Raw genomic sequence first — 263,929 nt, 5'->3', positions numbered from 1 at the left:
GACCGGCTCAGTCAGTCCATTACATCAGCTCCATGAAGCAGAGTAAGTGCTTCAAAACGAGACTGGAGGAAGCTGTTCGACATCACACAGGGATCAATATAAGCTTGTAACTGATATGAGACAGACTCCGTCCCCAGACAGACCCCACAGCCCATCGTGTGATGTCCAGGGGGGTGCGGCTCCAGACTCTTTATTATCTTCCATAAAACAAAAACCCAGCCACCCATTTTATCACAAAAACAAACCTTAAATACAAACATGTGAGAATGTGAAATTTTCGATTCTTCTCCGTCAAACACAGAAGCATCCCCGCCGTGTCTTTTGCGAGGCTGTGCGCCCCCTAGTGGGCAAGTGGGCTAACTGCGGTCACAGGTGAGGCCAAGACACCACGCTGAGAGCAGCGACAGGGTGTTCAGCACACGCCCATCTGATACCTGAGTCAAACAGCTGGGACTGTCCCCCTGGATACCCCTTGAGACCCCCAAGCCTCCTCTCTCTGGACATGTACGGTCAAGCAAAGGGTTGGCGGGCAACTGCAGGTGGCCACTCCGTTCACCATCCGCTCGGACGCCCAGGCAGCTCGCTGCCGTCCTCCCTCGCTCATCACCCTCTCTCTCCCGCCTTCCGCCGCCTCGGGGAGGAATCGCTGATGCTTTGGCTCCGTTGCCACGGTGACCGCAGGTGCCTCGGAGACCTGGATGACGTGGGTACCTGGCTTGGGCAGGGGCTGGGGGGAGGGGTCAGCCCTCCCTCTTACAGTGGCAGGCTTACAGGCTGGCAGCATGGAATCCAGGTCTCCAGTTAATTAACTGGTACTTTTGAGGATCTGAACACTTGAATCAGGCCCCCCATAGTCTTCTCTGTTCAAGACTAAAGAGATTCAGTCCCCTCATCATGGCAGAGTAGAATGTGCCTTTAAGCCCAAGAATGTATCTGATTGCTCTTCTTTGGACGGATCTCTAAAGCCATATTTTTTGTGACATCATGACCAAAATTGTACCCCCTATTCTCACTGAACCTCTATCAAGGTACTGTACCACTCTGCACCAGTGGGCCCTACCAGTGAGCTGTACCAGTGTCCTGTACCAGTCTGCACCAGTGAGCTGTACCAGTGAGCTCTACTACTCTGCACCAGTGAGCTGTACCAGTGAGCTGTACCAGTGTCCTGAACCACTCTGCACCAGTGAGCTCTACCACTCTGCACCAGTGAGATGTACCAGTGAGCTGTACCAGTGTCCTGTACCACTCTGTACCAGTGAGTTGTATCAGTGAGCTCTACCACTCTGCACCAGTGAGATGTAACAGTGAGCTGTACCAGTGTCCTGAACCACTCTGTACCAGTGAGCTGTACCAGTGTCCTGAACCAGTCTGCACCAGTGAGCTGTACCAGTGAGTTGTACCAGTGAGCTCTACCACTCTGCACCAGTGAGATGTACCAGTGTCCTGTACCAGTCTGCACCAGTGAGCTGTACCCGTGTCCTGTACCACTCTGCACCAGTGAGCTGTACCAGTGTCCTGAACCAGTCTGCACCAGTGAGCCGTACCAGTGTCCTGAACCAGTCTGCACCAGTCAGCTGTACCCATGTCCTGTACCAGTCTGCACCAGTGAGCTGCACCAGTGTCCTGTACCAGTCTGCACCAGTGAGCTGTACCCGTGTCCTGTACCAGTCTGCACCAGTGAGCTGCACCAGTATCCTGTACCAGTCTGCACTAGTGAGCTGTACCCGTGTCCTGTACCACTCTGCACCAGTGAGCTGTACCAGTGTCCTGAACCAGTCTGCACCAGTGAGCTGTACCAGTGAGCTCTACTACTCTGCACCAGTGAGCTGTACCAGTGTCCTGTACCAGTCTGCACCAGTGAGCTGCACCAGTGAGCTGTACCAGTGTCCTGAACCAGTCTGCACCAGTGAGCTGTACCAGTGAGCTGTACCAGTGTCCTGAACCAGTCTGCACCAGTCAGCTGTACCCGTGTCCGGTACCAGTGAGCCTTGATTCAGGGGATGGTGTTATGTGCTCAGCACGCACTTTCCTGCCATCATCAGGCAGAGATGAAAGCAGCGACGCTTCCCTGCAGAAATCTGCTCGGACTCCTGATGAGGCAATCAGCTCCTTTGATATTTCATACCTTTCACACTTGCCGGGGGAAAAGAAAAATTTCTTTCTGAACAAAGACAAATAAACCTTTGAAATCAAGACAGCCTCTGAAATTGTACCAGAATGACAATGACTTCTCATCACAGCTCCCGGAGAAACTGCATATGTTCCCAGCTGTCTCTTCTCCCCCTCCAGGAGCGGCTCTGGAGCTGTTAAAGATTTAGAGCACACTTCCACAATGTGTCTGGGGGCACCTCTCTGCACCACGGGGCTGTAGGGCTGGGTGAGTGATCCAGCAGCAATTTCAAACAGAAAGCATCAGCCAAGCTCCTCCATCTACATACATTCTCCATAGAGTTCTACCTTTATATGCGTGCACCTCACTGACCTGCTGCATTGTCTGTACGTCTCTGCTCTTCTCTGCATGTCTGTATGACAGCAGCACAGTGGGTAAGCACCTGGTCTCCTAACAGACAGGCTGTGGGTTCTTGAGAAAGGTACTTTACCCTAGGTGTTCCAGTATCCCAGTCCACTCAGCACTACAGTAACCAGGATGAGCTCCTGTCAAGGGATGGACTGTGTCCTTCTGTACTATATATACCCACCTATGTTTGAATCGCTTTATCCAGTACAGGGTCACAGGGGAGCCAGAGCTTATCCTGGCCAGCAACGGGCACAGGGCAGGGTACTCCCTGGAAGCGACACCAGTCCATCGCAGGGCACACACAGACACAAACGTAGACACACACACCAGGGCCAATTGATCCCAGAGGCCAATTATCCTACCAGCACAGACCACAGTCTGTGGGCTGTAGAAGGAAACCGGAGCACCTGGAGGAAACGCCCGTGAACACAGGGAGAACGTACGAACTCCACACAGACAGCACCCCAGGAATTGAAACCCAGGGCCCCAGGGTTGCAAGGCGACAACGTTGACCACTGCGCCAACATGGTCAGCAAATACCACCATTAAATCCAAATTTTATTTTACAGAAATTGTCATGTGGTACAGAAGCCTATAAGTGCCATGGAAAAATACATTGCATTTAAATTACATAATATGGTATTTAAACACAATATTGCATAATATTTCAATATTGTCTAATATATTACTACATTGCAGTATACTGTATATGCAAAAATATTGTCCCACACACAGTAACATTTTCATTTCCAAGAGAAGAATATCGACAAACTCCTCTTTGTGTAAATGAATTAGCAAATGAAGGAGCATGTGTGCTGTGTTTTGTGTACGCGAAGGTAAAACACCCTGTGATGGAGCATTCCTGGGATAAACACATCATTTTTACTATTTTTATGAAAAGCAGAAAAGTCAAGACTTTACAAACGCACAGTTTTTTTATATGAAACATGCAGATAACTTGTCATCTCATCTTTAAACATTGAACAGAATACATTTATGATATACTGTTGGTTTACCCATAAGTATTTAAGCATAAACACCTCCAACAATTTCATCCTGTGCTGACATCAGATACATTTCAATTTGGAAACTCACAGCAAACAGCAGGAAATGTGGCTTGTGAAGGGAGAGGAAAGAGTGTTTCTGTGTTGGTTTGCACAGACAGGACTGTAATGAAATAAGGGAATGATAAGCAAAACCCCAAACAGCTCCAGGATGGCTCTAAAGTTGGGGCCTTAGCCAACAGAGTCATGCATTGATGAAGACAACCCCGTTAGTGGCGATGTGTTAGCAGCCGTATCTCGTAACAAAGCAATTTCAGCTCTTTAAACACAAGAATTTGTTTTCTCCGTGGCGCTAATAGGCTTCTGTACAAAAGTACAGATCAATTACATTTAATTACATTTTGCCAGAGTGCCACACAAACATCTCGTCTCCAAAGTGTGTTTATCGAGCACTTTAGTGTGTCTGCTGCTGATGATTGTCACAGATGTTTGCTTTTTCTTAAGTCTTTAAATAAGAGCCCTCTCTTCTACTACCACAATAGTGGAGGTCTGATGAAATTTTAAAAATCGGTATTTTAATTCAGCCATCGGGGGACCCAGAACTCCTAATAAAATAATTCTCTCTGTGCTGGGGACAGTCCTGACCCGTGAAGTCTCACCCTCTGTGCTGGGGACAGTCCTGACCCTTGAAGTCTGTCTCTCTGTGCTGGGGACAGTCCTGACCAGTGAAGTCTCTCACTGTGCTGGGGACAGTCCTGACCCGTGAAGTCTCACTCTCTGTGCTGGGGACAGTCCTGACCCTTGAAGTCTGTCTCTCTGTGCTGGGGACAGTCCTGACCAGTGAAGTCTCTCACTGTGCTGGGGACAGTCCTGACCAGTGACATCTGTCTCTCTGTGCTGGGGACAGTCCTGACCCGTGAAGTCTCTCTCACTGTGCTGGGGACAGTCCTGACCAGTGACGTCTCTCACTGTGCTGGGGACAGTCCTGACCAGTGAAGCCTCTCTCACTGTGCTGGGGACAGTCCTGACCAGTGACGTCTCTCGCTGTGCTGGGGACAGTCCTGACCAGTGAAGTCTCACTCTCTGTGCTGGGGACAGTCCTGACCCTTGAAGTCTGTCTCTCTGTGCTGGGGACAGTCCTGACCAGTGAAGCCTCTCTCACTGTGCTGGGGACAGTCCTGACCAGTGAAGCCTCTCTCACTGTGCTGGGGACAGTCCTAACCAGTGACATCTCTCACTGTGCTGGGGACAGTCCTGACCAGTGAAGCCTCTCTCACTGCGCTGGGGACAGTCCTGACCCGTGAAGTCTCTCACTGCGCTGGGGACAGTCCTGACCCGTGAAGTCTCACTCTCTGTGCTGGGGACAGTCCTGACCCTTGAAGTCTGTCTCTCTGTGCTGGGGACAGTCCTGACCCTTGAAGTCTGTCTCTCTGTGCTGGGGACAGTCCTGACCCGTGAAGTCTCTCTCACTGTGCTGGGGACAGTCCTGACCAGTGACGTCTCTCACTGTGCTGGGGACAGTCCTGACCAGTGAATTCTCTGCTCCCTTACCACACTCATACCATAAGAATATATGTTAGAACTCTTGGGTGAGAAAAAAAAAACTTTAATGAAAACACATTTACACCAATGTTTTAAGAAAAATACATAACTGCATTTTATATTTACATGAATTTGCTATTCCCTTGGGCTACATTCCTAAAGATTGAAGCTACTTTGTATCAAGCTTTCAGCTTCTAGGAAATTCCTGAACATTATCATAACACCCTTTCTTCAATACAGAGAGACCAAGCTCCCACTGCACAGCTGTCTGATCCTTTCCAGGTTTTCCAAGCAGTTCTTTCCAAAGCCCTGCATACTGTATTTCAAGCTTGTTACACTGCTCTGGGTCCAACTGCATAGAGAGACAATAACATGAGAATGCAAACGAGCTGCTCAGGCTTTTACAGCTTCTTGTGAACCAAAGCCATTGCTGACAAAGCTGGGATGACAGCAGCTGGGAAAACATGAACCGGACCAAACTGCTGCACAAAGGGAGTCAGGAGTCAAAGCCGAAAGGGTTGTAGTTGGAGAACTAAGTTGACTTTCATGTGAAGAGCTAGTGCACCTTCAGCACCATGACTTTGTAAAACCCCACCAGAAGGAACTGTAGCCCACAGCACAGGGCACAAGTACTGGAGATCGGGCTGTCTTCACTGCAGCCAGTCCCCCAGCTCAGCAGTGCTCTGGACCCATGCCGCCGAGGTTAAAGAGGGCTCAGAGGCGCTGCTCTGCCCGTCCGTCTCCGAGCCGTGTCGGGTCAGTCCTGCTGGGATTCACTCAGACCCAACTGCTTCAGCAGCCTCTGCTCCTTCCTGTTGCGCATCCTCTCCTTAAACTCCTCCAGCTCCTTCCTCTGTTCCCAGAGAACACACATACAGCATAGCGTCATCAGGAGCGCAGTGTGTAAGGTGTATAATACACACCAGGAGTGCAGTGTGTACAGTGTATAATACACACCAGGAGTGCAGTGTGTACAGTGTATAATACACACCAGGAGTGCAGTGTGTAAGGTGTATAATACACACCAGGAGTGCAGTGTGTACAGTGTATAATACACACCAGTGGTGCAGTGTGTACAGTACAGTATATACACCAGGTGTATTGTGTATGCAGTATATACTGTATGCAGCAGGTGTGCGCAGTGTATAAAACACACCAGGTGTGCAGTGTGTATAAATATAATCCACACCACGATTAACACCACTTATACTGAATGATACTATCTGTCTCTGTAAAAAGTTGGTCTAACTCTTTCTGTTTTCCATTTCCTATTCTCTCCACACCTCGCCCCCTCCTCCAGCGAGATGGGGGAGAGGCTGTCCAGACTCTCCCGGAGCGGCGCAGGGGCTGCTCAGTGATTGATCCTGCCCTTTAAAGGCCAGGCGCCCGCGCTCCCAGAGCAGCGTCCATCGATTTCTCCTCCGGCAGGCAGGCGCCGCGATCCCAGGGCCTGCGGCAGCCCCCGACGCTAACCACGCCGTCAAGCTCCTGTCAGCGGACCGGCAGCACCGCTAATCGCCGGGCAGAGGCGAGGCCAACACTTACGTGCATCTTCTCGTCCGGGGGGTAGATCTCCCGCTGAAACACACAAACACGCAGCCGGTCAGCCTGAGAGGAGCAGCGCCCAGCCAGCAGCTAACAGACCTGCTTCCTGCCGTCAAAGTCGAAGCGTTTTCTCAGAACTCTTTGCTGCTGGCTTTGTAAAACTTTATAAAACTGCTGAAATGGTGATTATAGTACCCTCATTTACCTAGCCACTTTATTCTCACATGCACATGTATAACACATGGGAAGCATGGTGACGCAGGGGTTAGCATTGTTGCCCTGCTGCACTGGGTTCTATTTCAGACCTGTGTGCTGTCTGTGTGGAGTCTGCATGCTCTCCCCACATTTGAGTGGGTTTCCTTTGGGTGCCCCAGTTTGCTCCCACAGTGCAAAGACATACTTGTGGGTTAACTGGCTTCTGGGAAAACTGGCCCTGGTGTGAGTGTGCGTGTCTGTGTGTGCCCTGTGATGGACTGGCGTCCTGTCCAGGGTGTACCCTGCCTTGTGCCCATTGCTTGCTGGCTCCACCGCGACCAGTGATAAGGAGGAGAGAAACAAGCTGTGCAGTGTATGACCATGCAAACTGCCCAATTCAACAGAAGTACCTTTCTCTTCACCACGTACTCCTCGAAATACTCCGCCTGGTTGGAGACCCAGAACACGGCCACTGGGAAGGACAGGTACAGCATCATCTGTGTGCAGAGAAGAGCGACAGGCGGCTGTTGGCAGTGAAGCAGCTACAGAACAGCACTGTGCAGGCAGATTTACAAGGCCTTAAATCACCAGCACCTGTGTGGACCAGCCAGGCCACGCCCAACACAATGAGTGTGCTTACGTCATCCCCACCTCTGTGTTACACCACCGCTCCCTCCTCTCTCCCCGTCCACACTGTTACACCACCGCTCCCTCCTCTCTCCATCCACACTGTTACACCACTGCCCTCTCCTCTCTCCATCCACACTGTTACACCACCGCCCTCTCCTCTCTCCCCGTCCACACTGTTACACCACCGCTCCCTCCTCTCTCCCCGTCCACACTGTTACACCACCGCTCCCTCCTCTCTCCCCGTCCACACTGTTACACCACTGCCCTCTCCTCTCTCCCCGTCCACACTGTTACACCACCGCTCCCTCCTCTCTCCCCGTCCACACTGTTACACCACCGCTCCCTCCTCTCTCCCCGTCCACACTGTTACACCACTGCCCTCTCCTCTCTCCCCGTCCACACTGTTACACCACCGCTCCCTCCTCTCTCCCCGTCCACACTGTTACACCACTGCCCTCTCCTCTCTCCATCCACACTGTTACACCACCGCCCTCTCCTCTCTCCCCGTCCACACTGTTACACCACCGCTCCCTCCTCTCTCCCCGTCCACACTGTTACACCACTGCCCTCTCCTCTCTCCATCCACACTGTTACACCACCGCCCTCTCCTCTCTCCCCGTCCACACTGTTACACCACCGCTCTCTCCTCTCTCCCCGTCCACACTGTTACACCACCGCTCTCTCCTCTCTCCCCGTCCACACTGTTACACCACCGCTCCCTCCTCTCTCCCCGTCCACACTGTTACACCACTGCCCTCTCCTCTCTGCCGTCCGTCACAGGCTCCTGCGCTGATTCACACAGTTGCTCCCTAGGGCACATATCTCACACCCCGAGACCTGAGGAGTACCTGAAGCAGGGGTCCCTGTTCCCAGAGGTCCGCTGCGTGTCTGCAGGTGCTCCAGCTCACTTTAAACTAACTTAACTAAACAGTAACTTAAAAAAAAACAATAAAAACGATCGCGATTAATTCATGATCTGAAGGCTTATGAAAGACGGCCGAACTGAGCAAGGGAGTTGAAATGTTTCAGGAGACCGACCCAAAGGATTTCAGGGTCAAACACGGGCCTCGCATTACACAGCTCCCGACAACCGTATCAGCAGCTTACTGGTAAACTCGGACAGAGCGCGAACATAAGCACACAGTTTGGACCCCTGTTTTAATAAGAGAGCACCTTACACCGTATCAAGGACTCAGCAGCAAGGACGTGCGAGATAACAGACATTATTACTAAGATCTACAGAAACCTCGTCTAACCGACAGCGGCAACGGTTAAATAAAACTGCATCGCAGGTTTCAGAGGTCTCTATGTCTGAGACAAAGCCAGTGTAATTAAAATAAATGCATTATTACCCGGAAGATCTCCAACTTTACCCCCATGTTTGCATCAACCTTCACTTCACAATGCTTCCGGTAGAGATAGCGCCGATTGGTCCGCAGTGCATGCCAATCATTTGACGGGCTCGCGTAACGTGCGATGTGATTGGCGGGGTTATTTAGAAGCACCGCCTTCTTTAAAGGGACAACCTCTTACTTACTGTGCGTTCTGTCAACGCTCATAAATGATGAAAAACTCAGCCTGGAGAAATCGTCCTTTTCTGTATGCAGGGATGATTTATAATGCGATAATGAGCCAAAGAGCATCCCGTATTTAACACAACCTTATACAGTCATAATAGCATTCTTCAACGATCAAAATCCTTAATAATGTGATGTGGCGGCACGCACAGAGTACAGTCAAGCACACCTGAATGATTCTCACCTGCGCCCCTCGTCGTCCCTGCAACTGCAGCGCTGGAGATGGGGCGCAGAAGGGATTCAGACAGACGTACGCGAGGGAGAGAAGGGGATTATGAACAGTTTTCATAACTTTTTAAGTGAGGAAATGGCATAGGGCATGATAGCTAATTACTGACAGCTGAGTCTGATTGAACCTGGCTGTTGTTATAAACCCAGCTCCAAAACCTGGTTTTCCCTAGCAGTCTTCCATCCCAGTACTGACCAGACCCAGTCTTTCTTAGCATCTAAGGCGTGACAAAACCAGGCAAGGTGCTGACTCTGCTGTCTGTCTATGTGTACATATAGCTGCATATACTGTGTACCGCATCTATAGTAAGAAAAAGAAATATGCATATAGTTCATTAAGAGTGGCTCACAGCTCTCTCATCTCTGCAGGGTCCTTGGGAATATTAATTCCATTCTGTTCTTTATTGACTAAGCCTTGCGTTTCCACGACAACCGCAGAGCCACGAGCCAGCCTTCATGAGAAACACAATTTAAGGTTAGGGGATCCCCTAACGAGCAAACACACAGGGGTGGGAATCAGGGGAAGAACGGAGATCGCATTGTGGAGGATGTGGAGAACTGTGGACTTCAGTGAGGCCACAGCAGAACGTCTCGCATAAATCGTGTTGAGAAATTTTCACCATCATCATTCCTTGCACTTATATTGCACCTTTACTCCAGAAGGATCACAGATCCGTTCACAAATAGCAGGCAACTCACACCATCTCCCAGGGTGGCCCGTGGCGGCTCCCCTGCACCCGCAGCCCCACTGCCCAGCAGATCAGGGCTCATTGCTGTGCTGTATCAGATTCAGAAGAGCTTGCTTGGGGTTCCTGCCATAATTGTAATTAGGTTTTGCATTCATTTTTCCTGCCTGAAATGATAATGATGATAATGTTTCTTTATTGGCCCTATACAATTTCTTGCATTAGGAATTCATCTTTTCGCATACCCCAGCTTGCTCTCCATGAGACACAGACACACAGACAGGGAGAGAAGCTTGGGGTCAGAGTGCAGGGTCAGCTATCGTACGGCACCCCTGGAGCAGTTGGTGTTAAGTGCCTTGCTCAGGGGCCCAATGGAGTAGGACTTCTCTGCCAGCCACAGGATTTGAACCTGCAACCTTCCAGTCACAGGCGTAGATCCTTAGCCACAGAGCCACCGCTCCGCCCCACCATCTGGAAACACCACCTGCACCCCCACAGCACTCCATCTGTGTTTCAGACTGAGAACGGTGGCCAGGATGCTGTCACCTGCTAGCCCCCAAATCAAATCTGATTTGGAGAGCCAGTGATGTTTGCTCTGCAGCTGGCAATGTTAACGACTCTGTACTCCTTAACCTTTATTGAGAAACAAGACAGGGGGGCTTGGGGGAGTGCCTGTGACCTAATAATAATAATATTTTTAAAAGTAGCATCTCAAAGCACTTTACAGTAAGAATAAAAAACACTTATGAGAATAGCAAATTACTTATTAAGAATAAGCATATGAGAAACACAAGAGGTGCAGCTGAAGACACAGACACTAATGAAATAAAAGCCCTTCAGAAGAGAGAGGTTTTGAGTCTAGATTTAAATGCACTCAGGGTAGGTGACTCTGTGATATCCTTGGGGATAGAATTCCAGAGCCAGAGCCTTCCTTTAGATGGGATGTAGGAAGAGAAGGCTGTGCCACCCATAGAATATGAATACGCTTGGCAGATATCTGGGAGATATCTGCGAGGCGGGGAGTAGGACGATAGTAACTCAGGCAGGTACTGAGGTTCCAAACCATGTACAGCCTTATAGGTGAGATGGAGGATTTTGAAGTCGACTCAGAACCTGATAGAAAGCCAGTGCAAAAACTTCAAGCTTGCACGCGATCTGGTCAGGATTCTGGCTGCCGAATTCTGAACACAGTGTTCACTGTGGAATAATCAGTCTGAGCACAGGGCCAGTCAGGGTCCATGCTTGAATCTTGCATGCGTGATCAAAGAGTTAAAAGTCCCAGACCCATTGCATCCACAGAGAGCATTGCAGAGCCTGGGTGAGGCTGACGTTCTGTCCGCATGTCTGCTCGAGCCTGGGTCTGCCTTTAGTGGTCGAAAGCATTAGTCTGAATTGGTTCCTGGGCCTTGATCGTGATAAACCGCGCAGGAGCACGCACGCAGCCGACTGATGAGTGCCAAAGGGGTGCTGCTGAAATTTAATCACATACAGCAGGGACCTCAGGCTGGTCTCATTATTTAATAAGCTGTGTAACTGTCTAATAAGATGCATAACAGGCTCTGAGGAGATCTATTGATAAGTGTTCCTTTCACTAAATAAAATGGTAATGGTACGAGTATTCAACTGTAAAACACCTTAAGAAAAATCCTGTGTATGTCTAATTTAATTGACTTATCTTGAATCCACTAAGCCCTCCCTCTAGAAGATGGGTCCGAGAACCCTGATGAACTGCATGGTTTATTTGAAATCAATGAGATCTTTTTTGTAGAGTTTCTCACAAGTAAGAAACTTACTTAAAGGAAAGAGCTCGTCTGTCGCCGCACAGAGCCAGCAGAGGCGTGTGGTACTGGCCACACACGATTTTTAACCAGCTGTCTGCAAAGGCCTTTCGGCCGAAGGAAAAGCAAGTCCTTCAGGGCACTGAATCCTCCTGCAGGTCTTCTTTGCCCTTGAGCAATCTCAGTGCTCGGGCAGCAGTCATGTCCTCGGTCACGTCTGCTCAGAGGAACTGGAAATAACGAACAGCAGGAGTAAAGGACAGCCTGCAGGCAGGATGGCTTGTGAGACCCATTCATAAGCAGCAGCAATCCGTTTTCTGCTTCATTTTTTCTTGGGATTTTAAAGTGTCTGTGTCTCTCTGTAGCAGCACTGCCAGTGAAACACTGCACACTGAGCGGCCACTTTGTTAGGACAGCATGTAATCTGTTTAGCAGGCTGTTCCACTTGGGGTCAGGAACTGGGGTTGGGAGAGCAGCTGTCTTGCTCCTGGGGATGATTTTGGGTGGCTAGTCAATCCTAGCCTACATGCTTCTGTGGGTTGGGAGGAAGGTGGAGTACCTATGCAAATTAGGCAAGAACATGCAAACTCCACACAGACAGATGCCTGAGGCGGGGCTCAAACACAGGACCCCGGTGCTGTGGGGCAGCCAGATTAAACACAGCATCTGCTGTGCTGTGCAGTGCAAGCTGTAGTGTACCGGACTGACCATCAGCTTCAGATGATCTTGTCCCAAATACAGAAACACACGTTTCATCCCCATTTGAACTGCAGCCCCCACCTGGGGGGACACATGCCAGCCCCACTGGGCACAGAACAGGGGCAGCAGTGAGAAACTGCTGCACTCCTTAATTAAAGAGGGTCTCTGGAGAGGTCAGATTGCTCAAGCCCAGAGGAGAGCCTAGCCAGTGCACAGAAACCCTCTGAGAAACAGTGCCCTGGGATCTTTAATGAACAAGTAGTCAGGATCTCAGTTTAACATCTCATCTGAAGGACGGCACTTCCTACAGCACAGTGTCCAGGCACCACCCTGGGACATTGGTGTGGAAACACTAGTCCAGGGGGAAGAGTGCCACCTACTGGTCTACTAGTGCCAGTTATAGAAGCAGTTTTCTATCTTTTCTTCTGAGACCCCCCATGTCCTTACAGACCAGGCCCAGCCCAGCTGAGCTACAAGGTGGTAACACTGCCAAGATGCCAACAGTTACGCAAGTCAGATCCTTGAGCAGAGTAAAAACGCGGTGCTCTGTTGCACTCAATGCTTCCTATTTCCTGGAAAGAACACGTGTATAAAGGCAGAGTTATTGCTGAAGTTATGAAAGACAGATGCAAATCTAGATATGAAATGAGATGGAGAGAGAACTTGGTCTCCAGAACTACCGGATGCGTTTAAGTGAGAGAGAAAAAGCTCTTGGTGAGGACCGATGCAGGGGGTCGCCACAGCAACCCGAGCAGCTGTTTGTCAGTGAAGAGCTGTGATGCAACAGGTCCTGCAGGGGCTTTGTCTGACCACCAGTGATCGCTGATTTCATTGTAGATGCTTTTTGTTGCTTGTGTCTTAGCTGTTAATTAAAAAGGACCTGTAAAAGCGCCTTTAGGAGATAAGTATGCCATTTGCTGGAATATGTAAACAGCCTGGCGGCAGATTTTCTTACATCGAAAACCACAGGAAAAAGGCTTTAATTAAGCTGGTGCAATTAAGCGCTCCATTAAGACCTCAGCAGGAAAGAGCCTTCCAGAATATTATTTAATGGACGATCGACAGGAATTAAACAGTTATGGTGACAGTTTGTGCTAAAGCAGGGCTGCTGCAGCTGGGCGTTATGTTTACAATAGCCAGGCCCGTCCAGCCCTGATCCCAGAGGCATCTTCTCCAGCTCTCTTCAAAGCTTTGGCACCCCAAGAGCTGGGAGAAGCTGTTAAACTTGTCTAGTTAAGCCAGTAAACAGCCGATTCAGAGCAGACTCCGTATACCCTCCAGGACTGGGATTGGATAGCCCTTAGTACAGGAGAGCAGTGGTTTCTGCTGGGTTCTTACAACACAGGTTTCTATCTGAAGCATATTTGTAAATGTGCTTTCAGCTCTTAAATGGTCAATGGGAGTTGGAATTGATATCTCTCAACCTTTGCCATTTTCTGAGTTTCAGAGCTGCCCTTTATTCAGGTAACCAATTGGACCACTGCAGAAGGACAAAACATGTGCCTGATACTGTGCCATTCCCATCTGGGGCGTGTGCAAAACACAGACACTCCCACTGTGGGTGTGTCTGCCACAGTGCCACTCCCACTGTGGGTGTGTCTGCCACAGTGCCACTCCCACTGTTGGCGTGTCTGACACAGTGTCACTCCCATTGTGGGTGTCTCTGACACAGTGTCACTCCCACTGTGGGTGTCCCTGACACAGTGTCACTCCCATTGTGGGTGTCTCTGACACAGTGTCACTCCCACTGTGGGTGTGCCTGACACAGTGTCACTCCTGTTTTGGGGGTGTCTAATACAGTGTCACTCCTATTTTCGGTGTGTCCAATACAGTGTCACTCCCACCTGTAATCAAAGATGTTTTTTCCAGAAATGGCACAGAGCACATTGAGGGGCTGCGTACAGTTCTGTGTGCTGAAGCTGTTAACATCAGGAATTCTTGACACTCAGGACTGACTGAAGAAACTAGTTAAATAAAGGTGTGAACAAGCAAGTGGATCAATGAAGCACTGGAAATATAGAGCTCAGCTGGAACAGAAACCTGCAGATACAGAGTTCCTTCAGCACCAGGGATGTAAACCACTGCAGTATAGAGCTTTGTGCCCATACAAGTGATTCCTGCATGCAGATTTCCACCTGGGCAGGCAGGGGTTAACCCAAGTACTCACATGGCTGCTGTGCCGCACATCTGGAACCAGAGTCCTTGGAGACTAATGCAATACATTTGTTATTCTCAGCCAATTAGTCTGCAAAATTACAAATGTTTCTTTTGCCCCAAAGCGACTCTGAAAATATATATATATATTTATTTCCATCCAGAAGCTCTCCGCAGCTCTGACTAATTACAGCAGAGTAATCAAACTAATGGATTAACGTTAATTACTTTTTGATATCCAAATGAATGTAGTGGAGCTAAAATTACAACAGCAAGAATTTCAAAAGCTAACATTTTCTGCTCTTCCCAAATGTCCACCAGCAATAGACAGAAGTGCAATTTGATTTTTCCTCTTCATTGTAGCCATGTGCAGTGGACGAGGAAAGTGATTAATGTTTATCAGCTTTTATCATCATTTCCACAAAGCCATGGCCCCCTCTCATTTGTGTAACAGGTGTGTTTGAACAAGACTAAAAAAGAAGATTGGGGTGTATGACAAGCACAGACACACACCACACTACGTCTAACACCACCAGCATGTCTCACCAGTTTTTGTCATTTGAAGGGGTCAGTCAGCTCTATCACAGCTCTTCCCAGCTCTATCACACAATTCCTGTCTTGGGGAAGTCTGCATGTTCCTCTTCATTCTAGGCTGCTCTTCACTTGGCTATACCCACACAAGTCACTAGATCTTCTCACTGATTCTTCACTCCCTGTCTTCATTAATCATCGGGCACAGGATTATTCAACTTAAGCATTTCTTAATCTTCTCTAATGACCATATTAATGCTACCAGGCACTGGGAACATTCAACTAGACAAACTCCATGTCAACAATTTTCAATTTTCACTAAAATAATTACTTCAACTCCATTTTTCACTCTTCCCTGAGCAAAAGACCGCCACCTGCTGTTGGTCTGCACTGTAAAGTGTTGTAGCAGTAATTCAGCAGTGATATTGGTCTGCACTGTAAAGTGTTGTAGCAGTAATTCAGCATTTACAGTATATAGCTCTGTACTGTAAAGTGTTTTTAATTCTGTAGTGATATTTATCTATTCTGTAAAGTGCAGTGTCTCTTATTCAGCAGTGCTGTAGTCCTATTCAATATCTAGATTTCTTCTTGACAGAGGAAACAGAAAGAAGGAAGCAGGTGTGTGACTGAGCGTTTCAGTGCCTGGCTCCTGCTGTGCTGAATGAAACTCTCAACTCTCACCATTGGGACTGGTGCTGGCGGGGCGGCTGAGGGCCCTAATCAATCAGGCACTGCTCACAGGGCAGGTCTGCAGGGAAACTCCTGAAACACCCATGACAGGGACAGAACAGAGGGGTGAGGGACTAAGAAATAAAACAATCTCTTAGCTCCTAACTGCAGCCATCAGCAAAAAAAAACAACAAAACAGTCTGCCAGGGCTGAAAAAGCAATCCTGCTGTTTTTCACAGGTCAGAAACTGTGCCTGGATCTTCATGCACCACTTGAGATAAATGCAGCAGCACTGGATAAGGGGCAAAGCCAGTGATGAAAAAGACTAGTACCCCTAGATTACTGCAGAACGTACAGACCTCATTCCCAGCAGGGGGAGTATCACTGAGCGGTCAGGTAAGGTAAAATTGTGTCCAAATTTAAACCTGATGGATTTTATTTAGATGTACCTGCAGACTAATGTCATGTCTTCTCATACATGTAGTATCATTTTATCTAATTTACTTTTGAAAAAGCAGCTCAGCACTGTACAATGGTGCATGGACAAGCCTTACATGTTTCAGAGTTAAAACAGTACAATGAAAAATAAAATACATGAATACAAATTAATTATACATTAATATGTATGGTCTTTCACAGAGAGAGAAGACTCTGTCTCCCAGTATGTGGACTCTGGTCTTTCACAGAGAGAGAAGACTCTGTCTCCCACTGTGTGGACTCTGGTCTTTCACAGAGAGAGAAGACTCTGTCTCCCACTGTGTGGACTCTGGTCTTTCACAGAGAGAAGACTCTGTCTCTCAGTGTGTGGACTCTGGTCTTTCACAGAGAGAGAAGACTCTGTCTCCCACTGTGTGGACTCTGGTCTTTCACAGAGAGAGAAGGTTTACATCACTCCCTCAGCCTGTTTTCTCCTAAAAGGCCTTCCTCCAGACTCACTCTAATGCAATGTTCTGTAATTATACTGGAAAACTTAATGCTTTCTGCCAGCGCTGTCTATAATGTCCTCTGGTACACACTGGGTACATTTATTCAGGGCTTTCCTTAGCAACACTTTCTCTGCAGCAGAGCTAATATTGTGAAGAGCAGTGCCTGCGCCTGCACTGATGGTGCTCAGTTATTCAGGGCACCTCTGCACAGCACCTGCTATTTTACGTAACTTCACTGTTTTCATAAGGACTGGCCATTAATTTCATCCAGCTCTGCTCTGTGTGTAAGTGTCCAATTACTGCAGCCCTGCAGCATCGCTGTGTCAAGTTCTAGGCTGTTCTCTTTCCCGTTGTGTTTGCATCTGTGTAGTACTATATTGGCAAAGCCGTCTGCAACATCAGTCCTGAATTGTTTCACCCTGGGTGTTTTCAGAAATGAAGACAGCAGAGTGCAGCACATGAGACTGTCACAGACTTGCTCTGGCCTGGCATCCCGTTAGGCCACTGGTTCACACTGGGAATCAGGAGCTCCCAGCTGTTCTGTCTTCATGTCACGGAATCTCGCTTTTCTGTGCAGCTGCGTCATAGAGAAAATGAGCTTGATTGGTTTCTTAATGCCTAATTGCTTTCACACACCCCTCTCCTCTGCCAGGCAACTGTTTGTGACAGTGCCATACTCTTGATTGAGCTATGTTCTGCAAATTGGCTTTTGTCAAGAGCGATGGTTATTCGGAGGATTGAGGACAGTAGACCAGCAGGAATGCCGAACTCCACCCTTTAGATTCTTCATGGTGGGGGGCTCTGCAAGGGTACCCCTGAATGTGGAGTGCATCACTCTTCTACTAGGAATTTGCCCTTACTTTTCAGTGTGCCACCGGCATGCTGCACTTTCTACCATGGTGTGCCCCAGGAAACTTCATCATGCCTCCCAGCTTCCTCTAACCCCCCTCCATTAGCTCAGTTGACCTCTGACCCCCATGAAAACCCAAGAGTAAGACCCTGCCCTCTCCCTGCAGGGTTCTCCTGCCACCCTCAGTGCATTAGGGGCGCACATGAACACCCTTGATGCAAGTCAACGGGAGGCTTCAGAAATGATCATATGTAAATGCCGGTTGCTTCACTGCCCAATGCCCACTGATGCTCAGGGCTTAGCTGGCTTAGCGATTCTGTGCACCTGCCCTCTTCTTGTCTTTCATTATTTAAGCCTGGCGCTCTCGCTATTCCTAGCTCAGCACTGGAAGATGGACGCCCGGAAGCCCGCCTTCCAGTGGGTCCAGGAGAGACCCCGCGGCATAGGCTTCATCACGGCGTCCTGACCACCTGAGTCCGGGGCCTCGTCACCCTGGTTTTATCTTCCTGCTTCCCTGTTCCTGTTCGGGATCCCGCTCCGGATTTTAACCTTGTCTGTCTTGGATGAATCACCCGGTTCCTGGATTTTGGACTGCTCCCCGGATTTCCTGTTTCGGACTTCCCTGGACTTGTTTGCTTTCGCCATGCCCCCCATGCCGATCACCGGCTCACTGCCCCCTGTCCGTCAACCTGTCCTGATCCTGCTGTACCTTGCCCAGACATCCTTCTCCACTTACTTCTGGATTATACCGTCTGCATAGGGTCCTGGATTTACACTTTGTGTGTGAGAGGGAGACTTTTGAGACCAATGTGAGTCTCCAGGTGATGACACACAACTTCAGCATGAAGCTTTTGATCCCGGGACGTGAGAGTTAGGCACTGCAGCAGGCTAGGCAGTGGGAGAGTGTTTATACAGCAATTCTGGCACACACACAGACACAGACAATCACGTCCAGGGACATACAAACACACACTCGCACTCACAGATAATCTCACGCACATGTAGACACGCACAATTACACAATTACAATATCTCTCACACTTGCGGTGGGGGGGGGGGGGTACAGCGAACACAGTGTCTTACCTCACACACAGAGCAGCGTCTCTCTGCAGATGAGGAGCTCTAATATGAAATAACACATTCAGGACGTTTTACAAGGAAATCTCTACAGGCATGTGAAACTGTACAGTATTTATGGTACTTATCGCTTCCTTCATCATCTCCTCAGGACTGTCTCTTTCCGTCTCTGAACAGGACTGGGATGTGTAATAGGAATTACTATCATCGTCATCATCTTTAGAAATACCGACATAAACCTTCTCTTCGAGTATATCCGAGCTTCCTTTCAGACGCCCTCTGCATTGTCACACAGAAGCAGCGCGAAATTGCAATTTGCTCAGTGTGATGTTACTTCAAATGCTCACCAGCGTTTTCCCGCCACGATAAAGACACCCGTCCTTTCCTCCTCTAGTGCGCTCTCGAAGCAATTACAGCACATCTGCCGGGTGATTCAACGGCGCTGGTTAATTGCTTGAGCTTCTCCCCTGATCACTTCTGCTCTCAGTGTGGGGAGAGAACGGGCTGATTGTGGAGACCAGCTTGACTTCCGCAGACGTACAATGGAGCCCATTTCTCCCGCGTGTGAAAAGGTCTTGAAAAGGTCGCGCACTCGTGCCCTCTCTCACCCGCCCCCGGACCGTCTTCCCCCGCTCTCTCTCAGTCATGCCCGCTCTCTGAATCCTCGGTCACTTTCTCTTTCCCTCTGTCCCCCCCCCCCCATCATGTCTTTCACATTAAAAAAAAACAGCCAAGGCGACGCCTCTCAGTCTCCTCGGACCTGGAGCCTCTCGCCCTCGTGCCCACAGCTGCTGCGCCCAGTTCCGGCTGCGCGCCGCGCCCCTGCGCGCCGTGGGACGTGGGAGAGCAAGGCTCTTCACTCCGATCGCTCTGGTGAGAGTGGGTACAGCTACGAGCCTCAGTCGGAGAAAAGCGTCAGTCAGGGTCCTACTGCACCAATCACGGCTCCTGCAAGGTCCGAGCCAGGACAAATAATGGAACCAAGAGAAGTTTAGAGAATAAGATCCTGGAGGATCGAAGTCAGTGTCGCCTTTTTTTTTTCCACATCAAACGGGAGGTGGAGACGGTCGCGCTCCCACCACAGAGCCACCCGTCCTCCCATTTCCTAACCGCTTCTTCCAGTACAGGGGTCCGGGGGGGGGGGGGCAGCTGGAGCCCATCGCGGCAAGCGGCGGGCGCAAGGCCGGGTACCCCCTGGACAGGACGCCAGTCCATCGCAGGGCCCTCGGGGAAGATGTTCGTAAAGGAGCGGGCCAATCGCAGGAGAGAGGGGGGCTTCTCCCCCCCCCCGCCAGCCCGAGGCCGCTATAAATAACAGGAATCCCTGCACAGCCGCCCAGCGAGCGCGCAGGAGAGGCGACGGCGGCTGGACGTGAGGGGATCGCGTTCCTCCTGAAAGAGTCTCCCGTGCAGGATGCACCTCCCCGACAGCACACCCACTCCGCTGCCGGGCGGCTGGAATCCGTGAGATGAGCAGTTAGCACTGTCCGGGGAGATCGGTGACTGCAGTGAAACCCTCTTCTTCGGGGTCTTGTAGAAGCGCGCGGCGGCAGCTCCTGGACGAAGAGCACTGAACATCTGTCCAGCTGCCGGGAGGTGGACGGCGAGGTCAGCCGCTGATCGGCGCTTGCTCTTGCCGGGATGGTGCCTGTGTGTCCCTGAGGAGCTGCGCTCGGGACACCTGCGGAGACGAAATGGAACTTTTTAACTCCACGCCACCCGCGACCGACGTGGGCTCCGGCAACGACACTGAACTGTGGACCTCCGCCGGTGCTGAAGTCGCCAGCCGCCGCCCCGTTGGCAGCGAGGACCACCGGTCCCGGCCCGGGGGAAGCCTGCTCGCCGGGGCCGGTGCCGAAGGCGTCGGGACCAGGCTGTGGATCTACAACGTCACGGGCGAGGAGTCCCCGCCGTTCCTGACCGACGCCTGGCTCGTGCCCTTGTTCTACGCCCTGGTCCTGCTGGTGGGGCTCGTGGGAAATTCCCTGGTCATCTACGTCATCAGCAAGCACAGGCAGATGAGGACGGCCACCAACTTCTACATAGGTGAGTGTGGGTCGTCCGGACCCTGAGCCGGGCTGCTGGACCGCGCACACCCGCCCTGCAGCTTGGTCCTGCGGTAGGTGTCCGTGCTGCGGCGGGTCTTGACGTGACCGTCCCGGTCTGTAAGCCCGGTCCTTAGGGAACTCTCATACAATAGTAACTGAATCTGTTGTTTCTCTCCTGACAAGAGGACTGCGGTGACCACATTCTGTAATGGTAACGCGCATTGTTTAGTCCGTTTATATTTTATGGCTGTTGGTGCGATTATTGTTTTAGCTGTGCGACACTACACTCCAACGTGTGGAACTGAACGCAAGCATTAAAAAGTGGAAATTCCTTCCATTCAGTTCCGTACAGTTCTGTTCTGTAGAGGAAGTCTCGCCGTGTGTCGGTGTCCACCCGTGTCCCGCGTTCTCTCGTGTCCCGGCTCGTACCAGCAGCCGCTGGGTTGAGGGGACAGCGGGAAGAGGATGGGGCTCTGTTCTTAACCGCAGATTTATTTAAAGACCGAACAATTCGAACCCGGGACAACTCGAACCAGCTCAACAAGTGTAAGTTGATCTTTTGCATTTAGTGTTCACGACAGTAAATTGCAGTTTATTGGTAACTGGATAGCCGTGATTGAAACGTTTTTTTTTTATCTGTAGCGCTTTTTGTCCGACTGTCTGCTCTGTTTTAACGGGGTCCCGTAGACGGTCTTACTGTGGGGATGGGGTTCCCTAGTATGGAGGCTCACGGACAGACTCTCACCGCGATCAGAGCCATCGAGAATTTTTTTCAGCACAGATTGATTGACGCTGCACGTCTGTCTCTCTCTCTACGTGCATCTGTTCAATGATCTGAAAAGCTCGGCTCTTTCTCTCTCTCCAGCTCCCGTTCGCTCTCCTCTCTTCTTCTCCCTCTCAAATTGAAATTCAGATCGCTTCTCCGGCGTTTGACTGATATCAAGACTGATATCTGTCCCTTTCCCTGCTCCCGGTTTTAACTCTCTCCCCCTCTTCCCTGTCTCTCTCCTCTCCCTTGTGCCCCTCTTCTGTGCCAGCCAACCTGGCGTGTACAGACATCACCTTCCTGGTGTGCTGCGTGCCCTTCACTGCCACCCTGTACCCCCTGCCCAGCTGGATCTTCGGGGAGTTCATGTGCAAGTTTGTCAACTACTTGCAGCAGGTATCCCTCTAGGGCCAGCGCAGCCTCGCCCTCCTCTTCTACAGGAGCGTGGGGAGCTGTTGATATTTCCTTCTTGCTGTTATATTCATTGACCGTTTAGAATTGCCAGTCTAATCACAGACCCTCTCCTCCTCACTAACACACACACACACAGACACGCACACACATCAACACACACACATGCACAGACACGCACACACATCAACACACACACATGCACAGACACGCACACACATCAACACACACACACAGACTTGCACACACATCAACACACACACATGCACAGACACGCACACACATCAACACACACACACAGACTTGCACACACATCAACACACACACATGCACAGACACGCACACACATCAACACACACACACACAGACTTGCACACACATCAACACACACACATGCACAGACACGCACACACATCAACACACACACACAGACTTGCACACACATCAACACACACACATGCACAGACACGCACACACATCAACACACACACAGACTTGCACACACATCAACGCACACACATCAACACACACACATGCACAGACACGCACACACATCAACACATGCACAGACACGCACACACATCAACACACACACACAGACTTGCACACACATCAACGCACACACATCAACACACACACATGCACAGACACGCACACACATCAACACACACACATGCACAGACACGCACACACATCAACACACACACAGACATGTACACACATCAACACACACACATACACAGACTTGCACACACATCAACACACACACATGCACAGACTTGCACACACATCAACACACACGCATAGACATGCACACACAGATACGCACACATAACTACATGTCTGCACACGCTTGGACAGACAAACACAAACTCTCCTGCACAGACAAGCACTCACACACACACACACACACACACACACATCCATTCACCCCTGCATGGGCAGACAAACACATGCCTGCACATACACACACATACACACTCACCTGTACATTCACATCTGCACGCACCTGCACACACACGCTTGCACAGGCAAACACACAGATGTGTGCTAACATTCTCCTGCACAGACAAGCACTCACACCTGCACACACATACATACACCCCTGGATGGGCGGACCAACACACACACCTGCACACACATACACACACATGCACAGTCAAACACACCGATGTGTTCATACTCTGCAACACTGCTAATGATAGGACGGGCACTCCTCTTCCCCTCCAGTCCTCTACTGCTGGCAGTGCTGTATCTGCTTAACACTCTCCTGTCCCTCTCTGAAGGTCACCGTGCAGGCCACCTGCATCACCCTGACGGCCATGAGCGTGGACCGTTGCTACGCAACCTTATACCCGCTCCAGTCACTACGGCGCCGTACACCACGTGTTGCCATGGCAGTCAGCGTTGGGATATGGATCGGTGGGTATCTGGAATGTCCATCACTAGTTTGGATTGTGTTTTTTTTGTTCGGCTCTGCTGCTTCTCTCTGGGACTCATCAGTTGAATTTCAGCTTCTGGCCTTTGGCGGTTTGGCTCAGAATGTGAAAACAACAGAAGTAAAGGTTGCTAAGGCTGGGCTTTAGACGGAATAGTGCAGTCCGTGTCGTTCGTCACACTTGTTTGGCTGTTAGTAGTGGTCTATATGCCAGTAGCTCCCCCAGGACGTCTCTGTGTATTGTGGAGAATCAGAGTCCAGCACAAGGCCAGAGCGATTGTTCTTCTATACGGAGGAGACTACGAGAGGACCTGGTTCAACTAAGGAAAATCCTCAAAGCCACTAACAAAGGCAGCCCAATGGAAACCGAGACAGGAGGCCCTTCTTTACACAAAGCGTTGTGGGAGTCTGGAACAGCTTGCCCATGCTGTTGAACCTGATCCCCTGGCTTCTTTCAAGAAGCAGCTGGATGAGATCCTCAGATCAATTAGCTGTTACTGTAACTATCAAACTGCCTTGTCAATGACATTTGTGGCTCTTTGAGAAAAGAAAAAGCCTCCAACTGGCATTTATAAATACCCCTCTCTTATTTCCATTCAGGCACCCTGGGGTCCCAAACTCCTGGCCTGGGACTTCAGAGGTTTATTGTCCCAGGCCTGATCATTCGTTGCAGCACAGCGTTGTCTGTGGCTGTCTAAGTCCGTGAAGTGCTCTGTGGAAAACTGTTGTTAATGGCGCCACAGCAGATAATGAGCTGGTTGAGTGAAAGCCAAGAGGACCCCAGTTGTTGGATGCTCCTCCTGTCACGAACAGTTCTTTCCGGGCCCTATGCGGACGACACGATCCAGAATAGTGAAGACACAAGGGGAAAAATGGTCATGCAGGAAAAGGGGCTGGAGACGGGGGGCGTGTCCATGCAGTGCAGGTGTCCAGGGGAAGTGAATCCAGGCGAACAATCCATGTAGGAAATCCAAACGGGAAATCAGAAACAAGGGCTGAAGTCCATAGCCAGGCGATCCATCCGGAGGGGGGGGGGAACAGGAACCGGGTCGGAACCGGCGAGGGGAACCAGGAACTAGGAACAGAAAGTTAAAAGCATAACTGTTATGAGTTCGGTAACAGGGACCGAACCAGTGAGTGAACCCACTTGCAGGAGCAAACAAAACCAAGTCGTAATCCGAAAGCAAACCGTAATCGTAGGAACGAGCCGAGTGTCCAGGGGAAGCCAGAAATCCGAAGGGGAACGAGTACCGAAGCCGAAACGAGATCCGAGGTCGTAGTCCGTAGAGCAATCCGAGAATCCAGGGGTAGCCAGGAATCCAAAACAGAGCGAAAGTAACCAATCCAAGCCGAGATCCGAAAAGCCGAAGTCCAAAGGGAAAAACCGCAAACCGAAAGCCAAGACGAACACAGAGTAGAAGAAGCGCAACCAGGAAGCTCGAAAGGGAAAACCAATACTGAGCAACGAGGTAGGGAAGGACAGGTGTATAAGTAGGATGAGACGGGGGTGTGGTGGTGAATGGGAAAACTGATAGGTGAACTGATGGATAGGGGCTACGCCTACTTTTGCCTCCTCCGTTGCCGAGAGGCAGGGATCGTAACAATAACGGAGCCAGACGCAGCAAGACCCCGGGCTCTCATGATGTGGAAATCAATGAGGAACCAGGAGTAAGGTCCGCGTCTGGCTTTTAAGGGGGAGCGGGATTAGGGACCAGGTGCAGACAATGGGGCAGAACAAGGACGGGCTGGAGCTCCCTTAAGAGGAGGGGTTAGCGATCGTGACACCTCCTGCACTGGTGGAATTTTGGAGGTGCTTGGGGATTCCTGGGGGCGGTACTCTATGCCCCCGACGCCCGACCTCTGACCTCTGTCTCCTTCAGGCTCCCTGCCTCTGTCGCTGCCCATGGCCCTGTACCACCGCATCGAGGTGGGCCTGTGGTACGGCCTGCGCACCTACTGCACGGAGAGGTTCCCCACCGAGGGCCTGCAGAGGGGCTACATCCTCTACACCTTCCTGGCCGCCTACCTGCTGCCCCTCCTCACCATCTGCATCTGCTACACCGTCGTGCTGAAGAGGGTGGCCCGGCCCCTGGTGGAGCCCGCTGACCACGACTACCAGGTAACCGCGGACTGACCGCCAATGACGCGATTAGAGACCACCAACCCTCGGTGGTCCGCACGGGGACTGCTCCGCTGGCAACTAGAAGTTGACCAGCACCGCGGACGTGAGACTAAACCACAACCATCAGACCTAGCCATGCAACTGTTGATCTAGTAACTCGATGGCGACCAGAACTTCTAACCTGGCAACCAGAGACTAAGCAGTGATGATCAGATCTCACCATGTGACTACTCATCTGGTTGCTAGAGACTGGACTGAGCTGCTGAACAGGTAACTAGATGGCTAGGTGCTGATTGAGACTCCCAGCTGTATTTTAACAGAGTTTGATCAGAACTAAGCAGGTTATCGGAGGCTAAACTGGGTTGACCAGGACAAACTGGAGTAATTAATCAGCTAGTCAGTAGCTAATCAGATGATTAGCCAACCGAGTAGGTAGAGCCTAACCCGACAGCTGGTTACTGCACGAGCCGGGATGCTTGGGATCTGACCCGGTCGTTCTCTCCTCCAGCGGGTGCCGGGGCTGTCGGAGCGCTCGGCAGCGATGCGCGGGCGGGTGACACGCATGGTGGTGGCCATCGTGCTGCTCTTCACCGTGTGCTGGGGCCCCATCATGCTGTTCATGCTGTGCCAGGGCTTCTACCCCGGGTTCCAGGTGGACTACTACACCTACAAGATCAAGACCTGGGCCAACTGCATGAGCTACGCCAACTCGGCCCTCAACCCCATCGTCTACGCCTTCCTGGGGGAGAGCTTCCGCGCCTCCTTCCGCAAGGCCTTCCCGCTGCTCTTCCGGCGACGGGTGCGGGACGGAGGCGCGGCGGGGGGCGGGGGGGAGGCGGAGGGCTCGGGGACGAGGAACCACAACGCGGACGTGAAGTTTGTGACAGTGGGCAGCTAGAGGACATTCATAATAATTGCTAACACTTCTGTAGCGCTTTTCTGGACACTCCTCTCAAAGCGCTTTACAGGTAATGGGGTCTCCCCTCCTCCACCACCACCAATGTGCAGCCTCCACCTGGATGATGCGTCTGCAGTCATAGTGCACCAGTATGCTCCCCACACACCAGCTATCAGCGGGGAGGAGAACAGAGTGATGAAGCCAGTTCAGACATGGGGATTATTAGGAGGCCAGTAGGGGAGATCTGGCCTGGGCACTTGGGTAACACCCCTACTCTTTTCGAGAAACACCCTGGGATATTTAATGACCACAGAGAGTCTGGACCACGGTTCTTACATCTCATTCGGGGGACGGTGCCCTTTTACAGTATAGTGTCCACATCACTATAATGGGGCATTAGGATCCACGCAGACCGCAGGGTGAGCGCCCCCTACTGGCCCCACTAACACCACTTCCAGCAGCAGCCTTAGCTTTCCCAGGTGTCTCCCCATCCAGGTTCTGACCAGGCTCACGCCTGCTGAGCTGCAGTGGGCTGTCATTTGTGAGTTGCAGGGTGATAGAGCTGCTGGCTTGGTGATAAATCGGTGGTGATAGCGGTGGTGGTGGGGTGCCAGCTCCTGCTGTCAAGTGTTTCTCGGAGGTTGGTTCTGTCTCTCCAAACAAGGAAGTGAAAAGAGGGGTGATTGCAGAGGGGCGATCCTGAGGACTGCAATTAGGAAGCAGAAGGGAGAGTCCAGATCCTGGTTTGGAATGGATAGATGAATACCAGACTCACACAGAGAGACATAGATCCTTCTCACTCTGCTGAAGACCAGGCTCACACAGAGAGATATAGATCCTTCTCACTCTGCTGAAGACCAGGCTCACACAGAGAGATATAGATCCTTCTCACTCTGCTGAAGACCAGGCTCACACAGAGAGATATAGATCCTTCTCACTCTGCTGAAGACCAGGCTCACACAGAGAGATATAGATCCTTCTCACTCTGCTGAAGACCAGGCTCACACAGAGAGATATAGATCCTTCTCACTCTGCTGAAGACCAGGCTCACACAGAGAGATATAGATCCTTCTCACTCTGCTGAAGACCAGGCTCACACAGAGAGATATAGATCCTTCTCACTCTGCTGAAGACCAGACTCACACAGAGAGATATAGATCCTTCTCACTCTGCTGAAGACCAGGCTCACACAGAGAGATATAGATCCTTCTCACTCTGCTGAAGACCAGACTCACACAGAGAGATATAGATCCTTCTCACTCTGCTGAAGACCAGACTCACACAGAGAGATATAGATCTTTCTCACTCTGTTGAAGGCCAGACTCGCTCAGTGGGTGACAGAGTCCCTGATGTGCAGCACCACACTTGTGCATCTCGCTGCCCGAATCCACTTGCTTGACCCTTTCAAAAGTGACTTTCTTTTCACTTAAACGTTTGATGTGTAAAAGAGTCTTTTTTTTCAAAAAGTGATTTTCTTTTCACTTAAATGTTGATGTGTAACCGGGTCTTACTCTTGGGTTCACACAGTCAATTTCCTGTGCTTGTCTCTCCATGACTTTTCTCTTCCGTCGTGTGCTGTAGTGGCTGTGTGTGTGCTCTACTGTACAGGGCTTTGAGTGTCTCTGTGAACTGCTCATGAATAAAACAGTATTGTGAGACTGAGTTACTGCTTTCTGCCCAACACCCCGGGTCCGACAGTTCCCCAGTCCTGAAGACCTCATCGTGTGTCTTTGTCTCACTAAAACACACTGTCATCAGCGGGGGTGGCCATTCTCTGCCCTTTCACAATTCCCTTACACCAAGACTTCTCCCCGCCAGGCTGCAGCCTGCTTCACTGACCCTTCCCTGTGATCTCAATGTCACGGGCCAGGTGGGGCTGGATTTCTAAGCCACACGGTCATGAAGCTCTTAGTGCTGGCTGAAGGAATAGTTTGTAGGCTTTTCTGATGATAATAATAATAATTGCTTACACTTATATAGCGCTTTTCTGGACACTCCACTCAAAGTGCTTTACAGGTAATGGGGACTCCCCTCCACCACCACCAGTGTGCAGCCCCACCTGGATGATGCGACGGCAGCCATAGTGCGCCAGAACGCTCACCACACACCAGCTATCAGTGGGGAAGAGAGCAGAGTAATGAAGCCAATTCATAGATGGGGATTATCAGGAGGCCATGATTGGTAAGGGTCAATGGGAAATTACACCCATACTCTTTTCGAGAAACACCCTGGGATTTTTAATGACCACAGAGAGTCAGGACCTCAGTTTTACGTCTCATCCGAAGGACGGCGCCTGTTTACAGTATGGTGTCCCCGTCACTATACTGGGGCATTAGGACCCACATGGACAGCAGGGTGAGCGCCCCCTGCTGGCCCCACAAACACCTCTTCCAGCAGCAACCTTAGTTTTTCCCAGGAGGTCTCCCATCCAGGTACTGGCCAGGCTCACACCTGCTTAGCTCCAGTGGGTTGCCAGTTGTGAGTTGCAGAGTGATATGGCAGTGATGACGTCACTTTTTCTTACTTCTTCCTCAAGTGTTTTGTTGTGTCCGACATGTGCTCTGACAGACTCAGTGGCGCGATCGAGGTCTCATTGCTCTGATTAACTGAGAGTGCGCTGGCCTGAGACCCATCCTGTTATCTTGCTTGTCCTCCTCCTGGGTGACACACGCCACCTGGATATCTGACGTGGCAAAACAGTGACACCTAGTGGCGAATGTAGTACACACTCATAATCGTAATAGAGGCTCAGTCGATTGATTACACAGCACTGCATCTCTGCAAATAAAGGGGTCTTTAACATCCATCCATCCATTTTCTAATTGCTTTTTACAATTCAGGGTCACAGGAGAGCCACAGCCTCTCCTGACCAAGCAAGGCAGGGTACACAAACACAGACACACACTCACACCAGGGCCCATGTTCCCAGAATCCAATTAACCCACCAGCATGTCTTCGGACTGTGGGAGGAAACCGGAGCACCTTGAGGAAACCCAAGGGAACATGAGGAGAACATACAAACTCCACAGACAGCACCTCAGGCCCGCAAATGAACCCAGGACACCAGCACTGCCAGGCAGCAATGCTGACCACTGTGCCACTGTGCCGCCTCCAGCTGTATACAGTGGCTCCAGAATCTGGGGGTTGAAATGTTATCGAACCCTCTGAGAAGCATGAATATGTGCCACTGTGCCACCCACGTCTTTCCAATAAAAAAGAAACATATGCACATTACTCTGTCCTAACTCCCCTGCATCTGTTGCTCTGAAAGCTCTTTTGCAGCCAAGCCTGTGGGATAATAATAATAACAATTGCTTACACTTATATAGTGCTTTTCTGGACACTCCACTCAAAGCGCTTTACAGGTAATGGGGATCCCCTCCACCACCACCAGTGTGCAGCCCCACCTGGATGATGCGACGGCAGCCATAGTGCGCCAGAACGTTCACCGCACATCAGTTCTCAGTGGGGAAGAGAGCAGTGTAATGAAGCCAATTCATAGATGGGGATTATTAGGAGGCCATGATTGGTAAGGGCCAATGGGAAATTTGGCCAGGACACCGGGGTTACACCCCTACTCTACAGTAGGAGCTACAGTCCTGTTACAATAGGGGCTACAGTCCCAGTGCAGTAGAACAGTCCTGTTACAATAGGGGCTACAGTCCCAGTGCAGTAGAACAGTCCTGTTACAACAGGAGCTACAGTCCCAGTGCAGTAGAACAGTCCTGTTACAATAGGAGCTACAGTCCCAGTGCAGTAGGACAGTCCTGTTACAATAGGGGCTACAGTCCCAGTGCAGTAGAACAATCCTGTTACAATAGGGGCTACAGTCCCAGTGCAGTAGAACAGTCCTGTTACAATAGGAGCTACAGTCCCAGTGCAGTAGAACAATCCCGTTACAATAGGGGCTACAGTCCCAGTACAGTAGAACAGTCCTGTTACAATAGGAGCTACAGTCCCAGTGCAGTAGAACAGTCCTGTTACAATAGGAGCTACAGTCCCAGTGCAGTAGAACAGTCCTGTTACAATAGGGGATACAGTCCCAGTGCAGTAGGACAGTCCTGTTACAATAGGGGCTACAGTCCCAGTGCAGTAAACAGTCCTGTTACGATAGTACTTTTAAATGGCATGATTGTTATCGTGGCTTGCTGAAACTGAGAAAAATAGCAATTTTCACAGTGTACAGTAGATACAAGGTGAAGGTAGCACTCCTGAGATCTTACAACAGATCCCACAAACAAAATGACCACCTTTGGTAGAAGGACCCTATCAGACGCGCTCTTCTTTATTTGTCTCCGCCTATCCAAGACATCCGTGGTGGCTGATAGGTCGATTCTTTTGAACGACGACCATTTGAGCCAATTAGATAAGTTATCTGCCTTCACTCGGCCAATTGGAAAGCGGGGGAGCGGTTGTCTAGGTGATTGTAGATCTACCTCCTCGAGAGTGCTGCTTAGATCTGCCTGGATTACAGAGAGCAATGGACGGCCGTGGTTACGGTAAAGGAGATGTTTATCGTCTTTATTTTTTCATTTTTCTGATGCATTAGAACGGCTTACACGAGGCACCTTCGTGTCTCCGTTGTGTAACACTTATAGTCTCGTTTTTCCCGTCCACGTTCGGATTGAGAACCCTGCTGGCTCAGAAGGCTCTTTAAAAACGTTTTGGTCGCCCCTGGAAGTCCTGCACGTCGGGCTTGTTCATCTGCTTGGCTTGAATTGTTTATGTATTGCCCCGGTTTTTAGTATGCTGTGTAGCATTATGGAGAGGGAGAGATTAAACGGGCCGGTATTGGTCGGGGCTGTGCCACCGCACTGTGCAGTTTGCCGGTTTCATTTTCCCTCTGCCGCTCAGAGGCGTGCGGTGAAAAGCAGGGTTTTACCCAGTGTTGTGTGGAATGGTGGGGTAGCTGTATTCTGGTACGGCGATTAGGCTATATCGGCCAGCCCAGAGCTATACAAGTCCTCTGCGATGTGCACAGTCATTTTGTGTAGGGGAGACGCACGCCATTTTCTTTACCGGGGCTGTAAATGCCTGTAGGCTTTACTCCCACGTTACGGTTTGATGTGCAACGCGGGGGCGCCTCGTTTCTGCCTCTGCAGGTCCGGTTGGGGTTGGAAATGGGCTGCCGTCCTGTGCGATGCCGTTAAAATGGAGTCGGTGCGCCGCTGCGCACGGGGCGAGCCGGAGAAAATGGCCGCCGCGTTATAGTCGGTGTTTTGTACTTTTAAACGTGCGACTCGCAGCCGCTTTTCCTGCTACCTCCCCCATCCCCCTGGCTCTACTCCCGATACAATCCTGTACACTTGTGCGTGGAGAGCTGAAATACGGCTTGTAGCCGGTGGAGTACTGCGGTACCTGCATCGAAAGCCTGGTAGCGCCAGCCAGCCAAGCGATTTCGGGGTTCCCTGTCTGTGGGTCCCAGAGGCTGTTGGAGACAAACGCAAAACCTGCTTCCCCCCAAGCTGGTTTTACCGGGGCTCATGTTCAAATGCAACTCGCCCACGGTTAAACACGCTGGACGGTGTAGGCTACTTAAAAAAGCTGTTCCAAGCGACACACACCCCCCCCCCCCCACCCCCCAACTCTGGATTTTACAATTGTCCTTTTTTTTTTAGAACAACGCAGAGCAACGTACTCGCGAGCCGTACACGTGTTGTGCAGGATACTCGGGCTGGAAGGCTAATGCAATGACTGGGACGGTGGCTTGAATCGCACGCTGCTGCTGCTGTTGCTGTCGCGATTCCTCTAGGTTTGATGGAGCAGTGTTTTGAAAGGGCTGCTGTCGCCGCGTGACAGTGACAGGGCGGAAGTGAGGGACGGGGAGCAGGCCTGCCGGCGGAAATTAATTGGCGCAAAGTCATCAGCTCTGTTGTAGTCCTATTGTAGTGTGAACCCTTCTACGTTCATAGCCCCCACCATCCCTAGAACTGTTGGGTTAAATAAAAAAAAAAGGATGCGGGGAGAGGGAGTAAAAGGTGATTTCTTTACACATCTGTCTTTTCCCCTTGCGCTAAAGAACGCTAACAATCTGCTGAGAGGAAAATAAAAAGAAATCCCCTTGTCAAACCAAGGAGAAAGGCGTAGAATTTTCTGCTGCCGTTTTTTTTCCATTTACAAGTCTTTCCTAAAGCATATCCCAACCTAGAGGACCCTTCACGCTCTGTTTAATGAATTCCAGTTACTACCCTCAGAACGCAGGTACAGGTTTCCCAATTTTAAAACAAACAGGTTCAAGTTCTCATTCATACCTGCAGCCATAAGCCTGCTCGACAGGTGATGCTCTTCTGCTTGTATATGTGTAGTGATTATAAAAGGTCTTCGTTTGCAAGCTGGGGAGCTGTGCTGGTTGTCATTTTGCTCAACACGTACTGCTTCACAAGGGAGCTTACAAACAGGAGGAAGCCCGTCTAGTCCACTGGGTGGTTGATTGCTGAAGATGGTACCCTGGCTTCCTTGAAGAAACGGCTGCCTGACTTCGTGGGACCAATGTGACTGGGTAGCTTGTCCCACACTCCCACTACCCTTTGTGTACAGTGTCCCTTGTGCTTGGTTTTAAATGCACATCCATGCAGCTTCCGGATTTCCCTTTGAGGATTGTGAACGGCGTTGACCACGCCGACCCGGCAGGCCTCTCCAGAAGGAGCAAGGAAACGGGCCAGAGGGTGCAGTTTAGCAGAGCTTGAATGTTAACGGAGACGCAGCCTAGCAGAGCAGCTTGACTCCTGGTGTGCACGTTCCCTCCTCCCCGTGGCTGCCTGACGACTTCCTGTCTTCTTGTTTCAGGTTATTCCAGCTGGAGTGGCGGCTCTTCCAGCCGGGGTAAGATCAGCACAGTCCTGTTTCTCCTTTTTTGTTTTTACACGGATGGTGTTTGTCACGGTTGTGGCAAAGTTACAAGGACCTCACCTTAAGCGTTTAAGTAATTCCTCTTGAAATGCTGATTGTCTGGGCGGAGACTGCAGACGGTTAGGAGTTAACCCCTAAAGCCGAGCTCATTTTGGACTCGGATGCAAGTGTTTTCTCGTTGCATTTAACAGCGGCTGGGGCTCATTGTTACGGATCAGATGTCCGTACCCGGTGCTGTACAAAACAGACCAGAACTAGAAACCCAGACAGCGGCGAGATACCTTTCAGGTCTGTGGTCCCTCTGCCAGCAGACTGAAACGTTCTTCTGCAGTTTCAGGACCGGTTGGGTTGGGCCTGCTGCGCGCCGTGTTCCTGGACTGTCAGGTTTCCGGGCTCTGGAAATAACGATTTCCCAGCTGACTGTTCGGGTCGGTGGCGTGTGGTTGTTGAGGGCATTTGCATCTCCTCGGTCATTTCATTCTGTAGAAAGATATTTCGACCCTTTGTTTTATTTCCTGTGGTGTGGGGTGGGAACGGCTCTCCCTCGACTGTAGCAGATCGCGGTGTGAACGCCGGAGGTGGGGAGCGCGTTGTGTGACCTGCGGGTTTCCTTTCCCCTCCAGGCTCGGGCGGGTACGACTCGTACGGCTTCGGCTACGGGAAGGACTCGGACTCGGGGTTTGGGGGCTACGGGGGCCAGAAGCGTGGCCTGTCAGGGGTTGGTGGCCCCTCCTCGCTCTCCACCACCGGCACCAGCGCCGACGCCGTGATCGCCAAGATCAACCAGCGCCTGGACATGCTGACCCAGCTGGAGGGCGCGGGGGCCATGAAGGGCCATGGAGGGGGCCGGAGCGATAGGTAAACTGCGCGCGCGCACACGCCACGCCCTGCGCTCTCCGTGACCTCATGGAGCAGCGGGGGGGGGGCATCTCGAGAGCTGGTGTGTGTCGCGTGAGCTTCCCTTGGTGTTCCCCTCTCTCTCGAGCCCAGGGGCATCTCTCTTTCCAGGGATCAGAGGGGGTCTGTTCCATCATCCCCTTTCCTCCCAGGACACACACTTCTCTGCCCCCGAGCACTGAGTGCTGCCAGCCTGTCTCTGGAGGGCTGTCCGGATATTCCAGTGCCGTCCACCGCGCGGCCTGCGGTCACCGTGCTTCTGACGGCGCTCGTGTGCGTTTCCTGGAGGCAGACGCTGGACTTAGCTCGCTCTTTCTAAAAAAGAAGAGCCCCCACCCTGATTGTCCTCTTCCCATGGTCATTGTGGCCTGTGGCTTTGGCACTAAACTCATTCGACCTTGAGGGAACCCTCTGGAGGCTGAAAGATTGCTTGGAATACAGGACTGTGGGACTGTGTTGCTCCTCCAGGGGTGTTCACTGCTGTGGGTGTGCTCAGTCTTCTTACTCCCCTGTCCTCAGCTGGTTCAGTTGAAGAAAAGTCAGCTGGCAGATGATGAATCCATATTGGGATAAGGGGGAAGAAAGTGGTAGGCATTTTGAAGTTGCTTGAAAACACTACAGGAACCACCTTTCAAAATGGCACAAAGTCTTTGTGGAGATGAGTTTCCCGTTGGTTTGGTTATGTGGGGCAAGTATTTATATACTGGCAGGTGCAGTGCTAGTGCTAAGCAGAATCCTAGTCCCCCTAAACATAAGCAGGAGCTTTGAGCAGCTCGTGAAAGTCAATGGCCTTCAGAAATGTTCTGCAAATGAGTGGATTGCAAATCATATTGGATCCTGGTTCCCTATATTCTCAGTTTTCCCTACTTTAACACAAAAGCGTAGAACGGTTTCACCATCTGATCAAACTAAGTCTTTCCTGTCTTTGATTCCACTTGAGCTGTGACCTTTGATGGGTGAAAGTCTCCCTTCGTGGCTCAGTTATCTTCCTAGAAGGCAGTGGTGCCCCTCAGTGTAGCTCAATGGGAGTTCTGTGAAGCTGTTGGTTGTGGCCTGGGGGGGGGGAGTAGGGATGCTGACACAGATGGATATATGCATTGATTTGGCATTGGGGCCGCTGCAGCTTGGTTAAAGAGAGCCTCCGAGCGCGTCTGGTTTTGTAAGTGGTCAAGTGGAAGTGTGATGTGACGATGTGTTATAAAGGCCGCTGTTTGTCTCTGCGATGGTGCATTCTGGGCATTGACTGGCCTGGGGGTTCCTGGGTCCAGGGGTTTCGACTGTTGGCGGACAGGTTAGACAAGGACAGCACGTGGAGTCTCGTCAGGGGTTGGGTACAGGGTTACATATGACTGATCAGGTTAATGTATCAACGCAGCCAGTGTTGTCTGGACATTGCTTGTTGATCCACCGAATGATCACAAACCCATTTTTTTCTTCCCAAGAAATTCATTTTTGAATCGGTGACGTGATTTTTTGTCCTGTCCCTTGCTGCTGCAGTCCCCGCACCTGGGGCAGCCCTGCTGGAGGCCTCTACAGTGTGCCGAGTCTGAGCTATTCTGTCACTCCATCCCATCCTTGTTTTCAGTGGTTCTACGTGTTTTTTTGCATTTGAACTAATACCTTTTTGTTGTTTTGAGGCTCTCTCAACAGGTTGCCTTTATTCCTTGTTTTTGTTTTTTTTAGAAAAAGATTGATAAGATCTGTCATTGTTCCAGAGACTAGCCCCTCTCCCCACTTTCGTTCTGCCAGCAGGGTGGGCGTGCCGCTAAGGAAACAGTCTAGCCCGAAGAGTCACGTGGAAGACCCCGAGTCTTGGCTTTGGCTCAGCCTGCTAACGCACCTCCGGTTGATAAAACCCAAAGAGCCAGTGAACGTCCCTGTGTGGTCGGTCTGGCCTGAGTGCAGTGTGACGCGCTGTGGGCTGGGGCCTCCTGTTGCTCTGTAGAGGCGTCTCTCCTGTGCTCCTGTATGGGGGGGGGGAACAGGTGGAAAAAGTCTGTCGCACACCCTCTCCCCTTCCCATGTTTTGGAAACTAGGTAGCACGTGCGCTCCTGTGGCTGCCCATCAGGCCGTCCTCGTGCTTTGGGATAAACCAATCTCTCCAGAGACACTGTGGGTCTCGCCCCCCCCCCCCCTTTTTTCTTAAACCCTTTGCCTATGGAGTATCGGGAAAGGCTTTCGGATCCGATCTGATTTGCTGGCACCTGGAAAACGAACGAGAAAATGTCACTACCTAGAGGGGGCAGGAGGGGGAGAGAGCCAGGAAACCTGTGTGCACGACATGAAAAATAATGTATTTCCCTGCATTCAGTCTATTTTTCTTTGTGTGTTTCCAAGTCGGCATGCCCTCCTCACCTTCCTTGCTCTGCACCTCCTTTGCAGGTTTGACCAATACGAGTCCTTCGACTCTCGGGCCACCTCACTAAACGACCGGGATCTCTACAGATCCGGCTACGGTTACAGTGAAGGAGGGCCGGATCACATGCCGCCGCGGGGCGGCGCTGCCTACGGCGGACCAGGGGGCTATGACGGCTCCGGCTATGGATCCGGAAAGTCTCTCAACCCAAGACAGCCGCGGGACACCTACGGCCAGGGCTGGGCCGCGCGGCGCTCCCCCAGAGGCCCCGGGGGCGGCCGAGGTTTTGGGCGGTGGAGCGAGCCCCCAATGGGCGGCAGGGGGGGCCCCTCTCCAGGCGGCAAGCTCCCGTCGCTCCTCTCTCACCACATGTACCCTGAAATGGGCATGTACCAGCCCCCGGGCGCGCCGGATTACCCCGGGAGGCGCTATGGCGGCGGAGCGGGGATGTGGGCCGGCCGACAGCGCGTGCGCAAGAGAACGCCCAGCCGAGTAAGTACCCGCAGAGTGGTCGACCACACCGGCAGCAGCCGGGGGAAAAAAAAAAAGAATCTGAAATCCATCCCTCCCCACCTCTCTCCCATCGCCCGTGCCATTCACGCGCCCCGCCCGCATCTACACAGCCGATCCAGATGCCACCCCCCCCCTGTCCGTCCCCATCCCCGCAGCCTGTCCGTATCTGTCCGCCGCCTGTTCGCGAGCGCCGCCCTCTGTTCCGCCTGCGCGGGCGCAGCAGCCGGACACGCCCCCCAGTCCCCGGGTTAGAGGGGCGCCGATCTCCCCCGTCTCTGGGGCGGCAGGCAGGCAGGGGGCCTCGGGTCCTGGAGCTCTCCTGCTGGCTCTGCTGGCACCTCACCGTGGGCGATCCTTCTCCGACTCCGTTCAGATCTTCTTAGTTACCGATTCTCAATGGGAAGTTTTCTTTTTTTTTTACGTCGTGAGCAAAATGGGATGGGGGGGGTATGCGAAAGGGGACGATATTTCTTGCAGGGGAAAGAGATGGCTTCTTAGTCGAAAGGCTTCGGCCATGCCTTAAAACGATCGAGGCGCGCTTCGGCTGAACCTCCCAGCTAGGCGATGGTTGTGGTTCTGGTTTGCCGCGAGGAAGTGTTGTTGCAAATCGAGGCTTGGAATCATGGGATGTGATGTGCCGTCTCATTTCCTGAGCGCCCCGAGGGCAGTCGTGTGGGCGTGGAGTGCAGTTTCTCCCCTGGCCCTGTTCTTGACAACTCCTTCGGCAGCGGAGCGGTTGGGTTAGGTGAGGAGGGCTGGTGTGTGTGTGGAGGGGGCAGTGTTCTCGGGGACTGGGATATAGCAGATTGCAGTATGACAGGCTGAGCCTGTGGCAGGATGCAGTCAGACTGTTTTTTGTGATTTGTGTGAGGTAGGGTGGGGTGGAGATGGGGGGTGAAAAAACTGGATCTGAACGATCCAGCAACTGTGAAACCTGGCCAGATTGTGCGGGATCCTGAGGCCTTGTCTGCCTGTCATCCTGGGCAATCTAGAGTCTTGCTCCTCTTTCCTAAAAAAAAATGCAAACTGGGGGTGGGCAGGCAATCCATTGCGTTTTGCAAATCCCCCTGTCGTATGATCTGATGTCTGGGCACGGTGGTGCTGGAGCAGAAGGGCCGGGGCACTAGTATGCATAGCACACCTGTCCTTGCAGAGGAATACTTGCTCATGGGTCCCAGCAACGCAAGGGCCACAGCCGGATCACCATGCTGCCCTCCCCACCGCCCACCAGTGTCCATGGCAAAGCAGGGCTGTGTGCCCGAGCCCTCCAGGAAGTACCACTGGCCACAGTACAAGCAGGAGCAGGGCACTATGGGCCAAGCTGAACTCTGGAGACCTCCGCAGTCAGTATCGCTCTGTTGCAGAGCACTTTACATTGATCTTGGATGGCACCGAAGTGTGTGGGGTCTACTGTTGAATTAATCGTAATTCCCATGTGCTGGTATTGAAGACAGGACTTGCTGAAGAGCATTTGCTCAGTTTGATTTAGTGGCTTTTTTAAAATCTGGGTCCCTGGGTCTGATGAACGTCTTGATATTGTCTGCCATAGAAGGAAATGAGAAAATGTGAACAAGAACAAGTGTTCTTTTGGGACGTTGAGATTGTGCTTACTTTGTGAAGAAGGGTGGAGTGCTTTGGTTGTTGGCTTATATGCCTTGGCTTTGATGCATGACGCAAAAGGCTGAGTTCTGTAAGTACGGCCAGCAGTCTGTGAGAGTGCTAGGGTGTTCATCAAAATCTTAGTATACTTCTTTTGCATGCTTCTTAATAATATTTCTTAATTCATCTTTCTTTATTTTCCGACATTTGGCTTCAGCTGAAGAGTCTCGAACCGTTACCAGCAGCAGGTTAATGGGGCCTGGTGTTCGAACCTGTGCCTGAAGCCGAGGAGCTCTTCATAAATCTTCCTCCTAGGGACAGCTTTGAGGAATGGCCTCCCGTGTCATTGCGGAAGGATCAGAAGCTCTTTGGGGGGGATTTTTGATGTGGTTATGGTAGAGTCCGCTTTGTTTTCCCGAGCTGGGCTGTGCAGGCCGGGAGCTGGTTACGAGACGGTGCTCTCGGATGCTTCTGCTTGGGATGCTTTCCTGTCTCATTCGGACAGGCAGTGTCAGAGAGACTGTGAGGCGGAGAGGAAGTTTGCCTGCAGTGCAGTGACTGTACGAGTCATGTGGCGGTCAGAGGTTCGAGCGCCTCCCTGCGTGTGGGTGGGAAGGGAGCAGTGAGCTCTGGGGAGGGGGGCTCACCCTACCTTGCCTCTCTCAGCAGGTGAAGGTGCCAAAGGACGGGAAGAAAAAACGGAAGCAGTCCCTGACTGCTGCCGACGAGCCGGAGAGCAAGATCGGGAAGACGGAGCAGGCTGGATCGGAGTCCGCCAACGGTAACTCCCTCCTGGTGTTTGCTTGGCGATCCAGGGCTGGGATTGCTGTGCCTGCATGCTTATTGCATGTTTTGCATCCTGGAAAATAAGAGGGAAAACTGCAGAATCGCGTGTTTGTTCGGGGTTTGAGGTTTGGAGTCTCTTAACTGTGGTAGGGCACCTAACCCCGCGATGGGTGGCTATAAAGGTCTCGGGTTCTGATGAGGCGCCAGAGAAGTGATGCGTCCTTGATGGTGATGACCTGAGCCCGGGTCCGATCCCGAGTGACCCCAGTGTGTGTATGTGTGTTCTGCAGAGGCCGAGGAGCCCAGCGCAGAAGCAGAAGACGGGAAGGCTACAACGGTGAGTGGCCTTTCCCTGGCCCTCCTGTGCCGTGTGGCCCTACTCCCAGGTGGTCAGGAGCTTCCTGGGAGAGACAGTGATGCTCACATTGGAGCACTTGGTAACCCAGGATGACCTGATAGCCAGTCCAAGCAGACTGACAGCTCCTCTGGTACAGCTGTCGTCCATCCAGCTTGGATTGATGCAGTGGCATTAGGTGATCAGAATAGCCAGTGAGCTGAATGCAGCCGTTGTATCCGGCTGCTGTCCCCATTTCGGGCTGGCTTGTGTAAGGCTTCTGCAGTGGTGGCCTGCGTGCGACGTTCTGTGTCGATTCTTCTGCGTATCTGGAATCTTAAATGGTCTTTTCCTTCCATTTGCAGGAGGTTGAAGGGTCTATAGAGGGAGAGGATGGTAAGAATTTATTGCATTTCTGTCAGATATGTTCCATAGTTGGCACACTGGTCAGCATTGCTGCCTGGCAGCGCTGGATCTCTGGGTTCAGTTCCTGGGGTGCTGTCTGCGTTGATGTTCTCCCCATGTTCACGTGGGCTTCCTCCCACAGTCCAAAGTCATGCTGGCAGGTTAGTTGGAATCTGGGAAAAGTGGCCCTGGTGTGAGTGGGACTGTCAGTAGCTGTGTTTGTACCCTGTGATGGACTTGAGTCACCCTCCCGGGTGTACCCTGCCTTGCACCTGTTGCTTACTGGGATAGGCTCCAGCTCCCCTGTACTGGGTAAAGCAGTTAGATGGGTGGATGCTCCTTAGTTCATCCGCCTGTGCTGTGAAACTCATTACTCTCACCGGCTCCCTCTCCCAGCGCTCACCATGCAGGAGGAGATCAGCCAGATGAAGAAGAGGCTGCAAGGGAAGCCTCAGGGGGCAGAGAAGCCCAAGCAGAAGAAGAGAAGCAGCCGGTTCCTGGAGAGGTGAGGGGGAAGTGGAGGGGGGCAAGGGCATTCATATGCATTTGCAAATTAGGTGGGTGGGGGGGTATTCGGCCTCTGTTGCTTGTTTAAGAGCTTAAAAGTGAATCAAAGATTTCACCTAGCTGTTTCTTAAAGGTGCCCAGAGTCGGGGACTTAGCCATCTGGCTGGCAAGCCTGTTGCAGACACCCACCTGAGTAAAGGTGTCTGCACCTGTTGCAGACACTTCTTCTGAGTGAAGAAGTGTTCCCTAGTCTCTGTCCTTAATGATTTACCCTTAAATTACTATATTTAACCCTGATACACTACTGAATGTGAACCAGTCCCATGGGAGGAACCTCTCTGTACCCCTTAGGAATTTGCACACCTGGTTCAAACCACCTTTCTTCTTGCCTGAAGACATATAGTTTCCTTCTTGACCTGTCTGTATACTGCAGTACCCTGAGACTAGGAATCATTCTAGTTGCTCTTGGTCATGCGGGAACATCGCTTCTGCAGTACAGTAACCCAGCTGAACACAAGGGGCCCTTTCGGTTGGGAAGTTGCTCATCCTGCTGAGGACCTTGTCCGGAAAGAAGCCTGGAGACCTGCTTCTCCGAGACATCGGTTCTCAGGCCCCACAGCTCCATGTGCCCGTTTCTGTGCTCTCGAGGCCCTTTCTGGACTCTCGCTGTTCTCGCACAGGGTCTTGGAGCTTTTAGACAAAACAATGCCATTGGCATTATAAAGACGCGTTTCTCGTGAGCAACGCCTTGCTGGTACCCATTCGATCTGTTTTGCCAAAACCCTGCCTGCCTTCTCCAGGGTGATGTTCGCCTGCTCAGTCTGCAAATTCCGCTCCTTCTACAACGACGAGATGACGGCACACCTGGAGAGCAGGTTTCACAAGGAGCACTTCAAGTTCCTGGCCAGCAAGCTGTCCAAACCCACCACCGACTTCCTGCAGGTATGGCGCCCATGTCCACGCGTTTGCATTTCCTTCAGCTCGTCCCAGTTATTCCTCAGTCAAAAAATTGGCCTGAAACCAATGGTTTGGCACTGTTAGGTTTTAAAGGTTTTAAAATCTGCTTTAGGGGGAAAAATACATTTTCCTTTCTTGGATATTAATATCTTTCTGAGGACAGAAATGTAGTTCTCATGACTGTCGTTGTCTAGAGTGATGTTTTGTATCCAGTGTCTCCAAGTAGCTGTACATGCGTGGTGGTGTTGGTAAATCATGAAGGGTCGTCCATATCTGCCGGAGTGCAGCCTTCCCATGGCGAGTCCTAAAAGCAGTCGCAAACGAGAGGCAGCCACGTGGCCCCCCCAGCATGTTTGGTTAATTAGTAGCTAATTGATCCCAGGATCTTATCCTCATCCGGAAAGACCTTTCTTGCCTTGTGTAGTTCTCTTCGACAACATGGGTGGGAAGCTTGTTCCATACTCCCACCACCCATTGCGTAAAGAGCCTCTTGAACTTGGTTTTAAATGCCCTTCCATGTAGTTTTCCACTCGTTTCACCGTTGTCTTTGAATCAATCTGCTGGGTTAGTGCTGTCGGAGCCAGTGAGGGTTTTGAGTACTTTTGAATACTGCAAGTACTGAGTCACATACTCAATGATCTGTTTCCCCACATTGAGCAATTTAGAGCTCCCAGGTCTTGGACTCTTCTTCCAAGGGCCTCAGTCAGGAGGAGTTTTGTTGCCTTGTATAAAGGTGAGCACTGTAACTATGGGACGGTGTTATGGGTGTTAATGGAGCTCCAATAGGATACGATAATGCTTTGTCAGATTTCTCAGTTTTGCCTCCGAGCAGCAGAGGGTGCCTTGTTCAGTAAGGGTGGCAGTGTGACAATGGTAATGTTATGGAAGCCCCAGAAAACCTTCCTGTGGCACTGGGATTTTCCCCACGGAGAGCCCATTTTGTAAACTGTCTAGGAATGCTCCATGAGCAGCTTGACCCAGTTGTCGTATGAAAACTCTGGGGGGAAAGAGACCTGGCTCAGACGTTTTTCTTCAACCCTCTCAGGAGTACTTGTTGAACAAATACAAGAAGACGGAGGTGAGGAGGAACCACATGGAAAACATCAGCGCGGCCATCTGTCAGGTGTACAAGGAGCAGGACCTGACCCGCGGTAAGGATCCCAGCTGGACTGAAAACCGTACACACACTGGGCCTCCGAAACCTGGCCTGCGGAGCCCAGGCTACTTAACTACCCAGATAAGACTGTTGTGTATGGAAGCCTCATGTAGTAAAGGAATAATCTGCGATAGGTAGGTGTTTAAACAGAGGTTGCAGTTCTTACTCATTACCTCACAGCTCAGTGCCTGTCCATGAACGGGTCTGCAGCTGGTTTATCGACCTCGGAGACGGGGAAACAGGTTGTAGCAGCTGAATCTGATCCCGCATCACGCTTGTCTTCACGGCGGGCGCCTTACAGCAGCTTCCCGCACTCTGTTGTGAATTGAGCGGTCTTGACTGGAGACTGCAGCAGGTCAGACCCCTCCTCCCCCCCGGGGGGCGCTCTGCTGCAGGTGCCTGACCGGCCGTGTGTCTCGCCTGCAGACATCGGGATGGAGCACTTCGTGAGGAAGGTGGAGGCGGCTCACTGCGCGGCCTGCGACATCTTCATCCCCATGCAGCACAACCTCATCCAGAAGCACCTCAAGTCTCCGGACCACAACTTCAACCGCAGGGTGAGGGGGGGCAGGGCAAGAGAGGGGTGACGTGGGGAGAGGGGGGGATTACAGACAGGAGAGATGGGTGTGGGGAGAGGGGGGGGATTACAGACAGGAGAGATGGGTGTGGGGAGAGGGGGTACAGACAGGAGAGATGGGGGTAGGGTGTGGGGAGAGGGGGGGGTTACAGAGCGGGGAGTCCAAGCTGCTCTGACCTGTGCTGTTTCTAGGGCATGATGGAGCAGTCCAAGAGGTCTAGCCTGTCTGTGGCTCGCAGCATTCTCAACCACAAGGTCATCGGCAAGAAGCTGGAGAGCTACCTTAAGGTGAGGGAGGACCGCCGCTCCCGATTCGGGTCTCCTCTGTCACGGCTTCGCTAACGAGCTCGTACTGAACCCTTCTGTCCTCTTTTTTTTGGCAATTAGGGAGAGAACCCATTCACCAACAACCCCGATGAGCAGGACCCGGACGAGTCCATGCCCATGGACGTTACCGAGGGGGAGGTGCTGAACGAGAGCCAGGGAGATGGGGCACCAGAGGGCGAGGGCGAGGGCGAGGGCGAGGCCGAGGCCGAGGCAGAGGGGGTCCTGAGTTCCCAGGCTGGAGAGGAAGAGGAGGAGGAGGAGGTTAAAGAGGAAGAGGGGGAGGGTCTGGAAATGGAGGATGAAGGGGATATGGAGGGGGTGCCTGGAGAGGAGGTGTTAGAGCTTGGAGAAGACGAGGGGAATGAGGAAGAGGTGGAGGGCAATGAAGTGGAGGAGGAGGAGGAAGGAGATGGGCCGACCAGTTCCTGCAAAGCCGAGCCCCAGGAGGCCTTGTAGGTCAGCCCCTAAATTAATTATCAGTTAATAAACACTTGGAACTCGTGGCTTTGTCAGTTTTTTCATTTCCCCTTTCATGTAAAGCAGGAGAGCCCAGTCCTTCCCTCAGAAACTTGCAGGGCGTTTGTACTCCTGCTAAGAATTCACTTTTTAATTTAGACCCCTTCTCCCCCTCCCCCAGCCCTGATTTTTATTTCCACCTAATTTTGGGATTGCCAGTTTTTTCTGTATCTGGGTTCATGGCCAAAAACTGTACAAAGGAGTTCGGTACTGATCGGAGGTGATGTGAGTCTCTCACTGGTGACACTGCATGCCTGTTGGTCCCCCCGACGGCCACAGGGGGCGCTGTCATCGTGATCCCTGGCCAACTTCTCACCTCACCCTTGATGGCTTGAACCCGTACCGCTCAATCTGTGTCTTTATGGGTCAAGTGAGCTGGGAGACCCCCCTCTCTGGGACAGGAGTAGTGTGGAATTGAATATTTGTAAATCCTGCTTGTCTGGGGCTGCCCCAGAACTGGAAACGCCCATCTTAACTCCTCTCCCCAAGCCCTGGGGTCCCTCGTCTTTCTGTAAATACCCTGGCTCGTTGAGTCTGGGCTGTCTGAGCTTCTGCTGCTGCTGTTGAATGCCACTGACCTGACTTTGAAGAGCACCTGACCGGAACTGTGGCAGCCCGAACACTTCCCCTGCAGCAGAAGTCTTCCCTGCTGGAGTGAATCCTTGCAGCTGACACTCCCAAATCCCTATGGATCAGCCGGACGGAACTTCTTGTTTGGACTCTTGAACACTCTCACTTCCCTAGAGGCGACTGGTCTGTGGAGTTGATGCTATCTGTTTCTGTTTTGTTTTGTTTTTTTTAATTCTTTGGCCGTTAATAATGAAGCCCCTCTTGAGCTGTGATGTGATCAAGGACTGTTTCTACGACTCCCCCCCCTTTATCCTCCTGGATTCAATCCTAAAGAGCCACATTGTCAAGTGTCCTCCTGTTATTCCCTTTTAAAATGACATTCCTGGACTTCGCAGCTTTCTTGCCCAGTTTTCCCAGCGAGCGACGCAAGAAGGATCGGGATGTGAGGCGTGATTGTGTACAACACCTCCCCCCTCTTCGTCTTCCTCTTTGGTCAGGCTCCCCAAGTGATGCTGGTCTAGTTTAACCCCTTCAGACGCCATCTGCCGCGGTGCACTTCAGCTTCCGCTCCAGTCCGCTGTGGGAGCAGTGCAGGGACAAACTGCATGCAGCAGGGGGTGCTGGACTTGGACCATGTCTGCAATGGGCCGACTGACTGGGTTGTGTGCATCCTGTGGGGGTCAGAGTTCATTTGATGAGGGCTGATGGGAGAGAGTCTGGGGTGGGGGGACAGGGTGGGGTTAACTTTTCAGAAATGGCTGTTTTTGTTGGTTTTTTTTATTAACTGTTGTGAATAAATGTGTCCAAGAAGTGAAAACGGTGTGCTCATTTGTTAACTGTGACGCACGTGGAACACCATGTTTGCGGCCCCGTTCCACCGCCTGTTCGTGTTGGATTAGTTGACGTTTCAGCTTCTGACGAGAGCCGAGCAGAGGAGGGGCCCAGTAAGCTGGACAGCTCGTGGGCTCCCAGAGCTCGGCACCGCTCCTGGGGGAGAGCTTACCCTGTGCTTATCGGAGCCTGCAGGGTCGCTCAGGCTGGTGACTTCTCTTCCTGTTCGTTAAAGCTGGTCGCTGCTTTCGGCTGGATGCTGCTTTGGGCGGGGGGAAACCCAGACCCAAACCTTCCTCTGTTCCCAGGAAGCTCTTATGTGGTCTTGATACTGGCTCTGTAGGCCCAGGCTCAAGCTTGTCTAATTCACTGTCCCGCTCATGTTTCCAAGAAAACTGAGAAGGCAGCAGGGCCGCTGCTCTCGAGGCTTGAGAAGGGTTTATTTCAGTGCCCATGTACACCAGCTGTGGGGGGGGGGGGTACTTAACAGGATAAAAAATCACCATACCATTGAGTAGAAATAGAGCTGAAGACTGTGGGAAGAGGAGAAAAAGCAAACACTGCAGAGAGTACAGCCCTGTCTGGTGCACGGGGCGATGAGAGATGTGAGGCATTGCTGGGATTTGGGATGTGAGGCTGTAAGAATTAAATGTAAAATCTGAAGGTGATGGGGAGCCAGCGAGGGAGAGTCAGAATTGGGGTGATATGCTGACAAAGCCCTGAATGCGTTGGAAGCCGAGCAGCCGAGATGTGGACCTTTGGGACCTGTGCTGTGTGGCCCAGGTCCACAACTCCCATCCTCAGAGGCCAGAATCCAGGTTTTCCGGGTCTCCCCAGGCCAGCACCTGAGGGGGCCAGCTGGTCCAGGGGAACGGCAGAAGAGCAGAGGCCTCCTGGGACTGCAGCTGGTGTCGGAGGCTGGGGGCGCCAGGCCTTCCTGCGTTGGCATCTCTGGTGGAGCCGGAGGAGTTAGTCCGCGTCCTCAGCAACTCCCCACTGGGGGACCACAGCGTCGTGACCCATCCTTGTGGGACGTCCAGTCCGGTCTGGGCCTCACAGTGCTGGTCCTGCCAGATCTTCAGGGCTCGGCTTCGCTGCCGGCAGACCAGCGAGATTTTGTTGTTGGGGTGTCTTACTGGATTTGCCTGTAGCGATACAGGACTGGGGCAGAAGCTTGCAGAGGAAGGAGTATTCGGGACTGAAGAGAGGAGGCGCTTGCAAGACCTGGGGGTCTGCAGTACACTACCGTCGGGCCAGGAGGATCGGAAAACTGCCCACAAGCCAGAGAGGCCTGGGCGGACGAAGGCTGTTGGTAACCCTCGAGACGGACGCCATGCTCTTAGAAATACATTTTCTCAGTTTTTTTTTACAGACGAGGGTCTGAGCCGACTCCATGGCGCTGGGTGATGGGAGTCTGACATGCCTGCTCTTCGCGGCTCTGACCACAAGAGGTCGCCGCGATACCACTTTAAAAGTTGTCGGCAGACGATAAAGATATGGACCCTGGCCAGCTACTGTACCTTACAATTCAAATCATCTTTATTTGTCATTATACTTACACAGGTGCATAGTATAGTGAAAAGTGTTTCTCATTAGTCACTCAGGTGCAGTATATAAACAGAACAGAAGATAAGACAATAGACAGTAACACAATAACAATAACAGCGTAATAACATAACAGTGTAATCAAAACTGCAAATCTGCAAACAGAGAAAAGAATACAACAGGACAAAAATAGTGCAGAAGTAATTCGGGGAACAGTGCAAATAGTACGGTGATTAATAAATATTACAACTAATACAGTTTTAAGTACAATTTCAGCTTCCATTCAGTTGTCATGTATGTAGTGGTGTAGGAGTACAGTCACTGTGGGTCCAGGAAGAAGTGAGGAGAGATCATAGTGTGATGGGAGGGAGTGGGGGCGTCACCAGCTTGGTGGCTCTGGGGAAGAAGCTATTTTGGAGTCTAGTTGTGTGTGACTGGAGTGTCCGGAACCTTGCCAGAAAGTAGGGGGACAAACAAGTTATGACTGGGGTGAGTGGGGTCAGACACAATTTTGGTGGCTTTTTTCAGACTGCTGGTGTTGTAGATTCCCTGGATGGAGGGTAAGGCACTGCCGATGATGTGTTGGGCAGTTTTGACCACCCACTGCAGTGCCTTACTGCCGGATGCGGTGCAGTTGCCGTACCGGACTGTGATGCAGCTGGCCAGTGTGCTCTCCACCGTACATCTGTACAGGAACCCCTATAGATTTAGACCAGACTCAGAACTGGGCAAACGCCTGGCGGGTGACATTTAACATAGGCATAGTGCAGAGTGTTGCAATCAGAGAGCACAAATGTGCATTTTATATATAAGACTGAGTTTGGTCGAGTTGTTTGTTATTTAATTGTGGTATTGATGCATCATTCCTGTGTTCTAAACTCGTGCTCTCAAACTCTAGCAATGGAGATCCTTGTTTCTTTTGGGATTTGCTCTCATTTGAATTGTCAAATGAATCGTCTAGCCTCATTATTTTCTGTATTAACCATTTATATGATCTTACGGTCTTTTAGAGGTGATTGGTCAAACCAGTTTGTTGAAAGAACAGGTGCTGATATATCTCCTCAGAGGCTAGCTGGAGATATGACAGTTATGCAGCTGATTCAATAATTAGACCAACTAGGAGAAGGAAAAACCAGACAATGCCAGAAGCCCCAGGAACTGAGTTTAGATAGATACTTTATTGATCCCGTGAGGGAAATTGCAGTGCAACAGCAGCTTAACACACACAACACAGCCACAGTGTAACGAATTATATAATAATAGTACAATACATACAATACAATACAAGAGTTACTCACAGTCCGGACGCACAAGAACAAACTAGAACAGAACAGTACACAGAAAATCGTATCACACTCATATCACACATATGAATATAAATATAGATGTAACTATAGATATAAATATAAGGATGCTAGGATTTAGAAATCACAGCTGAGAGATGTCATGCTCGAGTTGTACAACACACCAGCAGGACCTCATTCAGAATATGGAACAAGTAAAAGGTTTATTCCATGCTGAAAAGGGAAGAAAGGAAACACAACGTTTCAACTGTGGAGCCTTCTTCGGGTGTGGGTCCTCCAAGTCAGCTGAAACGTGTTTCTTTTCTTCTCTTTTCAGAATGGAATAAACCTTTTACTTCTTCCTTTACAGCCTACACTCCCTACTCGAACTCATTCAGAATATTGTGCACTTCATGTACAGTATCGTGGTGCCAGGAGAAAGTCAGTTAATGGGCTTAATTAACAGCATGCACATGAACTCTAGATGCTCCAAAAATCATTTAGTTCCGCCTTACAAGCCGAACACAATACAGTACGTCACTCGGCAAAAGGTGCCCTAATTGTGATATAGAGTATTTCCGGTTGCCTGTCCCAATCAACGGTAAAAGGGTAGAGAGGTAGAGAGGCGCCTTGCTCGCCGGCAGGGAGTTACACTGCCCCCTGCTGGAGCTGCAGAATGAGGCTGACCGGGGGGAGGCCACTCGCCTCACTCAGCCCCCTTTGTGAGCAGAGAATCGATCCAGGGCGACACCGACTCCCACACCTCTTTGTGCAAAAAAGCCCCCCCTCCCTGTTTTCAGCCGAAACGAAAAGCGCAGATGAACACATGCAGAGAAAAATAAATTGCAAGGCGTCATGCTATTTTTGTTCGTTGAATTTATTTGAAATGTCATAAACAAGACGGGACGCCTGCTAGTTGTCCTAATGTCATGGCGTTCATGTCGGCTTGTGGTCGCCGCGGTGGTGTCAGTGTGTTGGCGCTGTTTTGAACCTTTGTGCGTGTCGTAACGACAGAGCTGAGCGGCTGCTAACGCATTGTACTACAACAGCGGGCGGGGCGGACTGGTGGCTGGTGGAGGGAGGGAGGGAGGGGGGGGGGTTGGTCGTAGTCGTAACAGCATTATAGCCTTACGCGCCGTCCGCTGTGCGTATGACGTCAGTGACGTCGGAGAAGCTGTTTGTTCTGGATTCGGGGAAAAAGGAAGATCCGCGCGCGCGCTGACAACCCAATTAAAAAAGGTAAATAAACGACTTTCGTTTTGCGGCGGGGGGGTGGAAGGAGTGTGTCGTATCGCCACAATACGATGGCTTTGGAAGCTGGGTGGTGTTGGGAGGTGGAGGGAGGTATGTTGGGGTACGCTTGAGGCCCAGGGGGTTGACGGCCGAAGCGACGGCGGGGTGCCTGCCCGCTGATGTGCGGAGCGCAAGCCGGGAGAGCGGGGAGTCCGTACGGGAGGCCCGAGGCTCGACGAGGCTCAGAGCGCTGGAGCCGGCGCGGCACTTTCCAGTTGGCTTGCACTGTGGGAGTTGTGGCTTCAGCTTTCGAAATCTCCTTTTGCAGCGGCCACTGTGGAAAAAAGGTGTTGGACCGAAAGAGGCGAGAGGGGCAGTCTTGCTGTCTGCTGGGTTGTTTAGCTACCTCCAAGGCCGTATTCGTGACAAAAGTTACGTTCGATGCGTAGCGTAGGCGTTGCTCTCTGGCGCTGTTGCTACGTGCGCGAAATCACGCAGGTCCTTTCGGGAATAGCACTGCTGCTCGAGTGGTATTCTGGAAGGAGGTTTACGCACTTCAGCTTAGTGTGGGCCCGTAGAGTTACGCGTTCTAATGAGCGTTGGGAATGCTCCTGTCTTGAGGAGAAAGCAGATTCCAGAAACGATTTACGCCACTTTTCGGGATATTTGGCAAATCATACGGGTTGCGGTGCGCAGATTGCGTAATCTGGGGCCACTAGACTTCAAAATTAGCGTAGCTTGTGTGCTAGGGATTTTTTTCGGAAGGATTGTTAGTTCGAGGTTTAAGCAAGCATAGATGAAAACGATTTAGTGCTTTTAAACCGCCATCCGACAGCAATGGCTAATGCGAAGCGATCGACAGCATCTGCAGGATATTAAGTGATCATTTTTTGTTGAAAACCCCGAAGCAGAATTGCGTTTTGGGATTTATTATACGAAAAAAAGGACTCCGATCTTCTTTGCGGCCGCCATTTTGTGCTCTGAGGAAGGGAGAGCGGGCGAGATCTTGGCGATTTTTAAAAAACCCCACCAGTGTAAGAACATTACACATACGTTTTTCTACAGATTGCGGCTCCGTATCTCATCCCCCTAGTCACTGCCTGTTCAAAATGTCACGGTTTGGGGCTTTTAGTGGGGTGATGGGCGGCGGGGGGAGGGAAGGCGCGTTGGAGGAGAGGGGGGGGGGCGGTTGTTGAAATCTGTAGGTTTGTTGTTACTCTCGCTCCGGCCAAACGCGCAACTCACGAAGCCCTCCCCCCCGTGTCGTGGAAACGGAGAGCGAGTGGGGCTCTGTTCCCACTTTCCTCCCTTTCCACAAATTCCTCGACAGCCCGAGCCGGGCGCCACTCCGGCCGGGACCTGCGCTTTCCGGAGGCCCGGCCGGAGCGGGCCGGCTGTCCGGGGGTGTTCCTCGGGCGCTGGGGCACGGGTGTCCGGGGGCGGTCTGTCCCAGCTGCCCGCCTGGAGGGCTCCTGGCTCGGATACTGTGGTACCGGTGCTGCACGGAGAGCGGCCCGGTCCTCTTGTGGCGCAGGAGCGAGAGCTTTCGTCCGCTGCGTTTGACACAGGAGAGGCACGCAGATGAATTATGAATTTCCAAACTGGGTGTGTGGGTTTTTTTTTTTCTGGTTGCAAACTTGTCTTCAAAAACGCTTGGAGCTACTTCAGTTATAAGCTTGTGTGACATGAGGGCTATGCATGTCTCGCAGCTCTCCGCGCGAATGCTACGCGAATTAATTAATAGATTGATAGTACTGCATAGTGTGCCGATGTACGTGTTATAGTATTACTAAGCAGCAGTTCACGTCTCGCTGCAAGGTTCAGCTAACTTATCTGATTAGAGATGATTGATTATTGAACTGGTGATAAATGTATAATCCTCGCTTCTGTTCTCCTGTTTGGCCAGCCCTGCCCAGGTATCTGACAGGCCCCAGGCTCTGTTCATCCAGTTAATAATATGTTGGTGTGTGTGCCTGGTGTGAAGGGCTCCTGTCCGAGAAGCAGCAGCGATTCTTTAACTGTTTGCCAGGCTGTCCTGTGCAGGAAGGAGGCCCAATTCTGTTTTGTGCTTGGTGGCCAGTGGATGCTGCCCTTTTCCCTCCCCAGTCCCAGAAAATAAATTCGGCGATTCAGCGCTTTCCTGAATTTCTTACCACAGAGGAGGGTGTGAGCTGGATCGAGCACCGGTCCTGGTACGGGGTGGGGGTGTGCTTTTTTTGAGGGGGTTTCCCTTTTCATGGCAGTTGGTTGCAAGTGCTGTCCCTATGATAGAGAGGCGAGTGCTCTGCTCCTGATTGTACTTTCCCGGCCGTGTGGCTGTTGCGGTTGCGGGCACCGGATCTGTGCCCCCCTCCTCTGGGATGCCAGGCGGGAGGGCGGAGGACAGGCCGAGCGGAACTGCGCTGTCGACGGGAGGTGGCGAGGAGGCGGGTCTCTGCGGTGGTCTGCCTCCTGCCAGGACCTCGTGGGGACAGCCGGTTCAGACCCCTTTAACTCCCCTGCCCCCCAGTACGCAGGCAGCCTGCACCTCCAGCACGGAGGAGGCCCCCCGCAAGTGCCTGAAACACTGTTCGAGCATCGGTCAGAGCTGTAAGCTCGCAAGCCACTGACCTTCCCTCCCCGTTTGAGTTCCTTCGCCTTCAGTTGGTCGTGCTGCTAGCCAGGCGCTTGAAATGTGTCATCCATCTCCGCAGGTGTGTGCGTCAGTAGCATCTTCTTCCTTGTTAGCCTAGCGGGCTCTGTGGCTGGAAGGTTGCCGGTTCAAATCCCGCAGCCGGCAGAGGAATCCTACTCCATAGGCCCCTGAGCAAGGCCCTGTACGATGGCTGACCCTTCTCTCCCTGTCTGTGTGTCTCATGGAGAGCAAGCTGGGGTTTGCGAAAAGACGAATTCCTGATACGAGAAATTGTATAGGGCCAATAAAGTGATGTTATGTTATTGTGTTGTAATCGAGGCCGACTTGCACGGCATTGGAGAGTGCTGACAGTGCAAACAGGGGAAGTGATTTCTGAGTGTCATCGGTGGAGCTGGAGGGGAGAGAGGGGGTGCTAGATAGTTCCTCTTCTCCAGGCTCACCGTGGGCGTGTGGCGGGCCGTGGGCTTGCTGGGGGAACGCTGTCAGACTCCCCTTGCCCATCGGCTCACCGACACCGCGGAGCAGCATCCTGTCTCTCTCTGTGACTTGTGTGTATGTCGGTACTCAGAGACGGGCACTGCAAGCAGAATCTTTGCCCCCCCCAGTTAGACTGGGCTTTCTGCTCTTGATCTTGGGCTGCCCTTCTCCCAGGTGGCCTCCTGCTGTTTCTTTCCACATCTGCTCACGGGACAGGGGCTGGGGCTGGGGCTACCGGTGCTGGCGGCTCCGACCTGATTTCCTCTTCCCTCGATCCGCCAAGGGCACCTTGGCTGCCGTGCCTCCCTGGGAGAACTGGCGCTGTCCTTGGGACAGGACACCGTCACCGCCGAGTCGCGCTGACAGTGACTGCACTGGGCTCTCCCTATCAGCACTTCCTTATCGCAGCGGGTCCGTTTGGTGGGTGAGCTTGGGGGTCGAGTGGTGACCTTTGCAACTGGGCTGAAGGGTCGGGCGGCTGATCCCCTGCTAGCCAGCTGCTCTTGTTTTAGCAGTTCTCCGGCCTCTGTGTCAGTCGCACTGCTGAAGCAGGGGTAATTAAAGCTCTGCTTTTAATTACTCCATTTCTGCCTGGTGAAAATCGGGTTGCGGAGTTTCAAAGCTCTAGTGGCATGGCTGAGGAGTGCTGTGAAACTGGAGGGGCTCCGACTTCTGTGAGACTACTTTAGGACCAAGGGGACATATGGCAGGTGATGTTTTTTTTTGAGACCACGCGGCAGCGAAATGAGTTTAGTTTGATACTGGCAGTGCGCTGAGGAGATTAGGAAAACCATCCCCAGACAACACCATCTGGATTTACAGCACAGCTCCTCTCCATCATGGCATTGTGGCCAATGGGTTTCTGTTCCCTGCCAGAAATACACTAAAAATGAGCAACACTGACAGGCTGAAGGAACAGAGTCTCTTTGGTCTTGAACAGGACCCGATGCATAGAGTCAAAATCTCTAAAGGCCTCAACACAACCCAACCCAGGGGACTTCTTCAGAATGAACAGCGGAACACAAATGGGAGGACATCCGTGGAAACTATGTTGAAGTGCAATGTTTACCTGAGAACAGGAGGCACATCTTTACCCAGAGGGTGGCGGGAGTGTGGGACAAGCTGCCCAGCCATGCTGTTGAAGCCGATACCCTGGCTTGTCTCGAGAAATGGCTGGATGAGTTCCTTGGGCCAGTTAGCCATTCCCAATAGTAGTGAGTTAAATGGACTTTATGGCCATAAAGGTCCTAACCTTTATGTTCTGAATGGGCGTTGCATCAAAACAGTTCCCGTGTGTTTCCAAACATCCCCTTTACCACCTCAGGGTGTCAGGCCTTTTAAAGTGGACATGGGCCTATTAAAATGCATCAACTGCCCAGTGATGACGGAAGACCGACGCGTGAACAGAGTTGTCACGGCTTCGCTAGACCATGTCTCTGCCCCAGCGGCACTGACTCTGACTCTGACGCGGACTGAAGTTAGTGGGAAGTGACGTCTGCGAGATGAAAACTTTTCACTACTACAGGCTGCTGTGCGTTCTGTCATTTTTGCAGGTCTGTTAGGTTTTTTATTTTAAAGGTTATTCAGAAAGGGCATTTTGCGTAAATTTATTTTTTAGGGTGTCTGGCTTCAGCCTCACATAGCATCTTCCTCCTCAACCTCATCAGACCATTGATGACGCTCATTATCGTCATTGGATGGCAGGAGCCTTAATTGAACCTAGAGAGTTCAAACGGCAGCAATTCTGGTCTTGCAATGAGCGTGCTACATTTTTAGTGTTAAGGTGACACTCATCAGCATTTTTAAAAAAAGAAATTTGGAAGCAGCAGTGTTGGGAGATGTTGTCACTCTTTTCCCATTGGGCCCCTGATGTTCTGTATTTTGGTTGTCACGGGGGTTCTGAGGTTAAAGAAACCAGTCTGCTGGCACGTGATCATGTACGTAATGAATAGTTACTGTGTTGCTCATTGTTGCTGAAAAATCAAACCAAGTGGTTTGATGAGGATTTAAAAGGTATTCCCAGATGAGACAAGATTGGGACTGCGGGCTGTACTGAAGTACAGCTGGTGGAGGTCTTCGGACAACATTCGCATCGTGTTACTGTAGTCCAGTCCTTTCTGTACCTGGTGTAGGATGCTCTGAACAAAAGGTACTAGTAAAGCACAAAAGTGATACAGTCTCCATCATATGTGTGTGTGAATTTGCTTAGTATGAGATAAACATTACATCTTCCGTAGTTAGTTGTCTCTTCTGCAAGAGTGTCAAGCAGCTGGTAGAAATCAGAGTGGATCAGACTGCCGTGCACTGGGAGTCTGGTCTTTTATTGTGCAAGCTGTGGCTCAGAAGGTCTCTGACTTTGTGTTGAGCTCTGTGAAGCTATATGCTTTGTAATATTATCTCACGGCTCTGGGTATTTGCGAAAACTCCAAATACGCTTAGATTTTCAAGGTTTGGTGCTGCATTCTCCTAGGTTTATTCTTTTACATGCAGTTTTGATAACTGCAGCAGCTGGAAAGTTGAAATGTTGGTATTTGATAGGTCCATTGTTACTTTGCAATCCATGTCTTGGGGCAGAATCGTACCCTATGAACACTAGCACACAATGTCCTCTTTCCTTCCCAGCCTTGTGCTCTCTCTGCTCTGTACAACCCATTGATAAGGGCTTGTTTAGAATACCTTGTTTCAAAAGAGCTATCACATTGCCAGAAAGTGCCTTCTGTGGAATCTGTTTGCAGGAGGACGAGGGGACTGATTCCCGACTTTACACTGAGAAGGCAGGCGACCAAAATCTTTCTGCTTTTAATTGAGGTGTGACTGAAGTATTTCGACCCCTGAAAACAGAGGGCTGACTCATGACTCGCAGAGGAAAGACAGTGTGCGCGCCCTTAGGATTTTGATCAGAAATCCTCCTCTTGAGAGAGTAACGGGCGTCTGCGACAAACTGCCTTGCCATGTTGCTCCAGCATAGTCACACTTGCCTGCGCTAGATTCTCAGCCTTTGCGGGGGGTAGTGATGTGGGATTTAATAAGATTCTAAGTGGCTGAGCTCGACCCAGATAGATGGTTGTCTCTGACCCGGATGTGCGGGGCTGGGGTACAGGTGTTTTGTGCAGCAGTATAGCTTCAAAGCGGGTGCTCACTTCTGAAGCAGTACAGTACAGCCTCCTCTTCATCGCGTGTCGATGAGATTATTGAAGTTTCCCGTGGGGAAACCCCTCACCCTGTTGTCCTGCTCTGTATAAACAAGTGCTTTACCATTGTGACAGTGAGACAGGCCTTTGACCTTTGATTTCATGTTATACTGTAATGTCCTACTTTGCACCCACGAGCTCCTGTTTTCCGTGTTAGTCTCTAGCTTACATGGTCACGCGTTGCCTCCTGTTCTTGTGCAATCTTGAGCTGAGAACAGGAGGAACATCTTTACACAGAGTGTGGTGGAGGTCTGGAACAAGCCAGCAGGCACTTGAGCCTGGTGGGCGTGATGGCCGTACCCTTCCCTGTTGGTCTTGTGCAGTTGCATATAGTTTTCCAAAAGTTTTTTTTTTTAAGCTGGATGAAGCTGGAATGGCGAGTTCTTCCCCCGGGAGCCTGCCTGGAGCCTGGAGTTGAGCTGCACGCACTTGGGAAGAGGGGTGGGGCGAGGCTGATGAGCTCCTGTCTTTCCCTCTCACTGGGGGGGGGGGATAAAGCTGAAGTAGCATTCCCGTCCTGTGACTATCCAGGATGAGCAGTGCTCGGGGGAAGAAGGGAGAGAGAGAGAGGTGTGGCGATTTTAAATGGAGACTGCAGCTCCAGGCCTCCTGTGCCCTTCTGGTCAATAGCTGTTCGAGTTTGAGGTGGGGTTACTGGTGGTCTCGGCAGTATCGCTCTGCTTCTCTCTCTTGTCCTGCGGACCCGCCAGCCTCGTCGTGTGGGAGTTGGTCCTCCCGCATTCCCTGCATCTGCGCACGAACGCAGGGCGCCGTCTGTCTCCCAAGAGCCCAAGCAGCCAAGAGCTTTCAGTGGAGCTCAGCACTGGGCCCTGTTTCCCTGGTCGTGTCCCCTCTTCCCTCTCTCTTTCTGCCGGGCCAGGTCCCTCTTCGTTTCTGCTGCCGGCTCGGAGCTCTTCAGTACAGTGTGGAAGTGGAGGGGCGTGAAAGCCCTCTGATGTGCGCGAGAATGCTAGAGCCCATTCTGTCCATCTAGCCCGTTTGGTCCTCGGAATTCAATTGATCCAAGGATCAGATCATTCCATTGTTTTTTGTGGGAAGCCAGGATGTCGGCTTTAATTACAGGGCTGGGCGGCTTGTGCCACACTCCTACAACTCTTTGTATAAAGACGTGTTGACTGCTTTGGATTTTTAAAGGCACCTCTACATAGTTCCTACTTGTGTCCTCGGGTTCCTGATTCTGAAGACGTCAGTGTACTGATTTAAAGGATGTCTTTCCGGAACTCGAAAACTAGAATCCTCTCCTGCCTGCTGGCTGTTCTTGAACATCTGAACGCTGCCCAGGTTTGAACTAAATCGGAATCTGATGACTAGCGAACACGCTCGCACATTTTCAAGTAGCAGTTGTTTTTTTCTTCTCCTGGCCAGGGTTTAGTCATTTACATGAAAAGGCTTGTCTGTAAACATTGCTTTTTAAAGTGTTCCTTTTAACTTGGTTTCTAACATGGCTTTACAAGCGGTTAATGTTAACTTCGTCTTTAAAGGGCTTTAAATTCAGTCGGCTATTGCAAAGAAGTATTCAGCTGGACAGAGCCTGTGGGTGTCAGGGGTCTGTCCTGGGCTGCTGGCTAGTTTACACGAACAGAATATTTTGTGTGGCTAAAAGATTTTCCCGTCACAGGTGAGGGTGTGGCGTTTGTGCAGAGGACCTACCATCCCAGACCTGACTGGTACTTGAAGTACGCAGACCAATCAGGGACCAGTGTTCATGCGTGCCGCTGTGTAACATTGGCTGTAATACAGTTAATTTATTTTTCTTTGTCGGGAATTATTCTTCGTTCTTGAGACTCCTGCTGAGACCCTCCCTTCTTTTATTTTTTTTTTTCAAAAGTCGCTGTTTGATATTCAAGTGTTGCTGCCGTTGCCGTGGAAACCGCATCCCAGGGCCTGGTTGTGGACGTAACCTTTGGTTCGAGGAAATAGAGAGAGAACGAGAGAGAGTGAGGAAGAATTGGGGAAACATTAATGAGCTGCTTTTACCTTGAGTATTTGGTTTTAGCTCATGGGATGTTTCCTGTCGGCTGTGATGAGCAGCATAAGAAAGACCTCTGGGCCTTGAAAAAGAAAGCGCCAAAGCATTTGATTTGTTGAAGGCTGTAGGTGCTTCTGCTGTGTCTCCTGTATTGTTATTCCTGGTGCGGACACTGTGTGTGTGGGCCCCAGCTCAGCGAGGGCGCAGCTGCGTCTGTGTGTTTCCATGTCTGTCCAGGGCACGTCGGCGTCTGCGTGAAGGGCGGAGCTGAGCCCCGCTCTCCTTGGCTTTTAAGCATGCTGCTCATCCTTTGCTTCAGTTTTCAAAATAAGAAGCAGTCGAGGCGTCGGCTGACCTGTGGAAGTGGAGAGAAGTGTGGTCCGCGGTGCTGGTGCATGGTGGGGGGAGAAGGAGCAGGCTTGCGCTGGCCTACAGTAAAATAATGAACCTGCTAGTGGAGCAAGCGTGTCGCTGGGGTGTCCTTTCTGGGACCTGGGGAGCCGCTGGCTCTGCAGGTGTCGCCAGCCTCTTCCAAGCAGCAGCAGCAGCTGAACTTCTCTGTTCCCATGAAGCCAGCAATGGGCTGATTTAACGCATCAAGAGCTGAGGTGGAACAAAAAGCTCCAGATGCACACCGGCCTTCTAAGGCCAGGATGAGACACCCCTGCTCCTGACTGAACAGTCAGACCTGCGAGTTTTGGGAAGCTGGTTGGGGGGGGTGACAGGTGCCCCGGTCAGCGAGGAGCCTGCCTGACAGCTTGGACGGTTGGCCATCGGTCTTGTTCTGCCGCCACAGTGGCTTCTCTTGGGATTTGGCATGTCGTCTTCAGGAATTGTGACCAGATCTTCCTTTCCTCTTCCAGGTGCGAAGGCCCCCCTCTCTTCTCCTGCGATCGCCGGGCACTCCTGACTTGTACGTCGTGACTGCTGTCGTTGACTGGCTGGGGGAGTGGCGGCGGGCTTCCCGAACAGGTCTGGATCTGGGAAGATGAGCCCTTTTAAGTAGGAGGGCTGGAGGCGGACGAGCAACAAAAATGTGAGTTGTTTTTTTTTTCCTTCCGCTGCCGCTGCTGCTGGGAGGGTTTTCGCCGGGCTTTCCTGTCCGCATCAGGGCGGTCACTGAGGCGTCCGGTTTGGGCACGGGGCTGGCGGACGAACACGGTCCGACAGGGCTTGGAACGAGCGGGGCTGAAGCTTGGGTGCCCGCTCCGCCGATGGGCGATCCCAACGTCTCGTTCCGCTGCCCCAAACCCCCGTGTTCAGGAACCCGTTGCTTGTGCTTAGACAAAAAAGAGCCCAATAACGCACACCTGGAAATCACACAACCCAGCGCTTCCTGGTAAAAAAATCAGGTGTTTGTCCTGATGAAGGCTTGTACTTGCCAAAATGTTGAGGAGTGTTAATTTTTTGGAGTCGAGTGTGTGTTCAGGATGGTACGGTGGCACAGTGTTTAGCGTTGTACTCGAGCTCGGTGTTGAGTTCCGGACCTGGGTTTCTCTGCCTGTGTGGAGTTGGTGTGTTCTCCCCGTGTTTGTGTGGCTTCCCCCCCCACAGTCCAGAGACAGGCTGGTGGGTTATTTGGCCTCTGAGAGGTTTGTCCCTGGTGCGAGTGTGTCTTTGCCCTGCGATGGTCTGGGTTCCCACTGCTTGCTCCCTCATGACCCTAAACCTGGATAAAGAGGTTAGACATTGGAGGGGTGGTTAGGTACAGCGTGTCCCCATTTGTGCTCCAGTGACCAATCTGAAATAGACGGATGTGTAGAAAGGTGGTGGGTGTGGCCCGGTGGTCAGGGCTGTGGACCTGTAACTGGGAGGGACACTGGCCAGGGTGTATAAATGGGCTTTTAAATCCGCCAGCTTCTCTGATTAAAAGGTTTCTGCAGCTGCTTCTTTGGCCCATCTTTTGGATCAAGCAGCCATTGTGGGCACTGTAGGATGCTTAGTCATGGACACCCCTGTCTCTCCATTCTCGGGATTAGAACCTGCCCCCGCTAGGATACAGCCTGGTTGTCCCCAGCCCTGGTTCTGCAGAGCTACGTTGGATTGTCCTGTATATATTCTGGCCCCTTACCTAGTTCAGTGAATCAGGTACTGGATTCCTTAGTCGAGATTGTATACAGTGTGCTAGGAAAGTTTGTGAACCCCAAAATAAATTTGACCTAAAATGTGATCAGATCTTCATCTAAGTCATAAAAATAGATAGTTATTAAAACAAATAACACACAAAAAGATATACTTTTTCATTCATTGTTTAAAATGCTCCAACATTAAATGTCCTTGTCAGAAAAAGTATGTGAACCTATGCTTTCAGTAACTGCAGTGACCCCCTTGAGCAGCAATGACTTTAACCAAACGTTTTTTTTTAGGGTAACTGTTGATCAGTCCCACACATTGGCTTGGAGGAATTCTGGCCCATTCCTCCTTACAGAACTGCTTCATCTCAGCGATGTTGGTGGGCTTTCTTGCATGAACTCCCTGCCTCAGGTCCTGCCACAACATTTCTATTGGATTAAGGTCTTTGGTTGGGTGACTTGTGTTTAGGGTCGTTGTCTTGCTGCAAGACCCACCTTCTGTTGAGCTTCAGTTCACGGACGGATACCCTGATATTCTCCTGTAGAATTTGCTGGTACAATCCAGAATTCATAGTTCCGTCGATGATGGCAAGCTGTCCTGGTCCCATGGCAGCAAAACAGCCCCAAACCATGATACTGCCCCACCGTGTTTCAAGGGATGAGGTTATGTTGGAATGCAGTGTTTGGTTTTCGCCAAACATAACGTTTCTCGTTTAAGCCAAAAAGCCAAAAAGTTCTATGGCATGCATTCACAAACCTGTGTGGTGAAGACCAGACTTTGGTAGTGAAGACTCAGGTTTATGTTTTTTAAATAGGGCAGGGCCACCCAAACTCACACCTGATTGTCATCCCATTGATTGACACTCCTGACTAATTATCTGATAATTAACTGATAATCCTAGAGGTTCACATACTTCTTCTGACGAATACATTTAATGTTGGATCATTTTGATCAATAAATGAATGAAAAAGTATATCCTTTTGTGTGTAATTTTGTTTTATTGGGCTCTCTTTATTGTTATTACTCAGATGAAGATCTGATCACATTCTAGGTCAAATTTATGCAGAAATTCAGACAATTCTAAAGGGTTCACAAACTTTCTAGCACCACTGTACTCTTTCACCAGTGATTAATTTTCTCTCCGCAATGTCTGGAGATCACATTCAGGGTCCCAGGATCACAGTCGGTCCAGAGTGCTACATTATTCTCTAGATATGTAACGGTTCCTGCTACCCTGGCTGGCTGGCTGTGGTCTCCAGGCTACAGGAGCTCATCCTGGAGTGGGGCCCTGGCTGGCTGTGGTCTCCAGGCTACAGGAGCTCATCCTGGAGTGGGGCCCTGGCTGGCTGTGGTCTCCAGGCTACAGGAGCTCATCCTGGAGTGGGGCCCTGGCTGGCTGTGGTCTCCAGGCTACAGGAGCTCATCCTGGAGTGGGGCCCTGGCTGGCTGGCTGTGGTCTCCAGGCTACAGGAGCTCATCCTGGACTGGGACGCTAGCTGGCTGTGGTCATCTGAAGCCCATGGGAGGGTCTTTAATTTGAAAAGGTCTTGCTCACCCTCTCTCCCTCCTCCTCATTCTCCCCCTTCTCACCTGCAGGGCAGCCGTGCCAGCTGGGTCTTTGTCCTGCGGGGTGGGGGAGGTAGAGTTCTTTTGTGGGAAGGTTGAGGGGTGGCTGGTTGCTAAACAGGAGGCTGTGCAGCAACCTGAGAGAAGGCGGGGGGGTGCCGTGGGGGAGGGGAAGTCCACAGGCTGCAGCAGCTTCTCTGTAGTTGAGAAGGTCTTTGATAGATTTATCGCTGTTTTAGGGGGGCTGGGAGCAGGGGGTTGTGGCATCGAGCTCCTTTGGGTTGCCTGGAAAATGAAGGGATCTCTGTCCCGGGAATTTGTTCATTGATGTTTTATGGCAGGACTCCCAAGAGCCACAGTCCTGCAGGCTTCGCAGGCGGCCTTAAACGGTCAGTGATCGGAGATCTGGATATGCGTGAACTCCTCCTAATCAACTGGCTCAATTCCGCCTTTCAGGGCGCAGCTGGAGTGAAGACGGGGAGGGGTGCAGCTCTGGGTTTAGACGCCCCCACTCGCTGGATAGACTGTTTCTTCACTGGGGCCGTCTTGGTGTGCACTCTGTGCTGTAGTTGCAGTTCAGTGCAGTGCTGGTTAATTAGGTAATTAGGGTTTGTATGTTCACATGGGTTTCCTCCAGGTGCTCTGGTTTCCTCCCACAGTCCAAAGACAGGCTGGTGGGTTAATTGGTTTCTGGGAAAACTTCTCTGGTATGAGTGTGTGTGCCTTGTGATGGACCAACTTCTCCCCCAGGCGGTACCCTGTCTTGTGCCCGTTGCTTGCTGGGATAGGCACGGCTCCCCGGCGACCCTGCATTGGATAAAGAGGTCAGAAAATGGATGGAAGGGGAAAACAGTTTGCTCCCTTCGGGAATGTCTGTGCTTCAGTAGGTCCCGCTTCAGTGTGTGTCTTTTGCGTCTGTGTGAATTGGGGGGTTTTGCGTTTTGAAAGTGGCAGCCAACATCTGGTTTTCCCGTTTTGGGGCTTCAGTTCCGAGAGGTCGCGTTCCCTCTCCTGCAGTCCCGCTCCTGTGGACGTGTGCTCCGAGGTCTGTCCTGCCAGCGTGCGCTCTGTTCCAGGCAGGTGGACGTGGAGCGGGGACCAGGCGCTGGGGCCTCCGTGATGGGAAGCCCTTTGTTTCCCGGCTGCCAGCATTCCGGGCTTTTTTCGGAGAGCTGCTGGGAGGGGAGGGGTGGTGGGGCTGTCCTCTGATTCACCCCTCTCTCTCTCCCTCCTGTCTGTTCCTTCTCTCCCTGTCTCCTCTTGCGCCTCGCTGGGCTCCTACTGGGTTTAAAATGTACAGATGGCCAAGGAAAGTGAGCTTGCTGGGCAGCAGTGGCTTACGGCCGCAGGGTGTGAGGTGGACCTGCTCTGCGCCCCGGTTTTGAAAAGTGACCCAAGCTTGGCATGTGCGTCGTGCTGTCTGCAGCAGCTGCCCTGCTGCCGAAATGATTCAGACCTTCCTTTCTCCTGTCGCTGAGTAATGTGCCCTTCTGGTTAAAGTGGGGCTCCCCCAAATCAGTCCTCGAGAGCGGCTGCCCAGCCGGTTTTGTTGGGCTCCTTGAGGCGTCACCAGCAGAGGCCTGACTGAAGTTGAACTCTTCTGTGCCGCTGGCTTCGGGGATCGGACTGGGGGAGCCCTGGGTTGAAGAACATAGAGGCTCGGCTTTACGAATTTCTACTACGGTGTTAGCTGTGTGCTAGAGAACACCCAGCTGTAAGTGTACACAATGAAACAGTGTAGGTGTGTCATCAGTCTTTCTTAAATTTAAACAGAGTACCTGTAGTCAGTAGTGCACCCTAAATTTGAATGCATTTAATTTTTGCTAAAATTTGGCGGCGTGTCTTCTCGGCAGTTGGGTGTTCTACAGTAAATCTTCCTGCTTGGTTCATGCTGGCAGGCTGGTTGGGGCATAGTGATTAATGCAGGCTGTGCTGGCCCTCTGGTTGGTATGTGCAGATAAAGGCAGGTTTTACAGGCTCCCAGGCTCTGCAAGGGGTGAAAGGTCAGAGCAGCCATTTCCACATGGCCCCTCCCCCCAACACAATCCCTGCGGTGGCTTCCTGTCCCTGGACTTCCTGTCCCTGTGGGCTGGCTTTCAGAGATAAGTGTACACACAGAGATGGTTCTGGAGCTCTACTGGCACTAGCCCTGCTGATAAGCTGGCTACAGGAGGTATTGATCTGAAGGGGTGGTGTGTGTTCTGGGAGGGGGGGGGCGTGCACTGGGGCTGTTTTTCCCCAGACTGCTGGCCTGCTCTTATGACAGAGGGCTGGAGCTGATGTTTGAGTTCAAAGGTTGTCTTGCTGGAGAAGGGGGGAGGGGGGGAGTGAGGATCTGCAGAGCAGACAGCCGAAAACTGCGGCTTTGCTGTCCGGGGTTGTGATTGCAGAGAAAACGCCTCTCGTTGTGCCCCAGGCACAGAGGGCAGCCTCTGGATGTGTCCCCTTTAGCAGCCGGTGCTGCGGTTTGTGTTTTCGGCTTGTTTGTGGATCTGGAGGGGAAGTGGGAGGGCTGGACGGGAGAGGGTGGAGTGTGTTTGTGAAAGGTGAATGCCCTGGCGTGGGCGTTGGCGCTCTGGGCGGTTTACAGCCATGCAGGGGACTATGGGGCTCGGCAGGGTCGCTCACCTCCCAGCTGTCTGCTTTTTACAGCAGCAGCAGGGGGAGGATGAAGGGGAGGGATGGCCCTCACCTCTGACCTCACTGGGACCCCCCCTGGCCAGAATGCGGTCTGTCGCCAACACACAGAAACCACCCTGTGTGGCTGCAGGGGACTCAGGCAGGGGGGAGAGAGGTGTTCACCGGCATCCTCTCTGCCTTCCTTTTCAAGTGTATCCTGGAACAAAACACAAGACTTCAGTTGCACTGCTGTCAAATCCATCCCAGGTTTTTCTTCAGGTGTGCCTCTTGCACAGTCCCGTACCAGGTGCTGTAGGCTTGGTGTTGAGATATTTGCTTCCATTGGTACAGTTTGTACTGTACCATCCTTGCATCCAGTAAGACCAGGAGTGGATCGAAGCAGCTGAGCAACTTGGCGTCTGGTTAGATGTCCCTGAAGTGCATCTTGCTTTATAGGAGTGTTTTGGGAAGGTTTCGGATAAATTCCAGATAAATATCTGTTTGTTAGTCTGGCACGTGTGCAGCTTTTCCGGTATCTCAGGTGGTGGGTAGCTGGCTAGGGTCACGGGAGCTTTAACGGGAGGGAAAACGAAACCAAACATATGTGCGTGAGCTGGTCTCAAATTAACAATTCATTAGACGCAGACTAACGCAATTAAAACATGAGCCTAATTAGCTGGTGCGGCACCAGAGGCCCGCGCAGTAACAGCTGTCTCCCGGCTGCAGCCTCATTACTTATTTAATTGAGGGGCGCCGGGAGGACCAGTGAGCCGCGGCAGGGGGGCGGGGGGGGGATTTCCGTGTCCCCGAGGCACAGAGCGCGCTCTGCTGGAGCTCAGGAACACGCTCTCGTTTCCCACGGTGCTTTGAGCGAAAGAGCCGCCCACAAGCAGTCTGGTGGCGGTGGTGATTGAAGCAGAATATTTTTCCCTTACGCTGACGCTGTTGGGATGTGATGCTGTTGCAACACGGCCTGGGAATCTCACAGGGATTTGCAGTGCTCCGGTTTGGAGCTGCGGCTAGCTGGCTGTTTCTGATGGTACACCGATTTTCCCTCTCGGCTGACAGTGCCGCGGACGCCTCTTACTGGGAGAGAAGGGCAGTTGTACAGAGGCGCGGTTTCGGAGGGAGTGAGGGGTTGGGTGGTGTTTCAGCACATGGGTCAGGTCAGTAGCTCAGGGGGCGCTGTTGACAAACATGCCACCCTTTTCCCCACCCCTGCGGCTCTGCGCCCCTCTTTCTGCAGGGGAGAGCAAGCTCGAGAGCTGACCCGTGCCTCTGATCCTCCGAATTCCTCAGCTGAGTGGAGGAGCTATGGGCTCGGCAGGGTGCACCCTCTTCCTTCTCCTCCTCTCCTCGAGGCGTCCCGGGTTTACGGAGGGGTCAGATGTCCTTCACCCTTCTTCACCCCTGCGTCGATCACTGTGCACTTCCTCTTCCTGTGCAGCCCGTTGCTCTCCCTACCTCTCCTGAGCTTTCCTTCTCCGCCTCTTCTCTCCTGGTCCTGCGCTGTCTTCCCAGATCCCCGAGTTCATCAGCGAAGAGAGCGCTGCCGGGTGCGGAGCTGAGTCACTGTGTCCGGGCAGGAAACGGGGGAGGAGAGAGGAGGGAGAGCGGGAGAAAATGTTCCATGTGCTATGGTTTGGAAAAGCTGGTGTTAGTGTCTTGTCAATAAAGCCCTGTTCTGATCTGAGAAGAGGAGAGGAAGGAGGATGGGCTGGAGCCAGAGGCACTGCACAATCGACAGCATCCTCCCTGTATCTGAAACCTCGCCCTTCCTAAAATATTGGAGGAGGGGGTGGGGAGCAGGAGTGTGTCCTGTATGTTCTTTTTATGTAACATTAGTGAAAAGACCAGTGACTTAATTTTTAAGAGAAATTCTAAACAAGCAACTTCATCTTTATATTCTGCAATTAGTTTGAAGAGATAATGATGTAGAGGTCTGATGGATTTTATGCATGTTTATATATAAACATTCTAGACTCGATACATGGTTGATAAAACCAGAGAAGTCCTAAACGAGAGCAGGCCATTTGGCTCATATAAGCTGCCCTGTTAGTAGCTCATTGATCTAAAGGCTACCAGTCGGTTGCTAGCTTGTCTCGTCCAGCTGTTTCTTTAGAGAAGCCGGGGTATCGGCTTCAGCCATGTGGCTGGGCAGCATGTTCCACGCTTCCACCACCTTCGCGTGAAGACGTGCCTCCTGTTCTCTGTGAACTTATCCAGTTCACGTTTCAGTGCTGGTTTTGAAACTTCCCACTGGGTGTTTCTTGTCGGAGCCTGTGAGGCTTTGGAATGCTGGGATTGGGATCCCCCTGTCATCTCCTCGAGCGCAGGGGAGCTTCAGAGGGGAAGGGTGGACTGGCGCGTGGGACCCCATGTTCTCTAGCCTCAGCTTGCTGTGGACGTGTGCCTGTAGCTTCGTTCTTCGAGAGGGCAGTCGACTCTCCAGCACAGCGGCTCTCAGGCCTCTTCCGGCCACTCGCGTGGATGCGACCTGTGGCCCCCAACCTCTGGCCACACTCAAGCGATTCCTGAGCACGAGGGGTTATTAAGAGAAGGGAGGGGCCCCTGCTGCTGGTAACCCATTGATCTGGGGTTATTTGCCCTGCTTCTCCTCTTGTTCCTCCAGAGCGGACTTGGTTTCCGAGTAGTATGAGGGGCTGGCAATGCCAGGAGGCCATGTGTACCCATCTTGCTTAGCAGGCAGCTGGCGGCAAGTGCTGAAGGTTCCCACATCTTCCCTGGAACATCCTATCCCTATCCCAGACCTGCTTCTCTGGAGCCCTCCCCACGTTAAGTGGGTGGGAGGTGTGTATGGATATAGCCAGCTCCTTGTTGCCATCCTTTTTCCTTTTTCCAGGGAGCGTGCTGTAGGACGACCCCCGTATCCCAGCAATCCATTATCATGCCCAGAGTCCTTTGTGCTGTGGGCTTCTCTAGTCTAGACGTGAGAGAGAGGAAGGCAGGAGAAAGAGCTTGAATTAAGACCCAGTGAGGGAGGCGTGGGGGGGGGCAGGCAGTAGATAAGAAGATCTTTTATTGGGGGGGGTACCGGGTGGGGAAGCATGCAGGAGAGAATAAAGCCAGAGCTGAGTGCTGGGGGAGGGGGGATGGGAGACTGGAGGCTGGTCAGTTCCTGATTGAAGGGGTGGGGGGTGGGGCTGAAGTGTGTGTGCATGCCTGGGAGGGAAGAGGAGGAGACATGGAGCCGAGATCTGGCCAGGCTGCTGACGGGGAGAGGAGGCAGGGCAGAGAGCAGGAGAGAGAGAGAGGAGGGAGGGGGGAGTAGTGCGAGGGTTTAAAGTATCGTCAATGAGGAAGTTGGAGAACCATTTTCACTATTGGGCAACAGCGGCTGACTGCGAGAGAGAGCAAGAGCTCAGCCCAGAGCTCTACGGGAGCCGTCTCTCTCTCTCTCTCCTCTTTTCATGGTGATTTCTGTCCTCGCGTGTGATTTATGTCTGTTTATTCATTCCGGTCTGCACAGACCAGAGGGCAGCGTGTCCGGTTGGGCATTGGGCGTCGGGCGGGTCGGGGGGGCGGGCTGGGGGGGGCCAGCGTTGTGCCGGAATGAGTTCACACAATGGGAGCAGCCCCGTCTCTCCGTGGAGAAGAGAGTGCTGTTAGAAGCGGATCGCAGAGCAGAAGGGGGAGGGAGGGGGAGAGAAGCTGAGCTTTCTTCCTCCTCGGAATCTCCTGCTGGGGCCTGTGGTTTCACAGGTTTTAAAAACATTTTCCGTTGTTTTTATCTTCCGTGTTGGATATCGAGAAGCCCCGAAACACGAGGATTATTTTCTTGCTGTGACCGGGAAGTTACCGCGTGAAGTTTTTCCTTCCTTTTGCTGCGGGAGCAGATGCACGTCTTCTTGGATTACAAAGGGAAACGACAGCAGTAACCAAAAACAACCATTTGTGGGGGCAGTTTCTTCGGAGTGGGTTCTTTAAATGGATTACAAAATGCATTCAAAGTCAAGCGATTTATTGGCTTTCCAAACCTTGGATGCCCTTTTGGAGAAAATTGCTCACTACTCACTCGCTGTGAAAAGGTATGATTTGCTCTGTTAAATATTAAACAAGAGGGTTTCTTGTTTTTCTGTTTTACGTATTTCGTCTTGCTCTTATACAGTAATAACGCTTCTGATTCTTACGTTTTGCCCTGGTGTAACTTTGCTCCTGTGTGTGCGGAGGAGGGGTGACTGGTTTCCAGTGGTACAGACAACCCGTCTCGGCTGTTCTTAGCCGCCGACGGAAGCAGAGGTTTAAGGGGAAGTTGGCGCTGACAGATTTGTTCCCAAGCTGTGCCGAAACCGAAGCGTGCCTGCAGGCGGGTTGTTTGTCTTGGAATTGCCAGCAAAAACCAATTTGAAGTGGAATTTCAGTGGCGATTCCTCTTGGCCTGAGATACCTGCTAGCTGAACAGGTTTAAGGTTTTCTCCTATCGCAAAGCCATGGCCTGATCAGAGCCCCTCTTCTTTTACAACGGGGCTTAGGGGGAGTCAGGTCTGACTGCCTCTTGGGGTGTCCCAGCGTGGAGTGCGGCATTCGGTGGGCCTGCTGGGTCCGGACTGGAAGTCAGGCCGACTTTGCAGGGAAACAAAGTCCAGTTTTGTTTGAAGAGTTTAGTTTTTTTTACTCCTCGGGAGTGCTGTAAACTCTGCAGACTGAAATGCCACTACTGCCACAATCATGCGTCCTGTCCTGTCTTGATCTACAGTTTTTAAAACGAGTTCTCCTGAGCAGAGTAGAGCTACTTGTCAGGGTCAGCGGTGTCTATGTGTTTCTCAGTCTATCCCCTGGGCCGTTCCACAAAATCCACACAGAAGATTCATTACGCAATGTGCAATACTGTTGCTAAAGAAATGTGAAGCCTAAACAGTTCAATAAAGCTTGCTGCCGCTTTTCCAGAATGCAGTGCAGGGCACATGTGGTTTGTTGGCTGGTGATGGTATTCAGTCTCCTGCCTCAGGAAGCTCTGCAGGGGGTGTGAAGTGCCGATTTCTTTGTGGGTTTTGAGCTCGTTCTGCCACCCGTGGGCCTGAAGCCTGGACCTCCAAGAGCTGCACGCTGTGTGTTTCCTTGTGATTCATGTTCTTGTTTGTTATATCTGCCTGGATGTGTTCTGCGCTCCTTTTTGCTCTGGGCTCCTCTCCTCCCCCCAGGGTCACCCTGGCTCCTCTCCTTGTTCCCGTGTCGCCCTGGCTCGTCTCCTCTCCTGGGTTCATGCGGTCTCTGGTTTTCCAGCAGCGGTGCTCCGGTTTCTTCCCATGCTTTTCCAGCCCTGTGGCATGTTCAGGCATTGGATTAACAGCACCACCCTGGACCCTTGTGTTTTGCCCTGCAGGCTGTGCGGGTAGTTCACGTCACAGAGCAGTGCACTTGTGACGGCTTGTATGGTATTTACACCCCCGTGCGGACAGGCGATTGATTTTGTGTTTCTGCTGTGTATTCTGCGTGCTGCGTGGCAGCTTGGGTCATAGAAAGGCAATTATATGGTCATTGCAGAGTTGTGTTAGTGCTTTCTGAAAGGCAGAAAACAAAACTGGAGTGGTGTACATTTGCGCTCCGAGTTGCAGTGCGTGCACTTCTGTGTTTACTTACAGCAGGCAGCAGTTTGCGTGTGTGCCTAGTTGAAGAGCGTTTGCCCAGTTGTGGTTTGTGTGGGTGTGCGGAGTGGCTACGCATGTGTATTCCTGGTTGTGTGTGCACAGAGTTGTAGTGTGTGTGTGTGTGCGTGCAAGCGCCTAGTTGCAGTGCGTTGTGTGCACGAGGATTTGGCATTGATATCGGATTACCAGAGTTTGTGCCGTGTCCTTCGTGTGTCTAGATGAGTGCGCTGATAACTGACAGTTTGCGTCAGTCGCCTCCCCGCCCTGCAGCCCTTCATGAGAGGCGGGTGCGGGCAAGTGAGCCGGCAGGGGAAACCCCAGCCATCTGAGCATCCTCCTCTGGGCCTGGCGGCTCGTGGAGACGCGGGTGCGCCGCGGCCCAGCTCGGCCCGCAAGGTGGCGCCGAGCCCCTCCAGTCCCGTTACCTTCACAGCGGGTTTGAGCACCAGCGTTAAGGATCTTCCCTGGTTTTGCTGCTCCGTCTTTCCGGAATTCCTGATGAGAAACGTTTTGGGGTCAGAAACCGCAGAATAGTTTCATTTCCGGCAGGGAACCCTCTATCCAGGTGTTGGTCAGTCGGTGGCAGCGCTAAGTGAATCATTAATGCAGCTCAATCCATCTCCACCATGCCCTTTTGGCCCTGCCAGTGCAGTGTACACATGTACATGCTGGACCTAGAGTGCAGTCTGGGGGTCACAGCGTCCACTTGGCTCATTGTCATGGAAGGCTGTCTGGCATTGTCTTCGTGTGGAATCTGCTTGTGGCCCGACTCCTCGTCCTCCGCCGTGTGGGGCCCGGCGTGACATGGCCCCCCCTTGCGGTGTTGTAGACTGGTGTCGCGCTGAGCCCTGAATCTGGGGCAGGTCAGATTGGGGGAGGGGAAAGCGGTTTAAATGCGGCGAAGGGACAAGTTTTAATTACGTGGACAAGCGAGAAGAGCACTCGCCGCTCTACACCCGAGATGAAAATTGTGCAAGCTGGAAGACACGAGCGTGCAGACATCCCTCCTGTCCTTGCTGGCTGGGTATGAGAGCGCCGGGCTGTGCTCCAGGGAGCCTCCCTGCGGGGTGGGGCTGAGAAAGAGGGGGAGCTGGGCTGGGTTATCTGTGTCAGGTGGAGATGCCCGCTGGCTGCTGGGCCAGGCATGATTATCGGGGCTGTTGTCGGAGTGCAAATGACTTCTTTTTGATGAACCAAATGACTTTTACTGTCAAGTGTTTGGTTTGGGTCTGTGTATCACCCCTTATATGCAGGAACAGTTTGGAACAGTCAACACCAGTAGAAAAAGATCCCCTGTAGAGATACGGGGAGTACAGGCCAGTAATGATTGTAGTAAAAGGTGACCCAAACCATCCCCTGTGCGCTGTTTTTATTTTGTGAAGGCAGATGTGAGTGGTAGTTCTGCATATAGTTCTTTGTTCCTTCATTCCTGTGCCTGTTGACCTCTGACCTCGTGATGGTTTCCTGTGGAACACTATTCCTTTGTGCCCACTTCCTCCTCTCCCAATGCGGTGTTTCATGCTTGGGTGAAAAATTTGGTTGTAAAACCCAGCAAGAGACGAGGCACGGGAGTCGGATCTGCAACCGCAGTGATAAATGATGTTCCTGGCCGCTCGTTGCTGTGCTCTTAACAGACAGCTCTGCTGTTGAAGGCGTCCCTTCCATCGCTACCCCAGTGTTTTGACAGGGTGCTGACGGGGCACATCGTCGGGTCACCACATACCTCATGCCATGGGTGGGTGGCCATCGCTGTCCCCAGGGAGCCGTGTGGCCTTCGGACCCTCACCTCTGGGGGCAGACAGAACAGAAGGCTGTTCCTCTGACTGGCTCTCAGGTGTGTTTTGTCCCAGCCCTTAACTAACCAGATCTGTCCTTCGTGGGGTCTGAGTGATGGGAGTCGTTGTTTGTCGCAGGCTAGGGCCCCCCAGACAACAGAAAAGGGATCCCCGGAATGTTTGACACAGCCTGGAGTGTTTCCTCCGGTCCTGCCGGGAATTGATGTGCTGTTCCTCTAGGAAGCCTCATGGAGATTGTCTGGAAATCTGAGAGAGAGGATGCTGTATGGATCTGGGGGTTGATGGCCTCAGGATATTGTTTGGGAATGTGCATTCCAGTGAAGATGCAGATGGAGTCGGACAGAGAGAGCGACGCAGTTTTACAGTAGTTTACAGAATGCCTTATGGCACAGGCAACACAAACTCCAAGCCCTGAGTGCCCTGAGTATCCAGCTGTGCTGGAAGTAACAGAAACAATATACAGAGTCTTCATTATCTCATAGACTTGTGACACTTCAGTATAGTAGGTCCTTATTTTCTAGGAGCAAGTTTCAATCCCTTTTGGTGTATGCCCATTGTAAGGGCTGTACGCTGGTGTGTTTGTATACTTCTACTGGTTGTTAGTACAGTGTGGGAACTGTACACTGGTGTGTGTACTGTTATAAATTGTCTTCAAGAATGTAGCTGCAATGGGGACACCTGGCTATTGCCAACATTTCCAGCTTCAGAGGATTTTTGATTGATCAGAGCAGTCTAATGTTTATCGTAAAATTTGCCTTAATTATGTTCTGGTTTAATGATTAAGTGACAATCAACAGTCCAGAGCATGAAACAGGGAACTAGGTAGAAAAGAAAAAAAGACAACTAGAGACAAAAGTAGGAAAACTGAATATGAGTTGAAAAGAGGGAAGACGAGAGCTCCATGTTCCAGGTCACCTGGAAAGGCAGGATTGTATTTGAACTTTAAGAGAGCCTGCTACTCTGGTTTTTAGGGAACCCTGATTTCCTGTGTAAATAATACCTTGGTTAAAAACCGCTTCTGTTAGTGGGTACATTTTTAGAAATTGTTTGGTTTAGAAGGCAGCCTTTCTGCCTTATCTTTTTTTTTCTGGGTGATTAGGACATTAGGCCTCTGAAAAGCATTACTAGAAGGTTTGTACATAGTCTGACTTGTGCATTATATGTATTCTGTGTGTTATTTAGTGTTGTTGTTGTTAAAAAATATATTGGGTTTAATTCAGCATGCCTGAATTATTACTCTTTTCACCAAAGCTGTGCCAGAGAACAAAACTCATGTGCCTCCATACCAACCTCTAGGTTAGATTTTTGGTAACATTTTTACAAGTTAGGATTACTTAATTTATGTGTTGATTAATCCACTCGGTTGTTCCTGATATTCCTCTGGTTTCACAACCACCTCTTTTCTAATTATATATTTACAATGTCCTACAGACTGTCAGTAAATTATTGGGGCATTACAGTGGTGTGTGTATATATGCTGTTCTACTGGTTCTCAGTCCACTGTACAGGCTGCACACTAGTGTGTGTATGTGTACGTACATGTGTTCATGCTGTCCTACCAGCTCTCAGTCCACTGTACGGGCTGCACACTGGTGTGTGTGTGTGTGTGTGTGTATACTGTCCCACTGGCTCTCAGTACACTGTAGGGGCTGGTGTGTGTGTGTGTATATATATATGCGGTATCCTGGTTCTCGGTATACTGTAGGGGTGCACACTGTGTGTACACTGTCCTACTAGCTCTCAGTACACTGTAGGGGCTGCACACTGGTGTGTGTGTATATATGTACTATCCTGGTTCTCGGTACACTGTAGGGGCTACACACTGATGTGTGTGTGTGTGTATATATATATAGGTATACTGTCCTACTAGCTCTCGGTACACTGTAGGGGCTACACACTGATGTGTGTGTGTGTGTATAGGTATACTGTCCTACTAGCTCTCGGTACACTGTAGGGGCTACATACTGATGTGTGTGTGTATAGGTATACTGTCCTACTTGCTCTCAGTACACTGTAGGGGCTACACACTGATGTGTGTGTGTATAGGTATACTGTCCTACTAGCTCTCAGTACACCGTAGGGGCCACACACTGATGTGTGTGTGTATAGGTATACTGTCCTACTTGCTCTCAGTACACTGTAGGGGCCACACACTGATGTGTGTGTGTATATAGGTATACTGTCCTACTAGCTCTCAGTACACTGTAGGGCTACACACTGATGTGTGTGTGTGTGTATGTATAGGTATACTGTCCTACTAGCTCTCAGTACACTGTAGGGGCCACACACTGATGTGTGTGTGTGTGTGTGTGTATATAGGTATACTGTCCTACTTGCTCTCAGTACACTGCAGGGGCTGCACACTAAGGAGCCTGTATATATATATGCTGTCCTACTGGCTCTCAGTTCACTGTATGGTCTTCTCACCTGGCACGTATGCTGTACAGACAGCACCTGGTGTGTGAAAGCTGCATGTCCACTGCGTACTCCGAGTTCCTGCTGGAGCCCCAGTGAGCCTCTCCACCTTCGCTTACTGTTATTCATCATGACTCATTCTTCTGCTTTGAAGGTTATGGGAACACAACTGAAGATGGCTCTAACCCAAACACTTCCCCCGACCTTAACGAAGCATACATTCATTCCTTTTCACTGAGATAGCTGTAAAAGAATTTGACGCTGATGTTGGAGCAAACTGTAAATTATGACTCTGGTTCCACAGAAATATTTGTCTGGCATCTGTGCAGTTTCTGAAGTGCCAGGCTGTGCCTCTGTATGTGAATTGTGTCTGTGGTGCTGGCTTAAAGCAACTGACTGTCGCTTCAGTTCCCGAAATTGATTTGGTGTTCCTCCCTCAGGTCCTGGTCTAGCTACTGGTGGGATTTTCTGCAGGTTTTCCCTTCAGAATGGCTGCCGCACGCTTCCTGCTGATCAGAGCAGTGCGCTGCCAACCTCTGTAAAGCCTGCAGAGCTCTTGCCCTGCTGCTGCCCCTGGGCACAGAGGCTGGCAGAGTCTTATGCAGGCCCTTAGGGTTCTGAGGCTGCCTTTACCCACCCTCGGCAAGTCTACCCATGCATCCGAATTCCTGTCCAGTTCGGGCGAGCTGTGTTGTTAATGGCGTTTTCCATGGAAAGGGAGGAGATTTTCGGCCTTGCTCTAGAGAGGGAGCACTTATGCAAATCCTTACCTGCGGGGTGGGGAGTGGGGGGTGAAAATGTCTCAGGAGAGCCGCAGGGACTGGCAAGGTGCTCTGCTGTTCCTCACGCACGCGAGCACGAGCGCAGCTGCACTTCTGCATTTCAGGAACAATAGCAGCCAGGCGACTCCAGCCTGGACCAGAGCAGGTGTGTGACTCGGCAGAGCCAGTCGGGCTGGTTTCTGCCTGCTGGGGCCTCTGGCTGTCCTGTTGCCGGCTCCGCAGGGCTACGAAGGCATCTTCCGCCCCAGGTGCGTTCTCGGGTTTTTCACGTTGCCTGGCAACGCCGACTCCAGCTCTCTTCCTGGGTGGTTCACCCTGACCCCTCTCCTCCTTTCTGATCGCCCAGTCTTTATTGTTAACTAGCGCCCGCTGTCCTGTCGCGCGTCTGTGTGCTCTGAGAATCAGGGCCAAGGATTGTATTTTTAAAAGATTCTGGCATGCGCAGCTTGCACTGCCTGCTACCCAGAAGTTATCTTTGTGTTCCCCTTTTGGCGAGCTGGGTTGTGCAGGCGCCAAGACCAGAGGCGAGCCACTGAGCTTGTTTGACGGCCTGGTACCACACAGCCCAGCTCTCGGGCGAAGTATTTCTCTCTGGCCTGTGTCTTGGGTCGCATTCCTCCTGGAAGAGCAGAGAGGCCTGTTTGTGGCCTGGGGTGTGCTGTCAGACATCTAAGGCTGATGTCGAGTAAGCAGAGAAATTCTGGAGCTCCAGAAATCCCGAGGGGCTCTTCCCAGTCCATTTGTTCTCTTCCTCATGGTGGTCCTTCTCATTCCTCTTTCCGCACCTGTGAGACGGGAGATTGTCCCGGTTTTCCGGCTTCCCCTCGCTGAATTGTCTGGGTCTGGGCGGCTCTGTCGGGAAGCAGGCATTTCTGCTCGTCTTCCCCGTTTCTTTTTTGTGGTCGGGGAAAAACCAGGTCCAGCGCTGTTTGGCTTGCAGCTCAAAATCATGCCTGTTCTAGAGCTGTGTGGCTGCTTTCAAAAGCGCCATATTTCCTCGGGGGGGGAATGGTTTTACAGATTTTTGGCTGATGAGACCGTTTCAGCAACTTGGCTTTTTTTTATCAAGGATAATTACTAAACCTGTTTTTTTTCAGATGCTCACCCACTCTGTGCTAAAGGTTGTGTAACCCGCAGCTCCTGGTATGTTGAAAAACGTACACGCAAGATCCTGCTGTCTGATTTTTTTTTTTCTCCGCTCCGCCCCCCCCCCCCCCCTTGTTATACAGATTTCCCTTAAACCTGAATAGCTTTTGTTCCTGAAACGATTTTATTTTCGGTCTCGTGGCAGCGAGCTGTTGGCGCAGTGTGTGTGTGTTAGGAGTGAGTAAGTGCGCGAGGGTGTGACGGTGGGGTGCCTGTGTTTATGGCCAGTGGTTCCCATAAGCAGCGAGGCCGTGACCATGTGAGCGCCGCTCATGAGATGAATCAGCAGTATGGTCTGACTCACGCACACACACTCCATCCATCGCGTGGGCTCAGGCCTGATAATAAGAAAGATGCAGCTCAGGCCGACAGGGCCTGCAGGCCTTGCAGTCTGTTCCTTTTGTAGTACCTTGACGCAGGCTTGAAGCTCCTTCCTGTCCACCTCTGTCCTTCTGCTCATCAGTGAGCTGGCTGCAGCTGGACTCTGTGATGGAGCAGACTGGTGTCCCCCCCAGGTCCAGCAGAACAGGCAGCACTGTGGAGGACTGGTCAGAGCTGGGATGTTATGGGTTCTTAAGAAAAGTTACGAGCAATAGGAGGCAGTTTGGCCCGTCTAGCCCATTGGTTCATTGGAAGATAACTGATGCAATATCTCATTTAGCTGTTTCCTGATGGAAGCCAGGGTATCGGCTTCAACAATATGAATACATGGCCTGGCAGCTTTTCCCACACTCCCAGCGTCTTTTGAGTAAAGTGCCCCCTGTTCTCAGTTTGAAATGCCTGTAATTTCCACTGGCGCTGTCTGGTTCTTGTGTCACTGCTGGTTCTGTTGAAGTCATCTGGGTTGAGTTTCTCAGTGTCTGTTTGAAGTTTGAATCCCTGGTTGTGGTACTGTTGAACCTTTCCCTTAGTTTCCTCCAGTAACACACCCAGCTGTATAAATGGGTGCAAATGAAGCTGCTTTGGATAAAAGTGTCAGTCAGAAGTAAATCCCATGGAGAGTAGCTGTGTACACAAATATCGGCACCCTGCATCTCCAGTGATTTCACTGGCTGTCTTGCTGGTTTGTGGTGCTCGGGGTTTTAATCGGTGATGGGTGCGTTATTCACGAGTGCTCAAGGAGCTTGTTCTAGGCAGATGATGGCAGTCGCCAGCGCAGAAACCTCAGGCACCCACGCGTGGTTACACCGATGGTGCCGACGCCGGGTGTCCAGAAAATCCGTGGCAAATCTGTCCAGGCCCCTCGTGGGCAGATGCGTTGTGGCACAGCAACTTGCAAACCGCCGATAACCCTGTGCAGCAGTCTAGATGCCTTTTCCCAGAACTCACAGAGAAGATCGTTTTTATTTCATCAGCTTAGCCTCTAGCTAGATGTGCACCTCTTGTTTTTTTTTTCCCCCGAGTATGGAGAACAGAATGCCCTGAAAATAACCTCTCTGTTAGCGTTTGGGTATTTTCTTGTTCTTTGTATCCGCGCCGGGGTCTCATGACTTGCGCAGCAGCAGATGGCCTTGGGCAGGAATGCGTTTGGCTCTTGCCTGCCTCTGCCCTCTGATGCACTGTGTTCCCGTGACACGGGCTGGGGGTGGGAGCTGGGGGCAGGACCTTGAGCGGGCTAATTCCAGAGGCTTGGGGACGCTGGAGAAGCAGTCTTACACTTAGTGTGTCGTCTTTCACTGCATCAGTACCCTCTCGTAGAGCCTGGGAATCTTTCTGGGCCGAGGAGGAGTGCTGGCGGCAGGGTGGATGATTACAGGCCATGCGGGCCAGAAACTACAAGCAGTCGGATTTGTTCCAAGTAATTATTCCAGTGACTTAAGAGGTTGGAGGCTTTCCCTTCCCTGCTGTAGAGGAGAGCTTCTTTTAGTGGCTTAGTGTTTGGGATGAAACCAGTCACCCTGGTGGGCTTGTCTTAGCGGAGGGAAAGGCTGGGGTGTCCGGGGAAAATGGGGGCAGCGCAGTCACAGCACAACATTGGTGCAGACCTCTACAGCACACAGGCATGAGACGGCCTAAATGCACAGGCAGTTCAGCACCTGGAGTCTCTTGAAAAGCGCTAGTAAAATTCCTATTCTCTGCCCCCGACAAAGGCAGGACACCGATACAGCAGCTGGTGACAAAGAATCTCATGTGGACACAGCAGGCACACTGGTGTGTGTGTGTGTGTGTGTGTGTGTGTGTGTGTGCGCGCGTGCGCACACACTGACCCAGACAGACAGAGCAAGCACACAGACATTGGAGAGAGAGCTGTGAGTCACAGTACAGTCAGCCTGTTTTTATAAGGGTGGGAAATTTCAACCTGTAAGCGGGAAAACCAGTAGTGTTCAACCACAGTGACGTCACTGTACGTGTCCAACAGGAATTTCTTGGTCCATTTCTTCCAGACGGAAAGTGTCCTTGTTTTTTTTTTCTATAAACAATGGCAACCGTGTCCTTCAGAAGATCTTGACAAGAGTGGATATGGTTTTTCCCCCTCCTTCACTGTCTGCATTTCAGAGTACCGGTTTGGGGCTGTCCTTGCCCTTTTTCCCCCAAGTGGTTATCCCTTATTTTCCCCATGAACGGTAAAACGCGGACCAGTGGGCAGCAGTGGAAACTGCATGGTAATGTGTTTAAAACGGAGAAGAGCCGCCCAGCCATGTTGTTGAAGCAGATATCCTGGCTTTTTTCACAAATCAGTTAACTACTAAGAGAGGCTGAAGGACCTGCCCTTGTTCTTAAGTGTACCCCAAAACCCCTCTGTGGGGGCTGTTCCCGGATGGAGAATACAAATTCTGGCTGTTCCCCTGTGGCCAGTGCTTTATATTCAGGCTCTCTGGGCCTCCAACACAGCAGCTTCTCATGTGATGAGATGTGTGTGAAATGTGTGTGCGCGCGCAGTGCGCTGTTGCAACAACACATTATCAGCAGGTTAAAACTAACCTGTCTCACGACGGTCTAAACCCAGCTCACGTTCCCTATTAGTGGGTGAACAAATCCAATGCTTGGTGAGTTCTGCTTCACAATGATAGGAAGAGTGGCTGGTCTGGTTGTGTACCTGGGGGATTAAAGGTTTGCAGGAATACGGCATTGACATTAACCAGCCCGTTTTGTTAGTAACACCAGTTCCTCTGGCTTTATTTCAGTCAGGGGCTCAGCAGTTAACGGTGGTCAGGAGAGCCGATCGTCTGAGGCCTGGAGCTTATATAGCACGTGCTGCTGTGCTCTTGAGTGGCGTCGCTTCTGGGCAGTGGTGCACACAGCTGCCGTCTGACCCTGGTCTTGTTGGTCACCCTGAATCGCCTGTTCTTGAGAGAGCTGGGACGCTTGTCCTGTTTCTGTTTAGCAACAGAACAGGAAGATTGTTCTATTAAGGAGGCTCTGCTTCCTGGAGAGCAAGGAGGGTCTTCAGATCTTCTATTCCAGATCTCTAAATGGCATAATTTAATAATTGCCCAGATTGTCTGGCTCATGAGTTATTTAAGTTGTTCCTGGTTTTCCGAAATTGGAGATGTAGAGGTCATCAAAGGACAGGGTTTGGAGATGCCCTGGCATATAAAAGCTCCCTCTCCAGTCCCCAACAAAAGATTCAATGAGGATTCAGAAAGTATCCAGTGCTTCAGATAGTTCACTTGTAAGTTGATCACTGGTCAGACCAGCTGGTGCATCTGTCTGGTCGCCTAGCCCAGAGGCAGTGAGGCTGCGACCTTTGCTCCTAGGGCCTTTCCAGTGAAGATTGGTTCCCATCGAGTTCATGGTTCATTAAACTGTGCCTGTTAATCCCTGTTGTCTGGTTCACCCAGGCGAGAGCTGGACTCTGGTGAGGATTTGTCTCCCCTTTTCTACTGCTGTTTTAGGGTCTCTGTCCCTCCCCTCCAACCTCATACATGCACCATAACTGGTGTAGATTTTTGTCCCGCATCCATTTCTGTTACACGGGGTCGGGGGGAGCTCGTGTGTGGCTGTGGCGTTCAGGCGGACGTTGATGATGGCAGTTTCACAGTGAGATGCGATGGTGCTGGAAGTTATTTACGCCAGATGATCCGCAACATGGATCCTTCTTACAATGTTACTGTGTTTGTTAAAGCCCAAAAAACAATCGGGGGCAGAGGGAGCACAGCGTAACGAGCAGTGTTAATTACGCTAAACGCGCGAGGGGGTAGTGCTCTTGCTGTGTGAGCTGGAGCTGTAGTCTGTTTCACCTCTGCTTGGCGCCCCTGATGTCACACAGACGGCCCTCTGGTGGAAAGCTGCCTCAGGCACCCAAGACACAGTGATGCCTAGAGGTTGGGCTGGAGGCGTTTATAGTGACAGGCGGGCCACCGTAGTGTTTAAAGAAGCAGCTGCCCCCTTGTTGATGTGGGATCAGGCTTCAGAGGGGTGTGCTGGAGTGGCTGCAGCTTAAGGACAGCCTTAGAGCAGGGGTTTCAGGAGACCCCAGTGAAACTGGCAGCAGTGTCCAGTTGACAACGCTAGCTCAGGTGCCCGTCTCCCGTCCCGTTCACAGGACTGTGCCCTGCAGAGACTGAAGTATGTCCTACGGAGGGTCGATCAGCTGTGTAAACATTCGTGTTGTGTTGCTCTTCAGGCTGAAATTCTCATTTTTCTTTTATTCTCCCCCCACCCCCGCTCACAGCTGCTCCAGTGGTGCACTCGGGTGAAAAGGCAGGAAGAGCTAAAGACAAACAGTCATGGGTGAAAACTTTGGTCGCGGGCTGACTGAACTCTCTGAACTTTCATTTTTGTTTCTGGGAGACGAAAACAAGATAAGTGGCAGTACACCGGTAGTCAAGGGTGTTTTTTTTTTTTTTTTACAGTTTTCGGTGGGGTTTTCTTATCAGATCTCAAAGGAGCCACTTTTCAGTTTTTATGGTTTTTGGAATTTGATTCAACTTCCAGTTGGTCCTCGAGTTGGATATGTTCTGATGTTGAGCACGGATGTGCCGTTGTTGTGATTAGGATAAACCTGTTTGGAGTCTGTGTTAAATGGACTGAGCAGTGCGTCTGTGCATCGTTGTGGTACTGTTCTCTTCCTGTCTGTCTGGGTTCTCATGGGAGCTATGAGCTATTGCACTACCTACACATGGATCGCTGTAAGGAGGCGTGTGCGAGAGTCTGTTCCCCCCGGTATTTTGGTGCTGTGTAGATCCACCTTGGTTTTTTGTAAGCTGTCCTGGTGAGTTTTCTTCTCCTCTGTCCACTCAAGCGTTCAGAGAGGAAGCCCGGCGGAGGCTGTTGCGTTTCTGTCCGGGATGTTCAGCTGGCCTTGCTGGGGTTGTCATGAGCGCGTCTTTGTCCACCCTGGAGGAATGGTATTGATTTCTCACAAAGCTGTACTGGGAGGTGGTGGAGATAACGGATCCAGTTGTCTTGCCCATCGTGTTCTGCCTTGATCTTTTTTTGTTGTTGTTGTTGTTTCATGTGTGCTTACTCTTGCAATTCAGCATTGCCCGTGAACACATGTTGCGCTCAATTTGTCAAACCAAACATCAGAAGAAGCATCTAAGGCACATCTGGCCATTTAGCTTACCCTTGCCAGGATATGTTGGAAGTCAACCGAATATTTTCTGGGAATCCTGAGCCCACAGACTACCGCAAGGCCTTGAGACTAAGAACTGCTCAGTTGTGTAGGTCTGTTGCTGCTGTCTGTGCAGAGTGCTGAGCGTCCATGTGACGAGCCAGCCTTCGGGGCAGTAGTGCTCAGTGCGGACTCACCCAGGGCGTGACATGGTCCGGACTGGGCCGAGTGTCCTGTCCCTTTCCCCGAGCCTGATCCGCTGTCTAGCCCCCTGTGTCCTGGGACTGTTGAACTGTTGGCTTTTCCCTGTGCTGATCCTCTCCCTCTCCCCCCCCCCCTCGCAGAGAGCCCAGCGAGGAGTGCAATGGCATCACTGGAGCCCTCTCTGTGCAGACCGCGCCTGGGACGAGAGTGAGCGAGCGCGCAGCCATGGGGGACGGCCTGGACGCGGCGCAGATGTCGGCCACGCCGGGCCAGCCGTCCGTGCAGCCCGCCCCAGCCTTCCAGAACCCCGCCCCCCCGGAGACCTCCAGCTCCAACCGGCCCAAGCGCCAGACCAACCAGCTGCAGTACCTGCTCAAGGTGGTGCTGAAGACGCTGTGGAAGCACCACTTCGCCTGGCCCTTCCAGCAGCCCGTGGACGCCGTGAAGCTGAACCTGCCTGTGAGTGCGCCCGGCCTGACCCGACCCGGTCCAGTCCAGAACTCATGCTGCAGAGTAGAGAGCTTTCTTCAGACACCAGCGTGTTGGGGTGGTGTCACTTCAGCAAGGGGCCTCCGTCAGACACAAAACGGACTTAGGCCGCGATTCCAAATTCCATAAAAAACTGTCCTGATTATGTATTGATATTGACAGCGGTGGATGTTAGGATCTTCTGTCGTGGCTTGTCTTGGTTTTATTTTTTTCAGTCCAGAAATTATGAAACTTCAGGAGTCTTTTGCCCTGGCCTGGTGTCGAATAACTCATAACTTTCCTCTCAAGTTCGTCACACAGCGTCTCGATAGGGGGGATTCTTTTGGCTTGTGCTGCCTGTGAGAGAGGAATGAATCTGCTGCTGTGAAATTGTGCTTTCGTTACTGGTCCCAGGGCTCCCTCCTCTTTCTTTGTGATTGTCAGTAATGTTTTCTGTAAATCCAGGACAAGTAGAGCTTTGTCGGTTTTTGTTTTCTTTATATTTGGCTTTAATTGAATCCACTCCACTAAAAAAAATACATAAATATTACATAACTCTCTTCATTTTCTATTATCGACTTTGTTTCAAATGAATTAAATGTATTTTTAATGGTTTGTTAAGTCATGTACAGATTGTCCTGTTTGTCTGAAGACAAAAGCGTGAAGAGTAAAGTTTTTCTGATACTGGGCTCTGGAGTAAGGAGTGATATATATATATAGGATATTTTGGTGCAAGTTACAGTGAAGATCTTAGCGACTAAGATTCTGCCTTTAAGTCTCTTTTTACAGTTTTGCACTTCGGAGTGCCTGAACCAAGGTGGTTCTTGGCCTGTTTTTCTGGTCTCTTTGTATACCCTGTGGGTCTATTGGCATGGTTTGAACATGCTTTCAAATATGGAACTGTGTCTGTGACACTGCTTGGAAGCTCTTGTGCCAGACTCGAGGTCGCCTGTCAATTTCACAAAGTGTAATAAAAGTGGCTTGCTAGGCTGTGCTTGGGTGTCACCGATACGTCTTCAAGTCTACTGATTGCCCATCTCCTCTGGCCTGTGGCAGTATCGCCTGTCCCAGTGACGGAGCTTATTAAAGATGCAGGGTCTGACTCTCGAGGATCAAGATGGAAGGTGTTACAATCGAGAGCCCATTTCATTGATCTGAGCATCTCGCCCAGTCGTTTATTCAAGGCTTCCAGGGAGCCGCCTTCAGCAGCACAGCTGGGTTGCCTGTCCCAGACCCCCATCCGCCCCTTGTGTAAAGCAGCTCTACCCATTCTCAGCCCTGTTGGGGTGTGATATGCAAATCATAGTAGCATAGTAATGCTTCTGCAAGGAAGTAGATCATGAATGACTTTGTCAGACACGCCTTAGAAAGTCTGACAGATTTCTGGCTTGAACTGCATCGCCCTTTAGGAGCGCAGACCCATTGTCAGTCCATCAGGTCTTTGTGTCAGTCATTGACATTTGAGCACAGTTTAACAGTTGCTTTTGTACTGAAGGAGGAACTGTCATTTGATGTAGTGGGTGGGGCAGGTACCCCTCTGGACACGGGGATCACTGGTGTCCAGACTGCTCTGCAGCTGGGCTGACCTGTTTGTCTCTTGTCCTCCACAGGACTATTACAAGATTATCAAGTCTCCTATGGACATGGGAACAATCAAGCGACGCCTGGAGAACAGCTACTACTGGAACGCCCAGGAATGTATTCAAGACTTCAACACGATGTTTACGAACTGCTACATCTACAACAAGGTACCGGCTGCCCACACGCCCACCGCACGGCACTCAGTGTGGTTAGAAAACTGGCCTTGACACTGGCCTCCTTACACGGTCACTGTGACCTTATTTCTCTTAACCACCCCCCGCTGCTTATCTGACTCACTGTAGCCAAAACACCGCAGTGCAGAATGTCTGTGTGCCACTGCAGCTGCCTACTGCTGTCATCAACCCCAACGCCTCATGGAACACCATCGCACGGCTGGGCTGCTGTGTCATTGAGGGAGCTCGTGATTTTCCCAGCCGAGCTGGTCAGCACTTACAGCAGCAGAACAGCCAGGAGAACACGCTGGTTTATTGGCAACTGGCACGAAGAAAATTGAGAAAAAACGTCCAGCTGACGAGATTGGGGGGGGGGGGAATGACACCTTGCGATGAGTTTTGCATTACGTTGTTCTTGGAAAAGCTTCTTGGGAGTGACCAAACAGCTCCAAAATTTGCTGGAAACTTGCAGTGAATGTCTTTGAGCATTTGCGATCTCTGCTCCTAAGCCCTTTCTGAGAAATCTTTGTGCCGCTCCAGTGCAGGCCTTCGAGGGATCATGGAAGTGCAGGGGCAGGCTGATGGGAGTGTAGGGAGAGGGAATGACAGTGGGGCTGCAGTTTGTCACGTAACGTCAGCAGCCCTCTCTCTCTGCCAGGCCCAACCTCTCCACCAAAAAGATGAAGAACGAATTCTACTTGTGCAAGAATAGGGGCTTGCGATTGCAACAGTTCCTGTGTTTGTCGTTTGTGTTGTTTTCCACACAAATGATTCGTCCCACCCCCACCCTTCTGCTCCTTGCACCTGCAATGCGCAGCTTGATTCATAGGGTGTGTGGGAGCCAAGGCCATTATAAAGGAAAACCAGGCTCTTCTCGATGGAGAAGCCAGGCTCTTCACAATGGGGAGTGGTAAAGTTAGTTAACGTGAGTTATCTTGATGTCTTGTGTGCTGCCGAAATACCTGTAGACAGGTTTATGAAGCTGCAGTCTGTAAGTAGTCGACATCCTGCCTCCGTCCCCCCACAAGCATCCCCTCGCACAAAGAAAGTGGAACAGTCTGTTCTGTTGATCCTAACCACCGTTTGGCACAGGGCAAGGCCAACTTCTCACAGGAGCAGCGGAGTTCAGGCACACCTTACACGTTATGTCCTGTGTGTGTCCTTGTGCTGTAGCCGGGAGATGACATAGTCTTAATGGCCGAGGCCCTGGAGAAGATGTTCCTGCAGAAGATCTCGGAGATGCCCCAGGAGGAGACGGAGATCCCTGTGGTGTCGGGAAAGGGCCGGGGCCGAGGACGGAAAGACGCAGGTAGGCCAGTGAGCACGAGAGTTCAGGAGTGATGCATCAAACTCATGCAGCTGCAGGCCTCTTCTGCAAAGAGCACAGATGAAGCTTAGAGGCAGTGTTGTCTGATTTGCCCCTGTCTGGCTGCACAGATGCCTTGAAACTAGTAAATCCTTGAGTGGCTGAGTCTGCTGTGCAGTGGATTCATTTAGTCTCTCAAGGGCGGGAGAGGGTCCTATGACAGCTGAGGACCACATTCATATTTTGTGTGCTATTTACTTTTATGTAACCATTTCCATGTCTCATCTGCTTTGTATATAGCTTTGTAATCATCCTTGGAACAATGTCTAAAACCTGTTAATATCCAGATAAGATCAAACACATCTTGAATAAGTAAAATACATCTTGCTCGTATAAGCTTTCCTCCTGTGCACTGTGCAGTGTAGAAGTCACTGGTCTTCTTTTTCCCTTCCAGGTGTGAGCTCGAAGCCAGGGAGTGCCTTGGACTCTCCCTCCACGCCCCCCCAGACTCGCGGGCCCCCTGCCAACTCATCGCAGGGGCCGCAGACGAGGGGACCACCACCCATCCCCCCGGGGACCCAGACCAGGACACACCCCCAGCAAAACGTTCAGACTTTGCAATCGCGCGGGGTACCCCCGCAACAGACTCTGCCCCAGAATCCCCAAGCGCGGGCACATCCACCTCCCTCAGGGCCGCAATACCCCTTGGCACCCCCGGACTGCATTACCCAGAATCCCATCATGACCATGACCTCCGTGCCTAACCCTGCCCAGACCACCCTGCCCCCGGTGCCCATGCCACCGAGCACCGCACCGCCCAATAAAGTAAGTCTTCCTGGGGCAATGGAGTCGGCTCAGGACAGGGTGTGGGCCTGTGGCTCTTTAGCTTAGCTGTGGCTGCTCTCTCATTATGTCAGCTTGCGGCATAAACAGTTAGAATTTTCCATCTAAGAAGTCTAAAGTCAAAAGTCTTAAGTTTTGTTTTTGAAGGAGATCAAGACTGCACAAGTGTGTCTCCGTGTAGTTGTTTCTCTGCAGCCCACAGAGAGAACAGGGCGTCATCTGCTCCCCATTGAAGGGGACCGCCTGTTCACCTGCCCTGGACAGCACAGTTCTGTAGTGTCGTGGCATTTTCACCTCCTCTCTTCTTGAGTCTTTCGTGAAAATGTGAGGAGGGTTATAAATGAGAGGAGGTCATCCAGCTCATGTGGATGAACTGGTTAATTAAGTGGCTGGATGCTAATTGACCCTCTGATCTCACCCAGCTGTTTCTTGAAAGAAGACCATGATATTGGCTTCATCAACCAGGGCTGTGCTCCACACTATTATAAGGGCCTTCCTTTGTATAGTGAGGTGTCCTCGGTTTCCCCGTCTTTAACTGCACTGTTTCATATCCCTGGTCTTGTTTTGTCTCCTCCCTGTCCCTCTCGTGCTCTCGCTCCTCCAGCAGAGGAAAAGCATGAAGCGGAAAGCCGACACCACCACGCCCACGGCCAACGACCAGATGAGCGAGTCCTCCCCGGCCCCACCCGAGCCCAAATCTGGCAAGACGCTCCCCCGGAGGGACAGCAGCAGGCCGGCCAAGATCCCCAAGAAGGAGGCTCCAGACTCCCAGCACCCAGCCCTGGACAAGCCTGGTGTCGGTGGGGTCCTTCCGGGGACCCTGCTAGCGTCCGGGGGCGCGCAGAGCCCCAAGCAGCAGGAGCAGCTGCGGTACTGCAGCGGCATCATCAAGGACATGTTTGCCAAGAAGCACGCGGCCTACGCCTGGCCCTTCTACAAGCCCGTGGACGTGGAGGCGCTGGGCCTGCACGACTACCACGACATCATCAAGCACCCAATGGACCTCAGCACCATCAAGGTGAGCCCCCCTGCCCCCCTTGCACTGACATAATGGATGCAGACCGCAGTAAGGCATGCTGGCACAAGCCAATGGATGTGGAGGATCTGGGTCTGCACAGTTGGACCTCGGCACCACCAAGGTTGGCAGGGGACCAGGGCTGACGATTGCACAGGAAGCGTAAGGGAGAGAGAGGGAGGAGCAGAGAGGATGGCAGCCACTGGCAGGTGAAGAGGTGTGTGGATTCCTTTCCGGGAGGCAGGGACAGGACAGTCAAGCACCACAGGGGACCATGAGCTTCAGCTGTCCCAGAAGCATAGTCTCAAGGTTTTCGAGACTACACCACCGGCCAAAAAGGAACCGCTTGATTTAATGCCTGTTTCCCACCCCGCAGTCCAAGCTGGAGAGCCGGCAGTACCGGGACGCCCAGGAGTTTGCGGCCGACGTGCGGTTGATGTTCTCCAACTGCTACAAGTACAACCCCCCCGACCACGAGGTGGTGGCCATGGCTCGCAAGCTGCAGGTAGGACTGCTGGCGCAAAGTCGTTTGCAAGCCTGATCATGGTGTGAGAGCACCTGCATGCTGAAATTCAGGTTCCTCGCCTGTCTTAGCTCTGTTGTTCAGAGGGGTTAAAAAGAAACTGGAACACACCAGCTGTGTACAAGAGACATATCGCAGTTATTCGTGAACATGGCGGAGGAGAGGAAAAACAATTTAATCATGCAGGCTGTCAATGTGCGTCTTGTCCAGAATAGGTCGGGCTGTGTCTGTAGCTCTGGTGGCCCGTGGAGTGGCCCTCCAAAAGCACTGTAAGAACATACACCACCACACACAGTCTGGATTTCTGCAACATGATGAGATGTACAGATAAATAAACTAGACAACTAGAGATGCAAAGTGGAGCCAGAAGAGAACGTACTTACGAAAGACTCGGGTGCTTCTTTAGACACGTTTATGTGAAATGTCCCAGTTCACAGTGAGTTTGGGTGCAAGCTGGAAAAGGAAGTTAAAAGACCTGCCGGCTGTTTTCTAGTAGTGGATTGGAGTTCAGGACTCAAGGCTGTTGTCCCTGTGTCCAGGAATAAGAGGACAATAGTAGGCTGCCTGTTGGATCCAGACTCATCTTCCTCCTCGCTCTCCCTTTGCTCCATGCCCAGGACGTGTTTGAGATGCGTTTCGCCAAGATGCCGGACGAGCCGGAGGAGGTGGCGGTGCCTGCGCCCTCCCCCGTGATCCCGGCCCCGGTGAAGCAGCAGCAGCCGCCGCCGCCGCCCTCCTCCAGTGACAGCAGCAGCGACAGCTCGTCCGACAGCGAGAGCAGCACCGACGACTCAGAGGAGGAGAGAGCCCAGCGGCTAGCAGAGCTGCAGGAACAGGTACAGACGGGGGGAGTGGGGTGGAGAGAGGGGGTACAGGGGACAGCCCAGCGGCTAGCAGAGCTGCAGGAACAGGTACAGACGGGGGGAGTGGGGTGGAGAGAGGGGGTACAGGGGAGAGCCCAGCGGCTAGCAGAGCTGCAGGAACAGGTACAGACGGGGGGAGTGGGGTGGAGAGAGGGGGTACAGGGGACAGCCCAGCGGCTAGCAGAGCTGCAGGAACAGGTACAGACGGGGGGAGTGGGGTGGAGAGAGGGGGTACAGGGGAGAGCCCAGCGGCTAGCAGAGCTGCTGGAACAGGTACAGACGGGGGGAGTGGGGTGGAGAGGGGGTACAGGGGAGAGCCCAGCGGCTAGCAGAGCTGCTGGAACAGGTACAGACGGGGGGAGTGGGGTGGAGAGAGGGGGTACAGGGGAGAGCCCAGCGGCTAGCAGAGCTGCTGGAACAGGTACAGACGGGGGGAGTGGGGTGGAGAGAGGGGGTACAGGGGAGAGCCCAGTGGCTAGCAGCACTGCAGGAACAGGTACAGATGGAGAGAGGGGTACAGGGGAGAGTGAGAGCTCAGCAACTAGCCTGGAGGGAGTAGGGGGGCAGGGGAGAGCCAGGGGGCCTGGAGGGCGCGGGGCTGCAGGAACAGGTACGGCCCGGCAGGGGGAGAAGGGACAGGACAAGAGAGCGAGAGCTCGGCTGCTAGCGGAGCTTCAGTAACAGGTACAGCCAGAAGAGGGAGGGAGCCCGGGGGTGAGCGAGTCTGCATCTGGGCACTGACCCCTGTCCCGTGGTTCTGTCTGGCAGCTGAAAGCCGTGCACGAGCAGCTGGCGGCCCTCTCCCAGCCCCAGGCCAGCAAACCAAAGAAGAAGGAGAAGGACAAGAAGGAGAAGAAGAAGGAGAAAGAGAAGGAAAAGCACAAGAAGAAGGCGCTGGCTGCAGTGGTGCTGGAGGAGGTGGAGGAGCTGCCCCAGCCCCCCAGGAAGAGCAAGAGCAAGGAACCCCCACCCAAAAAGACCAAGAAGACCAGGTGAGGACTGGGGCAGGACTGGGGCACAGATGGTACAAATTAGGAGCATTATTTATAAAAAACCAGCAGGGTGACATCCTCCAAGGGAGTTTTTCAGACGTACACTTACACGCTGTCGGAGACGCCGTCATACTCGCCAACCCAAAAACCTCTCAGATTGTGAAGTAACAGTATTAGTGTTTGGAGTTTTCTTTACTTCGTTGGCTCATTAGCTGATTTCTTTCCCTCTCCCTTGACAGTAAAAAGGAGTGTGTGAAGAACAGCCGGCCGGCCCCGCCCCCTCCCCCTGTGGCCGCAGCAGCGCCTCTTGCTCTGGATTCGGAGGATGAGGGCGTGGGGGGCATGCTGGCTGGGGAGAAGTGCAAGCCCATGTCGTACGAGGAGAAGCGGCAGCTGAGCCTGGACATCAACAAGCTGCCCGGCGACAAGCTGGGCCGGGTCGTCCACATCATCCAGTCCCGCGAGCCCTCGCTCAAGAACTCCAACCCGGACGAGATCGAGATCGACTTCGAGACGCTGAAGCCCTCCACGCTGCGCGAGCTGGAGAGATACGTCTCCTCCTGCCTGCGCAAGAAGAAGAAGGTCCCTGGTGAGTGTGGGTCTCCCTTCTCTCCCTCACACCCGTCTCTGTCCTCCCCTGTCCCTCCCGTCTTCATCCTGCCCTCTCGCTCGCAGTGGCAGAGAAGACCATGGAGATGATGGGTGCCATGAAGACGAAGGCCGGCTCTTCGTCGGACTCGGGGAGCAGCAGCGAGACCAGCTCCTCGGACAGCGAGGACTCGGACACAGGTACGCACGGGGGAACACAAGAAGCTTATGAGGGCAGGCCTCTCGTGAGGTTACTAGTCACTTATCGATCTTCTGTCTGCGTGTGATACACAGGTACTAGGATTGACCGAAGTGAAGTGGCTTGTAAAAGGCTTTCTTTCTCGCCTCCTGCAGGAATGGCACCCAAAATAAAGAAGAGAGGCCATTCTGGGAAGGAACAGAAGAAGGTAAACAGGACTGATCTCTGAAAAAAGTAAAGAGCAAAGGTATAGCTTAGCCTGTATCGCTTTTGCCTTGCGTGGCTCTTTAAGCCGAACGACAGGAGGTCCGTCTGGGCTGTCAGATCCTGGTCTGTGGCTCGTCAACCACGTCAACCCTGGTTTTCTATTGGTCTGTGATGTGGTTTCAAACGTTCAGCTGATGTCCTCTTGTCTCCTGTCTCCCCTTCCATAGCACCACGGACACCCAGTGCCCGGCGTGGCCCCCGCAGCTCTGCCCGCCCAGCAGCCGGCTCCCGTGGTGCAGCCCGTGCCCCCGCCCCAGCTGAAGCAGTCCCCCCCCTCGTACGTGCCGCCGCCCGTGCCGGCGATGGACTCGGCGCAGCTGCTGGGCGGCTCCTTCGACAGCCTGCCGCACTTCGGCCTGGTGCACCTGCCTCCGCAGCAGCCCTCGCCCCCGGCCCCGCACCTCAACGCGCACCCCGCCGCCAGCGTGGTCTCCCCCCCGCCAGAGGCGCACCCGTACCTCAGCCAGCACAGCGTCCTCGCCTCCCCAGGTCAGTGTGGCCATGCTGACCTTCGGACTGCCCGGTTCCCCCCAGAGGCAGACCTCTTCCTGTTCTCTTAGTTTGCCGAATCCTCCCAGTATACCCGTTGATGTGGCGAGCTCTCACAGCTCCTGTGAAATGGGTAGAATGGCAGCCCGAAACCTTAGTCTTGGTCCGGCAGTGAGGACTGGACTCGGACCTTGTCTGACCTTCATCCTGTGTGTTTGTGCGCCTCAGTCTTTGTGATGTTGGCAGAAAGCAGCAGATGGTTTCTGCCCAAGGTAGCAAACTCTCCTGCAAGTGTGGGCTGAGACATGGCAGTGCTGGTGCAGAACAGGACTGCCCACGAGGCCAGCGTGCCAGAGCTTGACCCTCAGAGTGAAGGTCTACAGGTGTGCTTAGCTGTGGGTCTGAACTGTTACCAGAGCAAGATATATCTGTGCACCGATAGTCGTTAGGCAGCTTTCATTTTTCTTGTGTTTGGTGGTTGTTATACCATTATGGGGTGCACGATGCCTTTTCAGAGGGTGCAAGACATGCCTGATTTTTTTTTTGAATTTTTCATGTTCTTTATTTTCCTGAAGAATAAAGTGTATAATTCTATTGTTTTCATTCTATAGTTATTACGTATCGTAGGTTTCAAGGCCTGACCGGCTTCTGTGACTTTGATGGAAGACAGATTTTGAGAACCACAGGAGTGCAGGCTGCAGTAAGGGTTAAGCACCACCGCTTTAGAGGGGGCAAGGCTCTGCGCAGAAAGCCAGTTTGAAAGAATATTCACCGAACGAGTTCCGGGCTCGTACTGAAAGCGGAGCGTTTTTTCTCTCCGCAGCTCTGCACAACGCCATGCCCCAGCAGCCTTCGAGACCCAGCAACCGCGCAGCACCTCTACCTCCCAAACCACCGCAGCCACCCGCGCAGCCGCCGCAGCCACCCATGCAGCAGCAGCAGCCCCCGCCGTCGCAGCCGCCGCCGCACCATCAGACCGGCCACATCCACCACCACCCCTCGCCGGCGGCGCCGCCCCCGCACCGGCCGCACGCGCCCTCGCCCACGCTCACGCCGCAGGGGCTGCTGTCCGCCCAGCCCCCGCAGGCCCTCCTGGAGGACGACGACGAGCAGCCGCCCGCCCCGCAACACCACGGAATACCTCTGAGCCAGGTGCAGCTCTACCTGCAGCACCTGCAGAACCGCCAGCAGCAGCAGCAGCAGCAGCAGCAACAGCAGCAGCAGCAGCAGACCTCTTTGCTGCAGTCCGTGCAGGTCCAGTCTCAGGCCCAGCCCACCCCGCAGGGCCCAGCCCAGCAACAGCAGCAACCCGCACAACAGCAGCCTGCGCAGCAGCAGCAGCAGGCACCGCCAGCCCAGGTTCCCCCTCCTCAGACTCATGCGGGACAGCAGAGGCACCTGCACATGCAGTCGCTCCCTTACCCTCAGTCCCAGCACATCCAGGGGCCCCCGCACCAACAGCAGCAGCAGCAGCAGCAGCAGCACAAGGGGGCGGTCCAGGCCACCAAGTCGCAACCGATCATACAGCACCACCACCACCCCTCACCACGCCAGCACAAGGCCGACCCCTATGCTGGTAAGCACAGCCATTGTTGGTCGCTCTCTGCTCTTCCCTCCCGCACTCGACAGCACCTCGAGGGGCCCTGATCCTACCCTTATTCCATCCCGGAACGGAGCTCTACCCAATGTCCTCTGTGGATAAGAAGGATAGGGGTCGGGGGAAGGGAGAGGGATGGGACAAGTGGAGCCTAAGTTTTGGAAGTGTTACTTGCCCTGACTCTCGTCTTCTTTGTCCCAGGACACATGAGAGAGAACCCCTCTCCTCTGATGATGCACTCTCCCCAGATGCCTCAGTACCCTTCCATCGTGCATCCGTCTCCTCCGCATCAGAACCTGCAGCCCAAGAAACCGGTGAATATTCTCCGTACACAGCACTGCACAGAGGTCTCCTTAGGGTTTAGGATAGGAGTTCCAGGGTTGCCAACAGTAAGCACCTTTTTTTTACACAAAACCTGGGCATATCTGGAGCAAGCTGCCTGGCTACATCGCAGGTACATCTATTGGCTACATCTGTTGCTCAAGATCCTCGGTTTAATAATGCTAGTATCCGTACGTACCTGACAGATACCCCTGCCCCTTGCTCGTGCTCCTCCGTGGAATTGGCAGGGCTGATCTGGAAGCCGTGTGTAGTTCCTGGTGTGCCAAGTGTGGGCTGAAGGCAACGCTGGGGTATTACAGATCTGGGGGCAGCAGCACGCTTAGGATGGATGTCATTTCAAGGTGGAAGGCAGAGGGGGTCATTCAAGAAGCGCATCCTGCAGCTGCAGAATGGACGCTGGTATCGCTGAATACGGTCGGTGACCCAGGGAAGGGCCCGGAGCCTTGCTTTTCCGCTGCGGAAAGCCGGGTCCTCTTGCAAGCTGTTGGTTTGCACTCCCAATCCGGGAAGAAAGTTCCTGAGCCCAGAGGTGGCAGGTTCCTGGTGGCGTTTAACAGAGGGTAGAGGAAAAGGAGGCGTGTGAAGTTCAGCGGAGCTGCAGTGCTCTCCCCGTGCGTCCCGTGCTGCACCTGTTTGCCGTGTTGTGCGTCTGTGTGTGACGCGTGTTGTCTGTGTGTGTGATGGCAGGAGCAGCGACCAGCCCCGCCTCATGGGGGCGTGAAGGAGGAGAAGATGCCCCCGTCGCCGGTGATCCGTGGAGAGCCCTTCAGCCCCACCATGCGCCAAGAGCCCCCCAAGCATCCCGACAAGCCCCCACAGCAAGGACACACCCAGCAGAGTGAGTGTTTCAGCACGCATGCAGAGAGAGTACAAGTGTCCCCAGACATCAGTCACTGGCCGATGGGGGGACTTGTGTTGGACTAAGGCCGTGGTACAGTACAGTCATCGAGTGCCCACGCTGCCATGTCTAGCTTTAGACTGATGACGCTCTGACCCTTTGGCTTGACTGGGTGACTTTAATCCACTTCCCTGTCCGGTACCCATTCTCTTCCTGTGCACACTGCAGTGAACAGAAATATCTGGGTTGCCCTTTTTTTCCGCCTTGTCTTTGAGCGTGGCAGCTCAAGCACGATATGCGGGATGCACAGCAGCTTTCGGCAGAGTGAGCGGGAAAGAAAGTGCCTGCAGTTGACTGTTTTGTTGGCCCAGGTACCGGAGTATCTCGCCTGCTAGATGGCAGGGAAAGTGCGTAGATCTGGTTCTTTCCAGTTGGTCTGGTCCACCGGCCCTTGGGCCACTGATGTTGGGCCCCAGACAGAGCAATGAGCCTGTTCTATCGTTCCTCCAGGACCTGAAGAACACGGGTCCCTGGGCCAGCCTGGCACAAAACTCTGGTGTGGCCCCAAGACCAGAGCTATGTGGGACAGAGTGGCCTAGGTTGTACAGAATCCTTCCTCAAAGGAGGAGATCTGACTGCTTGATGCCTTTAAATGGCAGAAGATGGGATTGGCGGTTATGGGCCCTGGACCTTTTTTGAGGATGGGGCTGTGCCTTTATACCCTTGAGTGCTGTTTGCTGTTGTCCTTCACTCAGATTGCCCCAATGAATTACACAGCTATATAAAAGGATAAAAGTCAGGCTTAAGTTAGGCTATTGGCATCTGCTGAATCAAATATGATGTGAGCTCTTGTTGGTTCAAAATTGCATTTTTTAATTGTCTCTTTTCAACTGTTTTTTTTTGTATGATGCTTTGAAATAGTTTGTGACCTGAGGTGTGCTTTACGGAGTGAGGATTAGCTTAATTGGTAAATGCACAGGGGAATAAAGAGGCAAAGTTTGTTCTTTGGTCTTTGTCGATGTTAGTGTGACCATCTTTCTCTGGCAGGAGGAAGTTTTAAACTAGTGGTACAGAGAATCCTGTGGACATTTTTAGGTCAGAGCAGTGCTCCTTTGCCCTGAGGCCAGAGCCTGCCTGTCTGCTTCTATAGCCCTCCGAGATGATGTGTGTATGTAACGGATCTGTGATGAGCTCTTCTCTGTGTGTTTGCGCTCCAGGATCAGATGTGAGGCAGATGGAGAGTTCCCGGCCTGTGATACGGCCCTCAGAGCAGAGTGCCCCTCCATCCTCTGGACCGGACAAGGATAAGCTCAAGCAGGAGCCCAAAACGCCCGTCGCCCCCAAAAAGGTAACACGAGTCAGTTGCAGAGAGGACAAGTTTCTCCATGGAGGCTGGGCTAGTGGGTGGGTGTCAAGATACCACTTTCCAGCAGGCTGCACCTCTTCTCCATCATTCCTAAAGAGCCGACCACAGCTGTACCCAGCTCGTCTGAGGGCTGGTGCTCTGGTCTGGTTGTTGGTCTGTTGGTGTTGTCTATCTGTGGTCGCCGCTCTGGTCTGGTTGTAGGGGGTGTAAGCCTGGCAGCAGTTTGGGTGTATGGGATGTGTGCTTGGCTGTGGGGGGGGGTGCATGTGGTGTCTCTGGCTGGGGTTTGGCTGAAGGTGGGGGTGGCGAGTGTCTCTGGCTGGGGTTTGGCTAAAGGTGGGGGCGTGTGTCTGGCTGTGGGGGGCTGTTGCTTGGAGACAGAGCGATGATCCTGTTCTCTCGTTCCTCCAGGACCTGAAGCTGAAGAACATGGGTCCCTGGGCCAGCCTGGCACAGAAGTCGATGGCAGCGCCCTCGTCCACGGTGAAGTCCTCCAGCGACAGCTTCGAGCAGTTCCGGCGCGCGGCCCGGGAGAAGGAGGAGCGGGAGAAGGCGCTGAAGGCCCAGGCGGAGCAGGCCGAGAAGGAGAGGATGCGCCGGGAGCAGGAGAGGCTCAGGTGAGTGCGGAGACTGGGAGCGCGCAGCGGGGGGATCTGAGGGAGGAGAGAGAGATGGGGGGGAGTGAAAGGGTCGGCTCTTCCACACCCTGCTGCAGCCGTGCCGGGGCTGACCAGCGTCTGCTGTGTCCCAGGAGCCGCGACGAGGAGGACTCCCTGGAGCACGCACGCAGGGCGCACGAGGAGGTGCGGCGACGGCAGGAGCAGGCCGCGCAGGCCGTGCAGGCCCAGCAGGCCGTGCAGGCCGCGCAGGCCCAGCAAGCGCAGCAAGCCCAGCAGGCCCAGCAGGCACAGCAAGCCCAGCAGGCGCAGCAGCAACAGCAGCAGCAGCAACAGGTGCAACAGGTGCAGGCCGTGGCCTCCTCTCAGAGCCAGGCCGCCCCCCAGCAGCAGCAGCAGCAGCAGCAGCAGCCGCCTCCCCCGTCGCAGTCCGCCCTCGACCAGCAGAGGGACCTGGCGCGCCGGAGGGAGCAGGAGAGGCGGAGGAGAGAGGCGGTGAGTGTCCGGCGGGTAGAGGATGGGTCCGAGGGTCTTGCCCAGGCTGTCGGCTTCAGCGGCGTGGATGGTGAGGGGGCAAGCCCCCACAGCTCTTGGGGGGAATAAAAGTGGCATTGTTGCCTAGAGGGCGGTGTGTCTCCTGGGCCTCGTTCCCATCACGGAACCGGACAGCAAGTGCTGCTGGGTCAGGTGGACATTTTCGTACACCCACTTCTGCACTTCTCAATTTCGGTCGGATTTCCTGAGACAGAGAGGAGGCTTTCCGTCTCAGGGTGCACCAGGCCCTGCTGGGTGTGAGCAGGTACTGCAGACAGTAAGAGAGAGACTGAATGTGTAGCCGAGTAGCACACACGAGTATCAAGCTGGCCCTTGGGCTGCTCGGACTGTGCATCACAGCTGTGCCTGTCTGCAGCGTAGCTGGCTTTTCCCAAGCCAGGGTATAGACAAAACTTTCTCAAATTTTGCTTTTGTTTTTTGTTTCAGATGGAGTCCACCATCGACATGAATTTCCAGAGCGACCTGATGGCAATCTTTGAGGAGAACCTGTTCTGAAAGCAAAGCGAAACACAAACAAACATTTCGTGGAGCGGACCGAAAGAATTTTAAATGACAAAAAAAAAACAATTAAAACGCGAAAGCGAACCTTGATGGGACAAGCAGCGGGACTTCCTTGTGAGGAAGCAGGAGTAAGTTCGGCGGGATGATGAAATCGCCGGGATAGTCTGCGGAAAGGAGGACGGCGGGGGGGGAACCCGACAAGGACAAAGCCTTTTCTGCGGAGTCTCAGCTCGGCCCCAGTGGGATTGGAAGGACCGGTGGGATCGCTTGGCTTCTTGGTTTGTTCGTTCGCTGTTCCTCCCGGATTTCCGCGTCGCCAGGGACGAGCCCCCTCTTTCCGGGTGTTGCTGGGGGAGCGGGAGGGGGGGATCACCGATCGCCGTGGCCGGTGCGCGCAGGGGAGGCTGGGGGCGGGCGGGGGAAGGGGGGGGGGGGGGGTCCAGGAGAGGAAACCCCAAACCGGGAGCAGCCGGACCGACGGGAGCGATCCGGGGGGGCAAAGGTGACGGATGACAACCAATTTTTTGCGTTTCGTGTTGGAATTTAAAAAAAACCATGGAAGAGCTTGTGGATGTGGGGGGAGGGGGGTTGGGGGGGGCATGGGTAACAAGGTCGCGATTTTATTGGGGGGGGTCTTAGGACCCCATGAGGGCGGGGGGCGGTGGGGTGGGGGGGTTCATGGTAAAACCTGCCTTACACATCTGACTTGTAAACACACAATATAAATATATATATTATATATATACACACCTGGAGATATGAACAAAAACGGATACAACAGCAAATGCAGTCTCGCCGGGAGCAGAGGTTCTGTGCTTTTTCCAGTCTGTAGGATCTACTGTAAAGTTTTTTCTTAGCCAGCCTGCCCCTCCTGTCCTCTCACACAGACCGAGAGCTGTCTATGCCTTTTTCCCTGTGCAGAGTGCGGAGAGCTTTCTTTTAACATGGGTTATATATATTTGTAATTTGTTTTTTTATATATAAATGCTTTTTTTTTTTCCTCTTTTTCCTCTCTTCACCCTACATCGAAGGTAGCTAGTATTAAAAAAAAAAAAAAAGTCTGCTCTCTCTCCCCTCACACTCCCCCCGCCCAGCTCGGAGCGGAACCAGACCCGGGGGGGGGTGTCTTTACAAGGGCGACTGTTCTTGTGAACTTGAGCCGCTGTCTTGTTGAGATGTGGAGTTGCAGCCAGCCCCACGCAGGGAGTGTGGATTTCCTGTGTCCCCCGACTGCTAGGGCGGTTGAGAGAGACCTCTGGAACTCCCCTGCTCCGTTCCGGTTCTGGCCCGGCCGTCCCTCTCTCCTGAACCAGTCCTCCGAGACGAGGGGACGGATAGCCGGTGGCCACCACCCCGTTCCCCCTCCTCTTAACACCCCACGTCGCTAGATAGCTGAATCTCGGGGGGGGGCAAGACGACTCTACCAAAGCTCATGCATGTCTGCCCAGACCAGCACGCCCACTTCTCCACTGCGTGTACAAGGAGGAGGGTGCACTTCAGAGTCAGTAGAGGGGCGAACGAGTCGGCTGAGAACTCAAACTTTCTTTTTGGGGGGAGGCGGGGGGATAATTTATATCATTGTTCTTGTTAAATAGTAGTGGAGTGCAGGTCCCTCTTCTTTGGGTTTTTCTAACCGCTAGGGGGCGCAGTTTATCCTCTCCCGTTTTCTCACATGGTGTTTCTACAGTGCCTGTATTGTACAGTGACTATAGTCGGCAAAATTATTTAATTGTTAAGAGGGGGGTCGTGGGGGGTGGATGTGTGACCCTGTTACTCTGTTGAACCTGGAGACGGTGTGCAAGGACAGAAATGAGACACTTAAGACGATTTAAATCCGTTTTTACGAAAAACAGTTTTAGCTGGGTTTTTTTTATGCACAACAAAAACATTTTTTTCCATCTAATTCATTGTTTAACGGAAACGCTTTAGAGACACATGCGCGCGCATTTATATACACACACGTGTGTGTTTATGTATAGTGGAGTGAGCCTGAGGAAAGTGCAGTCCTGTGTTCGAGTTCTCCAAGCTATCTTTTCGTTTTTTTTAATTGCGGGTGGAAAACTAAGTGAACATCTGTAATGAGTATGATGTTGTCACTTTCATTTCTCCATTTCAGTGAAGTCCATATATATATAAATATTTTGTTTTTGTTTGTTCGGTTTCAAAAACATTTAACAAAAGGAGAAAAAAATGCAAAAATTCACTTTCACCTTTTTTTCTTCATTCCTTTCTGCCTTTTAATGTCTGAGTTTTTTTAATGTTAACAGTTGGATGTTATGTGCCATAGAAACCCTCTACGCAGTACAGTGCCGACATCCGTGTCGGACAGAATTTTTCAATTTTATTTTTGTGTTTATTTTATTTTTTTTTTTTCCTTGATTACGCCAGTTGGTATATCACGGAGTAAGGTAATAGAGGAATACAATTCAGTCTGTAATGATCATGGAATAAACATCTCTTTTTTTAAAAAAAAAAACCTGACATCCGAGTGCTTCTCTTGGTCTGCTGGATTCAGCTTGGCAAGACTGTCCTGGATTTCTGTCGGGAGGAGAGACGAAGGTTCATGGTAAATCCAGGTCTCCTGTTGTGCATTTCCTGCAAAACTACATATATATATATAGCACCTTGCACTGTACATGTACATCACCTCAAGTAGCCCAGTTGTCAGGTTAGGGGTGATCAGTGCAGTGAAGTCAAGGGCACTGGGAGCTGCAATGTAAAGAATTTGAAGGCACGGTTAGAAAGTGAGGCAGCACTGTGGTTCAGTGGTCAACATTGCTGTCTTGCAGCTCTGGGGCCCTCTGTTCGGTTCCTGGGGTGCTGTCTGTGTGGAGTTCGCATGTTCTCCCCATGTTTGCATGGGTTCCTCTGGGTAAGGTTCAAAGACATGCTGGTGGGATAATTGGCTTCTTGGACAATTGACCCTGGGGTGGGTGGGTGTGTGCCCTGCGATGGACTGGTGTCCATCTGCCTTGTGCCTGTTGCTTGCTGGGATAGGCTCCAGCTCACCTGCCTGAGCTGTGTTGAAAGAAGCAGTTGGAAAATGAATGAATGAATGGATGGATGGATATTTTTATAGCATCTTGTAAATGTGGGTACGTCTCCTGATTGTAAAGTCCAGTAACCCGGTCACGTCAGGTTTGCTGGGGGCACTGGGAGCTGGAGTGGAAAGGGGATTTGAAGGCGCGGCTGGGAAGTGCAGCCGGACTCGGCCGTTCACAGCTCCGCCTGGGAGCGGCAGGATAGGAAGCCCAGATTCCCCAGGTCTCCCAGTGGTCAGAGCCGGGAATCGGGAACTGAAAGAGGGCCGGAGTCCACTGGTCATGCGAGGAGCCAGGAGCTTTGTGAATTTACAAAGGTCGTCCTTCGCGAGTCTTCCACCCTTCCTGCTGTTCTACAGCCCAGCTCTCGGGGACTGGAGCTGAGCCAGTCACGGTCTTCAGAGGTGGGGTGCAAGCTGGTGACCAGCAGGCAGGCCTCCTGCTGAAGATGCTCCCCAGGAGGCCCGGGCGTCAGCCGAGCGCGACCCGTGCCAGACTCCTGGGGCTGCTGCTGCTGCTCTGGGGCGCGCTCCTGCAGGACTGACGCCTGGGGGTACCTTGTTGGGGAGCAGAATGTGCCCAGCCTCACTCCCTACATAGCCAGCAGGTGTGCCACCCCAGAGGCCTCGGGAGGGCGAGGTCACTGCGGTCGGGTGACGCGTGGCCCTGTGGGTTTTCTGGGTGTATTCGTGCTTCTCCCAGGGTTCAAGAACATTTCAACACACAGATTCTGTGTACACAGTGGGGGGGCGGCACAGTGGTCAGCAGTGCTGCCTCACCCAGGTACCCCGGATGAAGTTTCTGGGGTGCTGTCTGTGTGGAGTTTGTATGTTCTCTCCCTGTGTTTGCATGGGTTTCCTCGGGGTGCTCTGGTTTCCTCCCACAGTCCACAGACCAGCTGGTTGGGTGGAATGGGGAAGATTGGGCCCTGGTGTCAGTGTGTGTGTTTCTGTGTGCCCGGTGAAGGAATAGTGTCCTGTCCAGGGCATTCCCTGCCTTGCACCCATTGCTTGCCGGGGATAGACTCCGGCTCTCCTGTGGCCCTGAACTGGAAGAAGTTGTGAGAAGATGGATGGCTACAGCTGCATTTGGGGGAGCAATCTGGGGGTACCGCAGTAGTGTTGGAGGCAGGATTCAAACCATTTCCAGTCATGAGTCCAAACTGTCTCCATGCTGCCACACTTTGTGTCTACAGCAGGAGCGAAGATACCACGTACAGTTCCTTTAAAACTCCCGCAGAGGCCGTCAGTGAGACGAATGACTTGAAGCCGGTAATTCCGTTCAGATGTGTAAGGCTGGTGAGGCCGGTAGGTGCAGAATTTACCTAACATCCCGGCTTGAAAACGCACACGTGCCGAAGCAGAGCTCTGTACAAAGTGATTAGTAATTGGAAGAATGTATGTAAAGAATTTTCCCTTACAAACTTTTTATAAGACCGTAGCCCCGATGTTTAGGCTAGGGAAAATCGTGGCAAAGTTCAAGACCGAGACGGGAAAAACAGGCCGACATTCCTACGGTTCTCCTGCGCCCTCCAGCGGAGAGAGAGAGAACTCTTTTCCCGGAAAAGTCTCCGGGGTCTGCTCGCGGCCGCGGTTTGAGTTGATAGTGTTGCACACGATTGTTTCTTTTTACCATTTAAAAACACGTATAAAACACGTACTGTGCCAGTCCACGCAGGACAACAACCCACTGCAAGCCTGGACGTGTGCAATGTGTGCGTGGGGGTGAGTTTATAATGCGAGCGCTAAAAACATCAAACCAAGGACCTGTACTCATTGTCTCAGTTTCCACCTCTAGGTAGGAAAGATTGAGAGACGTCGCGGATAATGTACGTATAGAGGTACCCTCTATTAAGACGCAGCGCGCCTTCATTTCCCACCGACAAGAGGACTGGAGGGGGAAGATGGACGAGTCATGTGATTGCGGCTGGATGGACCAATGGGAATCTCAATCCTTGAGCGACGTTATTTTCCACGAATCAGAATTTCCGTTCCCTGCGAAGTTTCCCCGCCTCTGACGCAAGTATCACCCAATAGCTTACGCGAGCGGGGGACGAAGAGTTAAATTGACGACCGTGTCAGCCAGTTACAATCTTGCTTTTTGTTTTGTGGGCTGGGCAGTGATGAGAAGCAGTTCCGGTTGCGCTCTGTGATCTCTGGACTCTTCTCCGAAAGGAAGAATCTGTCACTGACGTAAATATTTCTAAAATATAAAAAAAATGTCCGTCTGTAATATTTACACTAATGCTGCTTACTTTCCAAATACTTTAGCTGATACGCAAAAGCCGCCGGACGTCAAAACCTTCCTATACAGTTAATCGTAGTGTTTAATCTATTTTGTGTGTTTGTATTAAAAATCGGATATTTCAGTTGCTCGTTTCGTTTGTAGTCTTTCACTGTATATAAATGAAAACAGTGTTACGACGGAAGGTTATTACCAGGCGTGTTTAGTTAAAAATTCACGTTTTTTTCCAGAAATATATATTTCTATAAAATATTATCGTTAATTTAAAAAAAATATCATATTCGAGCAATTCGTATTGGTTTCCGTTGAAATCGACGGATTCTTTTCCTACTACAGCCGACCTTCTGTCACAACGCCGGTATTTTTAAATCATGCCAGTAAACGTTATTAATCTTTTCCCTGAAACGAGGATTTGACCTCAGCTTCTGGGCTCTGAACGTTGCTTAGAAGCCAATGCAAAGACCTCTGGCACTGTTACTTTCTGATTCAAGAACTTGACAGTTCCCCACCGTGAGTGTAAGACAACCAGTTTTTAATCTATACAAAATAACATTATACCTCAAAAAAGTTCGATATTCCTGTCGCCCTCTGCTGTCGATCGTGCGAAGTGTCTCGTAATTGGTTTCTAATTGTCCTTCATTCCTGCCACGAAAAAAGCGGATCGTTTTTAACCTCAATTGAACGATTATTGGGCGACACGGTGGCGCAGGGGTTAGCATTGCTGCCTCACAGCGCTGGGGCCCTGGGTTGAAGTCTGGACCTGAAGTGCTGTCTGTGTGGAGTCTGCATGTTCTCCCCGTGTTAGTGTGGGTTTCCTCTGGGCGCTGCAGTTTCCTCCCACAGTCCAAAGACAAGCTGGTGGGTTAACTGGCTTCTGGGAAAACTGGCCCTGTGTGATGGTGTGTGTCTGTGTGGCGGGTTCCCCTGTGATGGGTTGGCGGCCAGGCCAGGGGGGGTGTCCAGCCTGACGCCTGTTGCTTGCTGGGATGGGCTCCTGCTCCGCTTCGACTCTGAATCGGAAGAAGTGGTGGATGAGCGATTGTTCAGATCCTGTATCCATTGCTGTTGCTTTGTGAAGCATTTATTTTCCCCATCTTTCTTAAAGAGGCATCGGCATCAACAGTAGTGACAGGTGCACCGTCATTCCCAGCTCTGACACTACGCCTCTAGACCACCAGCCTGGGGAAATGCCTACAGAAACGATGCTTTTGATAAGAGAATACAACAGCATGAATTTATAAGCGATAAGTTTGACCAGGAACCAGGTATACATCTTCATACACATATAGGATAGACAGCTGCGTGGAATTCACCTCTGCTGTAGATACAGAATACTCAGATAAATGGCTAAATAAGCACAGAAGCAAATTAGAGAAGATGTGTATCAGAATGAGAAACTTGATTCGCCAAGTATAAGATATACAAGATAGACAAGCTGGTGGATTAACTGGCTTCTGGGAAAACTGGCCCTGTGTGATGGTGTGTGTCTTGGTGCAGGTGTCGACATAAATTCCAATCAGATAAAAGTAACAAAACAGAAATCTGCCGATGAAAACAAGGTTCAGTGATATGTACATTTTAAAAGTATGTACAGCTGGGTCATAACATGTACAGTGGCTACTGCGTATATTTACAGAAAGTATCGTCAGCGTGTGCCTGTGTGAAATGAAAATGTACAACCGATCACAGAGGAGGCATGATGAGATTTGTCCTTGTTTATGGGAGTCAAGGCCTGGGGGAAGAGGCTGGGTGGGTGTCGGTTAGTCCTGGTTTTTGGGGCTCTCGCGCTTGGTCTCCACTGAGAGGGAAAACGCTGGAGGAGAGAGTGGCCATGCTTCTCCCCGCCCTCCTTCTTATCTTGTCGAGGACAGATCTGTGAGGGGAGCTGGCAGCCGATGGGTTTCTCTGCACATCGCTGTCATTTCCGCTGTGAGGGTGGTGATGCAGAGCCAACGCAAACAGAAATAGAAGGTGTTGTGACTGATCCTGTTGTGGCTGTGTAGACTTGGGCCAGCAGTGCTTGTGACAGCCCAACTTCCTGAAGCTGTCTAAGAAACTGCATGCGCTGTTGGGCCTTCTTGGTAATTGTGGTGATGTTCCTGTCCCATTCAAGGTCCTGCTGGATGACAGTTCCTAAAAATGTGTCAGGCTGTGCTCTGCCAACCGTGAAACCACGTCTTTCCAAAGGAAGGAGGGGGGGTGGGCTTCTTCCTGAAATCAACGCCCGTCTCCGCAGTTCTTTGTGTATTCAGCTCCAAGCTGTTGACTCCACACCGTGACACTGGGAGGTTTACTTCCTCCCGGTCTGTGGATTCGTCGCCGTTCGTGATAAGACCAACCAGAGTGGTGTCGTCCGGAAACTTGAGAAGTTTGACAGATTGGCTGTTAGATTGTACAGTCGTTGGTGTGAAGTGAGTAGAGTGTGGGTGAAAGCACACAGCCCCGTGGGGCGCCAGTATTGAGAAGGACGGGGTCCGAAACGTGGCCGCCCACCCTGACGTCCTGTTTCCTGTTGGTGAAAAAGTCGTGGATCCAATGGCAGACAGGATGGGGCACATTGAGCTGCCTCAGTTGATCCAGAAGTAGATCAGGGGCGATAGTGTTGAAAGCAGAGCTAAAGTCTACAAACAGAATACGGGCATAAGTGTGAGAGCTGTCCTGGTGCTGCAGGATGTAACGCAGAGCCAAACTGATGGCATCGTCAGCAGACCTGTTAGCTCTGTTTGCAAACCGCAGGGAGTCCTGAAGAGCGTCAGTCAGGATTGTGAGGGGATGCAGAAGGAGTCTCTCAAAGCACTTCACAACGACAGAGTTTAAGGCAACCGGTCTGTAGCCGTTCAGGCAGGAGATCTCCTGTTTCTTGGGAACCGGAATGATAACGGAGGTTTTGAAGCAAGCAGGCACCGCGCGCTGGGCCAGGGACTGGTTGAAAAGATCAGCAAAGACGGAAGATGGCGGTTCAGCACAGTGTTGCTGGTGAAACGCGATCAGGGCCGGGCGCCCTCCTAATCTTCTGTTTCTGAACAATGAGCAGCTCGCGTGATGCTCAGTAGGGTGCAGGATGCGAACTGGCGGGGTGAAAGGGAGAGAGGAAGTGTAAAAGGTGTCGCAGACTGACTGTGGCTGGGCTGGGGGGAGGGGGTGAAGTGGAGACCCTTTGACCCTCCAATCTCGAATAGAAAATGTTAAGCTGGTTTGCAAGTGCGGGGTCTGCTGCAGTATCAGAAGGTTTTGATTTGTAGTTTGTAATGGTCTGGAGACCCTTCCATACGGATGCACAGTCATTCAAGGAGAACTGCTGTTCCAGCTTTCCCCTGTGTCTGCGTTTGGCGGCCCTGGCTGCCTTATCGAGTGCATACTTGGCCTTTTTATATGCATCAAGTCGCCACTTTTATAGGCCTCTTCCCTGGCAAAGCGTAGTTTTCCTAGCTCAGCGGTGAACCAAGGTTTGTTGTTATTGTACCTGCAAACAGTCTTGGTTGGCATGCAGGATTCCTCACAAAAAAATGATGTAAGAAGTAACTATATCGGCATAGTCATCCAAATTGGTTTTGAAAATGTCCCAGCTGGTGGAATCCAAGCAGTCCCTTAACTCCTCAGTGGCCTCAGGTGACCGTATTCTCACTGATTTTACCTCAGGCTTAACAGTTTTGAGCTTTTGCCTGTATAAGGGGATAAGGTGGATGAGGGAATGATCAGAGTTTCCAAGTGGGGCTCGGATGATCGCCTGGTATGCATCTTTAATGGTGCTATAACAGTGGTCCAAGGTTTTGCCTTCTCTGGTAGGGTCTCTGGACACGGCCTGCTCTGACCCCAGCTTTGCCCCGCCATGACTGGCCTGCTGTCTGCCCTGCTCCTGGTTCCAATCCGGCTCTGCCTGCGCCTGCAGTCTCTGTGTTTCTGGGCGCTGGTGTACAGCACCGCCGGGCTCACCGCGACCCTGGTCCTGACCCGTATCACATGGAGGGGCCTGCGAGCCCCTCGGCGCGTGTTCCGCTGGACCGTGCGTCAGCAGCCCCCTGCCTGTCTGAGGGACCCCGTGCTAGGCGAGCACAGCTACCTGCACGGCATGGTGAGTGAGGGGTGGGGACTGGAGTGACTGTGGGGGGCGGGACTGGAGTGAGTGTGGGGGGCGGGGACTGGAGTGAGTGATGGGGGCGGGGACTGGAGTGAGTGTGGGAGGCGGGGACTGGAGTGAGTGAGGGGGGCGGGGACTGGAGCGAGTGAGGGGGGCGGGGACTGGAGCGAGTGTGGGGGGCGGGACTGGAGCGAGTGTGGGGGGCGGGGACTGGAGTGAGTGAGGGGGCGGGACTGGAGTGAGTGTGGGGGGCACGGGGACTGGAGTGAGTGTGGGGGGCGGGGACTGGAGTGAGTGTGGGGGGCGGACACTGGAGTTAGTGAGTGTGGGGGGCGGACACTGGAGTGAGTGTGGGGGGTGGGACTGGAGTGAGTGTGGGGGGCGGGGACTGGAGTGAGTGAGTGTGGGGGGCGGGGACTGGAGTGAGTGTGGGGGGCGGGGACTGGAGTGAGTGTGGGGGGTGGGACTGGAGTGAGTGAGGGGGGTGGGGACTGGAGTGAGTGATGGGGGGCGGGACTGGAGTGAGTTATGGGGGGCGGGGACTGGAGTGAGTGTGGGGGGCGGGACTGGAGTGAGTGATGGGGCGGACACTGGAGTGAGTGTGGGGGGGCGGACACTGGAGTGAGTGTGGGGGGGCGGGACTGGAGTGAGTGTGGGGGGTGGGACTGGAGTGAGTGATGGGGGGCGGGGACTGGAGTGAGTGTGGGGGGCGGGGACTGGAGTGAGTGATGGGGCGGGGACTGGAGTGAGTGTGGGGGGCGGGGACTGGAGTGAGTGATGGGGCGGACACTGGAGTGAGTGTGGGGGGGCGGACACTGGGGTGAGTGTGGGGGGGCGGGACTGGAGTGAGTGTGGGGGGCAGACACTGGAGTGAGTGATGGGGGGCGGGGACTGGAGTGAGTGATGGGGCGGACACTGGAGTGAGTGTGGGGGGCGGGACTGGAGTGAGTGTGGGGGGCGGACACTGGAGTGAGTGTGGGGGGGCGGGACTGGAGTGAGTGTGGGGGGTGGGACTGGAGTGAGTGTGGGGGGCGGAACTGGAGTGAGTGATGGGGCAAGGACTGGATTTCCTATTTTTCTAATTTTCTCAGTTCTCCCTCCCTCTCTCCCAGAGCTCTGGCCTGCGTTTCCACTATGTGACGAAAGGAGACACCAGCCGTCCTCTTATGCTTTTCCTCCATGGATTTCCTGAGAACTGGTAGGAGAAATGATCCTCTTCGCCTCTCCTCTTGTCCCCTTCCTCCCGTCCCCTCCTCTCCCCTTCCTCCCGTCCCCTCCTCTCCCCTCTGTCTCCTTCCTCCCGTCACATCTCTCTCCTCCTTCCCTCTCATCTTCCTCCCTCTGTGGTGATGCGCTGTCCTGCTCCCTTCGCTTCCCCCCCCAGGTTCTCCTGGCGCTACCAGCTGCAGGAGTTCAGCTCGGAGTACCACACGGTGGCTCTGGACCTGCGTGGCTATGGGGACTCCGACGCCCCCCGCAGGCGGGAGGACTACATGCTGGACCAGCTGCTGGGAGACATCAAGGACGTGATTGAAAGCCTGGGTGAGTCGGCGCTGAGCCTCTCCGCTGGGAAGAGGGATGGATTGTGACATTGCTGACATTGACTCTGACATTGCTGGATCTCTGTCTCTTCCCAGGGCACCGGAGCTGTGTACTGGTGGGCCAGGACTGGGGCGGCACCCTGGCGTGGCATTTCGCAATGGAGCACCCTGGCCTGGTGCGCCGCCTGGTGGTGATGAGTGCGCCACACCCGTCAGCTTGGCGGGGTGAGTGTGCCAGTGTGGAGAGCTCGGAGCCGGGGCTTCACAGGGCTCCCAGGCCTGGAGGAACGTCTGGACTCTTGGTCTTCCAGCTAAGCGCCACCTGGTTTGATGGAATCAATTTATTTGTTTGATTTATGTTGCTGAACCCATTTTTAAGAAAATGGCAGGGCTGTCAGTCAGAGTCCCAAGTGCACAGCAGTCTGATCCACTACGGATTTTACACTGCTGTCAGCCACACTACCAGTGCACAGCAGTCTGATCCACTCCGGGTTTGACACTGCTGTCAGCCACACTCCCAGTGCACGGCTGTCTGATCCACTATGGGTTTTACACTGCTGTCAGCCACACTCCCAGTGCACAGCAGTCTGATCCACTACGGATTTTACACTGCTGTCAGCCACACTACCAGTGCACAGCAGTCTGATCCACTCCGGGTTTGACACTGCTGTCAGCCACACTCCCAGTGCACGGCTGTCTGATCCACTATGGGTTTTACACTGCTGTCAGCCACACTCCCAGTGCACAGCAGTCTGATCCACTCCGGGTTTTACACTGCTGTCAGCCACACTCCCTGTGCACAGCAGTCTGATCCACTCCGGGTTTTACACTGCTGTCAGCCACACTCCCAGTGCACAACAGTCTGATCCACTCCGGGTTTTACACTGCTGTCAGCCACACTCCCAGTGCCCAGCAGTCTGATCCACTATGGGTTTTACACTGCTGTCAGCCACACTCCCAGTGCCCAGCAGTCTGATCCACTATGGGTTTTACACTGCTGTCAGCCACACTCCCAGTGCCCAGCAGTCTGATCCACTACGGGTTTTACACTGTTGTAAGTCACACTCCCAGTGCCCAGCAGTCTGATCTGCCCTAGGTTTTACACTGTTGTAAGTCACACTCCCAGTGCCCAGCAGTCTGATCCTCTCCAGTGCCCGGCTGTGTTGCAGGCTGTTGCTGCCGTGTGTGAAAGCAGGGTGAGAGTGCAGGGGAGTCCAGCCCTGTGTGTGAGAGACGGCCTCTTTCTCCCTCTCTGCAGACTACATCCTGCGACACCCCTGCCAGCTCCTGCGCTGCAGCCACAGCTCCTTCTTCCAGATCCCCTTCCTGCCCGAGCTCACCCTCCCACTGGAGGACTTCCAGGTACCGCCCCAGCACTGGGGGGGCCAGATCGCTGGATCTGTGGGGCAGCCTCTCCTGTTCCCTCCCTCTTTCCTTTCTATAAGGACCTTTTTGCTGTTTTGGAAATAATAGACGAATAACATCAACATGCAGGTATAACATGACATCACAAAATACCCAACAGCACCACACCACAGACACCATGGCACTGTGACAATGACAGCTTTATATCGTAGTGCAGGAAGTCACGACAGCTGTGGACTTCCTCTGCCTTCCTGCTCTGGTTCGAACCATCAAACCACATCCACAGTCTGCATCACATCTCCCCGTACTCTCTGACACTCCGTCTCCCCACCCCCTGTCTCTTCCCACCCCGCCTCCCAGCTGGTGCGCAGCCTGATGACGGGTCGCTGGGTGGGGATCCAGAACCGGGCCAGGCGGCTGACGGAGCCGGAACTGGAGGCCTACCTGTACCAGCTGTCCCAGCCCGGGGGGCTCGCCGGGCCTCTCAGTTACTACCGCAGCCTCTGCAGGTGACCCCGAGCTCCGCCGGGATACAGACAGGGATCTGTTCCTTTCTTTTTGGCACATTCCTAGTGCCGATTGCTGTGTTCCAGGGCCTGAAATGCCACATTCCCTGGGCCAGCGGCCTCAACACACGTTTTAAATGCCCCCGTGCTGCTTGGTTTTGGATTTTACAGCAGATGCTTCATTTTTCTCCAGACACACACAGATGCAAACATAGACACATACATGCACAGACACGCACACAAATGGACACATATGCACACACAACATGCATGCACTCACACATACATGCACACACAGCTAGATGCACACATGCATGTTGACACACAGACACACACAAACACAGAGGCACATATACAAGCTCACACGCACGCACACACACGCCGCAACACAGTTGTACCCCAAGTCGTTTTTGCGTGTCCAGCCCAGCGTGCTTCTGCGCTGCGCAGCTCCTCCAGCAGGCTGTCCGCGAGCCAGGGCACCGGTGACGCCTCTCCGCCTCTCTGTCTCTCTCCACAGCGACACGCCGCTCCGGCACCAGGACGTGGGCGTGGCCTGCCTGCTGCTCTGGGGGGAGGCCGACGCCTTCCTGGGGCCCGGGCTGGCGCGGGCCTCGCGGGCGTACATGCGCGGCTCCTCCGCCGTCCGGATCGTGCCCGGCTGCAGCCACTGGGTGCAGCAGGACCAGCCGGAGGCCGTGAACGGGCTGATCTGGGCCTTCCTCAGGGAGGGGGGCAGAGGAGGCAGTACCAGGAACCACCACTAGGGGGAAACCCGCGCTGACCAGCTGCTGCAGCTGCACAGCAAGAGAACTGCTTCACAGCAAAACCCATGGAGGACTCCCATGCACCTGGTGAAAGGCCGGGGTGCAGCAGCTTGATTTTTCATGGAATACTGGGGAAAAGAATAAGACGTCCTTGAAATGCCTGGGAAACCGTTTACTACCAGAATGACTATCGGCTGCTGAGGACTGGCACTGCTAATGAACTCTGTTTTGGATGCACAAAACCACGGGGTACTTTCAAACAGGCGGCGAAGGGTCGGAGGGCCCTGTCCAAGCCAGTGTGGGGACACTGGATCCCGCACGCCGCCGCTAGGGGGAGCTGGAGAGCGGAGGAACACGTGCTCTCTCCTGTCGGTCTTGCCTCCGCTCCAGGGGAGCGGCCGCCAGGAGACTGGGACAGTTGTGTGCTCGCTCTCCGAATCCTGTTCTTTAAAGTGGAGCAGCTGGTCCCTGCAGGACTCCTTTCAGAGCCTTCAGCTCCAGAGAGCAACTCCCTCCCTGCCTTTGTAGGCAGTAAAGGTTAATGATGTTCACCGCGGCCACATTTACGAGAGACAGCGGAGGTGCCGCAGAGGGCGGCGGGAAGGATCTTCCTTCTCCCGGTGAACTATAGGAACGGTGAAGCAGAGCCACTCTTCAGAGGCCAGCAGCAGGACAGAAGAAGAAGCCACTCGCTTCTCTCTGTGCCTCTTTTACCGACAGGAAGTCTGATGTGACTTAATAGAGCTCTTTAAGGTCCATCTGCTCTCAGTCCCGTTTTTCTTTTCTCACGTGGCTTAAATTCAGCAGAAACAAGCGCCGTAGGAAACAGGATGCGAAATGTGTTTTTCTGAAGTGTAATGTGTGTTTTCAGAGCTGTGCGCAGAGCTGCGGTGTTCCAGATACAGTGCTGTGGTCTGGGGTACACTGCTGCGTTGTGGGGTACAGTGCTGCATTGTGGGGTGCAGTGCTGTGTTGTGGGGTACAATGCTGTGGTCTGGAGTACAGTGCTGCGTTGTGGGGTACCGTGCTGTGGTCTAGAGTACAGTGCTGCGTTGTGGGGTACAGTGCTGTGGTCTAGAGTACAGTGCTGCGTTGTGGGGTACAGTGCTGTGGTCTAGAGTACAGTGCTGCGTTGTGGGGTACAGTGCTGTGGTCTAGAGTACAGTGCTGTGTTCTGGGGTACAGTGCTGTGTTCTGGGGTGCAGTGCTGTGGTCTGGGGTATAGTGCTGCGTTGTGGGGTGCAGTACCATCCCCCCAGAAAACAGCACCTAGCAGTGGCATCTCGACCACAGGGAGCCGAAAACCAGCGACGTTAATTGGAAAGGCCCATCCTGACCTGGGGAGCATCCTGATTTGACTGACAAATTGAGATGGGCAGGAATTTGAATGAGGATTGTCTCTCACGAGACCAGACATTGTCCATTTCCTCTCCGGTTTGAAATCCTATGTGGGAGGGGGCGATTGTGTGTCTGTATATTTGTTTTTGTGTGTGAGTTTGTGTGTATCTGTGTTTGCAAGTATGTGTCCGTGCATGTGTTTGTGAGTGTATGTGTGTTTGTGTGCGTGTGTTTGTGAGTATATGTGTGGGCGTGCATGTTTGTGTGTGCGTTTGTGTGCATGTGTGTTTGTTAGTGTATGAGTGTGCGCATGTGTGTTTGTGAGCGTATGTTTGTGTGTGAATGTTATTTTCAGGCTTGTGTGGGTGACTGGTTGTCAAAGCAGGTCCTCTGAAAGCCTGACCAAGACTGTGGGAGATGTGGCCTGTGAGGGCTAGAGCAAACACCTTTTACCAAAGAGCGTGACTAGATCTGACCTCCATGAGCTCTCCGATAGTTACTGGCTGGCTCCTTGCTTGCTGCAGTTCTCTGCTTCCTCTTTCAGGTCTCTACTTGTTCCCTGAAATGACGTGAAACATTCCTAAACTTGCATGTTCGCTTTCTCGTGTTCTTTTCAGCACCTCGGAGCTGAGGCGATCCTCAACATTTGGATTGTAGAAAAAAAAGTCGTGAGATGGTTTGGGGGTGGAGGGAAGTCTTTCAGTGTGACGCCGAGCCTGAGCAGTGGGGCTCAGAGTGTTGAGCGAGGACCATGAGAGCATGGTCCGGGGTCGCTGTCTTGGACACTGTGCACGATGAGGTCCCAGACTGCCGGGGGCATGAGGTGCACAGGGGGAGCAGGGCAGGATTAGAGACAGGGTTGCCAGGAGCACGTTAACGTGCTCTTTCTCCTCCAGCGCTGCCTGTACGTGTGGGCTGGAATCAGGGCTGGGGCTGGGGGACGTGGGTCCGTGGGTCTCGGAGCGCGGTTGGCAGTCAGCGTATCCGTTGCGCCATCCTTCTCCCCTGGCACCCATTCAGGTATGGGGCGTGCAAGAACAGATCAGTGAGAGCCCGCAGCAGGCATGCCCCTCTCTCTCTCTTACTCCTCGCACAGGCCACTCCTGCCACCCTCTGCCCTCTCTCCCTTTCTGCCCCGTCTTCCCTATCTGTTCTGGTCGCTGGTCTGTTCTATATGCCCCCTGTCCTCTCTCTCTGCCCCCTGTCTCCCTTAGACCCTGTCTGCTCTCTCTTGGTTCCTTCCTCTCACCACCCCCCCCTTCGCTGTTCTCCACTGACCCCTCCCCTCATTCCCTCTTCTCTGATCTCTCCCTTCCTCTCTCCTCCTCCTCTCCCTCTGTCTCTCCCTGCCTGTAGAGGCGTGCTGTACAGGCCCTGTTGAAAACACACAGCTGAGATCCCATTGTCTGCACACAGGGCCCTCTGCAAGTCTGTGTGTGTGTGTGTGTGTGTGTGTGTGTGTGTGCATATTTGAGCACATGTGTGTATTGTGTCTGTGCATGTTTGAGTATAGGTGTGTTGTGTGTATGTTTAAGCATCTGTGTGTTTGTGTTGTGCTTGTGCATATGTGAGCACACTTGTGTGTTGTGCATGTGACTGTTGTGCATGTGTGGATTTGTGGGCACACGTGTGTTGTGCGTGTGCATGTGTGAATACACAGGTGTTGTGCTCATCCTGGAGTGAACCTTGACTGTGAAATATTTTGAAAGTGCACATCTGGGCCCCTGACTCAAGCCTGCCCTCGCTGCTGGATGTGAGCTGCTGTGTCAGACCTCTGTGCCTCTGTGGCTGCCTGCTCTCAGCACCACTGCTCCGACACTCACAGGTGAGTGGAGACGGGCAAGGCTGTGTGTGTGCGTGTCTGTACGCTCTCTCGCCCACTGGGAATGCCCACGCTGTTGGGGCGTCAGCGCAGGTGCAAGGCTGCTCCACAGGAACCTCGCCTGTCCTCAGTCACCACAGGGGTCCAGGCGGCATCATGGAGATCCTAGAATCAGCCTTTCTGAAACCCAGAGTCTGCGGACGCTGCTGTGCCTGGGAATGGCCATACTGATTACTGCAGTGCAGCATTCGGAATCGGGATCATGCGGCGATACAAATAATCCCCCTTTTCTGACTGAGAGGTGGCCATGCAGGGACAGCGCTGAGACAGCCCTGTCTCTGTAGCCCGCCAGGACATGCTGGTCCTTCTGATCTGATTCTGGCCTTGCCACCCCCAATCCAAACCCCATCCCAGTCCGGCCTGTATCCCAATCCAGGCTGTATCGCTCCAGGCCCTGGAGACCCTGCCCTTCCTCGGAACAGGAATGGTTGCCGCGAGTCTGCGTGTGAGGGCATGAGGGCATGAGGGCGGAGGCAGCGGTGCTCAAGTGGAGAGAAGCATGTTCCAGGAAAAATGTCGTGGGACAGCAGCAGCTCCTCCGCCGCCCCGCCCCCCCTCCGCGCGGCGTGTGACCTGGTGACCTCCGGCTCCTCTCTTACTCATTCCCCGCTAGCGGAGGGATGGGAGGATCAGCTCAATTACAGTAAATACCCCCTCCTCCCTGCCCACACACAAACACACACACGCGCTGGTGCTCACAGCCTGACTGTGTGTGTGTGTGTGTGTGTGTGTGTGTGTGTGTGTGTGTGTGTGTGTGTGTGTGCGCGCGCGCGCGTGGCTGTGCTCATCCCGGTGAGCTGCTCTCAACCTGGGTGGGGGGGCTGTCTTTGGGGAGGAGGTTGAGGGGTGCCTGGAGGAAGGAGATGATGGGGATGGGGGGAGCCCAGGGAGAGGGCTGGTCTCTTGAGCATGAAGAAGCAAGCAGGGCAGCCCAGAGTGGAAAATTCCCACCCCGCCCTCCCAGTCCCAGACCAGCCCAGCAGCTCTGCTTAATTGATACCAGAGCTCCACTAGTCCAGAGGGCATCACAGCTGGCACGCAGGCCGAGGCCCCGCAGAGCCGCGGAGCACTCCCACGCAGGAGCTGGCGCCCCCAAGCAGCTCGGGCGGCGCCCAGCGGGTCTGCATTCGTCTCCGCAGCCCTGCCCCACCCCCCCCGGCTGCCTGCGAAACCGTCTCCTGCCCTGGTGGGGGGGCCGACGAGCATCCCGGCTCTCGCTCGCTCCGGAAGGGGCCCTCCGAAGCCGCCTCACGGAGGAGTTGGCTCAGTCCGAACCTGTTTGTTGGACAAACCGGTTTGCGTGACGTAGCTGCCTTCCAGCTCGCCCGAAAGTAGTTCAGTGTCACCTTCCCTTTCACACTCCGGCAGCGGGAACTTCCTGGAGCTGAAGCGCCGCCGACCCGAGTCGGAGTGCGTCTGCAGCCAGAGCGCGGCTGGCTCTGGGCTCCCGCCCTGCTCGCTGCCTTCCCGCTGTGTCTCCCCTCTCCTCCCCTCCTCCCGGCATGACGGGACTCTTAATGATGCCAGCCCTGACACATCGGCAGGCCTGCCTGCACGCCACAGCAAACGCTTTCCAGATGATGTTTGTCATGTGTTGTGTTGTTGCTGTTGCTCACAGGAGGCTGGGACAAACAGCAGCCTGGGCCTCTAACACACAGCGTGAATGGACCGGCACACACACACACACACACACACACACACTCACACTCACACACTCTGGCTGGGCAGGCAGCCCACGAGCCTCTCTGGAGCTGGCTTTAAAGTTTCAAAAACTTTTGGAGATTGTTGGGGGGGGGCTCTGCTCTCTGTTGTCTTTTTAAGACAAAAAGACGACAGAGGGCGGTTTTCAGGGCCGTGAAGCCCAGAGCCGCTCAGGAGGCGGCCTGTCACAGCGCCGCCTGGAATCTGAACGTCTCCAGCCCCACAGTATAAATCAGGGGGTCCCAGGGGCCCCGGGCCCCAGCTGGCCTCCTGCAGCCCGAAACTTTTCGGAAGGCTTTCACAAAACACACCTCCGGCCCGTGAGGAGCTCCTCTTGCTTCCTCTTCACTGTCAATGTTCTTAATTAATAACGGGGACTCCTTCGGATGCAACCTGGCTCACCTTCAGTCTCCTCTAGCAGAGCCGCTCAGCTGATTCTGGGTCACTGTGTGTCCCCACTCTTCTTCTGCACTCTGGGGGTGACAGGGCCAGTACTGCTGGACCCCACAGCTCTGGGACAGTACCCCAAAGGAAACTGGAGTCTCAGCCACATCTGGGTGTTGTTATATCTAAAAACTTTTTTTTTTTCCCTGTAATGTGCTTTTTACGTATTGCAAAGCACTGTGAGAGGACTGGCTTTAAAGGTGCTGTCTAAAATGTGGTATACTGTCATTATTGAAGATTACTGTTTAACTGACTGGGGAACCGGGATCGATTAACAGCCCCGCTGAACGTGAAGACAAGACAGACATATTGATTCTCGGGTATCAGCAGGCGTAGGGGCTGACATTATCAATTAGGCTTCATTTAAATATTTATTTTGCAGATCTCAGCGTGCGTTCCTTCCTTATCTCTGTCTAAAAAAAAAATCAGTCCTATGATTTAATTTGCTCATCAAACACACCGGCTGCTGGACTGGACCCGCGCCGACCTCTGATCGCATCGGCGTGGCCGTGCCCGTCTCATTAGGCGCAGGATGGGGCGCGGGGGATCAAAGGATTTCTTAGGACCCCCGGTCACAGGACAGACTGAAAAAACCTTTCTTCTCCTCGCAATATCTCGCGTCGGGCTGTTTGGTCTGGCTGAGATAGATCAGATTTGCCGAAGCCAGGAGACCCCGCTCGATTCGTCTCCGAGCGAAGACGCTACGCCGGCGAAGTAAGTCGCAGAAGGCAAAGGGACCCTGCACGGTACCCAACTTCAGCTGTCACTCAAGGCTCAGGGCGCGCCTGATTGGAGCACCCGGCTCGGGAAGCGGCCAATCGGCGGGCGGCGGGGGCGGGGCCCGTGCGCCCAGGTTGTCTCGGGCTCGGGTGAGCGCGAGCTCGGCCAGCTCTGCGATACACGGAGGCGAGATGGGGCCGCGCCCTGCCACCGAGCCCGACTCCTGAGGACTTACAATTAACAACTTACAGCAAAGCGGCGAGAGACCCCCAAGAGCGGCTCGTACGCCCCGACGTACGTATGTCTTTTGGTTTGCGGGCTGGAGGTGCAATCCCGAAATCTTGAGAAACACGAGGTAAGAAACGGGCTTTTCTTATCTGTCCTCCTTTAAACAAACAAGACGTTTGCAACAAGTCGCCTGCGTAGGGAGTCGGGGTTTGGCGGAGCAGGCGCGCAGGACTGGAGCCGGAGCTCTCATGGCCAGGACGCGCAGTTTCGGTACTCGTTCCCCGCTCTGCCCGTGCCCCCTCCTTCATGAAGCCGGACCTTGCCAGTCCAGCGCGCACTGGGAGGTAGTGGGTGGGGGGGCTTTCCCCTTGCCACGCGGGACGCGGGGGACGTGATTTGTGAAATGCGCGGTGTGTGACGGAGCGGAGTGTAACGCGATCTCGCCCCGCCGCGCGCGCGAGAGAGAGAGCGAGCGAGCGAGCGAGCAGCCGGGTGGCACGGATCACGAGCCGGAGCCTCGCGCCGTGCCAGGGCAAAAGCCTGTCCCCGTGCGCGTGGGGACGGAGCGCAAGGTCCGTGGCCGTGGGGGGAGCAGGGATCTACTTACAGCTCCCCGAGAGCCGGGGCTCGTCCGCCACAAGCTCGAGAGCCCGCCAGCTGTCACAGGCGCTCCGAGGTCACAGACACGTCCTCGCTCGGGCTGCAGAACTCCTCGGTGTGTCAGGACGTGCGCTTTCATGCCCGGTGTTTGCGAAGGGACGGGCCTCTTGCCGGGCTGACCTCAGGACAGTCGTCGCCGACGTCCCCCCCCCCCCCCACACACACCTCCCCGTCTTACAGGAACGAGCCCCAACAAGCGGGTTTTGTCATTCACTCGAGCGAAGTGTCTCATAAAAAAATAAATAAAGTCGGCCTGGACTGCGAAGGTCAATAAAGCTGCCTTTGTCCCGTGTGTACAGGCAGAGCCTTCGCGAGTATTTTCGGGGAGGTGTGACTCTGCGCCTGTACCGCAAATCTCTGCTCTCACGCGTGTTCGGGTGGTTGTCGGGGCGCAGCTGTGGCCGTCAGTCCGGCCCTGGAGCCGCCGAGGCGACACCTCACCTCCTGGCTCTCTCTCCCTGGGGGCCGGACACGGTCGGACCTCGGGGTCGCCGCTGTCGGCCGGAATGTTGATTCGCTGAGCAGATCAAAGGGTCGGGGCGGGGGGCGCGGCGAGACCCCCGGGGAGGGACTGCGGTGTCCCTGAAGGGATGTCCCCCGCGGAACTGACGGGCTCTCTGTTTGTGTCCAGGTGTCTCGGAATCGAAGCCCTTGAAGGATCCGCATATCTGAAGCCTGCCGCCGGCTTTGATCCCTCCGGCGCGCTATCTGGCTGGGCGATGGGGCGGCATCGACCCGCAGCGCTAATTGCGCCGCTTCTCTCGCTATCTGATCCCGCTGTTTGCATGTGTGACTCTTTTGTGGTGGTGGTGGGGGGGGGGGCGGTTTGGTAATGAACAGCTCGCACCCTCCTCAGCTCGCGGCCAGGGGGCCCCGAGCGCCGACATCTGCGTTTCCTCTGGGAATCGCGCGACCCTCCCGGAGCGAGGCGGGGGTGCGAGACCGTGCCGGCGTCCCCGCGCGGAGGAAGCGCAGAGCGGAAAGGGGGTTCGTGTGGTGGCCGAGCGGCCCCACGGGGATAGGGCAGCTGAGCCCATTCGCCTAAAGAACGCACCGGCTCTTGAAGGGGGTGTTGTGACGCTGGGGGAGGGGCAGACGCGCCCTCGGACACCCGTCCTGCAAGAAACTTCTTCCTGAAGAGCGAAGTCAAAACAACATAGCTCGGATTCCAGGAGTGCAGGGAGCGGGGATCTCTCCCTCCTCGTCTGCGCCGCGTCTTGGGCGACATGGGCAACTGCGGGGGGTAGGGGTCGCGCGGCGGCGTGGGGGGGCGACCCGGGCGGCGCGTGCTGCCGGCCGGCGAGCGCAGGCGGGCTCGCTCTCGCTCTCGCCCTCGCGCCCAGCCCTCGCGCCTCGGGCAGCCGTTGCACTGAAACGAAGCCGATCCTGCCGGCGGGGCTGACGCGAGGACACTGGCGCGTGCGGAGAGCTGGCCTCCACGCTCCTCTCCCCGAGCGGGAAGCGCGTCTCCTCCAGCCGGCTCGGCGACCTGCTCGCGTCAGGGCGTGCGAATAGGAAAAAGCTCGCGAGGGTGCTAGTCCCCCCCGTGCCTGAGATGAGTTGAGGTTCTGAAAAGTGGGGGGCGGGGGAGGAGCCCCAGTCGAAAGGTTTGTGTGACACAAGTGGACCGGCTCTCCAGCTCCAGTCCAGGAGGGCTGCTGTGTGCGCAGGCTCTGGTTCCAGCTCGGCTCTTCCTGACCCGACTGAGCCGGGCCTCCTCCGGGTTGAGAGAACCAGGAGCCCTGCTGGGCTGGGGTACCCCTCAGTCTGAGCCACACGGGGGCAGTGTAGAGCAGAGTCTGGGGCTGGGGTACCCCTCTGTCTGAGCCACGCAGGGGCAGTGTAGAGCAGAGTCTGGGGCTGGGGTACCCCTCGGTCTGAGCCACACCGGGGCAGTGTAGAGCAGTGTCTGGGGCTGGGGTACCCCTCGGTCTGAGTCACAGAGGGCAGTGTAGAGCAGAGTCTGGGGCTGGGGTACCCCTCGGTCTGAGCCACACCGGGGCAGTGTAGAGCAATGTCTGGGGCTGGGGTACCCCTTGGTCTGAGCCACACGGCACAGCCACCCTCCCTTTGCAAAAGCACTCACTGGGATGTGTGGGCTGACGCCGGCAGGCCGGTCCTGGGCAGTACCACCAGTGCCCTGGTGTGTTTGTGCGTGCTCTGTTTTATGCCAGGTGGTGTTCCACCTCCTCCTTGCCCCCGCGCAGCTTCCGCCCGTAAATGTCACAGAGGCGTGAGTCAGGCTGGTTATCAATCACTGCTTCCAGAGAGGCAGTGACACAGAAGTACGAGGAACTGCATGTTTCTGAAGAAAAGAAAACCGAAAGAGAGAGAGGCAGGCGACTGCTGTTGAGAGAGGAGAAGTCTGTGTGAGGAAGGCAGCTGCTTCGTGCAGCTTTTTTTAGTTCAGCTTGAGTGCTTGTGGTTTTAAAACAGGGGCAGGAGGAAGTGCAGAGCTCTGTCAATCCAAGACCCGAACATCAGCCCTTCCTCACAACCAGAGAGACCCTTGAGTTTCTTTTTACCAAGTGTGAACCACACGAAGGTCAGGCTACCCTGGAGAGGGTAAGTGTTATAAGAGGAAGATAACATTTGTGAGAGGAAAATGTTTGACCTATAAAATTATTATCCTTCTCCTCAGATCAGAGACACTCCAGAGTCCAGCTCCTCTGTATCTTCACATTAACACCCCATCATCATCATCCTCAGATCTGTAGAGTAACTGTAGAGACACTCAGTCCAGCTCCTCTGTATCTTCACATTAACACTCCATCATCATCATCCTCAGACCTGTAGAGTAACTGTAGAGACTTGGCATGCCCTCTGCGTCGGAAGCGCCTGGCAGGCCAGCAGGGCCATGGTGCCCGAGGGCTCTGGGCATGGCGCGGTCCCTGCTGTGCCGGGGCGTGCCACCGGAGGGGGCGCGCAGCGCCGCGGCTCGCTGTCGAGCGGGGCCGAGATTCGCAGGTTTGGGGTGTCACCCCGGGGCGTTTTCGTGCAGTCACGCCAGGCTGTCCTGGGGTGACCCCACAGCCGGCCTCTTTCGGGCGGCGGCCGGTGTCCTTGAGCAGCGAGGCAGAGCGGACCCTCCTCCTCCTCCTCCTCCTCCTCCTTATCGCAGCGCCTCTCCCGCGAGGCGTGGGTCCGACTCCCCCGCCCGCTCCCGCGCGGAGCCTCCAAGGCCGGCGGGGCCCGGTGACGTCAGCGCCGCATTCCTGCCTCTCGCTCTCCCTGAAGGATAGCTCCGCCGGCGCAGCCCGGATCACTGCGGATTCACGGATCCTCCGGCTGCCAGGGTGGCCAGTGAATCGCGGGGAGTTTTTACGGGGGGGGAAGGGGGGGGCGACCACTGGGTTGAGAGTTAGGTCACCCCAGAGTCCGGGCACGTCTGGTTTTCCGTCTCCCGCAGCATCATGATGGAACGGAGACCAGTCCCATCTCCGCCCCCCCCGGGCCCCCCATGCCCACCAGGCTCCGCGGCGCGGCCCCGGGGCTGGGCAGTGTGGTCAGGGAGCCGGGTGTGTCCGCGGTAATGACAGGCTACGCGCAGAGCCTGTGTTTACAGGAGCCCTGCGGATTCTCCCACACGGAAACGGGGGAGGGGGGCGGCTCGGCGCTGGCGGCTCCGCAGGAAGGACAGGGCACCGGCGGGGCAGGAACGCCCCCGTGAACCCGGGGCAGCTCGCCTCAGGGCTGTCGGTCCGGCGCCCCTCGGAGCGCTGACCCTGCGCTCTTCCAGGAGGCGGGAGAGAGGCTTTGAATTGTTTTCGGCTCTCTGGGGCGTGCCCCGCATTCGGGGAGATGTGGTTCGGTGGTGAAGGAAGAGTTATGCGCGCATCCACGCCAAGAAAAGGCAAAAGTTCAGGCCGCCATTCCACAGCAGTGTGATCCATTCCGGGTTTTACTAGCAGCTGCAGGGCCCTGCTGTCTAGATCGTTGTCATGAAGAATAGGGCTCTTATTAAACCTGGAGCGGATTCAACTGCTGTGCACTGGGGGTCTTTTCTGTCCCGGTGTGTCCACACTGAGACGGTATGATCAGACGGTATCAGGGCAAATCGGATGCACAGTGTCCTCCTCTTACTTCCTCTCTTCCTCACACCTGAAGAAGGCTCAACAGCCAAAGCATTGACTCCTTCTTTCCACCTTTCAGCGTGGAAGTAACCTCTGCTTGTCTCACACGCAGCGTCAGGGAGCGCCAGATGTTGCCTCTCTCTCTGTTTGCGAGCAGATTCAGACTGCGGGCTCCTGCCCACAGCAGATGTGTGACTGTCTCTGCGATGAGTAACAGGAAGTGCTCACCGCCACGCCGGTCGGTTTTCGGAATGAGGGGGCTACGTTCGTGTCTTTGACGTCCGTCGCCCCGAGCGACAGCGCAGTAAATCTTGGCTCGTTTGTGAAGCCTGGTTTGCGGTGACAGGAAGCTGTCTCCGAACCCCAGGTGCGCCGTCTCGCTACCCCGCTGCAGGGCCGCCCAGGACTCTGAACCTCGAAGACCACACGTGCAGTCTCATGCACTGTCTTCATTTGGGTATCAGCGCTGATGTTACTTGAGAAGCGAGGACCCGTTTCCTGTCCTATATCGGCTTCGCACTTCCCTTCGGCTGACAGGCAGCAATGTCCCGATAAGGATGAGCTGTGCGTTCTCATCGGGTGTCAGTGAAGGAACCACAGTTTAATTAGTTTCTGTCAGCTTGAGGTTTGAACTTATTGAATCGGGGCTCATTTCCCCCTTTCTGTTTTGGAAGCCATTGGCCTCAGCCTGACCTCCCGGTTACACGCTGGGTCTCGCTAATTGATTGATTAATTGCAGCACTCCTAACGTGGCTCCCAGGCAATTCACGGGTAGCTGTACCGATAATGAGCTGACCTGCGTGAAGAACTTAAGCAACAACCTGTATCCGTTAAACAGAATAATTCATTGTTTATAATTGCCAGCTCAGGTTGGAACAAAATTGAGAGGGCACTGGGCCCCCCCAGGGAGTGGGTCTGAGACCCCTGATTAATCTGTCCAAGGACGCGATGCACGTTAGGTCACCCCTAAATCTGGGGTGCATCTAATGACCTATTGCGCTCCTTCGTTGTCCTCTTCAGCCATGCTAACAAGGCTCCACGAGATCTGCAAGAGCGGCTGATGATGCACCAGCCATTTCTTGTACCGGTTTTATCCGGCGATATCCTGACATGGAGCTGTTGAACAGGAATCTCGCACTCCCGCCTTCTTACCCATAAGTATCTCTTCCTGCTGAGCCCCCCCTCCCCCTGCCCCCTGGCCTTGATCTTTCCTCCACCCCATCTTCACCCTGGCGGCTGCCTCCCTGGCTCATTCCTCGCCGGCGAGGCAGGGCTGTCAGTCTCCGATCCCCACGGACAGGCACGCCAACGCCAAACCCCAGAACACAAAGTACTCTGTACCTCTGGAGTCTCATCACATGAGCTAGTGTTTGACCCAGCGCCTGAAATGTTTCGGTGGCCTTTGGCAGTTTTCAGGGTGGAGCTTTTGGAGATTGAAATGCAGCTGCCGAGCAGGTCGGTTCAGTTTGGCGCTGTATCAGAGGGTTTATTGACACGTGACTGAACAAGCTTGGAGACAGTGGGGTGGGTTTCAGGTGGCTGTTGATTAGTCACTTACTTATTTGCTACACCTTGCCTGGACGATTAACATGTTTCTCACCACGTGTAGCGACCGGAGACTCCATTGTCCTCTGGTTCTTTGAAGTTGCCCTTGTGTTCTCCTCTGAAGAACAGGTTCCTGCACAACGCCAGTTTACTAAGGCTGGTTTGAAGCAGTCTGGAGGTTGGCTTGATTTTAAGGCAGACCCACAGAAGAAGAGGTTATTGCTCTGTCCGGTCCGCTGCACCAGCAGGTTCGTTCCTCCGGCAGGTTCGTTCCTCCGGCAGGCTGTGTTTTTCTCCCTGCAGACCCGGGATGCAGAACCCGATGGGGCGTTGGCTGAGGGGCACCGAGCGAGCTGGGGGATTGGCGCAATGTGGCGCACACAGCTCCCGGGCTGCCGTGGTGCAGCTGGCACGGCGGGAGGGCGAAAGGTGGTCCTGAAACAGAGAGCGGAGGGGGGGCCTCTGTCTGGGCCGGGTGCTTCCTGGGCAGGCAAGAGGGCTGAAGACTCAAAACGAGTTTCAGGGCAGGACGGGGGAGTTTGGTCTTCCCAGCGGGACAGAGTGAGGCCTTTGCAGGTGGAGAGTGCCCTGTGAATACGAGCTGACGCAGCTCTCTTTATCCTGTAAACAGTCTGACCTGCATAATTTATACAGCAGCTGTGGGCTCTTATTGTTTGGAAGACAGACGGGCAGTGCGCCGCGCTGTCTGGGAGGGCCTGTCATTATCTGCTAGCCTGGCAAGCTCTGTCCCCCTCCCCCCTCATCTCTCTCCTCCACCCCTGTCCCCTCTCCTTTCTCCTCTCTCCCTATCCTTACTCCTCTCTCCCTATCCTCACTCCTCTCTCCCTGTCCCCTCTCCTCTCTCCCTATCCTCACCCCTCTCTCCCTATCGCCTCTCCTCTCTCCCTAACTCCTCTCCTCTCTCCCTATCCCCATCCCCTCTCTCCCTATCCTCACTCCTCTCTCCCTATCTCATCTCCTCTCTCCCTATCCTCACTCCTCTCTCCCTATCCCCTCTCCTCTCTCCCTATCCCTGTCTCTATCCTCTCTCTCCTCTCTCCTCTCTCCCTCTCCCTATCCCTGTCTCTGTCCTCTCTCTCTGATCTCTGGCGCTGTCCCTCTCTGTGGTCTGTGTGCAGGCTGGCTGGAGGGAGGCTGTGTGCTCCAGCCCAGATTCAATTACAAGGTTTCCTCTGTAATTACAAGGTGTGTCTCTGGCTCTGAATGGCAGAGTCTCACTGCTGCTGCAGTGCACACTGGAGTGTTGATGTCCTGACTGGCCTGTGCCGGCCCGGATCGCGCTGCTCTGTACTGTCCTGACTCGGCCCTGTGCCATACTGACTCAGCTTGGCCTGTACCGGCCCGGATCGCGCTGCTCTGTACTGTCCTGACTCGGCCTGCCCTGTGCCATACTGACTCAGCTTGGCCTGTGCCGGCCCGGATCGAGCTGCTCTGTGCTGTACTGTCTCAGCTTGGCCTGTGCTGACCCAGATCGGGCAGTCCAGTGGTGTACTGACTCGGCTTGGCCTGTGCCGGCCCGGATCGAGCTGCTCTGTGCTGTACTGTCTCAGCTTGGCCTGTGCTGACCCAGATCGGGCAGTCCAGTGGTGTACTGACTTGGCTTGGCCTGTGCCGACCCGGATCGAGCTGCTCTGTACTGTACCAACTCAGCATGGCCTGTGCTGGCCCAGATCGGGCAGTCCAGTGATGTACTGACATGGCTTGGCCTGTGCCGGCCCGGATCAGCCTGCCCTGTGCCGTACTGTCTCAGCTTGGCTTGTGCCGACCCGGATCAGGCGGTCCAGTGGTGTTCTGACTCGGCTTGGCCTGTGACGGCCCAGATCGGCCTGCCCTGTGCCATACTGACTTACTGGATTGTGGTGCCTAGCTCTGCACAGTCCTACAGCTTGGTAGGGTTTCTTCAACAATGTATGTGAAGCAACTGAGAACAGATTCCATCCATCCGTTTTCCAACCACTTTATCCAGGTCAGGGTCTTGGGGGGAGCCGGAGCTTGTCCCGGCAAGCAGTCGGCACAAGGCACAGTACACCCTGGACAGACACACAGGCGCGGACACGCACACACTCACACAGGGCCCGTCTCCCCAGAAGCCAATCGATCTGTGGGAGGAAGCAGCACCCGGAGGAGACCTACGCACTCAAGGGGAGAACATGCATAAATGTTTAAAAGAATGAGTGCTGATGGTTGTGAAAAAGCCGCACTATCGTGCTGATACGTTTCTTCATCTCGTTGCAGCTCGAATCCCCCCGGAGCAGGGAGACGCCCCACCCTCTTGACCGGACCTTCTCCTTAGAGAGGAATCGACGCTTCCGTCCGGCGGGGAGAGGAGCTGGCCTGGGGGGTCCGGGCGGACCACGGATCACCAAACCCACCCGCGATCTCCCAGGAGCCATGGGCAGCCGGGAGATTAGAGGGCAGTAAACCGAGCCGCTAGACGACAGGCGGAGTGAGAGAGAGAGAGACAGGCATCCGATCGAGAGGGACGGCGGCGGCTCGCTTCGTCGGCGAATCAAGATGAGTTCGGCGGCCGCGGCCCCGGTCTGCTACTTCAACATGTCGGTGGAGTTCTTCTACAACATGAGCGGGAAGAACATCAGCGCGGTGTGGCACACCAAGGACAAGGTGGTGGTGGGGCTGGGCCTGACCGTGTGCGTGATCGTCATCCTGGCCAACATCCTGGTCATGACCGCCATCATCCGCAACCGCCGCTTCCACTTCCCCATCTACTACCTCCTGGGCAACCTGGCGGCCGCCGACCTCTTCGCCGGCATCGCCTACCTCTACCTCATGTTCCACACGGGGCCCTGGACCATCAAGCTGTCCCCCTACGAGTGGTTCGTCCGGCAGGGGCTGCTGGACACCAGCCTGACCGCCTCCGTGGTCAACCTGCTGGCCGTGGCGGTGGAGCGGCACCAGACCATCTTCACCATGCAGCTGCACAGCAAGATGACCAACCGGCGGGTGGTCTGCCTCATCCTGGGCATCTGGCTGGTGGCCATCATCATGGGGCTGATCCCCACCATGGGCTGGCACTGCCTGTGCAGCCTAGAGAACTGCTCCACCATGGCGCCGCTCTACAGCCGCAGCTACCTGGTGTTCTGGGGCGTGCTCAACCTCCTCACCTTCACCATCATGGTGGTGGTCTACACGCGCATCTTCGTCTATGTCCGGAGGAAGGCCTGCCGCATGTCGCAGCACACCTCCCAGGTGCGCCAGAAGGAGACCGTCATGAACCTCATGAAGACCGTCTCCATGATCCTGGGTGAGTGCGGGGCTCTCTCTGGAGTCCAGTCCACTCCAGGTGTCTGACTCCCAGTACACGGCGGTCTGATCCACTCCAGGTGTTATAGAGACTGACTCCCAGTGCACAGCCGTCTGATCCACTCCAGGTGTTATAGAGTCTGACTCCCAGTGCACAGCGATCTGATCCACTCCAGGTGTCTGACTCCCAGTGCAAGGTGGTCTGATCCACTCCAGGTGTTATAGAGACTGACTCCCAGTGCACGGTGGTCCGATCCACTCCAGGTTTTATAGTGTTGGACTCCTGGTGCATAACAGTCAGATCCAATAGCAGTGGATGCGGTGCAGCAGCATGCAGGTTTGCATGGGTAGACACCTGATGTATTTCTGCATCATCCCTATGAATATGGAGTGGATCAAACTGCAGTGCTGTAACTGCAAGGGTATACTTGCATAAGATCCAGATAAGATGAGACCAGGGCTGCAGAAAGAGGAGACCCTTTTTTTTTTTTGTAGCTGGTTTGTTTTTGCAAGGAGCTAATGGATCTGAGGATAGAGGTGCTCACAGACACTGCGCACTCTTCTGCAGGGACTCAGCTTGTGGTTCAATGTAGCAGGGTCACAGCTCCTACAGTATATTCTCTTGTTAAATACAGATTCAACCACAGGACTGGCTTCCTGTGAACCCATCCTCTCTCAGGAATGTCCCAAAATATACCCAATGCTCTACACACACACACACACACACACACACACAGCTCTCTCACACACATTCATGCACACGTCTCACACGCACACGGACGCTCCTCACACATACTCACTCACGCACACTCCTCACACACACTCTCACGTGCACTTGCACACACTTTCATACACACGCACTCGCTCACACACACACAGCTCTCTCACACACATTCATGCACATGCCTCACATGCACACGGACATTCCTCACACACACACTCACGTGCACTTGTACACACGTTCATACACACGCACACAGCTCTCTCACACACATTCATGCACACGCCTCACACGCACACGGACACTCCTCACACACACTCTCATGTGCACTTGCACACACGTTCATACACACACACTCGCTCACACACACACATTCATGCATGCCTCACACGCACACGGACACTCCTCACACACACTCACTCCTCACACACACTCACTCATGCACTCTCCTCACACACACTCTCACGTGCACTTGCACACACGTTCATACACATGCACTTGCTCACACACACAACTCTCACACACATTCATGCACACGGACACTCCTCACACTCGCTCACGTGGACTTGCACAGCCGTTCATACACACGCACTCGCTCACACACACATCGGTCTGTCTGAGCCAGTCTGTTCTCGTCCCCCCCCCCTCCCCCCCATCTCCGCGGGGAGGCCTGTTCAGACACGTGCCACTCTGAATTCTCTGGAACGATCCCCCCCGGCACAGACACGCACAGGAATGTGTGCAGCCTGTCCCGGGCCGGAAACACACCGCCCCCTGCAGGCCAGGGTGTCTGGCTGACTGTGGGGGAAGGAGAGAGAAGTGCAGTAGCGCTGAGTACAGCACAGCCTGGGAACATTGGGGTACATATTCAGTGTACCCCAGCAAAGCACAGCCACCAGATAGCGGGCTGATTTATTGCATTCGTTGACCTCTCCAGATTGCAAAGTCACGGGGTTCCTTTTGGTGTGGTTGGACAGATTTTGGGGTACCTGTTAGGTGGCTCCTTTCTCAGGGAGGGCCAGAGAGTGAGAGAGGACCCCCCCCCCGGCAGTGTCACTTCAGAACGGTCAGGGGCGGACCCACTGGCCCCCCTTTTCCATACGTGAATGCTGTGACTGTCCGAGCCCCATCCTGGGTTTCCCTGGGGCCTGGAAACCTGGCAGAGTGTGAGGCGCTGGGGCAGGTGGAAGGAAAACAGAGGGCACCAAGCGCTAACACAGCTGCAGCAGCCTGTCAATATTTACACTGACTCTGACTCCCGGGGCGCAGCGGGGGAGGGGAGCACGCAGGGTTGGAAAACAACTGGGATGTTACTGAGGCCCCTGGGTAACAAAGAAACCACACAAGAGGAATAGCATGAATCAGGAGCTCAGTAATTCACACAGCACCCTGTGCAGAGAGCCTTGGAGGAAACAGGATACCTCCCTGTGTGACAGCCCTGTATCTCAACCACTTGGCCAGCTGTCCTACTGGTGTGACAGTCCTGTATCTTAACCACTGGGCCAGCTGTCCTACTGGTGTGACAGCCCTGTATCTTAACCACTGGACCGGCTGTCCTCCTGGTGTGACAGTCCTGTATCTCAACCACTGGACCAGCTGTCCTCCTGGTGTGACAGCCCTGTATCTTAACCACTGGACCGGCTGTCCTCCTGGTGTGACAGTCCTGTATCTTAACCACTTGGCCAGCTGTCCTACTGGTGTGACAGTCCTGTATCTTAACCACTGGGCCAGCTGTCCTCCTGGTGTGACAGCCCTGTATCTTAACCACTGGACTGGCTGTCCTCCTGGTGTGACAGTCCTGTATCTCAACCACTGGACCAGCTGTCCTCCTGGTGTGACAGTCCTGTATCTTAACCACTGGGCCGGCTGTCCTCCTGGTGTGACAGCCCTGTATCTTAACCACTGGACCGGCTGTCCTCCTGGTGTGACAGTCCTGTATCTTAACCACTGGAACAGGTGTCCAGGACTGGACACCCCTGAATTTGATCCATGTCCCAGAAAGTAGACAGCAATCCCTGGGTGCCCCCAGTTCCCAGCTGCTTTGCGACACCGTTGGAAACAAGCTGATCCTGACTCTCGTTTATTTTCTGTTTAGCGGGGAGCTGTGTATAATGGCAGTCTGGTGCCCTGTCCTGCGCTGCGCCTGGCTGTCTTTGGGATCTCACATCTGCACCCTGTCCCTCTTGCAGGAGCCTTTGTGATCTGCTGGACCCCAGGCCTGGTGGTCCTGCTGCTGGACGGTCTGCACTGCGAGTCCTGTGAGGTTCTGAAGTACGAGAAGTACTGCCTGGTTCTGGCTGAGTGCAACTCCCTGGTGAACCCCATCATCTACTCGTTCCGGGACCAGGACATGAGGAGGACCTTCAAGCAGATCCTGTGCTGCCTCTGCCCGTCGCGCGCCGGAAACAAGGGTCCCTCGGTGAGGTTTAGCACTCTTGAGCAGGAAGTTCTGTCCGAGAACAGCAGCCACAACCACTCGGCCCTGTGAGAGAAAGGGGGGGACAGGAGAAGGAGAGAGGGGGGACAGCCGCTCTCACCCGCACACATGCACCCCCATCGCACACCAGCTGCCGAGCAGACTAGGGAGCCAGAAAGGGAGAGAGTCAGGGCGAGCCCGAGACCGCCCAAGCCGAGCCCTCGCTGTTCCGCCGCTGGCCACCTGGGCCCGCGGGGCTGCGGATCTGTGTTTTGTGGGCTTTTTTTTCTTCGAGATTTGAGGATGGGAAGGGTGGGTTTGAAGTTCTGGCTCAGTCGAGGTCAAGACAAGTGTGGACAGCAAAGATAGAGATGGGATCTACTGTCTTCTGCCCGCCCGTCCTTTCTGAACACCCTGTCCAACTGTCTGGCCACCGGTCCCCGAATGTCTGTCTCCAGCTCTGCCTAGCCAGCAGCCTGTTTGTCTATCCATCACTCTGAGAGTCCGCTGTGTGTGTCTGCACCCCCGTCAGTCTGAGAGTCCGCTGTGTGTGTCTGTACCCCCGTCAGTCTGAGAGTCCGCTGTGTGTGAGTCCACACCCCCGTCAGTCTAAGAGTCCACTGTGTGAGTCCACACCCCCGTCAGTCTGAGAGTCCGCTGTATGTGTCTGCACCCCCGTCAGTCTGAGAGTCCACTGTGTGTGTGTCTGTACCCCCGTCAGTCTGAGAGTCCACTGTGTGTGTGTGTCTGCACCCCCGTCAGTCTGAGAGTCCACTGTGTGTGAGTCCACACCCCCGTCAGTCTAAGAGTCCACCGTGTGAGTCCACACCCCCGTCAGTCTGAGAGTCCGCTGTATGTGTCTGCACCCCCGTCAGTCTGAGAGTCCACTGTGTGTGAGTCCACACCCCCGTCAGTCTGAGAGTCCGCTGTATGTGTCTGCACCCCCGTCAGTCTGAGAGTCCACTGTGTGTGTCCGCACCCCCGTCAGTCTGAGAATCCGCTCCTACCTGTGTCTCTGCCTGTCCATCTATCAGTCTGTCCACAGAGCAGGCACTCGCCACCGGAGTGCTGTCTCGAGCCCAGGTCCAAGTCCAGTTCTGCTCATGTAGGGTGTCTCAGGTGCGTGATGTAGGACTGGGGTGGGAGCACGTGCGCTGGAGATTCACGGATTAAAATTGCTCCTTTCATTGGACTACTGACTTAATGCACTACATCTCCTGGGGCGAAGGACTCTTCTAGGGTAACCCGAAGCAGAACCCGGACCGCGCCCCAAAATCCCCCTGGGATTCTTAGAACGAGGACAAGTGACAAACATAAGAACAGGAGATGGAAAGTAATTATAAAGACTGTATGATGGCCCAGTCTTTAACACTTTAACACAAGAGCTCAGTGGCAGTGCGCCTGGAGACTGCTGCTGCGGCACAAACAAAGCCGTAAGAACTTGTCGGAAATAAAGGAGTTGAGAGACGAGGCCCAGTTTCTCGGTGTTCCAGCGGCCAGCGGCGCGGATCTCGGAGAAGTCTCCAACTCACTCGCTCGGCAGGTGTGCGACGTGGATATCGGAGCACTTGGAGAACGGACTCTCGCCCCGCGGGATTCTGGGACTGCTCTGTGCCGTGTCTTCGTTGGCGGGGGAGATGGTGCACGCGGAGTTCTCACCAGCGCGTACTGGGAGACTGGGAATATCCTTCATGTCACCCTTCCATTGCTGCCGAATGCTGTGGGAATCTTAGTGCAGGCTGCACCAGGCTGAGGGGGTACGACTGCAATCATAGTTGATCCATTTCACTCGGCCAGGCGCGAGAATTAGTCTGGATCGTCCAGGTTGTTGTTTCATCCTGATCTTGTGCCCCGTTTAAGCTGCTTTCCTGCACAATTTTGTCCACTTTCATTTCACACCTTATTTTGCACCTTTTATCGTTTTACGTTTTACGTTTATCAGTAAAGGTGTCCTGACCAAAAAAAAGTGCTCCCAGGGAGGAAATGCTGGGGGGAGGCATTTCAGTGTTGCACACGCTAGTTTGCTTTAAGAAGCAACGGGAAAATGCCTCCCCCACCTCACTTCCTCTCTGCTCGTGAGCAAATTCTCAGCCCAGAGTGGGAAAATAAGTAATGCCAACAGAGATGAGCGTAGATGAGCAGCAGGATATGAAACTAGAACAAGGCATGTAATGCAGAAGAGCCAATTACAACTTCCGCTTTAAGGTTGTTTTGTATGTAAGATTTATTTTCCATGGATGTTTATATAATTTCAAATCATTTAAAATAGAAATATTGTTTGCTATAAAAATTGAAACTTTGTGAACTGAGGGGTTAGAGTAGAATACAATCATTAGTGGTCAATGCACTTTGAAAAAAGTTTAAACAAGATGTAAATTTCAAACTAATTTCACAGATACAAAATGGGGAGATAAACCTGGGAGTTAATTTCAAAATAGAAGGAGGTGACTTCGAAAACCCCCTCCTTCTCTGCTACCTAAAGTACTTTAGAACCATATATAAAGCATATATAGACTATTTTAGATGTGCTTGTGACCCAGGATGTATATATATATTGTAAATAATGTTTTTGATACCATGTTATCTTGACTGTGGCATACATATCTATTCAAACAAATTAGAAGAAAAAACTTCAATCACTTCTCTAAGTGCACAGTGTGATTTTTAAAGGGAATTTGCAACTCTTTCATGTGCACCTCTCAGCAGATGTGAGGAATACTGAGCAGTCTGTTTCGTGGAGGATCATTATCAGTAATTACAGTGGATTCAGAGCGCCCCCGCGTCCAGCAGGGCTGTCCAGGTGTCACTTGTCTGTGTCGAGGACAGTTGCTCTAATGATGGAGCTTTTCAATTCATTTGGAAACATGGAGACTGCTATGTGAGCATCTGCATCAGGCCCTGCAGCAGGGCCATGCAGCCTGCACCCTGTTCCAGTCCACTCCGTTACAGACGTTTTCTGCCACTTTGTTTAATTACTGATAATTAACGAGTCCGTGGAGTGGAACTGATCAGACGGAGCGGGTGTTGAGAGGCCCTGCCAGATCCAGTGTTTGTGTCTGCTCAGCTTTGTGCTTGGCATTGTGTCCCTTTATTTCAGGGAGTGTTGATTACTGGTCACGGCAGGCCGGAGTGCTGGCAGGAGCTTTTTTACTTTTCAAAGCGTCTTTTCAGTATCTGAAGCCGGGACGAGTTATCCAGCTGGTTGGTTTAAAGAGATAACTGATTTCAGGTCCTTAAGACCAGAGCTGTCAGAAAAGCCAGCAGGCAGCTCTGTCCACGCTGTCCCCTCCAGGAACAGGACTGTTCACCCTGCAGCCATATGGTGCTAAAGACCAGTGGCCAACTCCATAAAACTCCCCCAGTGTTGCACAGACTGGTCTCAGTCAGCTCCGTTTTGCAGATTTGTGCGCTAAAGGGCTCATTTACTCCTCAATAGGGAACCAGGGCAAATAAAATGCTGTCTGTGTTAAAGTCTGTAGCTAAAGTGCTTTTCTAAGTGATAGACCGCTGAGTTCAGCTGCTCTGTGTGAAGCTCTTAAACTACAAGAGGACTGAGGACAGACTGGACTGAGGACAAACTCAGGGAGAGACTGGACTGAGGGCTATTTTCTGGAGTTGGCTGCTGTGGTCAAGATTTGTCTGAAAATAAACTGACAATCTTTTCACGGTTATAATTCAATCTAATTGTGAGAAAAGGCAGAAGCTGTACTGCAATTGAGGGCCAACAATCCGTTCTTGGCTTGTTTTTGTCAAAACCCCTCATCGTGGGGCTTGTTAGAGGATGAGTTAACGAACTGTCTGGCCTCTAGACCCTCTTATTAAAAAAATTATTTTGTCTTTTAAACGGCTGCGTGTGTATTTCTTGGTTAACGGACAAACTTGTACAGCGATTTCCCTGAGACTCCCTGGATCTGCTCCTTGTAGCCCTGTTCCCCAGCTCTCAGTTTCTGAACTGAGCTGATCGTCAGCCTCTGTTCCAGCCCCTTGAAAGAGCCGTTGCAGCTCAAAACGTCCAGCGGTGCAGCACTGAAATGTTGCTCCAGGCTGCTGTGGCGCACAGCTGTGCAGATTGAGCTCCCTGTCGGGCGGGTGAGCTGCCCTGTCTGCACTCAGACACAGGGCCTCTCGAGACATGAGCGTCATCTCTGTCATCTGCTTCTAAATCCCCTTGGCTCCCGGTGACTTTTGAAATGATAGACTCTTTCCGATGCCGGCATCTCGGTGTCTCCCCCACCCCCCCGGCGGTCTTCACAAGCAGCGTGTCTGACTCGTTAGAAACGGGCCCTGGAGAACTAGGGCCAGCCATCCTGCTCAAGATGTGTGTTGGATGTGACCAGCCCACTACCCCTATTACTCAGAGGAGGGGGGGATCAAAAGAAGTCTGGTTCTGTGGGGAGCTGAGAAAGCAGCACAGAGGGTTCTTGTGCACAGAAAAGTCACGTATTCGTCCTCACTGGCTTACAGAGTCTGCAGTGACCTTGAGCACACGGGGAAATAGCAGACTTGCCAGCTATAATCTCGTGTTTAACTCCCAGTGAACCCAGTCAGCTGCCGAGATAATCTCCGACTCCAGGAGAACCTGTTCAGAGGTTGGTTTATTTAACTGGCCTGTGCATTTCGAAACTGCAGTTTGGCTCAATCAGCAAAATCTGTGCAGGAGCATACCGTTGAGAGCTGCAGAGTGCAGTAAAGCAACAGTCTTTCGGCACTGCTGGGACGCAGTCACATGACTTTTACTACATGTTACATCAGAGGGCGCGTGACCTGGAGTGCACGCCACAGCAGAGGTCACGTGACATGTGCTGTCACCCCTTGCTAAAGGTCACGTGACCTCTGTTGTGTCTCCTTTAGTACCAGTATCAGGAGAGGTCACACAGCCCCTGGTTTTCTATAAAGGTCTTTCTCAATTTGCAGAATTTGCGCAGGAGCAGGTTGTGGAAAGCTAGAGGGTGCAGTTAAACAGCAGCCGTTCAGCACCGAGGATCCAGGAGGCAACATGCTGTAGTTCAACAGGAATATTCAGTCATGTGCTAACTCCCTGTTTTGTGCTCAGATAACTGACTGCTGACCAGATTCAGATTACGGACTTGCTTTCTCAACTGACAGCGGACAGCCTCGCAGTCCTGAGTCTCAGTAGGCCATCCGTTTGCGAGAAGAAAGGTTTGAGCCACAGGAGACCACTGGGGCCGTCTTGCCTGATGAGCTGCCAGCCTGCAAGTTCATCTGGGGGGTCTTAGGGCCCAGTCTGGCCAGGATGCCTGTTCCCAGATGTGGTGATCGCAGCAGGAAACGAGACAGACATGACGGTCTCACACACAAGGGCTGTGCAGGCCGGAGAGAGGCCACCCGGCGCTGGCAGGAGATGGCATTGCCTGGTCACTGTAGCGAGACCAGCGGGGGGGAGTGTGTGGTTCAGAGGGGGCGACAGTGTAACAGCTCCTGGCGACTACATTGGGAAAAGGAGGGGGGGACTGGGACGGGGGGGCGGAAGCGAAAGGGGCAGGCAGGGAGATCAGAATGGAGGGAGGGGTGCTGTCCTGGTGGGTGTGGGGCTCTGGTGCTGTGAATGCTAACCCGGTGTGTGTGTGTCGGGGTGTGCGTGTCTGTGTGTCCCGCAGGTTGGCACGGTGAAGACCCACCTCAACGATGACGAGGGGGCGAGGGGGGCCCAGCTGCTCATCCTCGACGACGGCGACAGCAAACCCCACAACGGAGACGGGGCGCCGCCCGGCCACCACAGCAGCTCCGACATCTGAAGCCAGGGGGGCGACGGACACCCAGGCCCGGCCCGGTCCGGCTCCCGCCTGGACCACAGGTGAAGGAGGAACCGCAGAGCTGGCAGCTGCCTCCAGCGCATGAACCCCTCGCCCTGCCAGGGTCTGAACCCCAGATGTACTGTGCACCAGAGCCGCACCCCTGAACCCCAGACGCACTGTGCACCAGAGCCGCACCCCTGAACCCCTAATCGTGGCAGGGTGCGAGCCACAGGACGCACCAGAGCCCAGGGCTGTGCCCTGTCCAAAGCTCTACTGGCCCTGGACAGCGCCAGTGTAAGGGCCTTGAACACGTGTACAAATATTCCCGACGGGCTAAACTCCCTTTTCGAAGCATCTGGCGCACTCCCAGTCCTGTTCCAGGCTCATGGTCCAAGGTGAGCGCAGCCCCACTGCTCAGAGCAAGATGCGAGTGACTGCACCCCTGTGCCCCCTGTACAGACCCTGATGGAAATGGTTTCTAGGACAGCAGGCAAATATCCTGTCATTACTGAAGCTGCACCCTCCAGCGCTTGAAGCTGAAGTGCTTGTCCAGCATCTGTTTTCTTAAACACATTTTGGCTTGGCTGATGTTAGTCATTATGCTAAAAAATAACAATCCTGTGTTTAGATGACATCACTGCAATAACCACAGCTGCAGGAGACTATGTCATTATTGCAGAATGGTGACACGAATATTGTCTTATGACTCAGCAGGGGCTGATGCCTACCATATCTTATTTATCTTTGCATTGAAACAGCACCCAGTTCTCTTCCTCTAAAGGTTTTTGCACCCACTTGATCGACTCGTTATACAAGGATTTGAAAGGGCTGATTTGTACAGTCACGTGGAAGGAGGCCTCAGGCCAATGTAGCTCGTTCAGGCTATACAGCAATCAGATCTCATCCAGTCACTGCTTGCAGGAGCCCCGGGGTATCCTTCAGCCAAGCAAGCTAGGCAACTTGTTCCACACTCCCACAACCCTTTGTGTAAAGTTGCGCTTCCTGTTCTCTGTTGTAAATGCACTGAGTTTTCCCCTGAAGGCTTTGCTTCATGTCTCAGTATTGCTCCGGGAGAGGTCAGCTGGGCTGACTGTTCATGTGTTTCAGGGTGGGGTAGTTCTGTGCTATTTCTGTTGGTTGGTGGACCTGTATCGCACACTGCATGCAGCACTCCTATCACTACATAGGTAAAAAAGAATGACAAATGTGCACTGATAATGCCTGATATAATCATGCATACTCCGATAAAATATACATAATCATTTGTGTACAAGGTTTATAAGGGAGCAAGTACATAGAACCTGTTAGCTTGTTGCAGTGTCAGAGACCGATCTTGATGGTTGACCTCTGAGATAAGCTGTTGTGTTACAATAAAGCTGCACCTTAAAACTGTTCTGCCATGGTCTTCGGGACTTTGCCCTTTACTCTGTATGGATAGTGGCTCTAATGTTCATCTACTGCCACCGTGTGGGCATCCTATGCTACTGCACTCAAACAGATTCTTAAGATCACTTTTCCACATTTGGAGGAAAAAATGAATGCTTCCACCGTTAGAAATCCAGTAGTAACTGGCAAGGGTTTTTATGTCAATCTGTCAATCCAACGCCTAGCGCATGCCGGAACTACTGCCAGAAAGGGTTCGATTTGTGCTTGAACTGCAAATTTAAGCAGTAGGTAGAGCGTCAGCAAAAACCTTCGGCCCAGATTAATTGTTTTTAATCCGCGAGGGGACTCGGTCCCCCGGGAAGGCAGGGGCACCGGCGCAGTTTGTTCTGCACGCGAACACAGGGAGGAGCAGATCAAGCCTGACTGCCAGAGGCGCGCGCACACACACACGAGAATGGATACTGTACGTGCCCACAACCCCCCTTTTCTTCTCAGGGCTCCAAAAGTTTCCCCGTGCGGGGGGGGGGGGGCAGAAATCATGTACACACCCCCTGTCCATCAACAAAGGCTCCACCAGCTCATCAGCCCCCCCCCACCAGGAATCAGCACAATAGATCTGGGTAACTTGACCTTTCACCTTTCGATGTGTCAGGAGTCTCCAGGCACTTGCACATTCCTCCCTCAGTCGAAACAACGCTCCTGCACTTGGTCCTTTTACCCTTACCTTGCCAAGCGCAGACCACACAATGGCTTCAGGGGAGGGGGAGACCCCCAGAAACGCTTCAAGAGTCTTCCCTCCCTTCCCGGAATCAAAGAGCGCCCGCGGAGAGGCCTGCAGGACACTCCCAGGCTGAACTGCTGCTCTTCCCTCTGGGAGCAGGACCACTGCCCCTTGCTCTTCCTCCCTGGAATCGCGGACAACGCTCAGGCATTCCCGTTCTGTGTTCGGGACACCATCTGGAAGTTCATCCCAGAGGACACAGCCTTGGTGCCAAAGGAACCGACTCCGTGCCACTTTCCTGTACCAGCACACTTGCAAGACCCCCCCCACCGTATCCCGCCGTCACGTGGGGGCCTGCGTCGACGGGATCGACGACACAACCCGGAGCTCAGCCGGCTCTGGAGGCGAGGAGGACGGTGCAGGACCAGGGAGCGAGCACCAGCACTGCCGGCCTCTCCCGCTTAATGAAGGAATGAATTGATTCATCAGGCCCATGAACTACTGAAGCAGGGCTTTATTATTGGCTCTCAGTGATCCGTTAACAAAGTCTTCTGCCAGGAGATAAGTCCAGCCTTTGATGAACGCCTCTTCCAGCAGATGTCAAGAACCCTCCGACTGTGCACAGCAGGTGATCTACACTGAAAGTGCATTGTTACTCTGTAAAGGGATTGATTGGAAATCGCTTTAAATCTTTTATATCACCAGCACCCAAAGAATTAGGGGAAATGCACTAAACCGGTTCACTTCAGCCACCCTATTGCTTTTCGAGGTCCTGTTAACTCTGCAAACCCAAATGCTCCCCCTCAGGCAGAAGGAAGAGGGGGGGGAGGGGAGGACAGAACAATATTTAAAAAGCTGCCAGAAGCCTTTGGATTTCTGTTTGCAGTTTTTTAATTTTTAACTTTTTTTTTTACAGTCCACAAGACAGTTCTAAAAATTGTAACAACACACCAACAAGACTTGAAACATTGAAACTAAATTCTGTATATACACAATACATATATGTATATATACTGTATATTAGCAAAACCTAGAGTTAAGTTTCCTGCGTCAGGTGTAAGTATATACATAATTTCTAAAATTACAATGTCAAACTGTGCATACATACACACACATAAGTGTATTTTTGGTACAGGCAGTTACAATTTGGAAGGGTATGTATGTGTATGTATATATAAGAATCCTGCTAATATTATAACATTGTGTAACCTTTATTATAGTAGCGAGCCACTACCTCATCACACCCTTGTATAAAAAAGTAAAAAAATAATCAGGAGCTCGGTAACCAGTATAAAAACACCGATATTTACACCGTGCCGATGAACAGGACCTCGCACACACCCGCTCTCGACTTCTAAAAAACCCCCGACAGGCGTGGCTCTCGGGGAGCTGGAGCTGGGGTCCAGGGCCGAGCCGGCGGCGACGGGACCGTCCCTGGTCGGGGTGGAGAAGCAGGACGGAGAGTCCCCTGCGCCTGGAGGGGCAGCGGCTCGTCCACAGGGGCTCCGGGTCTCGCTCAAACGGCAGCGCCGGAGCAGCTGGCGTTCAGGTCGATCAGAAAACCTGGAGAGGCAGAGGCAGAGGCCCTCCAGTCCCGGAGACCACCCCCCCTCTCCCACCCCGGCAATTATTCCCATGAGAAACGCCACTTGATGTCCGGGGATCCGGGAACCTAAAAAGGGTACCGTTACGAACCGGAGGAAATTTGTATATCCCATGGGAACGGAAGAAGCTCGAGCGTGAGATCACGTTCTCGTGGGGTGTCCGGTCGCCCTGACAAACTCACTTCCCGGGAGCAGGGGGTGGCAGGGGCGGTGCTGTCTGCTCTTTGCTCCAGATTGAACAGTAAATCCAATTCCTCAGTCAGATGTTCCTTAAGGTGTTTTACAGCTGATTCTTCAGTCTGCTCATTACAGGCACCTTTGCAACACCTGTGAGCCTGGTCCCAAGCCTGGCCAGGGGCATTCATTTTTCTCACAAAGCTTTCTGCCCACGGGCTGGTGCGGAGGCTGGTCCCCAGCAAGACGGGTCAGCTTATCGGCATGCACATCCCGCCAGCCTTGAACCCGCCGTCTGCCTGTGAACAAGCCTATTAAACCACATGGCCACGTCTGGGCTTGATTCTGTGAATCAGCGATGTTTCTGGGACCATCCCACCCAGTGGCACCCTCTAGGGGTCAGTGTCCATGCAGGAGGACAGTAGACCACATTCTATAGGCACATGGCCTAACAGGAACGGCCTGACTGCACACCGCCACCCCTGGCACCATTAACACTGCCGCCTGCCTCCATCTGCATGAGAGCAACTTGCCCCCATCAGCCAGGAAATCAAGACCCTTTTGTCAGCCATTCTGGCTCCTGTGTCACTGCACCACTCTGGGTGTGGAGCCAGAATGGAGGCAGTCTGGCTCCTCTTGATCTGTGGAACAGCCAGCATCACCCCACAGTCGCCTTTCCTTCCTCTTCAACACTGCCCTCGTTCACGGCTCGACGGTTACAGTCTCAAGAACAGCGAGGATACTGGTCACGCCGGCCCACACAGGGCGGAGCTACTGCAGAAACCAGTCATGAGCAGGAGGGCGTCTCCGCTCCAGGAGGTAGAGACAAGCGGGGGCTGCTTCACCTCCCCGCCAGTCCTGGCCACACCGCTCGGAAGAAGACCAGGAAATCTAGCTCTTAACTCGTATCTCTGCCCTGGCAAAGTTCAGAAAAAGCAAATAAACACTCCCAAAAAAACACTAGATTTTATTTTTAGTTTTCTAATAAGCAACACTACAGTTCTCCTCTTTCCTCCCAGAACAGGTGTCCTACACGCGTGAGGTATAAGTGGAGCCCCAGGGCTCGGCCTGCTAACTTCTCTACACAAGATGGGGGTGAGGAGGAAGGGTCGGGTCAGGTCACGGTGCAGCGCGGCCTCACGGGTTCGGTGCCGAGGGATCGGAGGTGGGAATCTCCCATTCATCCTAACGGCCCTCCTGGAACGGCTCTCCAGTGAGCGCGCAGGGAAAGCTGGATCTTTTTGATTCAGTCACGAGCGGGTTCCGGCTCAGTCACCGCACCCCAGCGCCCCTCTTTACCCTTCCCCAAAAGAACCGGGGTCCCTGGCGGAAAGTCGCCGCTCCGATCCCCGGAAGCACCCAACCGACATTCCCAGAGACGAGCGCTGTGCGGACAGGCCGCAGGGAGGCACAGTCTCACGACAGGGGGGGAGGGGGAGGGAGGATTGTAACAAACCGGGGGGAAACGAAGGTGGTTAAAAAAAAGAAAACATTTTAAAAAAGCACTCCAAACAAAAAACAACAAAACTCACTAAAACAATCACTGAAAGATCAGCCCACATTAAATCAGACTGCACATCTTCCCAGCAAAGCCAGAATGGCTGATAGGGCACAGAGGGCCTGTTGATTTAATCTGGTCTACAGTCTCCCCAGCTATATGCCAAACATTAAAAATCGTCAAATTAAAGAAAAAAATCCCACAATCTGTACAGTGACATCGATGCACAGCCGGGAGAAGACAGGGAAGACAATTTGGTGTATTAACAGTAGTTAACACGAAAGAAGCAGTAACAGCAGTTCTAGAGAAACCATGAACTGGCAGAAACAAAACGCAAACTTCCTGGTGATTCGGAAAATCTTTAGTGTTTTAAACCAAAAAAAAAAGAGAAAAAACATTTTTCAAAAGGCTTCTGTTGACTTAAAAACAGGGCACATCCATTGATAACCCCAAATTACATTCCTGTACCCCTCACTCATACACATTGATTTCCTTACTCATTACCAAGTTGGTAATACTATATTTGGTTCTGAAACAATACTATTACAGTCATATGGCCTTTTTTATGTTCTTAAAAAAGCTGAGGCTAGGTTGACAGACATCAGAGAGATCATATGAAAGCGAAACACATCTGATATGTTTTCAAGGATACAGTCTTCCACTGCACAGCAGTCTGATCGACTTCAGGCATTCAAAGGTACAGGGCTCTGCAGTAGATTATAACACTAAACGTGGTTCTTCTACTCGATATTCACCACACACATATATCAACGCAAATTTAATAGTACCTTTGCGCAACAAGGTGAAATACCTGGTGGGAGGTGGGAGCCCGCAACTTGTTAAACCTGAAGCGGATTTCACTGCTGCACACTTGGAGTCACACAGACAGATCACAGTGTGAGCTGAGCAAGGGTCAGTTCTGGAGTTGTCCTTTTTGACAAAATGAGATATTAAGAAGCAACTCGGCCCAAAAAAAAAAACAGAAGCTGCCTGCCCCTTTCCTGCAGCTTGCAGTACTGTCCCTCTCACAGGACTGTTATTGCAAAATCTGCAATTCAAGCAGAACGTGCCTGAAAACACACCAAACCTCAGAGAGCTTCCAGAAGAGCCACTCGGCGATTCTGATTAACCTTCAACAGTTCACTATTTTTTGGCCCTGACAAGGTGGGGAAATGAGCTGCGTCGCTCAATATGACAGTGCCGTTTCTAGACCAAACGAAGCAGGGAAAGGAAAGGAAAGGCCAGCGGGGAACACTGTAGTGGACAGTCGAGTGGACTGGTGTAGGCGCCAGGCGAGGGAAGGCTGCCTGCAAGAGCTGGGCTTCAGCGAGATATTTGGTCACTGTCACTTGTGGTTTGAAATACATAATCTTTCTGCAACGCGAAAAGACGAAAAGCATCGGTTTGCAACACAGTCGACACAAACACACCTAAAGAAGACGACATGCATGGAAGACGGTCACATTTTCTCAGTTTTTTTTATTTAAAGTTTATAGACCCACCCCCCCTAACTCACCCTAATGCCCCACTTCCCCCCCCCCTTCCCCAAATTTCATCTAGCTCATATTTTTGGTGCCCAGTGCTTTTCTTTGTGAAACAGCATTAGAAATGAAAAATCGGCTACAACTTCTCAACTAAACGTGTAAAAAAAATGAGACAAGGTGAAGGAAAGACTAACGGCTGATGGGAGCAGGAATCCTGGACCGACTCAACCTGCACAGAGTAGCTCCAGACCCCTGGGGTCTCCATCACCCTGGCCTCAGACCAAACAGGGTCCCCGAGACGGGAGACTGGGGGCGGAGCTCTTTGGCCCAGAGCAGCGAACCAAACCCGGCCCAGAAGGTCCAGTGCTGATCGCAGAACCGCCTCTTCTGGCCTCCATTCCCAAGCAGCACGCAATGACTTCGTTCAAATCAATCTGCGCTTCAGGTACTCAAAACATTAACAGATGTTTATGCCCCCCCCCCCCCCAATAGGTTAAATTAGTTCATTCTAACAAATTAGGAATTGGTTGGGAACAAAGCCCAGGAGAGTTAAGATCCCAAAGAAACTCGGGGAGCCGACTGTGTCCAGGCTCTGTGGTTTGAACACGGCCACAGGCTCCGCCCAGAGCCCCGAGAATCTCTGCCCTGCACCTCAACACCCAGACAGCTCAGACCCCGCACACCCCGCAGGGTGTTAGAAAAGACACATTTGTCTGACCAGCCACCAAAGGAGAAGAGATCCCCAGCAATACGGCACGGGTCCCCAGTCTCCTGTGATCTCTTGTGTGGCTCAGGGCTCACGTCTGGCTAGAAACCGTTGTCAGACTGTCACGTTCACGGATGCCGACGAATGCCAGACATGCTTTTACAGCGTCTCCAAAGCCCCACGCTGCGATCCAATGTTATCTTGACTCTGGTCGCAGCTCCCACCCAAGGAAAAGCCTGGCACCCACAGACGTCAGGAAGAACAGGAGATCGGTACAGACTGGGAGCATGCAGCTTCCGATAATGTGCCCAAGACCTGCCCACCACAGTCCATTCTGACACACAAACTGGTAGGCTTCTCCGTAGGCCCTCCATGCACATGCCTCTGCTCCGTACACAATCCGGTTATTTTCCCATCTGCCGCAGTGTGGGCATTCTCAGGAACAGAAGTACTGGGACAGGACTTTTGGCACAAGCAGATGTGTTGGAAGGAATAATGGTTTGGAAATATGAGGACTATTTAATTTGGTCAGGAGCCTTGATCCTTAATTACTAAGGAAGTAACCCCGATACCGTGCGCACGCACGCACGCACGCCTACAGTAACCCCTGTAGCATACACACACTGGGGGCGCCGGCAGCTTCCCCAACACCTCAGCTGGGCCTGCGCCCCCAGGACAGCACAGGGAAGTCCATGCACTTTTAAAAAAAGTGTGCAACCTCATCAAAGGAAGACGGGGTGTCCCCCCACCTTCCCCCTCGCTTCTTCACTCTAACCCATGACAATTAAGTGTCAGGGCCTGCGTGGCGCACATAGCTCTACCACCGTACTGTGGTGTCGGTGTCTGCTCCATTGTGTCCAGTGCTGTCAGTTTCAGTTTTGTGTTTTGTCTCTGTTGTCCAGTCTGGTTGAGACACAGTGGCGATGTGTGTGCAGAGACAGACGGCCTGCGGGATCAAGGGGGGTCAGGGGTTACCTGTGTGCCCCCCCCCCCCCCCACCGACTGGAGATGGATCCGACCTGGAGCACAGGTGTGGATGGCTTGTCCACTCGTGTCCGTCCTGAGACTCGCCGGCCAAGGAGCTGAACGCACTGTCGCTGACCTTGCAGTGGGACGTGGCGCGGGTCTGGTGGGGTTGAGGTTTCAGGTATTGTGGGGGGGGCGGGGGGTCTGGAGCAGCAGGGATGACGAGGACTGGAGAGGAGATGCAGTTGTCCGTGCTCAGATCTGTGATTTGGTGCTCAGTTGGAGGTATCAGAGTGGACACTCGCCGGCTCAGCAGTGGGCGAAGTGACGGAGGAAGGGTTAGTGCTGTCCTGCCAACTGCCGTTAGACTGGAGGAGAGAGAGAGAGAGGTTAATACAGACACACTGACTGACTGGACACTACAGTACATTAACACTGCACTGAGAGAGAGGGGTTAATACAGACACACTGACTGGACACTACAGTACATTAACACTGCACTGAGAGAGAGGGGTTCATACAGACACACTGACTGGACACTCCAGTACATTAACACTGCACTGAGAGAGAGGGGTTAATACAGACACACTGACTGGACACTACAGTACATTAACACTGCACTGAGAGAGGGAATAATATAAATGCACAGTGGAGTTGTGTGTATAGCTCTTTACAAGCTGAATATCACCCCCGTCTCTCAGCCTTCACTCTGTGACAGGGTTGTCTGTGAGTACACTCCAAACTACTCACATTGATGCGTCGTGGAGGGTACAAGGCGCTCCCTGTCAGCTCCTCATAACCGCCCGTCAGGTGTGTAGCATGGCGCAGGGTATCCACCTGAGGAGAAAGGAGGTGCTGTCACTCAGTGGGCACAATGTGAGAACTTCAGCAAACCAGCCCTGCAATCTTGCATTGGACAGACGAAAGAGAAGCACTAGCTGGGACAAGGACAGTGGCAGACGCACCCACAGACACACAGGGCAGGCTCCAGGCTCTTCACAGGGGCAGACAAACCGGCTCAGACAAGAGGTGCTCCACGCTAACCAACCCTACAAAATCTAAAGTTTATTTAATGTCAAATAAATTTTCCAGGACTGCACACACTAAAGTCAATTTCTCTGCTCTGTTGCTACATAAGAGTTTCTTCCACAAGCTACACCAGCTGCAGACGCTCTCCTGCTTCAGATTCTTTCCAATTTCCAGGCGCACAGTGGGGCGGTTCTTAAGAAAATCACACAAAATTGCTATGCAAAAAAACTGCACACCAATCACAGGGGACCATTACAGGACTCAAGAGTCACTCAGACCCCTCAACACCTCAAACGCTGGATTTACAAACACCCAAAACTTGTCACTGCGCTTGCAAGAGAAAATATGAAAATAACTAAAATGATAGTTTTGGAGAGGAGTGACAATCTGATTCCTACTGTACAGTAACCTAGAACTCTCCACATTTCTAACCACCTGCAGGGCTCTTGCTAAAAGTGACACCAGGTGGCAGAGATCTCACACAAAAAACTTGAGTCAAGTGGTAGATCTGTTTGTCTCATGGGAACAATTCATGTACAAGCCCAGCAGCTGAGCCTGACTGGTAACACTGCAAAACCTGGGGTGGATCAGAGTGCTGTGCACTAGGAGCCTGACTAAGCAATTCTCTTTGAGATTCCTGTACACTTACTTTTTGAAGTAAACAAAAAGGGGTCATGTGAACAAAGCTGTGTTTTTAATGAGTGGGCAGATTTTGGGGTTTTACAAATTTAAAAATCTCTTTTCAAACACTATCAACTCAAGGAGCCATTTCTGAAATCTTACAGAACCAGCTGGTGCTGGGGGAAGGGGCACGACTTTGTTCTATACTTCTACACAGACAGGGACTCCAGCCCCTCCTCACGGCTTGTTCTGGATGCACTTGTGGTCTACTGCTCTTTAACTGATCTGATTAATAGCTATAATTCAGAAACTTAGATTCACTGCACTGGGGTCAGGGCACAATTTCCTGAAAATCAATCCCCTGGTTTTCTGAGCCATCAGGAGGAAGTGTTACATGAGAACCCAGTTAATTAGATAATTAGTGTAATTAAGTAATTGCAAGCCATTTGTAACAGGCAGCCAGAAGATGCTGCCACCCTCCTGGGAACAGAACTAAAAGCTTGCCTGCTCTGGGTGAGACAGACAGCATAGAGGGGTGACTCCTGCTGTATCAGGGGTAGTGTGGTGGTGCAACATGTAGTATAAGTGGTATTATGCTAGGGAGGTGATGTTTTGGGGTAGCTGACAGGAGTCCAGTGGAACTATGTTGGGCCTTATTATATCACAGTCAAAGAGTTCAATGTTAGGATATTGGGGGCAGCAGGGCACCCAGCAGGCCTGAGAAGGCATCCCCACTGAGTGAGCGCAAGCCCAGGTACACCTCCCCACCAAGGGACAGGTCATGTGGCCGTGAAGACCCTGCAGGCACCACGCAGGTCACAGGTCATGGGGGTCATGTTGTGCCTATTCTGTGCTCTACACTCGCAGAAAGCTGAAAAGCACAACCTCAATATCCAGGAACACACTACAATGCTCAAGCGCTTCACACTACCTTCTGTGCCCAGGGCTTTCAAACACAAATTCTCTTAATAGCCCAGCCTTGCGACTCACACTTGAGGTCTGGCGCCAGCACCGAGTCAGCCCCAGAACGGCCCATAGCTCAGCAATCACCCGGCACATGTGCTCTGTGGCTGCAGGCTAGCAGGTAGCGCACTGGACACACTCTCCCACCCCTAGTGCAGACGCTGAGGGCTACAGTTTACCACTCACAAGGCCTGAGTGCAGTTTTGCACTTGTACTGCCCACCCTTCCCCCGTGTCCATGTTCCACCCAAAACTTTGCCCCTGCGCCAACCTAAATTCCACCTCTATGGCAGCCTAGATTAAACCTTTGATCAGCCTAAACTCCACCCCTACGCCAGCCTAAAATAAACCCTTGCGCCAGACCGCCTTCAAAGCAGACGTCAACTTTATATTCCTGATTCCTACTCTGACGCTGGTAGCTGTAGAACACCTTGGTGACTGGCCGGTTTGTGCATGAACAAGCTCAAGAGCTAGAGGAGGGGCCCCCAGTCCTGGGAACCCCTCCACACCACTGGGTTTTCACTGCAGCTGAGCTCTTAAAGACCTTTAAAGGGGAACTGCAGTCCCAAATTCTCAGACGTTTATTCTCAGATTATTAAACCTTGGTAACAAAATAAAACTGATGGTATCACAATTCTTTAACAAATTTTGGGTTAAGTAAAGAAGCGTGAACTTTATGAAGGTACCATGTCGCCGAAAGCCGCTGCTATTGCCACGGGCAAGAACGAGAGTTTCCGCAAATTGTAATGTGACAGCAGCCCTTCCCGCTCACTAGTTTCTCATTTGCTTACAGTGACATGGTCTCCTAACAACGTTAATTGTGAGCTTATTTTAGCTGGTTGGCAGGCTGCTCTTTTTCTTGCAATACTTAACCATTAAGTATGTAAAAAACACGCTGCTTTGTATGCGTCGGGTTCATGGAAATATTTACTATCAATGGAGTAGCAAAATTTGTTTGGTCTAAAGCACGTTTACAATGTAATGGCGACGCTTGTTGCCTCTGAATCACAGACAATGGCGACAATATAGCACATTCACTGAAACTTCGTCACTTTTGTGATGGAAACTAAAGGGCTGTACACGTGACCACATACCTGGTAGCTTCATTGTGGTCTGAAAAGTACTCATCATTGCCAATTCATTATAAACACGAAATGTTGAAATAGCTTTGCAGTTCCCCTTTAAATTAACCAAAAGGCTGTTTGGTTAGAACCTTTGCAAGTTCTGCAGCTCAAGTTACTTAAGTTCATAGTTACGAGACTACCTCTAATATATTCAGAAATGGAAAAATTTGAATTAGTACTGGATTTAAATTTGAGCTCATTAGGTCTGTTAGGGGTTCAATTATTTGAATGCTGAGGTGATCCAAACCCAGCAGGTGTGGGGTCCCCCAACACCAGGATTGGGAACCCCCGGTCAGAATATCCTCAGGGCAGTGGGAGTTACGCGTTTCCTGGCACGCGATGATTAAACCAAAGTAAAACAGAATTAAATGAATCAAAGACAGAAGACAAATGGGCAACAGTTACGTACAGGCACATACACAGGCATGCCCAGGAGCCTGGCATCAGCCCAGGACTGCTGCCCCCATGGTGCCATGTGTCTGAGTGTCTGAAGTTAGTCACACACAGGAGACGAGCTGGTTATTGGAGGTGGGGGGTGGGTGCTGGTGAGTAAGCAGACAGACGCACAGACAGACGGACAGTCCAGCAGGCTGGGAAAGCGCAAGCTCGTCAAAACCCCCAACAGGAGCACTGGCTGTTCGTGAACGGGGGACACAGCTCTCCAGCTGGCCCATGAGTAAAGACACTCACTTTCTGCCTTGTCTGCCTTTCAGGGCCACCTCCACACAAAGGCCCGGTTCTTACACCTCGATTTTCATCTTTGAACGAGTGTGAATTAAAACACCACAGCAGAGCTACAGAACTACTCTCTACTCTCTCTACAGGGAACAGCGGATGGCCTCCTCTTAGGGTCATGGGGGGGGGATGTGTGGGTTTTTAAGAAGAGATGCGTGTGCCATCACCAGACCTGTCCGACCCTGCCCAGGGAGTCCACTCTGATCCCGATCTCCAGTCAATTTCTAAATGATTTTCTGACCGAACAAGAAAATTACTTTTTTTTTTACTTCTAAATTTAAAATCCAATTTTTTTAAATTCCAATTTGCGATGTGTCATTTGAAATTCTGCTCATTTTCAGAAGGTGAAAACATCACGTGGACAAGTTAAGCCATTTGGCCAATTAGTGGGTCAATTAATTCATTGAGACAAAACCAGATACACTGGAGGGTGGGTGTCAAAAGGGTCAGGACTAGGAAAGCCTGGAATGGACCTGGGTTCCTCTGCTCCAGCTCATGACAACTACAGACGGTCCAGGTTTTACTTTTTCCCAGTCTGAATTTTAAATTTGGCCTGGGTTAGAGTGTAGCAGCATCACAGACAGCTGAGATTATAACACAGGGCTGTCTGTAGCCAGCAGAGGGCGCAGCAGAGTACTGTTGATCTCCGCAGAAAGCAGGTCTGTGCGGCCAGTGTGTCCGTCTGTCCATCTGTCCGTCTGTCTATTGGTTTCGGCTGTGCCCTAGGCCGTTTCAGGCCAATATTCTGTGAGGCAGGGTGCGGTGAGGGGTGCGGTGATTGGGAGGGGTGCTGATTCAGGGCTGGAGACGGTACCTGAGTTCGGTGTCGCCGGAGAGCTGGCCTGGCTAGCCTGCGCAGAAACACTGGCCGCATCCACTGCGGTTTTAACGGCGTACAGGTTAGCTTCCTCCTGGAACTTACCAATGTTCTTCTTGTAACGAATTCTCTTGTTGCCGAACCAGTTAGACACCTGGGACAGAGAGAGATGGTAATAGTGACCAAGTGTAGGACAGGCGACTCACAGAGAGGTGTAACTTATTTGCTTTAGTGTTTGTTCTGCTTCGTAAGGTACCCTTCCCCCAGCTCCGCTTCCCCCTCCCCGAACTCCAGCCCCTCCCCCTGCTCCTCCTCCTCCCTCCCCCTACTCCTCCTCCTCCATGCTGAGCCCCTCCCCCTGCTCCTCCTCCTCTTGCCCAAGCCCCCCTGCTCCTCCTCTTCCTCCCCCTGCTCCTCCTCCTCCATGCTGAGCCCCTGGAGGAGCGGTGGCTCTGTGGCTAAGGATCTGTGCCTGTGACTGGAAGGTTGCCGGTTCAAATCCCACAGCCGGCAAAGGAATCTTACTCCGTTGGGTCCCTGAGCAAGGCCCTTAACCCCAACTGCTCCAGGGGCGCTGTACAATGGCTGACCCTGCGCTCCGACCCCAAGCTTCTCTCCGTCTGTGTCTCATGGAGAGCAAGCTGGGGTATGCGAAAAGACGAATTCCTAATGCAAGAAATTGTACTGGGCTAATAAAGCAACATTATCATTATCATCATTATCCTCCTGATTCTACTCCTCTTGCCCAAGCCCCCCTGCTCCTCCTCTTCATCCTCCTGCTCCTCCTCCTCTATGCTGAGCCCCTCCACCTGACCCTCCTCCTCTTGCCCAAGACCCCCTGCTCTTCCTCTTCCTCCCCCAGGCCTGATCTCACCTGAGAGACAGTGATGCCACACTTCTTGGCCAGCTCCTCCTTGGCCTCCTCGCTGGGGTAGGGGTTGGACAGGTGGGAGTAGAAGTACTCATTCAGCACCTCAGTGGCCTGCTTGTTGAAGTTGCGCCTCTTGCGCCTGCGACACAAACACGGGCCAGAGCCCCCAGACAGGCCGGTGAGGAGGCGCTAACCTGCCGCTGGAAGCAGTAACGTCGGAAAGGGAACAAAACCCAGGCGGGAAAGACAGACGCGGACTGACCTGGCGTCCAGGAAGCGGGAGCGCAGGATCATTACGGCCTCACAGGTGCTCTGCTTCAGCTGCATCTGGATGGAGCTGAACTTGCGGTGGATGATGGCCACCATGCGCTCGATCTCCTTGGGCGAGATGGGCCGCGTGCGCGACTGCTCCCGCAGCAGGTTCATCACGTGGTTTGTGAACTCGCTGCACGCCTGGCCGGGGAGCACGCCCAGCGCCACACGGACACACCACAGACAGGAAAGAGAGAGAGAGAGAGAGAGCGCCAAGGGATGGCGTGTTACGGCGCGTGAAGTGTAACGTCATGAAGATGCTTGAACGCAAATATGCCAGACTGGCAAGGGGATCCCCCCAGAAACCACTAACCTCCCAGTGCAGCACCGCTGAGAGTAAAGACAACACACTGGACGTGCACCCCAGGCTGAAATCAGAATCAGAGGGTGTCCCCCCCCTGCCCCTCTCACCTGCTCATACTTCTCCAGCTCGGAGTGGTAAATCTGGCGGATCTGCGCCAGCTTGGCGCGGTAGTCCGAGTGCTCGATGCTGCCGTCGTTCGGCGACCCCCCCGCTGCCGCCGCCGCCGCTGCTGCGGCCGCCGAACCGCCGCCCTTCTCCGGCCCCGACACGCCCTCTGCCAAGAGCATGTTGTCCAGCCGCATGATCTGGGGGTCTGGGGGGTCCTCCTCCTGTACCCCACGGATACTGAGGACTGAGAGAAAGAGGGAAGGGTCAAACCGCTGCCCGCTAACTACAGCACCTTGACTACGAACAGAGAAAAACTTTAAAAACTGTTAAAAAGTCACTCATCACACTTTCCCCGAAAAAAACCCCCTGCAGTTTCACAAAGCACCAGCAGATGGCGCTCTTCCACTGCTTTTGCACAACCGACATCGCGGTTAATAATGGGGTCGTGTTTGTGTTGGACGAAACGGTTAATTGCACAGCTATGGAAACCTGCCCTCGGTGCTGTGCCCAAGCAGCACACAGGGAAATCATTTCTGAGCTCTGATTTAAACCGGCAGCTCGTCGGCTCCGTGCAGTTGAACTGCTTTAACATGGGGCCAGTCTTCCACAGGTAAACTGAAGGAGCGCAACCTTGCCACGAAACGCACAGCGGAACTGGAGATCAGCAGCAGCCGGGAGCCTGCAGACCTGCGACGGCTGCAGATCCGTGAAAAGCAGGTAAAAAACCACTAGCGGGCACCAGGTGTCCCATCGGACGACGCGCCGGGCGTTTCTTGGCTGAGGGCTTGCGTTCTGCCCGCATGACTTCTCGCATGAGATACAGAACAGGAGAACAGACCTGCAGCTTCTGTTTAAAACATACACCCCTTCAGCTTCCCCTCTCTTCGCTGTCGGGTGCCACACCTGCTCCGAGAGCGACCCAGTGGCAGGGGGAGAGGGGGCAGGAGCGCCTCCCTCTGTTCTGCCCCCCCCACATTCCTGAGAGGGGGGCTGTGCTGCAGCTCCTCGCCCTCCCCCACCTCCCCGCTCTCACTGCTCTGGAATGCAGCAGCTCCGCCACGTGAACTTCTGACCTCTCCTCTACCCCCTCTCCCCAATCCAATACTTCTCTTCCTCTCTCTGGGCGCGTGTGCCGCCCCAATCCCTTCTCGCTCAATCTGTTCCCCGACTCTCAGATCCCCCCCACCACTGGCCCCCCCAAATCAGTCTGCAGCAGCCGCCAGTCCCTGCTCCTCTCTCAGACTGGGGAAAAGAACGCGTTCCTGGACTGGCAACGCCACCCTGTAACCTGCTTTCTTCCAGACAGCGCCCCCCAGAGTCCCACTGCAGCTACTACACCAGCCCAACAGGGAGCCCAGTGGGGACAAGGATTGCTATAGCCCTCCCCGAAAAGCCGGGGTGCAGGCCTGACAGCGTGATACAGCCCCTCATGCCATACAACCAATAAGGCTCAGGGATTCGGGGATGTATGGAAATCCCATCGCTCGGAGCTCTGGAAAACCCCCACATAGGCTCTCCTCACTCCACTCCCCACAAAAACAAACTCAGAGGGTCCACAAAGCCCTGGGGGTCACCCCCCCCCCCAGAACTGAGCCACGCAGGACAGAAACCCCACCAGCAACAATGCAGGATTCCACACTAAGCCAAGAAAACAAGAAGCGAAATTAAAGCTCTCAACTTGAACGAGATTGGACCTAGTTATCACAGTCATCCTGACCAACACTAGCAGAACCAAGCCAGTGTCCACAGAGAGCCCAAGAGAGTAGCCGGAGAAAGAGAGACTTCCTCCTCACCTGCCCTAAACACCCAAGAATGCTCTGAGGATCTCATCCAGTCTTTTCTGGAAGGAAGCCACAGTATCCATTTGAAAGCACATCTGGGCAGCTTGTTCCACACTCCCATAAGGTGGATGCTGCACACTGGTGGTGGTGGAGGGGAGTCCCCATCACCAGTAAAGCGCTTTGAGTGGAGTGTCCAGAAAAGCGCTACATAAGTGTAACAAATATTATAATTATAACCCTTTGAGTAAATATCAATGTAAACTGTCCTGTCAATATGGCTTGTCTGTCTGGACTGAATGTAAACTGCTGGACTGCTGGCCATGGTTCAGCATACAGAGTACTGTTCTATAGTTCCATAACATCCACCACTGTAGAGCAAGACACCAATGTGGGAGCCTAAAGTGTCACACCACACTGGTACATAAGGTTAACAATTCTACTGCAGCCGACTAGACTGCAACGTGCCATAAGCAAGTTTAGCACACAAACACGGCACTACTGCAAAATCAGTGTAGTACAGCACACTGTAGTTATACAGAGCCTGCACTGGGCTATACTTTCACATAGTAACATGACACTGCAGGTCCATACACTAACACAGGGCACTGCACCCTGATATACAGCCACCCACGGGCAGGACTCCAGCAGGCCCAGACTGGCCACTTCCTGCCGCGGGGCAGGAGGGGGAGGGGCACTCCGTCTCCTCTTAAAAAGAAAAAGTCAAGGGTCAGGGGGGAGCAAGAGGGGAAACTGGAGAAGGAGAAGGAGAAGGAGAAGGAGAGAGAGAGAGAGAGAGAGGCACCAGGACGGCTGAGTGATTAAGGCATTGGACTTAAGACCCAGTGGACAAGAGTCTGCGTGGGTCCGAACCTCACTCCTGATAGACTATTATAACCCATGAAGTCAGGGGAGCTGATCTTGAATTGAATTCGAACACCACTTATTCCACTGCCCCTGCAGCTCCTCCCTCTCGCAGTGTTACTGTGGGCTTCTGCTCTTGCTTGTGCAGCTGCTGCTGGTGCTCTCATGGCGTCGCTACGGGACGTCTCGCAGTTCTCACCCCCATCACCCCCCTCCCCCCCCCCCCCACAACACGCGGCTCGCCTCCCACACGCCCCGCCCCCAGCTGCAGCTTAATTTCCTGTGACTCGTTTAATCACTGTAATTAAACACCGATGACTGTTAATTACTCACACATAAGCACACAGCCAGTGGAGTGGCAGAGCAGGGGAGAGGGCAGACCCCGCCATCACTTCCTGTCATCCTCCACCCACACGCTCCACCTTCATCACCATCCTCTCCCTCAGTCTCACTCTCCCTTCTCCTCCACAGCTCATCTTCCCAACCTCCTCCAGTATCTTTCTATCCTTCTCCCAGCCTGCGGCTTCATTCGCCCTCTCCAGCGTTCTAGTCCACTCGCTGCACCACTAACCCACTGGCCGGTCACCCATCACCACGGCGACGCCGACGCACACACCGGGACAGCTCCACGAGAGGCGGGCTGTAAGGAGAGGAGCGAGCTGGGCATTCAGGATCTGCTTACAGCACTCGAGCACCATCAGACTGTCGCCCTGGAATTTCTATTTAAAGAGGCATAACTAATTCATCTTTGGCGTCTCTTGGCCTCAATGCGCTTTTTTTTTTTGATTAAATGATTTGGGTCAAGTTGACTTTTACAAAGCAATGCTGCCGATCCACTGGGTTAACTAGGGACAGCAGCTGTCCCAGGTTCCCATGGGAAAACACTGTACTTGACCACAGTGGAGGACAGCTAGCAGCGGGGCGGGACAGTACCTGCTGTACAGTACTGGAGAATTTGTGTCTCAATACGATGCCGTCTAATAAACCCATTTACTACAGGACCCAGCCGGTGCCATGGCGACCTCCCTCACTCTAGCTCTTCACTGAATCTTTCAAGTTGCTCAAATGGAACATTGCTTTTTATTCAAATGTTTAGAGACTCATCTGAAATGCAATTGTTAAAAGGCAAATAAACAAAAACATTTACTGTATTAAGCTAATTAAGGGATACATTCTATTACTCAAGCAGTTGTAAGGGCCCTAAGACCAGGGAACCCCAGTAAGTCTCGGTACAGTTCATGGTGAGCCACTATAGTACCCTGAGACTCTGCAGTCCCTAACAGTAAGAGACACAAACACAGTGGTGTTTAAGGGGCTATAAGCCGACTGTGCTGTTCATCACAGTTCATGATAGTGAGCCACTATAGTACCCTATGATGAACTGCATAGACTGTTCTATGCCTTACTGTACAGGACCGCAATGTCAGAGTACTGCACTGGCTCACTAGGATGAACTGGACAGATTGTGTGTCTTACTGTACAGGACTGCAGTGTCTTAGGGTACTACAGTGGCTCACTATGATGAACTGGACAGATTGTGTCTTACCGTACAGGACTGCAGTGTCTTAGGGTACTACAGTGGCTCACTAGGATGAACTGGACAGATTGTGTGTCTTACTGTACGGACTGCAGTGTCTCAGGGTACTATAGTGGCTCACTAGGATGAACTGGACAGATTGTGTGTCTTACTGTACAGGACTGCAGTGTCTCAGGGTAGTATAGTGGCTCACTAGGACGAACTGGACAGATTGTGTGTCTTACTGTACAGGACTGCAGTGTCTCAGGGTACTATAGTGGCTCACTATGATGAACTGGACAGATTGTGTGTCTTACTGTACAGGACTGCAGTGTCTCAGGGTACTATAGTGGCTCACTATGATGAACTGGACAGATTGTGTGTCTTATTGTACGGACTGCAGTGTCTCAGGGTACTATAGTGGCTCACTAGGATGAACTGGACAGATTGTGTGTCTTACTGTACAGGACTGCAGTGTCTTAGGGTACTACAGTGGCTCACTATGATGAACTGGACAGATTGTGTCTTACTGTACAGGACTGCAGTGTCTTAGGGTACTACAGTGGCTCACTAGGATGAACTGGACAGATTGTGTGTCTTACTGTACAGGACTGCAGTGTCTTAGGGTACTACAGTGGCTCACTATGATGAACTGGACAGATTGTGTGTCTTACTGTACAGGACTGCAGTGTCTTAGGGTACTACAGTGGCTCACTATGATGAACTGGACAGATTGTGTGTCTTACTGTACGGACTGCAGTGTCTCAGGGTACTATAGTGGCTCACTAGGATGAACTGGACAGATTGTGTGTCTTACTGTACAGGACTGCAGTGTCTCAGGGTAGTATAGTGGCTCACTAGGATGAACTGGACAGATTGTGTCTTACTGTACAGGACTGCAGTGTCTCAGGGTAGTATAGTGGCTCATTATGATGAACTGGACAGATTGTGTGTCTTACCGTACAGGACTGCAGTGTCTCAGGGTACTACAGTGGCTCACTATGATGAACTGGACAGATTGTGTGTCTTACTGTACAGGACTGCAGTGTCTCAGGGTAGTATAGTGGCTCACTAGGATGAACTGGACAGATTGTGTCTTACTGTACAGGACTGCAGTGTCTCAGGGTAGTATAGTGGCTCATTATGATGAACTGGACAGATTGTGTGTCTTACTGTACAGGACTGCAGTGTCTCAGGGTACTGTAGTGACTCACTGTGACACTGCAGCATTCTACAGTTAGACACACAAGTCTGTGCATTTCATCATGGTGAGCTGGTGCAGTACTGTACAGTGAGGAAGCACAGTGCTACACCTGCCCCTGCCTACTTCCTCCCAGCTCTCACTCACCCCCTCCTTTTTGTCCTATCCTTTTTTCCATCTCTGCCTGCCTCTCGGCCCCCTCCCCCCTTCGCTCCCTCTATTCTCTCCCTCTCAGTCCGGCCCTGGCTGTGAGCTGCAATCCCTCATACGCTGTCAGTCTCCCTGCTCGCTCTAGACAGACAGGATTAGCATTTTAATTGCATCAGCTCCCTGGAGTATTCACTGCCTTTCACTGGGGGCAGAGACGGGGGCGAGAGGCAGAGGGGAGAGAAGGAAAGAAGAAAAAAAGTAATGAAAGGAGGAGGAGAGGCAGAGAGCTAAGCAAAAGAAACAATGAAGTAGAGAGAGAGAGTGCTAGAGATGGACAGAGTGACCTTTAGAAAAAAAACCCAAAAAGCACAATTTTCATCCCCTGTTCGAGATGCAGCAAGATCTCAAGAGAGCAAGGCTGAGGGCAGAGATTAAGAGACGGAGGGACAGGCTGGACGCAGAGACTGGCAGATACTGCAAGTACCGTCCGCACTGGCCGACGGGGCACGGACGCAGGAGCAAACGGGTGGACTCTCAGCAGTGCATCCACCAGGCCAGATCAGGGTGGACAGTCCCACACAGGAGAGAGCTGGGTGTGACTCGCGGTGGCGTTTAAGGGGCTATAAGCCGAGACATCCACATCAAGCCCCGTAGGACAGGCTCCAGGCTGTCGCTAATCACATAAGGCTTCTACAGCTGGCAAACAGAGTCTGCTAAGTCTCTTCGCTGATGCGCTTCTAAGTTTAGCAGATTCTTTGGCTGCAATAAGCTCATGGCTAGAGTCCGAAAGGCGCTTTGCAATCTTCAGCACCTAACAGGTCTCCCTACTGCTCCCCACCTTAACTTTGCACCACAGTGGCTGACTTTCTGAGGAACGGCTGTAGCAGTCAGCACCAGGGGCTCCTGGACCGATCCAGGGGTGCAGAGACAGCCCCACAATCCAGAGATCAGAGATCTGAGGTGGCGAGTGCTCGCGAGCAAGTCCAGCACCACCGGCACCTCGCCCCTCCAAGCAGAGGAAGCTGCGCTGTGGGTACCGCGACGGTGACCGTTTCAGAGGAAGATGGGAAGACACACAAGATCTCCAGTGCCGTTACCGTATGAGGGTCAGCACCCTGCTAATGAGAGAACCCACATCTAAACTGGGGGTACAATAAAACCCTTTGGCCCGATTTCTAAAACAAAATCCCATGATGCTCCCGATTCATTAGCATAGCCCGCAGTTGGCAAAACCTGGGCCGGACCAGACCGCTGTGCAGTGGGTGGGGGCACCGCCACCAAGCAATGAAGAACAAAGTGAGAGGGGAGAGGTGTGGACTCCCGTCACACGGCTCCACTCATGCCTGTCGATCTACAAACGGGGAGAGAACACAATCAGCACTAAAAACTCACATCTCCCACCACGAAATCAGTTGTTCAACGCAAGGGCGATGCAGGCACCACACCAGCATCTCACCACGCGACACTTCCATCCCCGCGCACGCGCCCACAGTTGGGGGGGGGGGGAGCGAGGGGGACCAGAGAGCGAGCGCGGGGTGCACGTGCGGTGTGCCCGTCTGGCACTGGCACCAGTTCTCACAGTCTGCCAGCGGGCCCGCATGCCTGCCTGTCTCCTGTTTTAATTACACTGGGCTCTTAAGGAGCTCCTAAAGACCTTGTGAAAAATGAATGCTCATTTGAGAGGTCATTAATTTGCACAGTTATGCAAATTAGGTGGCAATTAAGCAGTAGTTCCGAGGCGCTCCTCTCATTTATAACATGAAACGAGAATAATGACAGACAGCACAGCCCTGTACAGTACAGTTACAGAACAAGAGTACAGTAAAACAGCACACGAATACAGTACAGCAGCCCTGCACAGGCTAACGACGCATAACCCCGTATTCACAGCGCAGCATCAGGCGAAGCAGTGCCCTACAGTCCCCGGACAATACCATCAGTCTCATACAGCACAGGAGAAATAAAGGCAAGGTGCATACGACACTTTGCTGGGAACTCACTGTGGAAGAAGGTGGCAACCCTAATTTTAAAAGTGGGGCATAATTTTCAGCATGATTGAAATCCCACGCCAGGAGAGCACAGCAGCTCCCTTATAACATCTACAAAGCACGGAAAAGAGCCATCCATAGGGAAAATTTAGAGACACTCAGTCCAGCTCCTCTCTGACTACACGTGAACGGGTGTGTGCGCGCGCGCGCTGAGCTGCTGGCTGAGAAAGGCCAGTTCACACCCCACTGTGCGAAAGACAGGAGATTATCACAGATTAGTGCTCTCCTCTAATTCCTCAATCCCTCACAGTGCCCCACACATTGCTAAACACAGCCAGAACTGGAACACGCAAACACCGACGACGCATGCCAATAAAATGCACCCGCAGACTGGAAGAGTGCTAGTGCTGCGCCCACTCCTACCAGGGGCCAAAAGATCACAACTCTGGCTTCCATCACATGCGAGGTTTTGGGAAAAACAAGTACTAGAACTAAGCTAGAGGATCGTCTATACGACAGATTCTCAACCAGCAGTTCTCAGTCCTTGTTGTGGAGAGAAGTCCAGCATGCAGATCAGTTCCAGGCAGCAGGCAGTTAAAGACCCAGTTAGAATGAACCCGAGCTGAGACAGGGGGGCCCCCCAGGACAAGGACTGAGAACCAGGAAATTCTGACTTGATGAAAACCTTACTTAACCTGAGAGAGCTCTTGGAAAAGCAACAACAGTAATGGATACACAGAGCCCATAGATTTTCAGAAGGCCTTGGCTCCAGTTTATATATAATGGATTAATTCTCAGATTACAGTCAGTAGACACTCAAGGTAATGCACGTGACTGAATTCTGAACAGGCGAATAAAGCAACTACAAGTTTTAAACAGGAAACAGTGGCTACTAAAAAAAACAAGATGTTAAAACAATGCAAGGCACAGCACCTTCATGTAGAATACTGCGTATAGCACTGGTCATCATTATAGAAAACTTATTTCTGCTCTGATAGCAGGCCAGAGAAAAGCAACCAGATAAATTCTAGGAATACTTACAAGCTGGAAGAACAGAACCTCTTTAGTTTTGGAACAGAGACCTGATACAAGTATTCAAAATCAAAGGCACTGGCAGTCAACCCAGAGGTCTTCAGTGAAACACACACCATGGGACACACGTAGAAACCACATGGAACTATTTAAAATGAGATTGGGAGGAATGTCTTTACACAAAGGGAAGTGGAGTCTCAAACTTCTTAGACGTGTTGCCGAGGCAGGTACACTGGTTTCATTCAAGGATGAGATCAGAGGATCGGTTCGTTTCTAGCGACCAAACAAGCACGATGAGCCAAGCCCGCTGCCCTCGTCTGTAACTTTGTGTTCATGGGTAAAATATTATCCCAGTCAAACACCCTGACAAAATCACGCACAAATTCAAATTCACAGCATGTTATCTGCCAGACCCATGAATTACAGTGTTGCCAAAGCAATAACAATTAACAAGACATATACAAGAGAAACATTACTGGAGAGGCTCCCCGTTTTTCAGGCTGTGACAGGAGATCACTCACTCACGGCCGTTACAGACTGATTTACACCAATGTCCAGCACTGGACCCGCACACGGTCCCCGTAACCTGTGATCCTAAACGAGTTTGTCTTTCTGCGGCGATGGTGCCAGCTCGTCTGACAAGCGGTGCAGATCACGTAACCTGAGCTGCCCTCGGCTGTGCCCAGCCAGGAATGAGCTGGGCCCTCTCGTCCCGGGTCCCCAGATCCGGCGGTGTAACCACAGTGCTCCCTTCACCCTCCTCCTACTGCAAGGGGAGCCGCACACGCAAGTTCGTTTTACCAATATTGACATACTGTTAGGGCTGGATATGAGAAGCTTCTTGGAGGTATCACATAAAGCTCCTCTGTATCTTCACATTAACACTCCATCATCATCATCATCCTCAGACCTGTAGAGTAACTGTAGAGACACTCAGTCCAGCTCCTCTGTATCTTCACAGTAACACTCCATCATCATCATCCTCAGACCTGTAGAGTAACTGTAGAGACACTCAGTCCAGCTCCTCTGTATCTTCACATTAACACTCCATCATCATCATCCTCAGATCTGTAGAGTAACTGTAGAGACACTCAGTCCAGCTCCTCTGTATCTTCACAGTAACACTTCATCATCATCACCCTCAGACCTGTAGAGTAACTGTAGAGACACTCAGTCCAGCTCCTCTGTATCTTCACATTAACACTCCATCATCATCATCCTCAGACCTGTAGAGATGCTCTGACAACATGGCCTGTAGCATCAAGTCAAAGCTCTCAAAAACTCACCACCTCTCTCGATGCCTTCTATGAGTTTTTACTGTTCACGTCAGTGTCGGTGCACGCATGTAGATACAAAACACAGGAGAACCCCCCCCCCCCAACACACACACACAAGCCCACAGAGAGCAGAGCTCTGTGGCAGAGAGATAAGCGCCTGGCAGACAGGGGGACCGGACAGCATCACAGCTGAACAATACAGATCCTGGTATCAAGCCCAGACAGAGCCACAGACCGGAGGAGAGAGAGGGGGGGAGGGACAGGAAGAGTCAGAAACACGCCGGGACATGACAAAGGGAACAGAGAAAGAAGCAATGGAGAAGGAGGAGAGAAACTGGGGGGTGGGGAGAACCAAACGTGAAAATCAAGGGAAGACAAATGGCCAACAGAAAACGCAGACAGGGATCACTAAGAGGAAGAAAAGAAGCCTGATCTTTTCTCCGCACAGCTGTCTCCAGTCAAGACGACAGGAGAACATCAACTCCGGTATCTACTTGCTCATCGCTGCAAACGCGGTCAGCCACCCTCCCCACACAACATGGGAAACGATATCCAGCTCCCCACACAAAGCGGCCCGAGCCACTCCAGGACACACAACTCAGTGTCCCATTCCCAGTACAGATCCACAGATCCAATCCACACCTGATTTGGAGCAGATGCAGGGCCCCTGCACTGAAAAAACCAGGGGTTGGAAATTAAATCGTTACCTTGATCATAAGGCAACATTTACGTTGCATAGATATTTACATTAACACTAAATCCTCCTCAAATCTGTAGGGACACTCAATCCAGCTCCTCTATATCTTCACATTAACACTCCATCATCATCATCCTCAGACCTGTAGAGTAACTGTACAGACACTCAGTCCAACTCCTCTGCATCTTCACATTAACACTCCATCATCATCATCCTCAGACCTGTAGAGTAACTGTAGAGACACTCAGTCCAGCTCCTCTGTATCTTCACATTAACACTCCATCATCATCATCCTCAGACCTGTAGAGTAACTGTAGAGACACTCAGTCCAGCTCCTCTGTATCTTCAGAGTAACACTCCATCATCATCATCATCACCTCTGCCCCGTCAGAGGGACCAGGCCTCTTCGCACCCAGGCCGCCCATCCGTCCAGATAAGACACGGCACGCAGAGACGGGCATCAGTTTTAATTAAGCCTTAATTAGGCTATATTACGAGTCGGGCAGCCAACACTCTCCCTCGGTATGCTAATGCAATCCATCCGAGAGACATTTACATATCATTAATTAAAGAGATGGGGCGCTCCTAAATGAGCTGTGTGCTGGCCCCGAGACAGAGGCAGAGGGAGGAGGGGGACAGAAGAGAGACTGGAGGGGGAAGGAGAGAGGGGAAAGAGAGATCGACAGACACGCAGAGAAGGCCGGGAGTGCGTCACACCTCACAACGCAAACAAACACCTTCCCACACCAACACTGCAGCCAAGGGAAACACTCATATAAAGGCTTCAGGCCACTGGTCCTTTTGGTGCTGCTTCTGTATAAGTCCCCTGTAGCTGGTAAACACTGGCATGGATCAGTCTGCTGTCTACAGGGAGTCTGATTGAAGACGAGGCAAAGCCTGTGGTTCACTGATTCCGGAATCTCACATGTGACGAAGTAAAACTATCTTTGTGGAAACAGACTCACCTGAGGAAAATTTTATATCACAATGCACAACTGCCACAAATCTTAATTCTCTGCCTCCGTGTGTATATGGAGAGACCCCACAAGCTCCTAGAAAAATCAACCCCTCATAATGGGAGGAAGCCGTAACTAACTGCGAGTCAGAGCCCCCCCAACAGCTCTGCCGTTTTTTGAGCCTGCTGCTGTTCATGCTGGGCGCTAGTCAGATGCATCCCTTCAACAGGGTACGTAGAGAAACTCGTCCCAGTGCGGCTCCGAAGACAAAGCAGTGAAGGCGAAGGATAAATACCACGCAAATGATGGAACAGGACGCGGCGGCGACAGCGTGGCCCACACAGACACCCGCGCGGGGCCAGAGCAGGGGCAGCAGGTGACCGCAGTGTCGCAGGGGGAAGGGGTGAAGCTGTCAGGGCCGCGCGCGCGCGCGTGTGGGGGGTATCAGCTGGCTGCCAGTCCAGCTGCGATCAGACAGAGAGCAATTACTGCAGCTCCCAGGTCCTCATCAATCACAGCACGCTCCCTCACGCCACCTGGAGAGAGAGCGAGCGCCGGGAGATGGGAAAACCCAGGACAGGGAGAGACGGGGGAACGAGGGACGTGGCAGAGCTGGACTTCGGGACAGACAGCTCGGGGTGTTGCGTCGGGGTGGACCGCACATGCCTGCACTGGGAGGGTGCACCGCACCGCCACCGCCTCCTGCCCCCAGCTCGTGCTGGGAGGGAGGGTGCTACATCACCAGCTGCGTTCCTCGCTGCGCACAATTAATCACAGAGATGACGAGAGCTGCACCCCCCATTCAGGCTCGTTACCATAATTTACAGGCTTTACTAATTAAATGCTGCTTAATAGAGAGACCACTTCAGCACAGCTTGATTTAAACATCTTCATGGTTTGCATTTCCTCCTCAGCTTCAGCGGCGAAGTTACTTGAGGAAGCGAATCTCCCAGCAGTCCAACGGGCCTTACAGAACAGACTTATCCTGGTCCGGACTGGACACCAGCACTTCCTGCTCCCAGAGTTCCCCAGTCCTGACCAGACACCTCTGCTCCTCACACCAAGTACTTCTCCAGACCAAGCTGGACACAAGACACTCTCCGCGCCCAGAGTTCCCAAGTCCAGAGACTGGACACCAGACCCTCCCGAGATCCTCCGGAGAGATTCTCATCAGATGGGCCAAAGTTATTTCAAAGAGCACGCTCGACTAAGGGGATCAAGTGCAGAGGCCTCGGGATGACCTCCATGCTGGAATAGCCGTCCTGCAGGAGGTCCGGAACGAACCCCAGTTCGGCAACACTATCGGCACACCTGGTCCATGAGCCCCGAGCACCAGAACACACAAGGACCCTGCTCCCCACACCAGCACACAGAACAATACAGCACTATACTGGAGCGGGGGGACCCGACACATATTCAAAGCCCTTAAAGGCACCGACCAAGTCAACCCAGCGGACTTCATCAGAACCAACAGGGAGCCATGAGGCACTTCTTTATACCAGGGGTTGTGGGAAAAATGGAACAAGCTACCCAGCCATGTTGTTGAAACCTGGCGTCTTTCAGGGAACAACAAACTGGGACCCTTGGATCAACTGGATACTAAAAAGCCAAACGAGCAGGGCAGGCCGCATGGCCTGATCTTGATCTTGTCAAATCACAGAGAAGGACAAAGATTGTGCGCCAGAGGCACGGACTGAATACAACTGCATACCTCCCCATACCAGAGACAGAGGAGAAACAAGAAGCAGAAGAGGAGAGGAGAGAGAGCGAACAGACCTGGCACATGCAGGGAGACTTCCTTCACAATGAAAACAATCCAACAAACTGATCCCTGAGGAATTCACAACCCCTCCCCCTCTCCTCCACACTCCGCCATTAACATATCAAAGCACCAGGCCCTGCTCCGCCTGTTCTGCAGGAGGGTCAGGAGGAGAGAGAGAGAGAGACACACAGGGAGAGCGGGGGGGAGGAAGAGGAGTAATGACAAGAGGGTCAGGAGGAGGAGGCCGACCAGGCCTGCAGCGGACTGCAATGATCAGTTCACATACAAGAATTCCCGCAACTCGAGACTGCAATTATGGACGTACCCAAAGCGTAAAAGCATTAGGGCAACAATCTCAATATCTTTTTAACCAACAATCTACCCTTTTCATAAGACTACTGCTCCCTCCCTCTGTCCCTCGCCTCCCATCACTCTCTCCCTTTTCCTCTGCTCTCTCTCCCTCTCCATCTCAGGGGCTCGAAGGCAAAATGTAAAAAAATCAAAGTGAATGACATTAGGTAAATAAGACAGCTGGTTGCCAGGGTAACTGAACCCCCCTCCTGACCCCCCCACACCCCCCTTCCTTCCATCCCCAGCCAATCAGAGCCCAGCGTGAGAGGCTGACTGACAGATCGCCATGACAGCCGGCAGAGGCTGCCTTTCACAGCACATCCCATCAATACTGAGAGAGAGAGGGAGAGGAGAGTGTCCATGTTCAGAGACAATGAGAGAAGTCTGTGTGGTCTTGGGGGAGAGGCAGCGAGTCGAGAGTGAAGCTGAAGTTAGGAAAGAGATCAAATATAATCTTGGCTAATAACTAACAGGGGTATGATTACAATATATGTAACTAATCCAGTTCACAGTAAAGTCAGTCCAGTCCAGTATAGCCTGGAGAGTCTCAGACTGCTCTGTCAGTGTGAGTCTGATTATAATCTCAGTAACTAATCCAGCTCACAGTAAAGTCAGCCCAGTACAGCCTGGAGAGTCTCAGACTGCTCTGTCAGAGTCAGTGTGGGTCTGATTATAATCTCAGTTGATAACTAATCTACCTCACAGTAAAGTCAGTCCAGTCTGGAGACTTTCAGAATGCTCTGTCAGTGTGAGTCTGATTATAATCTCAGCTAACAATTAATCCAGCTCACAGAAACTCAACCCAAAGATTTTGCCATTAAAATGGTGGACAAAACACAGTAATACTCATCTTCTATAGCCATGTGTGTTCTTTTACAACCTGAATGCTACAAATAACACTAGTAACAAAAAAGTCAAACAGCACTAAAACTACAAATCACATTAAGACCAGAACGATAGTCAGTGCCCAACAAGAGGTGGAATAACTATTTTCTAAAGAAACACTGAGAAAAACAATACAGGACATCGTCCAAGAACTGCAACAGCACATCAACCCAGAACCAGACAAATCGGCGATCTATCCGTTTCATCAATCACCAAGTCAAACTGTAAAAACCCCAAAGCTGCCACAAACCAATCCATCATCCCAAGTGACCCGCGGGTCAGCCCGCTGGTCGATCCGTGAGCCCCGCAGGGTCCAGCGGGAGCCCGGAACCGCTCCGGTTTTACCTGCCCAGCTCAGCCGCCACCCGCCTCACCTGTCTTCTCCTTGATCTCGCACAGCACGCTGAAGAGGGCCGGCTTCATCCTGTGGCAGTTCAGCGCGTGCTTCCTGCAGGGGGGGAGGGAGAGAGGGGCCGGCGTCAGAAACGAGAACCCGCGCTCCAGCGCGACACACGGAGGACCCGCGGCAACAGCAGCCAGCGGCCCCTCCGACCGAGACCCATGAGCCTCCCCGAGCTCCCGACGAGGACTGGAGGCGGCAGGACTTAAGAACGGGAGGCACGTCGGGGACTCGGAAATGGCCCAGTCCCACACGTCAGAAGTCCGCACGTTGTGCAAACGCACAAACTGCACGCTGCAGGCATAGTGGGTCAGCCGTTTGAGATCATGCAGTTCTTTATAGAACGGATTGCTTAATGAAGAGCGGGGCCACAGGGACACCCCATCAGGCTCCGGCAGCGATGTGACCCGCTCCAGGTCGCTCCTGCTCTTACACAGACACTCCCCACACGAGCTTCCAGGTAAGCCAAAACCCACCTTGCTTTGAATAAACATGCCCCATTCCCAGCAGAAAATTTCACCTGAGCTTCCTACTCCTGCAGCTCGCACAAGCGGGAGTGGGTCGGACTGCTGCCCAGTGGGAGCCGGGTTTGACCCCCTGTAACCCCTAGTGCCCTCCACACCTCGCGAAGGGTGTGCAGGGGTGCTGCCAGTACAATGTAGCTACTACGCGGAGCAAGTGGGGAGGGGGAGAGAGGGGGGAGGAGGAAAGGGGGGGGCTCATTTTACTGACCTGTGCTGGAAGTTGAGTGGCAGGTCAGTTCCTGCCGTGCCCCCCCCTGCGACCCCTCCCTCTCCTGGGGCAGTACGGTCCTCTCCTGCCCCCCAGCGGGGTCGCTCGTCACGCCAGGATCTGAGGACACAGCGCGCACGCATCAGCAACCACAACACCACTGCAACCTCCTGCCCCCCGCGAAACGCTACACGCACCTGCAGAGGCCAACAGTGGCTCGTAGTCGAACTCCTGCTGTTCAGCAAGTCTGATCCACACCAGGTTTTGTGACTAGACTCAAGGGCTCTAGTATGGGGGGGGGGCACCAGGCGCTAGAGAGATGAGCCTCACGGCGAGTAAACCTGCACAGGTAGACCGCCTGCCCAGAGCAATCCAGAGTCGCCCTGCTGGTGAAGCCTGGAGAAGATCAGACTGCCAAACAACAGGAATCTGATCCCGTCTCTGCCTCCTCCTTTACTGACCAGTCCTTCGAAGTCTGCCAGTTTTAAGAATGGAAGACCCTGACTCCAACTGAGGAATCAAGAACAGGGACTGAATAAGACCACAGCCTAGGTTCTCCAAGGAGAACAAGATGTCCACAGGGAGGACCCTGACCTCTGCAGTGAAGCAGGCTCATGTTAACAGCCAGGCAATGGTGCAGTAGAACACCAATGGTGCACAGCTGGGGAAAAAAGCGCCAAGACACTCCAACATCACAGAAAACCAATGGACCTCTCGCTGCACAGCAGTTTGAGCCATTTCAAGTTTTACAGCATCAAAGAGCACCATTAAAAACTGTAGAACTGATGTAGAAAATTATATTGACACGCAATAACTGTTTTGGCTTTAATATTGGTGACATGAGCTGGTAATACGATTACATTTACAACAATGCTCGATACTACTGACCATACTGCACAAGGTCTAGAAGAGTCCAGAGCCCTGTGACTGGGCTGTGTCAGTGTCCTGGACTCCACAGGGACTAGAAGAGTCCAGAGCCCTGTGACTGGGCTGTGTCAGTGTCCTGGACTCCACAGGGACTAGAAGAGTCCAGAGCCCTGTGACTGGGCTGTGTCAGTGTCCTGGACTCCACAGGGACTAGAAGAGTCTAGAGCCTGTGACTGGGCTGTGTCAGTGTCCTGGACATACAGGACTTGGAGAGCAATCGATGCAGACAGAGAAAAAGAGACGACACAGACTTTGAGATGCAGATGTAGTACCAAGATAAGAGGGCTCCTGTGTGGGCACAGCTGCCGTGTGACACCGCATCAAGGCTCAAGACTGTCATGTGATCGCACTGTGGGAAACTAAAGCGCCCAGAAGCCATTCCCTGCCTGCCCAGCTGGGCGCCAGCTCTGCGGCTTCACAGCAGCTAGCCTGGAAATCACAGCCTGGGGGTGCCACAGACACAGAGCTCTCACAAACACACCAACTGACAGATCCACACGCAGGACGCAGAATAATAAGGCAACCAGATTAGACTCCCAGCACACAGCTGCCAGAGAGCTGTACCAGGTTTTACGAACACAGGTATGTTGGCACTGATAGAGCAGAAGAGCACTTTCAACAAAGGTTTCTTAATTCAGCTCCTCGGCTTCTGCAATTCGAAGCTGAAGAGCTAACAACCTGCGATCACCAGCCTCCAGGTGCCCATTTCCACACACAGCTGCAGCTGAGAACACCCAGTGCAGATCAGACTGCTGTACACTGGGAGTCTGACCTTTCTCAGTACATACTGGTCTCTCTGCAATGAGCAGACCAAGCCAAGCCGCACAACTACTTCCAGAACTGGGAGCAGCAGACAGAACCCAACATGTACCGTGATCCATGGAGAGCTGCAGCGTTCAAGCCACCTGCTGGCGTTAAGCAAAAGGAGATTTGCTAGGATGAGAAGCCGATCTCTTTCTAAGAAAAGGCTGGATGAGATTCCGGGAGCTCGATGAGCCCAGAGCCCACACCAGTTTGGGACTGCTTTAACGTCCAGAAGCTCCGAAACAGCATCCCGGGATCCTAGAGCTACCGGGCTGCAGCCCAAACAGGAGGAGACCTGTAAATCTGCGGATATCTGTGCACCACTGTTCAGCCTCGGCACGGTTCTCCAGCAGCAAAATCAACAGTAGGAGGCGCTCGCTCCCAGACTGGCTTGGGGCCCTAGGAGGCCCCTCAGCAACAGGTAACCCCACTCCGTTCTCATTTTCGGCACAGCCAGCCCCCCTGCTACCGGATGAAGGTCTCAAAGACGTGGATAGCTTTTCGGGGGGGGGGGGCAGACACGGGGCCTGACGGGCCGAGGGGGCCAAGGATCCGAGAGGGTCCGGCGACCGGGCTGCACTGACTGACGACCAGGCCGAACCGAAGGCAGGTCGCCGTGGGGTCGAGGGGACCGTCGCACGCCGGGAATTACCGCCAAGCCACCATCTTTAATCCCAGAAGCCCGGTAACTAAAGAGGCCGGGCCGAGACTACGAGGACGTCCGAGGCCCCCCCACCGCGAGCTACAAGCAGGGGAAAGAAAGGGATCCACTCCTCTCATTTCTCCGGCTGAAACGCTCGACGTCAAGTATAATCTCCTTGCCCCTCCTACCCCAGCCGTGCTTGAGGCCCAGAGCTCCTTAATGGAAACTCAATTTGCGGGCAGCTGCAAAGCCACACTTATTTATCGGAGAATTGATTGGGTCCGGTTGGCCACACATCAGGATGAGCAGCGCAGAGGAGCGATACAGAGCGATAGGAAACAAATGAATAAATTAAGAATGGGACCCAGCTGGTCAAACGGTGCTTTTTAATAAATTAGACCAAACTGCCTGGGAGGGGGGGGGGGGGGGGGGGGGGGGCTTTAATATACTAATAATAGAAACCACTGGACACAAAACTTGCATAAAAAGGAGCGTATTTTTCCCAGAATATCGAACCGTACTTTTCTGTCAGCATCCAGACATTAATTTAACCTTTTAACCAGAAATGTTAGTTGAGAAATAAGTCTCATACCAGCACTGAACGAGTGTGCGTGTAGGCGATACAACCCGCCACAGGTTCCGACCGGAACGGACCGGTACCTCAGCGCTGCTCACCGCCCGGTACCACGACGCCACCCTCAACCTTTTCCTCTCAGGTGGGCTTCTCATCGAGGAAAGCGCTTTTATTTCCGGAGAAGGTTGTGATGGAAGTGTTTCCGTTTTTCTGTCCCGCTTGCCGTCTTCGAAACGGCGGTCCCGGGCCAGCCCACTGACACGAACCCCTCTACCTCAGCTCACCCGTCGGCGGCCGCTGACCCGTCAGGAACAGGTCAGTAACCTCCGGGTCTTAGTTTTCCGAGAGACATTTGTCCCCCAGTCTCTCCCGGACGTTCAGAAACGTCTTTAAACCCGGAGAGCGATCTTGGGCGCGAGAGAGTAACAAAACCCAGTTTTGACCGATCGGAAAACGGGCTTCGCCCCTAAAACGCAGAATAGTGGTTCGCGAAAAGTCGGGTAACCCCCCCCCACACACACACACACACACAACCTGTGGATAAACTCGCACCCCAGTGCTGCCGGGGCTCCCCCACACCCGCCGCTCGAGAGCGACCCCGGACCGCCGACGCAGTGGTCGCAGGCACGAGCCCCCCCCCCCACACACACACACCGCCGAGCTCGCGGCCTCTTCTCGGGGACCCGAGACAGGGGGCCTCGCGCTCAGAGGCGCGACGTCACAGCGCTCTGCACCGCGGCCTCGCGCGGGGGACCCCACTCAATTAAGGCCGCCAGCAAGAGGGCTTTCTGCTCTTGGGGGTGACCTGGACAACACATGCCGAACAGCAGCCCACAGGGGTGACCAGGGGACCGCACTCCCCAACCCCCTTCCTCTTGACCGAGTCACCCCCCGAGTTCAAAACCCACCCCAGAGCTGCACGAGGACACACGGATCCCCCCTGTGCACGCCCCCACCCCATGTCACGGACTCGGGGGAGAGTGGGTAACCCTAAGCACTAGCGCATTGAATGGCAAGGCTTACCACGGGAGTGACGAGCACTAAACACTCTCGGGGGGCACCCCTCTCCCGAACCCCCAGTAGCCAACCTCCGAGATAGGCGTCCGCGAGCGAGCGAGCGGGGCACCAGCCACGTCGCGCGTGTGATCCGCGCACACCACCCCGGGGCAGGGACACGGACACGGGCCTGGGGGGTAACAGCAGCAGGAGAGTGGGGGTCCGTCCGCCGTCTCCCCCAGCGCCCTGTGCGCGTTCACGCCGCCCCCCCAGCCACCAGCCACCTCGGCCACAGCGCGGAGCAGCCTCCGCGAGCTGCCACGAGCCGCAGCGCCTCAAGCGCGCGGGCCGGGTCCGCTCCACTCGCGTCCGCGTGCAGCCCCCCCCCCCCACCCCACTCTCAACCCCGGCTCGGCGCTTTGTCTCGGCTCTCAATACCCCCCCTCCCTCCTCCTCCTCCCCGCCCTCGCCCCTCACTCCTCTCCCGGCGCCTGCGGCCGCCTCACCTGGCCTGCGCCTCGTCCAGGCTCTCGTCGGTGATGGCCATGATCTGCTGGAGGATGTCGCCGATGTCCTGCTGGGGCTGCCCCAGCGCCTGCTGCTTGCGCACCGAGTCGGGGTCCCCGACGTCGGTCTGCTGTAGTCCGCTCAGACCGGAGAGACCCGTCAGCATGCGGGTCTGGTCATCCATCTTTCCGAGAGCGGGCTCGCCGTCTTTCTCGGGGAGCGGGGCTGGTGGTGTGTGTGTAGTGCCGAGACGGTGGCGGCGGGTTTGTAAATCTCTCTCTCGCTCTCTATCTCTCTGCACACACGGGGCTCTCGACCCGAGGAAAACTCAATCCGCTCGCTTAGAAAAAGAAATCTCGGACTTAGGAAAGGAAGCAAAAAAAAACAAATGTCTTTATATCTACGGGGCTCTACAAAACACGGATGGGAAGTTATGACCGATGCACGCGTCGGCCCATCAAATACGGCAAGTGTCCCCTAGTTTCGGAGAGGCCAAAAAAAAAAAAAAACCCCAATAACCCGTCTCCGAAACGACAAGAAAAAAAACAACAACAACATAAAAGCTTTAAAAAAAAAACGAAAGGGCCACGCCGACGCCGGGCAGAGCTACATCCAGAGCGGGAGCCGCGGCGATCAGAGAGCCCTGGCGGCGCGCGGCATTGTTCCCGACGACGGAGAGCAGCCGGAGAGGCGGGATCGCATACCGCGCCGTCGCGAGGGAGAGCCCCGGACAGGGACGCGCGCGCGGACCTCAAGACGCCGAGCCGGCTCGCGGCAGCCAGCAGGAGCGAGGATGGAAGCGACGCAGAACTAGTGGGGGTGCGGGGGGGGGGAGGGGGGGTGTTGGGGTTCTCTTCTTTCTTTTGTTTTTTTTTTTGGGGTCCGGAGTTCAAACCACGAGAGACGAGAGAAACGCACCCCGAGAATTCAGACGGAACGGGTCCGCTCTCCAGGAAGAAAAAAAAAACACAACAAACAGAAAGAGACGGGGGAGGGGGGGGGTGGGGGGTGTCGGGAGATCTTCCGAACAGAACAACAGAAGATGGGGAACGTGTAAGAGAAAGATCCCGAGTCTCCGACCTCCCTTTCCGTCCAAAGCCGGGAACACGACCCCGTGCGGCGCTCTCCCGTCTTCCCTCGCCGCTCCCGCCGTGCGCGACCGGGTCGCCGTGAACCGAACTCCACACTTCGGTAATAAACTAGTTGTGAAAACGCGACGCGACCGCAGAGCCCAGCGTGTCGCTCGCGCCTCTCCGCTCTCCTCCACGCGCAAACCAACCACCACGGCGGAGGGGTGGGAGGACCGAGGGAGGGGGCAAAAAAATAGAGAGAGAGAGAGAGAAACTCGATACAAAAGCCCGGTCTGTTCCGGCCCTCCGCGCAGCCGAGGCGAGCTGTCTTGCTGGTGTGCCTTTCTTCTCTCCTCCCCCAGCTCCCCGCACGCCACGGCAGTCTCGCGCACTCAGACTCTGTACTCGCCGTTACGTCATCCGCCGGGGGGGAGGAGGAGGAGGAGGAGGAGGGGGGGGGCGCTGTGATACCGCGGCCGGCCGCTAGGGGGAGCGCTACCTGTGCAGGGCTGCGTGGACATACAGGACGTGTGCGAGTACCTCTCGTGGTTCTGCTTTTACACCTTTTTTGTGTGTGTGTGTGTGTTTTTTCTCAGGGGCAGTGTAGACGACTCCTGCCCCGCCCCCGCCGCAGGGCGTACGCACAAGCACAATATTAATCGCACGGGTGTGGTGCCCCCCCCCCCCGAAAGGTCACGGAGCAGTCAGGAGGCCAGCGAGCCGCCCGCCTGGACGGCCCGCTCTGCTGTATCCATGCGCTCTTCCCCGGCTGCGAGCTCGCTCGGGTCTTTCTTGGACAGCGAGACGCCACGGGCCCGCCCCCCGCTTTGATTGGCAGCTCCGTTGCCATTGGAGACGAGCGAGCAAGCGGTGAGTGTGTGTGTGTGTGCGCGCGGGGGGGAGGGGGCGGGGAGCCGGAGTCTCGAGCCCCGTTCTACCCGCCCACTTCGGCGGTGATTGACTGCTGTGGTTGCCGTGGAGACGGGCTGGGGGAGGGGAGGGAATTTGGAAGTTTAATTTTTTATTTCGCCCGGCCTATTAAAACCGCTCTAACCTCACACACACACACACTGTGATTGACAAGGGGCAGGAGCGGTTGCTAAGAAACAGGTTTGTTTTCTTAACCCCCCCCCCACCACGGAAAATCTGTTACAGATGATAAAAGGAACAGTGGAAATTCCCAGAACGGTCACACAGCCATGAAAACTTTTTATTCAGCAATGTATTGCGCACACTTTGCGGTGTCCGAACTGAACTTCGGGAGTTTTAGGTTTTTCAAACGGTAATTAAAATGGCAATTAACAGGCGAGAAGAGGCGGCGAGCGGTCGCAGCGCCGCGACAGACGGGAGGGTCAGGCTGCCTCTCCGCGGTCCCGTTTGAACTTCTCAATTAACTTAATTGATGTAATTACAGATATAATTACTGTTATTAACATTTTTTCAAGGTCTTGGGAAGCTGACAGCTTTAAGGATGAGCCCGATTCACGCAACAGCGGCCGAGAGATATTTCTGTTTCAGTCGGCACATAGATATGTCATGTTCTCTGTCACTGCAGTACTGAACACTGCGCTGTGTGACTCAGAGCTCTACTGAACACTGCACTGTGACTCACAGCTCTACTGAACACTGCACTGTGTGACTCAGAGCTCTACTGAACACTGCACTGTGACTCACAGCTGTACTGAACACTGCACTGTGTGACTCAGAGCTCTACTGAACACTGCACTGTGTGGCTCAGAGCTCTACTGAACACTACACTGTGACTCACAGCTGTACTGAACACAGCACTGTGTGACTCAGAGGTGTACTGAGCACTGCGCTGTGTGGCTCAGAGCTCTACTGAACACTGCGCTGTTTGACTCAGAGCTCTACTGAACACTGCGCTGTGACTCACAGCTGTACTGAACACAGCACTGTGTGACTCAGAGGTGTACTGAACACTGCCCTGTGTGGCTCAGTGTGTCAGAGCTGTACTGAACGCTGCACAGTGACTCACAGCTGTACTGAACACTGCACTGTGTGACTCAGAGCTGTACTGAACACTGCACAGTGACACAGCTGTACTGAACACAGCGCTGTGTGGCTCAGAGCTCTACTGAACACTGCACAGTGACTCACAGCTGTACTGAACACTGCGCTGTGTGACTCAGAGCTCTACTGAACACTGCGCTGTGACTCAGAGCTCTACTGAACACTGCGCTGTGTGACTCAGAGGTGTACTGAACACTGCGCTGTGTGGCTCAGTGTGTCAGAGCTCTACTGAACACTGCACAGTGACTCACAGCTGTACTGAACACAGTTCTGTGACTCATAGCTGTACTGAACACAGCACTGTGTGACTCAGGTGTACTGAACACTGTGCTGTGTGGCTCAGTGTGTCAGAGCTGTACTGAACACTGCACTGTGACTCACAGCTGTAGTGAACAGTGCTGTGTGATTCACAGCTGTACAGAACACTGCACTGTGATTCACAGCTGTACTGAACACTGCGCTGTGTGACAGAGCTCTACTGAACACTGCACTGTGGCTCACAGCTGTACTGAACACTGCACTGTGTGGCTCAGTGTGTCAGAGCTGTACTGAACACTGCACTGTGGCTCACAGCTGTACTGAACACAGTACTGTGTGACTCTGTGTGTCAGAGCTGTACTGAACAGAGTGCTGTGTGACTCAGTGTGTCAGAGCTGTACTGAACACTGCGCTGTGTGATTCAGAGCTGTACTGAGCACTGCGCTGTATGATTCAGTGTGTCAGAGCTGTACTAAACACTGCACTGTGTGACTTACAAGGGGAGCCGTGTGTGTCCACCTCTGCTTTTTGAGAGACCTCTGGTCTTCCTAAGAGAGCATCAAGTCTATTAAAACATCCTATCTCCATGCACGCCCAGCCCCCGTCCACAATCTGTCTTCCTGTGAGGAGGGGCAGTGCAGATTAAAAAGCTGGCAGGCTCTGTTTCTGACTTGTGTTTTCTGCCAACCTGCACAGTTTCCGAGTTTCTGAGACCATTCAGCCACTGGGGCAGTTCATCACGCTGATAAAAGTGCAGATAAGAAGACAGGGTGATGGATAAACATAGGAGCAGGAGAGAGGGGAGTCCCGTCTGTCCTCATCAGGGTGTGCGAGGAAGCAGGCCGGCTTTGTGCTTAGGAGCAGCAAAACTTTCCAGAGTAATCAGACCGCAATCAATCTGCCGACCGCCAGCTATTGGTCCTGGACAGACACTGCTCTACTGAGCATCAGCAGAGAGCTGCCTTCCCTCTGTCTGTATCCTGTATCAACAGAGAGGTGTAGGACTGTCTGTGTTCATACTGTATCAACAGAGAGGTGTAGGACTGTCTGTGTGCGTACTGTATCAACAGAGAGGTGTAGGACTGTCTGTGTGCGTACTGTATCAACAGAGAGGTGTACTACTGTCTGTGTTCATACTGTATCAACAGAGGGGTGTAGGACTGTCTGTGTGCTACTGTATCAACAGAGAGGTGTAGGACTGTCTGTGTGCTACTGTATCAACAGAGGGGTGTAGGACTGTCTGTGTTCATACTGTATCAACAGAGAGGTGTAGGACTGTCTGTGTTCATACTGTATCAACAGAGAGGTGTAGGACTGTCTGTGTTCATACTGTATCAACAGAGAGGTGTACTACTGTCTGTGTTCATACTGTATCAACAGAGAGGTGTAGGACTGTGTGTTACTGTATCAACAGAGGGGTGTAGGACTGTCTGTGTGCTACTGTATCAACAGAGGGGTGTAGGACTGTCTGTGTTCATACTGTATCAACAGAGGGGTGTAGGACTGTCTGTGTTCATACTGTATCAACAGAGAGGTGTAGGACTGTCTGTGTTCATACTGTATCAACAGAGAGGTGTACTACTGTCTGTGTTCATACTGTATCAACAGAGGGGTGTAGGACTGTCTGTGTTCATACTGTATCAACAGAGAGGTGTAGGACTGTCTGTGTTCATACTGTATCAACAGAGAGGTGTACTACTGTCTGTGTTCATACTGTATCAACAGAGGGGTGTAGGACTGTCTGTGTGCGTACTGTATCAACAGAGAGGTGTAGGACTGTCTGTGTTCATACTGTATCAACAGAGGGGTGTAGGACTGTCTGTGTTCATACTGTATCAACAGAGAGGTGTAGGACTGTCTGTGTTCATACTGTATCAACAGAGAGGTGTAGGACTGTCTGGTATCATACTGTATCAACAGAGGGGTGTAGGACTGTGTTCATACTGTATCAACAGAGAGGTGTAGGACTGTCTGTGTTCATACTGTATCAACAGAGGGGTGTAGGACTGTCTGTGTTCATACTGTATCAACAGAGGGGTGTAGGATTGTCTGTGTTCATACTGTATCAACAGAGGGGTGTAGGACTGTCTGTGTTCATACTGTATCAACAGAGAGGTGTAGGACTGTCTGTGTTCATACTGTATCAACAGAGAGGTGTACTACTGTCTGTGTTCATACTGTATCAACAGAGGGGTGTAGGACTGTCTGTGTTCATACTGTATCAACAGAGAGGTGTAGGACTGTCTGTGTTCATACTGTATCAACAGAGAGGTGTACTACTGTCTGTGTTCATACTGTATCAACAGAGAGGTGTAGGACTGTCTGTGTTCATACTGTATCAACAGAGAGGTGTAGGACTGTGTTCATACTGTATCAACAGAGAGGTGTAGGACTGTCTGTGTTCATACTGTATCAACAGAGGGGTGTAGGACTGTCTGTGTTCATACCGTATCAACAGAGGGGTGTAGGACTGTCTGTGTTCATACTGTATCAACAGAGGGGTGTAGGATTGTCTGTGTTCATACTGTATCAACAGAGAGGTGTAGGACTGTCTGTGTTCATACTGTATCAACAGGGAGGTGTACTACTGTCTGTGTACTCGTGTATTCTGTGTACTGTGTATTCATAGTTATGCTATTGTCTTATGGCGTCAGTGTGTGTGTCTGCACCTTGTATTCAATAAAGGAGCACTCTTCTCTCGTTTTCTCTCAAGTTCTGCTTGCTGTAGTAGTCTGTATGTTAATGTGCCTGCAGGTCAGCACTATCAACAGCAACTGTCCTGCAAATGATGACCCAGCCAAAGACCAGCAAAAACAAAGCTCTACATTGTAGAAGCTCACCAAAATACTGAGTAAATTCCTCCATCCCCCTCCCCTTCCGCACTCCCTAGGCCCCCCTTGTTCATTCAGATTAATTAGCCCATGAAGCAATTAGGATAAATGCATCATGTAAATGTCTCTTCCCTCAGCCCAAATGTAAAAGCAGAGAGAAGCATTTTTTCTTCTTGCAGGCTTGCAGTCACACAGTATAACGTCTGTTAAAACTGCAGATGAGCTGGACTGAGTGTCTCTACAGTTACTCTACAGGTCTGAGGATGATGATGATGGAGTGTTAATGTGAAGATCCAGAGGAGCTGGACTGAGAGTCGCTACAGTTACTCTACAGGTCTGAGGATGATGATGGAGTGTTAATGTGAAGATACAGAGGAGCTGGACTGAGTGTCTCTACAGTTACTCTACAGATCTGAGGATGATGATGATGGGGTGTTAATGTGAAGATACGGAGGAGCTGGACTGAGTGTCTCTACAGTTACTCTACAGATCTGAGGATGATGATGGAGTGTTAATGTGAAGATACAGAGGGGTTGGACTGAGTGTCTCTACAGTTACTCTACAGATCTGAGGATGATGATGATGGAGTGTTAATGTGAAGATACAGAGGAGCTGGACTGAGTGTCTCTACAGTTACTCTACAGGTCTGAGGATGATGATGATGGAGTGTTAATGTGAAGATACAGAGGGGCTGGACTGAGTGTCTCTAGTTACTCTACAGATCTGATTATCATATTAATAGCAAGCCGTCCCTGTGAAACAGCTGTGCACAATGATAGAGTGTTAATATGAAGATAGATACAACACTGCTTGTTCTGCATTATTGTGATCTTCTCTTGTAAAAGCCTGTGTGAGATATTAATTTAGTATATTTACAATATTTTTATTGTCTTCTGTTATTAATCCCCTATCACCCCGTAAACTACTTATCCTGGGCTCTGCCGTTGCTTTGTTGTTGTATTACTGAAAAACGCTTTTCATTATCTTTTACCTCTGTTGCAATATTAGCTTCCGTCTCGCTCTTGGCATTTCGGATGTCTTCTCCAGCTATGTCTCAGGCGCAGTGGACTCTTTTCCCATCGTGCAGCCATGAGCCCTTCACACAGCCTGAAGAAAAAGGCGTCATTCCGATGGTTTGCTTAATTTCTCCGTGCCGCCTTCCCGGTCACGCTTCCCCGGGCGCGGGCTTGATTGTTTTCAGGATGAGTCTGTGTTTTCACGATCACTGCGGCAAAGCCTGACCGCCCTCTGCTCCCAGTTCCTCCACTGGTGAGGTCCACACCTCCTTGCTTCCCAGCCTGCTTGCGTGAAGTTATAAACCTCTCCTTCTAGACGCGGGCTCTTCCTGCAGAAGGAAGCTTAGAAGAGTCAGCATATCCCAGTGTTTTTCTCACAGCTGCTCCCTTCGGTATAGCCTGGTGGCTTGAAAAGACCAGGTCTATAAGAGCGTGTTCCCTGGCTGGTGTCTTTAAGCCACCCTTAAACGTCTCGGTCAACGTAGCACCCCAGTTTACGTGTGGACCCTTGATGACCCAGATGGCAATCTGTCATCGTCTCAAACTCGCCAAGTCGGCCAAGTTTCCAGTGACACACACACGGCCTGGAGCCCGTGACCTGGGAGCTCACTAGGGCGACCTGGGTGGGGTACCTTTCTCAGGGGTGCGCCAGCCACCACTGAACACTGCTACCCCCCCTTTACGCCAGCGCCATCTTGCAAGCAAGCGCCATCGTCGGGAAATTCTGGGAGGTTAACACCAGGTGTGAGCTGGAGACCTACCAACACCCCCATTTTCCACCCCGAAGAGCCTGCGCCCCCGAGCTCCAGTTGGGTAGCCAGCAGGTTAGTCTCACGCCACAGCCCCCCGCTCCCCCACCCATCTTCGCAAAGGGACGTCTGCGCCCGGCAGATTTCTGTCAGCCCCGGTCGTACTCCAGTGTGCTCCCGACTAGAAGGGAGGTGTCGTCTACGGCTTCTGCTGCCGGATCCCACCCGCCTGCGGTGGTCTGCGGGCCTCTCGGTACCCCTCTGGTTCCAGCTCAGCTCGTCCGACTCGCACAGGCCCTGCTAGGTCCAGAGGGACCTCCCCACCTCCTGTGTCCCATCAGCTACCTGTTAAACCCCAGGCTCTCTCATGCTTCCCTGTGCTGCATGTGAGATCAGTAGATATCCCGGGAAGATCCCTGTACACCTTCTGCTCCTCGGTTCCCAAGCTAAACCCTTGAATCTGTTCTGCATCCCAGGTCTTCCCACGTGTTTTCTCCAAGCACAGACCATGACTCTGTCTACATGCTCCGGAAGGTCAGGAACCTGGGCGTCAAGTGGACAGGTGTCTGTACCCCACAAAACTGGGTCTCCTTCTGTCACTGCCTCCTTTTTCCTAGTGGTACTGTACTCCTTGGTCTGTGCAACACAAAGATGAGTCCTGTTTCCCTGGCAGTCTAGCCTGCTGTGGCCCACACGCAGCAGACCTGAAACCCATTAATAATAATATTAAGAAATAATTAAGCACCAATGATAATTGTGTGTAGCAGGATTTACTATCCTATATACTGAGCTAATCTGCATGCTGGCAGGCTGGAATACTACATTTGCCAGGTTTGATCTACTTTGACTGCTGTGATTGTGTGGTGGAATTAGGGAGATTATGTAGATTAAAATGCTATTTTTCTTTTTATATTCTAAACTGTCCCCATATCCGTAACAGATATTCATAAGCAATGTAGAGCTTTAGAGTGAAAAGCTCTATGAATGCACAATTAATCAAAAAGTAAAAAGCATAGTTGTGCACACTCTGACCCAGCCTCCTGCCTCACACTATCCCTGTGCGTGAGACAGCTGTGCACACTGACCCCAGCCTCCTGCCTCACTCTCCCTGTGCGTGTGACAGCTGTGCACACTGACCCCAGCCTCCTGCCTCTCTCTCCCTGTGTGTGAGACAGCTGTGCACACTGACCCCAGCCTCCTGCCTCTCTCTCCCTGTGTGTGAGACAGCTGTGCACACTGACCCAGCCTCCTGCCTCTCTCTCCCTGTGTGTGAGACAGCTGTGCACACTGACCCAGCCTCCTGCCTCTCTCTCCCTGTGTGTGAGACAGCTGTGCACACTGACCCAGCCTCCTGCCTCTCTCTCCCTGTGTGTGAGACAGCTGTGCACACTGACCCAGCCTCCTGCCTCTCTCTCCCTGTGTGAGACAGCTGTGCACACTGACCCAGCCTCCTGCCTCTCTCTCCCTGTGTGTGAGACAGCTGTGCACACTGACCCAGCCTCCTGCCTCTCTCTCCCTGTGTGTGAGACATCTGTGCACACTGACCCAGCCTCCTGCCTCTCTCTCCCTGTGTGTGAGACAGCTGTGCACACTGACCCAGCCTCCTGCCTCTCTCTCCCTGTGTGAGACAGTTGTGCACACTGACCCAGCCTCCTGCCTCTCTCTCCCTGTGTGTGAGACAGCTGTGCACACTGACCCAGCCTCCTGCCTCTCTCTCCCTGTGTGAGACAGCTGTGCACACTGACCCAGCCTCCTGCCTCTCTCTCCCTGTGTGAGACAGTTGTGCACACTGACCCAGCCTCCTGCCTCTCTCTCCCTGTGTGTGAGACAGCTGTGCACACTGACCCAGCCTCCTGCCTCTCTCTCCCTGTGTGTGAGACAGCTGTGCACACTGACCCAGCCTCCTCCCTTTCTCTCCCTGTGTGTGAGACAGCTGTGCACACTGACCCAGCCTCCTGCCTCACTCTCTCTGTGTGTGAGACAGCTGTGCACTCTGACCCAGCCTCCTGCCTCGCTCTTTCCCTTGGGGACGGGGCTCATTTTCATTTAAATGAGAATCGATCCCCATCTCTCACCATGCTGCCGTGGTTACCAGCCAGAGACCACTGCAGTGCACTGCCTCTCTCTACAGCTCCCCTCCCCCTCCACTTTCAGCCTCTGTCTGCCCCAGTCTGTCTGTCCAGCGCCAGTCCTTCAATCTTCATCTTCTTCAGCTTCACTGCATCTCTCGCCCTGTCTTTACCCCCTGTCTTCCTTTTTACTCCCTCAGTTACTCTACAGGTCTGAGGATGATGATGATGGGAGTGTTAATGTGAAGATACAGAGGAGCTGGACTGAGTGTCTCTACAGTTACTCTACAGGTCTGAGGATGATGATGATGGAGTGTTAATGTGAAGATACAGAGGAGCTGGACTGAGTGTCTCTACAGTTACTCTACAGGTCTGAGGATGATGATGATGGAGTGTTAATGTGAAGATACAGAGGAGCTGGACTGAGTGTCTCTATAGTGACTCTACAGATCTGAGGATGATGATGATGGGGTGTTAATGTGAAGATACAGAGGAGCTGGACTGAGTATCTCTACAGTTACTCTACAGATCTGAGGATGATGATGATGATGGAGTGTTAATGTGAAGATACAGAGGAGCTGGACTGAGTGTCTCTACAGTTACTCTACAGGTCTGAGGATGATGATGATGGAGTGTTAATGTGAAGATACAGAGGAGCTGGACTGAGTGTCTCTATAGTGACTCTACAGATCTGAGGATGATGATGATGGGGTGTTAATGTGAAGATACAGAGGAGCTGGACTGAGTGTCTCTACAGTTACTCTACAGGTCTGAGGATGATGATGATGGAGTGTTAATGTGAAGATACAGAGGAGCTGGACTGAGTGTCTCTATAGTGACTCTACAGATCTGAGGATGATGATGATGATGGGGTGTTAATGTGAAGATACAGAGGAGCTGGACTGAGTATCTCTACAGTTACTCTACAGATCTGAGGATGATGATGATGGAGTGTTAATGTGAAGATACAGAGGAGCTGGACTGAGTGTCTCTACAGTTACTCTACAGGTCTGAGGATGATGATGGAGTGTTAATGTAAAGATACAGAGGAGCTGGACAGAGTGTCTCTACAGTTACTCTACAGGTCTGAGGATGATGATGATGGGGTGTTAATGTGAAGATACAGAGGAGCTGGACTGAGTGTCTCTACAGTTACTCTACAGGTCTGAGGATGATGATGATGGAGTGTTAATGTGAAGATACAGAGGAGCTGGACTGAGTGTCTCTACAGTTACTCTACAGGTCTGAGGATGATGATGATGGAGTGTTAATGTGAAGATACAGAGGAGCTGGACTGAGTGTCTCTACAGTTACTCTACAGGTCTGAGGATGATGATGATGATGGAGTGTTAATGTGAAGATACAGAGGAGCTGGACTGAGTGTCTCTACAGTTGCTGAGGTTGTGGCTGTGAGAAGAGTCAACAGCCCCCGTCGCCTTTCCTTTCCTACACTGTATGTGCAGAAAGTAAAAACAGATGCAGCTGCAGAGACACACTGACACACAGATGGACAAAATCTGCACATATGGGCAGAAATGTAACAAGGATAGTCACACAGACAGAGAAACTTGTGCCGACACACACTTCACACACACACAGATTTCTCCAGGCTCTTTGTACATCACATTAACATAACACAGGGGAGAGTGAGTCACTGGGACAATGTCAGAGCGCCGTTCTGCTTCAGTACCCCTGCTGAGAGCAAGAGGGAGGGAGGGAGGAGAAGAGAGGGATGAGGTCTGAGGAGCTGGTGGGGGTTCTCTGTGTGTATGAGGAGGTGTGCAGAGGCAGCAAGAGGAGGGGGCTGGAAGGGAAATGCAGAAAGACAGTCTGGTGACAGAAGGAGAGGAGAGCGGAGTGGGGGGCACGCTGGGATTGAGAGACGATGAGAGCGAGGGAGGAAGCGAAGGGAGTGAAAAGGGGTGGCAGGGGGGAGGGGCAGCCCCACCACTGGTAAAGGTACAGGAGCTCCAGTAGCTCCAGGTCCACTGAGGGGAAACACCCACATCACACACACACACAGCAGCAGACAGGCCTGCGCTGAAAAACACAGACACACACGGCTGGCTGGGACCCCGGCCTTTCACAACAGGCAGCCCTGACAACCGGTCCACCCAGCACCGAGCACAGAGAGGAGCACGCTCCAACACCACGGGGCTGCAGGCGGTTCACTCCGGACATGGTGGAGGAAGGCTGGAAAACACCGCCAATGTAGCCTCTCCGCCAGCAGGAAAAGAGGCTTCTCTGCTGAACAGACCCACCCTGAGCCCCTGCACCCCCCCACCTTGAAACCTTGCGGGCTCGCTGGCTGCAGAGACCTTGCCCACCGGCTGATGACCAGTTGCATGCGCCCAAGGCAGGACGAACATGCAGCATCCTCGCACCTGGACAACACGCCAGGAATCCTGGGAGCAGGGCGTGTGTGAGGTGTGGTGATGTTCCCATAGGAACTGAAATGCAGGAAGCCTGGAGCCTGGAAGAACTATGCCTGGAGCACAAGAAATAATTAGGGTGACCATATATGATGGGAAAGGGGGGCAGTCGAGCTGTAAGCAGGTCAGAAGCATTCTGGGATTCATTCCCTTTGGCTTCAGGGCGAGACATCGAACATGGTCGGGAAGATAAGAGCAGGTGTAGACTCCCAGCCCTTCAGGGAAAAATCCTGAATGATCAGCAGAGCTCTGCACTTCTGCAGGGATCATACAGTACCCTGTGCCTAGACAGACACTCATGGCAGCGCTCCAGGCTTCGCCGTGAGACACCGAGAGAGGCCGAGAGGTCTGATGATGCTTCGGACTTGCTGCTCTCCTGACGGTATGACCGCTCCGCACCGCGAGACTCATCCGGTTCTGTTGGGTACTGACCCACAGATCCCTCTCGCTGCCGCTCGGTGGAGGAGCATGGCCGGGCTTCCACGGGGCAGCCCTGGGTGGCACCACGGGCGCGGCGGCACGGGCAGAGGGGTCTCTCGCTCGCTCCAGCGGCAGCTCACTCCTGTCTCCATCACCGTGGCGAGATAAAAAGCGTGGCAGGCGGTTCTGCCCAGCGCGCCGCACGAGATCACCAGTAAGGGGGGCCCTCCCGTCTCCCACCATAGACAGCTGCACTACGAGCAAGTGAGGCTCGGACCCCGGGAAAGTGGCAACAACTGGGAATGAGAGCCCAGGGGCCCGTGGTTCTCGCACACCGGGCCAGGCTGGGCAGAACCTCCACCCCGCTTCAGACCAACCAGACGTTCCTCTGGGATCCTCCTCTGCTCCCAGCAGGCACCACGCCGCCGGGCGGCTCCCCAGAACCCTGGTCACCTCCTCCTCCCGTCGCCAGCAGCTCTTACGGAAAACCTCAAACCCATCTCCGCAGGCCAAGCTCGCGCGCACGTGGCTTGTCGGCCCCGCAGATCGCCTTGTCGAAGGCGCGCAGACCCCCTGAGAGGTGGTGCTGAGAAACTGTTCATCACCCTCAGCACATCCGCATATAACCTTGTTTCAGGCACAGGAGCCCACAGACACCTGGCGAACTGTAACTTTCACAATTGGAGTAGTAAGATTAAGCAGGTTTAAATCTTCCCGTCAACTTCTAGCATGCGGACACCTCAACTAAGTACTTACTCACAATTCACATACATTTAGCTGTGAGAGAGGTGACTGAATGAAGACCAAAGGGGAAAGTGGGAGCTAGGAGGCACAGAGGAGCAGAGAGAAATGTATGCAGGAGAGGAGTGTATGCAGTATTGAGGAGGAGGAAGGATCGACAGAGAGGAAGGTGAGAAAGCAAAGGGGGAAGAGAGGGAGACTGAGTGAGCTGACAGCATGTGGAGGGGATGGAGGAATGAGGAGTGAGTTAGCCATGACAGGCAGGGACAGGGGAGTGTGACAGAGACTGAGAGAGGGAGGTACATTCTGGCTATGCCTCCTTAAGCAGATAATTAATGTCCTGGCTCTCTTGTCATGTATCATCTGGCATCTGAAAAACAGCGTGTGAGCACCGCTGTCCGCGCCTGGCGCTGTCACCCAGCTACAGCCCCGCTGTCCGCGCCCGGCTGTGTCCATAAGCTACAGCCCCGCTGTCCGCGCCCGGCTGTGTCCTACGGCTACAGCCCCGCTGTCCGCGCCCCGCTGTGTCACCCGGCTACAGCCCCGCTGTCCGCGCCCGGCTGTGTCCCACGGCTACAGCCCCGCTGTCCGCGCCCGGCTGTGTCACCCGGCTACAGCCCCGCTGTCCGCGCCCGGCTGTGTCACCCGGCTACAGCCCCGCTGTCCGCGCCCGGCTGTGTCACCCGGCTACAGCCCCGTTGTCCGCGCCCGGCTGTGTCCATAAGCTACAGCCCCGCTGTCCGCGCCCGGCTGTGTCCATAAGCTACAGCCCCGCTGTCCGCGCCCGGCTGTGTCACCCGGCTACAGCCCCGCTGTCCGCGCCCGGCTGTGTCACCCGGCTACAGCCCCGCTGTCCGTGCCTGGCTGTGTCACCCGGCTACAGCCCCACTGTCCGCGCCCGGCTGTGTCCATAAGCTACAGCCCCGCTGTCCGCGCCCGGCTGTGTCACCCGGCTACAGCCCCGCTGTCCGCGCCCGGCTGTGTCCATAAGCTACAGCCCCGCTGTCCGCGCCCGGCTGTGTCACCCGGCTACAGCCCCACTGTGCGCGCCCGGCTGTGTCCATAAGCTACAGCCCCGCTGTCCGCGCCCGGCTGTGTCCATAAGCTACAGCCCCGCTGTCCGCGCCCGGCTGTGTCACCCGGCTACAGCCCCGCTGTCCGCGCCCGGCTGTGTCCATAAGCTACAGCCCCGCTGTCCGCGCCCGGCTGTGTCCATAAGCTACAGCCCCGCTGTCCGCGCCCGGCTGTGTCACCCGGCTACAGCCCCACTGTCCGCGCCCGGCTGTGTCCCACGGCTACAGCCCCACTGTCCACGCCCGGCTGTGTCCCACGGCTACAGCCCCCCTGTCCGCGTCTGACTGTGACCCACAGCTACAGCCCCACTGTCCGCACCCCCGTGTCCCAGGGCTACAGCCCCGCTGTATAATGACTTGGATTACAGCATTTCTGACCCCCTTAGAAAACATAGCGTTTGTTACACACCAATGCCCTCTAGTGGTTGATTAGAGAGACAACAGCTCATCAAAAGAAATAAGTGGATCAAAGGGAAGATTTATAAAAACCTTTTTCAAACCTTTATATTAGTTAACCAAAATACAAAGACAAATACAATTAAAACAATGAGAAGCGTTTAGAGACTAGTAAAGTCATGTAATGAATAATGCACCAGGACTGCTCATTATCCTCATAGCAGAGATACCCCAATCCTGGTCCTGGAGGTTTCCAGTCTAGCTGGGCTCTTGACGAGCTGAATTGGACCAGTTTGATGACTTCAGGAGCAGCACTTTCAGAGTGACCCGCAGCAGACGGACTGTGTACCCCCAGGCCCAGAAGAGGGGACCCCCTAACCAATTCGTTTTTAAAAAGCAGAGCCAGACCCACAGAGGCAGCTGAGGTTCTGATGACCCGGGCGATATCCCGTAAAGCGTAGTAACATTCCCGACAATCCCAGAATCCGGGAGGAAAACTCCCCAGGATCCCATCTGCCGTGTATAAACTGCTGTTCTGTTTCCCCCAGCAACAGCTGGGTGAAGCGGGCCAGTCGTCTGGGAAGCACGCTGGGGAGACTGAACACCAGTGCAGGGACACAGGCAGGCTGGTGAGACTCGGACCCGGGACAGAGCGTCTCTCGGTAACCTGCCATGCCACCCGCATCCACAGGGAGACAGGAGCTACCGCAGCGTCAGGTGGACGTCAGGTGCTTGCAAGAGGCTGGACACAAACCATGGCAATCCCCACACCAGCTACTGAAATAATGAGCTGGGCTGTGCGAGAGCACCCCCTGCAGGCCAACGGACAAGGCGAGGTATCTAACGGCACAGATTACATTTACTGTGGCTCAGTCTTTCCCAGAGCTGCCAGTGTGACAATTCCAACACGCATCTGCAGGGACATCACAGTTGGACTCCTCTAGCAAAGCAGGCCAATCTACTCCGGGTTTTTTTACAACCTTTTCAAACAGACGCCCAGCATTCAGCTCTCCCACCTCAGAGTCTGCACTGGTGTCAAGTGCAGTGGCTCAACAGTACCTGGTCAGTTCTGGTCGTACCAGGTGCAGGGCTCTTCTACAGAATCCAGCACCCGGTGCTGCAGGTTTACAGCTTGTAATCATATTCGGAGTGAATCTGCACGAAGCCCTTTAGTTCAGCTGGATTTCTGCTCAATCAGTTGTTTGCATGGGGAAGAAGCAGCTTCTAAAACCCGGAATGGATCGGACTGCTGCACAAAGGGAGTACGATCTACTTTGGCGCTACCAAGACTGCCTTCACACAGAACTAGGAACTGGGTCAGGCTCAGCTGAGGAGCTCTTGAACACTTTAAGAATCTTCTTGATGGGTGACTGTTCCAGGTCCCGGAATGCACTGGAAGCTGAAATAAAAAAATATATAAGTACATGAGTTTCTCAAAGCCGGAATGATCAACTCTATCTTTCAGAGTGAGTGTGTGTCTGTGTGCGCGCTGGTGTTGGGGTATTAATGACCAGCTCTCTCAGGGTGTGTGAGCTGGTGTTGGTGTATTAATGACCAGCTCTCTCGGGGTGTGTGAGCTGGCGTTGGTGTATTAATGACCAGCTCTCTCAGGGTGTTCAGGCTGGCGTTGGTGTATTAATGACCAGCTCTCTCGGGGTGTGTGAGCTGGTGTTGGTGTATTAATGACCAGCTCTCTCGGGGTGTGTGAGCTGGCGTTGGTGTATTAATGACCAGCTCTCTCAGGGTGTTCAGGCTGGCGTTGGTGTATTAATGACCAGCTCTCTCAGGGTGTTCAGGCTGGCGTTGGTGTATTAATGACCAGCTCTCTCAGGGTGTTCAGGCTGGCTTTGGTGTATTAATGACCAGCTCTCTCAGGGTATGTGAGCTGGCGTTGGTGTATTAATGACCAGCTCTCTCAGGGTGTTCAGGCTGGCGTTGGTGTATTAATGACCAGCTCTCTCAGGGTGTGTGAGCTGGCGTTGGTGTATTAATGACCAGCTCTCTCAGGGTGTGTGAGCTGGCGTTGGTGTATTAATGACCATCTCTCTCAGGGTGTGCGCGCTGGCGTTGGTGTATTAATGACCAGCTCTCTCGGGGTATGTGAGCTGGTGTTGGTGTATTAATGACCAGCTCTCTCAGGGTGTTCAGGCTGGCGTTGGTGTATTAATGACCAGCTCTCTCATGGTGTTCAGGCTGGCGTTGGGGTATTAATGACCAGCTCTCTCGGGGTGTGTGAGCTGGCGTTGGTGTATTAATGACCAGCTCTCTCGGGTGTGTGAGCTGGTGTTGGTGTATTAATGACCAGCTCTCTCGGGGTGTGTGTGCTGGCGTTGGTGTATTAATGACCAGCTCTCTCAGGGTGTTCAGGCTGGCGTTGGTGTATTAATGACCAGCTCTCTCAGGGTGTTCAGGCTGGCGTTGGTGTATTAATGACCAGCTCTCTCAGGGTGTTCAGGCTGGCGTTGGTGTATTAATGACCAGCTCTCTCAGGGTGTTCAGGCTGGCGTTGGTGTATTAATGACCAGCTCTCTCAGGGTATGTGAGCTGGTGTTGGTGTATTAATGACCAGCTCTCTCAGGGTGTTCAGGCTGGCGTTGGTGTATTAATGACCAGCTCTCTCAGGGTGTTCAGGCTGGCGTTGGTGTATTAATGACCAGCTCTCTCAGGGTGTTCAGGCTGGCGTTGGTGTATTAATGACCAGCTCTCTCATGGTGTTCAGGCTGGCGTTGGGGTATTAATGACCAGCTCTCTCGGGGTGTGTGAGCTGGCGTTGGTGTATTAATGACCAGCTCTCTCGGGTGTGTGAGCTGGCGTTGGTGTATTAATGACCAGCTCTCTCAGGGTATGTGAGCTGGCGTTGGTGTATTAATGACCATCTCTCTCAGGGTGTGCGCGCTGGCGTTGGTGTATTAATGACCAGCTCTCTCAGGGTATGTGAGCTGGCGTTGGTGTATTAATGACCAGCTCTCTCAGGGTGTTCAGGCTGGCGTTGGTGTATTAATGACCAGCTCTCTCAGGGTGTTCAGGCTGGCGTTGGTGTATTAATGACCAGCTCTCTCATGGTGTTCAGGCTGGCGTTGGTGTATTAATGACCAGCTCTCTCATGGTGTTCAGGCTGGCGTTGGGGTATTAATGACCAGCTCTCTCGGGGTGTGTGAGCTGGCGTTGGTGTATTAATGACCAGCTCTCTCGGGTGTGTGAGCTGGCGTTGGTGTATTAATGACCAGCTCTCTCAGGGTGTGCGCGCTGGCGTTGGTGTATTAATGACCAGCTCTCTCGGGGTGTTCAGGCTGGTGTTGGTGTATTAATGACCAGCTCTCTCAGGGTTTGCGAGCTGGCGTTGGTGTATTAATGACCAGCTCTCTCGGGGTGTGTGCACTGGCGTTGGTGTATTATTGACCATCTCTCGGGGTGTGTGCACTGGCGTTGGTGTATTAATGACCAGCTCTCTCAGGGTGTGCGCGCTGGCGTTGGTGTATTAATGACCAGCTCTCTCAGGGTGTTCAGGCTGGCGTTGGGGTATTAATGACCAGCTCTCTCATGGTGTTCAGGCTGGCGTTGGGGTATTAATGACCAGCTCTCTCGGGGTTTGCGAGCTGGCGTTGGTATATTAATGACCAGCTCTCTCGGGTGTGTGAGCTGGCGTTGGTATATTAATGACCAGCTCTCTCAGGGTGTGTGCGCTGGCGTTGGTGTATTAATGACCAGCTCTCTCAGGGTGTTCAGGCTGGCGTTGGTATATTAATGACCAGCTCTCTCAGGGTGTGCGCGCTGGCGTTGGTGTATTAATGACCAGCTCTCTCAGGGTGTGCGCGCTGGCGTTGGTGTATTAATGACCAGCTCTCTCACGGTGTTCAGGCTGGCGTTGGGGTATTAATGACCAGCTCTCTCGGGGTTTGCGAGCTGGCGTTGGGGTATTAATGACCAGCTCTCTCGGGTTTGCGAGCTGGCGTTGGGGTATTAATGACCAGCTCTCTCGGGTGTGTGAGCTGGTGTTGGTGTATTAATGACCAGCTATCTCGGGTGTTTGAGCTGGTGTTGGTTTATTAATGCTAATCTCTTGTCACTCCTGCTTGCTTTTCCGTTTAGCACGGTCCTTTTCTGACATCACTCTTCACAGCCATTTTGAGATCGTCTCCTAGGTTAGCTCATTCATAAGCGGAACACTGGCCCAACCTGGAATGCTGCTACATAGCAGTAACTCGAACCCGGGAACAAGCCTTGTTCAGGACAATGCTATATTATTCTCCCGCTGTGCCACTGCAGGGGTGGGTTCAGCGATCCGCTGTGCAAATCTGGCACCAACCTCTTTAGCCCAGTTTGGCCTGAATTCTCACAGCATCAGAATTAGAAACATCATTTACACCAGCAATTAGAAGCACCAGAAAAAGAAACGACCGAAAGTGCCCCAGTCCCCCCTCAGGCGGAGAGCACTCACATAGTTTTGCGCTGGCCTTCTTCAGAAAGCCCTCTGCTTCCTGCTGGAAGGACAGCAACATCTGGTTGAGCTTGCAGTGATTGTCCACCTGCAGAGGAACGAGAGTCCAGTCAGGACGAATCTCTCTCCCCGAGAAACGGGACGAACTGGGAAACTCTGATATCTCCACATGAGAACGAAAATACAGGATCTCAAACGAAGACGCGGGAATTCTTCAAGCCACAGCAAGGTGACAGCTGTGCCCAGGGGAACTGTAAAAACAGGACTGTCCTGTGGAAAGGGCACTGACATCCCTAGTGGTTTTGTGAAGATGTGAATGATGAGCACAGGGGATGTCAGAGTCCTCTGGCATTTCATGTTTCCACATGGTCCTGATCTGCCATTGCTCCATGGTGCTCTGCCTTCACCCTACAGTCCATGTGGGTCCTAATGCCCCAGTATAGTGACGGGGACACTATACTGTAAACAGGCGCCATCCTTCGGATGAGACGTAAAACCGAGGTCCTGACTCTCTGTGGTCATTAAAAATTCCAGGACGTTTCTCGAAAAGAGTAGGGGTGTAACCTGGCGTCCTGGCCAAATTTTCCATTGGCCTTTACCAATCATGGCCTCCTAATAATCCCCATCTATGAATTGGCTTCATTACTCTGCTCTCCTCCCCACTGATAGCTGATGTGTGGTGAGCGTTTTGGCGCACTATGGCTGCCGTCGCATCATCCAGGTGGGTCTGCACATTGGTGGTGGTGGAGGGGATCCCCATTACCTGTAAAGCGCTTTGAGTGGAGTGTCCAGAAAAGCGCTTTATAAGTGTAAGCAATTATTATTATCTAAACAGCCCAGCTAACATTGCATGTACTGTCATGGGAAGTGAGGCTACGTCTGGTACAGCTGCCCTACAGCTCATCTGATTTAAGCTCACCAGCAGCTCCATGAACTGCAGTGCTGGGGTCTGCCTCTGGAGGACGCTGCGGTAGTCAGGCTTGCTGAGAATGACTTTACTCTGGGAAGACTGGGAGAGCAGGCCCGGGTCCAGAGGAACGCCGCGCTCCTTCCCCTCCGACACACGCCTGGAGAGAGAGGGAGGGACACACTGTTGGCATGAGAGAGGAAAAGAAACACCAAGGCAGGAAAAGAGATGAGAGAGAGAAGAAGAGGATGAGAGAGAGAGCTGAGCTTTCCAGGTCCTGAGTCGGAGAGAGCAGAGCCGAACAGATCACTGACCTGGCCAGCTCCTCGGCTCGGCAGCGGTGTTTCTGCAGCAGTGACTCCCAGGCTGCGCACTCTGCAGTCAGGCTGGAGGAAGACCAAAGACATGGCACAGTCGCACAAGAGTGGTCACACAACCTCACACAAGAATTCATACTCTGAACATTTAAGTATGTAAGAGAAAAGGCAACAATAAGACCAAACACAAGCCTTACATATCAATGGACTTCTTCATTTCCTCCACAGTCTGGGATGCCTCTGGCTTTGGGGGATTACTAAGGGATACATGAGCTGGCATTAGGCACTTTACTGCAACAGCTGTCTTCCCTCCCCCAGGAACCCCAACGAAAGTGAAAGAGAAATTCAGGATTTCCACACACAAGGGGGCTGCCAACAAGTGAAGGCGTTTGCTCTAGACCAGACCTTACTGGTTCGAGCCTATGTTGTGCAACTGGTCCCCAACAGCCAGGAGATACAGCCGAGCGCTGCTGGGGTTTGGCTTGGAAACAGCTCCTCCTTGTGGCTGGCCGGGGAACGGCGCAAGACAATGAGAAAAGATACACACACAGGCTCACCTTTCAGATAATAATCTCACCAAGACAAGAGTCCCTCAAGGCAAACTCCAGGGAAAGAGACAGCGAGATGGAGACAGAGATGGGCGTGCAATGCAGAAGCTGAGAAAGGCAGCAGGGGAGGCGGTGATGAAGACCAACAAGCCGTGGGGCTGTGAAGTGGAGAGAGGCCAAGCTTACCTGTCAGGGGGCTTGGTGTCCACGGAGGGCCCCTCCTGACTCGGCCCAGCGGAGCGCAGCAGGCTCACCTCCTCGCACACAGAGGACACTGGAGGGCAGAGGGCAGAGCGGAGTGAGACTGGTGCACAGACCGGCAGACCGCACTGCTCCTTCACCGGGGAGAAGCTCACCTTCAGACTGCAAGAGCTCCAGGTCCGCCCCCGGCACGTGTAGGAGAGACTGCTGCAGCTTCGTCAGCGCAAACTGCAGGCAGACGACACCAGAATGTACAACAACATGCTAGACTTCAAGAAGCGCAAGGACACTTAATACCTGGCTCTGAGAGCTGACCCTCTCCTCTCACACTCCCCCTGAATTCACACACAGACACACCTGACTGGAGACACTGCTGTCTCTCTCCTCTCACACTCCCCCTGAATTCACACACAGACACACCTGACTGGAGACACTGCTAGAGACACTGCTGTCCCTCTCCTCTCACACTCCCCCTGAATTCACACACTGACACACACCTGACTGGACTGGAGACACTGCTAGAGACACTGCTGTCCCTCTCCTCTCACACTCCCCCTGAATTCACACTGACACACACCTGACTGGACTGGAGACACTGCTGTCCCTCTCCTCTCACACTCCTCCTGAATTCACGCACACTGACACACACCTGACTGGACTGGAGACACTGCTGTCCCTCTCCTCTCACACTCCTCCTGAATTCACGCACACTGACACACACCTGACTGGACTGGAGACACAACAGAACTCATGAATTCATGGGGAGATTTACCTTGACTGAAGCCTCCAGCAGTTTTGCGAGTCTCTCGTTTTCAGGGAGATCTTTACTGATCTCTTTGCACAGCCCTGTGGAGAGGAAGCAAGCGAGAGGGGGGGTGGAAGGACAGTTAGAGGGTTGCTGAGGGTTAGAGAAGGCAGTGTATGAAACGACAATCAGGGCAGGAGACAAAATGAAACCAGGTTCAGTTTCATGATCCACTCCAGGTTTTACAGCAGTCGGATCGCTGTAAAACCTGGAGTGGATCAGACTGCTGTGCCCTAGGAGTGAGTGACAATGCAATAAGAGCTGGAGTGGATCAGACTGCTGTACTGACCGTCAGACTCTGTGGGGAGGGAAGGCAGCGACTTCCGTCCTCTTGCCGATTTTCTCCATGATTTCCGGCGGCTGAAAGGACTCAGCGCCTGGCTCCCCCCTGCTGTTGCCCCTTCGTGCTCCCTGGCGCCTGGATCCTCGCCCACCACGCCCGCCACGCCTGCATCTTCCAGAGGGGGCAGCCCTACAGGGGAGAGAGAGGTGCGGGGGGACTTCGACTGGGGCTCCCTGGGGCTGGGGCTCCTGCAGGGAGCTCTCTTCACCCCCCTTGGGATATCTTCTGCGGGGGGCAAGCCGTGACCCTCTGGGGTGGGGTCTGACAGGACCTGGACAAGGGGAACCTAGAGGAGATACAGGGGAGACGTTACTGCTTCAGGGCCTGTTTCAATACAAATCCAAGTTCTCTGGATTAAGTGCACAAGCTGGAATGTCGGAATGGAGCTCCTCTTGTCCACAGCCCGGCAAATCATAAACTGAAAGCACAGCGAGATAGCTTTCGACTGACAGGAACAATACTTTGCAGACAGGCCATGCGGGTTTTTCCAAACGCTTTAGAAAAACAAACTCATGATTTTTTTTATACAGGACTGTCTACAGTTGCTCTTGAACTGGTTTCTGGAAAAGCCCACGAAGGTCTGAGCAAAGAGGTGCCGAGTTACCATGTAGATTCTCAAATGCAAGAAACTGAAATAGCCTTGCATCTTAAGGACAGTATTTCCAACAATCTGTCCTGAAGACCTCTGCTTAATGTCTCATATGACATCTCCTACAGCACAGTGTCTCCAGGCACCGGCCTGGTGCATTGGGTGTGGAAACTGTGATCGTGGGCAAAGACCGCCACCTACTGGTCCACCAGCACCACTGCCTGTACTGATCAGGCCCAGACGTACTGAGGCAAACGAGGTCAGTGCTCTGATCATTTGATCAAAGAAATCCCCAGCGCAAGCAGGCCTCAGCTATTGAATACATAAATGATCACCATTAAAGGGGAACTGCAGTCCCAGTTTCTCAGACCGGTTAGTTTGTTACGGGCAGGTAACAAAATAAATTCATTGACGGTATGGAAAGAAATGACAAATTTTGAATTAAGCAAAAAGTCATGAACTTTGTGAAAGTACTCTAAGTCGCCATGCTGTTGCAAACCCCTGGTCTCACCACAGGAGAGAGCAAGAGAGCGTTCACGAGAATCGTGATGTGAAGCTGCCCTTCCTGCTCTCTAGTGACTAATGCACTGCGAGATACGAGCGCACGAATACAGGCTGTGCAGGCGACACCCCCGCAGAGTTAACAAGTACGGTTTGACGGCAAGACTGTGTCGAAGCCGAGAGCAATATTTCTATTGGATTAAAAGAGCTGGATTCTCTGGCCTGCTTCTTTACAATGTGACAGGGCCGCACACCTCACTGGACGTTCTGTGGCCTTGTTCTGAACCACAGAACATGGCGCTGCGCATACCTGGACATTTTGTGATGTAAATCGGATATTTCACAAGTTGGCGTGTACATTTTACTGTGCTTTGAAATGCACTCCTCAGTGCCGATTCTTTCTAACCCTGAAATATAAAAACAGCCTTGCGGTTCCCCTTTAAGTGAAATGTTCCAATATAACCACCACCGTGTGTTCCTGATTTATTCCAATAAACTACCAGTCACCGCGGAGACGGGCAGGTCCACACTGATCACACTGATCACTTATCACAGCCACACCCATCTCCTGGAAACCCGTGTCCCCCTGGCGGGTCAGAACCGGCTCGGAACCTCGTCTTACCTCCCCGTCCTGGACCTGGTCGTCCTGCTGCTGCCCGCACCTTCGGGAAAACCGAGAGAAAAGAGACATCAAGACAGCGGACGGACGAGGAAAGAACATCAGCTCAGGTTCCTGCTGTAAGCCAGGGCACCTGCCGGAGCAGTCAGTCACCCGGAGAGCACTTTCTTCGGCGCTGGCAGACTCGGAGGCAGGGGGGATTAATGACAGTTTTCCCACTTCTCGATTCCCAATCCATAGATTGGGAATTAAAAAGTGGAAAATGACCAAAGAGAAGCACAAGATCCACATGTGACGTCCTGATCTCCCGTAACGGTCTGTAGTTTTGAAGAAGGGTGACTGGCTGGGGGTAAGGAGAGACCACAGCAGTGAACTGTTACCCGCACACACCTGCACCCTATTAGTGCTCTCCGGACTCCAGCCCCCTTTCAGCACCCCATTCCAGGCTCCGAAACGCCCTTTCCACTCCAGCTCCCAGTGCCCCCGGACTCACCGCCCCGATCACCCCCAACCTGACGCGACAGGCTTATCGGACAGCACCTACCAGTCCGACGGCCCTGTACTGCGCAAGGCGCACTGTCAATCTAAAATAAAAAAATAAAGAGCAAACGCTGCCGGGGTGCAGTTGAGTGGAGGTCTGAAATGAGGTTGAATTTGTTCTGAGGACACCTGAGAAGATACACACACAAGGTGCATCTCCTGTGGTGCTCTGAGTCCAGGCAGCTCTGGAGGATGTTTCATAGTCTGATTACAGCTCCAGTCACTCTGTGAGATCACCATGAGGGAGTGTTTACAAATGATCATTGCATACGCTTTAGGACTATACAAGAGACTTCCACACACGCACAGTGTCTGTTTTTGACGTGGTTATTGCTGAAAATGTCTTCCTGAAATGTCACAATCAGAGATCAGGTCCGACGCCTTGGTTGCTGCGGTACCAGCACCAGAACCCGGCCCCACACCGTGATTACTAACAGGAGGAATGGAATAACCGTTCTCGATCAGACCGAGTCGCCCATTCGACTTACCGGTCTAAACGACACAATGCTGTTGCGATTAAAAACTAACGAGCGCGGTAGCGCCGTGTTTCTTACTCCGTGCTCTGCGGTTCACAGTTCAGTCTACCTATGCGCGAATCTGGCGGCCTGCCTGTCCGTGTACCGTCCATTCCTGTCAGCACCTAACACACACTCAGAAGAAGGAACTGGAGTTCACTGTTTTGAAGTTGTTCTAATCCTGTCTGTGCGTGACGTTCACAACCCTGCTACTCGAAACGGGGACGAGAGCCTCACAAGCACTTTCCTTGACACGCTATCCTAGAAAGATAAATCCCTCCACTCTGGCTGTATCTATTTTTAAAGTGAGATTTTAAACCGAAACGAAACAGACGAGAAGGTTACCTTTTCCCGTCATCAACGGGCAATCCCTGCCCATCCTGTAATAAATCGGACGCCACAGCGCTTTCCGCCATTTTCCCCCCCGAGTTTGTTTTTTAAATTCTTCCCGCCCGGCGCGGCAGGGCGAGGAATTCGGCGCATGCGTATGCTCACAAGCGCGCAACGGGTCACTGGGAAGTGGAGTTTTGCCACTTCCAGGTTCAGAACGAAGCGTACGCTGTGCGCAGGCGCTTCCGACTAAAGCGTATGTGGCGGTGGTTCGAGGGGAGGAATCATGGGAGTTGAAGTTTTTGGAGTTAACTTCCTGCAGCAGTATCGAGCGAAGACTCAAATTCGTCCAAGGAACAGAAGCCGGGCAGAGTGCGTTCTCACGAAAGATCATATCTGTGAAATAATTCCGTGGGTTCCGCGTGTCAGAGTGAGTCTTTCTCATTTCGTTGGGGGTGGTTAATGAAATAAATAAAGTCTAGATCTCGGCTGAAGAAGCGAGTGATCTTAGTTCCTGTTGCTGAACAGGTAACAGCCGAAAACTTCGTGTGGAAAAACATCTTGGCTCAGTGGGAAGTCTGGCGTTTCCTTGATTGCTGTTTAATACGAGTTTCTAACTAAAGAGACTAGTTCGTGACACCAGGGGGTTTGAAGAGTTTAGGGACTCGCTTTGCTGGAGCGTCATGAACTCTTTTGTTCTGGGTGAGGTGTGTATCGTGACGCACGCAGGTGCCGCACCGTGCAGTAAAAATACTGCCATTTGTTGTAATTGTCCGACATGGAGGTCGCCTGGGCACAGTAGCCTGAAATACGGAGACGTAGTTTAATTCAGTGTTGGAACCTTTCCTAGAAGTAATTAAACTTGCTCACCTGCGTGTAACCTGGTGCTTTTTAAAGATGTTTCTCTGCCGGTTTGAGCGTGCTGGACCGGTCCATACCGTTTCAGTGCGTCACCGCTGGAGCCTCTCCTGCTCCTGCCCCAGGCGGCCAGGCGTGAGAGCACACCCTGGAACCAGCTGATCAGAAAGACCTCCACGACCCATTTCGACGTCTGCTGCAGAATTCTATTATTTACCATAATCCTTACACAGGAAGTCCTCCTCCGTCCATAGTCTTGCCGCTTCCTCCAATTCGGGGTCACGGGGGAGCCAGAGCCTACCCAGCAAGCAGCGGGCACAAGGTGGGGTACACGGTGGACGGGACGCCAGTCCTTCGCAGGACACACACAGACACACACTTGCACCAGGGCCAATGCTCCCAGAAGCCCCTAGTTAGCCCACTAGTGTGTCTTTGGACTGTGGGAGGAGTCCGGAGCATCTGGAAAACCCATGTGAACCGAGGACGAGCGCACACGCTCCGCGCTATTAGAGCGCAGAAAGCAGGAATTGAAGCCGGAGCTCCCGCTGCATGCTGGGATGGTAGGCTCCGGAGCTCCCGCTGCATGCTGGGAAGGTAGGCTCCGGCTCCCCCATGACCCCGGCCCAGATGAAGCAGTGAGAGGAGGGTGGATGAATTGATGAGAATACCGCTGATCGGACCCGGGCCTCGCGGGGAGTGACTGGCTCGCTGACCGCCCCGCCCTCCTGCTGTGCCCTTTCCTGCAGATGTCGTTCCCGGAGCATGCCCCGCCGGCGCCCCCTGTCACGGCGATGGCCTGGACCTCCAGCGCGAACACGTGTCCCCCAGAGTTCAGACTGGTAAGACTGAGCCTCGGCCTGCTCGAACCCCAGGCCACACGGCTCTTCCCCGGCCCCCGCAGAGGCCCGTAGGAGGGTGTGGCCCGGTCCAAAGGGCCGTGGTGCCGGAGGAGGGACTGGCGCACAGCTCGTCTGTCTGCTGGGCTGCACGTTGGCACCCCTGGTGTGTGCCCACCAGGTGGGCCTGCTGTGTGTCACATTGGCGCCCCCTGGTGTGTACCACCAGGTGGGCCTGTTTGGCTGCACGTTGGCACCCCTGGTGTGTACCACCAGGCAGGCCTGCTGGGTTGCACGTTGGCGCCCCCTGGTGTGTACAGCTGTTGCCTGTTGTTGGGAATGTGTTCCCCATGGGCTCAGACTCACCAGGTTTAATTCCTCTACACTGCAGGTGAGGGGGGTAACCAGAGCCACGGTGGGAACCCTACCCTGTACTTCCATATGTCCATACTGCAGATCTGTAACTCCTGTATTCTGATCCAGTACATCTATGAACTGTATCCTGGTCCTCTATACCCTGTACACTCTGTCCCCTCTATCCCGGTCCTCTATACCCTGTACACTCTGTCCCCTCTATCCCGGTCCTCTATACCCTGTACACTCTGTCACTCTATCCTGGTCCTCTATACCCTGTACACTCTGTCCCCTCTATCCTGCTCCTCTATACCCTGTACACTCTGTCCCCTCTATCCCGGTCCTCTATACCCTGTACACTCTGTCACTCTATCCTGGTCCTCTATACCCTGTACACTCTGTCCCCTCTATCCTGCTCCTCTATACCCTGTACACTCTGTCCCCTCTATCCTGGTCCTCTATACCCTGTACACTCTGTCCCCTCTATCCCGGTCCTCTTTACCCTGTACACTCTGTACACTCTGTCCCCTCTATCCCGGTCCTCTATACCCTGTACACTCTGTCCCTCTATCCTGGTCTTCTATACCCTGTACACTCTGTCCCCTCTATCCCGGTCCTCTATACCCTGTACACTCTGTCCCCTTTATCCTGGTCCTCTATACCCTGTACACTCTGTCCCCTCTATCCTGGTCCTCTGTCCCCTCTATCCCGGTCCTCTATACCCTGTACACTCTGTCCCCTCTATCCCGGTCCTCTATACCCTGTACACTCTGTCCCTCTATCCTGGTCTTCTATACCCTGTACACTCTGTCCCCTCTATCCCGGTCCTCTATACCCTGTACACTCTGTCCCTCTATCCTGGTCTTCTATACCCTGTACACTCTGTCCCCTCTATCCCGGTCCTCTATACCCTGTACACTCTGTCCCTCTATCCTGGTCCTCTATACCCTGTACACTCTGTCCCTCTATCCCGGTCCTCTATACCCTGTACACTCTGTCCCCTCTATCCTGGTCCTCTATACCCTGTACACTGTAAAATCTATACTCTATCCCCTATATTCTGGTCCCCACTATCCTATATTCTCTGTACCCCTAATTATACGTACTGTAGCTCTGGTCCCCTATGCCTTATACAATCCATACCTCAATTAGTGATGACTGTATTTTGTCTTCTACACACCCCTGATCGATTCACCCCACGAAACTCGGCGCCTCTCTCCTCGGCCTTTCTCCTGGCAGATCACCGCGACGCACGAGGGGTCGGCGGCCCACTTCGTCAAGGGGTTCGGGCTGAAGTCGGGGTACTACCTGTGCTTCAGCACGGTGAGGAGCCAGGAGGATATCTCCGGGGGGAAATCACACTGACACACCCTCTCTCGAACTCCAGGGAGCTCCATGCTGAAAGATCTGGCGTTCGTTTTTGGAGATAGCCGTCTGTCTCTTCATATTATTATTATTATTATTATTGTTATTATTCATAATAATAAGTCCTTACTCTTATATAGCGCTTTTCTGGACACTCCACTCAAAGCTCTTTACAGGTAGTGTGAACTCTTCTCCACCAGCACCAGTGTGTAGCCCCACCTGGATGATGCGCCAGTACTCTCACCACACACCAGCTCTCAGTGGGGAGGAGAATGGAGTGATGAAGCCAGTCCAGACATGGGGGTTATTAGGAGGGCAGTGGGGGACATTTGTCCAGGACAAAAAGGTGTTACTCTTTTTGAGAAACACCCTGGGATTTTTTAACGACCACAGAGAGTCAGGACCTCAGTTTTATGTCTCATGTGAAGGACGGCACCTTTTTACAGTATAGTGTCCCCGTCAGTATACTGGGGCGTTAGGAGCCACACAGACAGCAGTGTGAGCGCCCCCTGCTGGCCCCACTAACACCTCTTCCAGCAGCAGCCTTAGCTTTCCCAGGAGTCTCCCACCCAGGTACTGGCCAGGCTCACACCTGCTGAGCTCCAGCGGGCTGCCAGCTGTGAGCTGCAGGGTGATAGAGCTGTGGGCCATGTGTCCTGCGGTATGTGGGTTGTAAGGAGGCCCGGTCCAGATTCTCACTGCCCGTACCAGCTTTCTGACTTATCGGTATTGTACACGGACATAACGATCTAGATGGGCCGTATGGCCTCCTGTCATCTGTCACCTTTCCTGCGTTTTTATGGGGAATCTCAACATTAAGAAGCTGAACTTGGATTCAAACCCCATGTCTCTCTCCCTCTGTCCGGCAGAGCGTGACTGCAGGTATGGTGGTGCAGGACATTCGGATTGTCTCGGACAAGGAGACCATCCCTCATGGGTACTGCTACATCCCAGAGTACCTGGATAACAGTGAGTTCTCCACAGCAGCAGGGGGCGATAGGGGATTGCTACGGAACCCTAAACAGACAGTACACACTAGCTGAATGCTTGACCAGGAAACAGCAAAGAGAAACAGACCCTGAGGAAGGACAGGCTCAATTACCACAATCTTGCCATAGAAACTGGGCACAGGCAGACCTGATTGTCCAGAGAGGGCAGGCTCAGTGATACTGGCCTGGCCATAGGAACTGGGCACAGGCAGACCTGATTGTCCAGAGAGGACAGGCTCAGTGACACAGGCAGATATAGCTGTCCAGAGAGGACAGGTTTAGTGACTACATCCTGGCCGCAGAAACTGGACACAGACAGACCTGACTACCAAAAGAAGACAGGCTATGCTCCCACTGACAGCAAAAAAAAAAACAAAGACAGAGATGCCCAGTGAAAAATACTCTGCGATTAGACAAATATTATTCCCCAAAATAACAAATCTAATCCCAGTATTCCCACATCTGCCAGAATCAGAACAGGTCCCGGTCCTACTGGGAGAGGGAGAGTGATCTCCTGTCACAGCCTGAGGAGCAGCGAGCCTGTTTCTCAGTAGTGTTCTTGTGTTGTATGTTGTATGTAAATGTCCCATGATGTTTTTATGTTGTCATCTACGTGTCTGTAGATGTTGTATTGAATGTATCTGCTTTGGCAACACTGTAGTTCATCAGTCATGCCAATAAAACTGTTTGAATTAGAAATGGACAGTAAGCACTCGCCAGGATCAGGGGGCAATAGAGAGCAGTAAGCACTCGCCAGCATCAGGGGGTGACAGAGAGCAGTAAGTACTCCCCAGCACCAGGGGGCGATAGGGAGAGCAGTAAGTACTCCCCAGCACCAGGGGGCGATAGGGAGAGCAGTAAGTACTCCCCAGCACCAGGGGATGATAGAGAGCAGTAAGTACTCCCCAGCACCAGGGGGCGATAGAGAGCAGTAAGTACTCCCCAGCACCATGGGGTGATAGAGAGAGCAGTAAGTACTCCCCAGCACCAGGGGAAGATAGAGAGCAGTAAGTACTCCCCAGCACCAGGGGACAATAGAGAGAGCAGTAACTACTTGCCAGCACCAGGGGACGATAGAGAGAGCAGTAAGTACTCCCCAGCACCAGGGGGCGATAGAGAGCAGTAAGTACTCCCCAGCACCAGGGGGCGATAGAGATCAGTAAGTACTCCCCAGCACCAGGGGGTGATAGAGAGAGCAGTAAGTACTCCCCAGCACCAGGGGACGATAGAGAGCAGTAAGTACTCCCCAGCACCAGGGGACGACAGAGCGAGCAGTAAGTACTCCCCAGCACTAGGGGGTGATAGAGAGAGCAGTAAGTACTCCCCAGCACCAGGGGACGATAGAGAGAGCAGTAAGTACTCCCCAGCACCAGGGGGCGATAGAGAGAGCAGTAAGTACTCTCCAGCACCAGGGGACGATAGAGAGAGCAGTAAGTACTCCCCAGCACCGGGGGGCGATAGAGAGAGCAGTAAGTACTCCCCAGCACCGGGGGACGATAGAGAGCAGTAAGTACTTGCCAGCACCAGGGGACGATAGAGAGAGCAGTAAGTACTCCCCAGCACCAGGGGGCGATAGAGAGCAGTAAGTACTCCCCAGCACCAGGGGGCGATAGAGATCAGTAAGTACTCCCCAGCACCAGGGGACGATAGAGAGAGCAGTAAGTACTCCCCAGCACCAGGGGGCGATAGAGAGAGCAGTAAGTACTCTCCAGCACCAGGGGACGATAGAGAGAGCAGTAAGTACTCCCCAGCACCAGGGGGTGATAGAGAGAGCAGTAAGTACTCTCCAGCACCAGGGGATGATAGAGAGAGCAGTAAGTACTCTCCAGCACCAGGGGATGATAGAGAGAGCAGTAAGTACTCCCCAGCACCAGGGGGTGATAGAGAGAGCAGTAAGTACTCCCCAGCACCGGGGGGCGATAGAGAGAGCAGTAAGTACTCCCCAGCACCGGGGAACGATATAGAGCAGTAAGTACTCCCCAGCACCGGGGGACGATAGAGAGCAGTAAGTACTCCCCAGCACCAGGGGGTGACAGAGAGCAGTAAGTACTCCCCAGCACCAGGGGGTGACAGAGAGCAGTAAGTACTCCCCAGCACCAGGGGGTGATAGAGAGAGCAGTAAGTACTCCCCAGCACCAGGGGGTGATAGAGAGAGCAGTAAGTACTCCCCAGCACCAGGGGGTGACAGAGAGCAGTAAGTACTCCCCAGCACCAGGGGGTGATAGAGAGAGCAGTAAGTATTCCCCAGCACCAGGGGGTGATAGAGAGAGCAGTAAGTACTCCCCAGCACCAGGGGATGATAGAGAGCAGTAAGTACTCCCCAGCACCGGGGGGCGATAGAGAGAGCAGTAAGTACTCCCCAGCACCGGGGGGCCGATGGAAGAAAATACTTTCGAGTACCATGGGGCAGTAGAGAGAGGGCAGTGAGTTATTGTGGTATGTGATGGAGAAAATTGTCCTCTGTGACCTAATTTTACTGAATTACTTTTGCGATTAGTTTTCAGAAATACTGATTTAAGTAATGCTGGTATAAAACTGGGGGAGCTGTCTCTGACCCCTGTCCGTCCCTCTGTCCAGAAGTGTCGGTGCTGAAGAAGAAGCGGCTGTGTGTCAAGACCGTGCCGTGGGGCAGCACAGACACAGCCGTCCTGGACATCAAGCTGACGAGCAAGAGCAGAGTCATTCTGCCGCACTACACCTGCCTGGGGTACGAGTCACGGGCACCCCACTCCTCCCTCTCTCTCAGTGCAGTGTTAATGTACTGTAGTGTCCAGTCAGTCAGTGTGTCTGTATGAACCCCTCTCTCTCAGTGCAGTGTTAATGTACTGTAGTGTCCAGTCAGTGTGTCTGTATGAACCCCTCTCTCTCAGTGCAGTGTTAATGTACTGTAGTGTCCAGTCAGTCAGTGTGTCTGTATGAACCCCTCTCTCTCAGTGCAGTGTTAATGTACTGTAGTGTCCAGTCAGTGTGTCTGTATGAACCCCTCTCTCTCAGTGCAGTGTTAATGTACTGTAGTGTCCAGTCAGTGTGTCTGTATGAACCCCTCTCTCTCAGTGCAGTGTTAATGTACTGTAGTGTCCAGTCAGTCAGTGTGTCTGTATGAACCCCTCTCTCTCAGTGCAGTGTTAATGTACTGTAGTGTCCAGTCAGTGTGTCTGTATGAACCCCTCTCTCTCAGTGCAGTGTTCATGTACTGTAGTGTCCAGTCAGTGTGTCTGTATTAACCCCTCTCTCTCTCAGTGCAGTGTTCATGTACTGTAGTGTCCAGTCAGTCAGTGTGTCTGTATGAACCCCTCTCTCTCAGTGCAGTGTTAATGTACTGTAGTGTCCAGTCAGTGTGTCTGTATGAACCCCTCTCTCTCAGTGCAGTGTTAATGTACTGTAGTGTCCAGTCAGTCAGTGTGTCTGTATGAACCCCTCTCTCTCAGTGCAGTGTTAATGTACTGTAGTGTCCAGTCAGTGTGTCTGTATGAACCCCTCTCTCTCAGTGCAGTGTTAATGTACTGTAGTGTCCAGTCAGTGTGTCTGTATGAACCCCTCTCTCTCAGTGCAGTGTTAATGTACTGTAGTGTCCAGTCAGTCAGTGTGTCTGTATGAACCCCTCTCTCTCAGTGCAGTGTTAATGTACTGTAGTGTCCAGTCAGTGTGTCTGTATTAACTGTTCTCCTTGTGTTCTGTGCAGTGACATGCATGGCTATGTACTGTGGTGTAAGAAGGGACCATTCAACTCTCCTGGCCCCCAGGTCAAACCACGCAGCATCAGTGTAGACATGGGAAAATTGTCGCTGGACAAGAACTCTCCTGCAGAGCCCCTGCACCAGAGGTAACCCTCTCAGCCTCCTGCCTACACACCACACACTGCCCTGCAGGTTCCCTGTAGATCTGCACTGAGTGTCTCTAGAGGTTATTCTATAGACGATGATTGAGTGTGAAGATACGGAGGAGCTGGACTGAGTGTCTCTACAGTTACTCTACAGGTCTGAGGATGATGATGATGGAGTGTTCATGTGAAGATACAGAGGAGCTGGACTGAGTGTCTCTACAGTTACTCTACAGGTCTGAGGATGATGATGATGGGGTGTTAATGTGAAGATACAGGATGTGCTGTCCATGTTGTGGAGGGTAGATTCGTGAAAACCATCCGTTTTACCCACATTGTGGCAAATTTGTAGGATTTCTGCTTTACGAAAACCTCGACAGGGCTCCAGGGAGCAATCGCGTGATTTCAGGTCGTTGTGCTGGTGCGCTGTGATCCGCAGCAGTATGTATTGAAATGCTGTACAGTAAATAGTATGGAAGAAGTACTTCACAACCTTTCTTTTTTCTGCTAGATGAAGAGAAAACCTCTACACTTTCCCAGTTCATACACTTCAGAGACCGAACGAGACAAGAAAGACCTCAGTGGTCTACATCCAACAGGAAAAGCATGAAATCAATTAAATCAAGTCATTCTAAAGGTCTTGCTTTGTCCCTGTTGCCTGTCATGTCCCTCCCTCTCTCTGCATGCAGGAACTCGAGCTATGGCCACCCCCTGGGCAAGTTAACTCGTCGCCGCAGCAACCTGGAGGTGATGGACATGCCCATTTACGACACCAGCAACATCTACGGCATCTCAGGTGGGCAGCAGTGTGGCCACGCCCCCCGCCCTGCCCCCCCAGGGCAGGCAGGCATTCATTCATACACTGGGGGCCCTGTGATGAGGAGGGGCGTCAACCCGGGAGTCATGTGGCAGGGGCACAACACTAAGCACAAAAGGGAGCAGATGCGAGCACACTGATGTAGACACTTCGGCGGGAGGCTGTTGGTCACACAAACAGACTAGCTAACAGTCCAACACGGAGGTCCTTGGGATTTAGAGGCATGGCTGTCCTTTGAAAAAAGTGTCCGGTGGTTCATTTAGCTGAGAAAATGCAGGTGTGCCTCACGATCTCTTAACCGAACTGTGACCGAAAAGGAAGGACAGGAGCTGGCGCCTTGCTGCCTGATCTCGCCAGGTGAGCGAGAGCTCAGCCCCTTTCCTTCCTGGTCCCCATCGCTGCGTGTCGTGGTGGTGTGCACCCCAGTTCTGGGGGGGGCGCGAGTGAACTGGCAGGCTGCTGCACTTGTCTGACTGCACCCCTCTGCTCTCCCTCAGCCATGGACGGGGTGCCGTTCGCTCTGCATCCCAAGTTTGACACCCAGATGGACAGCGCTGTGAGTATCTGTTTCTCCCCAGATACAAGATGTCTCAGATGTCTAAGAGATTAACCCCTCTTTCTCAGTGCAGTGTTAATGTACTGTAGTGTCCAGTCAGTGTGTCTGTATGAACCCCTCTCTCTCAGTGCAGTGTTAATGTACTGGAGTATCCAGTCAGTCAGTGTGTCTGTATGAACCCCTCTCTCTCAGTGCAGTGTTAATGTACTGGAGTGTCCAGTCAGTCAGTGTGTCTGTATGAACCCCTCTCTCTCAGTGCAGTGTTAATGTACTGTAGTGTCCAGTGTGCCTGTATGAACCCCTCTCTCTCAGTGCAGTGTTAATGTACTGTAGTGTCCAGACAGTGTGTCTGTATGAACCCCTCTCTCTCAGTGCAGTGTTAATGTACTGTAGTGTCCAGTCAGTCAGTGTGTCTGTATGAACCCCTCTCTCTCAGTGCAGTGTTAATGTACTGTAGTGTCCAGTCAGTCAGTGTGTCTGTATGAACCCCTCTCTCTCAGTGCAGTGTTAATGTACTGTAGTGTCCAGTCAGTGTGTCTGTATGAACCCCTCTCTCTCAGTGCAGTGTTAATGTACTGTAGTGTCCAGTCAGTCAGTGTGTCTGTATGAACCCCTCTCTCTCAGTGCAGTGTTAATGTACTGTAGTGTCCAGTCAGTGTGTCTGTATTAACACACCTCTCTCTTTCAGTGTAGTGTTAATGTACAGTTGACCAAACTAAACAACATCCGTATCAAGTCTCTCCAGGACATTGAGAACGAGGTGAGTGTTGTGTTACAGCTGTCACATGCACGTTTCATGCCCGTATTGGTGTCCTTCTGCAGTTGTGTTACAGTGTTGTCTTGTTGTGTTGCAGTACGACTACACCTTCAGCGTGGAGAAATCCGCCGCCAGCCGGACCAGTCCTATGCTGTCACAGGCCTAGAGCACAGCGCGAGGGCCGTGTCTGTTACACACACTACCCATCTTCTTTTACCAGGAAAACAAACCCAGCCTCCTAGTGCGCTGCAGTCTGGTCCACTCCAGGTTTTACCATCTGCAAAGCTCCTGCATAGAAGTGACACCTAAAGCGGAACATTTCTGGCTTGTCATGGAACTTGGAGTGACTATGCACGGATGTGTGCGGTGAAAAAAAAAATTCTGTTTCGTTGCACCAGCAAAGCTTTTACAGCACCCTCCTGCCATTGATAAAACCTGGAGCGGATTAGACTGCTACGCATTAAGAGTCTGATTCTCATAGTTGTGAAAACCTGCTGAGAACATTTTTGGAATTAGGTGCAAAGAGGAGGTAGAGATGGAAGGGGTAGTTCTCAGCGGAGTTAGAATAAAAAAAGCAGGCCTGCACAGTTAGATTCTGTCTGGAACAGTTGATGCTGGGGCTGTGTGAAACCCAATCCTGACCTCCTGTCACAGCCCCCTTACTCTTTCTGTGTTCGAACCTGGGACCCTATTCTCTCCTTCCCAGCTGATGGCTGCTGCTCGATGGCCTGCCTGGGTCGGACGGTGATGCCACATGGGGTATCAAATTCTGTTTAGAGTTTCTGGACGCCGCTGTCCCTCAGCCTGTCGGGCCCGTGTGGGGATGTGGGCTGATCCCCTCCCGCGACTCCTGCGCCCCCACCCCAATCGGGGTCTCCCGGAGGGATGAGTATCTCCCCTATTAGCCCCTTCGGCATCGTTCATATAGGAAGCTGGGGAAGTTTGTACCACACTCCCACAACTCTTTGTGTAAAGAAATACCTCCTGTTCTCAGCTGGAACAGGTACTGTTTGTCAAAAGTATGACAGTTGTTTTATTATTTAAAAATGGGAACATAAGTGAATGTTTGTCTTCATGAAGTTGTTTTAACCTGCAGTCAAGAGAGTGTTTCTGCAATGTATCCTTATATATGTTAGATTTCTATTGTATAGAATTGACTTGTATTTCACTTTAAGGTTTTCAGAAGTCAAGCTAAAATAAGTGTTTTAACAGGTAAAGAATTTAGTTACTGGTATTTAAACTACTCTTTACTGGTTATAAAACTATTGGAAAATGAAGGTGTTAAACCTGGTTCTTTCAATGAAGTAGCAGCTGGAGTCTGCACTGGCCTGTACCCTTTGTGCTGACCCTAGACGCAGAAGGATTAGATGGGCTGTGATGTCATTGCGATGCACGTTCTGTCTGTAGCAATACGGCCGCCCTGCGCGAGACAGTGCGTTGCTACACTGCTAAGGAAACACCACAGCGAAATGACATCACCAGCTCCCATCCAGCCCATCTATGTCTACAGTCCTGCCCCTCCGGTCTCTGTCTTTTCAATGTTAATACAGCTTGTTCTGGGGTTAATAAAGTTGCATAGACCAAGCAGAGTGGTGCCTCTCTCTCTATATTTTGCCCACATGGTGACCTCCGCACGCACAGACGCCTATAATCCGAGCCACACCTTGCATACACACACACACACACATTTGGCAACTCGGACTGAAAGGAGTAGACGCTCGGTGCCAGTCCCCCTCCTATACGCACAGTGGGTATCGGCAACCCCTTGGGTAGAAATACAACTGGTCATCATACCACTCCTGGCGCAGGGGCCAGAGAAGCACGGGGGGCCACGGAGGCCAGGGCTTCAAAAAAACCCAGCAGCTGCCACCCCCTTTGGTTCCACAGCTCAACCAGCTGTTCCTTCGGGGCTTTTGTTCAGTTTTCTTAAATAGAACTATTCCAGCAGCTACAGTCGTGTAACGCCCCCCGCCCCCCGCCCCAGAATCCCAGAGCCGTTCCCGAGGGCCTAGGGAAGGCCAGATGAACGGAGGAAGCAGACGCGCGGACGCCAGCCCAGTTCTTTTTCTCCTTTATATTCTCTGTGGTCACAGTTCTGTCTTTACAAAAACAAGTGTTAAAAAAAGTCTTCGGTTCTGGGTGAAACACTTGAGGACGTGCGCTGGAGCCCTCGGGTTCACCACACGCAATACTCTCCTGCGGTCTTGGCTCATGGTCGGGGGCGAGAGAGGAGGGCTGAGGGAGAGGAGACGAGAGGAGAGGGAGAGATGGGAGAGGAGACGGGAGAGGGAGAGGAGACGAGGGGAGAGGGAGAGATGGGAGAGGAGACGGGAGAGGGAGAGGAGACGAGAGGAGAGGGAGAGATGGGAGAGGAGACGGGAGAGGAGAGGGAGAGATGGGAGAGGAGACAAGAGGAGAGGGAGAGATGGGAGAGGAGACGAGAGAGGGAGAGATGGGGGAGACTGAGGGAGAGGGTTTGTGTCACAGAAGGGAAACGGGGACAGGCGCGGCAGAGGGCAGGCGGTCAGTTAACAGGTCCGTCTCAAGACTGCTGCTTGATGTTGGACGCCACCACCTCCTCGTGCTGCCCCCCTCTGCTCCGGGCCAGGTCCCTGCAGGCCCACTGCATGGCTGCCAGGCACTGCTCAGCAAGGCACCCTCAATGCCCCCTTGCCCAGCAGGAACTGCAGTATTCTGTCCACCAGCAGGGCGGCGACAAAATCCAGTACTAGGACCTGGGCTATCACCAGCTTGAACTGGGCAAGAGGGAAAGAGAGGGAGAAGCAGGTTAATGCGATCAAGCCGCCTGCCTCTCGCCTTCACCCTCTCCTGACTCCCGCTCATCCTCTCCTACCTCAGTGGGAATGTCCACCAGCGCAAACTGCTCATTGAACTCGGGAGAGGAGCCGGACAGCAGTCCTGCGATGGCCAGGCCAGACAGTACCAGACTCCACAGCAGCGGCCTGTTCTCTGACAGAGACTCCATGAAGGGATGACCCTGTAAGAGCAAGGGAGAGGAGAATTCAAGCAGGCTAGACAGTACAGTGTGCTGGCAGACAGACAGGGTGTGAGAGAGGTGGATCTGTGCAGGCTGGACAGTACAGTGTGCAGACAGACAGGGTGTGAGAGAGGTGAATCTGTGCAGGCTGGACAGTACAGTGTGCAGACAGACAGGGTGTGAGAGAGGTGAATCTGTGCAGGCTGGACAGTACAGTGTGCTGGCAGACAGGGTGTGAGAGAGGTGAATCTGTGCAGGCTGGACAGTACAGTGTGCTGGCAGACAGACAGGGTGTGAGAGGTGGATCTGTGCAGGCTGGACAGTACAGTGTGCAGACAGACAGGGTGTGAGAGAGGTGGATCTGTGCAGGCTGGACAGTACAGTGTGCAGACAGACAGGGTGTGAGAGAGGTGGATCTGTGCAGGCTGGACAGTACAGTGTGCAGACAGACAGGGTGTGAGAGAGGTGAATCTGTGCAGGCTGGACAGTACAGTGTGCACTCTGTGAAGTACCTTGTAGTTAATGGCGAAGGTGGCCATCTGCATGGCCATGGACATGATGTAGACTGTGCTGTTGACCAGGCTGGGCTCGAACTCCTTGTACAGATCCACAAACTGCTCCTGCCTGGCCGGGGAGAGAGTGAGACCGTGTTCACACCGAGTCGTCAGCTGGCTGTGCTGTGGGTGGGCAGTGTGGCAGTGTGCGTAGGCAGTGTGTGTGGACTCTGTGTTTGGGCAGAGCGCTGTGCGTGGATAGTGTGTGCACTGCACAGAGCTAACAGCTCATTGCACAGAGCTCTGTGTTGTGTGTGGACAGTGTGCGGAGTGCTGTGTGTGGACTTCGCGTGTGGGTAGTGTATGGAGTGTTGTGTGTGTGGACAGTGCATGATGTCGTGTGTGTGTAGTGGTGTATGGTGTGGGTGTGCTGTGTGTGGACAGTGTTTGGAATGGTGTGTGTGGTGTGGGTGTGTTTTGTGTGGACAGTGTGCAGAGTGCTGTATGGTGTGGGTAGTTTATGGAGTGTTGTGTGTGTAGGCAGTGTGTGCTGTGTGCTAATCAGGTGTTTACCTGATGAAAAGAGTAGGGGTGTAACCCTGGCGTCCTGGCCAAAATTCCCATCAGCCTTTACCAATCATGGCCTCCTAATAACCCCCATCTATGAATTGGCTACATAACTCTGCTCTCCTCCCCACTGAGAGCTGATGTGTGGTGAGCGTTCTGGTGCACTATGGCTGCCGTCGCATCATCCAGGTGGGGCTGCACCTTGGTGGTGGTGGAGGGGAGTTCCCATTACCTGTAAAGCGCTTTGAATGGAGTGTCCAGAAAAGCGCTTTATAAGTGTAAGCAATTGTTATTATTATTATTATTATTATTATTATTATTATAATTATTATTATTACCTGGGAGGGCTGCGGGCCTGCGCTCCTCTGTACAGGTACACCAGGCTGCAGAAGTGCACCAGGAACTGCAGCAGCACTGTCAGCACAGTGTACAGGTTGAAGATGTTGGGCAGGGGGCGCTCTTTCGACAGGCTCTTCAGTGGCTGGGCAGGACAAGCACAGGGGGTCACTGAGCTGAGCAACAAGGGGTCTAGGACTCTGACCTTCAAAGACAAAGCTCCCCCCCATCCTCCTCCTTCAGCACCGCCTTGCGCTCTGCTCTGTGTCTCTGCCCCTTCCACTCCTCTCTCCGTCTCCCATCCCTCCCTCTCTCCTCCTCTCTCCCTCCTTCCCCCTCTCCTTCCTCACCTTGGAGCGAGAGATGAAGAGGAAGCAGCCGGCCAGCAACAGGCCCTGCAGGGTGGCCTGGAAGTCGCTGAACTTGACTCCCTCCAGGTACAGCACGCTCTGGCTGTAGGCCAGCACCAGCGCGTTCAGGGCCAGGATCTTGAACATCTGCAGAGTGGTGACCAGCGTGCAGCGCCCCTGCTTGATCACATGGCAGACTGGGAGAGAGGGAGTGGAGGACGGGTTGACAGCCGCATCACTGTGCACTCAAAATGCTTACAAAGCCTGTTAGTGACACTGATGTTGCTGAAGTGCTGTTATCAGTGTGCAGTGCTCTCTCTCTGGTTGCTGCACTGCACAGACGACAGCGACACTCACTGCACAGAGGACAGCGACACTCACTGCACTGCACAGAGGACAGCTGCACCCACTGAACACAGGACAGCGACACTCACTGCACTGCACACAGGACAGCGACACTCACTGTACTGCACACAGGACAGCTGCACCCACTGAACACAGGACAGTGACACTCACTGCACTGCACAGAGGACAGCAACACTCACTGCACTGTGACACTCACTGCACTGTACTGACACTCACTGCACTGCACACAGGACAGCGACACTCACTGCACTGCACAGAGGACAGCCAAACTGCAGAGCACACTTCACTGTATAGAGCACAGCTATACTCCCTGTATAGGGGACAGTTATATTCACTGCATAGAGCACAGCTATACTCACTGTATAGGGGACAGTTATATTCACTGTATAGAGCACAGCTATACTCACTGTACAGGGGGCAGATGTACTCACTGTATAGAGCACAGCTATAATCACTGTACAGGGGGCAGATGTACTCACTGTACAGAGAACAGCTATGCTCACTGTATAGAGCACAGCTATACTCGCTGCACAGAGGACAGCTATACTCACTGCACTGTATGGAGGACAGTTTGGAGGTGAAGGGGGCGGCGATAGAGGCGTCTCCCAGTTTGACCACCTGGACCTGGTCCTCCTCCAGCTCCCTGAGCACCTGGCTGATCCGCTCCTGGAAACACACCAGCTCGCAATGACTCACAGCGATACGCCAAACACAGCAGTACAGTGCACAGCCAGAGGGCGCCAACACCACACACGTGCAGCAGGGAGCGCTGTACCAGCCTCCCCGCCGGCCTGCTGGTGTGCGTCCGGTGGCACAGCAGCTCTCGGGGGAGTCCTGCGGCTCGTGGACTGGGGGACACCCGCGCCAGCACCGGGGCACCCCGCGGACAGCGCTCACCTTCTGGGCGGCCAGCTGCTCCTCCCTCTGCGCCAGCACCCTCTGCCGCGCCCCCCGTGAGCTCAGCTTGGCCCCCCCGCCGCCCGAGAGGGGGGGGGCGCGCAGCTCGCCGCTGGGGCGGGGCTCCCTGTCCTCCCGGCCTCTCTTCCGGCGCTCCGGCATCCTCTCCGGAGCGTTCGCCAGGAGAGCCACACCTGGAGCGCGAGCGGGAGGGAGAGGGACACTGATCGATTATCGATTGATCAGGTATTGACAACAAGTCTAACAATGGCGACTTGTGGCGATTAGCTACCGATTCATCATGGAGTAACAACGAGGCGCCTTGAAATGATCAATGAAGTATTAGATACTGGAAAGCAGCGCTTAGATAGGGACTTCATCAATGAGCTATTGACCAGCTACCAGTTCCATAATGATCATCTTTTGAATAGCAGCAGCAAACGATGGGTCGTGCTCAGACGAGCGTTAGTGAGGCAGAGGAAGGGCGGCAGGTGCTCTCACCGATGTGGGCGTGTTTCAGCGCTCCCACGTCATTGGTCCCATCGCCACACATGAGCGTGATGAAGCCCAGCCCCTTCAGACTGGTGATCACGCACTCCTGGGAGAGGGGAGAGAGGACAGAAGGGGAAGCACAGGGGGAGAGCGAGGGGAGGGATGTGAAGGAGAAACGGGAGAGACTGGATCAGTAAGGGGAGAAATCAGACTCAGTGTTGCAGCAGAAACAGCTACAGAGAAGCATTACGCCTGTTCTGCAGGACTGTCCCTACAGAGCTGCTGACAGAGCTGCCACTGCAAGTGCGCTCTGCTGAGGGGGGCTTGGCCACCTCTCACTTGCAGCCTCTTGTTCAGTTTTAGAATTTTTAAATAACCCGGAAGTCTTTATTATTTCACATCAACCCAACCTGCAGAGTCTCTATGCCTCCGCTCATGGCAGCGGTCCCTGTACCCCCAAGACAGCCAGAGGAAGCACAGATAGGTTCCGCCCCATCGCCAGGTCATGCTACCGTGAGCCTGCAAGGAGCCCGTGAACCTGCAGGGGTCGCTGTTTCGTCAGGAGCCAAGACCACAGGAGACCAATTCCAGCCTGTCGCTTGCTGGGAGACATGATGGCGATAGCGATGACTGTGATCGGGATACAAATTATATCAGCAGTACAAACCTTCTGTTTGGGGCTGACTCTGGCAAAGACACGGATGTGGGGCAGCAGGATGTTCAGCAGCTGGGGTTCGAGGGTCAGCCTGGACAGCCCCTCCCCCGTCACACAGAGGTCGTACTGAGTGACCAGGGTGCGCATGGAGGTGGGGGAGAGGGGCAGGGACACACTGCCATCTATGGACACCCACTGCCACTGCACACCTGCGACATGCACATCAAGAGAGAGTACAGCTCAGTCAAATTCCACACTGTCAAATGCCGCATAGTCAAACACCGCACAATCAAACATTGCAGTCAAATTCCACACAGTCAAATGCCGCACAGTCAAACACAGCACAATCACAACATAGCCAACTGGGACTCTAGGCTCTCTGACACTGTGCTTTAGTCTAACAGTTAATCCTCACAGATCTGGGGATCAGGTGCTGAAGACTGACCAGTGTGAGTTAAAGGTTACTAGAAGACAGATTTATTTTCTTTGCTGTGAGAGGCTGTGAGAAAACTGATGATGCTCATGCATGTATTGTAGCTCCAGACTGTGGCAAAATACCAGAGACTTACAAATCAGAGACAACAGCATACAAATATAGAGACAGGCGAGTGAGATGCGAGAGGGGCGGGAAACACACAGGAAGGGGCGGAGATGCAAGAGGGGCGGGGAAACACACAGGAAGGGGCGGAGATGCAAGAGGGGCGGGGAAACACACAGTGAGGCGGAGGAACGCGGGAAGAGGTGGAGAAACACACATGAGGGGGCAGAGAGATGCGAGAGGGGCGGGGAAACACACATGAGGGGGTGGAGAGATGCGAGAGGGGCAGGGAAACACACAGGAAGGGGTGGAGAGATGCGAGAGGGGCAGGGAAACACACAGGAAGGGGCGGAGAAACACACAGGAAGAGGCGGAGATACGAGAGGGGCGGGGAAACACACAGGAAGGGGCGGAGATACGAGAGGGGCGGGGAAACACACAGGAAGGGGCGGGGATACAAGAGGGGCGGGGAAACACACAGGAAGGGGCGAGGATACGAGAGGGGTGGGGAAACACACAGGAAGGGCCGGGCAGAGTGACTTTACCAGAGCACCGCGTCTGCTGCAAGATAAGGGTGTGCTCCCTCTGGATGAAGTGCAGCTCTCTCGCCACATGGCACGCTGTCAGGGGGTTATCACCTGTGATCATCACCACCTGCGAGAGAGGGGGGGGCGAACGTGAGAGTGGGGCCGGGTCCAGAGAGAGCGCAGACTCGCGGGAGCGAGCGCGTGCGTACTGACGTGATGAGAGGCGTTCTGAATCTCTCGGATCACAGCCTTGGAATCGCTCTTCAGGGGGCAGGAAACGACCATGAAGCCCACGAACTGCAGGGAGCACTCCAAGGTCTCTCGCATCACCTCACGCACCTGCCAAAACACAACACAGTGCTATAACAATGCCCAGCTCCTCCCCACGCACAAAGACAACACAATGGAGGTAGCTGGCTGTGGGCAGAATTTAAAGAGAATATGAACACTAAGTAAAGCACGAGTAAGGAATGAGTTTGTGCAGGGTGTAGTACCTGTTGGTGGGTGAGGTGCCCCATCTCCTTGTAGCCCAGTGCCAGAACACGCGCCCCCTCCCTCGACATTTCCCTGTGGACCTCGTCATAGCTGTCTGGGCACTGAGAGAACTGCAACACACACAGAAAGAGTGTTTCAGGTATTACAATTTACCATGCTGCGCAGTGTCTGTGCTCCACAGTGTACATGACACAGTGTCTCAGGAGTTACAGTACCATGCTGTGCAGTGTCTGTGCTCCACAGCGTACATGACACAGTGTCTCAGGAGTTACAGTACCATGCTGCACAGTGTCTGTGCTCCACAGTGTACATGACACAGTGTCTCAGGAGTTACAGTATCATGCTGCGCAGTGTCTGTGCTCCACAGTGTACATGACACAGTGTCTCAGGAGTTACAGTATCATGCTGCGCAGTGTCTGTGCTCCACAGTGTACATGACACAGTGTCTCAGGAGTTACAGTATCATGCTGCGCAGTGTCTGTGCTCCACAGTGTACATGACACAGTGTCTCAGGAGTTACAGTACCATGCTGCGCAGTGTCTGTGCTCCACAGTGTACATGACACAGTGTCTCAGGAGTTACAGTACCATGCTGTGCAGTGTCTGTGCTCCACAGTGTACATGACACAGTGTCTCAGGAGTTACAGTACCATGCTGCACAGTGTCTCAGGAGTTACAGTACCATGCTGCGCAGTGTCTCAGGAGTTACAGTACCATGCTGCGCAGTGTCTCTGGTGCCCCTTTCACAGTGGAGACGTAGCAGAGTTCACTGGAGCCCTGTCGCTCATACGAGGCCAAAACAGACATCCTCTTCAGAGCGCTGGCAAAATGAAACCGCTGGTGGATCTTCAGTCCCTGAGTCTTTATACTGCGGGAGAACACTTTCTCATCTGGAACAGATCAATGAAGAAATCAATAGTCAATCTCCTGAGCCTGAGGCTTTTTACTGTGAGGGAAATACCTGAGACAGATAAATAAAGAAATCCATAATGAAAACTCAGGCCTGGAGTCCTTACACTGGGGAGGCCATGCCTAACCAACACAGATCAATATGGATATCAATAACCAATAATCAATACCTCTGAGTCCTCAATTGATCCAAGCTTAACGTTTGACCCACATCTAGTGCATATTATCAAAATATCAGAAATATCATCCGATTACATCGCTAACTGTTGCCGAAAAGCTGGTCAACACTTTCATTTTTTCCCCGAATTGACTACAGTAATGCCTTACCCGCTGGGGTATCTAAATCCACATGGAACAAACTGCAGTACGTCCAGAAATCAGCATCCAGAATCCTGCCCAGGTCAAGTTAAAGCGATCACATTACTTCTGTCCTGGAGTCCTTGTACTGACTTTCTATTAGGTTTTGAGTCGACTTCAAAATCCTCAAGCTCACCTATAAGGCTCTACATGGCTTGGCATCTCCGTATCTGTCTGACTTACTATCGTCCTGCTCCCCACCTCGCAACTTTCTTTCCTCTAGTTCCGGTCTCCTGTCTGTCCCCCAAGCCCGTCTACACTCTATGGGAGACAGGGCCTTCTCCTGCTCTGCCCCAGAGCACTGGAAGATGCTATGCAATAATAAACTGTATGACTGTTGGCGTTAGTGCTAGTGTTAGCTAGGCTGCAGTACCTTTGGTCAGGCTCCAGTCGGCTGCGGTCAGCATGGCCTTTTCCAGAGGGTCTCCAACCAGCTGCCCGTCATCCATGGTGACCAGGGAGTGGCAGGTCGCCACGACACGATGCGTTTCCACGGGGATCTCCGACACGGGCGTCAGCTCCTTCCCCTCCCTGTCTCACACACAGACAGATCGCAGAGACTCAGAGACCGCTGGTTCAGAGGGGCCGAGGCAGGGAGCTGCCACTGTGCACTGGGCTATCTCTGGCCACACTAGAGCGCCGACACTTTGGATCTGAGATGAGCCCAGGTCCTTCACCGCTGCATGGAAACACTCCCATCATATCAATATGAGAACTGTAACCATAGAGGCACTGAGTCTAGCTCCTCTGTATCTTCACATTAACACCCCATCATCATCATCATCACCCTCAGACCTGTAGAGTAACTGTAGAGACACTCAGTCCAGCTCCTCTGTATCTTCACATTAACACTCCATCATCATCATCCTCAGATCTGTAGAGTAACTGTAGAGACACTCAGTCCAGCTCCTCTGTATCTTCACATTAACACTCCATCATCATCATCCTCAAACCTGTAGAGTAACTGTAGAGACACTCAGTCCAGCTCCTCTGTATCTTCACATTAACACTCCATCATCATCATCCTCAGATCTGTAGAGTAACTGTAGAGACACTCAGTCCAGCTCCTCTGTATCTTCACATTAACACTCCATCATCATCACCCTCAGACCTGTAGAGTAACTGTAGAGACACTCAGTCCAGCTCCTCTGTATCTTCGCATTAACACTCCATCATCATCACCCTCAGATCTGTAGAGTAACTGTAGAGACACTCAGTCCAGCTCCTCTGTATCTTCACATTAACACTCCATCATCATCATCCTCAGATCTGTAGAGTAACTGTAGAGACACTCAGTCCAGCTCCTCTGTATCTTCACATTAACACTCCATCATCATCACCCTCAGACCTGTAGAGTAACTGTAGAGACACTCAGTCCAGCTCCTCTGTATCTTCGCATTAACACTCCATCATCATCATCCTCAGATCTCTGGAGTAACTGTAGAGACACTCAGTCAAGCTCCTCTGTATCTTCGCATTAACACTCCATCATCATCATCCTCAGATCTCTGGAGTAACTGTAGAGACACTCAGTCAAGCTCCTCTGTATCTTCGCATTAACACTCCATCATCATCATCCTCAGACCTGTAGAGTAGCTGTAGAGACACTCAGTCCAGCTCCTCTGTATCTTCACATTAACACTCCATCATCATCATCCTCAAACCTGTAGAGTAACTGTAGAGACACTCAGTCCAGCTCCTCTGTATCTTCACATTAACACTCCATCATCATCATCCTCAGATCTGTAGAGTAACTGTAGAGACACTCAGTCCAGCTGCACTGTATCTTCACATTAACGCTCCATCATCATCATCCTCAGACCTGTAGAGTAACTGTAGAGACACTCAGTCCAGCTCCTCTGTATCTTCACATTAACACTCCATCATCATCATCCTCAGATCTGTAGAGTAACTGTAGAGACACTCAGTCCAGCTGCACTGTATCTTCACATTAACACTCCATCATCATCATCCTCAGATCTGTAGAGTAGCTGTAGACACACTCAGTCCAGCTCTTCTGCACCTCTATCAGACACATACAGTAAACACACCTGTCCTCCACTCGGTGCTCAGCTTGTCTAATATGTCAGCTCCAGACAGAGCGAGAGGGAAGGTGTGCAGGAGAGAGAACACACACAGAGACACAGAGAGAGCCTTACTGTGAGTAACAGAGAAGAGCAGGAAGACAGGAGGGAGAGGCATGCATCTGAGAGAGAGAGTACCTGAGTCCAGCCACCCCCTGGACCAGCAGGCTGTCGCTGGTCAGAGTCCCTGTCTTGTCGAAGCAGCACACCTCCACTTTCCCTGCAAAGGGGATCCGGAAGGGCTCTGTACAGAAGACATCTGAGAGGGGGAAAGGGAGAGACAGTGAGACAGTGAGGGGGGAGACAGGGGGACAGAGAGACAGTAAAGCAGACACAGAGAATGAGACTGACACACATACAGGCAATAAAAGAGACAGTGAAGGGGGGGGGACAAGGGGACAGAGAGACAGTAAAGCAGACACAGAGAGAATGAGACTGAGACACATACAGGCAATGAAAGAGACAGTGAGACAGTGAGGGAGGAGACAGGGGGACAGTAAAGCAGACACAGGGAGGCACATACTGGCAAATAAAAGAGACAGTGAGACACAGCCAGAGGCCGACAGGAGACCCGGACTCACAGAGCTTGGCCAGGGCGATGAGGGAGGTGTTGACAGCCAGCGATAGCTCGATGGGCAGTTCAGGCGGCACCACGGAGGTGAGGATCAGTGTGCACTCTAGAAACAACTTGTACCTGTTCCTGCTGGTGTCCTTCGTACCTGAGACAGACAGAAGCAGAGTGTCCACCGTCAGGGTCAGTGTGTCGGTCAGTGGAGTGTCCACCGTCAGGGTCAGTGTGTCGGTCAGCTGAGTGTGTCCACCCGCCAGGGTCAGTGTGTCGGTCAGCGGAGTGTGTCCACCCGTCGGGGTCAGGGTGTCGGTCAGCGGAGTGTCCACCGCCAGGGTCAGTGTGTCGGTCAGCTGAGTGTGTCCACCTGCCAGGGTCAGTGTGTCGGTCAGTGGAATGTCCACCGTCAGGGTCAGTGTGTCGGTCAGTGGAGTGTCCACTGTCAGGGTCAGTGTGTCGGTCAGAGGAGTGTGTCCACCCGTCGGGGTCAGTGTGTCGGTCAGAGGAGTGTCCACCGTCAGGGTCAGTGTGTCGGTCAGCGGAGTGTGTCCACCGTCAGGGTCAGTGTGTCGGTCAGCTGAGTGTGTCCACCCGTCGGGGTCAGTGTGTCGGTCAGAGGAGTGTCCACCGTCAGGGTCAGTGTGTCGGTCAGAGGAGTGTGTCCACCCGTCAGGGTCAGTATGTCGGTCAGAGGAGTGTGTTCACCCGTCGGGGTCAGTATGTCGGTCAGAGGAGTGTCCACCGTCAGGGTCAGTGTGTCGGTCAGAGGAGTGTGTCCACCCGTCAGGGTCAGTATGTCGGTCAGAGGAGTGTGTTCACCCGTCGGGGTCAGTATGTCGGTCAGAGGAGTGTCCACCGTCAGGGTCAGTGTGTCGGTCAGAGGAGTGTGTTCACCCGTCGGGGTCAGTGTGTCGGTCAGCAGCATGTCTGAGTCTCACCTTCCACCCAGACATAAGAGGCGGCAGCGATGGCGAAGATGAGCAGGAACAAGATAAAGATGAAGGTCTCCAGGTTATTGGCCGTCACTCTCTTCACCCCAAACAGGATCGTCCGCAGCAACTTCCCCTGATAGCAGAGAGAGGGGTGGGTGCAGTGCACGCCCCAAGATCGCCAATGAGCCCCAATACTGCAGGACACACAGAGAGATGGACAGACACAAACAGAGAGAGAGGACAGGTGCACACAGATGGGCACAGCTGCAGTTCAGCGGCCTCACCTGAGAGGTGTAGAAGCCGGTCCTCAGCACGTACGCCACACAGCCATTGTCCACAGCTGTGGAGGGAGAGAAGGTGAAGGTGAGTTTGCGCCCGTGCTCCAGAGCAGCTCCACCAGGACTCCCACAAGCTCCATGTCGGGAGGGTGCACCTGCACTGGCACAGCTGGACTACACCAGGACAGGCCCTGACGTCACAGTAAGGGGCACAGCTGGACTAGACCCGGAGAGGCGCTGACGTCACGGCAAGGGGCACAGCTGGACTAGACCAGGACAGGCCCCGACGTCACGGCAAGGGGCACAGCTGGACTAGACCAGGACAGGCCCCGACGTCACGGCAAGGGGCACAGCTGGACTAGACCAGGACAGGCCAGGACGTCACGGCAAGGGGCACAGCTGGACTAGACCAGGACAGGCCCCGACGTCACGGCAAGGGGCACAGCTGGACTAGACCAGGACAGGCCCCGACGTCACGGCCAGGGGCACAGCTGGACTAGACCAGGAGAAGCGCTGACATCACGGAAAGGGGCACAGCTGGACTAGACCCGGAGAGGCGCCGACGTCACGGCAAGGGGCACAGCTGGACTAGACCAGGACAGGCCCCGACGTCACGGCAAGGGGCACAGCTGGACTAGACCCGGAGAGGCGCTGACGTCACGGCAAGGGGCACAGCTGGACTAGACCAGGACAGGCCCCGACGTCACGGCAAGGGGCACAGCTGGACTAGACCAGGACAGGCCCCGACGTCACGGCAAGGGGCACAGCTGGACTAGACCAGGACAGGCCCCGACGTCACGGCAAGGGGCACAGCTGGACTAGACCAGGAGAAGCGCTGACGTCACGGAAAGGGGCACAGCTGGACTAGACCAGGACAGGCCCCGACGTCACGGCAAGGGGCACAGCTGGACTAGACCAGGACAGGCCCCGACGTCACGGCAAGGGGCACAGCTGGACTAGACCAGGACAGGCCCCGACGTCACGGCAAGGGGCACAGCTGGACTAGACCAGGACAGGCCCCGACGTCACGGCAAGGGGCACAGCTGGACTAGACCAGGACAGGCCCTGACGTCACGGCAAGGGGCACAGCTGGACTAGACCAGGAGAAGCGCTGACGTCACGGCAAGGGGCACAGCTGGACTAGACCCGGAGAGGCGCTGACGTCACGGCAAGGGGCACAGCTGGACTAGACCAGGACAGGCCCCTACGTCACGGCAAGGGGCACAGCTGGACTAGACCAGGACAGGCCCCGACGTCACGGCAAGGGGCACAGCTGGACTAGACCAGGACAAGCCCCGACGTCACGGAAAGGGGCACAGCTGGACTAGACCAGGACAGGCCCCGACGTCACGGCAAGGGGCACAGCTGGACTAGACCAGGACAGGCCCTGACGTCACGGCAAGGGGCACAGCTGGACTAGACCAGGACAGGCCCTGACGTCACGGCAAGGGGTACAGCTGGACTAGACCAGGACAGGCCCTGACGTCACGGCAAGGGGCACACAGAGCAGCGGGCTCGTGTCAGACGCGGTCAGGGGGCACACAGAGCAGCGGGCTCGTGCCTGACGCGGTCAGGGGGCACACAGAGCAGCGGGCTCGTGCCCAACGTGGTCAGGGGGCAGCCTACAAGGACACTGGGTTCACCCAGCACAGGTTACTGCAACGTCCAAGGGGAAACACTGCTGTTGTTCCTGCTACCAGAGTGACCTGTGGGAAGGAAGCTATGCAGGGCCCCCTGGGAACTCTCACCCCTCGTACTGAAATATGTTTACGATGCATCACGGTTATTCTGGTCCTGTCACAGGGCATGTCTTCAGATTTTAGTTTATGAGACAAAAACCAGAGGGTTGAGGTACTGGAACCATGCACCAGTGATTGGTCCAAGGTGGGTGGGTGAGTTATTGGACCTGCTACGTGTTTTAATTAACCAAAGGAAGAACTAGCAAAGAAGTTAGTGAGGAAGGGAGAGAAAAAGAGAAGATGACCTTGCAAGCTAGGAAGAGTGAAAGAGTGAAAGAGCGGAAAATGTGAATCAGTGTCGCCCCCTGGCAGCGGAGGGGTGTACTGACGTTTGAGCCCGGCCGAGGCCCGGTGGGGTGGGCTGTGCTGAACCACCTTGGTTCCGCCCGAAATGACGTGGAGTCGTGAGTCAGTCTGCAGGTCCAGGACTCGGGACGGGTCCAGGTCCTCAACTGGTTCCTACAACACAAACACACCAGGCTGAACCGGGCCAGTTCATGCAATAGAGCCCAACTCGCAGTGCACACCGTCTACAGGTCTACAGGTCTACAGGTCTACAGCACAGCAACAGTCTAGAGCAGAGCAGCACAGTACAGTGGAGTTAAGGACAGTACATTCAACATTGAACAATTATAACATTGAACAGAATCATACAGCAGGCTGTAGTAATGTATAGAGTGATACTGTCTAGCAAATTATAGCACACTGAAGTCCAATTCAGTGTCGCACAGACTGTAATTAGTGAGAGGAAGATCCTTCCATTATTCAGTTATTCACACTCCTTTTTTCAGAAGCACCCACTAACTGCAGCAGCAAATCCTCATCTGTGCCCAATTTTACATTTCAAATCAAAACCTGATTCTGAACCCGAGTTGGCTTTCAAACGTTTGCAGAGTACACCGTATTATTATGGCAAGGTAGTACTGTGCTATAGTGTAGTGCAGAATAGCACAGAACAGAGCAGCACACTACAACACAGTCCAGAGGAGTGATATGGAGCAGTACAGTGTAATAAGGCATGATAATACCATGGTACAGTATTGAGCTCTGTTAGCCCAACTAACCTTCATCTGAGGCACAGACTCCCCGGTCAGCATGGCCTCGTCCACTATACAGCGCCCTCTGAGGAGAAGCACGTCGCAGGGGACCAGGTTCTCCTGGGGTGAGCGGCCTGGCAAACGGACACATGGACAAGCTGCACAAACTCTCGCACCCTGCACCAACACATTACCACCCTGCACAAACTGCACTCTCACACCCTGCACCAACACATTACCACCCTACGCAAACTGCACACTCTCACACCCTGCACAAACTGCACACTCTCACACCCTGCACCAATACACTACCACTCTGCACAAACTGCACACTCTCACACCCTGCACCAATACACTACCACTCTGCACAAACTGCACACTCTCACCCTGCACCAATACACTACCACTCTGCACAAACTGCACACTCTCGCACCCTGCACCAATACACTACCACTCTGCACAAACTGCACACTCTCACCCTGCACCAACACATTACCACCCTTCACCAATACACTACCACTCTGCACAAACTGCACACTCTCACACCCTGCACAAACTGCACACTCTCACCCTGCACCAATACACTACCACTCTGCACAAACTGCACACTCTCACACCCTGCACCAATACACTACCACTCTGCACAAACTGCACACTCTCACCCTGCACCAATACACTACCACTCTGCACAAACTGCACACTCTCGCACCCTGCACCAATACACTACCACTCTGCACAAACTGCACACTCTCACCCTGCACCAACACATTACCACCCTGCACCAATACACTACCACTCTGCACAAACTTCACACTCTCACACCCTGCACAAACTGCACACTCTCACCCTGCACCAACACATTACCACCCTACGCAAACTGCACACTCTCACACCCTGCACAAACTGCACACTCTCGCACCCTTCACCAATACGCTACCACTCTACACAACAGCACACACTCACACTCTACACAAACTGCACACTCTCACACCCTGCACTGATATGCTAACACTCTGATTTAACTGTGCACCCATACGCTCACACTGCACAAACTACACTGACACTCTATGTCCCTCTATCAGCACACAGGCATCGTCGTTCTGGTCCCGTTTGCATCATTCTCTAAGTGAGGAAAAACAACGGAACTGTACCTATGGAGACAACGTCCCCGGGGACAAGTTCATCGCTGGACACCGGCCTCCATTTCCTGTTCCTGTACACCTGTAAAAAATTTTAAGTGTCAATCTGAAGAGACCGTTTAACTGAAATTACTTTTACAGTTAGTCTTTACTGAATTTTGCAGTGTTATGAGTGTGCTGCAAGGGAGTTACAAACCCCTGGTAAAAGAGTTGTAAGCATTCACTAAGAGTGCTATAAAAATGCTGTAAAACTGTTATAGGAGTGTTATAAGCATGCCATAAGCTTGTTATAAGAATATTATAAGCTAAATCTGTTCGGCTCCACAGCCAACACGTCGTTTCTTTTCTTTTCTTTTTAGCATTGAATAAACCCTTACTTCTTTCTTTGCAGTCTATGTATGTTGACACGGCTCCCTACTTGTGTTATAAGCACACTTTAAACCTGCTGTAGGAGTATTACAAGCCTGCTGTAAATTTTTCATAGGAGTGTTATAATCATGCTGTAAACCTATTGATGCAATATTATAAGCATACCACAAGCCTACTGTAGTGTTATATGCATGATGCAAATCTGCTGTATAAGTGTTCACAATGTGTTTATTACTTGTTATAGGAACATAATAAGCATCCTGTAAATCTACTGTAAAAGTATTATAAGCGTGGTGTAAAACTGCTGGAGGAATGTCATAGGCATTCTGTAAACTTGTTGCAGGTCTGCTATAAACATGCTGTAAACCTGTTGTATGAGCATTACAAGAATGCTGCAAGGCTGTTATAAATGTATGGTAAGAGAGCATTAAACATGCTGTACAAATGATGCAACTGGGATCCAGGAACTGTGCGCACGTCTGCTTACCTGGATCATGTATGGCTTGTTCCCCATCCTGCGGATCTCAGACATGTTCCTCATCTGCTGCTGAACCAGAGAGGCCTCGAAAGCCACCAGCATGAACAACGTGAAGACGCTGTAATACCAATATTCATCCAGACACCACAGCCCCACGCAGAACACCTGCACATGTAAGACAGAGAGAGAATATACACACCTGCACAGATAAGGCAGAAAGAGAAGATACACCTGCACAGGTAAGACACGGACACTGATCCTGCACACCTGCACAGGTAAGACACGGGCACTGATCCTGCGCACCTGCACAGGTAAGACACGGGCACTGATCCTGCGCACCTGCACAGGTAAGACACGGGCACTGATCCTGCGCACCTGCACAGGTAAGACACGGGCACTGATCCTGCGCACCTGCACAGGTAAGACACTGTCTGATCCTAAAAGACAGGAGACAGGACAGATACATGTGCAGTGCATCCTCACCTGGAAGACGAAGAAGGGTGCAGTGGCCCTCTCCTTGAAGAGCTCCAGGAATTCTGGCACCACCATCTCTGCCCTAGTAGCACAACACAGAGATCAGCACGGTTGGCCAACAGGACACAGTCACACTGTCTGCTCCGGGTTTTACTTTCCAGAGTTTGAATTCATCTATGGATGAATACACCAGTTTGAAACACCATACAAAGTATGCTGCATTTTAGCTACTTTGTGTGCTGCAAGTCTTGCCAAATGTGCAGTCCACTCCCACGCCATCCATTTTCTAACCACTTGATCCAGTAGAACGTCATGGGGTGGCTGGAGCCTGTCCCAGCAAGCAACGGGCACAAGGCAGGGTACACCCTGGATGGGACGCCAGTCCAGTGCAGGACACTCACAGACACGCACACTCACACCAGGGGTAACGTTCCCAGAAGCCAATTAAGCTACCAGCAAATTTTTGGACTTTGGGAGGAAACTGCAGCACCCGGAGAAAACCCACGTGAACACGGAATAATATATAAGCCCCTCACAGACAGCACCCCGGTAACTGAACCCGTGGCCCCAGCGATGTGAGGAAGCCATGCTAACCACTGCGCCGCCGTGTCCCACCCCCCCTTTGGAATTAGACATTTCCAGCTGTTACTCAACAAGCCGTATTCTCTGGATTGCAAACATATAACAGCTTAATAGACATGACTGCTCATAATCAGGAACATAATCAGAACAAGGCAGCAAACCTGAACTCCCCAGCCCCTGGTGCTGGCTTCTAGCAAAGGGCACTGTGGTTGGTGAAGTATGAAGTGGATCAGACTGTTTTTCACTTGGAGCCTGGCCTATACAGTAAAATCTGGAAGGGATCAGACTACTGTGCACCGGGAACCAGAATGATACTGTAAACCGTGGACTTAATCAGCCTCCTGCCAGCTTGGAGCCTGAGTGATTCTGTAAACTCGGCAGGGGTTAGGACTGCCACGCACTTGGAGTCTGACCAACAAGTGCAAAACCCCAGAGAGGATCAGAGTGTGCAGAACAGGGGTCTGATCCGTCTTCGCCCCCCCCCCCCCAGCCTTGCCGAAGAGCCCCACGCCGCGGGCCCGGGCCCGGCACCGACCTGTTGGAGCCGAATCTCTTCTCAGCGGCGCGCAGCTCGGTCTCCTCCTGGTAGCCCTTCCAGTTCTGGAAGAAGCCGAGCGGCTGGCTGGTGGGGAACGCCACGGGCGCGAAGCGCTTCTTCTCCCCGCCCGCGAACACGTAGCGGATCTTCTGGAACTCGAACGAGATCACCTCCCGGCCGTCCTCGTCCTGGGCCACGCAAGCAAAGCAGCAGATTAAACGCCCGCCCCTGCCCCCGTAGATCCCGGATCGGTCCCGAAGATGCATGGCCACAGGCACGCACCCCACCCGCCTCTCTTCTCCCCCCATAACCTCACTCCCAGCACACGGCGAGACCTGGTGTGGATCTACAGGGGTGTTTGACAGTGTGGATCGCAGGGCTGTACAATGGGAGTCTGACCTTTCTCCTCCCAGGGAAGAAGGCACTGCTCTGCACAATCCGCAATACAAGTCCTGCTGTTGACTTGACTTTATCGTCACTGTTGCCATGCAAGGACACACGCTGTATTTTAAAAGGAGTGTCCTGCAGGGACAAGCCAGAGGCACTGAATCTCTTCACCAGTGAACAGACAAGGGGGCCTGATTCAAGCATTCAGATTCTCAAAGACCTTAAAGTCAACCGACTGGCCTTCTTCAGAGTCAAAGAAACACACAAACCAGAGTACAGCAGACACTTCTTTACACAAAGGGTGGTGGGAGTGTGGTATATGCAACCACGGTGAGGAAGCTGAGACCATGGGATTCTTCAAGAAACAGCTTGATGAAATCTTCGATCAATTAACTAATGAACCCTAAACAAGCTCCTCAAACACGTAACGTTTCCTGGGTTCTCTCACCGTGTCTCTCTGCAGGGGCACCAGCTCCGGTGAGCCATTGTTAGGCATGGGGACAACCTTCGCTAGGGTGGCCTTGGTTGGGTCTGGCTCCTGAGAAACACACAAACAGCTCAGAATCAGGACAGCTGACCACTGCACAACAACTCCACTGTCACACACACACACACACAGCTCAGAATCAGGACAGCTGACCACTGCACAACAACTCCACTGTCACACACACAGCTCAGAATCAGGACAGCTGACCACTGCACAACAACTCCACTGTCACACACACACACAGCTCAGAATCAGGACAGCTGACCACAGCCCAGCATCTCCACCGTCACACACACAAACAGCTCAGAATCAGGACAGCTGACCACTGCACAACATCTCCACCGTCACACACACAAACAGCTCAGAATCAGGACAGCTGACCACTGCACAACATCTCCACTGTCACACACACACACAGCTCAGAATCAGGACAGCTGACCACTGCACAACAACTCCACTGTCACACACACACACAGCTCAGAATCAGGACAGCTGACCACTGCACAACATCTCCACTGTCACACACACACACACAGCTCAGAATCAGGACAGCTGACCACAGCCCAGCATCTCCGCCGTCACACACACAAACAGCTCAGAATCAGGACAGCTGACCACTGCACAACATCTCCACTGTCACACACACACACAGCTCAGAATCAGGACAGCTGACCACAGCCCAGCATCTCCACTGTCACACACACAAACAGCTCAGAATCAGGACAGCTGACCACTGCACAACATCTCCACTGTCACACACACACACAGCTCAGAATCAGGACAGCTGACCACTGCACAATATCTCCACTGTCACACACACACACAGCTCAGAATCAGGACAGCTGACAACTGCACAATATCTCCACTGTCACACACACACAGCTCAGAATCAGGACAGCTGACAACTGCACAACATCTCCACTGTCACACACACACAGCTCAGAATCAGGACAGCTGACAACTGCACAACAACTCCACTGTCACACACACAGCTCAGAATCAGGACAGCTGACCACTGCACAACAACTCCACTGTCACACACACACACAGCTCAGAATCAGGACAGCTGACCACTGCACAACAACTCCACTGTCACACACACACAGCTCAGAATCAGGACAGCTGACCACTGCAGAACATCTCCACTATCACACACACACACAGCTCAGAATCAGGACAGCTGACAAATGCACATCTCCACTGTCACAGGTCCACCGATACACACAGCACAGTACTGACACGCAGGGACCCCACACTGGACACAGTAAAGACTTGTGCAGCAGAGAAGAACCAGTGTACTGTAATACAGTGCACACACCCACGTGCAGTACAGAGCCCACAGACACCAGAGACAGTCGAGCCCAGACACAGCACTGCGAGTGAACACAAGCGGCGGACGGTGTAGCAGAGAAGGATGCAGTACAGGCACAGCAGAGAAACGGGAAGGTGGAGCACGGACACGCTGTCGCACAGCAAGGTGCAGGCACACAGACCCCAGCCTCACCGTGGCGCAGGTGAGCCAGCAGTGCGCGTGCACGGACCAGTGCCCTGACAGCACGGTGAGGACGTGCGCAATCCCGATGGCGGCGAGCGCGATGAGGCCGGCCTCCGGGTAGTCGGCGGCGCCGTACACGGCGAGCCACAGGTAAAGCCACGCCGGGTACAGCAGCCCGAAGAACGGCAGCACCGTGCCGTGCAGGAACCGAGGCCGTCGGCGGTAGAGGGACACGGAGCGGACCAGCTCGTCCGCTGGCTCAGGCACCCCTCCAGCCCCCGCACCGCCTGCTGTCGTCGCGCCAACATCGTTGTCCGAGGCACCGACCGGCTTCCCCAGCTGCCCGGCTCCGTCCGCGGCCATGTCTCTACGGGGTTTTTGCCTTCTTTTCACACAGTCTCTCTCTAGTCCCGATCTCGACCCCCCCTCCTCCTCCTCCCCGTCGCACCCGGTGTCGTGCACAAATCTCTCTCCAGGCTGCGGCACAGCGGCAACGGAGCACACATTCGCTTCCGCTTACGACAGCACGTTGACGCGCTGATACGTGACGTGCCCACGCAGGCTGAACGGAGGTGGGAGGTTGTTGCCACGGCAACTCAGTGGTCTGACGCTTGCTATAGCCGTCGCGTTTTATGGAAGAGTTGTAGGGGGAGTGGGACCGAAATAGAGATAAAGGAGGGATTGGGCCGTAGTCTGCTGTTAATATAATGTAGTACTTTACTGAGAAAATAATCATAATTCAAAACGAAGCAAAGACACCTACACAGGTAACACAGAGCTATCTATATCCATACAGTTTTTATTGGACACAAGCGAACCAAAACCATGAACACCGCAGAATAAAAAGAAAGATTTTCACAGGACAAAAGCCATAAGAAACGAAGAAACTGTTTGTGGGAAAAGGAAAGATGCAGGAATTAACCGGTGGTGCCTTTAAGAGACGAATTGACCTAGGAAATGTAACCTTACAGGCTAAGATTGACATCCTGAGCAACCAGTAAAATTTGAGCAAGAGCCTTTGTTTCCTGGTTATAGTCTTTGCTTTTCGACCAATCGGAGCTGGCGAAGGGTGGGGTTTATATCGAGACGGAGCGGCAGCTTAACCTTCACGTGTGTAATGTGACAAGATACCCGGTCACCAATAAATCGACTCAGAGATGTAAGTATACATAGATGTTGTGTAGTGGTTTATCTTACCTTAGGAGCTGTGATGTATAATTACACAACACTACGACTACTGCTGCTAGTAATAAGAGTAATATGTATTAGCCAGCAGCCATATCACCCTGCAACTTACAGCTGGCTGCCCACTGAAGCTCAGCAGGTGTGAGCCTGGTCAGTACCTGGATGGGAGATTCCTGGGAAAAGCTAAGGCTGCTGCTGGAAGAGGTGTTAGTGGGGCCAGCAGGGGGCGCTCACCCTGCGGTCCATGTGGGTCCTAATACCCCAATATAGTGACGGGGACATCATACTGTAAAAAGGCGCCGTCCTTCGGATGAGACGTAAAACCTGTGGTCATTACAAATCCCAGGGCGTTTCTTGAAAAAGGTAGGGGTGTTACCCTGGTGTTCTGGCCAAATCTTCCATTGGCCCTTATCAATCATGGCCTCCTAATAATCCCCATCTCTGAACTGGCTTCATCACTCTGCTCTCCTCCCCACTGATAGCTGGTGTGTGGTGAGTGTACTGGCACACTATGGCTGCCGTCACATCATCCAGGTGGTGCTGCACACTGGTGGTGGAGGGGATCCCCATTACTTGTAAAGTGCTCTGAGAGTCCAGAAAAGCTATATAAGTGTATATATAAGTGTAAGCAATTATTATTAAATTGCAATTACAGTGTTGTGTACCAGAATGCTATGCTATCTATCAGGGGGCTGCTAATTTCAGGAACAGTGTTTCTCACCCGCACAGCGATGTTCAGGTAGAGTCGCACACTAAAACATAATGTTATAGGTTTAGCACAGATTTAAATACAAAACAACACATCAGTAATGGCATCATCGTGTAATAAATATACTATAAATAACATGCTATGGAAAACTGTAGTATACTGTAATAACCTAGAACACGCTATAGAAGCTGTGGTATGCTGATGTGTACACTGGTTTATAGCAGTATAGCACGCCTGTACTGTACACACTGTGCTGTTCATGTTTCACTCGCAGGCAGGCTGCCATGGAGATAACAGCGCGGTACTGCCGCAGAGAGATGGAGGAGTACGGCATGTGTGTGGCCTCCAACCCATCGTCATGGCAACAGGAGTGCCACGCGCTGAAGATGAAAGTGGCGCAGTGTACGTCCTCCCAGTGAGTGTAGGCTCGGTGTCTGGAGGAGGGGAGGGTGCTTGTCAATCACTGATCAATAACTAATGAGTTATCAGTCACAGTACAGTCAGTCCAGTCCAGCCTGGAGAGTCTCAGACTGCTCTGTCAGAGTCAGTGGAGTCTGATGATAATCTCAGTTAGTAACTAATCCAGCTCACAGTACAGTCAGTCCAGTGTAGTAAAGTCTGTTTTACTCTGACTCAGGCTCAGGCAGGATCAGCAGAGGGCTGTCAGGTTGGCAGTTTGTCATCCAGGCCAGTGTTTCCATCCTCTCTGTCTGCTCTGTAGCCCGGTGATCCAGCAGATCCGCTCGGAGTGCGCCTCTCCGTTCTCCGCCTTCGAGCGGTGCCTGCGGGAGAACCAGGACTCGGCCGCCAGTTGCTCACCCCACGTGTCCCGCTTCCTGGCCTGCGCAGAGACGGTGAAGCTCAGCGGGCTGGGTGAGACTCCCATTACTGCCTGTCTGTCTAATCTGTCTGTCTGTGTGTCCATCTCTGGTCAGCCCGTCTGTGTGTCCGTCTCTGGTCAGCCCGTCTGTCTGTCTCTCTGGTCAGCCCGTCTGTGTGTCTCTCTGGTCAGCCCGTCTGTGTGTCTGTCTCTGATCAGCCCGTCTGTGTGTCTGTCTCTGATCAGACCGTCTGTGTGTCTGTCTCTGATCAGACCGTCTGTGTGTCCGTCTCTGATCACCCTGTCTGTGTGTCCGTCTCTGGTCAGCCCGTCTGTGTGTCCGTCTCTGGTCAGCCCGTCTGTGTGTCCGTCTCTGATCACCCTGTCTGTGTGTCCATCTCTGATCACCCTGTCTGTGTGTCCATCTCTGGTCCATCTCTGGTCAGCCTGTCTGTGTGTCTCTCTGGTCAGCCTGTCTGTGTGTCAATCTGACTGGGCAGGGATAACCTTGTCTATAAGAGACAGCACTGCAGTCGCTATGAATCATGGGAGTGTGACAGTTTATTATCTCTGGTGGTTTCCCAGCTCAACATACAGGAAGAGCAGCTCCATAGCTACTGATTTTGACTATGTGAAGCAGAATTAGACGTCTCTATTTTCCAGCACTGTGAAACGTCCATAGCCAATTAATATCCACATTTCCGTAATCCACACCCGCCTGTTAACCGTCTGTCTGTACATCCATATTTCCTGTTCTGTTGCTCAGCCGAAGGCAGTTCAAACGGATCAAAATGAACCGAATCTAATCAATAACTGCCGTCTCTCTCTTCCTCCTCAGCAGAGGCTGTCCCTCAGCCCTCCTAGGCCAGCAGAGGTCACCTCCCCTGACCCCCGGTGCTGAAGATCTGATTCCCCCACTCCTCCGTATTTCCTGGCCATGCCGCCCAGCGAAGGCGCCGTTCCCAATCTGAGAAGGCTCAAGCCCATCTTCCCTCTTCCTCATGGATACTGTGCCCAGAGCAGGGCGGGGTGCGGGGGTGGGTCTGTTTCGCTCTGTTTTCTGTCCTTTCTTGAGCCCTGCTGGAGTTCTCATTTTTGATCGGGAATAAAGACGTTTGGATTTTTAGAACACGTGTCGGGGGATTGACGCACCGCTGAGGCACGCTCCTCTCAGGAAGACCCTGGATCTGTTCGACTGGATTTCTACTGCCATGCCATGAGCAATCCCACAATGCTCGGGGGGGGGGGGGGTCGCGCAAGTCTGCTGCCATGCAGGCGTGTCAATCAGAGGTCGATGTGATGACGTGTGACGACTGTTCTTGTGTCGCGGCAACAGCAGTGCAGTTGTGATGTTGTGCTGCTCTCCAGAGCCTGTGACCTCCCTGTCAGCCGCGCAGCGCTTCAATAAACCGCTGTTTAGCCAGAGCTTAATTTAAGGAGCTGTGATCTGGGGATCGAGGACCGCTCTCTCCTCCGTTTCCTGCTCTTGGCGCTCTGCAGCCACTGCTCCCCTAAAGCCAATAGCGAGGAGCGGGGTTTTTATTAAAGAGTGCTTGGGCGGGCCGTGCCCTTCAGGAGAGCCCAGTCTCACGCTCCCTCCCCCCCCGGCGCTGTGTGTGTCTGGAGCGCACCTGAACTGCACCCAGGGTTTGCAGCGTGTGTAGGTGGGTGCACCTGTGCACACACAGGCATTTCTCTCTTTTTTTCCCTTTCCTCTTTTGTTTCCTCACTCTTCTCTTATTTTCTGGCCCCTCTCCTGTCCTCCTCCTCCTCCCTTTGTTCTTCCTCTCTGCTGCTCTTTCCTGGCGGTAAAACATTAATCCCAGGAATGTGGTCGTATCTCGCTTTCCATCTTCACCCGCTGGTGAGCAGCTGCCTTTGGTGAAGGAGGGAGGGAGAGGAGGACAGGGGGAGCATGCTGAGTTATGAGCTCTCTGACTACAGACTAGAAAATGAATCTATTTTCTGGATCAGATATTAAAGGAGAGATGCCGAGGGATGGAGACCACAGTGTGTGATTATTTTCCCACTCCTGTGTTAACCCTGACATGGCTGTGCCTGCAAAAATCCACTGCTCCTCCTGCTCTGCTCTAGTTCTGGTGTCCCCTAGAAACCTATGAAAGTGACCATCAGTGTGAGTGGACAGGTGTGAGTGGACAGGTATGGGACTGTGTGCAGGTGTGTGTGTAAGTGGACAGGTATGGGACTGTGTGCAGGTGTGTGTGTGAGTGGACAGGTGTGGGACTGTGCACAGGTGTGAGTGGACAGGTATGGGACTGTGTGCAGGTGTGCGTGTGAGTGGACAGGTATGGGATTGTGTGCAGGTGTGTGAGTGAGTGGACAGGTGTGGGACTGTGTGCAGGTATGTGTGTGAGTGGATAGGTATGGGACTGTGTGCAGGTGTGTGTGAGTGGACAGGTGTGGGGCTGTGTGCAGGTGTGTGTGTGAGTGGACAGGTGTGGGACTGTGCACAGGTGTGAGTGGACAGGTATGGGACTGTGTGCAGGTGTGCGTGTGAGTGGACAGGTATGGGATTGTGTGCAGGTGTGTGAGTGAGTGGACAGGTGTGGGACTGTGTGCAGGTATGTGTGTGAGTGGATAGGTATGGGACTGTGTGCAGGTGTGTGTGAGTGGACAGGTGTGGGGCTGTGTGCAGGTGTGTGTGTGAGTGGACAGGTGTGGGACTGTACAGGTGTGAGTGGACAGGTATGGGACTGTGTGCAGGTGTATGTGTGAGTGGCATGTGTGTGGGACTGTGGACAGGTGTGGGACTGTATGCAGGTGTGTGTGAGTGGACAGGTGTGGGACTGTGTGCAGGTATGTGTGTGAGTGGACAGGTGTGGGACTGTGTGCAGGTGTGTGTGAGTGGACAGGTGTGGGACTGTGTGCAGGTATGTGTGTGAGTGGACAGGTGTGGGACTGTGTGCAGGTGTGTGTGAATGGACAGGTGTGGGACTGTGTGCAGGTGTGTGTGAGTGGACAGGTGTGTGTGCGGGTGTGGGACTGTAGGTGCGACTGTGTGTGTGCAAGTGTGGGACTAGGTGCAAGTGTGTGTGTACAGTTGTGGGACTGTAGGTGCGAGTGTGTGTGTGCGGGTGTGGGACTGTAGGTGCGAGTGTGTGTGTCCAGGTGTGGGACTAGGTGCAAGTGTGTGTGTGTGCAGTTGTGGGACTAGGTGCGAGTGTGTGCGTGTGCAGGTATGGGACTGTTGGTGCGAGTGTGTGCGTGTGCAGGTATGGGACTGTAGGTGCGAGTGTGTGTGTGTGCAGGTATGGGACTGTAGCTGCGAGTGTGTGTGTGTGCAGGTATGGGACTGTAGCTGCGAGTGTGTGTGTGTGTGTGCGGGAGTGGGACTGTAAGCGTGTGTGCAGGTGTGTGAGCAGACATTAGTGTCTGCATAGGTGCAAGTGCATGCTTTTTAAAGCAGGGAAAGACACTGAGCAAGGCATCCCAAAACACTCACCCTTGTCCCCCCGAAACACCCGTTTCTGCAGCCGCCCGGACGCCAGTCAGGAGAAGAACCACAGGAGTGCTGGGCTGGGTTTGAGTGTGTATTTGAGAACTAACATCACAGCACATCAGCAGAGGCGGAACGGCAGCTAAGCAGTCACAAGGGAGAGAGCTACAGTACAGCACACATGTTCCCACAGAAATACTTCAACACTCACAGAGGGCTCAGAACACCTACAAGGTGGCTTCTGTCATGGTGGTGTTTTTTACTATTTACCAAGAGGATAAATATACATAGTGAACCAGGACAAACCTAATTAAATGATTTTTTGTTGGTTCCCTTGTGTGACATTCTTTAATGTGTGTGTGTGTGTGTGTATTTCATAATTCACAGTTTTGAAAAAAAACTTGGATTGTACCCTGTGACTTGCGGGGCTCATCAAAGACCTGGACCCCGAGTGACCCCCTCCTGTTGCAGGGGTCTACTGTGCTTTGTGGAGGAGGGGAAGAGCGTGCCCCCTCAGTCACTGAAAGAAACAGAGATTCGAACCCAGGGCCAGAGAGTCACACGAGACAGCACCAGATGGGTTTCACAAAAACAAAGTTATTTGAACTTGGGGAGTCTGAGAAAAGTGGGGGTTGGGAACTGTGCTCTAGAGAATAAGCTTGAAGAATAAGCATTTATCAGAGCAGCCCGCGTCCGTGAAATCTGTGTGGGGGGATACGAGATGAGATGTTGAACGTATTACTGTTATTAACGGCGCTGGTCTACCCCCTGTTTTGTTCTTACAGATAATTCATTAGTTAACGAGTTACAGCTCATTACCCACCCCCCCTCCTCCCCAGCTCCCATGTCTCTTGTGCTCATAAACAAAGCTCTCGTCACAGAGCTGCCCCCTTCACTGCTGCAGGAATATGAAAGGAGCAGAAGTTTTTAGAATATGCACAAAAAAAAAACAGACTCCAATCACATCGTCGTGCTGCTTGGGTAGCCAGCCAGCTCAGGCGTTTCATCTCCTTCGAACTTGGAAGGCTGAGGGATCCCGGCTTCAGACCCAGGAGAAGATTCATTACTGATGTCACCTCAGTGGTATTATTTCCTCTCACGAAAGGTTAAGTGGAGAATTCAGGGCTGAGTGTGACAGCAGTGTCTCCAGTCCAGTCAGGTGTGTCTCAGTGTGTGAATTCAGGGGGAGTGTGAGAGGAGAGGGACAGCAGTGTCTCTAGCAGTGTCTCCAGTCCAGTCAGGTGTCTCAGTGTGTGAATTCAGGAGGAGTGTGAGAGGAGAGGGACAGCAGTGTCTCTAGTCCAGTCAGGTGTGTGTCAGTGTATGTCAGTGTGAGAATTCAGAGCTGTCTGTTAGATTACCCACTGTACAGCTTGAATTCACCTGTCTGCACCTTTGTCCCAGAAACTACATTATCGCAACACACCCCAAAAAAGGGTAACAACTACAGAATTAGCAATACTATCCTACCTCTTAGTGTAAGATCATTATTCTCCAGTACTGTAACTAGTTTTAGCTTTGCAATTAAAAAATAATACAAATACAAAGAATAATGCATTCAAGTCATGTAAGGATACTAACACTTTCTGAGATGACAGGAGAGAAAACATTGGTCAGGGTATTTACACATTAAGGGTAAACTTCACCAAAAACAATCCTCATTTTGAACTCCCTTCCCAACCCTGTGCTCCCTGTCCCCAAGAGGCCCCTAGCCAAAACAAACTGAGAGGAGCAGACCAGTGTGAGTCACCTGCTAACCCCCTCTGGCCAAAATATTAGGCACCCTCTCTGCACAACGTGTTGGGCGTCTGTGAGCAGGGAAAGGCCTCTTGACTGGGATAGGGTCACCCAGTCGATAGGGTCACCCAGATAGGGCCGCCCGGTCGATTTCCACTTTTCTGATGGAATCGCCTTTAGGTGAGGCTGTGGCCAGGGTGGGGGGCATGTGGGGGGGCCGCATACCCCGCCAGCTCCTCCACCTCTCCACCGGGTGGCGCTGCGGCGGCTGTGCAGGCCCAGGAAAGGAACGGGAGTCTGCGTCTTGCCTGCTGCCCACAGTCCCTGTCCATTTCACTGGGGTCCTAATAATCTGGCCGGAGAGCGTGTTCAGCCTGAGTGTGGATGTCATCCAAACATCCAAAACCTGGGCAACAGCACAGGGGTAGCAAAGCCTGCTCCTGGGGCAAAGCAGTCCGGGCCGTCTGCCACTGGGGGCTGAGCTATAGGACCATTCTCGATCATTATGGAAATTGTCAAAGCTTACAAGCTTTATCTGCAAAGTCTTCAAATGTCAAGTTATTTTGGGATCACCTATAACGCTCACCGGACTGCACATCTCCAGGAGCAGGCCTGGCAGGTTCTGTCACACGATACGCGACACGAGATCTGCCCGTGAACCTGTTGCCCCCGTGGGGTATTCAGGCTGGCGAGGTGCAGATGACGTCTCCGGGGCTCCTCTGCGGCGGACGTGTGGAGTTTGCTCTGCGCTGGGGGTCTCTCGGGCGTCACGAGGTGAAGTAGGAGCTCTGCATGGAGTACAGCCGGTCGATGGGGTTTCCCACGCGCGCCTGCAGGAGCCCCGACTCTGTGGTTGCCAGGAGACAGTCGCCCAGGTGACCCAGGCTGCCGTCGCTGTCCAGGTCGTGGAACACCGTCTCTGAGTCTGAGGGAGGGGTACAGACAGAGGGGGTGCAGGGGCTGGTTAGGGCTGTTCTGGGATGCCCACAGTCCTTTAAACACACACGCGAGGTCTTACCGTAGGGGTGCAGGTGGTCCCCAGGCAGCTGTGGTGGGGTGAGACCATGACGGAAGGTCTCGTTGCCGTAGATATTCTGGTCCAGAGTCAGGAGCTGCTGGCGAGGTATTGTGGGATAGCTGGCCATCAGTCCATCCATCCCATGGACACTGGAGCCATCTGGACAGACAGGCAGATGGACAGATGAGAGAGTGACCTGTGTCCCTGCTCCGTACTCTTTCACACAGGGCCAGGGTTCGGGGTGGGGTGGGGTTCATGTGTTCAGATGGCTGCTCTGCAGGATGGCCCCCCATCACCCCGGCGCCCATCTCACCCTCGCTGTCCTCGTTGCTCTGCCTCCCCCCTCGGCTGGGGCCCCTCCTCGGCCCCCCCAGCTGTTCCTGTTCCTGCTGTTGCTGCTGTTGCTGCTGCTGTCTCCGAGCAATCTTCTTCATCTGGGACCAGGAAAGCACACACACTGCATTACCCACTGGTCTATACCCTGCACACTGGTCTATACCCTGCACACTGTGTTACCCACTGGTCTATACCCTGCACACTGTTACCCACTGGTCTATACCCTGCACACTGGTCTATACCCTGCACACTGTTACCCACTGGTCTATACCCTGCACACTGTTACCCACTGGTCTATACCCTGCACACTGGTCTATACCCTGCACACTGTGTTACCCACTGGTCTATACCCTGCACACTGTTACCCACTGGTCTATACCCTGCACACTGGTCTATACCCTGCACACTGTGTTACCCACTGGTCTATACCCTGCACACTGTTACCCACTGGTCTATACCCTGCACACTGGTCTATACCCTGCACACTGTTACCCACTGGTCTATACCCTGCACACTGGTCTATACCCTGCACACTGTGTTACCCACTGGTCTATACCCTGCACACTGTTACCCACTGGTCTATACCCTGCACACTGGTCTATACCCTGCACACTGTTACCCACTGGTCTATACCCTGCACACTGGTCTATACCCTGCACACTGTGTTACCCACTGGTCTATACCCTGCACACTGGTCTATACCCTGCACACTGTGTTACCCACTGGTCTATACCCTGCACACTGGTCTATACCCTGCACACTGGTCTATACCCTGCACACTGTGTTACCCACTGGTCTATACCCTGCACACTGGTCTATACCCTGCACACTGTGTTACCCACTGGTCTATACCCTGCACACTGGTCTATACCCTGCACACTGTTACCCACTGGTCTATACCCTGCACACTGGTCTATACCCTGCACACTGTGTTACCCACTGGTCTATACCCTGCACACTGGTCTATACCCTGCACACTGTGTTACCCACTGGTCTATACCCTGCACACTGGTCTATACCCTGCACACTGTGTTACCCACTGGTCTATACCCTGCACACTGTTACCCACTGGTCTATACCCTGCACACTGCATTACCCACTGGTCTATACCCTGCACACTGGTCTATACCCTGCACACTGTTACCCACTGGTCTATACCCTGCACACTGGTCTATACCCTGCATACTGGTCTATACAATGGTCTATACCCTGCACACTGGTCTTTACACTGGACACTGTGTTACCCACTGGTCTATACCCTGCACACTGTGTTACCCACTGGTCTATACCCTGCACACTGGTCTATACACTGCACACTATGTTACCCACAGTGTTATATACACCTCTCACTGGTCTGTACACTTCTCACTGGTCTGTACACTGCACTGTCTTACCCATTGCACTGCACACTGGCCTATATACTGTGCTACACACTGAGCTGCACACTGGCCTATACACTGAGCTGCACACTGAGCTGCACACTGAGCTGCACACTGGCCTATACACCGTGCCACACACTGAGCTGCACACTGGCCTATACACTGTGCCGCACACTGAGCCGCACACTGGCCTATACACTGTGCCGCACACTGAGCCGCACACTGGCCTATACACTGAGCCGCACACTGTGCCGCACACTGAGCCGCACACTGAGCCGCACACTGGCCTATACACTGTGCCACACACTGAGCCGCACACTGGCCTATACACTGTGCCGCACACTGAGCCGCACACTGGCCTATACACTGAGCTGCACACTGTGCCGCACACCGAGCCGCACACCGTGCCGCACACCGTGCCGCACACCGAGCCGCACACCGAGCCGCACACCGAGCCGCACACTAGCCTATACACTGTGCTGCACACTGTGCTGCACACCGAGCCGCACACCGAGCCGCACACCGAGCCGCACACCGAGCCGCACACTGGCCTATACACTGTGCTGCACACTGAGCCGCACACCGAGCCGCACACCGAGCCGCACACCGAGCCGCACACTGGCCTATACACTGAGCCGCACACTGAGCCGCACACTGGCCTATACACTGTGCCACACACTGAGCCGCACACTGGCCTATACACTGTGCCACACACTGAGCCGCACACTAGCCTATACACTGTGCTGCACACTGTGCTGCACACCGAGCCGCACACCGAGCCGCACACCGAGCCGCACACTGAGCCGCACACTGGCCTATACACTGTGCTGCACACTGAGCCGCACACTGGCCTATACACTGTGCCACACACTGAGCCGCACACTGGCCTATACACTGTGCCACACACTGAGCCGCACACTAGCCTATACACTGTGCTGCACACTGTGCTGCACACCGAGCCGCACACCGAGCCGCACACCGAGCCGCACACCGAGCCGCACACCGAGCCGCACACTGAGCCGCACACTGGCCTATACACTGTGCTGCACACTGAGCCGCACACCGAGCCGCACACCGAGCCGCACACCGAGCTGCACACTGGCCTATACACTGAGCCGCACACTGAGCCGCACACTGAGCCGCACACTGGCCTATACACTGTGCCACACACTGAGCCGCACACTGGCCTATACACTGTGCCACACACTGAGCCGCACACTGGCCTATACACTGAGCTGCACACTGGCCTATACACTGTGCCACACACTGAGCCGCACACTGGCCTATACACTGTGCCACACACTGAGCCGCACACTGGCCTATACACTGTGCTGCACACCGAGCTGCACACCGGTCTAGAATCACGTGATTCTCACCTTTGCTCTCTGGTTCTGAAACCACACCTGAACGACTCGTACGGTTAGTCCTGTCTCGGCTGCAAGAGTCTCTCGAACCTGCAGCCAAAGAGAACAGAAAGAGAAATATCAAGAGGGGCTGTGGGGGCATCTCTGAACATGCCCCTTGACTTTGTTATTGATACTTGAGTAATTGAGTAATGAATATACTCTATATGTGCCACAGGGAATAATGATCGCGTGTATTGATGATGGATAACACAACAAGGTTTGGAAATGTCTTGTTTACACTGGACTAAATGATCACACATATTGATCACAGCTGAGAGTGTACTGATCAGTGTTTTAAGTACTTCTCGTTCACTTTGGTTATTTAATCATGTGTATTGATCACAGGTGAGCGTGAAGATCAGAGCTTGGGGTGTTTGTTGTTCACTGCGGGTTGTTTAATCACATGTATTGATCATGGTTGAGTGTGTACTGATCAGGGTTTGGGGGGGGGGGGGGTTGCTCACTGTGGGCTGTTTAATCGTGTGTATTGATCACGGTTGGGATTGTGCTGATCAGGGTTTAGGGTACGTTGTTCACTGCGAGCTAGCCCCTCGTGTGTATTGATCAGTGCTGGTCAGGCTGCGGGGCGCGTCTCCCTGCCCAGGCCTGGAGGGCGCTCACCTTGCGACAGGGCTTGGAGGAGACCTCGAAGGAGGCCTTGAAGGCGCGGCGCTGCTGCGTGGTGAGGATGGTGCGCGGCCTCTTGGAGCGCTTGTGCTCCTTGCTGTCCTCGCCCCCCTTCCCTGGCGCTGCGCCCGAGCCCTCCTCTTCATCGCTCTTCACTGCCGCCGGCACAGACAGGTCAAGGGTCATTACCGTCTAACGGCTGCTTGCTTGGATCTGCCTCCTATTATTAACTGCTGATGATTATTTTATATAACGTATTACCTGATCGGGTGGATTGTATAGTAGTTATACAGCAGTGACATTTAGCCAGCAGCCATGTCGCCCTGCAGCTCACAGCTCACAGCTGCCAGCCCGCTGGAGCTCAGCAGGTTTGAGCCTGGCCAGTACCTGGGTGGGAGACCTCCTGGGAAACACTAAGGCTGCTGCTGGAAGAGGTGTCAGTGGGGCCAGCAGGGGGCACTCACCCAGCGGTCTGTGTGGGTCCTGATGCCCCAGTATAGTGACGGGGACACTATACTGTAAAACAAAGGTGCCATCCTACAGTATGGATGAGACATAAAACCGAGGTCCTGACTCTCTGTAGTCATTAAAAATCCCAGGGCGTTTCTCGAAAAGAGTAGGGGTGTTACCCCGGTGCCCTGGACAAATGTCCCACACTGCCCTCCTAATAACCCCCCCCCCCCCACCATCTCTGAACTGGCTTCATCACTCTGTTCTCCTCCCCACTGAGAGCTGGTGAGCGTACTGGTGCATCATCCAGGTGGGGCTGCACACTGGTGGTGATTGAGAGGAGTTCACACTACCTGCAAAGTGCTCTAAGAGGAGTGTCTAGAAAAGTGCTCTAGAGGTGTAAGGAGTTATTATTATTCATGATTGCATAATCGGGCTGAATTATCGTTATGGGGTATTGATCGGGACTGGGTCGTACTAATGGGTCATGAAGTACCTGATCAGCGCGTGCCCTAGCCAGGCGTATTGGTGGCCGCGGGTCTACCTGATTCGGTGGGCGCAGGGCTGATGGCAGACAGCATCTCCCTCTCCTTCTCGTAGTCGCCGCGGCACAGCAGCTGGCCCTCCTTGAGCACGAACTCGTCACCGCGCTGCAGCCGGCGGTCGCACTCGCAGCAGCAGAAGCACTCCACGTGGTAGACGTGCTCCAGCACGCGCATGATCAGCTCCGAGGGCCCCACCACCTTCAGGCAGCTGCTGCACTTCGTCACAAACAGCCTGGGAGACAGGGAGAGGAGACAGGAGAGGAGGAGAGACAGGGGAAAGGAGAGAGCAGAGAGGGAGGAGAGAGCAGAGGAGAAGGGAGAGAGAGAGGAGAGACAGGGGAGATTAGGAGAGAGGAGAGAGGAGAAGGGAGAGAGAGAGAGGAGAAGGGAGAGAGAGAGAGGAGAGACAGGGGAGATTAGGAGAGAGGAGAGAGGAGAGGAGGAGAGACAGAGGAGAAGGGAGAGAGAGAGGAGAGACAGGGGAGATTAGGAGAGAGGAGAGAGGGGAGGAGGAGAGACAGAGGAGAAGGGAGAGAGAGAGGAGAGACAGGGGAGATTAGGAGAGAGGAGAGAGGAGAGAGGAGAGAGGAGAGAGGAGAGAGGAGAGACAGAGGAGAAGGGAGAGAGAGAGGAGAGACAGGGGAGATTAGGAGAGAGGGGAGGAGGAGAGACAGAGGAGAAGGCAGAGAGAGGAGAGACAGGGGAGATTAGGAGAGAGGAGAGAGGAGAGGAGGAGAGACAGAGGAGAAGGGAGAGAGAGAGGAGAGACAGGGGAGATTAGGAGAGAGGAGAGAGGAGAGGAGGAGAGACAGGGGAGATTAGGAGAGAGGAGAGAGGAGAGAGGAGAGGAGGAGAGACAGAGGAGAAGGGAGAGAGAGAGGAGAGACAGGGGAGATTAGGAGAGAGGAGAGAGAAGAGGAGGAGAGACAGAGGAGAAGGGAGAGAGAGAGGAGAGACAGGGGAGATTAGGAGAGAGGAGAGAGGAGAGGAGGAGAGACAGAGGAGAAGGGAGAGAGAGAGGAGAGACAGGGGAGATTAGGAGAGAGGAGAGAGGGGAGGAGGAGAGAGAGGAGAAGGGAGAGAGAGAGGAGAGACAGGGGAGATTAGGAGAGAGGAGAGAGGGGAGGAGGAGAGACAGAGGAGAAGGGAGAGAGAGAGGAGAGAGGGGAGATTAGGAGAGAGGAGAGAGGAGAGGAGGAGAGAGAGGAGAAGGGAGAGAGAGAGGAGAGACAGGGGAGATTAGGAGAGAGGAGAGAGGGGAGGAGGAGAGACAGAGGAGAAGGGAGAGAGAGAGGAGAGACAGGGGAGATTAGGAGAGAGGAGAGAGGAGAGGAGGAGAGACAGAGGAGAAGGGAGAGAGAGAGGAGAGACAGGGGAGATTAGGAGAGAGGAGAGAGGAGAGGAGGAGAGACAGAGGAGAAGGGAGAGAGAGAGGAGAGACAGGGGAGATTAGGAGAGAGGAGAGGAGGAGAGACAGAGGAGAAGGGAGAGACAGAGGAGAGACAGGGGAGATTAGGAGAGAGGAGAGAGGAGAGGAGGAGAGAGAGGAGAAGGGAGAGAGAGAGGAGAGACAGGGGAGATTAGGAGAGAGGAGAGAGGAGAGGAGGAGAGAGAGGAAGAAGGGAGAGAGAGAGGAGAGACAGGGGAGATTAGGAGAGAGGAGAGAGGAGAGGAGGAGAGACAGAGAAGAAGGGAGAGAGAGAGGAGAGACAGGGGAGATTAGGAGAGAGGAGAGGAGGAGAGACAGAGGAGAAGGGGGAGAGAGAGGAGAAAGAGAGGGAGGAGAGAACAGAGAAGGAGAGAGGTAAGGAGATAAATAGAGGAGAGAGGAAGGAAAGGGAAGAAGAAGAGAAAGAATATAGGAGGGAGAGGATGAGAAAGTAAAGGAAAAGAGAGAGGTACAGTGCTGTTATTGTTCAAGCACCTGCCGTGAGTGGTCTGGCCAATGGCGAAGGTCAGAGAGTACGAGTGTGAAAGCGGGTCAGTAGCTCGCTGCGATTCTCAGCGACGGGCACTAGATGGCAGCAGTACGCTCCGCTACAAATCCGGAACCCAGAAATGCTGAAGTATGTCTGTATACCAAAACAGCTTTTTTAAAAACAGGCTAATGAGGAGACCTGCGCTGAAACAGTGATGTGTTTTAAAGTGTGCCAACCCAAGCCTGGTTTTACGTGCTATTCAGGACCTTCCCGGTAGTGACAGACAGTAGTTCTCGCTCCCTCGCTCTCCGCTTCGCCACTGTCCGACCTGCATTTCTTCTGACTCGCCGTGTTCTGTGTACATCTGTCTCTCTGTCCCCTGTCTGCGCCCGTCCTCAGCCCCTCCTCTCCGCTACTCTTTATCAGTTTCCCCGTCGCTGTTGCCTGGACTCTCCCGCTCAGAGAAAGCAATAAAGGAAGGATTAATTAGGCGTGTTGTTTAAACAGCGCGGAGTCCAGACAGAAGATGTCAACTCATAACAGAGGATTGGGGATATAGCGTGGGGTTAATCTCTACTGTGGGGCTCAGCACACTAGCGCACGCACACACTCTCATGGACACACACCCCTGCAGACACACACATGCGCACCCCCCTCTACACACACACACACACACACCTACAGACACATTCATCCCTGCAGCACACACTGAGACACATCCCTGCAACACACTCACACACACACACACTCCCTCTGACACTCACACTTTCTCACACAGAAAAGGTGTCAGTTACTGGAAGCTGGTAACAATGCGAAAACCAGCCAGGTCTAAAAATCTAATACCATAATCTTTCCTGGTCCAGTCTGAGAAGCATCTGCCAGTTTTAATCTTTCATTGGCTTAATAAATCCATCTGTCGGTCATGAAATAATAACACCCCAAAGACTCGCGCCTGTCCCCTCCAGGCGAAGACTGAGCAGCACCTCTTTGATTTCCAGCACGCCGTGCCAATGATGGCGGCTGTGGTCATGTGTGGTTCTGCGTGTGCCATGCTGTCAGTTTGTCACAGTGGGACCCTGCTCTCGTCTCTCCCCGGATCACCGTTTGGGAAGCAACACTTTTTTTCCCTGAGAAGCGCTCAGGGGACAGAGCTGTCAAGCGACACTCAAAACCACAGAAACGCCACTTTCCATGTCTGTTAGCACACGACAAGGACTGGGGTAACTCAAACCACGGACCTCACCAGGGTGGACCGGACTCCTGGTCTCCTCCATAGCCGATGGAGTTTCTCTAACTCCTGGAGGGCCAGAGTGTGTGGAGGGTTATATTCCAGCCCAACTCTCCCAGCTCAATCTCCTGTCTGAGACTTCGTCAGACCAGTTTAGTGACATCTCCCAGCTCAATCTCCTGTAAGAGACTTCGTCGGACCAGTTTAATGAAGTGTCCCAGCTCAAACTCTTGTTAGAGACTTGTATATTATATTAACAATACTGCCAGTTCTGTCACTAATAATCCTGCAGGTACAAGTACTAACAATCCTGCAGGTTCAGTCACTAATAATCCAGCTGGTTCTAATATTAACAATCCTGCTGCAGGTTCAGTCACTAACAATCCTGCAGGTTCAGTCACTAACAATCCAGCTGGTTCTAATATTAACAATCCTGCTGCAGGTTCAGTCACTAACAATCCTGCAGGTTCAGTCACTAACAATCCAGCTGGTTCTAATATTAACAATCCTGCTGCAGGTTCAGTCACTAACAATCCTGCAGGTTCAGTCACTAACAATCCAGCTGGTTCTAATATTAACAATCCTGCAGGTACGACTACTAACAATCCTGCAGGTTCTGTCACTAATAATCCAGCTGGTTCTAATATTAACAATCCTGCTGCTGTTTCTGTCACTAACAGTCCTGCAGGTTTTAATATGAACAATCCAGCTGGTTCTAATATTAACAATCCTGCTGGTTCTGTCACTAACAATCCTGCAGGTTCTAGTACTAAGAATCCTGCGGTTGGTTCTGTCACTAACACTCCTGGTTCTAATACTAAGAATACTTCTTGATGTAATAACACTGTTTCACCAGAAAGTGCTCCTGATAAGTGATGACAAGTGAAATTGCTCCTGCTGAGCACTCAGTGTCATAATCACTCTACTGAACGACAGACAGTCTGTTAACCTTCCTTCAACCTCTTCAACTATTCAGAGGTTTCAGGGCGTCTGCAAAGTTACAGTGCTACAACATGCTGAAATACACAACTTTTTTAGGATCTGAAAATGTCTAATTAGGCCAATTAAGGGTTCACTTAGATAATTGAAAACTCAGTTGGTAAGTCCAGAGGACACTCGTATTCACACTCATACGGACACACTTAAACTCACACTGACACACACTGAAACACACTCACCTTAAACCACACTGTTACTCACACACTGACACTGACACTGACAAACACAATGACATTCACACACTCACACAGACACAAACTGATACTCACACACTCACACTGACAAACACAATGACATTCACACACTCACACAGACACAAACTGATACTCACACTGACAAACACAATGACATTCACATACACACTGTCACTGACACATACACTGACACACACACTGATGCTTAAACACTCACATTGACACACTCACACTGACACACTGACACTGATACACTAAAAAACACTCACACACTGAAACACACTCACCTTAAAACACAGTGATACACTGACACATACACTGATACTCACACACTCACACTGACAAATTGAAACATATTCACCTTAAAACATACTGATATTCACACACTTGCACTGATACACATTCACATTAAAACACACACTGATATTCACACAATGAAACGCACCTTAACACACACTGATACTCACACTAACACACATCAATATACAAACTCACACTGACATATACCCTGATACTCACTGAAACACACTCACACTGATAGACACTCATTAAAACACACACTGATACTCCTACTGACACATTCAAACTGACACACACTGATACTCACACACTGACACTGATATACACTGTGCTTATCTGGGGCGCAGTGTGTTTGTCTGGAGCAGTGTGTGTTTGTTTGGGGTTCAGTGTTTGTGTCTGGGGAGCAGTGTGTGTTTGTCGGGGGTACAGTGTGTTTGTCTGGGGTGCAGTGTGTGTGTTTGGGATGTAGTATGTGTGTGTCTAGGGTACAGAGTGTGTGTCTGGAATGCAAAGCATGCTCGTCTGGGGTACAGTGTTTTTGTTTGGGGTGCAGTGTGTGTTTGTCGGGGGTACAGTGTGTTTGTGTTTGTCTGGGGTGCAGTGTGTGTGTTTGGGATGTAGTGTGTATGTGTCTGGAATGCAATGCGTGCTCGTCTGGGGTACAGTGTTTGTGTTTGGGGTGCAGTGTGTAAGACTGTTTTGAAAGGGAACTACAGATCTTAGGAGAGTAAGGAAATGGGGACCCCTCGCCCAGACTGTGCAGTCTTGCAGTGGTGAATCACAGTCCCCGAGCCAGTGGGACATGGCGAGGAATATGCACAAATTGTACATCACACGGAGGGGATATTAAAACCAATATGTAACTAAACTGGAAACCAGTTTAGAGACTTTGAAGTGAGAGTGATCAAGGAGTTGGGCAACATTCTTGTACAATCCGGTACAGCGAGATCAGGGTAAAAGCACAGTCCAGGGCAGTAAAGCCCAGTGAGATCAGGGTAAAAGCACAGTCCAGGGCAGTAAAGTCCTGTCCCAGTGAACACTGTCCGGTCCCAGTGATCACTATCCTGGTGAACACTGTCCTGACCCAGTGAACACTGTCCCGTCCCAGAGAACACTGTCCTGTCACAATGAACACTGTCCCTTCACAGTGAACACTGTCCGGTCCCGGTGAACACTGTCCGGTTCCAGAGAACACTGTCCTGTCACAGTGAACACTGTCCGGTCCTGGAGAACACTGTCCTGTCCTGGTGGACACTGTCCCACATACACTAACAGCTAGTGGCTGGGATCCCAAGCGCCCCTGCAGCCCATGTGGACAGAGCCCAGCCGCAGCGCCAGGCGTCTGCGGCCCATGTGTGTCTGTCTGAGAGTGCTGGCGCGCGCAGGGTTAACAGAGAGCGCGCTGCTGTGAGCGGATATTGCTGAGCGAGAGAAGGTGGCTGGGAGCCAGGTCTCCATAATCACATCATCTCCCTTTATTAAATTTTTCTGTGCTGCCTCTCCGTTATTAAAATCTCCCGGCGTTCCCCGCGACACACACACACACTTATAGACACTCACTCTCTCCTGCACACACACACACTCTCGACGAGACAGCTAGGAAACGAGGTCCTTGTTCCACACCCCCTCAGCCCTTGGTGTAAAGAGGTAGCCCCTGTTCTGAGTTTCAAACGTACTTTCGCACAGTCTCCACTGGAGTTCTGTGGCTCATGTTTCACTGTGGATTCTGAAGAAACTCCCTGGATTGGCTGTGTCGATGCCATTGAGGATTTTAGATAAGTGTGTCAAGTTCTCTCACAGTCCTCTCTGTGCAAGACTGAAGAGATTGAGTTCCTTTGTCCTGTCAGAGTACAACATACCTTTGAGCCTGGGAATCTAATGTACCTGCTTTTTCTGCTCTGGACTCATTCCCTACACCTCCTGTATGTGCAGATGTCTATATACAGAGCTGCCTTTTTGCTTCAGATTGTGATGTGTGTAGCTTTCTTTACTTTGTGTTTGTCTGTGTGAAACAGTCTGTGTGGGAGCACGGAGCTGTCTGTTTTACATCTGTGTGTTTGTGTGTCATTCTGTGAATTTCTGCGTGTACACCCAGAGCTTTCCTTGTCTGTTTTGAGTGTGTTTGTGTGTCAGCCCCTGTGTATGTGAGCTCAGAGAGCCCATGGTCTATTTTGTGTGTGTGTACCTAGATCTTCCTTTGTCTATTATGAGTGTGTGTGTGTGTAAGAGAGAGTCTCGAAGTGTTAGTTTAGATAACATATCTAATCCCCAGGCCCTCCAGAACGCAATATCCTGTTTCGGGGTTTCTCATTTCCTGTCAGAGTGTGTCTGGGAGAGCGCGAGGGAGGGGGGAGGGGCTGGCGGGAGGTGTTGCCACGGAGACGGGGTATGCGCTGCACTCTGTGGAGAATGTGCCGTCTCTCTCCTCTCTCTGGTACCGTCCGACTTCGGCTTTCCACCCCTTTCTGTCTCGTCCCCTGTCTTCTCACCCCCTCCCGTTACTTTTCCTTCCCCGAGATTTAATAACGGCGGGACGAGCGGTGTGCTTCGTCATGAAACATTTATTAGCCGGCTCTAATTAAATTGTTGTTTGAGCGCGGGGGAGGCGAGGTGAGGGAGCGTCTCTCAGAATATGCAAAGCAGCAATATAAGCAGAGACCAGGGTGTCATTACTCTCTCTCTGTCCTCGTTTTCCCCTCACTTCTCTCCACTGTTGTTCACAGCAAAACCACTTCTCTCAAAATCCAAAACAGAGATGCTCACAATTGCCTGTTGGATACATATTGTTTAGGTAAACTCTTTTTAAGTATGCTATAATATTTGCATTGTGCTATGTTTAATATCTGGGTCTTAACACTGCTTATCAGGGGTGTATATACTGTACGCTTGACATATAAACTGCACACCTGGTGTGTATACTACTAACACTGCACTCCTGGTGTGTATTATACACTGTACACACTTGCACTCCTGGTGTGTATTATACACCTTACACACTGCACTCCTGGTGTGTATTATACACTGTACACACTTGCACTCCTGGTGTGTATTATACACTGTTCACACTGCACTCCTGGTGTGTATTATACACCTTACACACTGCACTCCTGGTGTGTATTATACACTGTACACACTTGCACTCCTGGTGTGTATTATACACTGTTCACACTTGCACTCCTGGTGTGTATTATACACCTTACACACTGCACTCCTGGTGTGTATTATACACCTTACACACTGCACTCCTGGTGTGTATTATACACTGTTCACACTTGCACTCCTGGTGTGTATTATACACTGTTCACACTTGCACTCCTGATGTGTATTATACACTGTTCACACTTGCACTCCTGGTGTGTATTATACACCTTACACACTGCACTCCTGGTGTGTATTATACACCTTACACACTGCACTCCTGGTGTGTATTATACACTGTTCACACTTGCACTCCTGATGTGTATTATACACTGTACACACTGCACTCCTGGTGTGTATTATACACCTTACACACTGCACTCCTGGTGTGTATTATACACTGTTCACACTTGCACTCCTGGTGTGTATTATACACTGTTCACACTTGCACTCCTGGTGTGTATTATACACCTTACACACTGCACTCCTGGTGTGTATTATACACCTTACACACTGCACTCCTGGTGTGTATTATACACTGTTCACACTTGCACTCCTGATGTGTATTATACACTGTTCACACTGCACTCCTGGTGTGTATTATACACCTTACACACTGCACTCCTGGTGTGTATTATACACTGTTCACACTTGCACTCCTGGTGTGTATTATACACTGTACACACTGCACTCCTGGTGTGTATTATACACTGTTCACACTTGCACTCCTGGTGTGTATTATACACTGTTCACACTGCACTCCTGGTGTGTATTATACACTGTTCACACTGCACTCCTGGTGTGTATTATACACCTTACACACTGCACTCCTGGTGTGTATTATACACCTTACACACTGCACTCCTGGTGTGTATTATACACTGTTCACACTTGCACTCCTGGTGTGTATTATACACTGTTCACACTGCACTCCTGGTGTGTATTATACACTGCACTCCTGGTGTGTATTATACACCTTACACACTGCACTCCTGGTGTGTATTATACACTGTTCACACTTGCACTCCTGATGTGTATTATACACTGTTCACACTTGCACTCCTGATGTGTATTATACACCTTACACACTGCACTCCTGGTGTGTATTATACACCTTACACACTGCACTCCTGGTGTGTATTATACACTGTTCACACTTGCACTCCTGGTGTGTATTATACACCTTACACACTGCACTCCTGGTGTGTATTATACACTGTTCACACTTGCACTCCTGGTGTGTATTATACACTGTTCACACTTGCACTCCTGGTGTGTATTATACACCTTACACACTGCACTCCTGGTGTGTATTATACACTGTACACACTTGCACTCCTGGTGTGTATTATACACTGTTCACACTGCACTCCTGGTGTGTATTATACACAGTACACACTTGCACTCCTGGTGTGTATTATACACTGTTCACACTGCACTCCTGGTGTGTATTATACACTGTTCACACTTGCACTCCTGGTGTGTATTATACACCTTACACACTGCACTCCTGGTGTGTATTATACACTGTTCACACTGCACTCCTGGTGTGTATTATACACTGTTCACACTGCACTCCTGGTGTGTATTATACACCTTACACACTGCACCACTGGTGTGTATTATACACTGTTCACACTTGCACTCCTGGTGTGTATTATACACAGTACACTCTGAACTGGGCAGAGGAGAGACAGATGTCTGTACACAGAACATTTACACCTGTATTCTCCCCCACATGGTGGTGAAGTTCTGGAGCTTCACCTCGATGTGGCAGGTTATCAGCTGAAGAGCTGTGTGTCTTGCAGTGCCCAGAGGCTGTTCTTCACTTGTCTTTCCCAAATAAGCCAACATGGATGAAAGAGATGAACAGAGAAATGGATGCAGCTGTGTCGAAATGTCATTTCTGTCTGCTCAGGAGAGCAGCTGTCCTCCTGGTGTGACAGCCCTGTATCTTAACCACTGGACCGGCTGTCCTCCTGGTGTGACAGCCCTGTATCTTAACCACTGGACCGGCTGTCCTCCTGGTGTGACAGTCCTGTATCTTAACCACTGGACCGGCTGTCCTCCTGGTGTGACAGTCCTGTATCTTAACCACTGGACCGGCTGTCCTCCTGGTGTGACAGTCCTGTATCTTAACCACTGGGCCGGCTGTCCTCCTGGTGTGACAGTCCTGTATCTTAACCACTGGACCGGCTGTCCTCCTGGTGTGACAGTCCTGTATCTTAACCACTAGACTGGCCTGTGTACATCTGGAACACCTGGATGAGGCTCAGCCCAGTTCACACTGAAGACTAAACCTGAAGCTCTGTCCTAATGCAGTTATTAACAGGTTTAAAGATGTGTGAAAAAAAATAAACAGAGGAGATATAGGAAGGGAGGGGGCACCTTAAAATATTGCTAATTACTGTCACCCCCTACTGACACCCCCAGCCCGCCCAGTCTCTGAGGGCCCGAGACACAAAGAGGTACAGCAGGATCACTGATTAAGAGAGACGAGCGCTAATCGTGCTGATAAACAGATTCGTGTCAACAGCACTATCAATCTCAACGAGTCGGAAATGAGGTTTCGCGCTGAAATATTATTACAAAGCAGACAGTGATGAACGACCCTCCGCTTCAGAGAGAGGGAGGGAGAGATGGAGAAGGAAAAGAGGAGAGAGGCATACAGACAGAGAGTCTTGGATAGTGAGAGGCACAGTTGAGAGAGAAATGGAGAAGCAGAAAAGAAGAAAGAGGGATGAGTGGCAGTATGTCCAAAAAGGACTGGTGTTTGAAACACACACAACAGGAGAGAACAGCTTCCCTTCCCACACCAGGGGGGAACAGGCCACAGGCCAGTGGGGATTGTTCACAGGTGCCCGGGAGTGCAGTGTGTAATGCACAGGTGTGCAGTGTGTGTAGTGTGTAATATAAAGGAGTGCAGTGTGTGTAGTGTGTAATACACAGGAGTGCAGTGTGTACAGTGTGTAATACACAAGTGTGCAGTGTGTGCAGTGTGTAATACACAGGTGTGCAGTGTGTACAGTGTATAATACACACCAGGTGTGCAGTGTGTACAGTGTTTAATACACACCAGGAGTGCAGTGTGAGTAGTGTGTAATTCACACTAGGTGTAGAGTGTATAATACACACCAGGAGTGCAGTGTATAATACACGCAAGGACTGCAGTGTGAACAGTGTTTAATACACACCAGGTGTGCGGTGTGTACAGTGTATAATACACACCAGGTGTGCAGTGTGTACAGTGTATAATACACACCAGGAGTGCAGTGTGAGTAGTGTGTAATTCACACTAGGTGTAGAGTGTATAAAACACACCAGGAGTGCTGTGTATAATAGACACAAGTAGTGCAGTGTGTACAGTGTTTAATACACACCAGGAGTGCAGGGTGAACAGTGTATAATACACACCAGGTGTGGAGTGTATACAGTGTTTAATACACACCAGGAGTGCAGTGTGAACAGTGTATAATACACACCAGGAGTGCAGTGTGAACAGTATGTAATACACACCAGGAGTGCAGTATGTACAGTGTATAATACACACGAGTTGTGCAGTGAGTAATACACACCAGGAGTGCAGTATGTACAGTGTATAATACACACCAGGAGTGCAGTATGTACAGTGTATAAAACACACGAGGTGTGCAGTGAGTAATACACACAAGGAGTGCAGTGTGTACAGTGTATAATACACACCAGGAGTGCAGTGTGAACAGTATGTAATACACACCAGGAGTGCAGTATGTACAGTGTATATTACACACGAGGTTTGCAGTGAGTAATACACACCAGGAGTGCAGTGTGTACAGTGTATAATACACACCAGGTGTGCAGTGTGTACAGTATGTAATACACACCAGGTTTGCAGTGTGTGCAGTACAAATGCAGCAGGTGTGCAGTGTGTACAGTGTATAATACACACCAGCTGTACAGTGTTCAGTTAGTATGACATGTGGGTCAGACCATGAGATGTAGATGTGCTACACACAGTGTTCAGAAGAGCAAATTTTAAAATACTGACAATAACAGTGTTGGCTGGATTAAAAACACAGCTAAGGTAGAAAACAGGCTACAGATACATATATCTGTATATAATTGTACAAAAATCAAATTTTTGAAAATATTTCCTTGATCTGAGGGTTTTATTCTCATCAGAATGCTTGCTGACCATTTTCTTGAGTGTCTGTTCACAGAATGTGCCAGAAGTACTCAGCCTGAACAGTCAAAGACGCGCCACCAAGACTCCCTGCCAAGCATGTTATTTAAATAAATGTTTCTTTAATGTCTGCCTGATACCGTGTGTTCTTCATCTTAGCATGACGAAAAGGCCAGAGGTGGGGGGATAGGCCCTGAAGCCCCAGACTAGAGTAATTTACTAACTGGCTTTCAGGCTTTGTGCCCTGGGGTGGTGCTGTCTTATTGGTGTGGGACCTGCCCCTGCTGTGAGGCTGTCCCACTACAGCTCCTACTGCTCTGAAGACATGAGGGTAGCCTGCGTTTCTATGTTTCTATGTGAGCATGTGATTGTGTGTGTGCGTGTCTGTAAGTGTGGTTAAGGGTAAAATAGTAAAAACACAGTCCAGTGCAGTAAGGCCCAGTGAGATTAGGGAAAAATCACAGTCCAGTGCAGCAAAGCCCAGTGAGATCAGGGAAAAATCACAGTCCAGTGCAGTAAAGCCCAGTGAGATCAGGGTAAAAGCACAGTCCAGTGCAGCAAAGCCCAGTGAGATCAGGGAAAAATAACAGTCCAGTGCAGTAAAGCCCAGTGAGATCAGGGTAAAAGCACAGTCCAGTGCAATAAAGCCCAGTGAGAGCAGGGTAAAAGCACAGTCCAGTGCAGTAAAGCCCAGTGAGATCAGGGTAAAAGCACAGTCCAGTGCAGTAAGGCCCAGTGAGATCAGGGTAAAAGCACAGTCCAGTGCAGTAAAGCCCATTGAGATCAGGGTAAAAGCACAGTCCAGTGCAGTAAGGCCCAGTGAGATCAGGGTAAAAGCACAGTCCAGTGCAGTAAAGCCCAGTGAGACTGGGGTAAAAGCACAGTCCAGTGCAGTAAGGCCCAGTGAGATCAGGGTAAAAGCACAGTCCAGTGCAGTAAAGCCCAGTGAGAGCAGGGTAAAAGCACAGTCCAGTGCAGTAAAGCCCAGTGAGAGCAGGGTAAAAGCACAGTCCAGTGCAGTAAGGCCCAGTGAGATCAGGGTAAAAGCACAGTTCAGTGCAGTAAGGCCCAGTGAGATCAGGGTAAAAGCACAGTCCAGTGCAGTAAAGCCCAGTGAGAGCAGGGTAAAAGCACAGTCCAGTGCAGTAAAGCCCAGTGAGATCAGGGTAAAAGCACAGTCCAGTGCAGTAAGGCCCAGTGAGATCAGGGTAAAAGCACAGTCCAGTGCAGTAAGGCCCAGTGAGATCAGGGTAAAAGCACAGTCCAGTGCAGTAAAGCCCAGTGAGACTGGGGTAAAAGCACACAGATGTACAATAAAGTGTGATGCAATAGAAGCATGCATGTAATGGAAAAGCAGAGTAAGTGTTCTTCAGAGCTTGGAGGAGGCCCTGAAAACAGCTAGGGCTGAACTCCAACAGGGTAACAGGCACATCCACACAGGCAGGGGATGGGTTAAGGGTGTGAGATCTCAGACATTCCTCTGAAGTAGATCAGTGAGCATAGAGACCCCCCCAGCCTTCGGTGAATCACAGCATTCTACAGAGGGGCCGAACCGCAAAAGCCCAGAGATATGTTTTTATCTACCACCAACCTACCCCCACCCCAAAACAGAAGAAAATTAATCTGCGGTGTGTTTCTCATCTCTGGGAGGCGATGAGAGAGAGGCAAGCCCTGGTGCTGACGGACGCAGGCGAGGGAGCTCTGACACACTTCGCTGCGGCTCTGCTTTCCAAGGTCATTGGCAGTCAAGGCTGTGCGGGAGGCTCTCGTGCTTCACAAGGTGTCGGCTGTGTCAGGGGGGCGGGGCCAAAGGGCTGGGGGAGGGGCAAGGGGTGTGGGAGGGGCCAGGCTTTGCAATCGATTTGGAACTCTGACCTGGACTTGAGGTGAAAGCAGTGAGAAGCCAGGTATGGCCTCACCTCCGTACATCAGTCACTGGCCAGTGCTGGTGCACTGCAGCAGTGTCCCGTCTCCTCCACCCCTCTTGTTCTCTCCCCTCTGAAATCCCCTGCTTCTATTCCCCCTCTCCTCCTTTATCTTCTTATCTTTCCCCTCCAACTTCCCTGCTTCACCTCTACTGTTTCTCCTGCTTTTCATTTTCCTTTACTTGCAGTTTCCTTCTCCCCTCTCCAGGCCTCTCCTCTCTATTCAAACCCCTCAATAATAAACCTCTTCAATATTAAACCCCTCAGTAATACACCTCTTCAGTATTAAACTTCTTCAGTATTAAACCCCTCAGTATTAAACTTCTTCAGTATTAAACCCCTCAGTAATAAACTTCTTCAGTATTAAACCCCTCAATAATTAACCTCTTAAGTAATAAACCTCTTCAATATTAAACCCCTCAGAAATAAACCTCTTCAGTATTAAACCCCTCAATAATGAACCTCTTCAATATTAAACCCCTCAGTATTAAACCTCTTCAGTATTAAACCCCTCAGAAATAAACCTCTTCAATATTAAACCCCTCAGTATTAAACCTCTTCAGTATTAAACTCCTCAATAATAAACCTCTTCAATATTAAACCTCTTCAACATTAAACCCCTCAGAAATAAACCTCTTCAGTATTAAACCCCTCAATAATAAACCTCTTCAATATTAAACCTCTTCAGTATTAAACTCCTCAGTAATAAACCTCTTCAATATTAAACCTCTTCAGTATTAAACCTCTTCAGTATGAAAACCCTTCAATCTCCTCAGCATTACACCTGGATCCTCTGCTCTTCTCTAGACTCCTGACTCCAGTGTGTTCAGCTGCTCTCTGTAAATCTCTTAATCTACAGGAGGACTGAGGAGAGACTGGATTGAGGGGAGACTGAGGACAGACTGGGCTGAGAGGAGACTGAGAGGGGACTGAGGACAGACTGGACTGAGGGGAGACGGAGGTCAAACTGGACTGAGGACTGACTGGACTGAGGTCAGACTGGACTGAGGACTGACTGGACTGAGGTCAGACTGGATTGAGGGGAGACTGAGAGGAGACTGAGGACAGACTGGACTGGGGGGAGACTGAAAGGAGACTGAGGACAGACTGGACTGAGGGGAGACTGAGAGGAGACTGAGTTCTGACTGGACTGAGGGGAGACTGAGAGGAGACTGAGGACAGACTGCACTGAGAGGAGACTGAGGATAGACTGGACTGAGGGGAGACTATGGACAGACTGAGCAGAGACTGGACAGAGGGGAGACCCTACACACTCACAGACACCCGCCCGCCCCGTGCGGTCAGTCTTACTTCTCGTAGTCGTGCTTGCAGTACAGCAGCCGGTCCCGGCAGTAGCAGCTCCCGGACAGCGCCTGCAGGCACACGGCACACTTCACGCAGGACTCGTGCCAGGAGTGCTCGTTGACACGCAGCAGGAAGCGGTCCACGATGGGCGACTCGCAGCCCGCGCACACCTCCCGCCGCTCCGAGCCTGGGGAGGGACAGCGGAGCAGCGCGTGTGAGCACACACCGGCCTCTGCACGCACCGGAGAGCAGCCCGAGGCGCAGAAGGGACAGTCCATCCGTTTGTCTGTCCACTCACCGAAGGGCACGGTTGAGGGCGCCTGCAGGCAGGATCGCGTCTCCTCCGTTTTCATACTGTCCCACCTCCCTCAAGAGCGCTCGCTGGACACAGAGAGAGAGAGAGGGGTTCATACAGACACACTGACTGACTGGACACTACAGTACATTAACACTGCACTGAGAGAGAGGGGTTCATACAGACACACTGACTGACTGGACACTACAGTACATTAACACTGCACTGAGAGAGAGGGGTTCATACAGACACTGACTGACTGGACACTACAGTACATTAACACTGCACTGAGAGAGAGGAGTTAATACAGACACACTGACTGGACACTACAGTACATTAACACTGCACTGAGAGAGAGGGGTTCATACAGACACACTGTCTGGACACTACAGTACATTAACACTGCACTGAGAGAGAGGGGTTCATACAGGCACACTGGACACTCCAGTACATTAACACTGCACTGAGAGAGAGGGGTTCATACAGACACACTGACTGACTGGACACTCCAGTACATTAACACTGCACTGAGAGAGAGGGGTTAATACAGACACACTGACTGGACACTACAGTACATTAACACTGCACTGAGAGAGAGGGGTTCATACAGACACACTGACTGACTGGACACTACAGTACATTAACACTGCACTGGGAGAGAGGGGTTCATACAGACACTGACTGACTGGACACTACAGTACATTAACACTGCACTGAGAGAGAGGAGTTAATACAGACACACTGACTGGACACTACAGTACATTAACACTGCACTGAGAGAGAGGGGTTCATACAGACACACTGACTGACTGGACACTACAGTACATTAACACTGCACTGAGAGAGAGGGGTTCATACAGACACACTGACTGACTGGACACTACAGTACATTAACACTGCACTGGGAGAGAGGGGTTCATACAGACACTGACTGACTGGACACTACAGTACATTAACACTGCACTGAGAGAGAGGAGTTAATACAGACACACTGACTGGACACTACAGTACATTAACACTGCACTGAGAGAGAGGGGTTCATACAGACACACTGACTGACTGGACACTACAGTACATTAACACTGCACTGAGAGAGAGGGGTTCATACAGACACACTGACTGACTGGACACTACAGTACATTAACACTGCACTGAGAGAGAGGGGTTCATACAGACACACTGACTGACTGGACACTACAGTACATTAACACTGCACTGAGAGAGAGGGGTTCATACAGACACACTGACTGACTGGACACTACAGTACATTAACACTGCACTGAGAGAGAGGGGTTAATACAGACACACTGACTGACTGGACACTACAGTACATTAACACTGCACTGAGAGAGAGGGGTTCATACAGACACACTGACTGACTGGACACTACAGTACATTAACACTGCACTGAGAGAGAGGGGTTCATACAGACACACTGACTGACTGGACACTACAGTACATTAACACTGCACTGAGAGAGAGGGGTTCATACAGACACACTGACTGGACACTACACTACATTAACACTGCACTGAGAGAGAGGGGTTAATACAGATACACTGACTGACTGGACACTACAGTACATTAACACTACACTGAGAGAGAGGGGTTCATACAGACACACTGACTGGACACTGCAGTACATTAACACTGCACTGAGAGAGAGGGGTTAATACAGACACACTGACTGACTGGACACTACAGTACATTAACACTGCACTGAGAGAGAGGGGTTAATACAGATACACTGACTGACTGGACACTACAGTACATTAACACTGCACTGAGAGAGAGGGGTTCATACAGACACACTGACTGGACACTATAGTACATTAACACTGCACTGAGAGAGAGGGGTTAATACAGACACACTGACTGGACACTACACTACATTAACACTGCACTGAGAGAGAGGGGTTCATACAGACACACTGACTGACTGGACACTACGGTACATTAACACTGCACTGAGAGAGAGGGGTTAATACAGACACACTGACTGACTGGACACTACAGTACATTAACACTGCACTGAGAGAGAGGGGTTCATACAGACACACTGACTGACTGGACACTACAGTTCATTAACACTGCACTGAGAGAGAGGGGTTAATACAGACACACTGACTGACTGGACACTACAGTACATTAATACTGCACTGAGAGAGAGGGGTTCATACAGACACACTGACTGACTGGACACTACAGTACATTAACACTGCACTGAGAGAGAGGGGTTAATACAGACACACTGACTGACTGGACACTCCAGTACATTAACACTGCACTGAGAGAGAGGGGATCATACAGACACACTGACTGACTGGACACTGCAGTACATTAACACTGCACTGAGAGAGAGGGGTTAATACAGACACACTGACTGACTGGACACTACAGTACATTAACACTGCACTGAGAGAGAGGGGTTCATACAGACACACTGACTGGACACTCCAGTACATTAACACTGCACTGAGAGAGAGGGGTTTATACAGACACACTGACTGACTGGACACTACAGTACATTAACACTGCACTGAGAGAGAGGGGTTATAAAACAGACAGGTATCTTAGAGCACTGTTCTCAAAGTGTGTGAGAGGAGAGTAGGTTTCTTTATAAAACATACTTCTGTACCACGTATATATACAGTACACACTAAGGTACATTTTGGCATTTTGTTGTTTTTTGCACTAGTAAGAATGTATTTTCAGAGAATATAGTGCTCTGGATTCGATCAGGACGTCGAAGGGGTCTTTTTTGGGTTGTTGAAGAAGTAATAGAAATGAGATTTAGGAGAGACGCGGCAGAGCCACGGATAGTTCAGGTCGGATCTGCAGCGTAAACACGGCTGTTCAAACACAGTGCCGGGCTGCTTAATCGCCCTCGTCTCCCTCTCCTCTGCGCTTAAACCCACCGTCTTTCTCTGCGCTTAACCCCGCGGTCTCCGGACTCCTCCCGCCTCACTTTTAATTAAAACTCGCTGCCCGGGCGCCCCCCACCAACACGGCCGCCGACTCCGCAGTTAAACCCCGGTTTCGACACCCGGGTCTGGGGCCGGGTCCGAGCGAAGCCGGAGCGCGGGGCGAGGGTCAAGCGGGATTAAACACTCACTCCGTATTTATTTACGTATTTTCGCCGGACGAATTTGAAATGAAATTCGCACCCGGAGGTGACGGCTGGATTAAACCCGTGGCCTTTTTTTCACTGAAAACCTTTAGCCAAAATATTATTTTTAACCCAAACGCTTTTCACTGTTCTCGGCAAGATATCCAACGCCATAATATTAATTGTATATTATTATTATTTGAATTATTTAGGCTATTTATTTCCAGGTCAAATAGGGAGTCCATTTTTTTGTCAACTAATAATTTAAGAATCGTTTATAAATAATCATAATTAATTAAACACATTAGAAATATTAAATAAGTCTTTAAGCTTCAAGAAAACTGCAGTCACTTGGCAAGGAAAAACACTGTCGTCGCTCACGAACCTGGACCGGAGGAGTTTGGCCTGTCAGCGACCGCCGAACCAGCCGAACCACACGGGCCGAGTCGAACCTCGAATTCAGAAACAGACGGCTACATCATTTCTGCAGTCAGAGAAAAGGAGAGAACCAAACCACCACAATTTTACAAGACTTGTGAAGTTTTAGAGGATACAGTCTACATGTCCTACACCGACAGAAAGTACGAAATTGACTATGTAAAAGTAACAAATTAAAAACTTGTAAGACTTTTACCATAATATTAATAATAATAAACTAAAGCAAAAGTTTTACAGTGTCATTAAAATAAACACAACAATATCACATTATTATTATTATTATTATTATTATTATTATTATTATTATTATTATTATGCGTGTATTTGCCCAGTGTTGGGCAGGTTGAAGAGAAATGTTAATGTATTTTAACGGTTATTAAGACTCCGGACGAGTGTTAGAATTGTGTGCAGTTGAGCAAAAGTAACATTTTGTTTTCCGTTCTTTCTGATCGCTTGTGTGTTTTTTTCCAGAAGGAGCTGGGTCTTCCTGGGGTGACTGAGATCAGTCGGTTGATCTGTCGGAGCGGGGTGCAGGCCGATGCCGCTGCAGTAGTACGGTTTCTGGGGGCTTACAGCGCTCTGGGTGTCGAGACGTGTCGAGACGGCTTGTTAGCGATATGGCGCGCCGGTGTGTTTGGAGAGGGTGTACACCGCACGCGCCCGGAGCTTCCGCTCGGCGTTCGGACCCGTTCGGACCCCCAACAGCGGGGTCACAGCGCCCCGCTTTCCCGAACCGGGGTGGCCATTCCCCACAGAGATACCCACCCGCACCCAGACACAAACCCCTCAAACCCACCGAAATAATGATCAAGAAACAAAACTCTCGAACTGACTCATATAAGCAAAAACTTTCACACGCACATATACTGTACACAAACACACATATACACAATGTTTCTCACACACACTTACACGCACATATACTGTACACAAACACACATATACACAATGTTTCTCACACACACTTACACTCACATATACTGTACACAAACACACATATACACAAAGTTTCTCACACACACTCTCACGCTGCCACACGCTTCTCTCCGGGCCTTCAGATAGACGGATCCTCTCGGCCGAGGGCCCGAGCTGACCTGAGAGAGAAATGGCGCGCTGAGCTCGATACAAACATACTGGACCTCGAAAATTATTACCTGTTAGCAAGAAGTGATTACAAAATCAGTCGCTCGTTAGAAAACGGGGAATACGCTCTCCGTGTCGAAACCTACACAGAGGCGAGCGGACCGCCGGCGAACGACACTTTTCGGTTCCGCTGGGTCACCCCATATTTACCCCCGTCATTTCTGTGGGGACGGAGCCCTACAGCCCCGGGGACAAACAAACTGAGCAGCGAGTCCAGCAGTGTGGTCAGCAGCCTCTGCCCGGTGAGCTCAGGGACTGAGAGGCGATCAGACACACAAACCGCGTCCCGCTTAACAGCAGAGTTACCGCCTCCCAGACCGGGGGACGGGGTTTCAAAATACAAAATACAAAGTACGATTTACGTAGATTCCTTTTTTTTAAAAAAAAAATTAATTAAATGTCATGTTCTTTGGCATTGCGGTATCATACAAACATCGCGCCCGAATTATGTGTCTGTGCGCGCGGAGCTTCTTTCCGAACGCGTGGAGACGAAGTCAGGGAATCACGCCGGAGTCCGTCACCGGTGGCCGGACGGAGAAATCAAAAGTCTCGCCGGGGGCGCGGTGACTTTTTGTTTTTTTTCGTTGGGTTTTCCACGGCTCTGTTTATTTGTAACGTCTTTTATCGAAATTCCTACGTCTATGCGATCGCCGCCCGGCTTGCTTTTAAACTATAAAACTATTCCCGGTCTGAGTGTCTTGTCGGGTTTAAGGCTAACGTGATTCAGCGTCGCTTTTTGAAGACCAGGCTCCCGAAATAAACATCTCACCTTCAAAATCCCACATGTTACATAAAATGCTGCTTAACTTATTTTCATTTTTATCGCGGTAGTCCGGCAGTGAAATGTGTATTTACAGGGGGTGCAAGCAGCTTTTCTAAATTACGAGCCAGACATGCACGTACGGAACCAGATTTACACGAGTAACCCGCAGTCCTATTTTACAGTACAGTTGTTCTACTCACACGCGTAGAGTAGGGATGATGCGTATTTAATATTTTGTACCTAAGGACATGGGCGATGAT

General features: G+C 52.6%; 12 protein-coding genes across 28 annotated transcripts; 7 read left to right on the top strand and 5 right to left on the bottom strand.

The window, feature by feature from the left end:
- Positions 1–5,107: 5,107 nt before the first annotated feature.
- pet100 (PET100 cytochrome c oxidase chaperone) lies at positions 5,108–8,858 on the bottom strand. The gene is made up of 4 exons (XM_088932051.1): positions 8,787–8,858; positions 7,215–7,301; positions 6,610–6,642; positions 5,108–5,917 (listed from the first exon to the last, which is right to left on the bottom strand). The coding sequence occupies exons 1-4, from the start codon at positions 8,811–8,813 to the stop codon at positions 5,822–5,824; spliced, it is 243 nt and encodes an 80-aa protein (XP_088788177.1). The 5' UTR covers positions 8,814–8,858; the 3' UTR covers positions 5,108–5,821.
- An 11,085-nt stretch (positions 8,859–19,943) lies between these two features.
- On the top strand, positions 19,944–26,292 carry LOC148820734 (G protein-coupled receptor 54-like). Its single transcript, XM_088933191.1, has 5 exons — positions 19,944–20,655; positions 21,695–21,819; positions 23,121–23,256; positions 25,153–25,391; positions 25,903–26,292. The coding sequence occupies exons 1-5, from the start codon at positions 20,304–20,306 to the stop codon at positions 26,290–26,292; spliced, it is 1,242 nt and encodes a 413-aa protein (XP_088789317.1). The 5' UTR covers positions 19,944–20,303.
- Positions 26,293–30,734: 4,442 nt separating this feature from the next.
- Positions 30,735–45,459, top strand: akap8l (A-kinase anchoring protein 8 like). Of its 3 annotated transcripts, none has more exons than XM_088933189.1 (13): positions 30,735–30,791; positions 33,079–33,114; positions 33,765–33,999; positions 36,422–36,887; positions 39,174–39,288; positions 39,584–39,630; positions 39,993–40,023; positions 40,429–40,537; positions 41,340–41,481; positions 42,542–42,647; positions 43,079–43,209; positions 43,422–43,517; positions 43,617–45,459. In XM_088933189.1, the coding sequence occupies exons 1-13, from the start codon at positions 30,773–30,775 to the stop codon at positions 44,010–44,012; spliced, it is 1,929 nt and encodes a 642-aa protein (XP_088789315.1). In that variant the 5' UTR covers positions 30,735–30,772; the 3' UTR covers positions 44,013–45,459. The 3 variants fall into 3 exon arrangements, with proteins under 3 accessions (XP_088789315.1, XP_088789316.1, XP_088789314.1); XM_088933190.1 differs by lacking the exon at positions 30,735–30,791 and adding an exon at positions 32,536–32,791; XM_088933188.1 differs by lacking the exons at positions 30,735–30,791; positions 33,079–33,114 and adding an exon at positions 33,249–33,429.
- A 3,985-nt stretch (positions 45,460–49,444) lies between these two features.
- On the top strand, positions 49,445–96,778 carry brd4 (bromodomain containing 4). Of its 4 annotated transcripts, none has more exons than XM_088933186.1 (21): positions 49,445–49,540; positions 58,691–58,863; positions 81,675–81,993; positions 83,613–83,750; positions 84,930–85,065; positions 85,517–85,887; positions 86,510–86,923; positions 87,297–87,425; positions 88,061–88,279; positions 89,075–89,298; positions 89,538–89,887; positions 89,974–90,087; positions 90,181–90,293; positions 90,520–90,841; positions 91,665–92,417; positions 92,640–92,752; positions 93,468–93,618; positions 94,836–94,966; positions 95,396–95,601; positions 95,736–96,096; positions 96,583–96,778. In XM_088933186.1, exons 3-21 carry the CDS (start codon positions 81,760–81,762, stop codon positions 96,649–96,651), a joined length of 4,548 nt encoding a protein of 1,515 aa, XP_088789312.1. In that variant the 5' UTR covers positions 49,445–49,540; positions 58,691–58,863; positions 81,675–81,759; the 3' UTR covers positions 96,652–96,778. The 4 variants fall into 4 exon arrangements, with proteins under 4 accessions (XP_088789312.1, XP_088789313.1, XP_088789311.1 ...); XM_088933187.1 differs by lacking the exon at positions 49,445–49,540 and adding an exon at positions 50,268–50,568; XM_088933185.1 differs by lacking the exons at positions 49,445–49,540; positions 58,691–58,863 and adding an exon at positions 67,952–68,134 and having other exon boundaries at positions 90,241–90,293.
- Positions 96,779–101,844: 5,066 nt separating this feature from the next.
- On the top strand, positions 101,845–110,952 carry unm_sa33314 (un-named sa33314). Of its 3 annotated transcripts, none has more exons than XM_088933330.1 (8): positions 101,845–101,890; positions 105,729–106,014; positions 107,133–107,218; positions 107,405–107,562; positions 107,658–107,786; positions 108,820–108,923; positions 109,287–109,435; positions 109,950–110,952. In XM_088933330.1, exons 2-8 carry the CDS (start codon positions 105,772–105,774, stop codon positions 110,194–110,196), a joined length of 1,116 nt encoding a protein of 371 aa, XP_088789456.1. In that variant the 5' UTR covers positions 101,845–101,890; positions 105,729–105,771; the 3' UTR covers positions 110,197–110,952. The 3 variants fall into 3 exon arrangements, with proteins under 3 accessions (XP_088789456.1, XP_088789457.1, XP_088789458.1); XM_088933331.1 differs by lacking the exon at positions 101,845–101,890 and adding an exon at positions 101,907–102,452; XM_088933332.1 differs by lacking the exons at positions 101,845–101,890; positions 108,820–108,923 and having other exon boundaries at positions 101,907–106,014.
- A 5,440-nt stretch (positions 110,953–116,392) lies between these two features.
- LOC148820730 (lysophosphatidic acid receptor 2-like) lies at positions 116,393–136,356 on the top strand. Of its 4 annotated transcripts, none has more exons than XM_088932594.1 (4): positions 116,393–116,636; positions 125,044–126,070; positions 128,980–129,209; positions 134,825–136,356. In XM_088932594.1, exons 2-4 carry the CDS (start codon positions 125,323–125,325, stop codon positions 134,960–134,962), a joined length of 1,116 nt encoding a protein of 371 aa, XP_088788720.1. In that variant the 5' UTR covers positions 116,393–116,636; positions 125,044–125,322; the 3' UTR covers positions 134,963–136,356. The 4 variants fall into 4 exon arrangements, with proteins under 4 accessions (XP_088788720.1, XP_088788724.1, XP_088788723.1 ...); XM_088932598.1 differs by lacking the exon at positions 116,393–116,636 and adding an exon at positions 119,077–123,348; XM_088932597.1 differs by lacking the exon at positions 116,393–116,636 and adding an exon at positions 119,077–123,363.
- A 3,440-nt stretch (positions 136,357–139,796) lies between these two features.
- Positions 139,797–171,709, bottom strand: pbx4 (pre-B-cell leukemia transcription factor 4). Of its 6 annotated transcripts, XM_088932395.1 has the most exons (10): positions 170,424–170,932; positions 165,974–166,093; positions 165,216–165,289; positions 150,384–150,628; positions 149,923–150,113; positions 149,664–149,799; positions 148,787–148,943; positions 145,858–145,949; positions 144,252–144,356; positions 143,663–143,869 (listed from the first exon to the last, which is right to left on the bottom strand). In XM_088932395.1, exons 1-10 carry the CDS (start codon positions 170,606–170,608, stop codon positions 143,777–143,779), a joined length of 1,398 nt encoding a protein of 465 aa, XP_088788521.1. In that variant the 5' UTR covers positions 170,609–170,932; the 3' UTR covers positions 143,663–143,776. The 6 variants fall into 6 exon arrangements, with proteins under 6 accessions (XP_088788517.1, XP_088788516.1, XP_088788518.1 ...); XM_088932391.1 differs by lacking the exon at positions 145,858–145,949 and having other exon boundaries at positions 139,797–143,869; positions 144,252–144,338; positions 148,895–148,943; positions 170,424–170,933; XM_088932390.1 differs by lacking the exon at positions 145,858–145,949 and having other exon boundaries at positions 139,797–143,869; positions 144,252–144,338.
- Positions 171,710–185,603: 13,894 nt separating this feature from the next.
- Positions 185,604–196,259, bottom strand: dsn1 (DSN1 component of MIS12 kinetochore complex). The gene is made up of 11 exons (XM_088933058.1): positions 196,179–196,259; positions 194,782–194,821; positions 193,016–193,355; positions 192,694–192,767; positions 192,077–192,149; positions 191,907–191,994; positions 191,370–191,429; positions 191,170–191,241; positions 190,868–191,015; positions 189,949–190,036; positions 185,604–186,909 (listed from the first exon to the last, which is right to left on the bottom strand). Exons 1-11 carry the CDS (start codon positions 196,247–196,249, stop codon positions 186,806–186,808), a joined length of 1,158 nt encoding a protein of 385 aa, XP_088789184.1. The 5' UTR covers positions 196,250–196,259; the 3' UTR covers positions 185,604–186,805.
- Positions 196,260–196,447: 188 nt separating this feature from the next.
- Positions 196,448–208,099, top strand: mvb12a (multivesicular body subunit 12A). The gene is made up of 10 exons (XM_088933059.1): positions 196,448–196,593; positions 197,768–197,860; positions 199,451–199,534; positions 200,446–200,545; positions 203,143–203,272; positions 204,248–204,388; positions 205,075–205,181; positions 205,700–205,758; positions 206,447–206,518; positions 206,613–208,099. Exons 1-10 carry the CDS (start codon positions 196,450–196,452, stop codon positions 206,679–206,681), a joined length of 999 nt encoding a protein of 332 aa, XP_088789185.1. The 5' UTR covers positions 196,448–196,449; the 3' UTR covers positions 206,682–208,099.
- Positions 208,100–208,570: 471 nt separating this feature from the next.
- atp13a1 (ATPase 13A1) lies at positions 208,571–229,606 on the bottom strand. Its single transcript, XM_088931722.1, has 26 exons — positions 229,092–229,606; positions 227,549–227,638; positions 226,711–226,901; positions 225,603–225,675; positions 225,129–225,284; positions 224,285–224,354; positions 223,161–223,267; positions 222,426–222,555; positions 220,364–220,419; positions 220,086–220,212; positions 219,161–219,298; positions 218,718–218,838; positions 216,869–217,026; positions 215,944–216,119; positions 215,230–215,340; positions 214,949–215,074; positions 214,754–214,862; positions 213,683–213,879; positions 213,025–213,121; positions 212,524–212,717; positions 212,178–212,292; positions 211,261–211,457; positions 210,913–211,055; positions 210,026–210,137; positions 209,370–209,513; positions 208,571–209,271 (listed from the first exon to the last, which is right to left on the bottom strand). The coding sequence occupies exons 1-26, from the start codon at positions 229,443–229,445 to the stop codon at positions 209,161–209,163; spliced, it is 3,603 nt and encodes a 1,200-aa protein (XP_088787848.1). The 5' UTR covers positions 229,446–229,606; the 3' UTR covers positions 208,571–209,160.
- Positions 229,607–230,129: 523 nt separating this feature from the next.
- chchd5 (coiled-coil-helix-coiled-coil-helix domain containing 5) lies at positions 230,130–233,795 on the top strand. Of its 2 annotated transcripts, none has more exons than XM_088931720.1 (4): positions 230,130–230,241; positions 231,251–231,391; positions 231,698–231,849; positions 232,638–233,795. In XM_088931720.1, coding segments are annotated over exons 1-4 (318 nt in total). In that variant the 5' UTR covers positions 230,130–230,239; the 3' UTR covers positions 232,661–233,795. The 2 variants fall into 2 exon arrangements, with proteins under 2 accessions (XP_088787846.1, XP_088787845.1); XM_088931719.1 differs by having other exon boundaries at positions 232,635–233,795.
- A 1,545-nt stretch (positions 233,796–235,340) lies between these two features.
- On the bottom strand, positions 235,341–261,809 carry lmx1al (LIM homeobox transcription factor 1, alpha-like). The gene is made up of 9 exons (XM_088931721.1): positions 261,711–261,809; positions 258,220–258,302; positions 257,928–258,108; positions 242,751–242,983; positions 241,751–241,911; positions 241,100–241,177; positions 238,322–238,442; positions 238,009–238,167; positions 235,341–237,915 (listed from the first exon to the last, which is right to left on the bottom strand). Exons 2-9 carry the CDS (start codon positions 258,272–258,274, stop codon positions 237,758–237,760), a joined length of 1,146 nt encoding a protein of 381 aa, XP_088787847.1. The 5' UTR covers positions 258,275–258,302; positions 261,711–261,809; the 3' UTR covers positions 235,341–237,757.
- Positions 261,810–263,929: the final 2,120 nt, after the last annotated feature.

This window comes from Atractosteus spatula, chromosome 14 (genome assembly GCF_055471065.1).
Source record: "Atractosteus spatula isolate fAtrSpa1 chromosome 14, fAtrSpa1.hap1, whole genome shotgun sequence".
Taxonomy (NCBI): Eukaryota; Metazoa; Chordata; class Actinopteri; order Semionotiformes; family Lepisosteidae; genus Atractosteus; species Atractosteus spatula.
This window is presented reverse-complemented; position numbering and strand designations above follow the sequence as displayed.

Bases quoted from the DNA above. Each gene is read 5' to 3' on its own strand.
- pet100 (XM_088932051.1), bottom strand. From the start codon at position 8,813: ATGGGGGTAAAGTTGGAGATCTTCCGG. The intron at 7,302-8,786 runs GTAATAATGCAT...CTCTGCACACAG, and splicing joins TAAAGTTGGAGATCTTCCGG to ATGATGCTGTACCTGTCCTT. The intron at 5,918-6,609 runs GTAAGTGTTGGC...CTCTGGGAACAG, and splicing joins CCCCGGACGAGAAGATGCAC to AGGAAGGAGCTGGAGGAGTT.
- LOC148820734 (XM_088933191.1), top strand. From the start codon at position 20,304: ATGGAACTTTTTAACTCCACGCCACCCGCGACCGACGTGGGCTCCGGC. The intron at 21,820-23,120 runs GTATCCCTCTAG...CCCTCTCTGAAG, and splicing joins TTGTCAACTACTTGCAGCAG to GTCACCGTGCAGGCCACCTG. The intron at 23,257-25,152 runs GTGGGTATCTGG...TGTCTCCTTCAG, and splicing joins CAGCGTTGGGATATGGATCG to GCTCCCTGCCTCTGTCGCTG.
- akap8l (XM_088933188.1), top strand. From the start codon at position 33,360: ATGTCCGTACCCGGTGCTGTACAAAACAGACCAGAACTAGAAACCCAG. The intron at 36,888-39,173 runs GTAAGTACCCGC...TGCCTCTCTCAG, and splicing joins GCAAGAGAACGCCCAGCCGA to CAGGTGAAGGTGCCAAAGGA. The intron at 43,518-43,616 runs GTGAGGGAGGAC...TTTGGCAATTAG, and splicing joins AGCTGGAGAGCTACCTTAAG to GGAGAGAACCCATTCACCAA.
- brd4 (XM_088933184.1), top strand. From the start codon at position 68,034: ATGGATTACAAAATGCATTCAAAGTCAAGCGATTTATTGGCTTTCCAA. The intron at 88,280-89,074 runs GTACAGACGGGG...TCTGTCTGGCAG, and splicing joins TAGCAGAGCTGCAGGAACAG to CTGAAAGCCGTGCACGAGCA. The intron at 95,602-95,735 runs GTGAGTGCGGAG...GCTGTGTCCCAG, and splicing joins CGGGAGCAGGAGAGGCTCAG to GAGCCGCGACGAGGAGGACT.
- unm_sa33314 (XM_088933330.1), top strand. From the start codon at position 105,772: ATGACTGGCCTGCTGTCTGCCCTGCTCCTGGTTCCAATCCGGCTCTGC. The intron at 106,015-107,132 runs GTGAGTGAGGGG...CCTCTCTCCCAG, and splicing joins ACAGCTACCTGCACGGCATG to AGCTCTGGCCTGCGTTTCCA. The intron at 107,787-108,819 runs GTGAGTGTGCCA...CCCTCTCTGCAG, and splicing joins ACACCCGTCAGCTTGGCGGG to ACTACATCCTGCGACACCCC.
- LOC148820730 (XM_088932594.1), top strand. From the start codon at position 125,323: ATGAGTTCGGCGGCCGCGGCCCCGGTCTGCTACTTCAACATGTCGGTG. The intron at 126,071-128,979 runs GTGAGTGCGGGG...TCCCTCTTGCAG, and splicing joins GACCGTCTCCATGATCCTGG to GAGCCTTTGTGATCTGCTGG. The intron at 129,210-134,824 runs GTGAGGTTTAGC...TGTGTCCCGCAG, and splicing joins CCGGAAACAAGGGTCCCTCG to GTTGGCACGGTGAAGACCCA.
- pbx4 (XM_088932395.1), bottom strand. From the start codon at position 170,608: ATGGATGACCAGACCCGCATGCTGACGGGTCTCTCCGGTCTGAGCGGA. The intron at 150,114-150,383 runs GTGAGAGGGGCA...CTCCCCGGCCAG, and splicing joins AGCTGGAGAAGTATGAGCAG to GCGTGCAGCGAGTTCACAAA. The intron at 145,950-148,786 runs GTACCGTCTCCA...TGGTGCCTGCAG, and splicing joins TCCGGCGACACCGAACTCAG to GGTCTTCACGGCCACATGAC.
- dsn1 (XM_088933058.1), bottom strand. From the start codon at position 196,249: ATGGCGGAAAGCGCTGTGGCGTCCGATTTATTACAGGATGGGCAGGGA. The intron at 192,768-193,015 runs GTCAGTACAGCA...TCCTCTCCACAG, and splicing joins CCTCCCCACAGAGTCTGACG to GGCTGTGCAAAGAGATCAGT. The intron at 190,037-190,867 runs GTGAGCTTAAAT...GTTCCTCTGCAG, and splicing joins TGCAGTTCATGGAGCTGCTG to GTGGACAATCACTGCAAGCT.
- mvb12a (XM_088933059.1), top strand. From the start codon at position 196,450: ATGGGAGTTGAAGTTTTTGGAGTTAACTTCCTGCAGCAGTATCGAGCG. The intron at 200,546-203,142 runs GTGAGTTCTCCA...CCCTCTGTCCAG, and splicing joins CCCAGAGTACCTGGATAACA to AAGTGTCGGTGCTGAAGAAG. The intron at 204,389-205,074 runs GTAACCCTCTCA...CTCTGCATGCAG, and splicing joins GCAGAGCCCCTGCACCAGAG to GAACTCGAGCTATGGCCACC.
- atp13a1 (XM_088931722.1), bottom strand. From the start codon at position 229,445: ATGGCCGCGGACGGAGCCGGGCAGCTGGGGAAGCCGGTCGGTGCCTCG. The intron at 224,355-225,128 runs GTAAGCAGACGT...AATTTTTTACAG, and splicing joins ACAAGCCATACATGATCCAG to GTGTACAGGAACAGGAAATG. The intron at 220,213-220,363 runs GTGAGGCCGCTG...CTCTGCTATCAG, and splicing joins CCGGCTTCTACACCTCTCAG to GGGAAGTTGCTGCGGACGAT.
- chchd5 (XM_088931719.1), top strand. The intron at 231,392-231,697 runs GTGAGTGTAGGC...TCTGCTCTGTAG, and splicing joins GCGCAGTGTACGTCCTCCCA to CCCGGTGATCCAGCAGATCC. The intron at 231,850-232,634 runs GTGAGACTCCCA...CTTCCTCCTCAG, and splicing joins GGTGAAGCTCAGCGGGCTGG to CAGAGGCTGTCCCTCAGCCC.
- lmx1al (XM_088931721.1), bottom strand. From the start codon at position 258,274: ATGAAAACGGAGGAGACGCGATCCTGCCTGCAGGCGCCCTCAACCGTG. The intron at 258,109-258,219 runs GTGAGTGGACAG...GTCCCTCCCCAG, and splicing joins GCCCTCAACCGTGCCCTTCG to GCTCGGAGCGGCGGGAGGTG. The intron at 238,168-238,321 runs GTGAGATGGGCG...CTGTCTGTCCAG, and splicing joins GAGCAACGAGGACAGCGAGG to ATGGCTCCAGTGTCCATGGG.